This window comes from Mus musculus, chromosome 13 (genome assembly GCF_000001635.26).
Source record: "Mus musculus strain C57BL/6J chromosome 13, GRCm38.p6 C57BL/6J".
Lineage (NCBI taxonomy): Eukaryota > Metazoa > Chordata > Mammalia > Rodentia > Muridae > Mus > Mus musculus.
The window spans coordinates 96,727,547-96,972,659 of NC_000079.6; the positions used below are offsets into that span (position 1 = coordinate 96,727,547).

General features: G+C 40.7%; 2 protein-coding genes, 1 long non-coding RNA gene and 1 other non-coding gene across 11 annotated transcripts in view; 2 read left to right on the forward strand and 2 right to left on the reverse strand.

Annotated features, from left to right (window-relative positions):
- The first annotated feature begins 20,742 nt into the window (after positions 1-20,742).
- Ankrd31 (ankyrin repeat domain 31) lies at positions 20,743-182,248 on the forward strand. Of its 2 annotated transcripts, NM_001370928.1 has the most exons (26): positions 20,747-20,821; positions 20,919-21,089; positions 24,438-24,511; positions 25,425-25,534; positions 46,791-46,831; positions 52,763-52,839; positions 64,155-64,198; positions 68,193-68,753; positions 71,065-71,345; positions 71,842-71,918; positions 76,562-76,717; positions 93,768-93,910; positions 98,552-98,696; positions 103,009-103,061; positions 103,904-105,314; positions 106,050-106,220; positions 124,110-124,247; positions 125,055-125,197; positions 138,785-138,947; positions 141,826-141,941; positions 145,091-145,178; positions 146,393-146,489; positions 150,599-151,577; positions 165,413-165,553; positions 176,485-176,584; positions 181,935-182,248. In NM_001370928.1, exons 2-26 carry the CDS (start codon positions 20,986-20,988, stop codon positions 182,093-182,095), a joined length of 5,574 nt encoding a protein of 1,857 aa, NP_001357857.1. In that variant the 5' UTR covers positions 20,747-20,821; positions 20,919-20,985; the 3' UTR covers positions 182,096-182,248. The 2 variants fall into 2 exon arrangements, with proteins under 2 accessions (XP_030103201.1, NP_001357857.1); XM_030247341.1 differs by having other exon boundaries at positions 20,743-21,089.
- On the reverse strand, positions 42,728-42,867 carry LOC115488230. The gene has a single exon (XR_003950743.1). It is a non-coding gene; the product is annotated as a small nucleolar RNA SNORA48 (small nucleolar RNA).
- A 14,549-nt stretch (positions 182,249-196,797) lies between the features above and the next one.
- Gcnt4 (glucosaminyl (N-acetyl) transferase 4, core 2 (beta-1,6-N-acetylglucosaminyltransferase)) lies at positions 196,798-223,368 on the forward strand. 7 transcript variants are annotated; one of them, XM_006517596.4, is made up of 4 exons: positions 197,084-197,402; positions 207,991-208,094; positions 208,334-208,450; positions 218,651-223,368. In XM_006517596.4, the coding sequence occupies exon 4, from the start codon at positions 218,652-218,654 to the stop codon at positions 220,017-220,019; it is 1,368 nt and encodes a 455-aa protein (XP_006517659.1). In that variant the 5' UTR covers positions 197,084-197,402; positions 207,991-208,094; positions 208,334-208,450; position 218,651; the 3' UTR covers positions 220,020-223,368. The 7 variants fall into 7 exon arrangements, with proteins under 7 accessions (NP_001363928.1, XP_006517659.1, NP_001159537.1 ...); NM_001376999.1 differs by lacking the exons at positions 197,084-197,402; positions 207,991-208,094 and adding an exon at positions 196,798-197,067; NM_001166065.2 differs by lacking the exon at positions 207,991-208,094 and having other exon boundaries at positions 197,167-197,402.
- Positions 223,369-238,430: 15,062 nt separating this feature from the next.
- Positions 238,431-245,113, reverse strand: part of Gm41027 — a 17,830-nt gene continuing 11,147 nt past the window's right edge. Inside the window, exon 3 of the long non-coding RNA XR_873822.2 lies at positions 238,431-238,683. This is a non-coding gene — a long non-coding RNA (predicted gene, 41027). The remainder of the gene's footprint in view (positions 238,684-245,113) is intronic.

Consider the following 245,113-nt stretch of genomic DNA (forward strand, 5'->3'; position numbering starts at 1 on the left):
TAATAGATATGGCTTTTTTTTTTCCCCATAGAACCAGACAGGCAGTAACTAGTCAGAGAGAGACGTCCAAATGATCACTGGAGAGCCCAGCTGGGGAGAGCTCGGACTAGAATCACCCAGGTCAGAGCCCTGATACGATGTCTCATGGGTTGTGATCCATGTTACTGAAGAACAGATTTTAAATAAAACAATAGAAAAACCCTGGGACTGGATAGATGCCTGAATCAATTTCTTTCCACTCTGCAGGCTCTGACCGGACACATTCTGCCTCTCTCTCGTGAGTCACCAAAATCAGGGGATTTCTAGCGACAACGCGAAAGATGCTTGGGTAATATCAAAACTTTGTTTCTTTTGTCTTTACATATATGTGCATGAGTGTGTTCCCACACATATGTATGTGCACCACATGCAAGCTTGGTGCCTGAGGAGGTTAGAAGAGAGCATTGGTTTTCTTGAAACTGGACTTACAGAGGGTTTTGAGCTGCCTCGTGGTTATGGCAACTGAATGCTGCTGCTTACTCTACAAGAGTAACAGTGCTCTTAATCCTTGAGCCATCTCAACAGCCCGCGTACTCATTTCTAAAACAATATGTCAGTGACAGCTTTTAAAATAGTATGTAGTATTGGGGTTCAGAAAAGAATGCTTCATGTGACTCTGCTGCCTTTATATGTCCTCTAGTCTCTTCTCTCTTTCCTCTTCTAAAGGACAATAAAGTACACCCTTGATCTGCGGAGTTCTCACCTACTTTGGTCCGTCAGGGCCCTTTCACTTCAAAGGTCTTAATCTGGCAGTACTGAGCTTTTAAAGACAGGAGCTTCAAAGTGGGGTTTAGTCACCATTCCTACCCCTAGGGAAACCTAGTCCCCTCTCCCTTACTACCTCTGATTTGGAGCAAGTTGCTTAACTTGTCTTAGCCCCTTTCCTCATCTGCAAAGTCACGTGATGCGCTTTACAGGGCTCTTCACAATGGTGTCGTAAGATGCGCATAAAGTAACTGACAGTTGGTGCTCAATAAATCTGGAACTGTAGCCTAGAAGGTCTCTAATCTAGCCGTTCGACAACCTTTAAACAAGCAATGTTTGCACTCTTTGCCTCAGTTTCTTCAGAAACTGAGCCTATGTAGAGCCAGAGCCAGAGAGGGCTAAGCTGGGTTATTTGCCGATTTAAATGCAACCCTGTTGGGTGGGGCATAGAGTCTCGAGTGAACATGTTTCGACTTGAAAAACAAACAAACAAACAAACAAACCCTCAGCCTAAGGAATTGGGACTTTAGAACTTGGTCTGAAAGGATCTAGCTTCTTGGGAAGAGGACGTTTGAACGTCAGCAAATATTCTAACCTGAGGAATTTTGGGAGAAGGGTAGAGGAACAGAGGTCTGACTGATTTCATCTCCACTCCCTAATCTGTAAAACACAACTAAGGTGAAAGGATAGCTCCGAGTGGGTCAAAGACACGTCAGCTGTGGTTGGCACATCTGTACAGTTAGCAGCAAGAGGCTGAGAAGTCCTCAGAAATCTGGGTTGTAACCTTGTAGTGGTAGACAAAGTCGAGATTGTCCTGGGACCCTTCAGCCTACATCCAAGGCAGATAAAGGCACCCCTCCCCCCCCCATGACTTTCTGTATCATTTAAAAGGGATTCAAACAGACCAAGAATAACCTACAGAGTGTACCAGAGGGAGTTAAGTGAAGCGCTCCTAGCTAAAGCCGATCAGCCTTTCTCCTACCTGGCGTGACTTGGGGAAAGGTGGGTTTCACCACTAGCCAACGGCAGATGAAAACAAGTACAAACAGCCTCATCAGGCTACTTTCTTTATCTCACTGAAATCTTGACTCGCAGGCATCTCACAGATGTGCAAATCTATGTTGCAATGGAAACTTGGACACTTGCCTTCACTCTTACCTGAATAAATGTAGAAGTGAAATTAGTATTTAAATTGTTATCTTCTTCATCAGTTTCCCCCACATTTTCTTAAAGTGTTTGATGAAGTAAATACATACATACATAAAGACAGAATGGGATGCTTGTGAAAACCACAAAGGAATGCCTCTCCCCAAGGTGCTGAATTAGGGTTGACTGAGGGAGACGAGCTAATTCCATATTTTTAGATGCTTTCCTCAGATACAATCTTTGTAACATGACTGAGGGGGCTATTCAAACTACAGTGATGAAGATCCACCAGAAACCCAATGGAAACACTTTAGAAAAGTTCTGCTTCCTATACCTTCACCCTCTCTCAAAGACTCAAAACTACACAGACTCATATATCATGTCTTAATGTGGGAGGAGAGGGAGAGATTGCTTCCCTTCTACTTTGGTCTTGGGCTGCAATTGCCCTGTATTTCTTACATCTTTCCTTGAATAAAAGAATCTAGTTGATATTTCCAAACCTATCACTTGAACCACCATTGTTGTGATTGCCACAGGACCCTAGCCTTGAAAAGGTCAAATGCAGGGATATATATTAGGGTATCTTTAAGTACATTTATTCCAGAACAAATGGGGAAATGAGCCTTCATTATTTGGAGCTATTGCTTAAAACAAAACAAAACCTTCCCCAGTCTTTTTGGTCAGGCATGACCAGGATCCAGTGTCAAACTGTGATAGCCAAACCTTGAATTAGAAGAACATCATATAGACCCCCTATCAATTTTCTTATCTTCTTCTATCACTTGCAGATATATCGTAGTTTTGTATCTAATAGTACCTACACCCATGCTGAAGCTGAAATGGGTCATGCTGAAATTGGCTGGCCTTGGGTTGGGGATTTCTCAATAGCAGAGTAAGTGTGAGGTATTGGGTCTGATTCCTACAGCTAGAAGAGAATGACAAAAAGAGAGAGCAGGGCTTAGTGTAGCCAAAGACATGTCAGGGGAGCAATTGTTCAATGCATACAGTCCTCTGTCCTCTTCCCAGAGGCCACCTGAACAGATTTAAGAAGAGACTTGAGTCATTTTCATTTTTAAGAAAATACCCAGTGATTTGGACACACACGATCAGTGCATCAGAACTAGAAGAATAACGACCTGAATGTCCACAGGCAGACAAACAAGAAGACCAGGGGAACTCTCTAGGAACTTAATTCTTAATTTTCAACAAGTTCTTGTTGTAAAAAACCTTTTAATACTTTCTGTGGATTAATATAACTGCTAAGCGGGAGCCTTTTGACAGACCCCTCCACTGTGGAGAAACCCTATCATCCCAGGCATGGATGAAGACATGCTTCAGTTGTGACTACTATAAATAACCTGTGGCAGCCTTGGGGAGCAGCATGCTAAGCACAACGAGATATAGGGAACGCTAGATGAAGCTGATTAGCCATTGCTAGTCTCAGTCAGGTCAGAAGGGTAGCACTTCCAAAAGAATGTCTGTGATTAGTTCAAACACAGTCTTATTGGTACAAATGACTGTACCATAATTGCCACAGCCCCTCCTGGCTGTATAATTAGACCTTCTAGCTCACTTTTCCAGTTAGCTAGGAGATACTTCTCTCTGTCATTTCTGGTGTTGCAATACAAAGCCCATTATTATATTATTATGTGGTTGTAGGAAGGGATATGGTTGAGACAAGATGTTATTCAGTGCTAGTCTCTGACTCCATTATATATCCAAGAATGACTTTGAACTCTTGATCCTCTTGTCTCTACCTCCCCAGTGCTTGGATTAAAAGCATGCATCACCATGCCTGGCTCAACATTAGGCCCATTAAAAGGCTTCTCTTGCGTGATCTATTCATGCTGGCTTTTGATCTTTATCATTAGTAGATGTCACTAAATGGGGCTGACCTAGTCACACAAAGAGAAGATGGCAGACACAGCAATGAAGCGTTGGCAGCAGTGAAGGTGGTTGTCATAGCAAAAGAGCAGCTGAAGAGCTCCAGAGAGCCATGAAGACAGGAAGGACAGTTGGCAGAGACAAAGAAGGCTTCGAACAGCTGAAGATAAGACACTCTAGGCTTTGGTCACTAAAAGAGTTCCTGGAAACTTCAATGTCTTAAGGGTCAAGTGCCCTCTATCCTAACCCCCAGAAGACACAATGATAGTTTCTGTCAAAGGTAAAGGCCCTCAACACCATGTGGTCCTATAAGACTAGCATCTAAGCTCAGGGTCTAAACATTTGAGACCTATTCAGGAATTATAACTCCAGTAAACACTGCCTCATGTTATATGCTAGCTCCATTCACTACTGCTAGAAACCAGACATTAAAAGAGCCAGGTGCTTCTGCAACAACTGGTGGTTAAAGTCCAGCATTATTTGCCTTCCACTTGAGTGCCTGAAGCTATAACTCTGACTTTAAATGCTAGAGCAATGGGTCTCTAGCTCTCAGGACATAGTGCTTTAAACCTCTGGGTTTGCAAGTCCAGCCCTTATGCTTCAGGCACTAAAGGGCCCAGGACTGGCTACATAGAAAAGCTCCTTGTCAGCTTATGATTTCTATCTGAGTAGAGCAAAAAGATGCCACCCTATGGCTGGTAACAGTTTGTCCCTGCTATTGAGCATTTAAGCTTAATTTCTCTAAGTGGTAGGATTATCAGGTATCTAGACAGCAGTGACTATGTCACGGGGTTCCACTTTTGGTTGTAATTAGTATCCATCTCCCAGCAGAAGTTTAGTGTGTGTGAGGCTGGATTTATTACTTCCAGAGTGGATCATTAGTGATGTATCTTACCCTCCTTTTGCCTGGGTCTCTTCTGTATGCGCAAGCTTGTCAGTCCCACATATACAGTGTGTGATGATGAAAACCTTGACCACTATCCATGTTAGCACCATGGTATGATGCAGCCTGGCCTTGAACTTCACTACTTGCAGAGCTGTGAGCCTAAATGTATCTATCATGTAGGCTTTATTGATTTTTCTGCAAGTAAAAACATTTTTATAAATAACTGATTATAGAGAACAATCCATGGAGATCACAGGGACAGGATCATATCTAATTGCAGATTGAGAGGTTAAGGAACACAAGAGTTAGAGAAAGCTGCTAAGAAGGTCAAGAAGTAATGAGTTTGAACTGCCTGATTCTCAGGCTATCACCTCCTCATTCTGGAATAATAATGAGAGAACCTTCTCTTATACTTTACAGATCAGAACTCAAGTTCTCTTTAGAAACAGACTCTTGGCTTTTAAAAACAGCACTGCCATGATTATTTTGCTCCCCCTTCTAAGTGGGATTGAAGCATTCATATTTGGTTCTTTCTTTTTCTTTTTCTTTTTCTTTTTCTTTTTCTTTTTCTTTTTCTTTTTCTTTTTCTTTTTCTTTTTCTTTTCCTTGTTCTTTTTCTTTTTCTCTTTCTCTTTCTCTTTCTTTTTCTTTTCTTTCTTTTTTGTTGTTGTTTTTTTGGGTTTTTTTTGGGAGGGGTTGTTTTGTTTTGTTTTTTGAGACAGGGTTTCTCTGTGTAGCCCTGGCTGTCCTGGAACTCACTCTGTAGACCAGGCTGGCCTCAAACTCAGAAATATGCCTGCCTCTGCCTCCCGAGTGCTGGGATTGAAGGCGTGTGCCACCACTGCCCGGCTTGGCTCTTTCTTCTTGTTAAGCTTCATATGGTCTGTGAGTTGTACCGTAGGTATTCTGAAAATTTTGACTAATATCCACTTATCAGTGAATACATATCATGTGTGTCTTTTTGGGTCTGGGTTACTTCCCTCAGGATGATCTTTCCTTGTTCCATCCATTTGCCTGTAAAATTCATGGTGTCCTTGTTTTTAATAGCTGAGTAGTATTCCATTGTATAAATGAACCACATTTTCTGTATCTATCTTCGGTTGAGGAACATCTGGGCTGTTGCCAGCTTCTGGCTATCACAAATAAGGCTGTTTTGAACATAGGGGAGGACATGTCTTTGTGGTAATGTTGGAGCATCTTTTGGGTATATGCCCAGAAGTGATATAGCTGGGTCTTCAGGTAGATCTATTTCCAATTTTCTGAGGAACTGCCAGATTGATTTCCAGAGTGGGTGTACCAGTTTGCAATCCCACCAACAATGGAGGAGTGTTCCTCTTTCTCCACAGCCTCGCCAGCATCTGCTGTCAACTGAGTTTTTTATCTTAGCCATTCTGATTTGTGTAAGGTGGGATCTTAGGGTTGTTTTGATTTGCATTTTCCTGATGACTAAAGATGTTTACATTTCTTTAAATGCTTCTCAGCCTTTAGAGATTCCTCAGTTGAGAATTATCAGGCAGAGGAAGGTAGGGACCTGGGTGGGAGAGAAGAGGGGGAGGGGGAAAGGTGCAGAATCAGGTATGGGGGGAAACAGGAGAGAAGCCCAAAGGGCCCGGAGAATGCATAGAAATATGCAGCAGTGTGGGGTGGAGGATGAGGGTGGAACTTCTAGAAAATCACAAATATCAGGGGTGTGAGAGGCTCCCAGGACCCAAAATGCTTAACAGCCAATCCTTAGCCAAAATGTTCAACAGTGGGGAGATGGAACCTGAAGAGACTACCTCCAGTAGATAAGCATGGCCCTCAGTTGAGGGATGGGGCCACACACCCATCTCAAAATTTTTGACCTACAATTATTCCTAAGGGAAATGCAGGGACAAAAATGGAGCAGAGACTGAAGGAAAGGTCATCCAGAAATCACCCCAACTTGGAATCCATCTCATGCATGGGCATGAAACTTGAACTCTAATGCTGCTGCTATGTTGTGCTTGTAGACAGGAGTCTGGCATGGCTGTCATCTGAGAGGCTCTGCCAGCACTTGACTAATACAGATGCCGATATTCACAGCCAACTATTGGACTGAGCTCAGGGACCCCTATGGAAGAGTTAGGGAAAGGACTGATGGAGCTAACGAGGATTGCAACACCATAGGAAGAACAACAGTGTCAACTAACTGGACTCCTGGGAGCTCCTAGAGTCTAAGCCATCAACCAAAGTGTATACATGGGCAGATCCATGGCCCCCTGCCACATATGTAGCAAAGGACTGCCTTATATGGCCTCAAAGGGAGGGGATGCCCTCGGTTCTTTGGAGGCTTTATGTCCCGGAGAAGGGAGATGCGAGAGGGGTGAGGTGGGAGTGGGTGTGTGGGTGGGGGAGCACCCTCTTAGAGGTGAAGGGGAGGAGAGATGGGGTAAAGAACTCTGGGAAGGGGACCAGGAAGGGGGACAACATTTGAAATCTAAATAAATAAAATAATTAATTTTTTAAAAAGGAAAACAAAGAAGAGCACTGTCTTCTGTAGGGCTCAAACTCTGGAGGGGCAGAAGGAGTTTTAATCAGGGTCCTTCAACTATCTAAAGCAAAAACTGGGGTTGTCCTTTCTCTCCCTAATCAGGAACAACACACCTAAAGTAGAACTCAATGGTGCAGTAAAAATAATGGTGAGAGGGCAAATTTACTGCACTAAAGGGGACTGGGAAAGTCTTAGGAAGCAGGTACTGCAAGGCTTAAGGTGAAGGTTCTTTTGTTGTTGTCTTTGTTTTTTTTTTTTTTTGTGTGTGTTTTTTTTTTGTTGTTGTTGTTTTCTGAGACAGGGTTTCTCTGTGTAGCCCTGGCTGTCCTGGAACTCACTCTGTAGACCAGGCTGGCCTCGAACTCAGGAATCCTCCTGCCTCTGCCTCCCAAGTGCTGGGATTAAAGGTATGTGACATTACTGCCCCACAAGGTAAAGTTTCTTTGATGATGTAGTAACAGATACTGTGCACATTCATTACAACCTTTATGAGGAAATACTCAGCAATGTTTAGGTGCTGACACACACTCTTGTTGTGGGTGTAAAATTATTCACAGGAGGCCTTTGACTGAAGATTTAAGGAGACCTTTCTCCTGGTCATTCAGATTGGCCATTCAAGTATTGCTTTATGCAGAAAAATATCTTGTCTCCAAATAGCCACTAGATGCTGCTAATGAGCTGTAGAGATTTGTTTTGTTTTGTTTTATCTAAGACTGATGAGTTACTGGGTTAGAATTTAAGGGCACACCAGAGGAATTACAAATGTTAGAGTCTACATATATATGCAGGAAAAAAAATCCTACAAAATCGTCCAGGAAGTAGTACTGAAGATGACTGAATATCTAGAGTAGATGTTGGCATAGACGAAGGTCATATTAGGATTTTGGTTCCTATTTGTTAGATAAATAAGAAGGATAAATCTTTAGAGATGACCTCTTCCACATTGTCAGAAACTACAGTGGAAGTAAGCACTGTACTCAATGAATCATTCACAATAGCAAAGATTTGAAACCAGACTAGATCCCATTGACACATGACTGGACAGAGAGAACGCGGGATAAATATACAGTGGACTTTTATGCACCGTAAAGAGTAAGAATATGTCATTTGCAGGAAAATAGGTGAAGCCTATTATCATCATATTAAATGAAATGAGCCAGAGTAAAAAAAAAATTGCATGATTTCTCTTATATAGAGAATCTAGATCTGGATATAAGTATCTATGTACATATAACAAAAAAGTAGGGGGACTCTCAGGGGAGGGGAAGAGATCCAAGGATGGGGAGAAAGAGAACAAAGAGAAGGTAATGGGTGAAACAAGAAAGCCAGAACATCCATGTTTCTCTCATATGTAGAATCTAGATTTACTCTCTGACTGTCTCTGTCTCTGTCTCTCTGTCTCTGTCTCTCTCTCTCTCTCTGTGTCTCTGTCTCTCTGTCTCACACACACATACCATGAAATCAGAAGGTGCATTATTATTTGAGGGGAGGGGAGGGGCCAGGAGGAATGAGAATAGAGTTGCATATATATGTATATATACATGTATATGTATGTCATATGAGAAGTTAAAATATAAAGGAAGATGTATATAGTTATATGCAGACACTGAGTTAAACTATAGAGGAAGGTATGTGTACTCATATGCAATAAAGTGAATGGCATTTTATCTAGGAGACTTGATACCAAGAGTCAACTATTTTATACTTCTTTTAGGCAATTAGGAAAATGTAGAAAATCACAACAGAATGAAGTATCTATAACACTACCACTTAGGAGCTCTGAGCATAATATATTACATATATTATTATAAACTACATATTGTATAGAATATGATATAAAATACATCAGTATGTATAATACATACTATGTACAAATTAGAGATATGTAGTAGTAGTTAATATGTTCTGTACTGATACTGATTATAATTTTATGATACTTAAGTAACATGTGTAGCACAGGACAGTAATCATATATTATATCTATATAACTTCATTTTATGTAAGCTACAAAGATAGTATCACAACAAACACTTGTGATGTACTACACAGCTCAAGACATGGGCATCATCAATGCTTTTGAGTCCTTGAGAAGTCTTATCCATACTGCTTCTTCATCTCCTTCTCCCAGAGGGGTACTTGCCACCATGAAGTTTTTTTATTAACTTGTTTTATTTCAAGTTTTCTCATATACAAATGGCTTTTAAATAATACATTGTTTAGAGCCTTGCATTTTTTGTGATTTTTGTTAAGACACTTTCTAAAACTCATTGATGTTGTTATCTTCATTCATTCTCTTAGTTAACAAGAGAGAATACACATAAAATACTTCAATGGTATGAATTCTCTTGATGAACAGTTAGGTTTATTTCCTTCCAGCAAGATAATTGGACTCAATGTTATGTGTATATCCTGGTAATGATGTGTAGACAATTCTTTAGAAGTGGGATTATTGGAATATAGGATGTGTGTCTTATTTAGGAACCACTGCCAAACTTGTCTCACAATGTGTGTATCAGCATACATTCTTCCCAGTGAAGCACACCAGTTCCTCTTGCTCTCATCTTCATGAGAGCTTGTTGGTTCTTAAGTTTTACGTGTTTGCAAATCTGCTGAGTATGGGATTGCATCTTGTGATGGCTTTAAGTTACTCTACAGCCTTGGGCCTTTAAAATAATTAATTTTATGAATATGGATATTTTGCCTGTGTGTGTACCTGGGCACCACTTGCATGCCTGATCCTGGAAAAGACCAGAAGAAGGTGTCAGGTGCCCTGGAGTTGGAGTTATAGAAAGCTGTGTCACTCAAAGTACTGAAAATTCAACCTGACCTCAACCACTAAGCATCTCTCCAGCCCCATTCCCTTGCTATGATTCCAGTCTTATTTTCATCTTCAAATGTCTATGTGATCGCTTCTAAATTGGATCGCCAATCTATTTCTTATTGGCATTTAGGTATTTTTTTTATATTCTAGATTTTAATCTTTTCCTAATTGTACATGATTTAAGTATCTTGTAATTGGAATAGAAGATTGTGTCTTTGGATTAGCGTCAGTTCTTACTTGTGTTACTTTCCTTCCGTCTTTTCGGTACGGTCATTTGATGTCTCAAGAAATATTTCTTTCCTAAAGTTTAAATTTCTTTCTTTATTTACTTACTAGCAGATGGGGCTTGCACCTGCCAGTGCATGCCTGTGCAGATCAGAGGACACCCTGCTGCACTCGGTTCTCTCCTCCCACCAAGTGGGTGTTAGCAGCAAGCACCTTTACCAGCAGAGCTGTCTTGTTGGCCCCAAGGATACTTTGCTTAGCCTGAATTTATAAAAGTATCTCCTATGCCAAATTGAAAGTATTTAATAAGGTGAGAACAATAGCAAATGCAATCAACTATGCATCCACCATCTCATAGGCATTTAATACTGGATGGCCAGCAGTCACCATCCACACCCAGGATGTTAAATGTCAGAGAAAAAAGACACCATGCAGGCGACCCATCATTTGATGCCTTCTTTAGAGAGATCAGCTAGTGGGCTGTGACTCACTTCCTTCCTCTATAGAAATCTAGAAAGCACTTCAGAGGGATCCTTGAAGACTTGCCATGTGGTCTTTTCACTTAGGGTCAAGGAAGACTGACATCTGGTTCACAATTGGGAAAATGAGTGCAAAGTGATTGACTCTGATGAATGATCAGTGTGCCTTATGAGAATTTGTTCAGGCAAAAAGGGTTTCTCATGAACTAGGTACAGGCTATGTTCCAAAGGGAGCCAGCCTGGTAAAATCCAGACTAGAGGCTACAAAGGGTGAGTGGGCCTCAGGAAGAAGAAATACATAGACTTCCATAGTCTGTGCTCCAAAGATTAAGAAACCGATTGAATAGGATACATCCTCTCAGACGATGTGTACAGAAGTATATGTCAGATACCGGTGGTCAGCCAAGCCTCCAAAATTCTTACAAGACCACTTATGAGAGAGTCAACTTGAATATAATGACAGCTCCCAGGGGAACACAGATGCCAGTACTCAGAAATTCATTGGCAATGTTGGACTGCCAATTGTCTCCAGGTGGAGGTAGACTGTGTATAAAAAAAAATCATTAATCGCACTTGTTACACTATTGTGCAAGGAATATTTTTCCCCCCTGAGAAGCACCAGAGTCTTTGTACCAGGTTGTGATAGTGGAGAGCAGAAGTTGGGCTCAGATATGCATTTAGCACGGACAGTGGGAATTGATAGCCAGGTGTGGGGAGTCGGTGAACAGAACATTATTAAAATAGCAGAAGCAGCTGCATATGTAGCAGAGCACTGCCTCATCTGGCATCAATGGGAGGGGAGGCCCTTAGTGCTGTGGATGCTCTATGCCCCAACATAGGGGAATGCTAGGCCAGTGAGGCGGGAGTGGGTGAGTGGATGGGAGAGCCCCTTATAGAAGCAGGAGGCAGAGGGGATGGGATGGGGGATTTGCAGAGGGGAAACCCGGAAGGGGGATAACATTTGAAATGTAAATAAATAAAAATAAACAATTTAAAAAAATCTTTGTAAAATAAAATATAATAGCAGGAGGTATTTTGAATACTAGGACCTAAAAATGTGGTGATGGGGGCTGGAGAGATGGCTCAGCGGTTAAAAGCACCAACTGCTCTTCCAGAGGTCCTGAGTTCAATTCCCAGCAACCACATGGTGGCTCACAGTCATCTGTAATGAGATCTGACGCCCTCTTCTGGTGTGCATGAAGATAGAGACCGTGTACTCATATACATTAAATAAATTTTTAAAAAATGTGGTGATGGAATAGGCCCAATAGGATTCTTTCTGAATATATAGGTCAGTGTGGTGGGGCGTATCTGTGGGGAGACGGAGGAAGAGGAGCTAGATATTGTGGTGAGAGTGGTCATGGACCTAGGGTTGGAGAGGTTTTGTTAAGCTGATTTATCAGCCATCTTTGCAAAAGCCACAGGTTTGAAGAGAGTGTACTCTAGAGCCTAGGGTTGAGAAGCCTGACTGAAATTTGGCCAAGCACAGAGTCTTTGTGAGGGGGAAATCTAGGATTTGCAGCATTAGAAGAGTCTGTCATACATTATATATGATTTATATAGCAGACATATTCTATACATCATGACCCCTTATTTTTACTATAAAGTAAATAGTGTCAAAAGAACTAAAAATTAATGAGTTCATTGCAATTCTCTTTAATATGATTTACTTAATTATAAGCTTATATACTTTAAGGGATATATGTAGAACTGACTTTACGTTGTTACATTTATTGTTGAAACACCTTTCAAGTCTAACAGTTGCTCTCACAGACTGGCGCCTCAGTACGGCCTTTCCCGCCTTTCTTTCTCTGTCCTTCCCCCTTACCACGACTGATCAGAGTCTGTGTTTTGTTCTGAGAGTGAAGAGAATCTAAAAATAAGACATCTCAATTCTCTGAGAGGAAAATGAGGAATCCCACCATTTAAAAACACTGGCATCACTTTAGAGGGAATGCGCACAAGATGGAAGGCTGAAACAGTCCAGGCAAAAAGAAAAACCAACAGGTGAGTCTAATGTTAGAAGGAAGGATGACAAATCAGACCTTCATGCCCACGTTAGTTAGGTTTGTAGTCATCATAATTACATGTCTTGTGTTTTATCTGTCCTAGCCAAGGTCTGTCAACATTGATTGACTGTTTGATCTTAACTCATGTAACTAGCCTGTAGCTGATTAACTAAGTCTCAACTTTGACCTTCCATTAAAAAAAACAAAAACAAAACAAAACAAAAAAAAACCAAAAAAACCCCCTCTCATATTATATTGCTCTTTTCTAGAAGCACTGAGAACAGTTTTGGCCTTATGACTTTAGTGCCTGTACCTCAATGGCCTGTCTATCCATCACTTAAGGATGGAGATACAGTCTAAGAAAAGAACCTGCAGGTTATTTCATCCTTGTAAACATATCTCAGTGTCTCTACTAAAACCTAGATGTTTATGCCATAGTATATGTCAAGACCTCAAACCTGTATTGCATGTGAGCGTATTGACTACTTTAAGCAATATATTTGGGTTTCTAAACATAGAAAACTGCAGTAAAAATACAAAATATAAAGGCACAAAATGACATCTGTGTGGTGCTTTCACATAGAAGGGTTCTCCAGTTCTACACGCTGTCCTGCTTGAGTCAGCAGATGACAGGTGGGTGAACGTTCATGTCTAGGGTATTATATGATACAGTAAATTTTTATAAAAAAGATTTATTTATTTTATGTATGTGAGTACACTGTCACTATCTTCAGACACACCAAAAGAAGGCATCAAATCCCATTACAGATGGTTGTGAGCCACCATGTGGTTGCTGGGAATTGAACTCAGGACCTCTGGAAGAGCAGTTAGTGCTCTTAACTGCTGAGCCATCTTTCCAGTCCACTTTTTTTTCCCACTGTGTAGACCAGGCTATTTTCAGGCTCACAGAGATCTGCCAGCCTCTCCCTCCTGAGTGCTGGGATTGAGAAAATAACATCTTCATGATTTTGGTTTAAGTACCCCCATGTTAAAAACAAGGAGCAACCTGCTGGCTTGGCTAGTGTTTTTTTGTTGTTGTTGGGTTTTTTTTTTTTTTTTTTTCCGAGACAGGGTTTCTCTGTGTAGCCCTGGCTGTCCTGGAACTCACTCTGTAGACCAGGCTGGCCTCTAACTGAGAAATCTGCCTGCCTCTGCCTCCCGAGTGCTGGGATTAAAGGCGCCACCATGCCCAGCTTTGGCTCGTGTTCTTCCTGGCACTTCAGATGGAATCTTTTTGGGAAACAGAGTGTTGTGGTTATATGGAGGCCTAAAGGAGGTAGTGTGGGCTCTAATCCAATATATTTGGTTCCCTTAGAAAAGACAAAGAATTCTCACCTGAGGAATACCGAATGGCAGAGGAGTACCTGAAAAAATGTTCAACATCCTTAATCATCAGGGAAATGCAAATCAAAACAACCTGAGATTCCACCTCACACCAGTCAGAATGGCTAAGATCAAAAATTTAGGTGACAGCAGATGCTGGCGAGGATGTGGAGAAAGAGGAACACTCCTCCATTGTTGGTGGCATTGCAGGCTTGTGCAACCACTCTGGAAATCAGTCTGGTGGTTCCTCAGAAAATTGGACATAGTACTACCGGACGATCCCGCAATACCTCTCCTGGGCATATATCCAGAAGATGTTCCAACAGGCAAGAAGGACACATGCTCTACTATGTTCATAGCAGCCTTATTTATAATAGCCAGAAGCTGGAAAGAACCCAGATGCCCCTCAACAGAGGAATGGATACAGAAAATGTGGTACATTTACACAATGGAGTACTACTCAGCTATTAAAAAGAATGAATTTATGAAATTCCTAGGCAAATGGATGGACCTGGAGGGCATCATCCTAAGTGAGGTAACCCAATCACAAAAGAACTCACACAGTATGTACTCAGTGATAAGTGGATATTAGCCCAGAAACTTAGGATACCCAAGATATAAGATACAATTTGCTAAACACATGAAACTCAAGAACGAAGACCAAAGTGTGGACGCTTTGCCCCTTCTTAGAATTGGGAGCGAAACACCCATGGAAGGAGTTACAGAGACAAAGTTTGGAGCTGTGATGAAAGGATGGACCATCTAGAGACTGCCATATCCAGGGATCCATCCCATAATCAGCGTCCAAACGCTGACACCATTGCATACACTAGCAAGATTTTGCTGAAAGGACCCTGATATAGCTGTCTCTTGTGAGGCTATGCCATGCCTAGCAAACACAGAAGTGGATGCTCACAGTCATCTATTGGATGAAACACAGGGCCCCCAATGGAGGAGCTAGAGAAAGTACCCAAGGAGGTAAAGGGATCTGCAACCCTATAGGTGGAACAACAATATGAACTAACCAGTACCCCACTGGAGCTCGTGTCTCTAGCTGCATATGAAGCAGAAAATGGCCTAGTCGGCCATCAGTGGAAAGAGAGGCCCATTAGTCGTGCAAACTTTATATGCCTCAGTACAGGGGAACGACACGGCCAAGAAGTGTGAGTAGGTGGGTGGGGGAGAGGGTGGGGGAGCGTGTGGGGGACTTTTGGGATAGCATTGGAAATGTAAATGAGATAAATACCCAATTTTTAAAAAGACAAAAAAAATCACATGGGAATTTGCTTTATCAACTGTAAAATTCGGTGTCAGTGTGACATGGCTTAAAAAAAAAAAAAAAGAAAGAAAAGACACAGAGACAATGCCACTATCTGATGAAGACAGAACACCGTGCACCTTCATGCAAAGGAGAACCAAGAGCTGCAGGCAACCTCACATCACCTACAGCTGCTGATTGCTGAGTCTTCATTGCAGCAAGATCCAATGAGCAGGGCATGACCTGTGTCATTTCAGATTGTGCAAGGACACTCTATGATGTTTGCAAAGTGATGAAATAGTCTCCTAGCAGAACATTTCTCAGTACCATCTGTCCTTGGGTGACACATGGCTGTACTATTTAAAAAAAAAAAATCATTGCATTACATTGCCTGGCATCAAAACTATCAGTAAGCCCTTTTGTTTTTGTTTCTTTTCCTATATCAGTAGACACACGATTATATTAATTTAAATATATTTACACAGTTGTTTTAGTAAAACACAAAAAGGTTGCTCATTTGACAAGGTCATTGGTCCAGAAACCATTACAGTTGAGGGCTTTATTATATGTCATGTGTTTTTATTAGTTTCACTTTTCCTCTTCCTTCTCCTTTATTTAGACAGGGTCTCATGTGACCCAGGCTCTTTGAAAAATTTCTATGTGACTAGGGGTGGCCTTGCATTTCTTTCTTTTTCTTTTCTTCTTTTTTTTTTTTTCCAGAGCTGAGGACCGAACCCAGGGCCTTGAGCTTGCTAGGCAAGCGCTCTACCACTGAGCTAAATCCCCAACCCCTGGCCTTGCATTTCTAATCTACCTTTGTCCACCTTTAAAAAAAGAAATTATTATTATTATTATCATTATCATTATTTAACTTTGTGTGTATGTATGTATTGATGTGCTTGTGAGTGCAGGTGACCAAGGGCATCAGATACCCCTGGATGTAGAATTCCATATGTTGCCTGATGTGGATGCTGGGAACTGAACTTAAGTCCTCAGGAAGAGCTGTAAGTGCTTTTAACCAGTGAATCATCTCTCCAGTGCTACCACCCCCATCTTGCCTATACTTTTGAGTACTGGACTGCTAGGCGTGTTCCACCATGCTTGACCAAGTCTATTTTTACGGCTAAAAATAATGACTGTGTACTGCTTCTCTTCACCTAAAATTCCTGTAGCTTTATATGCATTATATTGAGAAGTGCATACAGAAATATATAATGACTTAAACACACATTGAGATGAGCACTAAAGGTTTGTGTATTAGTTTATACGTAAATCTATTCTAAAATGGAAAAGATTCTGCTTTTCTGCAACAGCAGGGTTGGATGTAGAATGTTATGTGTGGAGGGCCTTATTACACCCTATTCTTTGCTTAACCCCTCTAAAGAACACACAAATCGAGCTATGGATGTGTTCTGTAATCCGTAAGCCAAAACCTGTGTTTGTTAATCTAACATGGCCACCGTTCTCAGGAGAGTTCTCTTGAGCCTTTTTACATGAAGTCCTAGAGCTGTCACTGTTCTTCCCCTATAAACAAAGCAGCACAACTGTATGTTCACACAAGAGCTGTGGCTCGCCTGCTCCAATGCCAGCAGGATACTCTCCTGAGTAAACCGCCATTGATGGAGCTTAAGAATGTTTCTAGCTTTTTAAAATTAAAGTTAGTGATGCTGATGAAAGTATAGGAATGAATTTCTGAGAGCAGGATGTGAGCGCATGGAAGACTTTGGTAGACATTGCTGTTATTCACACCCACATACAAATGCATGCATGCACACACATACACACAAAAATCAAACAAATTTCTTCTCTTCTCAAGAGTATATGAAAACACTTATTTTAAATCCAATGTCATCATGTTATTATCTGTGCACAGTTGGTTGTTTTTTTTTCTTTCCACCCAAGCAGATAGATTAAATAAGTCAGTTGACAAATACCCTGTTAGCTATTTTAATAAATATTTCTTTCCTGAGTTACATCAGTGTCTTTAAAAAACAACACATGTGTTTTAATTAGTTCTTCCTATAAGTTGGGGAAAATTGCTGTGGAGAGAAAAGAGACAAGAAGAGTCAGAAATACAAAGTTCTCAGCTTCGAGCCGTCAATGAATGTTGCTTGCTTGGATAGATCAGCAAGGAGAATTTGTCAAATTTTTCAAATTAGTTGAGAGAAGTCTCTATTAGCTTCATCAGAATATGACATTTTATTCTTTAATTCTCTGACAGTCTGTCATGGCCTCTTCTAGTAATTTTTAAATTTCAGCATTTAAAAAAGCCATTCTAGAGATCCTTGGTCTTGCGAAGATCATATGCCCCAGTACAAGGGAATGCTAGGGCCAAGAAGCAGGAGTGGGTGAGTTGGGGAGCAGGGGGGGGGGGGCGGAGAGGGGTATAATGAGTTTGGGGATAGCATTTGAAATGTAAAATACCTAATTTAAAAAAAATGAAGAAAATACCTAATAAAAAAAAACATTCTATTTATTTTAGTGGGGGTATTCGGTTTTCTTTCTCTTTCTTTCTTTCTTCTTTTTATTTATTCTTCTCTCATATATTACATCCAGACTGCAGTTTCTGTTTCCTCTCCCTTCCCTCCTCGAGGTCTCAAGCCCCTCCCCAACTTCCCTAACGTCAGACCAACCCTCCAGTGCTTGTTTTGAGAAAAGATCTTTTGCTTGTTTTGTGGATGTATGTGTGTATATGTGATACTCATGCATATGTATGTACTTGCAAGTCCTCTCTCTCTCTTTCTCTCTCTCCCTCTCCCCCACCCCCCCCCTCTCTCTCTCTCTCTCTGTGTGTTTTCATGGTACCCTCCTCAATCTCACTCCACTTTATTTTCCGAGGCATGGTCTCTCCCTTAACCTGGAGCTCACTGATTCAGCTAGTTAGATGGAATTCTCTATCTGTGCCTCCTAAGCATTGGGGTCGCAGGCAAACTGCTGCCTACCATAGCTAGGCTAACAGCCATTTACAAGAACCTAGTGTTTTCTGTTTATTCATAGCTAGATATACAGTGGTTCAAGACACTTTTGAAAATGAACCATCAGATTTTATTTCTTTTTCATAACAAGACCTTTTCTCCAAAAAAGAAAATATATATTTCTATAAAAAAAAAACTTCCCCTTCATCAACTGTGGCCATCCTAAAATAGAAGACAGGAAAGGCAAAATAAATGCTTTATTCTCTCTTTATTAATTTTATAATAAACAGTACCCAGCAACTTCCAAGAGTGGTCAGTTATTGCGAATCCCAGATTTTTATGGGATGTATTTCAATAGAGTTGAAAAATTTTAATCTAAACTAATTTAAAAGGAAGCTGAGTTCCGTTTCTTCTCAGATACGGTTTGAGTATCTGACTCCCATCAATCTTCCCTGAAATGCTGGGGTTTCCCAGCAGGGTTCAGCTCTGAGCCAGCTCACTCTCCCTGAAGCAAGCGGTGTAAACGGCGAAGCTGCACAGGCTCTTGGACTGATGCCCAGTTCATTCTTTCTTGTCTTGCAACTGAAACTCTGAACTTTATTTTTAAAATTATTATTTTCTTTACAATATTACTGGCATTCTAGAGGTTTGTCTCTGCCACCTCTTCATTGTGTTTCAAATATTGCTAATTCTCATTGGAAAAACAAAAAGGACAAGGCCTAAACCTGTCACCTTTCTACCGCAGGAGAAAGCATTGAAACTGAACGCTAACTTGAGTTCAGACACCCATCTTTTCTCTACTTATTAAGTGCTTACCACAAAGGCTGCTGACAGTGGCAAGTCAACCTCAGCTTTAGGGCCCTAGAGTAACTGACCAGTCTGTGTGGGAATGCATATTCTCCTGCCCAGCTGGGAAAGTAGAGCTGAGTGAGTGGTCAAAGTGTGGATGAGCAGAAGAGAGAAGAATTTACATGTCGTTTTAAAATCGAGGATATTGGATTAAAAAGAGAATGGAGGTTCAGATCTTTGCATATTTATTATTCTGTTTGCTTTTAGTTCATATGAAGAAAGGTTCTGTAAACGTCGAAGAGAAACACCAACCTGGCGATTTCCATTAGCAATACTGAAACATGATCTAGTAGTAAAGACGAAAGGTGGGACTGACGAGCCACTGTAAGGTGTGAAAAGGGCATCAGAAAACCTTAGCTCCACCCACTCCCTTGACAAACCACTCACACACACACACACACACACACACACACACACACACACACACACACGTAAAAATTCCAGGAAAAGAAAGAAACCCAGTCTTGTCCCGAGTCTTTAAGCCCTCAGGTGGCACATGGACGCTCTCTGTGATGTGTGTCTTGAACACTTGTGAGGCTTTACGGACATCACTGATTGTGCTCACACAGACTAAGACTTCAGACATGACCAGGCAATCATAGTCATTATTGGCCGAATTGTCTTCATGGGTTGTACAACTATAGTTTGAATTAAAAACCTTCAAATAAAGCGTGGCCCTGGGAGTGCATGCAGGCTTTTAATCCCAACTACGCAGAAGACTGAGGCAGGGGCATGTCAAATTCGAAGCCAGCCTGGGCTACAACGTACATGGAGGCCAGCCTAGGGAACTCTGTGACACCTTGACTTAGAAAGTCAAAAGGATGCTGGAGACAGTGCTGAGTGGTAGACACTTGTCTAGTGGGCCCCAAGGTTCACTCTCCAGAACCACACAAAACGCTCAGGTAGGTTGCGAAAGACACTTCAGAGGGTGGCTGTGGTGGCAAAGCACTCACTAAGCCTGACAGCCCAAGTTTGATCCCTGTGAAGAGGGAGGGAGGGGGGAAGGGAGAGAGGGAGGGAAGAGAGTAGCAACATTTTTAAAAGCCATCAAATGAATTAAAAAACAAAAACAAAAACCTAGATCTTCACTGAGAAAATAATCATTTTTGAGTGTTGCTAGGCACCACTACTATTCTAACATTTGATAAAGGGGAAAAGCATCTCTACTTCTTTTCCTACGTAATCTGTGTTTCAGAGTAATTTATAGTTGTGAGAGAATTATACAAAATGTGTATCTACTGGATTAGGGAACCGGAAAACCTTTGATAAACATTTCTTTTAGGGGAACACTTAGAGAAGTATTATCTAAGGGATTAAAAAGTAAGAAGGCACTTGGTGGACTGTAAAACCCTGTGAGTCTAAGATTACATTCTGGCTTCAGAATCTTCTGAAGCTGCGGCCTCTGGGATGTGCAGGATGGTATAGATAATCCAATCAGAAGTTATTAGCAAACTGCTGCAAAGCAGCTTTGGAGGTCCGACCCCATTCTGGTAGATCAGAATCTCAGAGCAGACCAGATTCATAAGGCGGCCTTTCTGGCCTTTACACATCCTGGTCAGTAGTGCCGGTGGATGGGGCAGGGGGGGCCTCAGGAGCTGGGGGCGGGGCGTGGGGGACCAGGGGCGGGGTTTCCTCGTGTTAGGGGCGGGGCTCGGGCTCCTGGTCCTGGTGGGGCTCTGGGGTTGCGCGCGCAGCACTGTGGTGTGCGGCTGCGCTCTGGTGGGGCGCGAGAGCAGGCGTGACCAAGCTTCGACGACCATGCTGCCTATTGTGTGTGGATTTTGGCGTCTTCGGCGCCCAGAGACGCCTTCCCTTTGTTAGTTATTGTTGTTGTTGTTTAATTCTCATTTCCCTCCTTTCCACGTAGCGTCCTTTCACTTGCCGATAAGAGGGAAGTAGAGGAAGAGTAATAACCCTTGAGTGAGGGGCTGAAAATGGAGAACGGTGCCGAGGCCTCAGACTGTGACAGTGATGAAACGGTGATCGAAGGGTCGGTGACAGAGAACGAACCGGAAGACGAGGAGCTTCCCTGGAGAAGGTGACTGCCATTAGGGCTTGAGCACTGAACTCTAGCACCGCTGGCGGTCTAGGCTTCCTGTCTAGGTTTTTGAGTGGAAATGGCCGCCGCTGGCTGGACCGGGCTTGTGAGTGAGAGAGCGTTTGAGGACAGCTTTGCTGAGTATTTACATATAGCAATGGCTGTCAGGCCGAGCCCAGCTAGAGACCGTATGGTGATGGTGGTCGTTTTATGGCATTTAAAATCCCCGTACGTCTCAAAATGAGTCTAAGTACTTTGGCGATGGACAAGGACCGCTTTGCCCAAACTTAAGCTTTGACCTAGGAAGTGGTTCACAGGATTTCTTATAAGAACTATATTGGGGAAACAGGTTTGTATCAAACTGGAAAAGTGTTATAAGAAAGAATGGGGCTGGAGAGATAGCTCAGTGGGTAAGATCACTGGTCTTCCAGAGGACCGAGTTTAATTCCCAGCACCCACATGGCAGCTCACAGCTGTCTGTAACTCCAGTTCCAGGGGAACTGACACACACTATCACACAGACACACATTCAGGCAAAACACCAATGCACATTAAAAAATGATAAATGAAATATTTTTAAAGAGAAAAGGTATTTCAGCTTATCAGAGCTCTATTTGAATGTATTCAGTGTTAGACACAGGGATTTTTTTTTAAAAGGTTGAAATAGTGTACTTCAGTCTTCTATGTGGTATTCAGGGATGTGGGTTTGGGAACTCAGAGGGACCCTTACCTCACACAGTAATGGGTCCTTGTCAGAGTTTGCTTCTGAGTGGAAGCTTGAAGGTGATGTAGGAGTCAGCCATGTGAAGAAAGAGTGGTGTTCTTGGATAAGGAAGTGGAGGGGTATAGATGGAGAGGTGGAACCACATTGAGTTATGGATTTTGGGATGTATAAGCAGTTAAATCTTTCAGAATTGTGAAATAGACGTGGAGTGATGAAAGGGAACCGGGTTGCTTTCTTGTTTGGGTTTTTTGATTTAGGGTCTCTCTCTGTTGCCCTGGCTGTCATGGAACTCTGTTGACCAGGTTGGCCGCAAGGATTAAAGGCCTGAGGATTAAAAGCCTGCCTATGGCACAGCTGCCAGGTGCTTACGCTATTTTAAGTGGAGGAGTAGTCTGATCAGATTTCTGATTACTCTGCACATTTTAGACTAGGACTTTACATTTTGTATCTGCTTATGTGTCACCTGGATCCTGTTAAATTGTGGATTGTATGTAGTTCAGGAGTTGAGGTGGGAGGGGTTAAGATTCTACAGTTATAAGGTTCCACTTAAAACTGTTACTAATGAAGCACGGATTTCCATTTCTAAAGCAAGGTGGGAGGAGCTTAGGTTTAGCCTCACTTACAGACTGAGGTGATGAGGGAGAGACCAGGAGAGGGATGGAGGGGAGAGAGTTTGCGAAATCTCTGCAAAGTACACTTGGTAGCTAGTGCTTTTATTGATTGCTGAACCATCTTGCCAGCCCCAGTTTCTCCTCCTCCCCCTCCTCCTTTTTTTTTTTTTTTTTTTTTTTTTTTTTTTTTTTGGTTTTTCGAGGCAGGGTGTCTCTGTATAGCCCTGGCTGTCACTTTGTAGACCAGGCTGGCCTCGAACTCAGAAATCCGCCTGCCTCTGCCTCCCGAGTGCTGGGATTAAAGGCATGCACCACCGCAACCGGCTCCCCTCCTCCTTTTTTGATGAGTTTTTTGTTTTTTGTTTTTTTTTGTTTGTTTTTTTAAAGATTTATTTATTGTATAATGAGTACACTGTCTTCAGACACCAGAAGAGGGCATTGGATCCAATTACAGATGGTTATGAGCCACCATGTGGTTGCTGGAAATTGAACTCAGGACCTCTGGAAGAGCAGTCAGTGCTCTTAACCGCTGAGCTTTCTCTCCAGACCTTGATGAGCTTTTTAGATCTTGATCTATGGTCTTTCAAATCCCCGAAATATTTAGTTTAGTTTTTTTTTTTCTCTTGGGTAACCAGACTCTCTAATGTTTCATACAATATCTTGGTTCATTTACACTCACACACCCTTTTAAAAAACAAAGACTTTTAAAAAAACAAACAAAGACTTTGACAGAAGGTAGGAGCAAAAAAAGCAAAGCATAAGAGATAGAAACTTAAATAGTCACATTAAATTAATGCACAAAAGTAACAGTTTGGGTCAAATTTGTGCCACAGTACAGGTTCTACTACTGATGAAGGCAGAATGTTGTTAAATACTTTATTTTGACCATTATGTTGAAAGCATGTTTTAATTAGATTTTCTCAGCATGTTAGAACTTGTTTGCTAAAGTTTGATACAATTTTCCTCCCTTTTTAATGACTAGTGCTTTTCAGTGTTTCATCTTTTTAATATTTGAAATATAATAATATTCTAAATGTATTCTAAATATTTAATAACATTCTAATATAATAATAATCTATTTGATACTATTTCATCATTAAAATACTGCATTCATGGAATTTGCATGTGTGTGTGTGTGTGTGTGTGTGTGTGTGTGTGTGTGTGTGATTTTGGTGCTATAAGACTTTTATTCCAGGCTGTAACTCACTGGATAGCCCAGGGTGGCTTTGAATTCTCAGGATCCCTCCTGTGTAAGTGTCCCAAGTGTCGAGATTGTAGGCATGAGGCAAAGCAGACAGCTGTAATTTTGATAACTGGATTTTTGAAGTTTGTCTCATGATTTAGAAGGCTTTCTTTCAATCACAGAAACAAAAGAGTCCTTCATATTTCCCTCTTGACCCGAGATTTTGTGCTCACTGAAATGGCATCTCTTAAAGAAATGTTTGTCTATGTGCTGTGTGTATTAATGTGCATGCACTGGTAGAAGACTGTAGGAGGGTCCAACCACTGTGGGCAGCCCACCCTGGGCATGTAGTCCTGGACAGTACAAGGAAGCAGGCTGAGCCATGGACAGCAAGCCAGTAAGCGGCTCTCTGCCATGGCCTTTGCTTTGGTTCCTGCCTTGAGGTTCCTGCCCTATTCCTGCCCTGACTTTCTTTGGTGATGAATAAGCTGAAATAAATCTTTTCTTACAAAAGTTGCATTGGATTATGGTATTTTATCACAGCAATAGCTAAGACGATCCTAAGACAATTAAGTACTATTGCTATCTATCCCTTGTTCCCTAAATCAAACATAATGACAAAATATTTGAAAAAATGAATATGACTAGGTGGACATTTTTCTTCTTGGATAAACTATATTAAAGTGTATGCTTCTTAAATAGTATTTTGAAATATATACATATATTAATATAAGAATTTTTAGCAATCTAAATTATAAAAACAATAGTTAAAATGTTACTCTGTTTTAGAAATATTTAATTAATATGTTTTCTTTTTTTGCATTTAAAAGGTTGCTCTTGAATCAGGACACAACTTGTAGATCTGAGTTCTGTTTTCATTCTGGTGTAGATGGAATGCAGAAAGGTGAGCAAAACCTTTTACTAGATATTGTCAGTGTGTAATTTAATTTTCCAAGAGGTAAACTAATTGTCTGAATATAATTTATTGAGTATTCCATTGTATTTTGTTTAAAACAGTATGGTTTTATTTGTGTGTGTGTGTGTGTGTGTGTGTGTGTGTGTGTGTGTGTGAAAGGCACGTGCCACACAGTGGGTGTGTATTGGCCATAGGACAACTTGTAGGAGTTGGTTCGCTCCTTTGACCATGTGTGTCCTAGAGATTGGATTTAAGTGGTCAGGCCTGGCAGGATGCAGCTTGACCCACTGAGCTGTTTGGCTGGACCATGGCACATTAAGTTCTATGTGCATTTAAATGCGAATTTCTATGCAAATGCGTGTTTGTCACTGCTCTTCATCTGTGTGACTGTCTGTGTATTAGTCCACTAGTGTCCTGAGCTCTGAGTGTATTTGGAAGCCATCATGGAGTCAATTTCTGAGGCAGCTGACTTTGAATGGCACGGTGTGTTTTATCTCAGGCTGCTTTAACAGAATGACTTTACCCACCAAGTCATCTCCCCAGTACCAGTGAAATTTACAATTTTCTATACATACTCATTGTATTCCTTCATCCTGAGGCCAAGAAATATCAGCATTGTTTTGTCCAATGCAGCATTGCCCCCTGCTATGTAATAACTTAAAAATATTGACATATAAAAGTGTCAATTAAGGAAATATGTATAATTTTTTTCGACTGTCCTAGGATTTGAACCCAGGTTTCATATATGCTAATGGTACCCTACCATTTATTAATATATAACATTAGTCTCCTGTCAAATAATTTTAGTGATATTTTATAGTATTTATAAAATTGTTGAATTCTTCTGAATATAGAATTATAAAATTCTGAGAAGATACTGATTAATTATATTTCATTGCAGGCATACATTCTCCCGAGATTCAACTTGGACTCAAGCTCAGAAAGGACTCACAAGAGCAAAATAATAAAAATAAGTTGTTGCTGGCTCTTAGTGAGGACCTAGTGTTACAGGTATGCCAGAGTGGTTTAAATATATACCTATCAAAAGATGGAACTGCTATCTGTGGCAAATTACTAATTACAAGGTTTGTTTGTTTTTTTTTTTTTTTTTTTTGTCTACTCATATTTTGGTTTCCTTTCTTTGTTTGGTTTTTATATCTTTTTAAAACAATCATTTAATTTCGTTGTTGTAAATTTGATGAAGGTCATTTGTTTTAGGAGGGGAATTTAAAGTACTTTCTTTTTCTCTCTTCTTTCAGTTATATTTTTCAGTGGAGACAAGGAAGTAAAAACAGGAGTTAGAAATAGGATATCATAATTAGGATTTTCATTTCTATTTTGTGTCAGAGTTCATTTTAAAATTTGTGAAGAAATATTAGTCTTTGTAGTATAATTTGAGATACACAGCATTAAAGGCCTTTTGTGTGCATTAGTACATATTTGTGTATGAATAGTTTAAGAGTTATTTGTTTCTCCTTCGTGCAAAAACTATTGGGAGAAGTCAGGTACTAGTTAGCACTCAGGCTTAATTAAGCTAGCCAGCTAGGGATAGCTGCCTATAAAGTCTAAGGATGGAAGGGAAGATGTCTACATATTCCTGCTTGTTTTGTAAGACAGGATCTAACTTTATAATATAGGCTTCTCTGTGACTCACTACATAGCTCAGGCTGGCCTTGAATTTGGTGCAGGCTTCTGCCTACTTTTCTTTCTTTCTTTCTTTTTTCTTTTAAAGCAAAACCAGGTTTATTAGAGAAACTTTTTTTTTTTTTTTTGGTTTTTCGAGACAGGGTTTCTCTGTATAGCCCTGGCTGTTCTGGAACTCACATTGTAGACCAGGCTGGCCTCAAACTCAGAAATCTGCTTGCCTCTGCCTCCCAAGTGCTGGGATTAAAGGCGTGTGCCACCATGCCCAACAGAAAAACTTGAACAGAGCAAAAGCGTGTTGTCCAGGCTCAAATACCCAACAGACTAGAGGATGAGCACTGGATGGAGGTTTCTGCAGTCTCGGTTTTCATTAGCGTTTGTTTCCCCTGGGGATTGGAGGACTATCTCTAGACTCCTGAAAGACATCTCTTCCACTTGAAGAGGAGGGGTTTTGTTTGTTTCTCTTGTTTTTCCTAGATGGTTAACCTAGGACTGTTAGGGCACCAGTTTACCTAATGAGCTGTTAATGGAGTGTTAACAGATCCAGAGGTTGCTCACTGTAGGAAGAAACTGTTCTTTGCTGGGGCAAAATGCCTGGCATACACAAGTTAAGAAGGGAAGGATTTGTTCTGGCTTACAGTTAAAAAAATCCATCATAGTAGGAAAGCTGCCATTGTCTCTTAAGTGCTGGGACTGCAAACATGAGCCACCACACCTGACTAACCCCCCCCCCACCTGTGTATGTGTGTGTGTGTATGGTGTATCCATCTGTGTGTATACAGGGATGCACATGCATTTGTATGTGAGGGTTTACCCACACAAAGGTTGACATTGGGTATTTTTGTTAGTCCTTTGCCACCATAATTTTTGAGGTAAGATCTTTCTTGAATCTGGAGTTAACTGAGTCTGACAGGCTGACTGGCCAAAGCTCCTCAGGGATCTTCCTGTTTCTACCTCTGCAGCGCTGGTCTTACAGCACAGGCAGCTGCAGCCGGCTTTTGTGAGGATGCTGGGGATAGAACTCAGGCCCTCATGCTTGCAGGTCAAGCACTTAGTGACTGAGCCATCTCTTTAGTCTCTGTTTCAGTAGCAGAAATGGCAAGAGTTCCAATGGTGACTGAAGGTTTATTTAATACCACAGCTAGGAAGGTTCATTTTATGAATTATTTTTTATAAAAAGAGGAAATTCAGTGCCAGATATTCTTCCTTGAAACTGAAATAGCTATATTTGGCTTCTAATACTTTGTTTAAAAATCTCCTCTTGTGATTTCTGTGTTAAGAAAAAAATAACTTGCTCTTACCCCCTTACACTCTTGCCTCTCTCTTACCTCTTGACCCCTTATTCCCAACTCCCCCCACCCCAGGTGGCCATGGCCAGCCCCCATTTCTCTACTCTCTCCTTCTCTTTGCCTTTCTCTCCCTCTGCTACCCTCTTAACTCCCCTCCCCATGCCCTGAACAAACTCTATTCTATACTTAAAAAAAGAAAGAAAGAAAGAAAAAATAACTTTTTATCTAGCTCCTTTTATAACTGAAATAAGAAGTATGTATGTATGTAGTATATGTATGTATCTTTTCCCTTGTGGTTCTGGGAGTTTGAACCTCTTTGCAGTAAACTTTGTTCCTAGCCCTTAAGGAAAAAAAGATCCTATTTATTTTATAAGCATTTACTATGCAACTTTGTCCCAGGGCCCCACTTGTACCTTAAAAAGAGTATGGAATTGTACCATTTATTACCATAGTGCTTAGTGTAGATTTTTTAAAAAATAGGGATTATCAGACCTGTACTGGGTAGAACCCTAGACACATTCAATGTTGGAGTCTCTCAGGTAATTTCTGATGATAACAATTTGGGCACAATTGCCTTAGATACTTCTGAGTTAGTGGACATGCCTTCTAAAGATTGTCATAAGATCGTGAGTTAGCCATATGTTTGTTTTAAACTTATGATGGGAGAGATAAATGAGGCACTTGATATTTGTCCCTCTTTTTAAAATCTGCATTGGAAAATTAGAAACATCTTTTAACTTTTCTTTATACCCCATTTGTTTTGGGTTACAGTAAACAGTAGACAATGCAATGGAACCATTTAAATATCTGTAGCAAGTTTTATTAAATTATTTTCTAAATTGACATATGTTGCTACTTTTATCTAGCTTTTGTTTTTCTTCTATGAAAAGAAGCCTTTAAAAATTTAACTGTCTGAGGAGATTTAATATATCAGAAATAAAAATATGGAAAGACCTGAAAAGATGTTTCCCAGAGTTTTAAAAAAAATCATTTTTTTATCTTGAGTCAGACTTCTAAATAAATTCTACCTAAAAAGACAAACACCATGGCAGCAGCTGTACTTTCAAGAAGGCATGTTTTGGGTGTAACAAGTTGCTTTAGATGAGGACGAACTGGGAAGGAAGATCTGTGGGTTGATGTCTACATATCATGCTAATTTAAAAATACAGACAACAGGTTTTGCAGTAGTTCATTCTTACTAATATTGCTAAACATGTAATAACCTTTTTTGAGTTTAAAAGTGATTTTAACTATGGTAACAATACACTTAATTTTCCATAGTCGTTGAGAACTGTTCCATACTGAAGTCATAGTGGTTATAATCAATAAATAATAGTAATATACCATTCACCCCAAATTTGACCATTTCATCAAAAATTGTTGCTAGACCAGAACTCAGTTCAGTTGCCAATGTTTGTCCCTCAAGCTAGAGAGATGAAACTATAATTTGACTCCTTTTTTTCTTTTTTCATTGATTTTATTTTTATTTTTTTAAACATATATAAGAAATAAATGTAATAAGCCAAATACATGGACAAAAAATATAAGAATCATATGATCATCTCAATAGAAGCAGAAAAAGTCTTTGATAAAATTCAACATGCATTCTTTCATAAAAGCCCTAGAACAAGTAGGGCTGTAGGAAACATATTCCAACATGATAAAGGATATGTATGACAAACTCATGGCCAATATCATCCTAAATAAATAAAACCATTAATAAGCCCCATTAAAGTCAGGAATGGGAGAGGACTGCCCACTGTCCCTACTGCTCATCCATAATGTGATTGAAGCATTAGCTGGAGCGATAAGGCAAGAGAAGGGATACAATGGGAAAATATTAAGTCAAATTATTTTCAATTGAAGATTATATTATATACAATACTCCCAAAATTTGACTAGAAAATTTGTAGAAATTATCAATAATTTCAGCAAAGTGTTATGATACATAATTGACTTACAAAATTTACCAGTCTTAATACATATGGGTAACAAGCATGCTGAGAAAGAACACGCTCCTCTTCCCAGTTTCTCAAATAAAATAAAATATTTAGAATATACCTAACAAAAGAGGTAAAAAACCTCTACAATGAAAACTTTAAATGTGTGAAAAAAGAGATTAAGAAACATACTGGAATTTGAAGACCTCCCAAGCATATTGCTTGATAGAATTAACATTGTGAAGAAAGACCTTCCTACCAAAACAGTTTACTGATTCAATGAAGTCACAATCAACATCCTCATCTCATTCTTCACATAAATAGGAAGAAAATCCTCTATTTGATATGGAACAACAAAAGACCCAGAATAGCCAATTAGTCCTAGATAAGTGCTTGTTTCTAGGCATTCTGTTCATTTTAAGTGCTATGTGCATCTGTCTATGACCCCAACTTTTATACATCTGTTTCTATTGAGTCGATTTTGGTCAATATTAGAATGGCTACTCCAGCTTGTTTCTTGGGACCATTTGCTTGGAAATTTGTTTTCTAACCTTTTACCCTGAGGTAGTGTCTGTCTTTGTCACTGAGGTGCATTTCCTGTATACAGCAAAATGCTGGGTCCTAATTACGTATCCAGTCTGTTAGTCTATGTCTTTTTATTGGGGAGTTGAGTCCGTTGATGTTGAGATATTAAGGAAAAGTGATTGTTACTCCCTGTTATTTTTGTTGTTAGAGGTGGAATTATGTTTGTGTGGCTGTCTTCTTTTGGGTTTGTTGAAAGATTATTTTCTTGCTTTTTCTAGGGTGTAGTTTCCCTCCTTGTGTTGATGTTTTCCATCTACTATCCTTTGTAGGACTGGATTTGTGGAGAGATTTTCTGTAAATTTGGTTTTGCCACGGAGTATCTTATTTTATCTGTCTATGGTAATTGAGAGTTTTGCTGGGTACAGTAGCCTGGTGTAGCCGCCCGTGGCCACAGGAACTGGGTTCCTGAGAGGGAGGCCAGAGCTGTAAGGGAGGAAACGGCAAGAGAAGAAATGAGACCAAGACAGACTTCTGATCAAGTCCCCAGCGTTTACTAAGAGTCTGAGCTGATAAAGGGGGAAGGCCCATCTCCTGCCATACGAGGCTGCTTGATGCTGTGTTGCCAAATTGTTAGCACTGGGTCGCCAATGGACAGGTTGTCAGTCGCCAAGTTGTCAGATATCTCAGGAATATCTCAGGAAGGCAGGTTCAGCCTCTCAGCGGGTAGTGAGAGTAACAACGCAGGTGACAGAACAATAGACCTATCTAGGTCAGAAGACTCCACCCTAGGTGGTCTCATTTCACGTATCTCAGGATAGGTCTGAGTCAGCCTGCTCAAGGCTCGGGGAGGCTACAGCCTGGGCTGGCATTTGTGTTCTCTTAGGGTCTGTATGACATCTGCCCAGGATCTTCTAGCTTTCATAGTCTCTGTTGAGAAGTCTGGTGTAATTCTGATAGGTCTGCCTTTATATGTTACTTGACCTTTTCCCCTTACTGCTTTTAATATTCTATCTTTGTTTAGTGCATTTGGTGTTTTGATTGTTATATGATGGGAGGAATTTCTTTTGTGGTTCAATCTATTTGGTGTTCTATAGGCTTCTTGTATGTTCATGGGCATCTCTTTCTTTAGGTTGGGGAACTTTTTTTCTATAATTTTGTTGAAGATATTTACTAGTCCATTAAGTTGAAAATCTTCATTCTCATCTACTCCTATTATCCATAGGTTTGGTCTTCTCATTGTGTCCTGGATTTCCTGGGTGCTTTGGTTAGGGGCTTTTTGCAATTTGCATTTTCTTTGACTTTTGTGTCAATGTTTTCTATGGTATCTTCTGCCCCTGAGATTCTCACTTCTATCTCTTGTATTCTGTTGGTGATGCTTGCATCTATGACTCCTGATCTCTTTCCTAGGATTTCTAACTCCAGGGCTGTCTCCCTTTGTGATTTCTTTATTGTTTCTATTTCCATTTCTAGATCTTGGGTGGTTTTGTTCATTTCCTTTCCCTGTTTGATTGTATTTTCTTGTAATTCTTTAAGGAATTTTTGTTTTTCCTCTTTAAGGGTTTCTATCTGTTTACCTGTGTTATCCTGTATCTCTTTAAGGGAATTATTTATGTCCTTCTTAAAGTCTATCATCATCGTGAGAAGTGATTTTTAGATTCGAATCTTGCTTTTCTTGTGTGATGGTATATCCAGGACTTGCTATGGTGGGCGAATTGGGTTCTGATGATGCCAAGTAACCTTAGTTTCTGTTGCTTATGTTCTTATGCTTGCCTCCCACCATCTGGTTCTCGCTAGTGTTACCTGCCCTCGCTATATCTGACTGAAGCCTATCCTTTCTGAGATCCTGGTTGCATCAGAACTCTTCGGAGTGTAGCTGTCTCTGTGATTCTAGGATCCTGTGATCCTGACATCCTGGGTGTGTCAGAGCTCCTGGGAATAAAGCCGTGTCTTAGACCCTGAGATTTTGGTGTGACCAGGCCCCAGGGATCCTGGGATCCTGGGCGTGTTAGAGTGCCTGGGAGTAGAGCTTCCTCTGGGTGTTGTGGGACTGGCTGCAGAGTTTAGGCCCAAGGTCTGCTCAGGGCATCAACCCAGACCAGAAGTAACCCTATGCTACTGGTCTGGTGGAGTTCCTGCATCCCTCATAATAACCTTTTAAAATCTTTATTGTAGAAGTTAGGCCTGTTTCTTCCTCCCAGCCCGATGTTCCCAGAAATAAGACACAGACTCAAAATATATTTACAAACACCTTGACCATATAGCTATGCTCTTCTGACTAGAATCATAATTTAAGATAACCCATTTAACCTACATTCTGCATTGTGGCTGGTTACCTGTGCTCAGGTACCATGCATCCATCTTGTTACATCATCCAGGGTGAATCTGTATGTGCCTGGCTCTCTCCTAGAGTCCTTTTCTCTGCCAGATGTCCCACTTTTATTTCCTGCCTAAGCCATTGGCCATAGGCTTTTTAATTAACAGGTGATGCATCCATACAATACACAAGATATTGTTTCTACATATTATATTGCTGTATGACAAGCAGCTTGTTAATTTTTTGTCATTGTGCCAAAATGCCAAGAAAATCAAATTGAAGTATTTTTTTAGTTAACAGTATCAGAGAATTCTGTCTAGAAGTCTTATTCCTTCTCTGTAGAACTGTGTTGAGACAGGGAGGGTATCATGGCAGGGAACAAAGGCACAGTGGAGCTGCTCTTACTCATGGCATCTGAGAAAGAGAGAGAGTAGAAGGGGAGAGAGGACAGTCAGAAAAAAACACTAGGAAAGCCAAAAATACTCTTCAAAGGAATGGCCTGCTTCCTACAACAAGCCTGCCTCCTGAGTTTCCACTACTTCTCAACAGTGTTTCCAGATGGCACCAAGCTTTTAACCCATGAACCATGGAGGGACATGCCAGGTCTAAATCATAACACAGTTTTACACTTTCGCATGCCTAAATTTTTATTTTGTGTGAAGAATTTGTTGATATATGTAGAGAGAAAATGGGAAACACATCAGAATAGTTGGCACAGTAGTCAGTTTTGTGTTAAATTGATTAGGCCACTAGGTTTTTAAATAGATGTTTAAATGAGGGTGGTTTTGATGAGACCAGGATTTATTTATTTGTCTATTTATTTAGTGTTGTTAGGGATTTAATCTAGAGCCTTTTACATGCTGAGTAACACTGTCATTGGGCTGTATCCACATCTCAATATTTAAGTGAATGTTTTGAATAAAGCAGTTTGTGTCCTCCATATTTATGGGTTTTGTTGAATCAGTTGAAGCCAGTATAGAAGGAATTTATAATCCTAGCAAACCCATATAAAAGACACATGATCATTTCTATAATTATTAATCCCTCCAGGAAAGAATAAGATCATTACCAAAATTTTGAGTCAAATTTGAGGCAAGCTTAATACTGGCCAGGATGATGGCCTTTGGCCAAGAGCATTTCAGGAGTTCCCAGAAAATGGTTATGAGCTATGTTGACCAAGTGCTTATAAAGGCAAACCAACAAGGGTATCTGTTCATCTAATCAGGGGTAAGCATGCATCCAGATGTGCTTCCTGCCTATGTAACTCCCGACTACATGTGACCAAGCACATTTGGTGCAGTTGGGTCAACCAAACTTGTTCAGGGATGTGAAAACATTTGGCTTGTTATCTAATGTGGATGACAGCCTCTAGCATCTCAGGAGGTATCTGTCCTTGATAAGGAGCTTACTGGCTAGAGGCGTTTTTGTTTTATGGATCTGGTAAGCACAGTAATTAAAACTTAAAACATAACTTTGGCTCTCAATAATCTCATAATCCTTTTTGGGTCATTTGTAAAAGATGCTTGCTTGACAAAGAACAGTTATTCCTTCCTACAGTTCTTTCCAGCACGGCAGTTCTTCCACAACCTCCTCTCTGAAGTACAGTTAAGTATTGACTAGTGCGAATCCACATTGAAGCTTTCTATAGATTCCTTCTTTCACTTAAACTTTTTTTTATTGTATGTACATATGTATGTACTGAGGCCAGAACTGGAGTTATAGGCAGTCATGAGCTACCATGTGGGTGATGGAAATGGAATTGGTCCTCTGCAAGAGTAGCAGATACTCTTTGCTGCTGAGCCATCTCTCCAGTCTCATCCCCCTTCCACTTCTATGCACATATGGAGGTAGAATCAATTAACTTGAATGCCATAAGGAATGTAGAAGGGAACCCATGAATAAACCAAGGCTTGCTTGATAGACATTTATATTAGCAAGGCCAGAGATCAAGAGGAATTTTTCCCCTTTACTTCCCCCCCCTTTCCTTCCTCCCTCCCTCCCTCCCTCCCTCTTTCTTTCTCTCTCTCTCTCTCTCTCTCTCTCTCTCTCTCTCTCTCTCTTTCTTTCTTTCTTTCTTTCTTTCTTCCTTTCTTCTTCAGAAACAATGGTAACTCAATCTCTGGACGCAACAACTAAAATCCAATCTTGTAAGCTTTATTAAATCTGATTCCTCCGGTGGAAAATCCTGATGGATCCACCATGATATTGGGAAACTCTAGCAGCTACATCTTGTCCTTTCACTATCCCCATTTCAAAAAGACCCTCTCTCCCTCCTGCTTGCTCTCTTTCCCTATCCAACCCAGAAGTCTTGCTTACTCGCCCAGTGATTGGCTCCTATTATTCATTATGGGATTGGTTCACAAGGAGTCACCTGAGTACTTGACTCATTCCACATTCGAAGCCCTTCCCAGGACAACGGAATTAGCATAAAAATACAATCAACCCCAGGACTATCCACAACACCTCTCCCTTTCTGACCACTTAAAAGACTCTTTTATCTCAGATATTAATTGAGCACAACTATTACCATTTTGTAATTTATAAAGTACAAGAAAGACCTAACACCCAGTCCATCATTTTTGTCAATAAAATAGAACACTGTCATCTATCCTAAATTAAAAGGCTTATAATTCTACACCTGACTTATGTCCTGGCTTTAGATTGACTGCCATTTGAAAACTATTCTCTCAAATCTGTTCTCTGAATGCAAATAGCCTGGGTTGGCTCTGAGACCATGAGTAGACTTTCAACTCCATCAGAAATCTGAGAATGACCAACATTATTTGAAACTATAGAAAGCCTAATACAATTTCCAGAACTGAGACAAATTGTAGAGACAGCTGCCTACCTATACAGCCCTAGTAAGTCAGAAAGTTGGAGCATCTATCTTCAGCCTTCTGGCCCAGGATCATGTAACAGACTTTTGAAAAACATGAGTTACCAAGGACTAGCCTATTCTGTCTCAGCAGAACTAAGCTGTTCTAACCTGTAAATTGTGTCCTTTCAAGAACAGTACAGGTCTGCATGAGAGATTGGCAAAGTTTGCTCAGTGGCCACCTAGCCACAATGTACAGCCTCACCTGCAGGTATAGATGCTCAGCTGCTTCTTTGAATCCACAAATGGGAAACTGTTAGGAGCAGATTTGTCTCAACAACAAGTGAATAAATACCATTAAATGTCACATTCTGTGGTTTTCTGACGTTTTTGAAAACCAACTATCTATGTAAAGTAATCCGGACTGTTGTGCATAATTACCCTCAGCTATTTCTAATTAAAATATCTGAAAACATCCTAACAGTAAACGTAGAGCCATGAATTTGCTATTTGGCCCTTAACTCATAGGCTTAAACATCTCAGATCAGTTTATAAGAACAGTTATAGAAAGACTGGGTCTAAGCCCTGTACTTTAAAACTTTTCATATCAATAGAAGAAATTTATACTAATGAGAACCCTGATTTTGCATCAAAATAAATTCTGTACCAAAATAAGAAATTATGACTTCAGCTTAGTAACAATTAAAAAGATTTCTACCAAATGAGATGATAGCTATGCAATCAATTCTAGCTATTCTTCTCTGTTCCAGTTATGACCCTTTTCCTTTCTTTTTCTACCCGCTCTTCTTTCTTTTCTCTTTTTTCCTTCTTTTTATTTCTTTCTCTAGTCTTTTTAAGCTCCAGTAGACAGATAAGATTCCTTCCTAGTAGCTGTCACTTTGAGGTAAAAATGCTGGGATGCCAAATACAGGGTGAGTTTTCTTTTTTCCTTTTTCTTTTTTTTTTAATAAAAAGTTTTTTTTAATTAATTGGTTATTTTATTTATTTACCTTTCAAATGTTGTTCTCCTTCCCAGTCTTCCCTCCTCAACCACCCCAGCCTGTGCCCCCTCTCCTTTGCCTCTAAGAGGGTACTCCTTCACTACCACTTCACCCCTCTAGCATCTCCCTAAACTGGGGCAACAAGCCTCCACAGGACCAAGTGCCTCCCTTCCCATTGATGCCAGATAAAGCAATCCTCTGCTGCAATTTGTCTCCCTTTGATCTCCTTTTGTAGTCTAATAGCTTTGTCTAGAATTTTGAGTACTATATTGAATAGATGGGGAGAAAGTAGGCAGCCTTGTCTTCAAGTTTCTCTCCATTTAATTTGATGTTGGCTATTAGTTTGCTGTATATTGCTTTTATTATGTTTAGGTGTGTGCCTTGAATTCCTAATCTTTCCAAGACCTTTAATGTGAAGGGATGTTGTATTTTGTCAAAGGCATTTTTCAGCGGCTAATGAGATGATTGTGTGGGTTTTTTTTCTTTGAGTTTGTTTATATAGTGGATTATGTTGATAGATTTCTATATATTGAACTATCCCTGCATCCCTGGGATGACACCAACTTGATCATGGTGAATGATCATTTTGATGTGTTATTGAATTTGGTTTGTGAGAATTTTATTGAGTATTTTTGCATTGATATTCATAAGGGAAATTAGTCTGAAGTTCTCTTTCTTTGTTGGTCTTTGTGTGGTTTAGGTATCAGTGTAACTGATGCTTCATTGAATGAATTAGGTAGTGTTCTTTCTTTTTCTATTTTGTGGAATAGTTTGAGAAGTATTGGTCTTTGAAGGTCTGATAGAATTCTGTACTAAAACCATCTGGCCTTGGGCTTTTTTTTTTTTTTTTTTTTTTTTTTTTTTTTTTTTTTTTTTGGTTGGGAGACTTTTAATGGCTGCTTCTATTTCCCTAGGGGTTATGGGATTGTTTATATGATTCATCTGGTCCTGATTTAACTTTGGTACCTGGTATCTGATTAGAAAATCATCCATTTCATCTAAATTTTCTAGTTTTGTTGAGTATAGGCTTTTGTAGTAGGATCTGATGATTTTTTTTTTTTAATTTTCCTCAGTTTCTGTTGTTATGTCTCCCTTTTCATTTCTTTTTTTTTTTTTAAATTTTTTTTACTTCATCCAATTTTTTTTAAAGAGTTATTTATTTATTTATTATATATAAGTACACTGTAGCTGTCTTCAGACACTCCAGAAGAGGGAGTCAGATCTCGTGATCGGATGGTTGTGAGCCACCATGTGGTTGCTGGGATTTGAACTCCTGACCTTCGGAAGAGCAGTCGGGTGCTCTTACCCACTGAGCCATCTCACCAGCCCCCCTTTTCATTTCTTATTTTGTTAATTTGGATACTGTCTCTGTGCCCTTTAGTTAGTTTGACTAAGGGTTTATCTATCTTGTTGATTTTCTCAAAGAAGCTGCTCCCTGTTTTGTGATTCTTTGTATAGTTCTCTTTGTTTCTACTTGGTGGATTTCAGCTGAGTCTCTTTGTTTTATAGCTTTCAGATGTGCTGTTAAGTTGCTAGCATAGGATCTCTCCAATTTCTTTTTGAAGACACTCAGCTATGAGTTTTTCTCTTAGCACATCTTTCATTGTGTCCCATAAATTTAGGTATGCTGTGCCTTCATTTTTGTTAAATTCTAGAAAAATCTTTAATTCCTTCCTTCCTTCCTTCCTTCCTTCCTTCCTTCCTTCCTTCCTTCCTTCCTTTTTTCTTCCCTGACCAAGCTATCATTGAGTAGAGAGTTGTTCCGCTTCCATGAATATTTGGGCTTTCTGTTGATTTTATTTTTATTAAGGACAGCTTTAGTCCATGGCAATCTGATAGAATGCATGGGATTGATTCAATCTTCTATCTGTTGAGGCCTGTTTTGTGACCAGTTATATGGTCAGTTTTGGAGAAGGTACCATGACATTCTGAGAAGAATTCTTTTGTTTTAGGGTGAAATGTTCTGTAGGTATCTATTAAATCCATTTGGTTCATAACTTCTGTAAGTTTCACTGTGTCTCTGTGTAGTTTCTGTTTCCATGTTCTGTTCATTGGTGAGAGTGGGGTGTTGAAGTCTCCCACTATTACTGTGTGAGGTTCAATGTGTGCTTTAGTAACGTTTCTTTTACAAATGTGAGTGCCCTTACATTTGAAGCATAGGTGTTCAGAATTGTGAGTTCATCTTGCTAGGTTTTTCCTTTGATGAATATGAAGTGTCCTTCCCTGTCTTTTTTAATATCTTTTGTTTGAAGTCTATTTTATTGGATATTAGAACTGCTACTCCAACTTTTTTCTTAGGACTATTTACTTGGAAAAAATTTTTTTCTAGCCTTTTACTGTGAAGTAGTGTCTGTCTTTGTCACTGAGGTGTGTTTCCTGTATGCAGCAAAATGCTGGGTCCAGTTATATAGCCAGTTTTATTAGCCTATGACCTTTTTATTGGGGAATTGAATCCACTGATGTTGAGAGATATTAAAGACCAATGATTGTTGCTTCTTGTTATTTTTGTTGTTAGAGGTGGGATTATGTTTGTGTTGTTCTCTTCTTTTGGATTTGTGATGAGGAGATTAATTTCTTGTTTTTTCTTGGGTGTAGTTTTCCTCCTTGTGTTGGAGTTTTCTTTCTGTTATCCTCTGTAGGGCTGGTTTAGTGGAAAGTTATTGTTTAAATTTGGTTTTGTCATAGAATGTCTTTATGTCTCCATCTATGGTATTTGAGAGTTTTGTTGGATATAGTAGCCTGGGGTAGCATTTATGTCCTCCTAGGGACTATATGACATTTGCCCAACATCTTTTGGCTTTTAGAGTCTCTGTTGAGAAGTCTGGTGTAATTCTGATAGGTCTGCCTTTATATGTTACTTGACATTTTCACTTACTGCTTTTAATATTTTCTTTGTTCTGTGCATTTGGAATTTCTTTTGTGGTCCAATCTATTTGTCGTTCTGTAGGCTTCTTGCACGTTTACGGGCATCTCTTTTTTTAGGTTAGGGAAGTTTTCTTCTATGATTTTTGTTGACAATGTTTACTGACCCTTGAATTGGGAATCTTCATTCTCTTCTATATGTATTATTTTTAGGTTTGGTCTTTTCATTGTGTCCTGAATTTCCTGGATGTTTTGGGTTAGGAATTTTTTGTACTTTGTATTTTCTCTGACTGCAGTGTCAATGTTTTCTATGAGATCTTCTATGCCTGGACGGTTTTGTTCAATTCCTTCACTTGTTTGATTGTGTTTGTCTGTATTTCTTTAATTAATTGGTTTATGTGTTTTCTCTTTAAGAACTCCTACCTCTTTACCTGTGTTCTCTGATATTCTTTAAGGGAGTTATTTACTTCCTCCTTAAGGTCCTCTATCATCTTCATGAGATGGGATTTTAGGTGAGAATCTTGCTTTTTAGGTGTGTTAGGGTATTCAGGGTCTGCTGTAGTGAGAAAACTGTGTTCTGACATTGCCAAGTGTTATTGGTTTCTGTTCCTATGTTCTTAGGCTTGCATCTTACCATCTGGTTATCTCTGGTTAGCTGGCCTTGTTGTCTCTGACTGGGCCCTGTCCCTCCTATGAGCCTGGTCATGTTGGGCTTTCTTGGGTCAGGCTGTCTCTTGGTGTGGGAAGGCCTCTGGAGCACTTGATCTGTGAGCCTGGCTATGGCAGACCTCCTGGGAGTTAAGCTGACTGTAGGTGTGAAGCTGACTCTGAGTATGGGTGGATGGGTGCTGGAGCACATAATCTGCTCCCAGGCACAGTTGTGAGCTGGAAGGAATGTGTGTCTCAGGCAGGGCAGGAGATCCTGCATCCTCTGGGTCCCAGGGGATCCCAGTTAGGCCATGTATTGGGGTGGGAGGAAATTCACCTGTGAGCTTGGTGGTGTCAGAACTCCTGAGGGTAAAAATGTCTCTGGGGTAGAGGGGAGCTGGACACAAGGTGAGTTTTCAATGCTCAGGAGCTGGTTGAACTTAGACTCCACCAACAGGATCATTAATACTCTTGGTGTCCCTTTCCTGACTCAGGAGCTCATCCTAATTTAATTCTCACAGTCCTGGAATTGACCTTGCTGCTAAGAACTTGTGGTGGTATAGAAATATTTCTGAAGAGGAATGGGAGTTAAATAGGGTTTTGGGACCTGAAATAACTTGAGCCTAGACATTTCGAATTCAGTCACTTCATGTTGATGTTGGCTTTCAGTTTTTTGTTTTGTTTTTGTTTTTTAAACTTTTTATTGATTCTTTCTCAGTTCCACATCATTCACCCTAGTCCTACTCATCTTCTGTCCCCTCATATCCACCTGTCACCCTTGGATCCTCTCCCCAAATAGAACACGCACAAACTACACCAGCATCAGCCACCAAGCAAAGCTTACAAAACAGCCCTATGTGAAAGCTGTAGTGTGTCGCAGTCTGTCCCACAGTACATCCTCTGTCTGCACATCTTCATTTGCAAATGTTCATTTCAGCGAGTCATTGGTCTGGTTCAAAACCTCTGGCTTCTGTGACATCATCAGTACTGGATCCTATCCAGACTCCTTCCAGTTACTTGCTGTTGCCCAGTGTCATGGAGATCCTGCAGCTTTGGAACAGAAGGACTGGCCCTTTCATGTGTTCCAACCATTCACAGATGATGGAGATTTTGGGGTGGACCAATTGAGAGCTGTGGATCTGGGCCTGGTTGGCGACTGAGCTTGTCTGGCTCTCCCAAGATGAGCTCTCAAGCAGTGCTCTGGCTAGGCTGTCCAATGCCACCATCAGCAGGAGGCAGATTCAGCTCTTGCTCTCATGTCCTCAGGGCTGGCTCCCTGCACCCATGCCTCCTGAGCCAGCTCCACTGTGCTGTCCAGTTAAGGTGCAGGGTCCATTCTCCCAAGTGCTGCAGCCTGTGAGGGGCTGGGCCAGCTTTCCTGCTTTTTCAGGGCTGGCTCACAGAGGCCTTGCCATCAGGACCAGCCCCACTGTGTTCCCAGGCAAGGTGCAGGGCCTGCTGTCCCATGTGCTGTAGCTAGTGAGGGGACAGAGCTAGGTCTTCTTCTCTCGTGACCTAGAGCTAGCTCTCTTGGCTACTGAAAGTGGTGAGGGGGGAGGGGAAGTGCATCACTCCTGCATCAACTCACCACCTCATGCCAGATGAGCATCTTGGCCAGCTCCCTTGATGTCACCCTCAGGACCTGCTAGCCTGTGCCTACTCCACCAGGGCCAATTCTACTGTGCTACCCAGATGAGATGCAGGACCTGTTATCCTGAGTGCTATAGCCAGTGAAAAGGCAGGGTCAGCCCACCTGCTCTCACTACCTCAGGGCAGGGGGTAAGGAGCAAGGGGGTGAGGGTATTACTTATGCCACCTCAAGTCAGAGAAGTGATGGGGTCAGCTCTCCTGGACTCTCAACCAGTGTCAGCCCTACTGTGCTGCCCAAGCAAGGTGAGGGCACTCTCTCCTGAGTGCTGCAACTGGTGAGGGGCAGTCTAACTTGTCTACTCTCATGACTCTTGAGGCCAGTTCTTCTGACTGCCCCAGTGGTGAGGATTGCTGAGGGAGGCGTCATCCCAGCACCCACACCACTCACTGCAGAGGAATAGTGGGTTAGCTTTTCAGTGCCTTTGCCCTTAGGGTCTGTTTACCTGCACCCCCTCTACCAGGGCCAGCTCTACTGTGTTGCCCATTGGAGGTCCAGGGCCCAATATTGAGTGTTACAACGGTGAGGGTCAGGGCCAGGCCACCTACTCTCATGATCCCAGAGCCAGTTCACCAGACAGCTTGCTGCAGGTGGTGAGGATGACGGATCACCCTCACACCTGTGCCACCTTCCACCAGAGGAGTGGTGGGGCCAACTTTCCCACACTCTCGCCCCAGCTACTAGGATCAGTTCTGCTATTCTGTCTAGGTAAGGTGCAGGACCTGCTCTCCCAAGTGCTGTAGCTGGTGATGGATAGGAATAGCTTTTTTGTTCTCATGGCCCTGTGGGCAGCTTTCTTAATGACCTGCGGTATTGTAGGGGGCATCGCCTCTATGCCCATGCCATTCTACAGCAGAGGAATGGCTGGGTCAACTTTCACACTCACCACCTTCGGGCCAGTTTACCCATATTGCAGCCACTAGGGACAGCTTCACTGTGCTGCCTGGACAAGGTTCATGGCCCACTCTCCCTAGTCCTGCTGCTGGTAGAAATGGGGCCAGCTTTCCAGACTGCTGTATCCAGTGAGGGCAGGGCCAGTTATTCACAACCCCTAGACATATACCTGTTCCTCAGTGGCTACCCCATCAGGAACATTCCCATGTTCTATAGTGCCAATATGAGCTAAGGACTCAGACATGGCCCCTAGGGCAATTTGGGCTGGGACCTCACCATGGCCCCTGCTGGCACGGCTTGACACTCACTACAGGGTACTCTTCTCCACCTTCAACTCTCCAATTCCATCTCTCTTCATAATATTCTAACTGCTCCTCTTCTCTTCCATCTAACTGCCACATACTTGCACATTGTGATGCCTCCTGCTGCTGGCTAGCCACAAAGCTGGTGGGCCCTTGAATGATATCCTCTATCTATGCTGAGTGACATGGCAGCAACCAGGTATCTATGGCCCACCTGTGCTGTGCATTGTAGGGTAGGTCTGTGCGTGGGATGGTGATCCACAGGCTTCTATCTGTCTTCCTCATCCGTGTTGCCTGGATTTGATCAGATTTGATTTTATTTTTATGAGTCCTAGGCATAAGACAGCTTTGGCTACTAAGCCAGGCATCAAGCTAGGATGAACAAAGGACTGCCATCTGCTCTGCCCCTGACCTAAGAATAACACCACCACCAAGGGGTTTATTTGCCTATTGCCAAGGGTTGTATTTAAGCTATTTTTAAATAATAACAAATATATGTCATATAACCATTTCAGCATAGATATGTATAGATGGATGTGTGTGTGTGTGTGTGTGTGTGTGTGTGTGTGTGAGACAGCCTTTAATGGGCAGTCATATGCATATTTAGAAATGCTTTTTTTCATGAAACATGTCTGTGTTTGATATGACTCATATGTAGATAAACCAACCTTAGGTTCCTTGGTCTGAGAGAATTATATATTAAGGAAATATCAATAATTTATTAAGTAAAACACTGAATTTCTGTTGTAAGTAACCTACTCTAGTGCATGTGAAGGTATTTTGTGTGAGCTGTCTGATTTGTCATGGAGAACCAAGGTGTTTATTTGAATTTGTTTGTTTGTTTGTTTATCTTGGCTTCTTTGCAATTATCAGTAATACATCATGTACCTGAAAAGAGTGACTTATCATAGTAAAGGATAATTTCTTAAATACAAAAACAGATTTGGTTCTTTTTAGATCCTCCAAATTACTTCAATGAACTGAACTACTTACATTTTACTTTCAACAAATAAAACAAGACATCTCTATGCACGAGTGCGTGGTCAAAATATGAGGAGTGTAGTCATCTGTGTGAAAGAGACAGATAGCAGTTGAAGTATGTTGTGAAAAAACTGATAGAAATGTACTCTTCTAGCTTGTTAACTGACAAATGAATAATACCATCCACCATTGTATTTTGCAGATTTAACTCTTGATTGTAATTAATACTTGTGGAGGAAAAAAAAAAGGAAACAACTAGCTGTCTTTATATTTACTACATGTGGGAATGATCATGAATAGTTGCTGTCCATAGGAAAACTTACTGGCCTTTTATGAAGATAAGGGAACTGGGCAAGATAAGCATTTGAATGAATTGTTCTGTGGGGATGCAGAAATATTGTCACAGGAGCCTTGATCTAGGCTCTGTGGGGCCCATTAGGGAAACTCTTAGTCAAGATTGTGTGGAGGCCTAACATTCAAAACTACTCCTGTATATATATTGAACATTAATTGGAAAAGATAGAGAAGTTCTCATATACCATGATTTATGTGTGAGTATGTGTTTTTTGAAAAAATAAAATTGTATTAGTGTGATTGCTAAAGTGTTTGTACATTAAGGGTATTGGCTTTATTTTCAGAAAGCCATATCTGTAGATCATAGAAATAGGCAGGGGACCCCTGGAGAAGAATTTTTTCTAAATAACTTTTTTGATGTTGATATGTTTAAGGCAAGGTTCTTTTTAAGGCAGTCAAAGCAAATATACTGTGAAATCTTAAACTGAAAAATTAGATCAGTGAATTTTAACTTTTTTGACTAGGACACAGTAGCCTCAGTTTTTCTGGTATGGTATGAGAATTTGGCAAAATGAAACGATCATTTAATGTACAGAAAAACTCTAATTTTTTGTCTTAAGGAAGAATAATCAGGACTCAGAATCTGACAAGAATCACTCCCCAGACTCACCATGGATCAGTGAAGAGGGGGGACATATGAAGTAAAATGCATTTCCCTTTCTCTTTGCCTTATGTTGTCATTTGGATGTCTCTTACAGTCTCACTCATTTGAATATTTGGTCCCCAGCCGATGGCAGTATTTCAGGAAATTGTGGCCTCCTTTAGGAAGGGAAGATTAGACAGTGAGCCACTGAGGTGGAAGGCTCTTTCCAAGCACTCTTCTTCCGGTCTAAGTGTGAACAACCTGGGCCACAAGTTCCTGCCATCTCAGCCCCAGCCGCTCACTGTGACTCTTCTGCCATAGCTCACCACATCTTCTAAACTGTGAACCAAAGTAAATCTATCTTTCTTTACATTGCTTCTGTCAGGAATTTGATCTTAGCGGTGAGAAAAGTCGCACAGTTAACCACTTATTTTATAGAAGTAAGTTAAGGAAAATCTGTAAACTGAGTAACAATTGGAAGAAAAAAATAATGGAAGGAAGGTATCATGACGTTGGATTTAACAGTGATTTTCAGTAAAAAGACTAAGTTAGATGTAATGAAAATTAAAAACATTGAGCATGAAAGGATACTTTAACAGTAAGATGGTAGTCCATGAAATAGGAGAAAATATTTGCAAATCTTGTGGTATGAGGTCAGTATCCAGAACATAAATTCTTGCAATGCAACAAAACTAACTCATTAGAAAATGAGAAACTGCCCAGGCCTGGTGGCATAATCCTATAACCACTCATACCCAGGACGCTCAGACTAGAAGATTGCAAGTGCAAGGACTGCTAGGGCTATGGTGACTTCAGAGCCACATTGGGAAGCTGTCTTAAATTGAAAGAATGAAAATGAAGGCAGAGGCCACAGCTCAGTAATAGAATGATGCGTTGATAAGTAAAATGTATATGTAGTCAGTGGACTTAAGTAAGAAGAAAATTCTGATAGATACTACACATGAATCAACCTTTTTCTGTGTGAAAGAAGCTATTCACAAATAACAAACACTGTATGGTTCCTATTTCGTGATATTCCTAGAGAAGCCAAATTCATAGAGACAGAAAGTAGGCTGCCATGGGTGAGCATAAATGGAAATGAGGAATTTGTGTCTAAAGGGCGCAGAGTTTCAGTTAAAGAGTTTCAGAGGAGAAAGGTCTGGAAATTCCTGGTGATAACTATTGTACAAGATGTAAGTTACTCAGTGCCCTAGAACAATGCACTTTAAAAATGGTTAAGATGGCACATTTTATCTATATTTTACACTAAAAAAAAAAAAAAAAAAGCTTACAAGGCTCCAGCTCTATTCAAATAATGCCAGGCAAATGAGGAATGATGAGAGCGGGAGAGAGTCTTCCCTAGGAATGAGCATACTGGTTGGTTATTCAATACCAAATGGTGGCATTATACAGACTGAGCAGGCTATATTTATGTCTCTAGGAACCAACACACACACACATTCACACACAAACGCATATGCATTCACACACATGCATGCATGTTCACACTTGCATGTGCATAACAACAATTAATGAAAAAGAGAAGAGACGATAAATTTAAAAGAGCAAAGGGATGTTAAGTGAAGGTTTAAAGGGAGGAAAGGTCTCTGTGATGTAGATGAAACTCTGTTTAAAAGATGTCAGGATGTGTCCTAACTATGCATCAGAGATGTTTTATACCACTGTCACAACAGCAAATTATACCATATACACCTGAAGATTCAAGATCTCTGGATGGAATTATAATAGTGCTTACTGGATGAAGGCTCTGAACATGTGTTGATTGGAAATTCCTTTAGTGTCAAGTTTTGAAGCCAATGATGTTTGTCCCAGATATAATCACTTTCATTGAAATATTTTATATTTTCATAGAACTTTAGGTGACACTATGCACGCAGAGTTAATATCTAGTTCTTGATAGAACTACATTCAGTTTTAACTAGTCTTTGATTTTAAGGACTGTACTATAAATTTTAAGTTCTTATTGTTAAATTTTAATTACATGTGCTTTTTAATTGTCTAAGACAGTCCTTTGGACCCTATACATACAATTTTATGTAATAAACTACTAATGAAACTGTACTTTAAAAGGGGGGAGGAACCGGGCATGGTGGCGCACGCCTTTAATCCCAGCACTCGGGAGGCAGAGGCAGGCGGATTTCTGAGTTCGAGGCCAGCCTGGTCTACAGAGTGAGTTCCAGGACAGCCAGGGCTACACAGAGAAACCCTGTCTCGAAAAACCAAAAAAAAAAAAAAAAAAAAAAGGGGGGGGGTGGAGGGGAGGAAAGACAAGGGGGTATGATATAACTTTATAATCTTGAAAAATAAAAAATTAAAAAGCTAAGAAACACTACTGTAAGAAATTTCTGAAGTATTATGTTTTTGTTTTGTTTCTTTAGATGATCGCTTAGTTTGAAAACAACAAACAAACAAACAAGCGAAGTAACCCTACTCTTCTTCCCCTTAGGATCCTCAGGATAAAACAGCACAAAATCAAGTTCTGTTACAGTTGAGTATAATGACTTGTGGCTTTACTAATTTTAGGATGTCTATTTTGTGATTGTTTTCACAGCTGAATCTTTGTCTTTATGCGACTTTTAAAATTATATGTTCTGGAATGCTAGTGGGGTAAATAAGTATTATAAGTTTTATAAGTATTCAAGATAAATTTAATTTCATATGATAACTTGAATTATATTAAACTAAGTTGATTCTGTGTCTGCTAATGTTATTTTAAAAGTGAGTTTATAGCATAGCATAAAAGAAGAGTTTGTAAAGTTGTTGCAGTAATAAAACTTTATATTCTCTCAATTCTTTAAAACAAAACAAAACAAAACAAAACAGTGGTTCTCAAAATATGGCTTGTGGGCTCACTGGTAGTTCCTCAGGTTCTTTTAGGTGGCCTGAAAAAGCTATTTTCTTAATAATACTAGTATTATTTGCCCCTTTCTGTGGGGTTTACATTTGCACCAACAGTTCTAAGCAATGGTAAATAACATGTTGAAGAGTCTTAGCAGTAGCAGTGCCAAACAATACTGGTAGTCATCTTGGTGTTTTAGTGCTGTGTGCTAACTGTAAAAAAGACGTGATGCTAAATTTACTTAAGAATGTGTTTAATGAAATAGAAAAGTTGCTGGTTTTCATGAGATGTCTACTTTTAAGTGTATACCTTTTCAGTGTTCTGTGTGGTGAAACTTGCGGTATGCTTAAACACTTCTGTGTAATGTGAAGTACAAGTATAGTTGCTTTAGTCCTAAACATTATAAAACCCACTTTAAAAAATTGAAAAGAATAATTGACAAACTAGTTATTCACAGTTAGTTCTATGTCTCAGTGGTTAAGAGTACATGCTACTCTGGCAGAGAAGCCGCATTTAGTTCCTAGCACCTGTGTTGGGGTGTCCATGACTTCCCCTGAAGATGGGCCAAGGGATCTGATGTCTCTGGCCTTTGTATGATCAGCATTCATGTGTACATACTTGCACATGAATGCATACATATAATTAAAAGTAAGTATTTTTAAAATGAATAAAGTAAACTGGCCATTTTAAGAAAAACAACTAATAATTATTGTTGCCAATGAAACCACTCAAGGTTTTATATTTATTCCATGAAAAATGTATGTATGTATATAGTGTGTCTTGATCTCACCCACCCCTCAGTTCTACGTCTCCCTCCCAACTTCATGTCCTCTGTTTATAATGTAAAAACTTTTAATCCACCAAGTGCAATTAGTGCTTCCCCGGGTGCTCATGTGTTTCGGGTCACAACTGGGACATGGACAGCCTTCCAGTGGCCATACTCCTAAACAAAAGTGACTGTCTCCCAGCAGCCTTCAACTGCCTATAGCTCCCCAGATAGAGCTGAGACCTCAGCAGCCCCTCCTCCCTCCACGCTAGAGTTTTAAATTGTCTTCATCTTGTGCAAGTCTTATGAGGGTACCCAGCTATGCTGTGGGGTCACGTGGGCAACAGTCATTTCATATCCAGAGGACAGCATGTCAGTGTTTGATATCCCTGAGCCTTGGTTGGTGTTGAGAGAGATGTCCCATCTACGGCTAAGCTCTCGCAGTTGCTTATTGCCCGCACTTTGAACAATGAAGTGTCCCTGAATTAACCACTGCCCACCGCAGTCAGAAGGTTCAGAAAACTGTCCTCATTTCCCATGATCTTAACATTCAGAATGTCAACAAAACAGCTACAATTTTATAGTTATTTTTCAATTAAAGAGTGCTATTTGGTCAACAGAACAATTATCTTTGTATTAGCTGTATCAGAGACAACTGAAGATGAAAATCAACAGACAAAAAACAAACAACTACCATCTCCACATTTAATTAACTCATGCAATGCACAAAAATGAATTTTCATGCCAATTTATAACTCTCAGACTGTACCAGGCAAGGTTAGTAGCTATAGGAAATACCACCAGGACACATTCAATAGTATGTTAGCTATATAAAAAGTGACACTGTACTGTTTAAAAAGAAATCTCACATAGCTTTATATTTCATTTTTTTCTTTAAAAAGAGTGAGTTTTGTACAGGGGGATTAAATACTTTATGAACAAAACTGCTCTAGAACCAGCTTATTTATTATCATCATATTTATCTTCTTCTTACTCTTCCTCATCCTCTTTATCATCCTTCTCTTCCTTTTCCCTTTTTTTCTTGCTCTTTTCCACCTTGCGACCCCTTTTTCTCTGCATCAAGTTTTCCTTTAGCTCTATAAGCAGCAATATCCTTTTCATATTTTTTCTTCAGTTTGGTAGCCTTCTTTCCTTTTCTTCTTATTCCCTTTCACTGTGCAGTTTTACTTCGGTTGCCCCTTTGCATCTTCTATAAGCTTTCATTTTTTATTATTTATTTATCTATTTATTTATTTACACTCCAGATTTTATTCCCTCTGACTGTTCCACATCCCATACCTCCTCCCCACCTACCCCCCTATCTCCACAAGGATGTCTCCACTCCCTACCCCCAACCCCACCTGATCTCTAAACTCCCTGGAGCCTCCAGTCTCTTGAGGGTTAGGTGCATCGTCTCTGATTGAACACAGACCTGGCAGTCCTCTGCTATATGTGTGTTGGGGGCCTCATATCAGCTGGTGTATGCAGCTTGTTTGGTGGTCCAGTGCTTGAGAGACCTCAGGGGTCCAGGTTAATTGAGACTGCTGGTCCTCCTACAAGGTCGCCCTCCTCCTCAGCTTCTTCCAGCTTTTCCCTAATTCAGCCACAGGACTCAGCTGCTTCTGTCCATTGGTTTGGTGCAAATACCTGCATCTGACTCTTTCAGCTGCTTGTTGGGTCTTTCGGAGTGCAGTCATGCTAGGTCCCTTTCTGTGAGCACTCCATAACCTCAGGGATAGTGTCAGGCCTTGGGACCTCCCCTTGAGCTGGATCCCACTTTGGGCCTGTGGCTGGACCTTCTTTTTCCCAGGCTTCTCTCCATTTCCATCCCTGCAGTTCTTTCAGACAGGAACAAATATGGGTCAGAGTTTTGACTGGGATGGCGACCCCCTCCCTCACTTGATGCCCTGTCTTCCTGCTGGAGGTGGGCTCTTTAAGCTCCCTCTCCCTACTGTTGGACATTTCATCCAAGCCTTCTTTTCATAGGGCTGCTTTTCACCTGCAGCAGCACTGTTCCACTTCTCTTCTAGTTTTGTTTTGTGTTTTGTTTTTTGGTTTTTTTTTTTGGATGGTGGTGGTTGTTGCTGTTGTTGTTGTTGTTGTTTTGCAACATCACCAATGGACCAGTCAGGATGCTCGTCTTTGACTTTTGGGTGGCACTTAGAACAGAACAAGAACGCTGAAGGAGGCCGTTTAAGTGCATTGGGTTCTTGACCTTCTTTTTGGTCTCTTCTTTGGTGGAGATAAAGGCTTTCATTTCTCTTCATAACGAGCCTTGTTAGCCTTTGCCATGTTTTCAAATTTCCCCTTTTCTTTAGCAGACATGGTGTTCTGCCTCTCTGAGCACTTTGTACAGAACTTCAAGAAGTTGACAGAAACATCAGGGTACTTCTTCCTGTGCACCTCCTGGCAGGTTTGAACAAATGATGCATATGAGGGTGGTTTTTTCTGTTTTGGTGATTTTCCTCTGTGAGTCACACAGTTGCCCAGTGCCTCTCTAGCTCTCACTCGCCCAGCACTGTCTCTATGGAACTCAATGTATGCCTTTCCCTTGATCTTGATGGCTTTAGCTTTTTTGATGGAAGTACTGGTAAAGAAAAGTGTTTTATATTGTTCCCCTATCTTTTAAATTAGTTAATTAGTTAACTTTATATCCCGATTGCAGTTTCCCCTCCCTCTTTTCCTCCCAGTCCTCCTCTCCCTATTCCCACCCCCACATCCACTCCTTTTCCCTTTCTCTTCAGGAAAGGGGAGGCCTCCCATGGTTATCAACCAGTGTTGACATGTCAAACTACAGTAGGACTAGGCTCATCTTCTCCTGTTGAGGCTAGATGAAGTCCAGTATGGGGAAAGAGTTCCAAAGGCAAGAGTCAGTGACAGCCCTTGCTCCTGCTGTTAGGAGTCCCACATGAAGACCAAACTACGCAACTGTTACATATGTGCAGAGGGCCTAAGTCAGTCCCATGCATGCTTTCTGGTTGTCAGATCAGTCTCAGTGAGTCCCTGGGCCCAGGCTAGTTGATTCTGTAGGTTTTCTTCTGGTGTCCTTGACCCCTTTGGCTCCTATAATCTTTCTTCTCCCTCTTCTGCAGGATTTCCCAAGCTCTGCCTTATATTTGACTGTGGGGTCTTTGTATCTGTTCCCATCAATTGCTGGATGAAGCCTCCCTGATGACATTTGTGCTAGGCTCCTATCTGGAAATCTAGCAGAATCTCATTAACATGGGTGGGTTCCTTCTCATGGCATGGGTCTCAAGCTGGACCAGTCATTGGTTGGCCTTTCCTCAATTTCTGCTCCATCTTTACCCCTGTGCATCTTATAAGCAGCACATATTATAAGTGGAAGGTTTTACAGCTGGGTTGGTGTCTCAGTTCCTCTATTAGAAGACTTGCCTGTTTACAGGAGCTGGGCAGTTCAGGTTCAGTATTCCATATTGCTAGGAGTCTTAGCGAGGGTCATCCTCGTAGACTCCTGGGACTTACACTCTTAGGCTTTCCATTGCTGTGAAGAGACACCATGACCAAGGAAACTCATATAAAAGACAACATTTGATTGGGGCTGGCTTACAATTTCAGAAATTTAGTCTTATCATCATGGCAGGAAGCATGGCAGCATGCAGACAGACATAGTGCTGAAGGAGATTGAGTTCCTCATCTTGAACATAAGGCAACCAGGAGAAGACTGTCTTCCACAAGCAGTCAGGAGAAGGGTCTCTTCTGCATTGGTTGGAGCCTGAGCATCAGACATCAAAGCCTGCCTACCCAGGCATATATGTATATGTATATAAAACTGTATCCATATATATGCATATTTTAAATTTTTATAGATGTTTTGTGGGTATGTTTTTAAATTTTAAATAAACAATCTATCATAGTTACTTTCTTATATCATTGATTTTTTTTAGCATAACTTTTTTAAATTTTACAAATAAAATGGTATCTGTTTGGTTTTTTAAACAGTATACACAAAATTATTTACCATGTTATGCAATTAAAGTGCTTTGAAGGATATAATATTTTATTGTATAACTTATAATTTGTTGAATTACTCATCTAAATTAGATGTTTATCTTGTTTGTGATCTTGTTTATCTTAACTATTTTTAATATTATAAGAGACCTTTGTTTATTCAGACTGTGTCTTAATACTCTCAATACAGTTCAAAACCTGTGGGTTTATCTTGTTCACAGTTATTTTATTCTTCTCAAGTATGGCATTCTTTCCGGTTAGCTTTCCAGAAATTATCATTCTGTTTGAAGGGCTTAGTCAACATTTTCAACCTAACGTCTATTGACCACTTTGGACAGAAGGATATGCTCTATTTTTTATTCTTGCATAGGATTTAAATAACAATGCCTAGTACATTAAAAACTACTGTTAAAGCACCTGAAGCAAGTAGATCTTTTATTTTAAACAGGAAAAACACCCTTTGTAATTATGCAATAAGTTACTATGAAGAAATAAGATAGCTGGCTGATGTTTTTTTCATTCAGTTTTTAATTACCTCCAAGTAGAGGGTCAAAATTGCATATTAGACATAACCTTTATTTAGTTTTAATTCTCTTTCTTTCAATATTTTACCCCCCTTTATATTTGATATGAAATACAAAAGTAGGAAAAAATAGCTGAGAAATTCCTTGCATGGCATCCACTTATATCAAAACTCTAATGCCAAACCATCATTTGAAGATAGAGCCATTTTCTCTAAGCTTGCCACCCTTACTTGTTAGACAGTAATTAGAATGATGTAACCAAAATTGTTTTCTTTGCATTTAAAAGTCTGGTGTTATTAATTAGTTAATTTATTTTTTAGAACTACTAAAGAATTCCCAGTATTCACAGTGTCATTTCCTCACCCTGAAGTTTCATGGAGTCACCAAAACACTGGAGGTAAGCTTTCATGAACATCAGTACGTAAGAGAACCTGTAAGAGTAGATGTCTTTCATGTGGCTCCCCAAAGAACTGGAGCAGAAGGATGAGGGCTACCCCCAAAGTTATTGACTCTGTGTGCGATATGTGTGCCTAGCCTTGCAGAGACTTGATGGGCCAATTTGGGGGCAGATTACCCAGGCTGAGGCCCCTGCTTTCTGAGAAGGGGAGGGAGGGAAAGATTGTGAGAGGGAGTGACCAGGAGGGGGCAGTAAGCAGGATGTAAAGTGAATAAGTAAAAAAAATGAATGAATGAATGAATAAGTAAAAAATAAATGAATGAATGAATAAATAAATAAATAAATAAATAAGAAAGAAAAAAAGTAGAAGACCTCATTAAATATGGATTTATTTATAACTAGGCTTGTGTTGAAGTTTGAAAACAAGTTGTTGCTGACCCTTAATTATAGGTAGACTGCCCATTAGAGAAATAGAGCAGCTGCAGCCTGTATCTATTGTTATAAATGTGTACTCTTCATTTTTTATTTTGAGGAATTATATTTGAAAATAATAATTGCTTTGCCTCTTCATGACCTTATTAAAATTTTATCTCTGTTTCACATAGACCCATTTAGCCATTTTTCCCCTTTGATATTGAGGTATCTTGCTAGGGATATTTTGCCTACTGTTTCACAGTGGAGTAAATATGCATTGTGGTCAGTGATTGTAGTAGTGGATTGTTAAGCTCTCTGTGCTCCCAGCAGGTGTACTGCACCTGCCCAAGAGCTTTATATTTTAAAGATTTATTTATTTATTATATGTAAGTACACTGTAGCTGTCTTCAGACACCCCAGAAGAGGGCATCAGATGTCATTCTGGATGGTTGTGAGCCATCTTGTGGTTGCTGGGATTTGAACTCATGACCTTCAGAAGAGCAGTCAACGCTCTTAACCGCTGAGCCATCTCTCCAGCACCCAAGAGCTTTATATTTTAATAAGCCTAACTAGCTTAATGGTTGGGCACGTCCAATCCTCTCCTTGGCTATCACAAACTCCCTTCCAGTATTCCTGAGTTAACACTTTGTAAATCTCCATTTTCCCTTTGCTGCCCTGTTTCCTTCTGGACAGCCCTCCACCCCAGCATGGGGCCACTTTCCCTTTGCGCCTCTCTTTCTGCCTGCCGTCTCATCCTCCTGCTTCTCACAGCATAGTTGTCCTACTCTCCTCTCATGGTGGAATCCCTTCTTCTCCTCCCCTGCATGCCTTGCCCAGGAATCCTAAAAGTCCCACCTCTTTCACTCTGTGCAGCCATCAAGAAACCAACTTGTCAGGGACCTGCAGAAAACATGTGAATTCCCATGTAAGCACAAATCAAAGTCCCAATAAGTGATACCTTGTATTATTCTTATAATGGGTTCAAGGACATGATAAAAAAAACTTAACATTTATAAACTTCTACTTTATATTACTATATTACTATTTTTGCTATCACCTACCCAAACATGTACTTCTAGTACTCAGTTTTAAATCTATGTTATTTTTCATGTTTCTAATAAATATTTAAACATTTATTGAATGCTGTATGAATTCTAAATACACGATCACTTACCTGTCTTAAAGCATGAAGATAACAATTCGTATCTGAAGGACGTCATTGCTGAAAAGATGTCTGTGGACAGTACTGAAAAAATAAAAGCTTAATCTTTACTGCTTCTACTAGCTATGCTATGACAGCTTAAATACGGGGGGAAACAGTAAATTTTAGTGCATAGAAGTATATTTTCTAGAGCTCATAATAGTATTTAAAAACATTAAATATACAAATGGTTGTCTGAATACAAGAGTGTGATTATAATAAGACACTGTAAAGTTTCTGTGACTTGAAAGCAAGGACCTGTTAATGCAGGTGCTGTTTTCTTTTTCATCTTCTAATACGTAGGGGTTGATCCTCACATACGCTGACCAGGCAGTGCACTCCAACCCACTTTCCTTATCTAATAAGTATATTCATAGAGTGTAATATATTTTTGTCACTGTAAGTAGAAAAAGAAGAGAAATGAGTAAGTCAGGCACCCTTGGAGAAGGTAAGAATTATGCCAAGAAAGGGAAAGGCCACTTACATAGCACCAGTGGGACACATAAAATCATGTAAGAAATGGAACTTAGTGTCTCAAGGTAATAGATAACTGAAAGCCAATTAAGGAGACTTTGCCACAGTCTAGACTCTTCTATTATTAGAAGAAAAGTTTTAAACAACCCCGCTTTATCATTATCACATGCTATAGAAGGGGTGACTTTACACTAATATTCTTAAGTCAATACATAATAATGAGAACTTTTTCTAACGCTGACCAAGTGCAACTTAATAGATAATATTCTGGGACAAAATGTAAAGTTACAAAAAAATCCTCTTGAAGCTTAAAGTGTTGTAAGTAAAAACAGAAAATCACTCGCTGGCTGCAGATCAAAGTGGCGTCTTTCCAGCTATGCAGAGCAGAGCATCCTCTCGGTCTAGGGAGGATCACTGAGGCTCTAGCACTGTGCCTGGTTATTCTGAGTAAGTTATGTCACTGGGTTCTAATTGGGTACAGCCTTGGGTGTACAGCTGTTTTACATGCCTAAAAGGCATTTTTATTATGCTCATTTCATTCCATCCTCTGGTCCCAGAGGCATACATAGTACCAATGAGGACCACATATAAGAATTAGTTTGCAAATTTGGGTTATAATAGGTGCCTTAGTCAGGGTTTCTATTCCTGCACAAACATCATGACCAAGAAGCAAGTTGTGGAGGAAAGGGTTTATTTGGCTTACACTTCCATACTGCTGTTCATCACCAAAGGAAGTCAGGACTGGAACTCAAGCAGGTCAGAAAGCAGGAGCTGACGCAGAGGCCATGGAGGGATGTTCTTTACTGGCTTGCTTAGCCTGCTCTCTTATAGAACCCAAGACTACCAGCCCAGAGATGGTCCCACCCACAAGGGGCCTTTCCCCCTTGATCACTAATTGAGAAAATGCCTTACAGTTGGATCTCATGGAGGCATTTCCTCAACTGAAGCTCCTTTCTCTGTGATAACTCCAGCTTTGTCAAGTTGACACAAAACTAGCCAGTACAATAGGTAAAGGAGAAATCATACATTAAATATCCAAACATTGATAAACAAATGCAGGAAAATAAATCTCAGGTACTAAAACATGCAATTATTAAGCAAAAATGATCAAAGAAATATAGATCACAGGATATTCCTGTGATCCCGATGGTATATACATATTTTCCCAAATTCATATTTTCTTTATGTTTGGTATGCACCAAGTTGAAAAACACATTCAGAAATAAGAGGCAATGTAATTGCTTTCAAACAAAATGTTGCAGACTAAAAGGGGACATAGCTGGTTTGGAGCTGTAGAGCCCTGAGCTAAGCCAGTCATTCTGGAGCATCATCCTAACTTGATCAGTAGGAGCATGTGAGTCATGATTGGAGCCAGGTATTTCTTCTTTTACTAATGAAAAGAGCAACTAAGAGTCCAGTAAACTTCATAGTTAACTTCTTTCTTAGAGTTTTATTGCTGTGAAGAAACACCACGACGAAGGCAACCCTTATAAATGAAAACATTCAATTAGGTCTGACTTACAGTTTTAGAGGTTCAGTCCATTATCATCATGGCAGGAAGCATGGAAAGGGTGCAGGCACACTTGGTGATAGAAAAGCTGAGAGTTCTATATCTTTGAGCTGCAGGCAGCAAATAGAGACTGGATTCCACACTGGGCACAACCTGAGCTTAGAAGACCTCAAAGCCCTCCTACATAGTGACACACCTCCTCTAATAAGGCCACATCTCCTAATAGTGCCATTCCTTATGGCCAAACATTTAAACCCATGAATCTATGGAGGCAAAAACTATTCAAACCACCACAGTTTCTAATGTTGTTTCTCAGTTTTTTTTTTTATTTTACTATCACAAAAAAGCAAATGATTAATTTATAAAGCATCAGGAAGTCTGGTGAGTCTCTGGGGGTGCCTATCTTATGCTTCAGACCAATGTATAAAGACCCTCTCTTTTGGCAAAATTGGCAACTGCTTGGTGGAGTAGAACCAAGCATTTGGAATACAGTATTTCTGCCTTGAGGTGTCTGTTACTATGGAAATGAATCATGTGAAGTTTTTCCAGTCACAATTTGCATAGTTGCGTGCTGGAAACACATATAGGTTATCCTTCTGGTGCCATTAGTCGTTTCTGGAGCTCATTGTCAGTTTTTTCTAAAATAAAGTTTACTAGACAAGCCCAAAATAATCATTAGGAATTTACATGCCAAAAGAACCAGTTAATGTATACAAAAAGCCAGGTCTCGTTTATCCAGAGGAATAAGTTCCAAATGTGGAAGCAAGTATAATAAAATCTAAAATCCTACCAGTGACATCAAATAAAGAATATTTTTTAAGGTTGCTAACTTTATTGGTATAGGCAATGGTGTTTGCTTTGAGTACAGCTGATAAATGTTGGACTCTGTCTACCTGTCCATCAGGTCTTAATATCCCTAGTAATCTCATAACCCATTGACTGAAATCACAGCATGTTAAAGGAGAGGACAATGGAAATGTCCTTAATGGTTGTGCTAACGTTTTGTAGCAAGCCATATTCCTGTTCGTTGTTATATAATATATCTGGATCAAAAACTCTCTTCAAAGGTTAGGTCAGAGATCTTGGGCATGTTTACCTCTCCTGAGAAATGAGCTGTTTACACTAATAGCATTGTATATAGTCAAATAACTAGAATAAAAAGTGGAGTTCAAGGTGTCCATGGTGATGATATAGATGTCAACTGTGAGGTTGGAGCATACAACAAGGTCTGTGAGTTGGTTTGCAAAGACTGAAGGGAACACTGGACAAGAGGGTGGGTGTCCACAAAGGTGTTGGCCCCAAGTGAAGTGCTAGGTAGTGCTAATCCTCTGCATTAGTCCAGCTCGACCAGCAAGGAAAATGCAACCACTGGTTCTTCTTAAAACAGTTTACTCAGGCAGCTTCTCTCTTCAAATCCCCTGTGCCTTGGGGTCCACTCAAGCCACAACCACACCTCAACCAATCACCACAGGTCACATCACCTCACCAGGCAGGCTTGCTCAGCCAATCAGGGATTAAGGGCGAGCCATCCACCAAATATGGGCTTGTTTACTGCCTGGCACAGATTTCCATCCAGCTGGCCAGGAAGTCCGGAATGGCTTCCCACAATCCTCTGCATTAGCCCAACTAGTTCGTAGGAAAGAATCAGTAGGCATAGCAAATACATCCCCAAGTCTCCTAGGCAACACGTCTTTATGATAAGCTGGGACTGTATTGTCTATATAGGTTAACAGTAAATGTATTTTGCAAAATGCATACTTATACCAAGAGTTTTCCTTGGGTTCAGTAGAGTCTTACAGATCATTTTTTCTGTTCCAGGTCCTGTATGAAAGTGCTAAGACAGGTCTGTCTCTCCTTTTTGAATAGTGATTCTTAGTTGGATATATTTTTCTCTCTGTCTCTTCTTCTGAATAAGTTGTAGCAGATAATTTTGCAAGATTTAATTGGCTACACCTAGTCTCTTCAATTTTTTTCAGCTGTGTATTTGAAGGCCTATAATCAGTTTGTAAGTAGTATCTAGTCCATCAGACAAGTGTTGGGGCCGGCCTGCAGCTCTCATGTCTGGGTTTGAGCCTGGGAGGCAACCTGGAGCTGAAAGAGAAGAGGGAACCTAGGCGAGTCGAGAAATAATGGAACCAAGACATGCCAGTTTACCAAGGGAGTGTTCTTATAAGGGGGAAGGCCCATCCCCCGCCAGTCCATTCTTGGTGTCTGGAGCCAGCCTGTAGGTGATGTGCAGGATAGAATGTTCCTCTGGAATGTCTCAGGGGCTTCTCAGCAGGTAGCAGTCAGTGTCTTGGAGAGAGCAGTGGCAGGTGACAGAACAAAAGAGCCATCTAGGTCCGAAGGCTCCACACTAGGTAATCTCCTTCTTAGTGGCAGCAAGGTCAAAGTCTGGATCAGCCTGCTTCAGGGCTGAGGAAGGCTACAGACAAGGTGTTAATAGCCAGTGTTTGTTATTCGGTAATATTTCTGATGTCTGCTACTTCTGCCTTGATGCCCACGAGAACAGAAGATGCTATGCCAGCTCCAAGTAAGGAGCCATCCAACATTGCTCTAGCAGCCATCATTGTAAAAGTTTTCTTGCAGCAAACCTATTTCCTGAAGAGTAGGAGAATGCTGGTATTCACCTAAATTCAGACTCAGAGCAGAGTTCTTCAGGTGGGAGCCACGATTTGAGGTTGAAGGTAAGTGGGATTGTCCAGATCACAGGTGTAATTGTAAGACTTGCAGGTAGGATAAGGTCAGGCATCATTCATGGTTACACTTTGAACCACTGGTGGGGAAGTAAGAGGATTGACAAATGCTGCCTTGTAGGTCTATGAAGAATTTGTTGTTCCTGTCCCATCCTCTCTTAGTGATGCATGGTATCAGTCTGCCTTCTTGATTCCACAGGATTTCCATGTTATTGGGAAGATATATATCATATCAAATTGGGATCCTTTGTACAGAGTTACTGCATGTAACATACTGAGTATGGACTTATAAACCACAAAGTCTCCAATGCCTCATTCTTTGATAGTCCAAGAATTATGTAGAAATAACAGAATCATGTAGAAAAAAATAAATGTATATTTTCTGAGTTATAGTTTGGAAAGCTCTATACCTGCAGTTTTTCCACAGCGTGATCTGTCTGTAATATATGGTACCTTGGCACAAGGGAATCATAGGATCTAGGGTATCCTGTGGTTGCCAGTTGTATCATGTCTGCTCTTGGGTTGATATAATCAATTTGGTAGCTAGTATAAAACCAGGCCAGAATTTCAACAGACTGAGAACCAACATTCATATTCTGGGAGGAATTAAGTGTGTGATGTTCCTAGTGTGTGTATCCAGAGGACTTGGGGAGTCTATTGATTCATTCTCTTGGATTGTATGCATGGTGTCACAGCTCCACAATTGGTCTTCATTTGGCAAGCAGAATTTTTGGTTTTAAAAATGGGTTCCAGTGTATCGTTGATAATTACCAGATTCTTGTTTTTTGTTTTTTAGGATTTTTTTGTTTCATAATTCTTCTTTAAAATGTGTCAATAAATGTAGTTGTAAAGTTGTAAATAGTCTGAAGGTGGTGGATGAAAAAGACTGGTAGGTCAGTTGGGTTACTTCATTATCTCTTCCCTCATTTATACTTGTTGTTTCATTGGTGGTATATTAAACACTGTAAAGTGATTGAAGCTGATGATGGACTGTGTGGTGATAATAGACTTGTTCTCACAACTCCAGTGTGAGTTGGGTGATTGCATTGAGAAGTTGTACCATATGCAAGAGGTGACATTAGTCAGTATGTTAATCCACTTTGCATTGGTTAGTACCCATCTCAGAGATTCTGTTACGGGGGTTGAGCCCTTTTGCATCAAAAATTGTGTTGGTATATAGACTGTGTTTGTGTAAAATATGGCTGACTGCTCTGGTCTTCTGCTGGACCTTCTTCCCTGGCTCCAGCCGCCAGCTCTTATACAAAAAGCCTTGCTCATCCAGTCAGCATTAAGGACTTCGTAACCTTCCCCAGAGCAGCTTGCCTTTCTTCTTGGGCAGGTGAGGAAGCAGACCAATATTTACATGTCCTGCAAGCCCAGCAATTAACAATTGAGAATACAGGAACATACCTTACAATGAGTGGGGGTGGATTATCCCAACAATTTTCTGCCTTCCTAATCAGGTAGCTAGCTATTCCATATATCCATTCTACCATAGTAGGGTAGGTTGGGCGATTCAGCCGTACAATAATGCAGTCAAGTTTGGCCTATTCAGTTGTTGGTATAGTCCAAAAAGTGAATTTGGGTATTTGAATCCATATGGTGGTGGCATTGTATTCCAAGAGAGAAAATGCTTCCATGGTGTTGTCTTATCATTGTCTGGGTCAAAGGTATAGTTCTGCGAAATCGTGGGTTTACATGGTTTGTTGTGACTGGCGTTGACATCACCTCAGTCAAATAACCTGGCTCCTCCTCCTGATCCTAATCTGCATAATCATACACATTTTCATTTGTGTCCAAGTAGTTTTATTGTACTTATAGCCAAACACAGGGTTTATCTGCCATATGTATGGGGTGAAGAATGGTGAAAGGCATTTTTGTTTGCTGCTATTTCATAGTCAAACGTGGAGTCTTCTATGTCTATCATCTCAAATCTCATTCTCTCCTGTTGTGAGCCGGCCCGAGGCTCACATGGACAGGGTACACCTGAGTGGCAACCCAGGGCTGAAAGAGAGGGGAACTGGGCGGTCGAGAGAAAAATGGAGCTAAGTCAGAATTCCTGATCAAAGCTCAAATGTTTAATGGCAAATGTGCTTATAAACGCGGGGGGGGGGGGGGGACCCATTCCTGCCAATTCATTCTTGGAGCCCAGCTGCAGGTGATGATTTGCAGGATAGGGTGTAGTCTCCGGAATAGCTCAGCGGCCTCCCAGCAGGTAGCAGTATCTTGAAGGGGAACAGCAGCAGTGGCTGAACAATAGAGTGATCTAGAGAGGAAGGCTCCATCCTAGGTAATCTCCTTAGTGGCAGAAAAGTCAAGGTCTTCTGTGTGTGTGTGTGTGTGTGTATGATATATATATATATATATATATATATATATATATATATATATATATATATACATATGCAAGGTATGAGAGGTAGAGATCAGGTATCTTTCTCAGTAACTGTTCACCACGTTTTGAGACTGGATCATTCATTGCTTGTGAGTTTGTCTAGATTATCTTGCAAGCAGGTCCCAGTAATCCTCCTGTCTGTAGCCAGCTTTTATGTGGATGCTGGGGATTGAACTTGGGTCCTCATGTTTATGCAACAAGTATTTTACTGAAAGAACCTTCGTCCCAGCCTCTCTAACCATATTGTTTCTTTGAAATATTTATTTTTCAATGAGATGATAATATTACTATAAGATACTTTTATTAATTTATCAAGCCTTTTAAATGGCAACTGGTATTATAAAATGTCAATTTTTTATGATGAAATTGTTAAAGACAATATGGGGAAAGGCTTCCTTTTAATTTTCTATCTTTTATTCTTTATTACTTTTTACTTATAAAGTTTTCTTTATTATGCAAAGGAATTGTAAAGAATTTTTCATTTTTTAATTCTCTCAAGAATCTGACCATTTAATTAAGCAAAGAAAAATATACCCTCCCTTCATAAATAATTAAACATATGTTTCATTCATTAGTACTAACACTTTTATGTGTATGGGTTTTTGCTTTCCTGTTTGTCTGCATGTTCACCACATGCATGCAGTGTCCATGGAAGCCAGGAGATGGAATCAGATGCCCTAGGGCTGGAGTTAGAGATGGTTCTGAATCACCATGTAGGAGCAGAGACTTGGGCTCTCTTAAAGAGGAGCCAGTATTCTTAAACACCGAGCCATTTGTCCAGTCCTAGTATTAATATTTTTAGTGACTTAAGGTATGGGTTGTAGAACTTGTCATTGCTGCTTGATATGAAAGGTTCTAAAATAATAATAAAATTAAATATTGGTTCTAAATGGAAAAAAATAAAATATTGGCTGACTTCCACTGGTGTAGAATGCCATTTTAATCTTCTCTTAAAGTATTTATTTATTTATTTATTTATTTATTGTGTATGGGTGTTTTGCTTATATTTATGTCTGTACCACTTGTGTGCCTAGTGCCTGTCTGTGATGGCCAGAAGACAGTATTAGTACAGTAGGACTGGACTTATAGACACATGTAAATTCGGTATAGAAGTTCTTTTAGAATACCAGCCAGATTTAATCTTTTTTATTTTTGTACTTTCATTATCAAATGTCAATATGAAGCAAAACACTGAAGACCAAAACAAGTGAAGCAGCCACTTCCTACATTATCCCTCTCCCTGAGGGTGGGGGAGTGGGGCTGAGGTTCAGCCTCAAGATTTTTGGATAGTGTGAAGTTTAGCAGGTATATTTAGGCTTAGTTTCTTCCCTGTAAACCTGTGTCACCTGCAAAGCTGTATTCTGAGATTCAGCAGATAATTACTTCCTATTTTTTGTTGGCTATGTAGATTTTTCTCTATAATCAGAAGAAACCAAAAGAAAGAGACCAAATATTTGAAGTATCAATGAGATGTGAATTTTATCCACAGTAGAGCCTAGATGATCCCCTAATTCCTCTTGGCCTCACATGAGGTATTCATAGGAGAATACCTCATGTGGGTAGTCTTCATAGCTAGAATTCATTTAAGCTCTATTACCTATCACAGAGGAGATGATAAAGCTAAGAAACTAGTTATAAATCCTTCCTCTATAGTTACAAATACTTAGAATAATCCAACAGAAATAGAGAGGTTTGATTTTAGCTAAACTAATTTCAAATAGTTACAATTTTGGTTGGATTCACATTGTTTACTACTCTAATTGGCCATTCAACCTGGGAGAGTGGAGCCTGAAAATGAGGCAGACTAAAGTCTCATGTGATAGCCAGCTTTATTCAGAGCATCAGACAGTTTATACCCTGAGGATTAAGAAAAGTCACATGTGTAAATTTCTCATGAGTTCAAGCTATATATAATCACAAGAACAAATGTCATATGGCAAAAACATGTTTTTCCATAGAGGAATATAAGCAAATATCAGTATCAATTATAGTGAGTAATCTAAACTAAACTCACTCCCATCATCCACTACACCTGGGAGGAACAAGAAAGCAGGTTCCAAGAACAATTTCATGTTCATGTTTTTGAAGAAACATGACTTTTGAAGTTCACAAGACTTTTGTCTTGTCTTTTTGGAGTTTTCTCACAAGCACTCAGAATTTTCTTTGCACAATTCCAACTTCATTCATTTCTGGACCCTGTTTCAACACCACATATTTTTCCACCCGACCCTTTCTCTTTGAAATAAAGAGCCAAAGTGTATGATAGAACCCTGGTTAGTCTTGATCTCAATGTGTAGCCTAGGATAACTTTGAGCTTCTGACCCCTTTCCTCACTGCTGAGTTATAGACCTGGGCTGCACTACCACTCCAGGTTAAGGGTTCAAGGAGTATGAGGCATAGAGCCAGTCTACCAGTTTTGCTATATTCCCAGCCCAAAAAATGGAGAGGTCTATTATTTTCTAAGTAATAAGTTTATATCAACAAATTGATATATTTATAAGATGCTTGATACATCTTTTGAATTATTTAAGAAAGCTCAAGTTTTATTGCTAGAAAATGCTGATTGAAGAGAGTATACTCTGTGGTTTAATAAAGGTTGAATAAATACATATTGTTCTGTTCTAGGGCATGAAGCTGAAAATTGTGAAAATTTACCACACTCAAAAAAGGTTGGTTTATGTAATCAAGATTGGCTTTGTCGATTGTGAATTTAGATTTTTAAATCACGTTGCTTAAAGTTCTCTTCTAGGCAGTAATCTGACTAAATCACATCAATAGCTAGAAACCTATTCTTCTTTTGTAGGTTTGGCGGGGGACATGTTGATACAGGGTCTTTCTTTGTAGCCCTGACTGTCCTGGAACTCACTCTGTAGACCAGACTGGCTTTGAACTCAAAAAGATCCACTTGCCTTTGCCTCCAGAGTGCTGGAATTAAAGGGTATATACTACCACCACCCGGCTATAATATTTTTGAAACTATAATACAATTATATCATTTCTCCTACTCTTTCCTCCCTCCAACCTCTCCCATGCACTCTACTTGCTCTCTCTCAAATTCATGGCCTTTTTAAAAAAAATTGTTTTTACCTGCAAATATGCAGACCTATAACTCCCAACACTCAGAAAGGTCAGAAGTTCAAATTTGTATGTGTGTATGAGTTCCTGTGTATGTGATTGTACTGCTCAGTTTGTGTAATGTTACCAGTGTGTGTATGACCTCAGAGCTGACTCCCTGGGAAAGACCATTCCTTCCACTCTTGCATTTCCCAGTTGTCTGTAGTTCCTTGTTTAGGGTTGAGAACCCACAAACTGTCCCCTTCCATGTTAACATGCTCAGTGGTGTCATCATTGCTCAGATCTTCTTTGTGAAACTTTCTGGGTATAGCCTTTCTGACATTCCTAGGAGACACAATCTCACAAACTCCCTCCTCTTCTAGCTTTATAATCTCTTTCCTCTCTTCTGCAATGATCCCTGAGCCTTAAGTGCAGCTGTTGGCATGTAGATCTATTTGTTGGGACTGGGTTCACACAATCTCTTGTTCTCCACATTTTAATCAATTTTGTTTTTCTGTAATTTTTCTCCTTTTGTTGAAAAGAGAAATTTTTGATGAGGGGTGAGAACTACACTTATAAATATTTAAAATTTTAGGAATTATGCTGGTTTAGTAAAGTGCCAGGTGTACTTTGCTGTAAGACCCATGACTCATCGGCTCTGGATAGCTGTCTAAGTCTCTAGTACAGGGACCTCTTGTTGAACAGGTCTTATGTCCAACTAGAGAGCTATTGGTTGCCACCAATGTATGAGTGCAGATACTGCACCCCTAGGGCTATTGTGCCATGCTGGTCATTGCTGTGGACTGGCCTCAGTCAGGCCCTCGATCCGCAGGGGAAATCAGGGTCCCGGTACAGGTGGGCAAGAGTCGGTGAAAGGGTGACAAACAGACATAGACACAAGGAAGTGTTGTACCTGAATGTAATTTTGTCAAAGTTAGCATCAGATTTATATATTACAGAAGAAAACAAAGAAGTTAGGTGTCACAGCAGGCAAGGTACTTTGAAGTTATCTGACACAAAACAGAGAAATGCCTTCACAACACTGGCAAGAACCAGGCAATGTTTACAGTTAAGATAAAAACAGCCCTGCCTAGAGTCAGCTAATGACAGGGCCCAGGTGAGGATTTCACACTCTAGTCACAATTTATGCTATTCCTTTGAACCTTGTGAAAGCTTGCACCAGTGGGTTCTGCTCTAGCAGACCTTTCATGAATAATGCAATACTGTAGTTCTTCCTTAAACCACAACCCTCCTTTTTCCTAGGCCATGGTAAATTCTTGCATATATGAGTAACTTGGCTGCTCTTTTAAGTATCTGTAGGGAGTCTCCATTTGTCAGAACTCAACAACTTTCTTCTAATATGCAATGTAGTCTGCTATACCTGGCTGAAATGAAGATTCTAAGTATACATTGCTAAGCTTGCCCTGAGATTTCTAACTCCTGTCTGGCAATCTGAGATGCCTGATTACTAACTGTCAACACTGAGGCATTTCGTCTGCATGAATGACATTCTTATGAAATTCCAAGACCAGGGTCAGCTCAAGGACTGCCTAGGACATTGGTGAAAACCAGGGAGTAAAAAAGCCAGGGAGTAAAGTTCAACCTGATTTAGGTATTTGTAAAATCATTTCTTGGAGGCAATACTGAAATATAAAATATAAAATACTGAAAGAAAGCACACAGATCCATATACCCGAATAATGCAGGGACAGGCTAGGAGCATTCTTGCTATGGGAATGCCAAGGTTCCAGGAGGCTAAGTTTCTGTCAAACTCTTTGCCTCGAGATTGCATCCAAGCCTTTAGGCCTGTCACACAGACTTCACTGGAGTGGGTGTGGCAGGTCATTGTTGTGGTTCATCGGTGTCATAGCTGAGTAGGATTATTAGTTCCTTCCGTGCCTTGTGATCTTGTGTGGTGCCTTCTGGTGAAGGAGAATCTTTGTCTAAAAATCTGTTCATGTATATATTATTCTTCCTGACCTCTAATAATTTTGGTAATTCTGATCTGTGTTCCTTACCCACTATGACAAGTCCCTTATACTTCATATAGAGGAATGTAAAACTTGTTATTACATGTACCTAGATGATGGAGCATAACCTTTTTGTTTTTAAGGTTAATCTCATTTCTTTCCTATTTCAAGCTTGCATTCTCATTGTCTTGTTGCTAATGTTTTTCAAGGGCCTACTTTGTCTTTGTTTTCCACTTGGAGCTGTGAATTGGCTCTGCCCACAGTGAACTCAAATCCTTTTTCAAGATACCAAGTTGCTTCAGATCTCCTAGGCTCACCCTATCTTATCCAGCTACATCATTTCAGCTGTGCCTCTTATATATCCAGTTACCAAGCTTTTTTTTATAAACTTACAAGCCAAAGGGCAAGGAAATAGGAATAAAATTTTGAGTGGATGTGGCTTCAAAGGCAGCTCTTGTTAACATCTATAAAATACTGACAGGTGTTTCAAAGAATTATTGTGAGAACCATGAGCAGTGACTTCTGGCCTGGCACCTAGTTGTGTTTGAATAAATATATGTTGTTATTTCCCTTCTTTATCATTTATTCATGCCTCAAGTTCTTCCTTTCCTTTGGATCTGTGGCAAGTAACTGATAAAATTGATCAAAGTAATTGCTTATTCTCTGATATTTTTCACTGGTTAAATCAATATTTCCCAATAGATCATCTGAGAAAAACACTTTTAAAACCTTTGGACAGCATGTTTTGGAAAATACATATAGTTAGCATTACAATTATAAATTTATTTTATTAAGCTCTATATGCTAGATATTGGATAAAATGGTAGTACATAGAATATATTAATTTCTTACTTCTTTTGTTCAACTTAGAACAAATTATTAGCAGTCTTAGGAGATGATAATGCATCCTGCCAGAGAGGTAGGAGATATGTTGTGGGGGAACAACCAACATGATTGAAAACCATAACTTTCAATACCTATAAAGTACATTATTTTCCTGAGTAACATAGTAGCTAATTTGGATAGCAACTTTAAAAGTAATTCTGATATTGGACATTCAAAACTTTGTAAGAACAAATACAACCTGTTAGGGCATTGCTCTTGAAAATAACTCCCTGGGAAAGTTTTATGTTTAAACAACAAAAACCTTGGGTTATTAGTTTAGAGTCAGGATTCATAAGATTTCATACACTTGCATCCTCATCTCTTCGGTTTTCCTCTCTGGTTTCCTGTTCTTTTCTCATTTCACATTTGCATATACATTCAGAAGGTGAAGTGGTATCAATTTTATAATTTTATGACTGAGAGAAACATTTGGCAAGAATTTTCTCGCATTACTTAGGCTGTGACATATTGAGGTCATTTGTTAATTTAACTAACTAGAACATCTGTTTGTTGGAACAGATGGTTAAAGCGTAGTTGAAGATTAATTTGTGATCTGTGATCTAGCCAATGTTGCTCTTGGTCCATTTAACCACTCTTGGTTAAATATTTAACCATGTATTCAGGCATTATTGGTTTCATACAGGAAAGTAATATAGATGAAGTAGAAAGTTGGTAAAAAAATAAATTAATATAAAAATGAGTTCTAAACCTAACTTTTAATTTTAAATATTGCTTTGTTTTATGTAACACACAGGAACTAAGAGAAAACTCAGATTCCCCTGAAGTAAGTCTTCTCTCAGGGACTTCTCCTGTGGCACCTGATTTGGTTGCATTAAAGGAGAGATTAACAGAGCCAGTGAAGACCTTAGCAGTACCAAACACACTTTCTGAGCCTGGAGAGGAAGTAACACAGACTATGACATCTAAAGAAACCAAAGATGAAGAAAGCTCTCTTGAAACATTTGTGTCTACTTTAGAAAAGTTACTAGAATCATCAGAATGTACCCAAGAAGAAAGACTGCTTGAAGTAATGGATGACTTCAATCCTCAAGAGTTGTTCAGCACATTGAGCAACTCCTTGGGTTCTGTATCTGTCCCTTTGAATGCCTGGGCAGCACAGGGTAGAGATGAACTAGAAAACAAGGCTGATGCTGCATTGCCAGCTAAATTGCTGGCAGCTGTCAACACAGGTGCTGATGTGGGACCCAGCTGTCAAGGACAAGAGAAAAGCAGCAGTGTTAGTGGTGGAAATGGATGCTTAGCAGTGCAGCCCATCATGTCTCAGGTAGATGAAGATTGTACACAAATAGCACAGGTGAATTTATTACTCTACTATTTAAATAGTTCAGGTTATTCAGGTTGTGAAACCACCATCTGTCAGTAGGACAGGTGGTTATACAAGTACGAATATCTGAAGCTAATTTTTGTAGTGACCTGTAATAATCTTTAGTGTGTTAAATTCTAATCATCTCACCAGTTACCAACATCTAGAAGGTATTGGTGAAAGATAACCTTCATGCGTAGATTGCTCTTTTTAGAAGTACTGGGTAGAATTTACAAGGAATTAAGATAAAATTATTTTCTCCCCAACCTACATAAGAAGGCATATCAATAGTTTCTAGTGTAATAGGAAAGAATTTCTTACCAGAAATTTCTCTTTGTTTAGGATATTACTATATTTACCTGAGTATGGAGTAGATACGGAGCCCTGCAACTGGACATGGAGGAAGCTTTCCAGTTTCATGAGGTCCCATTTATCAATTCTTGATCTTAGAGCATGAGCCATTGGAGTTCTGTTTAGGAAATTTGCCCCCTGTAAGGCAAAGGACATAGTAAATAAGACAAATCACCAACCAACAGAGTGGGAAAGAATCCTCACTAACCCCACACAAGATAGAGGCTAACATCCAAAATATATAAAGAACTCGAGAAGTTAATCACCAAAAAACCAAACAACCCAATCAAACAATGGGGATTAAGCCTTCTTTGAGCCCTATTTGGAATAAGAGTAAAACGCCATAGATTGTGGTTTTAGGATTCCTACAGCATTATGCATTGAGGCCCTGTAGATGTATAACAAGTGCCAAGTTCCCTTTTCACGTTGACAGTTTGTATTCTCATTATTATAAAATTAAGTAAAGGCAAGTATGGTGTTACATACGTAATTAGAGAGGCTGAGGCAGCAGGGTCAACAGTTCAGGAGTTCAAGGCCAGCATGGGGCCTTAGTAAAACCCTGTCTCAGATCAGTCAAAACCAAAAAGAACATGTCATGCATTACAAGATTGTCTAACAGGATGGTAACAAAATCTCCTATAGATTCACTCTCTAAACGTTGTTAACAGTTTGGTGCAGCTTCAGTGACTTCTCCTTGTAAGTTTATTTTATTCAAATAAGACTGTATAATACAGGATACATTTCAACTTATTTTTTAAATATATGTTGCTTATATTTTTAGTGTGAAAAAATTTAGCACTTTGAAATCTTTTATGAAGTGCTATATAAATGTATTATAAATATAACTTAATCAATTAACAATAATAGAAACTTAGATTTCTTTTATTTCCTCTTAGCTATTAACAAAATATTCCATGTACATCCAGGAAGATTTGGAGAAAACAAGTTTTTCTTGCAGCATATAAGCCTGGAGTAATGCCAATGTAGCCTGGAGTAATGCCAATGTAGCCTGGAGTAATGCCAATGTAGTCTGCCTGTCGCCCACCAGATAGGCACTGCAGGATTAAGAAACGAAAACAAAACATTAATTAAGGAGATAAAGATGATTAAACATTTCACTGTTCTAGTATCAGAAAAAGGACTGTGACTAAAATGTAGAAAATATGATTATTGTTGGTAAAGTAAACACAGATTTTAGCAAGTCTTCAAGTTTAAAATGAGAAACCTTTTAAATAGAAAGAAAATTCATGTTGAATGACTCACATCAAATACTCTTAACTTAGCTGTGATTAAAATATTCAACACTTTCTTTGAGAAGCTTTACATCTGGATACATAAATGAGCTCAAGGTTTATGTGGTACATGTAAAATATAAATGTCTTCATAGAAGTTTGATCGATAGTTGGCTATCAAGGAGAAATGAGAAGAGTTCCTGATACACCTTTGGGCTTTGAAAATATGGGAGTTATATATCACCTTGCCCCTGTCAAGGAAGCACACACACCGTTAATCTGGTCTTCGTCATGTTCTTATATGAGTGTCATATTCTATATGACTTATTTCCTGCCAATTTAAGCACCGAAAGGACCTTATATTTTCCTTTGAAATTTGAAGTTGAATATTGATGAAAGTAATTTTAAAGTCTTTCCTTTTTTTTTTTTCTATCCTTCCACTGCCCCAGGTCTCCCTATGAAGCCCAAACTGCTCATAAACTCAAAATTCTCTTGCCTTAGTTTTCCAAGTGCTGGGATTGTAGACTTGTGTCACCAAGACTAGCTGCTTATGTTTTTTTTTTTTATAAGCTTACAATCTATGTTCTTTTTAAAATATGATTACAGATTTTTTTCATTGTCTTCATATATGCTTATAAATTGCTTTAGTTTTAATAGAGAAGATATATTTAACTTTTTCTTTTAATATTGTAACTATTTGTGGATATATATCTTTATAGAACATAGAAGACCCAAAACCATTTAGGTTACAAACATTGACTCATGAAAATGCCATCTCTTATGAGCAAATAAACAAAAAGAAAAATTCAGATCCCATAAAAAATACCTCTACCCAGGAAACTCCTCGTGTACTAAGAAGATCATCTAGACTGGAAAAACTGAAAGCAAGCAGAGATGTGGTGCATACAGAGGCTGTATTGAAGAAGCCAGAAAGGATTTTATCAAACACACTTAGCTTTAAGGATCAAATAAATAGCATATTTACAACTGATAGTTTCAGGTATGTTATTAAATTATATCTTTTTTACCAGGTATGCTACAAATTTCATGCTGGAGGATGTTAGAGGCAGTGTCAATTTACCCTTAATTAGAAAGCATTTTTATGTTTCTGTTTTTTATTTTGTAGTTTTTGATCAGTGCTCCATTATTCTGCAAGTCCCTTTACCCCTCATACCTCTGCAATAGGCCAGCCTCTTTTCCCTGCAAGGTGAATAGAGTGGATATTGACATGCCTTCTTGGAAAGTAAAGGGTAGAAGGCTCTGAGTCCTCGCATTTGTAGGTAGTTACTCCTATTGTAATGGAGATAAGAGCCTGGCATCCACATCCATGTGTAACCTGCTTTGTCAGTTGAGAATAACTCAATAACTATCTTTGGGGTTTCAGTTTTTTGTTAAAATTTCACATGATTCTCCATGAATGCTTATAGAAAACATTGCAGTTATTTAATAAGTCCATTTTTTAAAAGAATCAAGGATTCTGTTTTAATGATTGACAGTAAAAGGAAGAATATGCATTCATCCGGATTCAAGAATGAACAGATAAGGAAAAGTGAACAACTTAGAAAAAAGAATGGTGAGACATATTTTTTAATATTTCATTTCTCTAATACCTTATAGAAACAGAACTGAATAAGAGCATAATCTCAGCTTTACTGATGAGTTAACAGTTTCAGTGATGTTGTAGCATGTGTGGGGTTTGAGCTTAGTGGCTCCCAGGGTGGGAGTATTTTGCATACTTCGTACTATAGAGAGCAACTAGAGAATATGTTCACATTTGTGTGTATAGCTAACACAACAAAAGACTGACAGTGCATACCAAAAATACTAGCAGAGAAAAGAAGAAGGAAAATTATTAATTTACAAGTTCTGTTTCTATATAATGCATAAGATTGAACTAAAATTTGTTACAATAAAATAATAAAGAGAAATACTTGTTAAAATAGTAGACTTGACAAAATTGAAACATGGACTATATAGATTGCATCTGCTTTGAGTTTTTTGAATTTGAAAATAATACTCTTGATTGTATAAGAGAATGTTTATATTGTTAAAAAATACCTAAGTATTAGTGATAAAAGGTATATTATATAATAGTTACACACTACCATCCATCTATCTGTATGTGCATAGCAGATGATGGATGGATGGGTGGATGGATGGATGGATGGATACGTGGATGCATGGATGGGTAAGTGAATGAATGAGTTAGTGCATGGAAGGATGGGGGAATGGACAAAACAGGATAGATAAAAATGATTTAAAGTTGTGGCAAAATGTTAACATTGGATCCTTTGCTTATTTTTCTTTTCTACTCAGATCAAATTCAGGGCTTCATACATGCTAGGCAAACACTCTATCACTTGGCTATATTCTTAGAACATTAATCTCTTTACATATTTTTTTCTGATAATCTGAACTATTTCAAAAAAAAATATAGACAAATTGAATAAGCCAAAAAGCTCTCCAAGTAGTATATTTCATCTCATATATTAATAATGTAAGAGAAACTCATATATAATTATAATAATTATAGTGCTATAAAAAAGAAGATAAATACCACTTATTACAATAAACATGTGTCATACCTATAAGGAGGGTTTAAAATTCCTTCTGAGGGACTAAAAGTAGACTTGAACAAATGGAAACAAGGAACTGGTTCTCAGTTAGATTTAGACTTTCGGAAACTTTCTTCTCTCTCAGCTACTTCATAAGTGCATAGGATCTCTATTAAAAGTAGGTTGGGAGGGGGTGCTGAGGAGTTAGGTCAGTTACTAAAGTAATTGCCAAACAGATATCAGGACCTGAATTTAATTTCCAGCATTGCAGTGGTTTGAATAAGAATGGTCCTCATGGGCTCATATATTTGAATATTTAGTCACCAGAGAGCAGAACTGTTTGCAAAGATTAGAAGGATTAGGAAATGTGACCTTGTTGGAATAGTTGTGGCCTTGTTGGAGGAAGTGTGTCACTGCAAGTAGGTTTTGAGGTTTCAGATGCCTATGCCAGGTACAGCCCCCGCCCCCCCCCCCCCCACCAGACTGAGGATCAGGATATCTCTCTCAGCTTCTGCTCCAGTGCCCTGTATGCGCCTATGTTCCTGCCATGATGATACTGGACTAACTCTCTGAGATTGTAAGCCCACAATTAAGTACTTTGCTTTATAAGTGTTGCCTTGGTCATAGCTCCTCTTCACAGCAATAGAACAGTGACTAAAACACACACATTAAAAAAGGGAGAGACAACACCACATTCTTGTAATCCCAGCACTTGGAAAGGAAATGATGGGAAGATGTGTAGGAATTGATGGCCAGCTGTTTTGTCAAATTCGTTAGCTATAGGTTCAGTGAGAAACCTTGTCTCAAAAGCTGATTGAGCAAAGACCCTTGACATTGACCTCTGCTGACCTCCACACCTGCACGTATCTTCACATGTATCACATTTACACACACAAATATGCACACACAAAACCATACAGGTGTGCATGTGTGTGTGTATTGTGTATTGCATGCATATGAGTGTTGGTATGCATGTCTATGCAACAGTATATCAGGTGTCTAGCTTGCTCCACACTATTTCCTGGAGACAGACTCTCACTGGCCTGTAAGCTTGCTGTTTTATCTAGACAGGATGGCTAACAGATCCTAGCTGCTGGCAATTTTCTACTGACTCATTAATTTTTCTATTCCAACCTTATTGGGTAAGGTTTCTTTGTGTTTATATGGGCGTATGTGCATGTGTGCATGTGTCTATGCAGGTATGCATGTCTATGAGTATACACATGAAAACCAAAGGCTGACGTTACACATCTTTCTGTTGCTCCTTATATCATTTTTTACTGAACCTGGAGCTTTCTGTTTCTGCTAAGTCTACTGGCAGTCTCCACCTCCCCCACTCTGTGCCTGGCTTTACATGAGTGCTAGAGATTCAGACTCAGGCTCTCAGGCTTGTATAGCAAGTACTTTAGTCACTGAGCCATCTCCTAAGTCCAGGGTTCCTCTTCCATGGGAGCAATCTATTCAGATAATGACTCAAAGACCCCTTATTTAGATTTCTAGAACTGGTTCATTATTTTCTCATCTGTGACACCCCACTGGGCAAATTAAATTGTAGATACAACAGCCTCCCCAAACTCTGATTCTATTTTCTAAGATTAGTGGAGTCACCTTACTTTGTAACATCCTTCCCCTGACCACTATGCTCTGAAAATTCATCTGAACAAAAAGATATAGGAACCTTGAGGCTCACTGCATTCACTCAGGGTCATAGCTCTAAACTGTAAATTTTCTTATGTTCTCAAAGAGGTCCTACATGCATTCTATCTGTTTTTTTAGTTGTTTCCCTTAAGAGGACAAATCACTGGGCATAATTGTCTTCTACCACTTAGTGTTCACTGAAAATTTGTTTTTGCCTTGTGTCTTCATTTGCTTCTTTTGATAAATTACTTAAGTATTTAAGTACAAAGCACCAGTGTTGCTTTGTAGATATACATATTATATGTGGAAGATGTTTGTATTTCAACATAAGGACAGTAAGTAGTCTCTAATGTTAGCAATTAGGTTGGTGTTTTTATCTTTCTTTCCATATTTCCCCCTTTCTTATACTAAGACCTAATAGAGGCAGCAAAATAAAAGGCAAATAAATGAAATAGATTTTAGATTAATTTTAAATTAAGACAAAATTAAGACCAAAAGTTCTCTAGTACTTAGTTACCTTTATAAGGTTCTTATTGCTTGCTAGGTAGCCCAGGGTGGTCTGGAATGTGCTATAAATTTAAGCTAGCCTGGAGTTTGTGGTTCTTCTTTAGCTTTTCTTCCTGCTGGGTTACAAGACTATGACCATTTCTGCTTCTTCATTATCAAGTTCTTATATTGGGTGGAGGGAAGCAGTTAACTAGATCAAACTTAGAAAAGCTATCATTGAAACTATCTGGAAATTCAGAAAATCCACTGAGTATCATCCCCAAGAAATGACTGGGTTTGAAGAATACTCAAGAGGACTAAGTTTTAGTATTCTAAGAGGCACAGTTGAGCATTAGTAGTTGCTTTGTGTCATCTGGAAATTATTTTAAACATGTCTATCATGACTTAGCAAGTCAAAACTATTGCAAAAAAATGGAGATCATCATTCTCTCCTTAATCTGAGGCTAGTTGTTTTCATTTAAGAGAAAATTTAACACTATGGGAGAGATGGCTTAGTGGTTAAGAACACTGGCTGCTCTTCCAGAGGACCCAGGTTACATTCCTAGCACCCATAGGGCAGTTTACAGTTGTCTGTAACTCGAGATCCAGTTGCCTCTTCTAGCCTCTTTGGCACCAGGTACATAAGTGGTACACATGCATGCTGGCAAAACACCCATATAAGTAAAAATAAAAAATTAGATAATTTAATAATTATAAAATTTAGCTATTCTATTTCTGGGGTTAGATTTAATATCTCTCTCATGGCACAGAGATATTCTCATAGCTTTATAAGACATGTTGTATAGTAACATTAAGTGTAATAATATATCACTTAAGCAGACTTGTAAGATAATAGTCTATAGAGAAAAGGATTGTTTTGGCCCATAGATTTGGAGGGTCCAGTCCATGAATGATTAGACCCATGATGAGGCAGCACACCATAGCAAGAGCACTTGGTGGAATACATCTGTTTATATCATGGGCTCCACTGTGCCCTTTGCAGACATGAAGGCATGCCTCTGGTATCCTGACCACTTCTCAAGCACTCTACCATCATAGTAACTAAGGACCTTTGGGGATGTGCAGCTAGATAATAGAGAAGATATTAAATAATTCTAGATTTAAATAATTATTTTCCCAGAATTTTTACGAAAATCTGTCATCTTTTATGAGCACTTTCATAAGGTTTTAATTAATATATTACACATCAGGAGTTTTAGTTTACTTCAAATATTTAAAAACTAACATATCTTTATATTTTTTGTGTTTAGATAACATTACAATAAGACTAATGGATAAAGTATTCTTTAATAACATAATATACCCACTTCTAATATTGACTAGATTTATCGTATTCTGTTTCTCCCAAATTTGTTGTTGTTTTCTTTGTTTGTTTTCAAGACAGGATTTCTCTGTGTAGTCCTGGCTGAACTCGCTTTGTAGACCAAGCTGGCCTCAAACTCAGAAATTTTGCCTGCCTCTGTCTCCTGAGTGCTATGATTAAAGGTATGCATCTTTGTTCTTTCTCTCATTTTAGGAACAGGAGAGATGAAAAAAATGTGTCTTTGTACCATAAACCGGAGAAATGTTTTCGGAGAGAATTTACTGTATAAAGCTGCTCTCCACAATGATGTTGATCTAGTTCGCTGTTGCATAAAAAATGGTGAAAATGTCAATCAGCCAAGTTACGATGGTAAGTGAGGGTTCCCACCTGCAGTTGTCCAGAGTAGTCTTGGCTGAATTGTGACAAAGTGAGCCAAAGGCAGTATGCTCTCCAGTAATTGTGTAGCCTGCCATTATCTTCCAAGAAACAGAATGAGATGAGTGCTGGAAGAATACTATATTTCTCATTAATGATGTCAAGTTGGTTGTGAGCAGTGGCTTTCTACAGAAGGAAGGGTGGTTCCTGAGGGGTAGCATTGGAAGGCCAGGGCTGAGACCTAGCCATAAATGGAGGGAAGATGAGATCAAAACTTGGAGGGGCTGATGTTAACTAAATCTCAAGGGAAAAATCACCATAATGGCATGGATACAGAAGGACTAAAGGCTAGAGAAATAGAGAGAATAAAGTAGAGGGTAGATAGTTTGTGCAGAAGGAAAACAGTCCTTCCTTGTGGCTGACTATAGTGCAGCCTTCCTTCTGGGAAAAACCTTCCGTGCTATGTGTGTGGGTGCACTGAACAACACTGGGGCAACGATAAGAGTGATTATAAAGATACTTGTTTGTTAGTGCACTGAACATAATGGGCCAGCCTTGGAGTGTTTTGGATTATTTATACTGTTTCTTATTTTTTATGGATTTTTCTATTTATTAAACAGTGCAAACTCTGATCATAAACGATGGAATAGTACAGCCCATGTATGGGACGTGGGTGTAGGGGAAGAGGGGGACTGGGAGAGAGTGCCCACATACTGCCAGAGTTCCTGTGCTCTGGGCAGGTGGACACAGGAGGACTGCCGGACACTTTCCACTGGGTCCCCGGGGTGGGTATCTGGCTGTGTGAAGCCACTGACCCCACTCGGTGGGGGGTGGACAAGGGGCAGCCCCCGTACCAGGTTCTTAGTCTCCAGCATCCCACGCTGGATACAGCAGAGGAGATGAGAACAAAATAGGGGCCCCAGGGCGACACCAGGTCTCAGAGATACAGGAAGAATGCGGAGGGAAAGAGGTTCCCACGCAGGTGAGAGGCCTTAGTCCGGGCCTTGATGAACAGCGACGGTCTATGGTTTTGGAGCTTTATTGTAGAAAGGCAGGGGAAAGAAAGAAGGTAGAAAGAGAGAGACCAGCCATGGCCAAGAGGAGAGAAGGGGGAAAGGAGAGAGAGAAAGAAAAAGAAAGGTGAAAGCTTAGAGAGAGCTTAAGAGAGGATGAGGAGAGAGTAAGAGGGAGAGTAAGGAAAGTAAAAGCTTAAGAGAGGACAAGGAGAGAGAGTAAGAGGGAGACTAAGGCAGCCCCTCTTATAGTGGGCTTGTTATCTTGCTGTTGCTAGGTAACTGGAGAAGAGTCTAGCCTGAAGGTCAGAAGTTTGGGACTACTAGTCACATGCCTCTCTTGTTGGGGCTGTGGAGGCGATAACTTTGACAGCAGCCAGGGGTTCAGGACACATGAGGGACCGCCTACCGTCCCACCACCAGGTTTTACTGGGGTTCAAACTTCAACTTGACTGGAAACCAGCCTGTCTGTGCATAGCCCATTGTCCCACACCCATGGTCAAGAAGGTGCTCCTCCAGTACTCAAAATAATAAGGCCTGGGCTTCCAATGTAGTGATAGTTTAACGAGATTTTAAAATTTTTATTAGATTTATTTATTGATTCAGTGTATGTATGCATGAGTGTGGGTACATGTGCACATAAAATCACGCATGTGCACACTTGTAGCAGCAAAATATGTAGACATCATAGAAAAAATTGTGGATGTCGGTTTTTTCTGACTGTGTGAGAGCCCAGGATTGAACTTGGGTCAACAAGTTTAGCAGCAAGCAGCTTTACCTGCAGAACTCTCTCTCTAGTCCTTAAATCTTAAGATTAATAACCAGGATTCTGCAAACCTTACTCATCTGCTTGCAAGAGCATTTACTCTCTTGATTTTAAGAGATTTGTCGTTCTTTCTTCAGTACTTACTGTGTCTTGAATTCAGGCATAGCTCTTGATTGCAGTCAGGTTTGACTTTATGGATTTCCCCATTATGCCTTAATTTATTTTATTGTCTGTTTTCTTGTGCCAATGCCATCCTTGCTGGTTGTCCCTTCTGTGTCTTCAGCCAATTACCTCACTGCCCCAAGCACTTCTGTGACCTCATGAATTGCTCACCCTTATTTTATTTTCCAGGCTTTTTGAATTCTTACTAAGTTTTCCTTTCTACTTTGCATCCTACCTCAGTTTTTATTCCTTGCTATCATAATCTTCAGTCAGAGAGAGCAGTGTTTCCACAAGGGTAGTCAGCAAGTCATTTTATCAGAAATTACCTACAATACTTTTGTTTTAAAATGCAACCTGTCTCTGTCTGTCTGCCTGCCTGCCCCACCCCGTGTGTGTGTGTGTGTGTGTGTGTGTGTGTGTGTGTGTATTAGCATAGACAAATGTACTTAGCAAGTTGACCCAATTATTTTTATGCTTATGAAACAAGAACTATTAGCACAACACTATAGAAATCAGTTTAGGATACCTTACAGCTAAAAATGGGATTACCTACATTGTGTTTAAGAATGTAGATGCCATATGCAGTGTTTGTTTGTTGGTGCTTCTGGGTATGGCAGTTACAACAGCGTAGAAAAGGTGCATGTCACTAACTGTCAAGAGACTAGAGGCCCCAGGGAGTTTAGAGATCAGGTGGTGGGGGCGAGGGGGATGGGAACATCCTTGTGGAAATGAGGTATGGGATGTGGAACAGTTGGAGAGTGGAGGGGGTGATAAGATCTGGAGTGTATAATTAATTAATTAATTAAAAACAGTATAAAAGCAGATCTGTTCTGTTGGGTCATTATTTTGATCTGGGTGGATACACTATACCTGGCAACAAGGATGAAGGGTTTGTTGGTTATTAGTGTATTCCTTGAAACCTGAATTACGGTTTTATACCCAGGCAAGGTACCTCTTAAGGTTTGCTTTTTTAAATTAATTTAGTTTTTATTTCTTTTTTTATTAATCATTTTATTCATTTACATTTCAAATGATCATCTCCCTCCCATTTACCGCTCCACAAAGTCGCCCAAGCCATCCCCCTGCCCCCTCTATCCCATTTCCCCACCCCTCACTCTATGAGGGTGCTCCTTCACCCACTCCTGCCTCACCCCTCTAGCATCCCCCAATGCTGGGGCATCAAGCCTCCCTCCCTTCTGGCTGATGTCAGATAAGGCCATCCTCTGCTACATATTTAGCTGAAGTCCTGACTCCCTCCCTGTATACTCTCTAGTTGTTGGTTTAGTCCCTGGGAGCTGGGTGGTTCAGTTATTTGATATTGTTTTTCTTATGGGGTTGCAATCCCCTTCAGCTTCTTCAGTCCTTCCCCTAGCTCTTTCATTGGCATCCTGGGTTCAGTCTGATGGTTGGCTATGAGTATCTGCATCTCTTATTGATCAGGTGCTGGTAGAACCTCTCAGGGAACCACCTTATCAGGCTCCTGTCAGCAAGCGCCTCCTCTGCACACGCCCAAGAGCTCTGGATTTATGAATGAAAGAAACACATAACACACACACACACACACACACACACACACACCAGCTTATTTTTAATATGCCCCAAATTAGCTCAATGGCTGGGCCACTCCTGAGCCTCCACATGCCTAATGCACTCCCCTCTGATATTCCCAAGTTAATACTTACTAAATCTATATTTTATCTTTTTTGTCCATGGACCCTTCTTTGGGTTTCTTTTTTTCCTTGCACCTGCATTTCTGCTGTCTCACCTTCCTGCACCTTCCCAGTGTGGTCCATCTTATTCCTTTTCTTCTCTCTCCCTGCATTTCTTGTCCAGAGAATCCTAAAAGTCCCGCCTCTGTCTCTCTGCCCAGGCATTGGCTGCTGGCATCTTTATTTCCCAGTCAGAGCCAACTGAGGCTCCCTTTAGCCTATGTGCAGGACACTGCAAACAGGTTTTTGGGTAACATGATTAACTTGAGAACACAAGCTGTTACATTTGTCCCCACACTTTTTGTCCACTAAAAGGCCATTTTTTTTCTAAGCATAATTATGACAATCATCTAAACTATGAGGTATGATACACACTAAAGTGTATATCATAAGTTCCTTGTGAGTCACACACATGCACCCACTCAGATCCTCAGATAAAAGACACAGAACACACATTAGCTCATTTTTTTCTTTTCCAAATGTACATTTTTTATTACTATTCTTTAATCCTTTTTTACAGTCCAGTCCTTACCCGTTCCCAGACTGGCCTCCAACAGTTCCTCATCCTGTTATTCCCACCCTACCAGACCTCCCCATTCCCTGGGGCCTCAAGGATCTCAAGGGTTAGTTGCATCTTCTCTTACTGAGGCCAGACCAGGAAGTCCTCTGCTGCATATGTGTCAGGAACCACATATCAGTTAGTGTATGCTGCCTGGTTAGTGGCGGTGTCTGAGAAATCTTGGGGGTCCAAGTTAGTTGAAACTTCTGGCCTTCCTATGGGGTCTCCCTCCTCCTCAGCTTCTTCCAGCCTTTCCCTAATTCAACCACAGGGGTGCCCAGCTTCTTTCCTTTGGTTGGGTGTAAGTATCTGCATCTGACTCTTTCAGCTGCTTGTTGGACCTCTTGGAGGGCAGGCATGCTAGGCTCCTGTCTGTATGCACTCCATCCATAGCATCAGTAATAGTGCCAGGCCATGGAGCCTCCCCTTGAACTGGATCTCTATTTGGACCAGTCACTGGACCTCCTTTTCCTCAGTCTCCATTTTTGTCTCTGAAGTTCTTTTAGACAGGAACAATTCTGGGTCAGAGTTTTTGACTGGGATGACAAACCCCATCCATCCACTTGATGCCCTGACTTTCTGCTGGAGATGGACTCTACAAGTTCCCTCTCCCCACTGTTGGGCATTTCATCCAAGGTCCCTCCCTTTGAGTCCTGAGAGTCTCTCACCTCCCAGGTTATTGGTACATTCTAGAGGGTCCCCCCACCTCCTACCTTCCTAGGTTGCCTGTTTCCATTCTTTCTGCTGACCCTCAGGGCTTCACTCCTATTTCCCCCTGCCCCCAAATACCTGATCACATTCCCCTTTTCCTCTCCCTGTCTGTTCTCCCACCCAAGTCCCTCTCTCCCTCTGCCCCCCCATGATTGTTACTTCTCCCTCCCTGTGGAATTGAGGCATCCTCACTTGGACCATTCGGCTTGTTAACCTTCTTGAGTTCTGTGGTGTGTATTCTGGATATTCTGTACTTTTTTGGCTAACATCCACTTATTAGTGAATACATATCATGCATGTCCTTTTAGATCTGCATTACCTCACTCAGGATGATGTTTTCTAGTCCTATCCATTTTCCTGCAAAATTCATGATGTGCTCATTTTTAATAGCTGAATAGTATTTCATTTTATAAGTGAACCACATTTTCTGTATCCATTCTTCTGTTGTGGGACACCTGAGTTGTTTCCAGCTCCTGGCTATCACAAATAAGGCTGCTATGAACATAGTAGAACATGTGCCCCTGTGGCATGGTGGGTCATCTTTTGGGTATATGCCCAAGAGTGGTATAGCTGGGTCTTCAGGTAGATCTATTTCCAATTTCCTGAGGAACCTCCAGATTGATTTCTAGAGTGATTGTATCAACTTGCAATCCCAACAACAATGGAAGAGTGTTCTTCTTTCTCCACATCCTTGCCAACATCTGCTGTTACCTGAGTTTGGTGTAAGGTGGAATCTCAGGGTCATTTTGATTTACATTCCCCTAAGGACTAAGGACTTTGAACATTTCTTTAGTTCTTCTCAGCCATTCATGATTCCTCTGTTGTGAATTGTCTGCTTAGTTCTAAACCCCAGTTTTTGATTGGGTTGTTTGGTCCTTTGAAAGCTAACATTAGCTCATTTTTAAACTGGCTTATTGATTCTGTGGCTGATCTCTTCTAACGCTTCTGTGTCTACCATGCCCTTGCCTTCATTCCTAGCTCAACATCTCTAACTTTGCCCTCGGGTTAGTTGCTCAGTAACCTTTACTCCTAACTCAACATCTCTCAACCCAGTTCATCAATTTCATCAATTATTCTACCATCTATACTAACTGAAAGATTCTACAGTTCTGTACCTGAATTATGTTTTGATTTTAACTTTCATTACCATCTGAAAACCATCCTTTAAATTTGCATCATCTTTTTCAATGTTAAACAACTTGTTTGATTATGAGACTATAACTTGTCTTCAATCCCGTCAGAGATCAAAGAATAAATTAAATATTACCCGATTATGTAGGAAGCACAAAAACAAAGCTTCCAAAATTATACAATTTAGAGAGACAGCTGGCTGCCAGATAGTCCCTTAATTTCATATAATGTTGGAGCATCTGTCTTCAGCCTTCTGGCCTACAACCATCTGGCAGACCTTATGTGAAGCAGAAAATATGAAGGACTAGCTTACTCTGTCTTGGCAGAGCTAAGCTGTCGACTATCCTGCATGTGTGTCCTTTCCTGGACAATATTCTTTGTCTGCAGATGAATTAGGGCTATTTCTGCCCTGTGACTGTTGCCACAATAAGCACCTCCCCCTGGAGGTGATGATGCTCACTATCTCCTTTAAGCTATAAAGGGGTACTGTTGGGAGCAGAAATGTCTCGCAGTCAAGTGATCTTTAATAATAACATTAAATATCATATTCTCTGGATTTCTGATGTTTTTGAAGACGATGTAAGGTATATCTGAGCTGATAAACCTTAACTACTCTTAGCTATTTCTATTTAAATAATAAAAAGCACTTAATTATAATTAGATCAGAATCTAATATAATCATAAGTTTACTATCTGGCTCTTAACTTGTGTTACTTAATCATTCCAAACAGTTTGTAATAACAGCTATAGAAGGACTGGGTCAAAAAAAAAAAAAAAAAAAAGAAGAAGGAGGACTGGGTCAAAGCCTTGTATTTTTAAGTAAGTTGCATAGGTACAGTGCGTATTTAAGAGTAACAATTTTAATTTCAATTTTTGTATCAATATGCACAAAATTTATACCAATGAAAACCTTACATCTATTTTAATATATAAATTCTGTACCAATGTAAGAAATTATAACTTCAATTTTAATTTTTTTTTTTTTTTTTTTTTTTTGGTTTTTCGAGACAGGGTTTCTCTGTATAGCTGTGGCTGTCCTGGAACTCACTTTTGTAGACCAGGGTGGCCTCGAACTCAGAAATTTGCCTGCCTCTGCTTCCTGAGGGCTGGGATTAAAGGCGTGCACCACCACGCCCTGCCAAAGATTTTTATCAATGAAAAATTATGGTTATCCCATATATTTCTTCCCTGTTCAAAATTATGACCATTTCCAAGTTATCCCTTAAAATGACAACCTAGCTATTGCTTATAAAATAACTATAACCAGACACCCAAACCCAAGGGGTAGAGATGAAAACTCTTCACAACTTCTTTCTGCTGAATAGGAGCAACAAAAAAATTCTTTAAAGGGGTAGGGAGGGGCAAGAAAATTAGTCAAATTGGTTATCCTTAAGAAAGCTAGCTTTAGCATCTGTTATCCAGTCTCTGTAGTCTTAGAAGTCTCAGGGCTTGACTGGAGTTTTGACTGGATCTGTCTGAAAGGTTGGATGAACTGAGTCCATCAGGAATCAGCAGCTGTTCCTGAAGCTGCTCTGGAAGCAAGTCTCTGAACAGCATCAGGAAGCAGGGGGCTGGAATAGCAGGTCAGTTCAGCATCCCAGCAGATCAATCTTGTCAGAGCTGTACATTCTGCAATATATGAATCTCACAATCAAAATTTTAGTTGTCCAAGATGCATAGATCAGTTAAGGATGAATTTTTTTGCTTCTTGTTTGAGCAGGTGAAAGACAACTATCTTTTTTAATGACTTAATTTGATCAATAACCAATTGTTATGAATCTTCATGTGTGATTGGACAGCACGAAAAGTCTTAAGGATTCCATAACTAACAAGATGTATTGCCTAATTTTATGAAATTTTGGCTACGGACATTTTTATGTCTGAGCCAGTTACTAGGCTGTTTTCATGTCTAGGAATCAGCAGATCAAGTTACCTGTCATGTTTAATTTCTTGAATTTTTCTTTTCTGTAGTCAAGATCTTCAGGGGGAGGTCTTCCCCTGTCATATCTGATCCATATCACTCTGGAAGGGGTTCAAAGCCTTTTCATCTTTCCTATAAACACACAGATCCTCTTTCCCAAAATACTGTGTCCTTGGTCCAGCAATCCAAAATCATCAGAGGTACAGATTGATTCAATTTAGTAGCTTACCTCTCTACCAGATGATATTTAATATCATAGTCACAAAACATAAAACCACACACATAATTAAGACAATTCTAAGCAATTAAAGCAACCTAAACAAATATTATGATCTGTTGCAATAACTCACTATCTCTTGCCTCGACCTACATGAGATCAAGGCCTAAGTTATTTATTCATCTGTATACTTAAACTCTTTCTTCTATGGATTAATATATCTGTGGGCATATATGTCCCTTTTCTCTTTATACAAATGAGATTAATGTAAGTTTCTACTATCTGTCTAAGTTTTTGCTACGTATCCCCTGCTCTTGATCTACAATTTAAGATCAAAAGCCTCAATTTATTCAGCTATGTATACTTAAATTCTCTCTTCTGTGGAGATTACTATCTCTGTGGATATATATGTCCCCTTCCTCTTTATATAACTTGAGTTAGTATCCTTTCCTATGTATTTAACTTTAATTAAATTCCCTTCTATAGTTCTGTATGAGCCTATTTTAGGCTAGTAATTTGTCTTACTAGGCCAAGTAATCTCAAAATTCCCATGCAGACCATGTTCAAAGAATCCAGCTGCTTGCCCTGGCATAGACCTTTTCAAATTTTAAAGCATTTCTCTTATTTATTCTATTGAGATTAATAAATCTAGGGATATATCCCTTTTCTCTTTATATAACTTACATCACAGCACATGTTTTCCATCCAAGAATCTCTAATTAATTTTTAAAAGTGAGTTCTTACCTCAGGTTGAAACACCACCTGTAATAGTTGATATTTAAAACTGGTTCTGGGTGGGTGTGTGTGCCACCTCTGCACCCACCCAAGAGCTCTGGATTCATGAATTAAAGAAACACACTTGTCACACACATACACACCAGCTTATTTTTAATATGCCCTAAGCTAGCTCAGTGGCTGGGCCACTCCTGAATCTTCACGTGGCTAACACACTCTCCTCTGATATTCCTGAGTTAATACTTAGTAAATCTATATTTTACCTTTGTTGTCCATGGACCCTTCTTGGGGTCACTTTCTCCTTCTACCTACATTTTGGCTGTCTCACCCTCCTGCACATTCCCTGTGTGGTCTATCCTATGACCTTCTCTTTCCCTGCATTTCTTACCCAGGAATCCTAAAAGTCCCACTTCTGGGCATAGATACTCCATCATCCCACAAGGACAATTGCTCAACTATGTTCATTGCAAACATTAATGGTTATTACTAAAATAGGAGATATCTCTTCAGTCCAGGAGATTGAGGCCAGAAAATTCAACAAAAATCATATTTCCAGCCTAAAATGTCAGTGTTAGATTGAGACCTAAAGTGTAAGTTAAATATGATTTTAACATGAATTTTTGGATTTTGTTAAATCTATTAGATGACTTAGTAGAATTTGATAATTATCAACAGTATATTATTACCTTTGACTAACAAAGAAGACTATATTTATTTAAAGATATGGTATATGGTTTGTTAGTTGAATTATTATAAATATAGAAAGTTATTTTATAAATAAGAAGGAAAACACGTCTTTTAAATCACATGTATGTGGTCTGTTGGATGAGATACTTTAATGGTTATACTTTAGATTAGAAATAAAGCCTTTTCACTTTTCTCAGCAAAAAGTATCCTATAACCAATATTCTCTGTTAGTTGATAACTGACCTGTAAGGATTGATTTTTTTCTTCCTTTTTTTTTAATTAGGTATTTATTTAATTTAAATTTCCAATGCTATCCAAAAAGTCCCCCACACGCTCCCCAACCCACTCCTCCAACCACCCACGCCCACTTCTTGGCCCTGGCGTTCCCCTGTACTGAGGCAGATAAAATTTGCACGACCAATGGGCCTCTCTTTCCACTGATGGCCGACTAGGCCATCTTATGATACATATGCAGCTAGAGACAAGAGCTCCAGGGGGTACTGGTTAGTTCATAATGTTGTTCCACCTATTGGGTTACAGATCCCTTTAGCTCCTTGGTTACTTTCTCTAGCTCCTCCATTGGGGGCCCTGTGATCCATCCAATAGCTGACTGTGAGCATCCACTTCTGTGTTTGCTAGGCCCCGGCTTAGTCTCACAAGAGACAGCTACATCTGGGTCCTTTCAGCAAAATCTTGCTAGTGTATGCAATAGTGTCAGCGTTTGGAAGCTGATTATGGGATGGATCCCCAGATATGGAAGTCTCTAGATGGTTCATCCTTTTGTCTCAGCTCCAAACTGTGTCTCTGTAACGCCTTCCATGGGTGTTTTTTTCCCAATTCTAAGAAGGGGCAAATTGTCCACACTTTGGTCTTCATTCTTCTTGGGTTTCATGTGTTTAGCAAATTGTACCTTATATCTTGGGTATCCTAAGTTTTTGGACTAATATCCACTTATCAGTGAGTACATATTGTGTGAGTTCCTTTGTGATTGTGTTACCTCACTCAGGATGATGCCCTCCAGGTCCATCCATTTGCCTAGGAATTTCATAAATTCATTCCTTTTAATAGCTGAGTAGTACTCCATTGTGTAAATGTACCACATTTTCTGTATCCATTCCTCTGTTGAGGGGCATCTGGGTTCTTTCCAACTTCTGGCTATTATAAATAAGGCTTCTATGAACATAGTGGAGCATGTGTCCTTCTTACCAGTTGGAACATCTTCTGGATATATGCCCAGGAGAGGTATTGCTGGATCCTCTGGTAGTACTATGTCCAATTTTCTGAGGAACCACCAAACTGATTTCCAGAATGGTTGTACAAGCTTGCAATCCCACCAACAATGGAGGAGTGTTCCTCTTTCTCCACATCCTCGCCAGCATCTGCTCTCACCTGAATTTTTGATCTTAGCCATTCTGACTGGTGTGAGGTGGAATCTCAGGGTTGTTTTGATTTGCATTTCCCTGATGATTAAGGATGTTGAACATTTTCTTCAGGTGCTTCTCTGCCATTCGGTATTCCTCAGGTGAGAATTCTTTGTTCAGTTCTGAGCCCCATTTTTTAATGGGGTTATTTGATTTTCTGGAGTCCACCTTCTTGAGTTCTTTATATATATTGGATATTAGTCCCCTATCTGATTTAGGATAGGTAAAGATCCTTTCCCAATCTGTTGGTGGTCTTTTTGTCTTATTGACGGTGTCTTTTGCCTTGCAGAAGCTTTGCAACTTTATGAGGTCCCATTTGTCGATATTTGATCTTACAGCACAAGCCATTGCTGTTCTATTCAGGAATTTTTCCCCTGTACCCATATCTTCGAGGCTTTTCCCTACTTTCTCCTCTATAAGTTTTAGTGTCTCTGGTTTTATGTGGAGTTCCTTAATCCACTTAGATTTGACCTTAGTACAAGGAGATAGGAATGGATCAATTCAAATTCTTCTACATGATAACCGCCAGTTGTGCCAGCACCATTTGTTGAAAATGCTGTCTTTTTTCCACTGGATGTTTTTTGCTCCCTTGTCAAAGATCAAGTGACCATAGGTGTGTGGGTTCATCTCAGGGTCTTCAATCTTGTCTGTCGCTATACCAGTACCATGCAGTTTTTATCACAATTGCTCTGTAGTACAGCTTTAGGTCAGGCATGGTGATTCCACCAGAGGTTCTTTTATCCTTGAAAAGAGTTTTTGCTATCCTAGGTTTTTTGTTGTTCCAGATGAATTTGCAGATTGCCCTTTCTAATTCCTTGAAGAATTGAGTTGGAATTTTGATGGGAATTGCATTGAATCTGTAGATTGCTTTTGGCAAGATAGCCATTTTTACAATGTTGATCCTGCCAATCCATGAGCATGGGAGATCTTTCCATCTTCTGAGATCTTCTTTAATTTCTTTCTTCAGAGACTTGAAGTTCTTATCATACAGATCTTTCACTTCCTTAGTTAGAGTCACGCCAAGGTATTTTATATTATTTGTGACTATTGAGAAGGGTGTTGTTTCCCTAATTTCTTTCTCGGCCTGTTTATCCTTTGTGTACAAAAAGGCCATTGACTTTCTGGTGGACTTTTTAGGGTCACTTATATATACCATCATATCATCTGCAAAAAGTGATATTTTGACTTCTTCTTTTCCAATTTGTATCCCCTTGATCTCCTTTTGTTGTCGAATTGTTCTGGCTAGGACTTCAAGTACAATGTTCAATAGGTAGGGAGAAAGTGGGCAGCCTTGTCTAGTCCCTGATTTTAGAGGGATTACTTCCAGCCTCTCACCATTTACTTTGATGTTGGCTACTGGTTTGCTGTAGATTGCTTTTATCATGTTTAGGTATGGGCCTTGAGTTCCTGATCTTTCCAAGACATTTATCATGAATGGGTGTTGGATTTTGTCAAATGCTTTCTCCGAGTCTAAGGAGATGATCATGTGGTTTTTGTCTTTGAGTTTGTTTATATATGGATTACATTGATGGATTTCCGTATATTGAACCATCTCTGCATCCCTGGGATGAAACCTACTTGGTCAGGATAGATGATTGTTTTGATGTGTTCTGGATTCGGTTAGCGAGAACTTTATTGAGGATTTTTGCATCGATATTCATAAGGGAAGTTGGTCTGACGTTCTCTATCTTTTTTGGGTCTTTTTGTGGTTTAGGTATCAGAGTAATTGTGGCTTCATAGAATGAGTTGGGTAGAGTACCTTCTGTTTCTATTTTGTGGAATAGTTTGTGAAGAACTGGGATTAGATCTTCTTTGAAGGTCTGATAGTACTCTGCACTAAACCCATCTTGTCCTGGGCTTTTTTTGGTTGGGAGACTATTAATGACTGCTTCTATTTCTTTAGGGGATATAGCACTGTTTAGATCATTAACCTGATCTTGATTTAACTTTGGTACCTGGTATTTGTCCAGAAACTTGTCCATTTCATCCAGGTTCTCCAGTTTTGTTGAGTATAGCCTTTTGTAGAAGGATCTGATGGTGTTTTGGATTTCTTCAGGATCTGTTGTTATGTCTCCCTTTTCTTTTCTGATTTTGTTACTTAGGATGCTTTCCCTGTGCCCTCTAGTGAGTCTGGCTAAGGGTTTATCTATCTTGTTGATTTTCTCAAAGAACCAGCTCCTCTATTGGTTGATTCTTTGAATAGTTCTTCTTGTTACCACTTGGTTGATTTCGCCCCTGAGTTTGATTATTTCCTGCCGTCTACTCCTCTTGGGTGAATTTGCCTCCTTTTTTTCTAGTGCTTTTAGGTGTGTTGTCAAGCTGCTAATGTGTGCTCTTTCTAGTTTCTTTTTGGAGGCACTCAGAGGTATGAGTTTTCCTCTTAGAAATGCTTTCATTGTGTTTCATAAGTTTGTATATGTTGTGGCTTCATTTTCATTAAACTCCAAAAAGTCTTTAATTTCTTTCTTTATCCCTTCCTTGACCAAGGTATCATTGAGAAGAGTGTTGTTCAGTTTCCACGTGAATATTGGCTTTCTATTATTTTTTTTGTTATTGAAGATCAGCCTTAGTCCATGGTGATCTGATAGGATGCATGGGACAATATCAATATTTTTGTATTTGTTGAGGCTTGTTTTGTGCACAATTATGTGGTCAGTTTTGGAGAAGGTAACATGAGGTGCTGAGAAGAAGGTATATCCTTTTGTTTTAGGATAAAATGTTCTGTAGATACCTGTTAGATCCATTTGTTTCATAACTTCTTTTAGTTCCACTGTGTCCCTGTTTAGTTTCTGTTTCAATGATCTGTCCATTGGTGAAAGTGGTGTGTTAAAGTCTCCCACTATTATTGTGTGAGGTGCAATGTGTGCTATGAGATTTACTAAAGTTTCTTTAATGAATGTGGCTGCCCTTGTATTTGGAGCATAGATATTCAGAATTGAGAGTTCCTCTTGGAAGATTTTATCTTTGATGAGTTTGAAGTGCCCCTCCTCGTCTTTTTTGATGACTTTGGGTTGGAAGTCGATTTTATTTTATATTAGAATGGCTACTCCAGCTTGTTTCTTCAGACCATTTGCTTGGAAAATTGTTTTCCAGCCTTTCATTCTCAGGTAGTGTCTGTCTTTTTCCCTGAGATGTGTTTCCTGTAAGCAGCAAAATGTTGGGTCCTGTTTGTGTAACCAGTCTGTTATGTCTCTTTATTGGGGAGTTGAGTCCATTGATATTAACAGAAGATATTAAGGAAAAGTAATTGTTGCTTCCTATTATTTTTGTTGTTAAAGTTGGCATTCTATTTTTGTGGCTATCTTCTTTAAGTTTCTTGAGGGATTACCTTCTTGCTTTTTCTAGGACGTGGTTTCCGTCCTTGTATTGGTTTTTTTCTGTTATTATCCTTTGAAGGGCAGGATTCGTGGAAAGATTATGTGTGAATTTGGTTCTGTCGTGGAATACTTTTGTTTCTCCATCTAAGGTAATTGAAAGTTTGGCTGGGTATAGTAGCCTGGGCTGTCATTTGTGTTCTTTTAGTGTCTGTATAACATCTGTCCAGAATCTTCTGGCTTTCATAGTCTCTGGTGAAAAATCTGATGTAATTCTGATAGGCTTGCCTTTATATGTTACTTGACCTTTTTCCCTTACTGCTTTTAATAATCTATCTTTATTTAGTGCATTTGTTGTTCTGATTATTATGTGTCAGGAGGAATTTCTTTTCTGGTCCAGTCTATTTGGAGTTCTGTAGGCTTCTTATATGTTCATGGGCATCTCTTTCTTTAGGTTTGGGAAGTTTTCTTCTATAATTTTGTTGAAGATATTTGCTGGCTCTTTGAGTTGAAAAATCTTCATTCTCATCAACTCTATTATCAGTAGGTTTGGTCTTCTCATTGTGTCTTGGATTTTCTGGATGTTTTGAGTTAGGATCTTTTTGCATTTTGCCTTTTCTTTGATTGCTGCGCCGATGTTCTCTATGGAATCTTCTGCACCTGAGATTCTCTCTTCCATCTCTTGTATTCTGTTGATGCTCGCATCTTTGTTTCCAGATTTCTTTCCTAGGGTTTCTATCTCCAGCATTGCCTCACTTTGGGTTTTCTTTATTGTGTCTACTTCCCTTTTTAGGTCTTGGATGGTTTTATTCAATTCCATCACCTGTTTGTTTGTGTTTTCCTCCAATTCTCTAAGGGATTTTTGTGCTTCCTCTTTAAGGTCTTCTACCTATTTAGCAGTATTCTCCTGTATTTCTTTAAGTGAGTTATTAAAGTCCTTCTTGATGTCTTCTACCATTATCATGAGATATGCTTTTAAATCCGGGTCTAGCTTTTCAGGTGTGTTGGGGTGTCCTGGACTGGTCGAGGTGGGAGTGCTGGATTCTGATGATGGTGAGTGGTCTTGGATTCTGTTAGTAAGATTTTTATGTCCGCCTTTCGCCATCTGGTAATCTCTGGGGTTAGTTGTTATAGTTGTCTCTGGTTAGAGATTGTTCCTCTAGTGATTCTTTTAGCCTCTATCAGCAGACCTGGGAGACTAGATCTCTCCCCTGAGTTTCAGTGGTCAGAGCACTCTCTGCAGGCAAGCTCTCCTCTTACAGGGAAGGTGCACAGATATCTGGCGTTCGAACCTCCCTCCTGGCTGAAGATGAAGGTCCAAAACAGGACCTTTCCCAGAAGCTGTGTTGCTTCGGCCTGTCACAGAAGCTGTCAGCTTCTGTAGTCCACACTCTCACCTGCACAGATTAGTCTTGGAGGGATCCGGGAACCAAGATGGCTCCCCCAGGTGCTCCTGCAAAAGCCCTCCCGGGCAGGGCAGACACCTCTCCTCTGGCAGGGAAGGTGTCCGGATGTCTGGAGCCCAAAAGGGGGGCTGCCTCAGAAGCTCTGTGGCTTCCACCTGTCTCAGAAGCTGTTAGCTTCTGTAGTCCACACTCTCACCTGTGCAAACTAGTCTCGGTACAATCCCAGAACCAAGATGTCTCCCGCAGATGCTTAGGCAAAGCCCTAAGGATTGGTTTATTATTTTGTGAAATTAAAAATGCTTTAAAATATTTACCATCTTGGGAAATATTTGCTTTCTTGGGTTGGAAGGGTGACTTAATAGTTAGAGTACATAGTGCTCTTACAGAGGACCCAAGTTCAATTACAGGCACCCACGTCAGGTAGCTCATAACCACTTGTAACTTAAGGTCCAGGTATATTTAGTGCCTTTGATTTCCATGGGTACTGTATTCATGTGTACATACCCACATAGAGACATGTACACACACATGATTAAAAATAAAAGTAAATATTTTACAATAAAATATTTGTCTTCTTTTCATATTTTGCCATAGCAGGATTGAGGGTTAAGAATTTGATTTTATTCTTTCATTTTCTTTTCTTTTCTTCCCCTCCCTCTCTCTCTCAATTTCCCTCCCTCACCCCCCTCCCCAACCTTTCTCTCAAGACAAGGCTTCTTGTAGCTCAGTTTGGCCTCAAGATCATTATGTATCAGAAACTTTATATTCTTTTGTTCTTACCTCCCATATTCAGAGATTACAGGCATCTACAACCATGTCTGGCTTTATGTAGTGTCAGAGCTTGAATCCACGTCATTGTGTATGCCAGACACACAATATAAATTCAGCTACCTTCCCAACCATCCTTGAATCCACTAAATAATATAAAATTCTCGTATAGAGATGTTATATGACTTTATCTTAGAGTATTAAAAAAACTGTTTAAAATTAGAGTGTTTTAAAATACATATTAGTTTTAATTGCCTATGTGTATGTGTGTATATGTCTGTGCAAAGGTTATGTGCATGTAAGTGTTAAGTGCCCATAAAAACCAGATGAGGACATTGGACTCCTAAGAGCTAGAGTTATAGGTAGTCATGAGCTGCCCAGTGTCCAAGTCTTCTGCAAGAATAGTATGTGCTCTTGATCACTGAGTTAACTCTCTGGCTTCTAGAATTGTTTTGCTTTTTTAAAAGAGAAGGCTTGAAATATTATTAAGATATAAAATACAAAATGTCTTTCTTGTATAATAGGGTGGACAGCACTTCATGAAGCTAGTATAGGAGGATACTATCAAGCAGTAAGTGAACTATTAAAGGGTGGAGCAGATGTGAATGTCAAAGGAAAGTACCAGATTACTCCCCTGCATGATGCGGTGATGAACAGACATTACAAGGTACTACTGCTTTTGTTTATAGAGTGTACACAGTACTTGTAAATGGAGACAACCCCTGTTACCGCACAATAGGAAAGGAAGGTTCAGTTTCAGTTCCTTTACTAATGAACACTGTGAATTTTATTAAAATTTACCTTGTGATACTTATCATTATGACCAATATGGCGAAAGCCATTTTGTACTTTTTTTTGGTGTTATATTTTGCTTGTTGGTTTGAAATTCAGACTTGATATTATTGTTCAACTGGCCTTGCACTCAAGGGATCTTCCTACCTCAGCCTACTGAATGGCTTAGATTAGAGAAACACACCATTTTAGCATACTATTTATATATAACCATACAGAACATTTTTTGTTATGTAGTATGTTTTCACTGTGTATTCCTTTAAAACTCTTCTCAAGCAATGATTCAAAGGTTTTCAAAGAATTTTTTTTTTCTACAACGTGTCACACAATGAAGTTCAGTTTACTAGAAAGCTAATATAGCTTCGTGGACTCTAGTGGAACATTCAAAATCATCACAGGCCAGGAGAATCCTAGAGTTAATCATAGTCACCTGTGTGGTTATACCACTGTTTAAAGCCAAATACCAAAAATTTCATTCAAGTCAGTGAAAATATTAAGCAAGATAATGACTCCAGTATTCATGGTTTATCTCAGAAACTCTAGGCACTATATTAGAGGATTAAGATGTTGCTGAAGATGTCTGTTTCTCATCCTCCTGCTCCTTGTTTTTGCCTTTCTTGTCCTCCTCCTCCTCCACCTTCTTCTAGTGTTATACACCCCACTCTCTGAAGCTACCTGTTTACTTTAGGTATGAAAAATTATTTCACGGTTAAAAACTTGTAGGGTAAGAAAGGGGTTTAATCAGCTGACTGTGGCACAATCTTTTCTTTGTAATTTTTAGAACAAATACCAGAGAGAGGAGGAAGAGGCTTACAGGCCTCAGGCATATTTATTCATCGTACTTAAGGAAAATTTAGAGTTTTGCTTATTTTGATAATATATACCTTTTGTAGAAAACTGAGGAAAGAGAATTCCACATGGGATATAGTTTAATGGTGACACTATGACAGTCCCTGTCCTTCACCTTTTTTTCAAAGATGGCTGCTAATCTCCTTTCTCCCAACCAAGCCCTTCACAACTGTTTATCTGATTACTATTATTTAGTTCTAACTTTTTCCAGACACCAGACAGTATATTTTCTTTTATGTTCCCCTTTTAAAACATAACATAATGCTTTTTAACATTCATCCATGTTGCATTTTGTTAAGTAGTTGATAACTCTTTATTCCTGAGTAATATTCTGCTCCAAGGTCACCTGAATTATGGGCTTCGCTTTTATGAGTAAAACTGCCATCAGTGTTCCAAAGTAGAATGTCATATGGTGAAAATCCATAGGTCAGTTTTAAGATCAGTCCACAAATTCTTTTAATATTCCCTCAAAAGATTCCCAATTCCTATCCAAAGATTACCATTATTAGTTATTATTTTTGATGACTTGCTTCTAGCACACAAGACATGGCAGTAATAGCAGTGTGTAGTTTCTATGATTATGTTAAAAGATACTGGAGCTTCTTATGATTCTTTCTTGACTCACTGACTAGAGAAGGCTAACTCTTCTCTACTACAGACACTCGAGCAGCTGTCGGGAGCAGCCCATGTGGTTACCCACACAGTTTAGAAAAGTATCCCCCAGTCCCAGTCAAGGTTTCTATGACTATGCATTCAGCCAACCACCCTGCCTACCCAGGCCACTCTCAAATTCCTGGTTCAGAGACTCTGAGATTGTAAGTTTACATTGTTATCCTAAGCCTAATTTTGAGGTGATTTTTTTTTTTTTGGTAGCAGCAGTTATTGAACAGACAATCTAAATGTAGGTTTAAAATAGTAAGAACATTCAGGGAAAGTTTTCTTAATTTGCCACCATTTAAAGTTCCTATCTGGAGTTTTTAATCTGAATGTATGAAGAATCAGATATAAATTCTTTGGCTTCTTCCTGTGACTGGCTTATATGTAAACTTCAAACTACTGTTGCTTTGTCTTAGTTGCAATAATTAACTCCCCATTTGTGGTGGTTTGAATATGCTTGGCCCATGGGAAGTGGCACTATTAGGAGGTGTGGCCATATTGGAGAAGGAATAGTCTTGTTAGAGGAAGTGTGGTACTGTGGGAGTGGGTTTTGAGACCCTCTTCCTAGTTTCCTGGGAGACAGTCTTTTCCTGGCTGCAATTGGATCAATATGTAGAATTCTCAGTTCTTCCCACATCATGTCTGCCTGCATACTGGCTATGCTTCCTGCCATAATTATGAGACTGAACATCTGAAAGTGTAAGCCAGCTCCAATTAAATATCCTTTATAAAAGCTGCCTTGGTCATGGTGTCTCTTCACAGCAGTGGAAACCCTAAGATGCCATTGTAAAAGTAGTTTTAAGAAAGACTCGTCACATTGATGATTCTTAGTAATTTTTAAAGGATTTGTTTTTCTCCTACATGTTACCTCTTTTTTTTTTTTTACTGTAATGACCCACAAGAGATATTTGTTGACACCCATGCTGATTAAGCTAATTAAAAGGTTTAAGTTCTATTTATTTATGGCCAGCTTGTGTCTCTGAAGAGTTTCTTGGTGTCCGTGCTCAGGGGCATGCAGAGTTTTTAAAGAAGAACCCACAAAGACCATCATTTGCATCAAACTTAGATGAGGGTCAGAGTAACCTTGAAACATTCATTCCTGGCAGAGCATTGCAGTATTTTAGACATAACGTGCCTATTATTTTTGGTGAATACATCTGGACTATGGTCAAGACCATGAAAAGCTCAGATGTGTTGCCAAGGCAAATGGGTCTGTTGAGGGTAGTGGACTGAGAACTGTCTAAGAGCAAAATGAAGTCAGAACAGCCCACTTGAAATAAAGTCTTCAGATGATTACAGTAGTAGTAATGAGTAAATATTAGCAGAAGCTTGGGGTTAGTGAAAGTGTCTAGTGCCGGGAACATTACTGGACTGTGGTAGTCTCTGTCTCCAGGGACTGTCAGCAGTGCTGTTGCTGCCATCATCTTTGCCTCTTAGAACATTGATGTGCGTCTCAGGGCACCATTATTTCAGATAGACTGAAACCATGCCTTTGTGTAGGCTGAGCAGACTGTTACTGTTGGTCTTTATTTCTTTGTAAGTTAACTTCCAGGACTTAGATTTTTCTTTTATTTTAATTTAATTCGTTTTTTAATAACTACATGTACCATGCACCCTTCTCCCTCACAGCTAAAGATAAAAATATGAATCATAAAATATTAGCTATAGATCACATACCTCAAATCACCATCTAAGCTAACTTCTAGTTTTAGGAATCATAGAAAAATAGTTGTTTTCACAAACATTAAAATGTTAAGTGCATCACTTTAAGATGGATTTATCAGGACATCTGTAAAAAAAAAATCATGTAATCATTACAAAAAGTGAGTACTTAAAAAGAGGTATGTGAGCCACTATTGGAACATGTGTTTTGGGACAGTTTGGAACACATGAATATGCACTAGATACTAGATGAATGATACTAGTTATATATGGTTGGTTACTGTCTAAGCTATAGTGTAACACTATAATCATGGCCGTGTGAGAGTTCTTAGAAGAGCACCCTTAAATACTTATAGGTGAAATGTCACTGTGTTTACAACCACTTATTTTAAAAGCTACTCATTTCTGATTGTACTTATACTTACATACATACCTATATTTATACAGACACCTGTGGAGTGTGTGTGTGTGTGTGTGTGTGTGTGTGTGTGTGTGTGTGAGTGTGTGAATAAAGTGGGAGAAATGTCCATTTTTTATCAAAAAAAGGATATAAGTGTTTGTTGTATTCTTGTATGTTTTTGACACAGTGTGTCTTTTTACATAGCCCTGATTGTCCTGGAACTCATTATGTAGACCAGGTTAGCCTCAAACTCATAGATCCACCTGCCTCTACCTCCTGAATGCTGGGATTAAAGGTGTGTGCCAACATGCCAGGCTTTCAATGCATTCTTGTTTCAGTATTTTGCAAGGTTGAAAGTTTTTGAAGTAAAATATCAGGGAAAATTATCTGTGAAGAAAGGACTAATTTTAAAAGGATTCATTTTAAAAATCTATTCATTGACATATAATTGATATGCGCTAAAATTGAATCATAAGAAGTGTACAATTAATTGGATTTGGTCTAGTCAAAAATTTGGTAATTATCACTGTGTTATCTTTTTCAATATGTTTTTTAATACAAAAGAAAAACCTTTATTCATTAGCTGGCATTCCTTCTTGACCCCCAATTCTGGGGAATCATTATTGCTGTTTGTCTCAAGATGAGACCAAAGTTGTAGGCTTTGGGGAAGGAGACAAAGGAAAAGCAGCATTCCCACACAGTGTGTCAGTGTTTTGCCCATCTTCTTTTTTTTTCTTCTCTTTTCTCCCCTTTTCCTGTTTTCTTTTTAGTTCTTTAAACAAATTATGACTCAGTGCCAGTTACTAATGATACTTATTGGGCAGAGAGTCTATAGATAACCCAGTATTGTTGAACTGAATGCTTGGTGGTGTTTAAAGTTATGTGCTAGCCCACATTTATAATAATACACCTTTGTCTGGATTCTTTATATTAACAATATTTTGCTAGGTGGCAGAACTACTTCTTATGAGTGGAGCTGATCCATTATTTAGAAGTGACCATGGGACCTGTGCTTTGGATGAGGCCAAAGATTCATCTATGGAGACTCTTCTTATGAAATATATTCCTCAACAAAAAAAATGTCACCTATCAGGTAAGAGTGAAGTCTGTGTTATAGTTGGTCATGTTGATAGAATTGTAGAACTTGAACTTAGAATTGTGGAAACTGAATTCATTTCTCCTACAACTTTTGAAAAAGTACATTCAATGATGTCTTTGTTCTACTCTTTTATTAAAACTCACTGCTTGTTCGCAATTGTACATAAGAAAAGGACCATAAAATAAATAAAATCCTGCTTTTCCTCCAGCATTATAAATAGTTAAGAATCCTTCTGTAGGCCAGGTGTAGTGGTGCACACCTTTAGTCCCAACACTTAGGAGGCAGAGACAAGATCTGCTTAGATCTCTGAGTTTGAGACCTGTGTGTAGTCTATGTAGTGAGTTCCAGGACAGCCAGGGTTGGAGAGAGACCCTGCCTCAAAAAAAAAAAAAAAATAAATAAATAAATATTTAAATAAATAAATAAAATAGAAAAATGTGAAACCTTTTACAAATTGCTGCTTTCTTCCCAATAGATTTTTGGTTCAAAAAATCTATTAGCCACTTTTAGTGAATGTGGATGGTAATACACACACACACACACACACACACACACACACACACACACACATATATTCATTCCATTATCTATTCCCTAGGATGCTTTTCTTATGGACATAGTTTGATTTTCTATCTATTATATTATCAAGTTGGATTACAAGATAATTTGATCTGTGATTATCAATAAATTATTATTTTAAAATACTTTAACTACATGGCATTTTTGTTGTTTCTGTTTCTCTCTGTGTGTCTCTGTCTTCAAGACAGGGCTCCTCTGTGTGGTTCCAGCTGTCCTAGAACTTGCTCTATAGATCAGGCTTGGCTTGAACTCAGATTGGCCTGCCTCTGCCTCCTGAGTTCTGGGATTAAACCTTGTACCACCACCTCCTGGCTCATGACATAGTTTTATACTCTCCTTAATGTATCCATTAGATTTTTTTTTTGGTAATATTATAACATTCCTTGAGTTTCTATTTTCATAATCTTATGTAATAACTTTTACTATGTTTTCTTTGTGTATAATACATAAATGAAATGAATCACTAGGTTCACCCACACTCAAGGAGAGAAGATTTTGTTTCTGTATTTACTTTGGAATATTTGCATTCATTCTAGTACTGCTTACATTTTCTACTAAGCCTTTCTCCGTAGCACACAATGTGCTGGCAGAGGAAGTTCTTTATGTATTGTTTTATTTATGTCATCCTTATATAGAATCTAAACTCCATGAAGGAGAGAATCTTTATCTCCTCATGAATATAGAATTGGTTTTGTACATAGAGTCCATTCGGCAAATACTTTTTGAATAGTGTGCCTGAAACAAAAACTATGTTTCCACTTAAGAGATGTATGTGAGCACCTGGTTTTCTCAGCCAGCACCCCCATTTCTATATGTTTTATTACATTTATTTATTTGTTTGTTTATTGTATGTGTTCATGGACACATGTACCATAGCATGTGTGTGTGGAGGTCAGACAACCTATGGGGATTGACTCTCTCCATTTATTATACGTGTCCTAGGCACTGAACTTAACTTCTTGCTTCGTAGCAAGTACATTTACCCAGAGTTCCCTCTGTGGTTCTTAACCTAATATTTTAATTTAAAATTTTTCCAAGAGATAATTCTTTTAGAGGCCTTGAGTATTATTACCTTTAATAACTAAAGCTTATCTTTTCATAATTTCTCTTTGTACACAGGAAAATTAATCTGAGAATCCTTCTAGTACAGTTCTTTTCCCTCTAATCCAAAGGAAGCTTAAACTGGCAGTGAAAATCTAATCTCTGCTAAAGCTCTGCCTCTCCCTGGAGAAAAGAAAGGCAACTATTCCTGTTAGATCAGTTCTATGATAGAATAAGAATTCTTCTGTAAGAATCCTTTTGTGGTCGACAATTATTTTAAAGCTAAAAATGGAAGGATTTTTGCCAGAATAGCACAATAATAAAAAGAAACGCTGAGAATCCAGGCTTTGGAGATTAGCCGTAAAAGCAGTTTCAGTGATCCAGGCATCAGGGATCTATAGCCTCACTTTAGAATGCTGCCCATCAGACACGTGTTAGAGCGCTAAACACTGCCTGCCACCATCACTCCTTGAAAGAGTCTGCTTTCTGCAGAAACTCACTCCCTTCATTCCTGTCTTCCTCCTTCTCTCCCTTTTTTTCTTTTTTCCCTCCCTCTTTTTCATTTATTCTTTCACTCATGGTTTACTATATTTTATGTACTAGTTGCATGCCTAACACCTAATAATAAAAATGAATTTAAAATAAATGAGTAGCAAACAGTTATAGTGAAGATTGTAATAAGGAAATGATTAGATCCCATGAGACTAAGTATAAAAGGGAGTACCCAGGCTTCTTCAGAACACGATGTACAAACACCGTGGCTGGTGATCGACATCAGAAGCCTTCTGATAACTGTGCTAGGGAAGCTCTACTCTTGACGTAAGTCGTTTCCCGTAATAATGAAAGTATACTTCCTTCCCACCTGGATCATATTTAATATAAGGCAGTTTTTGTGATTAATGTTGAGTGTATATAAGGGGCTAAATATAGCATTCTGATTCTTGGTCATGAGACTGATTCTTCTTTATAGATATATTTTATTATATTGTATGTAACCTTTTATGAGTTTTTCTTTTTTAAATTATTATTATCATTCTTTAATATTTTTCTACAGTCCAGTCATTGTTCCCCTCCTAGTCCATGCTCCAAGAGTTCCTTATCCCATTCCTTCTTCCCCATCTCCAAGAAGATGTCCCCACCAGAATTTTATGTATACAATTTTAATTAAAATTTTTTTTCCATTTTAAAAAATGGATCAAAGGGCTGGGCGGTGGTGGTGCACACCTTTAATCCCAGCACTTGGGAGGCAGAGGCAGTCAGATTTCTGAGTTCAAGGCCAGCCTTGTCTACAGAGTGAGTTCCAGGATAGCCAGGACTTCACAGAGAAACCCTGTCTTGAAAAAACAAAAAAGAAAAAAAAAAAGGATCAAAAATGGATTACATTTAGGACATGTAACTAAGTGCTATTGACTGTGTACTGAGACCTAGACCAAAATGTCTCATTTTTATAATAATAAAAAAAAAACATCACTGAATTTCTAAAGTGTGAGTTATATTGCTTAGGTTTATCTTGAGCCCTTGAGCTCAAGCCATCGTCTTGGCCCAGGCTCCTCAGTAGCTGGGACTGTAGACATATGACCTGGTGCTGCTTTCACTCAGTCCCAACGGCCACAGAGCAGCAAGTCAAGTTCTTTAGAGCAGAGCTCACTCTCAGAAACCTAATCACATTAGAAGAGACAAACAATAACTTGTTGATAAAAACATATTGAAGTAGATGATTAAATCAGTCATATTTCAAGGCATATAAAAATTGCAAATAAAATATTCAGCTAGAAACAAAAGTGTGTAAACTCTAACATTTGCTTTGATGGTGTGCGTAATTGCTTGACTACTAATTTTGTAATGAGACATTTTTTCCTGGAGTGTTTTCTCCAGAATTCTTTCCCCAAATCATGAAGCATTGGTCACTAATGCCCCTCTTCTAATCTAATTCCTGGTTCTCTAGCAAAATGACATAAGAATTTTGCCTATGCCTGAAGAAATTTCCTTCATGCAAAGGAATTCTTAATCTTTCTCCTTAGTACTTGGACTTTGTTCTTTCTTTTTGAGAGAATTTATCGATTTATTATGCTTTAGCAGGTGATTTGACTATTTCTGAAGCCTGAACATTTGAATTTTGTCATTCATTAGCGTCCTATTTCCCAATATAATGTGAAATTTGTCTTAAGAAATATGTATACTTCTAGAAGACATTTATTTTTAAATTTCAGTTGAAGGGGGCTTTATTTTAATTTTTGTTTTGAAATGCTAGGGATCAAATGAAAGCCCGTTTATATGCTAGGTCAACACTCCTCCCCGAAGCTTATAATGAATATTGGAAACTATATAGTCATGTTGTAATTTAAAACATTTTCATGATTTCACATATTCCCTCTATTTTTAAAATTCCTATATATTTTTAGCGTGTGTGTGTGTGTGTGTGTGTGTGTTCGTGTGTGTGAGCCCAGGTGTGGGCTAGGTGGATATGTGGAAGGCAGAGGACAGCTCTGGCTCTGGGGAGTTAGTCCTGCCCACTGTGGGATCCAGGGCTTGAATTCAAGTCATCAAGCCTGAGTACAAACCTGCTGGCCACACCCTCCAGGTTCTTTGTGCTTTTCTTTTTTCATGCCAAAAAACTTTCAGGTTTAGAAATCTAGAGTATATTTACTGGAAACTGTTTCTCTTATTTTTCTCCTTTTGTTTGCAGCTCAAAGGAACAGTACTGACCCAGCACATGTAGAAGATATGTTTCAGAACAAGGTATAACTGTATTTAGTCATGAATGCTTTTGTAGGTCTGTACCTGCTGGTTTTATAGGTTACCAGAGGGAAAGAAAGACTGTGAAACCTAGTCAGGTAAGTGTCTTTACCTTTGGTTTAAGGCACTTTGAATAATTGCATGAGATAGCAGAAGGTTCCAGCCTCTTAGTGTGAGAAGTACTTAAGTAAGTGAATATTCTAGCGGGGTGTACTATAAGCCATTTCCTTTCTGTCGCTCTTTCTAGGGGCTGGTATATATTTGATGGTGTGGGTGGTCACTCTTCACCTGGTGTTAAGATTCATGGCCAGTCAGAAGCAATGTTCTTGTTTACTCTTAGCATCTCACAGTCAGGTTTCCAGAGATTCCATTGTAGAAGTCATCTTCTTGGATTTTTAAATCCTACCCTCCACTGTCCTATTTACATTTCTTTCTTTTTTTCCTTTCACTCAATGATATTTTTATCCTGCAATAGATATAATTTAACCCTTTTTCCTTTTTTTTTTTTACAATTTTTATTAGATATTTTCTTCTTTTACATTTCAAATGCTATCCCAAAAGTCCCCTATACCCTCCCCCCACCTGCTCCCCAACCCACCCATTCCTGCTTCCTGGCCCTGGCATTCCCCTGTACTAGGGAATATAATCTTTATTCTAGATGGCAAGGGAAAAGACTTCCTTAATTCTAGTCCTTGCTATGTGATAGTTGGAAGAGGATAATTTTTTGAAAATGCTTTGGCAATGATCTCTTTACAGTGTCTTATGTAGATCTCATGTAGATCCATAGATCTGCAGCTGGAATTAAAGCTAACCATGGTTTTTGTTTGTTGTGCTTTCTTTTATAGAAACCAAAATTAAGTTCTAATAATTATACTGAGTTTATTTGTGATGAAAATTTTGATAGACAAGAACCAGGACATTTAGAAATCAATAAAGGAAGCAACAATTTACTTATGAGTAAAGAGTATGTATGTGAACATTGCCAGAAAGATTCCAATACCACAAAATTTGGCAAGTCCAATCTAAACAGTGTGAAAAATAGCCGAACTAATGTGTCTAAAAGAAAAGGACAAAAAAATAGACAACAAAAAAAGACTCAAGTAGATGATAGAGACTGCAATTTAAGTCAGAAAATAGGTACTTCTTCTTTCAGGAGAACGAATAAATTACTCACTCAGCAACAGCATGCTGTCCAGACTCTCAGTGACCTTCCAGAAGAGTCATTTGAACTTTCTACCACAACTCTGTCAAGCTTGGAAAATGGTATAGGTTATAATGAGGCTTGTTTAGTTTCCAAAAAGTCAGATACCCATGTCCTGGATTCATCAGATGGTCAGGAATTAGAGTCCGTTGATCAAACTGAAGCTGCTTCTGTCTCTGAACTTTCATCATATAAAGAAATAAAATTATTACCTGTAACTACACATCAACAACCTCACACTAACCAAGAGCAATATAGTAGCCCATATAAGTCCCTTGGAAACAATAGCTCAAATGAAAAAGGTAAAGCCACTAATAAATGGGAAGATTCTTTCTTCTCCTTCATAAAGGGACGCTCTGCTGACAGTGATAGTGATTGCCACACCTTGGACAAGTCCATAGCATCTCCAAAAGAAGGCATGAGCCATGATCATCACGAAGAGATAATGACAGGTCAAGAAGTAGATTCTCAACAGCGTCTATCTTCTGAAAACTATTTTTCACAAGAAAATGACCTAAAAGTTCATCCCCTAACTACACACCCACAAGAGGAAGCTGTTAATTTTTGTGATTCAAATTTAATTTCTGTACAACATACTCCAGATTATAAAAACTGTTTACATGAAATTTCTTTTGGTAACTCATATGCCAAAACTGAGCAAAGTTCTACATCTTGTACAAGACCACCTTCAACACAGAAAGTTTCACCATTGACTGTTGAAGTGGAGCTATTAAAAGGATTGCAGGATTCCCTAGCCCACAGAGACTCAAGTCCTTTAGTAAATCAGGCTGGTATACATAGTTTGGAAAGGAAGCAAGACACTGACAAGAATTATACCAAGAAAGGCCCAAACACAAGTTCTTCAAGTCGCCCTTTACCAACAGTTGTTCATTCTCAAGTAATAGAAATAACTAAAGCTGAAAAGAGGAGAGAAGACCTTCCAGGAAATGAGCCCATAAATAATACAGATTTTTATTCCACTGACATAAATAAAGAATTGGCCAATTCCTCACAACTTAACCAAAGAAAGGAGAAGGAAAATGTTCGTAAATCAGGTATCAATATTTCTTAATACGTACATTTCTTATAGATCTCCCTCTGTTTAAATTTACAGCTGAGTTCTATTTACCCTTTAGCCCAGCTGAAAAGCATGAGGGCATCACCTGAGCCATGATTTGGGAAGCTGATAAGCTCAGAAGGTATTTGTGCTTGATTTGCAGTTAAGAGGCCTAGGCCCTACCAACTGGCCTAGCCAGACATCTCTATTATTTGCTTTGAAAGTCAAACTGTTATTATCAAAGAGGGTTGCTAAACTGATACCAGTAAAATCTAATGAACAATCTGCCCACCAGTTTTTATATCTGTCTTGTATTTTTTGTTTGTTTGTTTTCATTTTTTTCAAGACAGGGTTTCTCTGTGTAGCCCTGACTGTCCCTAGAACTCACTCTGTAGACTAGGAAACTCAGAAATCTACCTGCCTCTGCCTCCCAAGTGCTGGGATTAGAGTGCGCCACCACTGCCCAGCTTATATCTCTTTAACAAGCCACTAATTTAGTATAAAAACCCTAATGGCATTTTCATAACAGAAAATTAGGAGCTCCATGGATTTCAGCTAGTGTATCTCCATTGGCACTGCAACCAGCACACTCAGTTTGCTCTGTAGAAACGTTTGAAGGGCTCCTCATAAGCAGTTCTTCTTGAAACTGAAACTCTGGAAGAACAGGAATTTTATTTTCTTGTCGTATAACCAGTAAAAGGAACTAAAAGTCTATACTCTGCTTGTGTTTCAGATGCGGAATTAACTCATAATGACAGTGAAGCAGAAAGAACTTTAAAAAGTTGTGAGGAGAAAAAGAAAAACATGGACTCTGAAACTCACAGTCCTTGTGATATCCAAGAACACAGAAAAGACCAGAATTTCAGAAAAAGAAAATGTTCTTTGAAAGCTCCCTGCAGCCAAGGTTTGAATAAATCTTTATGTCAAAATTTTGGAATTAAGCCTTGTTATCAACTGTACTTCAAATAATTCCTAAATGTTTAGTTAGACTAGTGGAGAGTTTTGTTTGTTTGTTTTCTGCTAGAGAACATTCATTTAGCTATGAGATTATCTCAGTTATATTTGTTGTCAAAGCTCCAATTGAGAATATCCAGTAGACTCCAGACATGGTATTGTCATATTGCTGTCTGTGGCCTTCAGTGTCTTACATTAGAGTAGATTAAACAACACAATCATCAAGATTGTTTGCTGGGAGGATTAGGACTGTGTAATGTCTTTTATTCTTAAGACACACCGATTTAGCCCTTTTAACTTAAGGAATATTAAAGAAACATGGGCCTACTTTTTGTCATTAATCAGTTATCTATATTTGTCTAATGAACTAATTCTCCTTTGGGGGTTCCTAGAGCTAATCCTGTGATGAACAACAACCTGGATCACCTCAGGTTAAATAATAAGCACTAAAAAAGTCAATTCATGTGTAGTTATGAGGGATATTGGAAAAGGCATTTTTCTGTGAGCCCTATTTTGTATTTATGTAAATTGAGACCTTTATAATCATACTTCCTACAGTGGATTGTATGATAGTCCTTTCATAAGGAGTCTACTTCCCAGTCTCTGGAAACAGTGAGTAACAATTGAATATTACCCTCTTTCAAAAGGAATATTTACATAATAATCAAGTTATGGTCATTGAGACAGAACCATTCTCAGTTATCTAGAAGAATCCTAAATCTAATGAAAAGCTTCTTTATAAGAGAAAGATAGAGGGGAATTTGAGATACATAGAAGATAGAATAGGGCTGGAAAGATGGCTCAGCAGTTAAGAGCACTAACTGCTCTTCCAAAGGTCCTGAGTTCAATTCCCAGCAACCACATGGTGGCTCACAACCACCTGTAATGAGATCTGATGACCTCTTCTGGTGTATCTGAAGGCAGTGACAGTGTACTCCTGTAAATAAAATAAACAAATCTTAAAAAAAAAAAATAGCTGGAGAGGTAGCTCAATGCAAGAACATACAGCTCTTGTAGAAGACCTAAGTTCTTAAGAGGAGGAGGAGGAGGAGGAGGAGGAGGAAAGAAGGAAGAAGGAAGAAGGAAGAAGGAAGAAGGAAGGAGAAGGAGAAGGAAGAAGGAAGAAGGAAGAAGGAAGAAGAAGAAGAAGAAGAAGAAGCAGCAGCAGAAGCAGAAGCAGAAGCAGTGAAGAAGAAAGGAGTTCAAGTAGCCTCAAGCTGGTGAAACCAAAGAATGTGAACAGCCATCAGAACCTGGAAGAGACAAGGAAGATTTGTACCCTACAACTTCTAGTAGACATCCCTACTGGTGGTGTCTTGATTTGAGATTTCAGGTAGCAAAGTAAATTTCCATTGTTTGAACCCAACTAGCTTATCATTTTTTAGAGCTGACTCAAGAAACCACCATATATCCCTAGTAGCACTTAATTATATTTAAATGTGACTTTGTGTATGCATGCCATTCAACCAAACTCTAAGCAACTCGAGCTGTAAGAATTACAGTTATTGATTTTCTATCCGGGATCTCTCAGAGACCAGCCCGCAGGAGAGTTTGTAGGCTGCAGAAGCAACAGAGGCTCTTGGACAGGGTTCCTTTTGGTCCTCATCCTCAGCCAGGAGGCAGAGCTGATTCTTAGACCTCAGTGCACCTAACCTGCCAGAGGATAGCTTGCCTGTAGAGACTGCTCTGACTCCTGGGACTCAGGAGAGAGCTGGTCTCCCAGGAGTGCAGACGGAGGCTAACAGAATCACAGGAGGAACAAGCTCCAGCCAGAGACAGCTAGAACATCTAACACCAGAGATTATCATATGGCAGAAGGCAAAGGTAAGAATCTTACTAACAGAAACTAAGACCACTCGGCATCATCAGAACCCAGTATTCCCACTACTGCGAGTCCTGGATACCCCAACACACCAGAAAAGCAAAATTCAGATTAAAAATCATATCTCATGATGCTGATAGAGGATTTTTTGGGGGGGGAGGTTCAAGGCAGTGTTTCTCTGTGTAGCTCTGGCTGTCCTGGAACTCACTTTGTAGACCAGGCTGGCCTCAAACTCAGAAATCTGCCTGCCTCCCAAGTGCTGGGATTCAAGGCATGCTCCACCACATCTAGCTCTGATAGAGGATTTTAAGAAAGGCATTAATAACTCAAAGAAATACAGTAAAATACATCTAAACAGGTAGAAGTCCTTAAAGAGGAAACACAAAAATCCCTTAAAGAGTTACAGGAAAACACAACCAAACAGGTGAAGGAATTGAACAAAACCACCCAAGATCTAAAATTGGAAATAGAAACAATAAAGAAAACCCAAAGGGAGACAACTCTGGAGATAGAAATCTTAGCAAAGAAACCTGGAGCCATACATGCAAGCATCAGCAACAGAATACAAGAGATGGAAGAGAGAATCTCAGGTCCAGAAGATTCCATAGAAAACATGGACTCAACAATCAGAGAAAAGGCAAAAGGCAAAAAGATCCTAACTTAAAACATCCAGGAAATCCAGGACACGATGAGAAGACCAAACCTAAGGAAAGTAGGTATAGAAGAGAGTGAAGATTCCCAACTTAAAGGGGCAGTAAATATCTTCAACAAAATTATACAAGAAAACTTCCCTAACCTAAAGAAAGAGATGCCCACGAACATACAAGAAGCCTACAGAATTCCAAATAGACTGGACCAGAAAAAAAAATTACTCCTGACACATAATAATCAGAACAACAAATGCATTAAATAAAGATAGAATATTAAAAGCAGGAAGGGAAAAAGGTCAAGTAACATATAAAGGCAGACCTATTAGAATTACACCAGACTTCTCACCAGAGACTATGAAGGCCAGAGATCCTGGACAGATGTTATACAGACCCTAGGAGAACACAAATGCCATCCCAGGCTAATATACCCAGAAAAACTCTCAATTACCATAGATGAAGAAACCAAAGTATTCCATGACAAAACCAAATTCAAACAATATCTTTCCATGAATCCAGCCCTTTAAAGGATAGTAAAGGGAAAACTCCAACACAAGGAGGGAAATGACACCCTAGAAAAAAGCAAGAAAGTAATCTTTCAACAAACCTAAAAGAAGATAGCCGCAAGAACAGAATCCCAACTCTAACATCAAAAATAACAAGAAGCAACAATTACTTTTCCTTAATATCTTTTACTATCAATGGACTCAATTCCCCAATACAAAGACATAGACTAAAAGACTGGTTATGTAAACAGGACCCAACATTTTGCTACATACAAGAAACCCACCTCAGGGACAAAGACAGACACTACCTCACAGTAAAAGGCTGGAAAACAATTTTCCAAGCAAATGGTCTGAAGAAACAAGCTGGAATAGCCATTCTAATACTGAATAAAATTGACTTCCAACCCAAAGTTATCAAAAAAGACAAGGAGGGGCACTTCATACTCATCAAAGATAAAATTTACCAAGAAGAACTCTCAATTCTGAACATCTATGCTCCAAATCTAGGCATCTACATTCATTAAAGAAACTTTAGTAAAGTTCAAAGCACACATTGCACAATACACAAAAATAGTGGGAGACTTCAACACCCCACTCTCATCAATGGACAGATCCTGGAAACAGAAACTAAACAGAGACACAGTGAAACTAACAGAAGGTATAAACCAAATGTATTTAACAGATATCTATAGAACATTTTATTCTAAAACAAAAGGAAATACCTTCTTCTCGGCACCTCATGGTACCTTCTCTAAAATTGACCATATAATTGGTCACAAAACAGGCCTCAACAGATACAAAAATATTGAAATTTTCTCATGCATCGTATCAGATCACCACAGACTAAAGCTGATCTTCAATAACAACATAAACAATAGAAAGCTCACATACACGTGGAAGCCCAACAACACTCTACTCAATGATACCTTGGTCAAGGAATAAATAAAGAAATTAAAGACTTTTTAGAGTTTAATGAAAATGAAGACACAACATAACCAAAGTTATAGGACACAATGAAAGCAGTCCTAAGAGGAAAACTCATAGCTCTGAGTGCTGCCAAAAAAAGAAACTAGAGAGAGCATATACTAGCAGCTTGACAGCACACCTGGAAGCTCTAGAACAAGGGGAAGCAAATTCACCGAAGAGGAGTGGATGACAGGAAATAATCAAACTCAGGGCTGAAATCAACCAAGTGGAAACAAAAGGAACTATACAGGTAATCAAACCAGGAGCTGGTTTTTTGAGAAAATCAACAAGATAGATAAACCCTTATCCAGACTAAGTAGAGGGCACAGGGACAGTATCCTAATTAACAAAATCAAAAATGAAAAGGGAGACATAACAACAGAACCTGAGGATATCCAAAACATCATGCGATCCTACTACAAAAGGCTATACTGGAAAACCTGGATGAAATCGACAATTTCCTAGACTTCCATTTCATCATCATACCAGGTACCAAAGTTAAATCAGAATCAGATTAACGAACTAAATAGTCCCATATCCCCTAAAGAAATAGAAGCAGTCATTAATAGTCTCCCAACCAGAAAAAAAGAAAAAAGCCCAGGACCAGATGGGTTTAGCGCAGAGTTCTATAAGACCTTCAAGGAAGACCTAATTCCAATTCTCCTCAAACTATTTCACAAAATAGAAACAGAACGTACTCTACCCAATTCATTTTATGAAGCCACAATTACTCTAATACCTAAACCACACAAAGACCCAACAAAGAAAAAGAAAACTTCAGACCAATTTCCTTTATGAATATTTATGTAAAAATACTCAATAAAATTCTAGCAAACCAAATCCAAGATCACATCAAAATGATCATCAAGATCAAGTAGGCTTCATCCCCAGGATTCAGGGATGATTTAATATACAGAAATCCATCAATATAATCCACTATGTAAACAAACTTAAAGACAAAAACCACATGATCATCTCTTCAGATGCTGAGAAAGCATTTAACAAAATCCAACACCCATTCATGATAAATGTCTTGGAAAGATCAGGAATTCAAGACCTATACTTAAACATGATAAAAACAATATACAGCAAACCAGTAGCCAACATCAAAGTAAATGGTGAGAAACTTGAAGCAATTCCACCAAAATCAGGGACTAGACAAGGCTGCCCACTTTCTCCCTACCTGTTCAATATAATACTTGAAGTCCTAGCCAGAGCAATTAGACAACAAAAGGAGATCAAAGGGATATAAATTGGAAAGGAAGAAGTTAAAATAACACTATTTGTACATGATATAATAGTATATATAAGTGACCCCAAAAATTCCACCAGAGAACTCCTAAACCTGATAAACAGCTTCAGTGCAGTAGCTGAATATAAAATTAACTCAAACAAATCAGTGGCCTTTCTCTACACAGAGGATAAAAAGGCTGAAAAAGAAATTAGGGAAACAACACTCTTTACAATAGTCACAAATAATATAAAATACCTTGCTGTTACTCTAACTAAGGAAGTGAAAGATCTCTATGATAACAACTTCAAGTCTCTGAAGAAAGAAATCGAAGAAGTTCTCAGAAGATGGAAAGATCTCCTGTGTTCATGGATTGGCAGGATCAATATAGTAAAAATGGCTATCTTGCTCAAAGCAATCTACAGATTCAATGAAATCCCCATCAAAATCCCAACTCAATTCTTTACAGAGTTAGAAAGGGCAATTTGCAAAATCAGCTGGAATAACAAAAAACATAGGATAGCAAAAACTATTTTCAACAATAAAAGAACCTCTGGTAGAATCAATATGACTGACCTCAAGCTGTACTACAGAGCAATTGTGATTTTAAAAAATGCATGGTACTGATACAGCAACAGCCAGGTAGATCAATGGAATAGAGTTGAAGACCCAGAAATGAACCCACACACCTATGGTCACTTGTTCTTTGACAAGGGAGCTAAAACCATCCAGTGGAAAAAAGACAGCATTTTCAACAAATGGTGCTGGCACAACTGGCAGTTATCATGTAGAAGAATGGGAATTGATCCATTCTTATCTCCTTGTATAAAGCTCAAGTCTAAGTGTATCAAGGAACTCCATATAAAACCAGAGACACTGAAACTTATAGAGGAGAAAGTGGGGAAAAGCCTAGGGCATTGGGGGAAATTCCTGAATAGAACAACAATGGCTTGTGCTGTAAGATCGAAAATCAACAAATGGGACCTTATAAAATTGCAAAGCTTCAGTAAGGCAAAGGACACCGTCAATAGGACAGAAAGGCCACCAACAGATTGGGAAAGGATCTTTACCTATCCTAAATCAGATAGGGGACTAATATCCAATATATATAAAGAACTCAAGGAGATGGACTCCAGAAAATTAGGTAACCCTATTTAAAAATGGGGTACAGTGCTAAACAAAAAATTCTCAATTGAAGAATACTGAATGGCTGAGAAGCACCTGAAAAAAATGTTCAACATCCTTAATCATCAGGGAAATGCAAATCAAAAAAATCCTGAGATTCCGCCTCACACCAGTCAGAATGGCTAAAATAAAAAATTCAGGTGACAGCAAATGCTGGCAAGGATGTGGAGAAAGAGATCATTCCTCGATTGCTGGTGGGATTGCAAGCTTGTTCAACCATTCTGGAAATCAGTTTCGTGGTTCCTCAGAAAATTGGACATACTACTACAGAAAGATCTAGAAATACATCACCTGGGCATATACCCAGAAGATGTTCCAACTTGTAATAAGGACACATGCTCCACTATGTTTATAGCAGCCTTACTTATAAAATCCGGGAGCTGGAAAGAACCCAAATGTCCCTCAACATAGGAATGGATACAGAAAATGCGGTACATTTATACAATGGAGTACTACTCAGCTATTAAAGACAATTTATGAAATTCTTAAGCAAACAGATGGAACTAGAAAATATGATCCTGAGTGAGGTAACCCAATCACAAAAGAACATAATATGTGCTCAGTGACAATCTGTTGGTGGTCTTTTTGTCTTATTGAAGGTGTCTTTTGCCTTGCAGAAGCTTTGCAACTTTATGAGGTCCCATTTATCAATTCTCGATCTTACAGCACAAGCCATTACTGTTCTATTCAGGAATTTTTCCCCTGTACCCATATCTTCGAGGGTTTTCCCTACTTTCTCCTCTATAAGTTTCAGTGTCCTTAGTTTTATGTGGAGTTCCTTAATCCACTTAGATTTGACCTTAGTACTAGGAGATAGGAATGGATCAATTCGAAATCTTCTACATGATAACTACCAGTTGTGCCAGCACCATTTGTTGAAAATGATATTTTTTTTCCCACTGGATGGGTTTTGCTCCCTTGTCAAAGATCAAGTGATCATAGGTGTGTGGGTTCATCTCTGGGTCTTCAATTCTGTTCCATTGGTCTACTTGTCTGTCACTATACCAGTACCATGCAGTTTTTATCACAATTGCTCTGTAGTACAGCTTTAGGTCAGGCATGGTGATTCCACCAGAGGTTCTTTTATCCTTGAGAAGAGTTTTTGCTATCCTAGGTTTTTTGTTATTCCAGATGAATCTGCAGATTGCCCTTTCTAATTCGTTGAAGAATTGAGTTGGAATTTTGATGGGAATTGCATTGAATCTGTAGATTGCTTTTGGCAAGATAGCCATTTTTACTATATTGATCCTGCCAATCCATGAGCATAGGAGATCTTTCCATCTTCTGAGATCTTCTTTAATTTCTTTCTTCAGAGACTTGAAGTTCTTATCATTCGGATCTTTCACTTCCTTAGTTAGAGTCATGCCAAGGTATTTTATATTATTTGTGACTATTGAGACGGGTGTTGTTTCCCTAATTTTTTTCTCGGCCTGTTTATCCTTTGTGTACAGAAAGGCCATTGACTTGTTTGAGTTAATTTTATATCCAGCTACTTCATTGAAGCTGTTTATCAGGTTTAGGAGTTCTCTGGTGGACTTTTTAGGGTCACTTATATATACTATCATATCATCTGCAAAAGGTGATATTTTGACTTCTTCCTTTCCAATTTGTATCCCCTTGATCTCCTTTTGTTGTTGAATTGCTCTGGCTAGGACTTCAAGTACTATGTTGAATAGGTAGGGAGAAAGTGGGTAGCCTTGTCTAGTCCCTGATTTTAGTGGGATTGCATCCAGCTTCTCACCATTTACTTTGATATTGGCTACTGGTTTGCTGTAGATTGTTTTTTATCATGTTTAGGTATGGGCCTTGAATTCCTGATCTTTCCAAGACATTTATCATGAATGGGTGTTGGATTTTGTCAAATGCTTTCTCCAAGTCTAAGGAGATGATCATGTGGTTTTTGTCTTTGAGTTTGTTTATATACTGGATTACGTTGATGGATTTCCGTATATTGAACCATCCCTGCATCGCTGGGATGAAACCTACTTAGTCAGGATGGGTGATTATTTTGATGTGTTCTTGGATTCGGTTAGTGAGAACTTTATTGAGGATTTTTGCATCGATATTCATAAGGGAAATTGGTCTGAAGTTCTCTATCTTTGTTGGATCTTTCTGTGGTTTAGATATCAGAGTAATTGTGGCTTCATAGAATGAGTTGGGTAGAGTACCTTCTGTTTCTATTTTGTGGAATAGTTTGTGAAGAACTGGGATTAGATCTTCTTTGAAGGTCTGATAGAACTCTGCACTAAACCCATCTATATGGTCCAGGGCTTTTTTTTGGTTGGGAGACTATTAATGACTGCTTCTATTTCTTTAGGGGATATAGGACTGTTTAGATCATTAACCTGATCTTGATTTAACTTTGGTACCTGGTAACTGTCCAGAAACTTGTCCATTTCATCCAGGTTCTCCAGTTTTGTTGAGTATAGCCTTTTGTAGAAAGATCTGATGGTGTTTTGGATTTCTTCAGGATCTGTTGTTATGTCTCCATTTTCATTTCTGATTTTGTTACTTAGGATGCTTTCCCTGTTCCCTCTAGTGAGTCTGGCTAAGGGTTTATCTATCTTGTTGATTTTCTCAAAGAACCAGCTCCTCTATTGGTTGATTCTTTGAATAGTCCTTCTTGTTTTCACTTGGTTGATTTCGCCCCCGAGTTTGATTATTTTCTGCCGTCTACTCCTCTTGGGTGAATTTGCTTCCTTTTGTTCTAGAGCTTTTAGGTGTGTTGTCAAGCTGCGAATGTGTGCTCTCTCTAGTTTCTTTTTGGAGGCACTCAGAGGTATGAGTTTTCCTCTTAGAAATGCTTTCATTGTGTTTCATAAGTTTGTATATGTTGTGGCTTCATTTTCATTAAACTCCAAAAAGTCTTTAATTTCTTTCTTTATTCCTTCCTTGACCAAGGTATCATTGAGAAGAGTGTTGTTCAGTTTCCACGTGAATATTGGCTTTTTATTATTTATTGTGTTATTGAAGATCAGCCTTAGTCCATGGTGATCCGATAGGATGCATGAGAAAATTTCAATATTTTTGCATATGTTGAGGCTTGTTTTGTGACCAATTATGTGGTCAATTTTGGAGAAGGTACCATGAAGTGCTGAGAAGAAGGTATATCCTTTTGTTTTAGGATAAAATGTTCTGTAGATACCTGTTAGATCCATTTGTTTCATAACTTCTTTTAGTTCTGTTTAGTTTCTGTTTCAATGATCTGTCCATTGGTGAAAGTGGTGTGTTGAAGTCTCTCACTATTACTGTGTAAGGTGCAATGTGTGCTATGACCTTTACTAAAGTTTCTTTAATTAATGTGGCTGCCCTTGCATTTGGAGCATAGATATTCAGAATTGAGAGTTCCTCTTGGAGGATTTTACCTTTGATGAGTATGAAGTCCCTCCTTGTCTTTTTTGATAACTTTGGATTGGAAGTCGATTTTATCAGATATTAGAATGGCTACTCCAGCTTGTTTCTTCAGACCATTTGCTTGGAAAATTGTTTTCCAGCCTTTCCTTCTGAGGTAGTGTCTATCTTTTTCTCTGCGATGAGTTTCCTGTAAGCAGCAAAATGTTGGGTCCTGTTTGTGTAGCCAGTCTGTTAGTCTATGTCTTTTTATTGGGGAGTTGAGTCCATTGATATTAAGAGATATTAAGGAAAAGTAATTGTTGCTTCCTATTATTTTTGTTGTTAAAGTTGGCATTCTGTTCTTGTGGCTGTCTTCTTTTAGGTTTGTTGAGGGATTACCTTTTTGCTTTTTCTAGGACGTGGTTTCCGTCCTTGTATTGTTTTTTTTCTGTTATCCTTTGAAGGGCTGGGTTCGTGGAAAGATAATGTGTGAATTTGGTTTTGTAATGGAATACTTTGGTTTCTCCATCAATGGTAATTGAGAGTTTGGCTGGGTATAGTACCCTGGGCTGGAATTTGTGTTCTGTTAGTGTCTGTATAACATCTGTCCAGGCTCTTCTAGCTTTCATAATCTCTGGTGAAAAATCTGGTGTATTTCTGATAGGCTTGCCTTGTTATATGTTACTTGACCTTTTTCCCTTACTGCTTTTAGTATTCTCTCTTCATGTAGTGCATCTGTTGTTCTGATTATTATGTATCAGGAGGAATTTCTTTTCTGGTCCAGTCTATTTGGAGTTCTGTAGGCTTCTTGTATGTTCATGGGCATCTCTTTCTTTAGGTTTGGGAAGTTTTCTTCAATAATTTTGTTGAAGATATTTGCTGGCCCTTTGAGTTGAAAATCTTCATTCTCATCTACTCCTATTATCCGTAGGTTTGCTCTTCTCATTGTGTCCTGGATTTCCTGGATGTTTTGAGTTAGATCTTTTTTGCATTTTCCATTTTCTTTGATTGTTGTGCCGATGTTCTCTATGGAATCTTCTGCACCTGAGATTCTCTCTTCCATCTCTTGTATTCTGTTGCTGATGCTCGCATCTATGGTTCCAGATTTCTTTTCTAGGGTTTCTATCTCCAGCGTTGCCTCACTTTGGGTTTTCTTTATTGTGTCTACTTCCCTTTTTAGGTCTTGGATGATTTTATTCAATTCCATCACCTGTTTGGTTGTGTTTTCCTCCAATTCTTTAAGGGATTTTTGTGCTTCCTCTTTAATGTCTTCTACCTGTTTAGCAGTGTTCTCCGGTATTTCTTTAAGTGAGTTATTAAAGTCCTTCTTGATGTCCTCTACCATCATCATGAGATATGCTTTTAAATCTGGGTCTAGCTTTTTGGGTGTGTTGAGGTGCCCTGGACTGGGCGAAGTGGGAGTGCTGGGTTCTGATGATGGTGAGTGGTCTTGGTTTCTGTTAGTAAGATTCTTAAGTTTACCTTTCACCATCTGGTAATCTCTGGGGTTAGTTGTTATAGTTGTCTCTGTTTAGAGATTGTTCCTCTGGTGATTCTGTTAGCCTCTATCAGCAGACCTGGGAGACTAGCTCTGAGTTTCAGTGGTCAGAGCACTCTCTGCAGACAAGCTCTCCTCTTCCATGAAAGGTGCACAGATATCTGGCATTCGGACCTCCCTCTTGGCCGAAGATGAAGGCCTAAAACAGGACCTTTCCCAGAAGCTGTGTTGCTTTGGCCTGTCACAGAAGCTGTTAGCTTCTGTAGTCCACACTCTCACCTGTGCAGAGTACTTTCGGCATAGTCCCGAAACCAAGATGGCTCCCGCCGTTATCCTGAGGCAAAAGCCTCCTGGGCCCGGTGGACACCTGTCCTCTGGCCAGGAAGGTGGCCGGATGTCTGGAGCCCCAAAAGGGCGCTGCCTCAGAAGCTCTGTGGCTCCCGCTTGTCCCAGAAGCTGTTAGCTTCTGTAGTGCACACTCTCACCTGTGCAGACTACTTTCGGCGGAGTCCTGGAACCAAGATGGCTTCCGCCGATCCTGAGACAAAAGCCTCCCTGATACTAATTTATCTCCCACCAATGGCAGCAGTGAATTTAACAATGCCCTCAGTTCTACTGAACTCCTCCTACCAGCCACAGATTTTCAATGTTCATTTTACTTTTCCTCATTTAAATAGAAAGCTCAACTGCTATTTATGAAATGCTCCAGGGTGAAAGATATCCAAGTCAACTGCTCAGAACAAAGACATCCAGAAGAAACAGAATTGAAGACTTTTTTTTTTAAGTTAATATAAGAAGGAACTCTCAAAGAATACTACAGAGTTTTCCAAGGGAGCCAGTTTTATATAGTGAGTTACAGGCTAGTCAGGCCACATAGTGACAAATCTATGAAGCACACTTTTTAACACTGGACTGGTATCTCAAAAGAGTCACATGAAGGTAGATCTTGTGAAAGTGTTGTCAGTTTTAAAAGGTTTAACCTGAAATTAAACCTGTAATAAATTGAAGGTGTTTATGGCGGCACTTACTTGTGTTAGGCTGTGTAAGTTCACTGCATCCTTATTTCTGAGAGCAAAACGTGCCTTTGCCCTTTGCCCCTTGCCCTTTGCCCTGTACATGATATCCATACCTTCATGCCACAGAGAGGCATTGAGCAGTGCCTGATAGATTTGAGGCTACTATATAGTACGGATTCCAGTGGGTTGTTTTTTTTAACTACATATACAGAGTTCATTACTCTTATAGAAACATAATGGTTTAATTATGATAAATGAAAATAATAATTTCCTAACATAAGTACTCAACATGTACTAAGTATTAATTTTAGTGTATCTTTAAATTGCATTGTATTAGACTGATCTGAAAAATTGCTGTTTGAATTGCAGACTTGACTTGCATAAAAGAAACAACTGAATGAATTTTGACTTGAGATTAGGACAGAACTTCCAACAATTTCTAAATGGCCATTTGTACTATTTACTTATGTGAAGTAGCATTCTTTGTATTGATGAATATAACATTGAAGTATCTATCAATTTTGAAAATTTGTTACACTAGTTAATCTAATTGCTGAACTAATACCTATAAAAAGCAACTTAAAGATGAAAGAATTTCTGGGCTTATAGTAAGATCTATCTTGTCTGTCTGTCCATCTCCATCCATCCATCTATCTATGTTCTATCATAGTGGAGGAAGGCATAGCATAACAAGCATGAGGCAACTGGCTACAGTGTATCCACAGTAAGGAAGCAGAGCGCTATGCATGCTGATACTCTGTTTGCTTTCTTTTATCCCACCCAGATTCCAGCCCATGAAATAATATGGGCATATTTAAGATAGCTCTCCTTACCTTAATAACTCAGTTTTCTTGTACACATACCTAGAAGCTTGTCTCCTGTGCAATTCTAGATCCTGTCAAGTTGACAGTCACTATTAACTATCACAAATGTTAAAGATGCTGTATATCCTAAAGTGTAAAGTACTCAGCCGAAATATAATTTGTTATATAAAAATATCTGTCTCCTTAATATACAAATTTGATTTCTTCTTTAGTCCATGCAGATTTATATGTATACCAAAATATTATTTGAAAATAATCTCTATGAGTTATTATCTGTAATTGATTGGTTCACCTGTTTTATATACCTATATGCCAGATCATCCAAACATTTCTTTGACAGAAATGGGTCGTTAAGTAAAAATGTTTAAGGAGCACTGCTACAAAGGACAAGAAAGGAAAACAGAGGACTTACTAATAGTAGCACCCCTACCCGACTGTGAGTCTTGAGATGTTTAGTATGAGTAGTACCATTTGTGTCCTTCAGAATTTGTGCCATATTGTCTTAAATTTTCAGTTAAATATTGTAGAAATATAAAGTGATAGTAAACTGAATAATTTTTGCTTCAATATTTTTACATTTTAAGATTCATGTTTATCGTATTATATCATTCTCCCTCCAGTTCTTTCCATATACCTTCATCTCAAATTCATGATTTCTTTTTACTAATTATTGTTACTTCATATATGATAAATAAATATATAAACACAACCTGTAAGGACACCTACTATTGCTCATATGAATATGTTTGTAGGGACGACCACTCGATACTGGATAATCAATATCCAATATTAGCAGGCTTATCCATGGGGAGGACTGATTGTCAGTCTCTTAGGAGTCATTAACTACCAGTAGCTCTTCATCTAGGGAGCCGGGCCTTGTGAGCGTTCCCTTATCCATGTTGGCATGTGTCTTCATCAGGGTTTGTATTCCTGCAGAAAACATCATGACTAAGAAACAAGTTGGGGAAGAAAGGGTTTATTCAGCTTACACTTCTTCTGCATTGCTGTTCATCATCAAAGGAAGTCAGGACAGGAACTCACACAGGGCAGGAACTTGGAGGTAGGAGCTGATGCAGAGGTCATGGAGGGGTGCTGCTTACTGGCTTGCTCAGCTTGCTTTCTTACAGAACCCAGGACTTCCGGTCCAAGGATGGCACCACCCACAATGGGCCCTCCTCCTTGATCACTAATTGAGAAAATGCCTTACAGCTGGACCTCATGGAGGCGTTTCCTTAAGAGAGTCTCCTTTGTCTGTGATAACTCCAACTTGTGTCAAGTTGGCACACAAAGCCAGCCAGTACAGCATGTAAGCTGGTGTTCTCATTTTTGTCTTGTTTAGGTAACCGTATTATGGAGATTTCTTGGGTTCAGCTTCTATGTCAATACATAGGAAGGTCCTAGTCCTCTGGCTTTTACAGTCTTTTATCTCCCTGTTCTGTGGTGTTCCATTGACCTTAGATGTAGGAATTGTATTGTAGATATGTCATTTGCTCTCTGTATTTTGACCAGCTATGGTTTCTGTCTGCTGCAAAAACAAGCTTCTTTGATGAGTGGTGAGAGGTACACTAACCTATAAGGATAAGGATAAGTTAAAGAAGACAGGTAGAGAGTATAATAGTTTGAGAAGGTAGCCATAGTAGGTTAACCTCTAGGTCCATGGCCTCACCAATCGTGGTTAGTTGTCTAGGTTTACAGTACTAGATATGAACCTCTCCTATTGAGTGGCCTTAAGTCCAATAAGACAGCTCTTGGTTACCACCAGGGTATAAGTACCAGTATTGTACCTTCACGGATATTTTACCTTTCTGGTTAGTGTTGTAGTCCATGCTGGTTGATAACTTCTTTTCTGTGTTTGTATACACCGTGAACAAGGTAATAGAACTTGTACCATTTACAGAAAGAACTATTGGGAGAAAGTTTTTGCTTTGGACTTTTAGTTTTGCATGCCCTTGAGTGCTTTATACTTAAAAATTTAGTCTCTCTCTCTCTGTATCTCTCTGCCTTTCTCTTTGTATTTTTCCAGCAAAGAATGGTGAGTGCACAAAAAGGACAATGTTTTATTTTTGTCCAAATGTCATTAGGAAATATCTGTGTACAGATGGGGATGTGCACGTATGCCTCAGTGGGTAAGAGCACATGCTTTGCAAACATTAATACATGATTTGAAGCACCAGCTTTGACAAATGTCAAAGGCTGAGCATGACCACGCTTGTCTGTAATCCTACCATTAAGCATAGAGATGCAGATCCCAAGAGCTTATTGGTCAGCCAGTCCAGCCAGTGGTGAACTTCTTGTTTGATGAGAAACCCTGTAAAGGCAAGAAGGCAAAAACTGCTAGAGGCAAACACCCAGTGTCCTGCTCTGCACCCGTAGGCATGTGTACATTTGTGCACATGTGCACATGAGCATGCATGCAAAATAACACACACACACACACACACACACACACACAAGAAAATAGCTTTGACAGTATTGTAATTCGTTTAACTCAAGAATCCATTTTATAAAGAATAGTCTTTTATCTTGTACCTTAAGTTAACATGTTAGGTTGCTGGTATTTAATAAATAGGGCAGGAAGGGTTTCATGCTTAATCCAGTGGTTCTCTAATCTTAGCTTGTGTCAGCATCACCTGGTCAGCTTGTTAAAATAAAATACGGATTGCCTAGTCCTACCCTCAGAGTCTGCTTCAATTAAGTGTACTAGTTGTCTATGTTGCTAATGACAAATTATCACAAACTTAATAGTTCTTAAAAGCAACATGCACATTTGTCCTCTATAGATCAGGAGTTTTAACACTAATTCACCAGGCCCTTTGGCAGTAATTTTAATAGGTTTCAATATAGGTGCTATTTGGGACTGGCTCTCACCTAAAGGCTGGACTAGGAAAGGACTTTAAGATCATGTGATTGCAGAATTTATTTCTTCAATGTGATTGTACTAAAGGCCTCAGTTCCTCTGGACTGATGGCCACCTTCAATTTGTTGCTTAATGGACTTCTCCAATATAGCTATTTTGCCTTCAGGAAATACAAGCTGAAGTCAACAGGATGAGTCTGTGGGTAGTTATCAAGTATTGTAATCTTCAGTGACGTAATCAAAGATGTTAAATACTCTCAGTGTTGAAGTATTCTTTTTGGTTAGGAGGAGATTATTCAAGGGGGGAAGAGTACATAAAACAACAAGCATCAGTTCTGAAGAGGGTGTCTTAGGATTTGCTCTCTACAGTAGATTTGAGCTGGGGAATCTGTGTTTGTAGAAGACTCACTAGGTACAGTGCACTTGCTGTTGGTGTGGTGGATATTCTTCTGTTTCTTACCCTAACCCTCTGTTTGGCCTTTTTATCAATCTCCATCTTCTCTAATATGGTTCATGCAGAAAACAAACCTTTTGGTTCCTGGGTTTCAGGAAGGGCTTTACTGTAAGATGAAGTGAATGGTTGCCATTCATTTCAGAGTTGGAAAAGGGAGCTCAGAGTCCCAACTTTACTCTGTATCAGTCAGTTTTCCTGTGCCCACACATAACTGATGAGCCGAAGTGCTGACTGCCTGGGATCAGAGAGGCTTTTTCCCATGATTCTCCTTGCAGGGACTTGAACTGGAGCATCCCACATTCTGCTAAGGCATTTCACCCTTTAGCAGAGACATTCCAATTTCCCTTCCCCAAATTTGTTCAAGTCTACCCTCTGTTCTGTATTTTCTTTGATAGTTAAAAAAAAATTTTTTAAAGGCACTGTAATATAGCAGAGTATAGGGAGGAAATACATGATCTGTTCATTGTTTTTACTTCCAACTTCATCTCTCTTAACTTACACTGCAAAGAAAAGACTTTAAAAGAGGCTCCTTGGTCTTTTGGTATAGCATTGGAAATGTAAATGAGTTAAATACCTAATAAAAAATGGAAAAAAAAAAAGAGGCTCCTTGGAAGGTGATTTTATACTGAATTTTCTATGGAAGAAAATCAGAATCCAAGGCCAGTTTGTTACTTGGCATCATATGGGCTAGGAACATGCACACTGAGCAACAGCTGTAAGAAAGGATAGAGTTTCATGATCTATCCCAGGTGAACTCAAGGTTCTTTTGCCTCAGCCTCCCAACTGAGTGTTGGGATTGCAGGCATGCGCTAAAAAAGACAGCCTGAAAGTTTCTGTAATGCCAGAATTTGGTTATTTTAAGAAAAAGAATGTACTCCATTGTCACAGGACTACTGATCGAGATGAGTGTGGAACTGAAACAAGTTTGTTTTAACCAAGTGTTTGAATATTTGCTTGAATCAATGCAAACCACTGTTATTTCTTCTCAATCTAAGATTTGAACCAAAAGCAGCAATTTTTTCAGTCCAAGAAATCATAATACAGTTTTTTTAAAATTATTTTATAGCTCACTTAGCATGAATTAATTCTGAAAATTAACTGATATGTTCCCAGTTTAGAAACACCTTGAAGGAGACATCTAGTAAAAGCAAATATGATATCCAGTAGGTAGTATCAATTTTATCATTAAAACTTCCCAGTGTTTCCAGGAGTTTTATCTATTATATACCTTCTATATACTTAAATATAATCAGTTTGCAAGATTCTTAGCCAGTTATCTCAAACTCCTGTTCCTGTGACTCCCTACATAGTGATGGTCTCTTACCTGGAACTGTGACAAAAAATAAACACTCCATCTTTATTTTAAAAGAAAATAGTTACATGTTTAGTGTAGTACATCCTGTTTATAGTATTATCAGGAAATAAATCTATATTTTCTAAGGTCCTTTATAAACAATGAGCATTTTGCAGAAAATAAGGCTCAGATTTGCTATAATTACAGGCGTGAACACAACTGGAATCGGTAAGAGGAACAAGAAAGGAGAAAGTCAGCTCCATGTGGCTGCCAGAGGAGGAAATCTTTCCCGAGTGAAAGTGCTAATAGAAGCTAGAGCAGATGTGAATCTCAGAGATAATGCAGGTTTGAGGCCTTTTGACTGTTTGTCTTTTCATTTGAACTCACTGAAATACTGTTTTGTTTTGTTTTTTCCTTTGCCCCTAATTTTGATACTGGGTGATACTTAGCTAAGTTTGAACTGTATTTTTATACTACATTTTAGTTTGGTAAATTAGTGACTAATAAGATTTATCATCATTTCAATGACTGTCTCCTTTGAAACAGTTTTTATAATTAGGACATTCGGAAGGATGCACAGAGTGAGAAGGGCAGGGAGTTAGGTTTCTCCTGGGAAGCTCTAATCCCATTCCCTGATTCAGGAGGAAATGCAAAATGTCCCAACTCCTGTCTACTCTCTGCTCCCTTTATTTGACTCCCTCTTTTCCTCTTTTGTTCTTTCTTGTTCAAAACCTGTTCTAAAAATCATGTTTGTGACATTATGCTTATACAGAAAACAGTCTTGTGTAAATTAAAGAGGGAAATGCAAAGATTTAACTGAGTCGGGTGCCACTTTAAATAGAAACGTAGTAGCACTGCAAATCTGAGATAAGAAAGCTGGGTATTATCAAAACTAAGCTGAAATGATTAGCAGTTTTCCTGTTCCTGTTTTGCCACTTTTATCACCCTATTTAGGAAGAGATTACCCTTTTTCCAAAAATGAGGCTTTTATGTTTTAAAACAATACTTCTAAAATTATTTCCTATTCAATACTTAGTACATTTTCATGTATTTTAATAGTTATTGAGTTCACTAGCACAAGACCCCTCAAAACACAGATCCTGCATGCGTCTTAATGGTTATGGAGCAGCTTTGTTACTTTTTCTTTTCCAGGTTGGACTCCCCTTCACAAGGCAGCTAGTGGGGGATTTGATGATGTAATTATAGAGTTATTACAAGCCGGTGCAAATGTAAACTGTGAGAATATAGATGGGATTGTGCCTTTACATGGTGCTTCTGCGGGGAATCATTTAAAGGTAATGGTGCTTGTCTGTTTTCTTAGGAAAATGAGTGGAAATGAAAATATTTCAAGTGAGAGCTAACGTGATTGCTTATACTAACTAGTACATGTTTTTAAAGCCTGCTAAAATTATGAATGAAGATACAATGTTGTGTGGGCATTCAGTACACATATTAATGACTTATCTTTCCATTGTCTGTCACATGTCATGTAAGTCAGAAGAAAACAGTCTAGGAATCTAATTTTAATTTTAATTGTCTAAGATGATTCCACAAAGGGTCTGATATTAGTGATGACACATGTGACAGATATTTTGGTTCTTAAGACAGGATCTTAATGTGCAGCCAGTGCTGGCCTCAAATTTAGCTTCTGCTTCAACCGCCTGTGTTCCGGAAGACAGCATGATTCCGACACCCGTCTGAGGCATTCTTTTCTAACCTACAACTTCTCAGTAGTCCTGAGGGGAGGCTCGAAGTGATTGCTGCTTGATGTGTGCGGTGTTGTTTACTTTACTTTTTTCTACCAAGCAATTCAGTAAACATGCACAGGAAACTAAAAGGCCATTGTTTCAATGACACACTATTTCAAATATTGACCTTAAAACTCAAGAGTTTTGTTTCTAGGTTTTAAAAAGAGAATTGTTGTTGTTGTTGTTGTTTGTGTATGAGTGTTTTACCTGCATTTAATGTGTGTGTACCACATCCATGCAGTACCCTCAGAGACCAGAAGAGGACATCAGATTCCCTGGAACAGAAGTAACAGGGTTGTTACTTGCTGTGGTTGTTTGGAATCCTCCCTGGATCTTAACCACTGAGCCATCTCTCCTGCCCCAGAACTCACTGGTTTTAAACTCATCATCAGTACCCTTCGTCCTTCTTTTTCTTCTCCTCTTATCTTTTTGACAGATCTAGGGAGGAGAAGTCTTACTATTACCAAAAATAACACAGGGCTGAGGACACAACTCAGTCAGAAGACAAACTTGAGGACCTGAGTTCCATCCCTAGAACCCACATGAGGAAAACCCAATGTTGAGGGAATGGAAGTAGGCAGTTCTCTGGGGTCCACTGACCAGACTCCCTTGCCTAACCAGGATGCACCAGACTCCAGTGTCCCTGTCTCAGAGACCAGAGACCCTGTCTCACAAAACAAGGTTCAAGACTTATAATGAATGACTTTGGAGGGTGACCTCTGGCCTTCAACCATGTGTACATGTGCACACACACACACATGGACATGAACACGAAATGTTTTGAAACTCTCTTGAGTAGTTATTTATATGTATATAGCCTTAAGAACACAGTAATAATAACTTTGTAAATTTTCCCATGCTATTTCAGCCTAAAAATAGTCATATGTTACTGAATTTTATATTTACAGAGATAGGAGATATGAGCTAATATTAAGACCAAGATAGGTAGGCTTCTTTTGAGGAACTCTTTGGACTTTCATGTATTTAAAATAATAATGAATGAACAAATTCTTAAGAATCTGTTGTTTTTACAAGATCTGGCTAGTAAGCCAAATTGGTGAGTTATAATTAAGTGAGAAAAACTTTTTATTATCTGATTGATTAACTGAATGGGGGGTTATTGTTATAAGTATAAATACTACATGATGACATTCTCTGCCACATAAATAAATTTTAATAGTGGAGAAATCAATTTTAGACTATTATCCTAAAAATAAAAAGAGTACATTTTAACAATTCTATCATTGGTATTTGTATTGGACAGCTGGAGATGTTTTTGTTTTGGGGTTTTTTTTTTTGTTTTTTTTTCTTAATTTATTACATGTAAGTACACTGTAGCTGTCTTCAGACACTTCAGAAGAGGGAGTCAGATCTCATTACAGGTGGTTGTGAGCCACCATGTGACTTCTGGGATTTGAACTTCGAACCTCTGGAAGAGCAGTCGGGTGCTCTTACCCACTGAGCCATCTCACCAGCCTTGTTTTTTGGGTTTTTTTTTTTTTTTTGAGACATGGTTTCTCTGTATAGCCCTGGCTTTCCTGGAACTCACTTTGTAGACCAGGCTGTCCTGGAACTCAGAAATCTGCCTGCCTCTGCCTCTGCCTCCCAAGTGCTGGGATTAAAGACGTGTGCCACCACTGCCTGGCTTGGAGATGTTATTTTTTAAAAAACGTATAGAACTTAGTATATAGTGATAATCTTGTCTAAAATTGATCTCATCACTGCATTAATGTTACAGCTATGAACTATAAAGAAAAAAGACAGGTGGAATATGGAGGTATCTATGTAAGTGTTGTCTTGTGTTCTATTCTTCACAAAACATTATTCTCTTCCTAAACAAAACTACGAATATGCATCCCGTGTTTCTGCTTAGTGAAGCTATTTAGAGTGACTCAGTGCCCACTATTTTTATTATTGTTGTGTGTAGGTCTGTGTGTAAGTGAATTTTCATACCTGTGGAACCCAGAGGTCAATAGCAAGTTTCCTGCTTAATCATTATCCGTTTTAGTTTTGAGACTGGCTCTCTCAGTGGATATATAGTTTACTTACTGAGCTAAAGCGGCTGGTGAGAATACCACAGGCATCCTTATTACCCCCTCCGTCTTTGAGATTTTATTTATTTTATGTGTATTAGTGTTTTGCCTGCATTTGTGTCTATGCATCCTATACATGCAGTGCCCAAGAAGGCCAGAAGAGGGCATCAAATCCTTTAGAACTGGAGTTACAGATGGTAGTATGTTTTACTTTAATCTTTTTGGATGTGGATCTTTTAATGGCTGAGCCATTTCTGCACCCTATCCTAATTTTTAAATTAGTAAATATGGAGCACAGACATTTTGAATAAATAAGGGTTAAGAGAATTTGTTTCCTAATTTGTTGCATTCAAAATATTAACGTATAAAGCCGAATACTGGCTCAGTGTTTAAGAGCACAGACTATACCTTCCAGACTATACCCACATGGCAGCTCACAACCATCTGTAATTCCGGATTCAGATGATCAGATGCTCTGAGGGCACTGCATGCTCATGGTGCATAGAAAGCAAAATGCGAATACACATAAAAAATAATATGCAGCAAAATACCCATATACGTACAATAAAATAATAATTTCCTGATGTCTTTGCAAAACACATGAAACTCAAGAAGGAGGAAGACCAAAGTGTGGATACTCTGTTCCTTCTTAGAATGGGGAACAAAATACCCATGGAAGGAGTTACAGAGACAAAATTCGGCGCTAAGACGGTAGGAAGAACCATCCAGAGACTGCCCTACCCGGGGATCCATCCCATAAACAACCACCAAACCCAGATACCATTGCATATGCCAGAAAGATTTTGCTGACAGGACCCTGATATAGCTGTCTCTTGCGAGGCTATGCGAGTGCCTGGCAAATACAGAAGTGGATGCTCACAGTCATCTATTGGATGGAACACAGGGCCCCCAATGGAGAAGCTAGAGAAAGCACCCAAGGACCTGAAGGGGTCTGCAACCCTATAGGAGGAATAACAATATGAACTTACCAGTACCCCACCCCCTACCCCCCCAGAACTGTAACTCTAGTTGCATATGTAGCAGAAGATGGCCTAGTCAGCCATCAATGGAAGGAGAGGCCCTTGGTCTTGAGAAGATCATATGCCCCAGTACAGGGGAATGCCAGAGCCAGGAAGCAGGAGTGGGTGGGTTGGGGAGCAGAGCAGTGGGAGGGTATAGGAAACTTTCAGGATAGCATTTGAGATATAATGAAGAAAAGGTCTAAAAAAAATAATAATTTCCTAATGTCAAAGTTCTTTAGTAAGAAGAAAGACTGTGCTACAAGGAAGAGTAGATTATAAAAGATGAGATTCTATATGTGATAATTAGGTAAACTTAAAGAATTTCACTTTGTACATATCTTCAAAAGAAAAGGTTAAATGCTTGGAAGAAAATAATATTGTACTGTGGCACTCATGTATTTGAGTAAAGTAAAAGATAAGAGTGGCCAAAAGAAATGGGTTGTGAGAAATTGAAATAATCAATTGTAAATTTCATACAATAAAGTTATTTACTATTAGAAGAGTATGTGACAAATTAAAAATGTCTCATTGACTAAGTACCAAGGCATGGTGACTTCTGATCCCTACATCCACCTGTTATGAAAGAAGCGAAAAGGGGGCAAGAGAATGTGTACAGAGGCAGAGGAGAGTAGACTGTGCTGCCCCAGAGTGCTCTGGTGTTTAGTTATGTGCGGGTTTGTTTCCCTTCAGCTAAGAGGGAACACGGGAAGCTAATGGGAAAGAAATAAAAATAATTATATTTTCTCTTATACCGATTCTAGATTTAATTATATATACGTGGGACCATTAGGACAAGAAGGAAACCAGCCAGAGGGAGGAGGAGGAATGAGCAAGGGAAGTGGTGTGTGTGTGTGTGTGTGTGTGTGTGTGTGTGTGTGTGTGTGTTTGTGTGTGTGTGTGTATAAGAGCAAGGCTCAATAATATACATGCATGAAAATTTCATAATAAAACCTATTATTTTGTATTCTGAGAAATTTATTTAAAATTTGTAAAGCAATAAAATTCTAAGCCCAATGAACAATAATTTGTCTGAAACTATAATAGATAATACCTAAAAATGATTTTAATAGAGAAATATGTCTTATAAAAAGTAATGCTGTGATTTAAATACAATTAAGTTACAATTAAACTTAAGCTAATAAAAATATATTTGGAAAAATTATTAAAATATAATGTTGACTCTAGAAATGTATACAACTATAACATGACCAAACAGAATTTATATCAGGAATCTGAGATTAGTCTTTTGAAAGTCAGTATAATCTATCAAATTAACAGACTGAAAACAGAAAATGCCTGGTTATTTGGAAAAATGAACTGTGTCCATGGATTAAATACTTACTGTTGCTTATGTGTTTGTTCTTAACTAAGTTAGCAAATGGATTCAGTGAGATGCAGAATCTCAAGAGATTTTCATAAAACTAATAGGCTTGTTTTGACATTTATACGGAACTGAGAAGAATGTGAAATAGCTGAGACAGGTTGAAAGTGCAGTCTTAGTTCATGCCGTCTATAGAGTTGTGGATCCTTACTCTGTACCTGTAATAGTAAAGACAAGCACATCAGGCCAGAGTATCTCAGCAATAGCACCACTGACATTTGGAGATGACTCCACAGCCTCTGCTTGTGAGAACCAGACTGTCTCCAGACATTGATGAATATGTCGTGCTGCATACATACTGTGGGGCACAAAAAAAAACCCACCCCAATTAAGGACCACTGAGTTCTATACACAAATCAATTGGACAGAAAGCAGCATGTAGAAATAGACCCACAAATGTGATCAGCTGATTTCCGACATGATACAGAGATGATTTGGATAGAATGGAAATTTTTAGATTTTTATTTGCAAATTTTATAATCCCTTATCTTTTACTATATATAAAAAAATAACTTAAAATGGGTCATGGACCTGAAAGAGTTAATTAAGGCAACTTCCTTAAGAAAACAGAAGAAAATTTCATGATTTTTCAGATAGGCAAATACTTCTTAAATAGAGTCTAATAGGCATCATTTACCAACTCTGGTAAGTTAAACTATGAAAATAGAAAAAATAAAAAACCCTTCAAAGCCGTGAGTAAAGTCAAAGAGGATGACTAAGGCTATGGGCAGCTCTATTTCCTACGTCATGTTTGTGATAAATAGTCCTGTCTGTTGGCTCAGTGACTTTTAAATGTCTCCTTTGTCTCTTTATATAAGCAGAAAGATAAAATCTATTGTCACATAGTGTGCATCCATTTTACTCAAATACTGACCATAGTTTTGCTATCAGATGTTTCCATAGTTTTGGATCTCTGGCTCTTGGCCTGATTCACTCATAATGTATTCTAATGGTTAGCTCTTCTTAATTTTGTTAAATTACAAACTTTTAATGTGCAACTTCTTTTAAACTTACTTTATTTTTTTTTATTTTATCTATGTGTGTGTGCCTGAGTGTATTTGTGTACCACATGTGTGCAGGAACCTGTTGAGATCAGAAGACATGTTGGATCTCTTAGAACTAGAGCTACAACCAGTTGTGATTAACCACCGTGTTAACATACAACTTTTTGTTTTAGTTTAGTTTAATTTTTATTACATCCATTTGTGTTGGGGGGGCTATATGTATGGGCACTTGTAGGGTAATCATGGCATGCACAGAAGTTCAAGGGTAACCTGTAGTAGTAGATTTTCTTCTATTATGTGGATCCCAGGTATCAAACTCAGGTTATCAGGCTTGGCAGCAAGCACCTTTATCCACTGAGCCAATTCTCTAGCCCTCCTAACACTCAATGTTGAGTAGCTGAGGGTAATCTTATTTATGTTAGAAATGCTTGGTCATTTGTTTTCCTTCTGTAAAATGCCAGAGTTAGAATAGATCATTTGTAAGTGCTACCTCCATCTTTGATATCTTATGATCATAACTACTAGAATATGTATTTCTATAGAGAAAATTTTAGGTTGGCTATTAGGTTGGTAGGTTAATTTCCCTGAGATGCTCATGCAAATAGAGCTTCATTAACTACAGTGGATTGGTAACTTGCAGTATAAATGTACTAAAATGTAGTCCAGAGGCAAGGCTTACCATCTTCTTTACTCTGTCCCCCTGCTGGTTGGGCTGTACAGTAGGGCTGTATCAGTGATTCCACATTTTCATACAAATGACTCAATCTGCACTGTGTACACCTGTGCTGTCCAGTACAAAAGCTAGGAACCACATTTTGCTATTTGAATTTGAATTAATTTAATAAAGAATTATGTTGGTCTTGCCCAACACCCGCAAGGGCCCACACGGGACTCCCCACGGGACCCTAAGACCTCTGGTGAGTGGACCACAGTGCCTGCCCCAATCCAATCGCGCGGAACTTGAGACTGCGGTACATAGGGAAGCAGGCTACCCGGGCCTGATCTGGGGCACAAGTCCCTTCCGCTCGACTCGAGACTCGAGCCCCGGGCTACCTTGCCAGCAGAGTCTTGCCCAACACCCGCAAGGGTCCACACGGGACTCCCCACGGGACCCTAAGACCTCTGGTGAGTGGATCACAGTGCCTGCCCCAATCCAATCGCGCGGAACTTGAGACTGCGGTACATAGGGAAGCAGGCTACCCGGGCCTGATCTGGGGCACAAGTCCCTTCCGCTCGACTCGAGACTCGAGCCCCGGGCTACCTTGACAGCAGAGTCTTGCCCAACACCCGCAAGGGCCCACACGGGACTCCCCACGGGACCCTAAGACCTCTGGTGAGTGGAACACAGCGCCTACCCCAATCCAATCGCGTGGAACTTGAGACTGCGGTACATAGGGAAGCAGGCTACCCGGGCTTGATCTGGGGCACAAACCCCTTCCACTCCACTCGAGCCCCGGCTACCTTGCCAGCTGAGTCGCCTGACACCCGCAAGGGCCCACACAGGATTCCACACGTGATCCTAAGACCTCTAGTGAGTGGAACACAACTTCTGCCAGGAGTCTGGTTCGAACACCAGATATCTGGGTACCTGCCTTGCAAGAAGAGAGCTTGCCTGCAGAGAATACTCTGCCCACTGAAACTAAGGAGAGTGCTACCCTCCAGGTCTGCTCATAGAGGCTAACAGAGTCACCTGAAGAACAAGCTCTTAACAGTGACAACTAAAACAGCTAGCTTCAGAGATTACCAGATGGCGAAAGGCAAACGTAAGAATCCTACTAACAGAAATCAAGACCACTCACCATCATCAGAACGCAGCACTCCCACCCCACCTAGTCCTGGGCACCCCAACACAACCGAAAATCTAGACCCAGATTTAAAAACATTTCTCATGATGATGATAGAGGACATCAAGAAGGACTTTCATAAGTCACTTAAAGATTTACAGGAGAGCACTGCTAAAGAGTTACAGGCTCTTAAAGAAAAGCAGGAAAACACAGCCAAACAGGTGATGGAAATGAACAAAACCATACTAGAACTAAAAGGGGAAGTAGACACAATAAAGAAAACCCAAAGCGAGGCAACGCTGGAGATAGAAACCCTAGGAAAGAGATCTGGAACCATAGATGCGAGCATCAGCAACAGAATACAAGAAATGGAAGAGAGAATCTCAGGTGCAGAAGGTTCCATAGAGAACATCGACACAACAGTCAAAGAAAATACAAAATGCAAAAGGATCCTAACTCAAAACATCCAGGTAATCCAGGACACAATGAGAAGACCAAACCTACGGATAATAGGAATTGATGAGAATGAAGATTTTCAACTTAAAGGGCCAGCTAATATCTTCAACAAAATAATAGAAGAAAACTTCCCAAACATAAAAAAAGAGATGCCCATGATCATACAAGAAGCATACAGAACTCCAAATAGACTGGACCAGAAAAGAAATTCCTCCCGACACATAATAATCAGAACAACAAATGCACTAAATAAAGATAGAATATTAAAAGCAGTAAGGGAGAAAGGTCAAGTAACATATAAAGGAAGGCCTATCAGAATTACACCAGACTTTTCACCAGAGACTATGAAAGCCAGAAGAGCCTGGACAGATGTTATACAGACACTAAGAGAACACAAATGCCAGCCCAGGCTACTATACCCGGCCAAACTCTCAATTACCATAGATGGAGAAACCAAAGTATTCCACGACAAAACCAAGTTCACACAATATCTTTCCACGAATCCAGCCCTTCAAAGGATAATAACAGAAAAGAAGCAATACAAGGACGGAAATCACGCCCTAGAACAACCAAGAAAGTAATCATTCAACAAACCAAAAAGAAGACAGCCACAAGAACAGAATGCCAACTCTAACAACAAAAATAAAAGGGAGCAACAATTACTTTTCCTTAATATCTCTTAATATCAATGGACTCAATTCCCCAATAAAAAGACATAGACTAACAGACTGGCTACACAAACAGGACCCAACATTCTGCTGCTTACAGGAAACCCATCTCAGGGAAAAAGACAGACACTACCTCAGAGTGAAAGGCTGGAAAACAATTTTCCAAGCAAATGGACTGAGGAAACAAGCTGGAGTAGCCATTTTAATATCGGATAAAATCGACTTCCAACCCAAAGTTATCAAAAAAGACAAGGAGGGACACTTCATACTCATCAAAGGTAAAATCCTCCAAGAGGAACTCTCAATTCTGAATATCTACGCACCAAATGCCAGGGCAGCCACATTCATTAGAGACACTTTAGTAAAGCTCAAAGCATACATTGCACCTTACACAATAATAGTGGGAGACTTCAACACACCACTTTCTTCAAAGGACAGATCGTGGAAACAGAAACTAAACAGGGACACAGTGAAACTAACAGAAGTTATGAAACAAATGGACCTGACAGATATCTACAGAACATTTTATCCTAAAACAAAAGGATATACCTTCTTCTCAGCACCTCACGGGACCTTCTCCAAAATTGACCATATAATTGGTCACAAAACAGGCCTCAATAGATACAAAAATATTGAAATTGTCCCATGTATCCTATCAGACCACCATGGCCTAAGACTGATCTTCAATAACAACATAAATAATGGAAAGCCAACATTCACGTGGAAACTGAATAACACTCTTCTCAATGATACCTTGGTCAAGGAAGGAATAAAGAAAGAAATTAAAGACTTTTTAGAGTTTAATGAAAATGAAGCCACAACGTACCCAAACCTATGGGACACAATGAAAGCATTTCTAAGAGGGAAACTCATAGCGCTGAGTGCCTCCAAGAAGAAACGGGAGACAGCACATACTAGCAGCTTGACAACACATCTAAAAGCCCTAGAAAAAAAGGAAGCAAATTCACCCAAGAGGAGTAGACGGCAGGAAATAATCAAACTCAGGGGTGAAATCAACCAAGTGGAAACAAGAAGAACTATTCAAAGAATTAACCAAACGAGGAGTTGGTTCTTTGAGAAAATCAACAAGATAGATAAACCCTTAGCTAGACTCACTAAAGGGCACAGGGACAAAATCCTAATTAACAAAATCAGAAATGAAAAGGGAGACATAACAACAGATCCTGAAGAAATCCAAAACACCATCAGATCCTTCTACAAAAGGCTATACTCAACAAAACTGGAAAACCTGGACGAAATGGACAAATTTCTGGACAGATACCAGGTACCAAAGTTGAATCAGGATCAAGTTGACCATCTAAACAGTCCCATATCACCTAAAGAAATAGAAGCAGTTATTAATAGTCTCCCAACCAAAAAAAGCCCAGGACCAGATGGGTTTAGTGCAGAGTTCTATCAGACCTTCAAAGAAGATCTAATTCCAATTCTGCACAAACTATTTCACAAAATAGAAGTAAAAGGTACTCTACCCAACTCATTTTATGAAGCCACTATTACTCTGATACCTAAACCACAGAAAGATCCAACAAAGATAGAGAACTTCAGACCAATTTCTCTTATGAATATCGATGCAAAAATCCTCAATAAAATTCTCGCTAACCGAATCCAAGAACACATTAAAGCAATCATCCATCCTGACCAAGTAGGTTTTATTCCAGGGATGCAGGGATGGTTTAATATACGAAAATCCATCAATGTAATCCATTATATAAACAAACTCAAAGACAAAAACCACATGATCATCTCGTTAGATGCAGAAAAAGCATTTGACAAGATCCAACACCCATTCATGATAAAAGTTTTGGAAAGATCAGGAATTCAAGGCCCATACCTAAACATGATAAAAGCAATCTACAGCAAACCAGTAGCCAACATCAAAGTAAATGGAGAGAAGCTGGAAGCAATCCCACTAAAATCAGGGACTAGACAAGGCTGCCCACTTTCTCCCTACCTTTTCAACATAGTACTTGAAGTATTAGCCAGAGCAATTCGACAACAAAAGGAGATCAAGGGGATACAAATTGGAAAAGAGGAAGTCAAAATATCACTTTTTGCAGATGATATGATAGTATATATAAGTGACCCTAAAAATTCTACCAGAGAACTCCTAAACCTGATAAACAGCTTCGGTGAAGTAGCTGGATATAAAATAAACTCAAACAAGTCAATGGCCTTTCTCTATACAAAGAATAAACAGGCTGAGAAAGAAATTAGGGAAACAACACCCTTCTCAATAGTCACAAATAATATAAAATATCTTGGCGTGACTCTAACTAAGGAGGTGAAAGATCTGTATGATAAAAACTTCAAATCTCTGAAGAAAGAAATTAAAGAAGATCTCAGAAGATGGAAAGATCTCCCATGCTCATGGATTGGCAGGATCAACATTGTAAAAATGGCTATCTTGCCAAAAGCAATCTACAGATTCAATGCAATCCCCATCAAAATTCCAACTCAATTCTTCAACGAATTGGAAGGAGCAATTTGCAAATTTGTCTGGAATAACAAAAAACCTAGGATAGCAAAAAGTCTTCTCAAGGATAAAAGAACTTCTGGCGGAATCACCATGCCAGACCTAAAGCTTTACTACAGAGCAATTGTGATAAAAACTGCATGGTACTGGTATAGAGACAGACAAGTAGACCAATGGAATAGAATTGAAGATCCAGAAATGAACCCACACACCTATGGTCACTTGATCTTCGACAAGGGAGCTAAAACCATCCAGTGGAAGAAAGACAGCATTTTCAACAATTGGTGCTGGCACAACTGGTTGTTATCGTGTAGAAGAATGCGAATCGATCCATACTTATCTCCTTGTACTAAGGTCAAATCTAAGTGGATCAAGGAACTTCACATAAAACCAGAGACACTGAAACTTATAGAGGAGAAAGTGGGGAAAAGCCTTGAAGATATGGGCACAGGGGAAAAATTCCTGAACAGAACAGCAATGGCTTGTGCTGTAAGATCGAGAATTGACAAATGGGACCTAATGAAACTCCAAAGTTTCTGCAAGGCAAAAGACACCGTCAATAAGACAAAAAGACCACCAACAGATTGGGAAAGGATCTTTACCTATCCTAAATCAGATAGGGGACTAATATCCAACATATATAAAGAACTCAAGAAGGTGGACTTCAGAAAATCAAATAACCCCATTAAAAAATGGGGCTCAGAACTGAACAAAGAATTCTCACCTGAGGAATACCGAATGGCAGAGAAGCACTTGAAAAAATGTTCAACATCCTTAATCATCAGGGAAATGCAAATCAAAACAACCCTGAGATTCCACCTCACACCAGTCAGAATGGCTAAGATCAAAAATTCAGGTGACAGCAGATGCTGGCGAGGATGTGGAGAAAGAGGAACACTCCTCCATTGTTGGTGGGAGTGCAGGCTTGTACAACCACTCTGGAAATCAGTCTGGCGGTTCCTCAGAAAACTGGACATAGTACTACCGGAGGATCCAGCAATACCTCTCCTGGGCATATATCCAGAAGATGCCCCAACAGGTAAGAAGGACACATGCTCCACTATGTTCATAGCAGCCTTATTTATAATAGCCAGAAGCTGGAAAGAACCTAGATGCCCCTCAACAGAGGAATGGATACAGAAAATGTGGTACATCTACACAATGGAGTACTACTCAGCTATTTAAAAGAATGAATTTATGAAATTCCTAGCCAAATGGATGGACCTGGAGGGCATCATCCTGAGTGAGGTAACACATTCACAAAGAAACTCACACAATATGTATTCACTGATAAGTGGATATTAGCCCCAAACCTAGGATACCCAAGATATAAGATATAATTTGCTAAACACATGAAACTCAAGGAGAATGAAGACTGAAGTGTGGACACTATGCCCCTCCTTAGATTTGGGAACAAAACACCCATGGAAGGAGTTACAGAGACGGAGTTTGGAGCTGAGATGAAAGGATGGACCATGTAGAGACTGCCATAGCCAGGGATCCACCCCATAATCAGCATCCAAACGCTGACACCATGGCATACACTAGCAAGATTTTATTGAAAGGACGCAGATGTAGCTGTCTCTTGTGAGACTATGCCGGGGCCCACCAAACACAGAAGTGGATGCTCACAGTCAGCTAATGGATGGATCATAGGGCTCCCAATGGAGGAGCTAGAGAAAGTAGCCAAGGAGCTAAAGGGATCTGCAACCCTATAGGTGGAACAACATTATGAGCTAACCAGTACCCCGGAGCTCTTGACTCTAGCTGCATATATATCAAAAGATGGCCTAGTCGGCCATCACTGGAAAGAGAGGCCCATTGGACTTGCAAACTTTATATGCCCCAGTACAGGGGAATACCAGGGCCAAAAAGGGGGAGTGGGTGGGCAGGGGAGTGGGGGTGGGTGGATATGGGGGACTTTTGGTATAGCATTGGAAATGTAAATGAGTTAAATACCTAATAAAAAATGGAAAAAAAAAAAGAATTATGTTACTCATTTTCACTGTGTTTTAGATACTCAGCAAGGGCACATGGTTTGCAGCTACTTTTTGGGAACAACTGGTACAGAAATAATTCTGGGTAGAAGTGACTAGAAGTGGTATTACCTGTGCCACTCTTTACCAGGGAAGCAGTGTACTAAGGGCCAGCCAAGCTCAATCAAAGTTACTGCTACCATATCAAATTTACCCAAAATGTTTCTTGTCCATACTTGAAGATATGTGCTTAGTGGTGATATCTTAAGATGAAAGCAGATATATGTAAATATAACTTTTAAAAATTACCTTTCAGGCAGCTGAGATACTCTTAGAACATGGAGCAAACCCTAATCAAAAAGATCAGAAACAGAGGACTGCTTTAGATGAAGCAGATGATGAAAAAATGAAAGAACTACTAAAATCCTATGGTGCTATTGAGTCGACAAATGGAGAGAAGAGGAACTCCACAGATCTAGGTATGCATGTCAATATTGCTTTCTTTTTTATACAGGTATATGTCTCTGCTTAGCAAAGTAAAATCTTTGCGTATATAATATAGTGTTATTTCCTAACTGGGGTGGAGGGTTCCCTCTGTTCCTTAAACTCTCAAAAATGCATTATTTTTAGAAATTAGTATTCTACAATTTGATTTAGAGGCTAAAGCAATGGCTCAGCAGTTAGACGTACAAGCTGTTGTTCCAGAGGACCCACGTTTCGTCCCAGCACTCACACAGTGGCTCATGGTGATCTGTAACTCCAGCTCCAGGGTCCCTGCTGCTCTGCTGGCCTCTGCAGGCACTGCAAGTACTGCACAGTGACAGATATGGAGGCAAAACACCTATATGCTTAAAATAAAAATAAATCTCTAAATATAATAAAATGTATAGATCATGTATTAATATTAGTTTTTCCTTTACCACCTTCCTTTTTAACTTTTTAGTACAAAGGATGCTATTTTGATAAAATTGTCATATATTTTATCTAGCATTTTTAAGAATCTTATTTTATATAGATAGAAATTTCCTGGACTGGTGAGATGGCTCAGTGGTTAAGAACACTGATTGCTCTTCCAAAGGTCCTGAGTTCAAAACCCAGCAACCACATGGTGGCTCAAAACCACCCATAATGAGATCTGATGCTTTCTTCTGGCGTGTCTGAAGACAGCTTTAGTGTACTTACATATAATAATAAATCTTTAAAAAAAAAAGAAAGAAAAAAATTTCCCTGAGGGGCAATGCAGTCAGGCACTTACCTAATGCCTGAATGTTTTAGTGCTTTTGAAAGTCTAGTCTCTGGGTCCATGAACTCTGCTGTGGCCTGCTGAATGTTCCATCTATTGTTACTGGTCTTATAGAACCCACCTGTTTGGATGGTTATGGGACCTTCTGAAGTTATGTACTTCTGTATTCTTACATTTTGTTATTCGGGAAGACACCAACTGGCCATTGGACACAGCCTAAGAACACAGAACCCTGAAGAGCACCAGTTGTTCATTTTAGGGTTGCTTGGCTGACCAGAAGCTGCAGTGTATAGCTTGTACACCAAGGGAGGGGGTTGGCACATACTGATTGCTAGGGGAGGCTCCCAAATCTACATAGGTTTCTATAAAATGTTTAGCACTCTTGAATCATCTTAAAGCTAAAAAATGCAAACCAAAAGGAGTACCTGTCTGTGTGGATATAAGTGATACCCTAACTATACTATATTGTCTAACAAAGGACAATGAGCAGCTGTTAACATCGTTATTGCCCAGAGGGTATAAAGTAGTGGTATTCAATTCTGGGAAAAATTGGAGATGGAGAAGCTGTATATGGATGTTGAGGATTGAAAGGTATATAGGACCTGTGTCGGGGGAAGAGGAAGTCAGTGAGGAACTCTGTGGATACAAGGAAAGTTTGAGCAAGTTGTGAGCGCTAGTGACACAGGAAGGGTGAGCTTGATGTGTGCTATGTGAGCAACAAAGAGAACGGGGCAGCAGAGTATTTCAATGAAAGGCAGATTTATCTTTTGTCAAATCTTACACATTTGAAATTATTCCTTCCATAGATATGTTTTTCTCTTCCACAATTACCATGAACCTAGAGTTCATAAGTGTAGTGTTAGGGATCGAGCCCAGGGATTGTGCATGTGTGTGTTAGGAAAACCTCTGTTGCTAAGCTATGATACCAAGCCTGGATGGTACTACTGGATTGGAGTTACTGAGGTGAAAATACACCATCTGCTAATCAAACAGTAATCGCTCTACCTTGGTTTTGAGATAGAGACATAATTGAAACCAAGCTGCTGATTTATTTCTGGGCAGGAAAAGGGTGACATTATATTGAAGTCCTTGCAGCTAAGAGTTCATTCTCTTAAAATGTATAATGAATGAGCCTGAAGTTATTAATTAGATTCATAGTAAGAAGAATATTTCAAGAAAATGTATAGCTAGGCAAAAACTTATCAAATAATTTTGAAATAGTTTCCACTTTATAAAGTGTTAAAAGAGAGTTGTTCTTTTCCTTGGCCTCATGAGTGAACCTTGACTCAGAAGACCCTCAGGAACGCTTCTGCTCTTGCTGTGGAGAACAGAGGAATGCGAGCAGATATGTTCTAGCTTACCGTGCTTATCACCAGCTGTTGATTTTCAAGGGTAGATGAATTTCACTGTGACTGATTAAAACCAAAATTACTCATTGTGTAACTATTAGTGATCTAGGTCACATGCAGATCAAGGTCAGGACTGCTAAAACTCTTTTTTTTCTTGGAGCCCCATTGAGCATTTTCTCCCTTTCTGCAGCCATACCTGAAGACTCAGCTCACATGATTTAACTGAGCTTAGCACACTAGGGAATCTTAGCATTTGGACATATTGGGACTACTATGTCTACTGATTCTTGAATGTATATTTAGTTGGGTGCCCAGAGGGATGAGGAACATAGAACAAATGATAATATGGGCAAAAGGAACTCATAATAGGAAGAAAAAAAAACAAGACTATTACAGAGTAGTGAATCATAGTTGTTATGAGCAAGCATGCTCTTGGATTTAGATAACATCTAGTTTCAGAATTAACTGTGTGCCACATTTCCTGAATCCTGACATTTCAGTTCTTCTAATAAAATTTGTAGTAAACTACCTATTTCAAGGGGTTCTTATGATTATTTTAATAATAAATAAGATGATACACCAGCAAATAATCTAGTATGTGATAAGTGCTCATAAAATGTTGTCATAGTTAATAAAAATGAGAAGCTACCTAGAAAAAACAGTAACTGTAATCTTGTTCTTTTCATCCTTTTCAGTTCAGACTGATAAAAGATTATTTTGAACATTCTTATTTTCTAACTTTAGTTTTCTAACTTATTTTTTAAGTAAAAATTCCTACTGTTCAGCCAAAAAGATATAAGCAGTTTATCTGTGACAATGACAAAGCAATTGGTTCTCCTGTCCCTTCACATAAAGCGAAGAAGAGTGAGAGCCTTCCTGTGGTAAGTGACATGGAAGTCCATTCATGCTTCAGCCTGGAGAATGCCATCCCTTTAAATCGCCAGCCATTGGATATGGACATGGATTGAACATGCGTTTTCGTAACAGTGTCAGTTGAACAGAATGAGTCAAGAGATACGCTGTGTGATTGACTCTCAGTTGTTCTCACTGACCAAAGAAGGACACACTAGCCTCTGTCCTTTCTCCCTGCTTGAGCCTTTGAACACTTTTCCCAAAGTCTCTGTTGTGTCTTCATTCACATTTGAGGATATGTAGTTCATAGAAGACTCTAGAGCCCACACAGAGAACAGCAATGTTACAGGCTTAACTGCCTTGAGTCTCACATATGATGTTAGAATTTGTGGTGAACCTTGTTGTGGGAACTATTAAAAATGAAACAGCAACTTCCTACACTATATCCTACTACTCTCTGCCCTGGTGGGCTGGCTGGATATGTACTGGCAGCAATGGCCGGCTTGTTCTTATCTCATCGAGACTCTCTGACTCAGAGCTCCAAAATCTCTCCACCACAGAGATTCCACTAAGTTTCCACTGGCCGGTTGTTACTACGCCAGCCCCACACTTCAAAACCCCCAGGACCTTTGTAGTACACATCAGGCAAACCCAAGCTTTGCCACCGTACCTTTCTCTCTTGAACCCAGATGAGCCACTATGTGAAGGAAAACACAACACAAACTTAGTTCAGGAACAATGGGTAACTCAATCACTAGGCGAAACAACTAAAATCCTAATCCTTTTTTTCTTTTAACAAGAATGTTGTTCCACTTTTATTTGTTTGTTTGTCGTTAGTGTAAATCCAGGAGGGGTATAGCATCACATAGCCTGTGTCTGATGGCTTTCTGCACAATTTGGAATTTGGCATGAATCGTGCTGCTGTCTCCATGGCCAAGGTTGCTTTTCTCCAGACTGCTCTTTGTTCAGTTGGCCTCCAGGCACAAGTGTTGTGTTTTGCTTTATACACATAAGCACATCTTTTGCCTGTTAAGAATTCAGTTTCATCTCAGGCATAAACACCTTTAGTTAAGAAGAACCAAGTGCTCTGTTTCTGGAGACCATTTACAGCCAACAAAAATGGCCTTGCATTATAACCTTCCAGACATATTTGCTGTTTAGAAGCCCTGGTCCAAGGAAACCGCAGTAATCTGTCCCCATAGTTTAAATGCAGGAGCTTGCCTGACCTTCAAAGATGCCAGGATGGCAGAAGGAGACATACAGTATATTTATAAAATGGTCATTACAGTATGGTCATTTAAAAGATAAATTCCAAAGTCTTATTAAATCTAAATCCTCTGGTGGTGAATCCTGGCGGGTCCACCATTGAAACCGGGAGACTCTAGTAGCTAGATCTTGTCCTCACACTATCCCCATCCAAAGGACCCTCTCTCTCTCTCCTGCTTCCTCTCTTCCCCCATCCAACCCGGAAGTCCCGCCTACTCACCCACTGATTGGCTCCTTTATTCATTAGGGGATGAAATCACCTGAGTATGTGACTCATTCCTAGTTCACAACCCCTCCCAGGAGAGAGGAATTAGCATCAAAATGCAAGCAAACTCACAGCTACCCACAACAGAACCTTACTATTGCTCAATAAATACCATTTATATAGATAGGTTGATATGATAGATATTTTCAGTTAAAAACTACTAAGTTTATTAGACACAAACTTAAGTAATGCACCATCTTCAATGTTATCTTGAATATGTCATAGTCCATTGTTGGAAGATCTACATATGAGCTAGATAGGAAAGTTGGCACAAAGTTTCACCTTTAATGAAACCTAAAGGTAGAGGTTTAGCCTGAGCACAAATTTAGACCTTCTTTTTGTTTTTGTAATCATAAGTGATTTACTATGTGAGGAGATAGGCCTTGGGGTTTTTTTTATTTGTTTTGCAGTTTCATACTTTGTAAGTTTACTATGATGCATTTAATAAATGGCAATGCAAAGATTGCTTTACTATCTCTAATTTAAAGACAGTTCTCCAAGTAAAGGCACTTGCCACCAAGCATGACACCCTGAGTTCCAGCCCTAGAATCCAGATGTAGGAGAGAACCAACTTCCAAAAATTGTCTTCTTTCTTCCAGTGTGCACACACACACCAAATGTTCCAGTGTGCACACACACCAAATGTTCCAGTGTGCACACACACCAAATGTTCCAGTGTGCACACACACACACCAAATAAATGTAAAAATGCTTCTAGGCTTTGACATATAATTAAAATGATAAATATATATTGAGAATTTATGAAAAGATAGGTAACATTAGTCTCTTCATTATCATTTATTGCATGAGAGTTACGCTCACAAGATTTTGGAAAGCATACACAAAAATAAACACAAATTCCTGCTTATAAGAATTACAGAGGTATTTTATAAAAATCATATCATTCTAAAATTACTAATTTACTGAAAGATAAGTCAGGAGGGATTATGTGTGGCAGAGGTTTATGTTTGAGATGGACATAACTCATATTATAGAACAACACTTTATACTGGTGTTGTTCTTAACACTTTACATGAATATTTCCTTTTGGCTCAGGCATAAGAGAGAAACAGCAGTCAGTAACCTGGGAAGAAGTGGAGCCAGGAGCTCCCACAGGCAGTCGGCCTCTGGAGCCCACTCCATACTTCTTAAAAGAAGGGACAGGAACTGGGAGTGCATTTCAGGCAGGAAACTTAGTAGGGGCAAGGGCACAGGAAGGTCCAATTAAACCCCTTCTTTTGCTTTTTGGGGGTGGTGTTTCATATCTCTAGAGTTGTGTGTAGGATTTTAATAATGTGCAATGATAATCATGCACTCTTAAACTGGACTTGTTGCATATGCGATCATGAAATAGTATATATTAGTTTTTTTCTCCCATCTTACAGTTTCAAATGAAGTCAGAAGTTTAAAATGTATGGTTACTCCTTCTCTTTTGTTTTTCAATAGATCCACTACATAAGGCAAGGTACATTTAAGTCTATCTTTATATATCTTCAGCATTCATTCAGTTAAAGTCACATAAGACATGAGTGCATTTTGAGAACAGGAGAGATAAGATTTTAAGCTACATATTCTTTGTATTTGTCAGACTATCAATGTGCACATCTTCTTTCTTATAATGGGATCCTTAACATTTCTATCTGGCAGCATCAGACCATCAGCGCCATTCTACAAGATATAGAAGAGAAACAAGAAAATTTATTAAAGCTTGAAATAAGAAACTCTGAAGATGAAGGTAAATATGTACTTGTTATTTCAACATTCAGAATAGCTAAAAGTGGGGAGTCTGTGTGTGCACATGCACGTGCGTGGTGTGGTGTGTGTGTGCTCAGGCAGGCATAGACCATGAAGCATGCATGGAAATAAGACATAGATCCAGGATGCTTTTATCCTCTTTCATGGTAAGCACACTATGATATAGAAGCTAATTTTCAAAATTAAAGAGGAGTTAGTTATCTTTGAAACTTTGAAGAAAAATTAAATACATGAAGGATTTAAAAAGGAGAATGATGGAACTCTTCAGTTAATCAGTGTTTTGAGGCTGATGGATAAACTCAGTCTTTTTGTAAAGACCGGAAATAAAGTTGCTTCACATCTTAATCTGAAAGATGTAAGTGTTTATTATTTTCTTTTTAGAGATCACGTTCTTTGTTCTGGAGATAATAAAACTGATATATTGATGTCATGCACCACTTACATCTGTAAATTCTGAATATCTTGTCCTGGGTTTTCATATATGGTTTCATATATGTAAATTCTGAATATCTTGTCCTGGGTTTTCACCATATATGGTTTGCTCTAGCACCATTAAAGAACACCTTGTTTTGTGAAGTTGATACACTTTTGAAAAGTAGTGTCAAAAAGTTTAACTTACAGTGGGTAACATTTTTCTCTAAGGAAAATAACTATTCAGTCATTTTAGTCAAAATAATAAGCCTTAGTTTCAGTGAGGAGCTGTGTCTCAGAAAATAAGGTGGGGAGCCTGTGAGACACCTCAGTGCTTGCTACAGGCCTGGCTGCCACATGCCTGTGTGTGTGCGCATGCATTTGTCTGCACATAGATAGACATTTGCAAACATTACACACACTCCACCACCACATACATGACAGACAGGAAGAGGAAGCTGATCATACAGATAGATGAGATGAATGAATCCCAGCTCCTAGAACTTAAATCAGTGGGATTAGCAGAATTAGAACTTAAGATGGACTGTTCTTTCTTGGTACAGTGTTCTTATCTGAGTACCTCAGGCATTTCATTAGGATGATATAATTAAATAAGCTTTGATTTAAGTATCTGGGACACATAAATTAGAAAGTGGGCAGGAATAATGAAGATTTAAGCCCCATCTCAAAAAAAAAGGACAGTAAGTCTAGCTTTACGTGAATAGATTCAGCGTTTGCCAATCTTCAATTAGCTGACCTTTTATTTTATTACTGTGTTTCTAGAACAATACATTGGAAAGATGTTAGAGATAAAAGAAGTTATGGATAATATACTTGCTCAACAGAAAACAGAAAGGGATGATCTAGCTAAAAAATACAGGTGAGTGGGGAGAGGACTTAAGTAAATTCTTATAGTGTCAGAGTTTAGATTTGGAATGTTTCCCAAAGGCCCATGTGTTAAAAGCTTGGTTTCTAGCTTTTGGCACTGTTGGAGATGCTATAAATTTTAAACTGAGGCCCAGTAGAAGTTTTCCAGTTGTTGAGAGACAAACACCACAAGAGTACAATGAAACCCCAGCCCCTCCTTCCTGTTTTTGCATCTTGACCATGAAGTAAACAGCTGTGTTTTGTCAAACACTCTTACCATGATATGTATCTCACAACATGAGTACAGAGCAGTCAGCTAGCAATGACTGAAACCTCCAAAAGCATGATCCCCAAATAACATTCAGGGATTTTTTACAGTCACTGAAAGCTGTGTGGTATTTGTAGTTTTCCAAGAATTTATTTTTTAGAATCTCTTACTAAATGTATTCTCTGGGCCCTGGATAAGAATGACAGTATGGCTTCTATGTCTGGTTCTAGCTCTGAGGGACTTCCTTACTGATTCCATAACTTGTACCAGTTTCACTCCCTACTATAGTACATATGGGTCCTCCTTTCCTGTTTTTGTTGTCATTTTTGAAGATAGTTATCCTGATAGGGTGATAGCAGATGATGTTGAACATTTTTAAAAATGTTTATTAGTCATTTCATTCCTTCTGTTGAGTATTTTCTGTTCTAACACATGGTACATCTTTTTAAACTAAGTTTTCTTCCCCTCCCCCAACCCCCATGGTTTCTCTGTGTGACCCTGACCATCCTGGAACTCACTCTGTAGACCAGACCTGCTTCTGCCTCCTGGGTGCTGGGATTAGAGGCGTGGGCCACTGTGTCCAGCTCTGGGCTGTTGCCTTGACGCTTAGTTTATTTACTTCCTTGTATATTGTAGACTGTATCCTCTGATGGATGTGTAGATGGCAAATATTCCTCTTACTCTCTGGGCTGCCTCTTTACTTCGTTTCCTTTGCTGGACAGAAGGTTTGGAATTTTATGAGCTTTCATTTGTCATTTTCTTTTTCTCTGCACTTCTGTTGAATGCTCTTCTTCCTTTGTCTTCCCGCCCCTTTGAGCTTTCATCTAACAGTCAGCTCCTGTCTTTTCTCACCACAGCAGTGTTTGTATCAGATTCACACCTAACCTCTGTAGTTATTTGGATTTTAGAACACATATTATCAAAGGCCTGGAAGATAATATCCACATGTAAGAGAAAATATACAATATTTATTTATCCTTTGGGGTCTGGGCTACTTCACTCACAATGATTTTTTTTCCTAATTCAACCCATTTACCTGCAAATTTGATTTTTGTTAACAGTTGAGTAATATTCAATTTGTAATGTACAGTACAACGTTTTCATTTTTCAGTTGATGGACATCTAGGCTCTTTCTAGTTTCTGGCTGTTATAAATAGAACAGAATTGAACATGGATAAGCAAGTGACTCTGGATGTAGACTCTTGGGGTATATGCACAAGAGTAATATAGCTGGAACATGAGGCAGATCTTGAGGTGGATCAACTTCCCACTTCTGAAAAACCACCACACTAGCTTCCATAGTGGCTGTACGAGTTTGCGCTCCCACCAGCAATGGATAAATATTCCCCTTTCTCTGTATCTTCACTAGCACATTTTATTGATCTTAGCTGTTCTAATCTGGTATAAGATGAAATCTCAAAGTAGTTTTAATTTACATTTCCCTGATGCTAAGAATGTTGGGTATTTCTTTAAGTGTTTCTCAACCATTAATGCTTCATCTTTTGAGAACTATTTATTTTCATGCCCCGTTCTAAATAATTTATTTTCATGATGTTTAGGGTTTTTTTATTTTAATGCTAACCCTTATGGGATGTATAGTTGTTTAAGATATTTTCCCATCCTATAGGCTGCTGCTTTGCCTGAATGATGGTGTCTTTTGCCTTACAGAAGATTTTCAGCTTCATGAATTATTGATCGTTGATCTCAATGCCTGTGCAAACTTATGTCCTATTCAGGAAGTTCTTTTCCTATAGCAATGAGTTCAAGTCTATTCTCCACATTCTTCTATATCAGATTTAGGGTACCTGGTTTTATGCTGAGGTCCTTGAGGTATCTGGATTTGAGTTTCAGGCCACTGGATAGATAATGGATCTATTTTTTTCTCTCTCTCTTCTACATGCAGCCATCCAGTTTGACAGTACCATTTGCTGAAAATGATTCTTTTTTTCAGCATTTTTGTCTTCTTGGTTAAAATCAGGTGTCCATGAGTGTGTAGACTTACATCTGAATCTTTAGTTCAAATCTGTTGACAAAGTATCTGATTTTGTGCAAAGGTCATGTTCTTTTGTCATTATAGCTTTGTAGTATAACTTGAAATTTGGGATGGTGATAATACTAGCACTTCTTTTATTATTCAGGACTATTTCAGTTATCCTAGGTTTTCTATGTTTCCATATGGAGTTGATTTTTTTTAAATTTCTGTGAAGAATTATATTGAAATTTTGATGGGGATCTCACTGAACCTGTAAAATATGGTAGGATAGCCATTTTTACAATATAAATCATACCAATCTATGAGCATGGGAAATCTTTGAATCTTTTAGTGTCTTATTCAGTGTCTTAAAGTTTTTGTCATACAAGTCTTTCACTTGCTGGTTAGAGATTCCCTAAGACTTTTTTTCTGTAGGCTAATGTGCAAAGTGCTGTTTCTCTGATTTCTTTCTGAGACTGTTTGTCATTTGTATATAGGAAGGCTAGTGATTTGTGTGTTAACATTGTATCCTGCTACTTAACTAAAATTATTAGCTGTAGAAGTTTTCTGGTGGAGTTTTTAGGGTCTTTTAGTGACATTTGCAAATAAAGATACTTGGACTTCTTCCTTGCCTACACCTAATCCTCTTGATCTCCTTTAGTTGTCTTACTACTCTAGTTAAAACTTCAAGAACTATATTACCTAGGTATGGAGAGAGTGGACATCCTTGTCTTGTCCCTGATTTTAGTGGAAATGCTTTGACCACTGGTATGTCCTTGAGACCATTTTATGTAAAGTTGAAGCTGCGTTCTCTAATACTAAGATGCTATTTGTTCTCATTCACTTCTGAGTAGTCAATAGAATTTTCCCAAAGGTCTATCCTTCTTTAGAATTTTTCTGTTTTAAATCTAAAATAATAAATAGTGGTAGATACAGCCTGTACAAACAAAAACTGTTTGGGTTACTCATATATATATGTATAGGTCCTAAGGTCAAAAAGTTTCAGAGCCATTGAAGCCATGGTCAGTGTGAGACTTGTATATAACCAAAAGACAAATGTGGTGGTGGGATGAGTCCCTTCTCCTAGCTTAGTCTTTAAGATTCTGAGTTCTTGTATTTGAAGATTCTTGGGCTAATATTTTCTCTAGGGGATCCTTCTCAGCTTGAAAATCCTGAGGATAGATTTAGAATACAAATGAACTAACTACATTCTCAGGTCTCATTGAGAAGTATTATTATTCAAAAAAGAATCTTGTACTCTGTAGCTATGGAACCCTAGTAGAGTTTACTCCCATTTATAATTTATAATGAACCATTTCCTCTTTAAACCAGATAAACAAAGTGAAAATTTAGTAACAGTAGTACTATTCAGCTGCCAATGACTACCTGCCACACAATATACTATCAATAGCCCAAGTTCTGTTTTCATTATAGGCTCACTCAAATAATGTAATATTCTGTTTTTAACAAAGGCAACCTGGAACTGTAGAGTTGTCTCAGAGGCTAGGAGCACTTGTTGCCCTTTCAGAGGATTGGGGTTCAATTCCCAGTTCCTACATGCTGACTCACAAGCATCTATAACTCCAGTCTTGGACATCCAAAGCCTTCCTATGATCTCTGGCACCAGGCGTGAAAGTGGTGCATATAAATTATTCAGCAAAAACACTCATCTACATAAAATAGTAAAAGTGGTAAATTTAAAACTATCTTAAAATCAAACTCATCTGAAATAAATGTCAGTTTCCTTATAAAGGAAACTATATCTCAAATACAGATTTTATTATACTTAAAGCTGATGCGCATTAAGAGAGGGAGTATCTTTTATATCCCATAGTCTATGATGAAAATCTTCTGTGTTAATATTTTTTTCTTTTTCTTATAGGGTGTCCATGGAGTCATTTAAGCATGGGGCCTTGAGAGAACAACTGGCTAACCTGGCCACGAGACAAAAGAGTCTTTTAGTTGTAGCAAAGAAACAGAAAAAGATAAGACTGAAAATTCAAAACTATAAGAATGCTACAGCAGTATCTGGTGTTGGTTTAAGAAAGCTGCCATGTAACTCAGACATCAGTAGTGACAAGAAGAGCCAGGAGCCTCCTACTATGGGAGACTCAGCACATGCCCAGCCAGGCTTACTCGCTCCTGTCAGTCTGGCTTACGGAAGCATGCAAGAAATACCATTGTCTCCTGAAATAGAGAGTGAGAGCCAGAAGATTAACATTTGTTTAAATGCAGAGGCAATAAGAAGAGAAGAATTCTCTGGAAATGACATAAATTCCAAACAAAATGTCCAGGATTGTACCTTGGGTGGGTTATTAAGATCTAAACCCACAGATGACGCTGAGAAAATTGCATCATCATCCCAACCTGCTGCTCTTACTCCTCACGCAGAAAACTCACAAGCAGAAGCTACAGTCAAAGGCTGTGGATTTGATAGTTCTGCACTAACTGGCACTATAAATATTTCAGAAGATAAAAGCATATTTTCCCCAAATGGTGCCTGTCTAGCAGCTGATCCTCACAGTCAGAAGCTTTCCCGCTGTAATCCGAAAAGAAGAAACAAGAAGACAGCTTCCCAGCAACCATCTGCGGGAGCTGCAGAGCCTCTGCCGCAGGCCCCTGCTGTCTTAGACACCTACACTGTGCATCAGACACTGCCATGTCTTAGAGACTCCGCTGCTGCTGCTTCACACACAGATAGCACTCAGAGCTCTCTTTCCTCTGCGTCTGCCCATCAACATCCTACTAAAACCGTTCCACACCGCAACACAACTCCCAGAAAGAAAGCTGTGCAGCTGAAAGACTTGATATTACGTGGAAGAATTAACCCAGGAAATAACATTCTCGAATTTAAAACACAGGTATTTTTTTTTCTCTAAAGTCTTTCAGATTTTATAAGTAGTGTTGGATAGCATAGTAGAGGCATAAAGGAAATAAGATTTGGCTGTGCTTTCTGAATGGAGGGACATACCCATTAAGAAGAAAATCCACAGTCATACCCTATTCTGAATTTGCCCTGATAGAATTTACTCATAAGCACCTTTGGTTCTCAACTACAGTCAGTCAATAATATTGTAGCAGGAAGAATTTAATAGCAAAGATAGGAAATTGTTGTTATTAGTTCCAAACTAGGTTCAAGAGCTACCAGTACAGTGCTAAGACATTCCCAGGTACATGTTAATTTTTCTTCCATAGAGGCTCAGTTTAGGACCACACTTCAGTAAGAAAGTTAGGACCACACTTTCAGTAAGAAACTTAACTAAAATATAATATATGCATAAAAGTGGGTGGTAAGAAAAGATTCTAATAGATGAACATATTTAAAAGCATTTAGTTTCTTCTTACTTTTTGAAAGAGGAATTTAGCGTGAAAAAGATTACCAAGTCTTTGAATATGCTTCTTAGCTTGTAGCCTGCTCTTTGAGAATCACCCCTGCCTAACCAGAATTTCACCTAAGTGACTGTGTTTCCTGCTCTTCTCATCCCTGGACAAAGGCTTTTCCTGCTCCCGAGGCTTTCCTTACACACTAAGAACAAGTTTACTATTACGGTTCTGAGCTCATTTCTTTCAATGTTCTAGTTTGCCTGACAACCACTTTGATAAGTAAAAACTACATTATCCAGAGCACATCAATTTTTAGCAGGTTAGTTATAGTTACCCAGATTTTGACAGTTGTAGCTACTTCTCCGGATCAGCTTAATGAATCTTCAGTAGTGTTTAGTGGGGTATAATTTGTGTACAACACACTATGCATATTCAAAGCATACTATCTGACAAGCATGACATATGTACTTACCTGTGAAATTCTGTCCACAAACAATAAACTATCCATCTGCTCCTGATGCTTCTTAGAGCCTGCTTTATCTCTCTTCCTGCCTCGGACAGCTGATGCTGTGCTTTGTGCTTCTCTTTTGCATCTCTAAGAATTTGAATTGTCTCTTTAAGCCCCCACTCTTACTCTCTAGCCTCCTTCTCTCTCTCCCTTCCCCTTCTCTCTTTCTACCTTCTCTCCTTTCTCCCTGCCTTTCTACAATAAAGCTCTAAAACCATTAAAAGAAGAAAAAGAAAAAGAAATTGAATTGTGAGAATTATACTTTACATATTAATTTTTGTAAACTCTTTTCTTGTAGTCTTAATTATTTAAGATTCGCCTTTTTCATTCCCTTTTCATTTCTAGGTAGTGGTTTGTTTTACCTGATACGATAGTGTCTTAGTCAGGGTTTCTCCTGCTGTGGACAAAACACCTTGACCAAAAAGCAAGTTAGGGAGAAAAAGGTTTATTTGGCTTATACTTCCAGATCAGAGTCTGTCATTGGAAGAAGTCAAAACAAGAACTCATAGATATTTATGTTGTTTCCAGCTGTTAGCTTTTATATATAAAGCTAGTATGAATTTTCTTATGCAGGTTTTGTATGAAATAGACTTTCATTTTTCTTGGGTAAGTATCTATAAATGGAGTTACTGAATCCTAAGTTAGGTATACATTTACCCTTTAAGGAAATTGCCAAAGTTATTTATAAAATCTGATGCATGCACCAACCTTTTGTGCATGTGCGTGAGAGCTCTAGTGGCTGCACATCACCAGTGCTTAGTATGGTCAGCCCTCTAATTCTATCCTTGCTAACATATAGTGTGGCTATATTGTGTGTGCGATAGCGTGTGTGTGTGTGTGTGTGTGTGTGTGTGTGTGTGTGTGTGTGTGTGTGTACTGCTTCATCATTATGTCATTATGGTTTTAATTTGCATGTCCACAATTAACGGTGTTGAACATATTTTCTTGTGCTATTGACCATGCTTTTTTTTTTTTTTCTTGGTTTTTCCAGACAGGGTTTCTCTGTGTAGCCCTGGCTGTCCTAGAACTCACTCTGTAGACCAGGCTGGCCTCGAACTCAGAAATCTACCTGCCTCTGCCTCCCGAGTCCTGAGATTAAAGGCATGCACCACCACTGCCGGGTGGGTGACCATGCATATTTACTTTTTGGTTCAGGTATTGGTTGGTTCAGATCCGTTGCTCATTTTTCTTTTTTCCTTTTCTTTTAAATTTTATTTAATCTTTTTTTACAGTCCAGATTTTATTCCCCTCCCTCCCAGTCTACCCTCTTGACTGTTCCTCATTCAGTACCTCCCCATCCCATCCCTCATCTCCATGAGGATGGCCCCACCCCCACCCCACCCACCAGAGTTCCTCCCACTCCCTGTGGCCTCCAGTCTCTTGAGGGTTAGGTGCATCTTCTCTGACTAAGTTCAAACCCAGCAGCCCTCTGCCATATATGTGTTGGGGTCCTCATACCACCTGGTGTATGCTGCCTGGTTGGTGGTCCAGTGTTTGAGAGACCTCAGGGGTCCAGGTTAATTGAGACTGCTGGTCCTCCTACAGGGTCGCCCTACTCCTCAGATTCTTCCAGCGTTTCCCTAATTGAACCACAGAGATCAGCAGCTTCTGTCCATTGGTTAGATGTAGATATCTGCACCTGACTCTTTCAACTGCTCTGTTGGGTCTTTTGGAGGGCAGTCATGATAAGCCCCTTTTTGTGAGCACTCCATAGCCTCAGTAATAGTGTCAGGCCTTGGGGCCTCCCCTTGCACTGGATCCCAATCTGGGTCTGTCGCTGGACCTCCTTTTCCTCAGCTGCTTCTCCATCTTTGTCCCTGCAGCTCTTTCAAACAGGAACACTTCTGGGTCAGAGTTTTTGACTGTGGGATGGCAACCCCATTCCTCACTTGATGTCCTGTCTTTCTGCTGGAGGTGGGCTCTACAGGTTCCCTCTCCCCACTATAGGACATTTCATCTAAGGTCCCTCCCTTTGAGTTCTGAGAATCTTTCACCTCCCAGGTCTCTGGTACATTCTGGAGTTTCCGCCCCACCTCCTACCTCACAAGGTTGCCTGTTTCTATTCTTTCTGCTGGTCTCAGGCTTCAGTCCTGTCCGCCCCCCCCTCCCCCATCACCCTCCAGAATACTTGATCATGCTCCCCTCTTCCCCTCTCTGTCCCCTTTCACACCCAGCCCCTCCCCCACCCCACGCCTCGTGGTTGGTTGCTTTCTTTTCCCTCCCAAGTGGAGTTGAGGCATCCTCACTTGGACTCTTCGGTTTGTTAACCTTCTTGAGTTCTGTTGATTGTATCCTGGGTATTCTGTAGGGTTTTTGTTTTTGTTTTGTTTTGTTTTTTGGCTAATATCCACTTATTAGTGAGTATATACCATGCATGTCCTTTTGGGTCTGAGTTACCTCACTCAAGATGATATTTTCTAGTGCCATCCATTTGCCTGCAAAACTCAAGATATCCTTGTTCTCAATAGCTGTGTAGTATTCCATTGTGTAAATGAACCACATTCTTCTGTTGTGGAACATCTGGATTGTTTCCAGCTTCTGGCTATCACAAACAAGGCTGCTTTGAACATAGTGGAACATGTGCCCGTGTGGCAGGGTGGGGCATCTTTTGGGTATGTGCCCAAGAGTGGTATAGCTAGGTCTTCAGGTAGATCTGTTTCCAATTTTCTGAGGAATCTCCAGATTGATTTCCAGAATGGTTGTACCAGGCTGCAATTCCACCAGCAATGGAGGGGTGTTTCTCTTTCTTCACATCCTTGCCAACATGTGCTGTCACCTAAGGTTTTGATCTTAGTCATTCTGATTGGTGTAATATAGAATCGTTTCTTTAGGTGCTTCTCAGCCATTTGAGATTCCTATGTTGTAAATTCTGTTCAGTTATATGCCCCATTTTTTTTGATTGGGTTGTTTGGTTTCTTGGTGGTTAGCTTCTTGAGTTCTTTATATATTTTGGATATTGGCCCTCTTGTCTGCTGTGGGGTTATTCATGAAGATATTTTTCCCAATCTGTAGGTTGCAATTTGCCTTACAGAAGCTTTCCAGTTTCATGAAGAAATTCATTTATCAATTCTTGATCATAGAGCATGAGCCATTGGAGTTTTGCTTAGGAAATTTCCCCCTGTGTCAATGAAGTCAAGGATCTTTCCCACTTTCTCTTCTATTAGATTCAGTGCATCTGGTTTTATATGGAGGTCCTTGATCCACTTGGACTTGAACTTTGTGCAAGGTGACAAATATGAATCTATATTCATTTTTCTACATACAGACTGCCAGTTAGACCAGCACCACTTATTGACTATGCTTTCTTTTTTCCATTGTATATTTTTGTCTTCTTTGTCAAAGATCGAGTGACCGTAAGTCTGTTGTTTTATTTCTGGGTCTTCAGTTCTATTCCATTGATCAGTGTGTCTGTCTCTGTACCAATACCATGCAGTTTTTATCAGTATTGTTCTGTAGTACAGCTTGTGGTAAGGAATGGTAATTCCCCCAGCCATTCTTTTATTGTTAAGTATTGTTTTCGCTATTCTGGGTTTTTTGCTTTTCCAGATGAATTTGAGAATTGCTCTTTCCATGTTTTTGAAGAATTGAGTTGGAATTTTGATGGGGATTGTGTTGAATCTGTAGATTGCCTTTGGTAGGATGGCCATTTTTACTATGTTAATTCTGCCAATCCATGAACATGGGAGATCTCTTCATTTTCTGAGATCTTCAATTTCTTCGTTGAGATCTTTCACTTGTTTGGTTAGAGTTTACACCAAGATATTTTACATTATTTGTGGCTATTGTGAAGGGTGTTGTTTCCCTAATTTCTTTCTCAGCCTGTTTATCATTTATATAAAGGAGGGCTAATGATTTATGTGAATTAATTTTATATCCAGCCATTTTGCTGAAGTTGTTTATCAGCTGTAGAAGTTCTCTGGTAGAATTTTTGGAATCACTTATGTATATTATCCTATCATCTACAAATAGTAATACCTTTATTTCTTCTTTGCTAATTTGTTTTCCCTTGACCTCTTTTTGTTTATTTATTGCTCTGGCTAGAACTTCGAGTACTATATTGAATAGACATGGGGAGAGTGGGCATTCTTGTCTTGTCCCTGATTTTCGTGGGATTGCTTCAAGTATGATATTTAAAAATTGTTTGTATTAGTAGGTTCTCCTCTAAGATCCATAGACTCAGTAACCACAATGGTTAGGTAAGTTTCCAGTACCGGGCATGATTTCCCTCCTGTTGAACAGACTTTAGTTCCAGTTAGACAGCTCTTGATTAGTGCCCTTTTGCACCTTTGGGAGTATCTTTCAGGATTGGTCATTTTTTTGATTCATAGATATCAACAGCTAGGTAGGACTGTTGGTTGTTTCCCTGCCTTGTCCGCTTGCATAGCACCTTCTGATACTATGAAAGCTAGCCTCAGCAAGGAGGCTTTCAAGTCAGATCCCTGTCAAATCTTGCAAGTCCTGTGTCCAAAGTTGTAGCTGTCCAGCAACCATCTATGAACTGGGTAAATTTTCAGCTCTGCGTTTATATAGGGAAAACCCAAAGACCCATCCTTTGTTTCAGCTGGATTGAGTTGCAAAGCAAGCTCAGCAGGTAGTCAACTCCTCAAAGCTCTGTTAGGAAATTGCAAATGTGAGGCCAGGGGACTCCAGCTAGGTTGTAAAACCATTTGTGTTTGTTTAGCCTACTCAAGGCTAGGGGAAGGCACACAACAAACATGGTATCTTAGGGACATAACCTTCAACCTCTGGGAGACAACTAAGGGCAACAGCAATAGTCTGTGTTGTCTGAAGTGTCTCTTGGACTACCCTGACTAACAACTCAAAAAGAGGTTTCATTCAAGGTGTGTGTGTGTGTGTGTGTGTGTGTGTGTGTGTGTGTGTGTGTGTGTTACTCATTCCCACTCCTTTTCTTTCTGTATTGACCTCCCTCCTTGCTAAGCTGTCTTAGTTAGGGTTTTACTGCTGTGAACAGACACCATGACCAAGGCAAGTCTTATAAAAACAACATTTAATTGGGGCTGGCTTACAGGTTCAGAGGTTAAGTCCATTATCATCAAGGTGGGAGCATGGCAGTATCTATTCAGGCATGGCGCAGGCAGAGCTGAGAGTTCTACATCTTCATCCAAAGGCTGCTAGTGGAAGACTGACTTCCAGGCAACTGGGGTGAGAGTCTTAAGCCCACACCCACAGTGACATACCTTCTCCAACCAGGTCACACCTATTCCAACAAGGCCACACCTCCAAATGGTGCCACTCCCTGGTCCAAGAATATACAAACCATCACATAAGGCCACCTCCCAATTTTCTATATTTCTCTTTCATATAACTTATATCCCTCTCTATCAAGACTGCCCCATGGTCCTTTTTCACTTTCTGGTTTCTGCAGTTACTCTGGTTATATATTCACTTGTGAAGATTTAAAGCTAGGAACTACTGATGAGAAAGAACATGTAATGTTTGTCTGTCTTTCTGGGTCTGAGTTATTACCTCACTCAGTATTTTTCTAGTTGCATCTATTTATCTGCAGGTTTCATGATTTAATTTTTTCTATAGCCAAGTAGTATTCCTCAGTATTTGTACCACATTTTCATGTGCATTAACAGATGAAACACGTGTCTGCTGTTCCATTACCTAGCTATTGTGAGTAGAGCAGTAATGAACATGGTGAGCAAGTATCCATGGGATGGGACACAGAGTCCTTTGAGTATATGCCAAGAAGTAGTATAACTGGGTCATATGGTAGGTTTATTTTTAGCTTTTTTAAAATACTCTGATTTCCAGAGTGACTTACCAATTTGCAAACAAGGAGACTTAGTCTTCCCAAGAATGAGTGCCCCAATTGGTACCAAATAGTCAGCACTAAACAGACTCAGTGGGTTGTATTTATATATTTACACATTTGTAGTACTTGGGGTTCTCGAGAGGTGCAGAACTGGTGGAGTTACACTAAAGGGATTTATTAGACTGATCTACAGGATGCAGTCCAAACAGTCCAACAAAGGCTGCCTCTTAGTGAAAAGGCCAGATATTCAGTAGTTGTCAGTCCACTAAACTTGATGTCTCTGCAGTCCCAACCTTGTGCTTGAGTTCCAGAGGACTTCTGGAGAACTTCTGGTTTTCAGTCTACTTTGGAGTTCTAAAGAAGTTGGATTTAATACTTTCCACAGCAATAGAGGAGAGACAAACTTGCCAGTTACAGTGAAGGCAAGCAGGCAAAATGAAAGCTCTCTTCTTCCTGTTCTTTTATGTGGGCTGCCACTAGGAGTTGTGATCCAGATTTAGAGTGGGTCTTCCTACCTCAAATTATTTTTAATTAAATAATAATTTGATTAGGATGAGTTGGTAAGATTTTTTTTAATCTTAATCAAATTAAGCAAAGCCCTCACAGGCACATCCAGCATCTTGGGTTTTAGTTAATTCCAGATCTCATCAGGCTGACAATGAAGATTAACCATCATTCACAATGCATATAAGAAAAAGAAGCCTTGAATTTGAATGGAAATGAGGGGAGGAGACATGGAAGAGGATGGAGGGAGAGGAGAGGGAGGGGGTTGGAGGGAGGAAATGATGTAATTATATTTTAGTTTAAAATAAAACAAAACCCTATATTTTGATTGAAAGTGAAAAAATATTTGCCTGACTCAAAATGACAACTATTTTTCTCATAGAATTCTGACAGGTTTTTCTGTAAAGCAAAGTTAGTGAGTTTGTTAAGTAGTTGCAGTTGAGGGATTGAGCTGGTGGGACTTAGATATCTTTACTGTGACTGCGCATGATCTTGTGGCTTCATAGATTATATTTTTCAAAGGATGTAATTCATGAGGGCTAAAGAGTGAGCATAATTTTTATAGTTTTAGAGCTAGGGTTTATCCTAAATTAATTTTCATACTTAAATTAGTTGAAATTTAATTTTAATTAAATTTCATACCAATTTATTATTTTTCATATTAATTAAAAATTATACTTAATATGTAATATGATATAAATGTATTTAATATAAATTTAAAATTTTGTATTAATTAAAAATTAATTTAAATTCAAGTTATTTACGGGGTAGAATATCTGTTTATATATGAGAATATCTATATGGGAATATAATTATTTTATATATGGATATGTGTATTTTTATCTATTTTTGAGACAGTATCTTTCTCTGAATTCCAGGATGGCCTGGAACTCTTTATGTAGTCAACGCTAACTTGTAGTGATCCTCCTGCCTCAGCCCTCCAAGTTCTGGGATTACATATGTAAGCCAGTCACAGGACCATTCACATGTCCGTTTTTTGGGTGGGGGTTGGGGTTTTTTTGTTTGTTTGTTTGTTTTGAGACAGGGTTTCTCTGTATAGCTCTGGCTGTCCTAGAACTCACTCTGTAGACCAGGCTGGCCTCAAACTCAGAAATCCACCTGCCTCTGCCTCCCGAGTGCTGGGATTAAAGGTGTTTGCCACCACCGCCCGGCCCATTCACATTTTCTAATTTGAATAACCAGATGGTCTGACTGCATATGTTGAAAGAGGCATCCTCTCCAAAAAATTGCCTATGTGCCTCTGTTTAAAACAACAAAACCAAAACAGCTATTCATATTATGTCTATTTCTGGATTCCCTATTGCTTCATGATTTATTTGTTTACCTTTCTGTTAGTATTAAACTACCTTGATTGTTGTTGCTATAGAATACATCTTGAAATTTAGTTAATGCTAATCTTCTTATTCTTCTTTTATACTTTCTGTTCAGTAATTTGACTATTGTAGGTCCCATATGAAGTTTAAGATGAGCTTGTCAGTTTCTGTGACAAAAAAAACCAAACCAAACCCCCCCCCCAAAAAAAAAAACACCTGTTGATTTCATTAACTATGTGAATTAGCTGGGAAGGAAATGACATGTGGGCAGCGGGCTTGTTGAGCCCATACATGAAGTCTGTTCTCCCATGGATTGTCGGGCCCATGAGTGGAGCATGGTCTTCCATTTGTTTTGGTCGTTGTTGCTCAGCAGTACAGGACAACTCACTTTTCGTGTCTTTCTTATCTTTTATTAGATTTATTGGTAAATATTTTATATCTTGGTAATGTCAGTTATCCAGTTTTTAAAATTTCAATTTCTAGTTGCTTATTACTAGTTTCAAAAAATTGACATTTGGATATTGAAATAGTTTGCTACAACTTTGCTACGCTTACTACTTATGGAATTTTTTGGAAATTTTATTGAATTTGCTTTGTAAATGATCATATGATTTAGTAATAAGAGATAGGTGTTTTGTTGTTGTTCCCCTTTGTTTTCAATTTGTTACCTGACTGCATGGACCTAATCAGGTGGAAATAAAAGAATAGAGGCTGACGTCTGTTTCCTAAGACAGTTGCGCTATTCAGTATGATGTTAGCTCTAGATTTTTCAAAGATGTTTTTTATCAGACTGAAGCCGTTCTCTTTTACTCATAGTTCATTGGGTGGTTTTATCAGGAAAGGGTGTTGGATTTTGTTTAATGCTCTATGCATCTATTGGGAGGGATCCTATGAATTATTTTTGTTCTATTGATATTGCTGATGCAAGAAAATAAACCAGACCTACTGCTCTCATCTTAAAGGGGATAAGAGTTTATCCCCTTTATTATTTTGAGCCATTTTGAGTGACAATAACTCAAGAACACAGATTTAGGTTACCCCAAAATCCATGTACCAACATGGAAGCAGTTTTATGAAGTTTGATAGTTTTATAAAACAAGAAAACCACAAATCAAGACAAGTTTAAAATACATTGGTGATTACATCAGACAGACAGGCACAGCAAGATAGAGGAAGCTTTTCTAAATGCCCACAATGCCATCTGAGTTTTGTTTTGTTTTGTTTTTTCGAGTCAGGGTTTCTCTGTATAGCCCTGGCTGTCTTGGAACTCACTTTGTAGACCAGGCTGGCCTCGAACTCAGAAATCCACCTGCCTCTGCCTCCCGAGTGCTGGGATTAAAGGCGTACACCACCACGCCTGGCGCCATCTGAGTTTTTTGGTTAGTGGAAGCTAATCTGCCAAATTCATAGATTTTTAAAAGGTTTTTATCTGTTTCTCACAGGATCTTGGTTCTGACATAGGGGTAGACGAGTGGCTACTCAGGGGCTGACAATAGCCCAGGTAGGGTAATTAGCCCTTTGGTCCTGCAGCATCCCAACTTCTCCACACTAGTCAGTTGGTCCCTGAAAACACAGCTTCCTTCCAGGAATTCTCATTCCCAATATGGTATATAGCATTAGTTGACCCTTGAATGTTAACCCTGTGTTTCACTTGGTCATGGTCTAGGATTCTTTTATGTGTTGTTGAATTTGAGTTGCCAGCATTTTGGTAAATATTTGCTCTGTCCACATGCATTAGAGATGCTGAACTGTCACGGGTTTGGTATCAGAGTATACTAACCTCAGAATGAGTTCACAAGTGTTCCTTTCTCCTGACTTTTGGAAAAGTTTGTGAAGAACTGATGTTAAATCTTTAACGTTTTCACAGTATTAAGAAGTAAAGCCATTTGTATCTGGGCTTTTCTTTGTGAGTAATGTTTTGTTACTAATTTGTTTGTTACACAGATTTTTAGATTGTTCTTTCTTGAGGCAGTTTTGGCAGTTCATTTATTTCAGGGAATTTCCTAATCTAATCTATTAGTATATAATTAGTCATAGTATCTCTTACGACTTTTTGTTTCTGTAATATCAGTATTAGTATTTCCTCTTTCAACCTTTAATCATTTGAGTTGTCTCACTTGATTTTCTTAGTCATCTAGCTTAGGTTTGTAAATTTTGTCCATCTTCTTATTACAACTTTTCTCCTTTTTCTTTCTTTCTCTCTCTCTCTCTCTCTCTCTCTCTCTCTCTTTCTTTCTTTCCCCTTTCCTTCTCCCTCTTGCTCTGCCCCTGATTTTTTTCTTTTATTAGATATTTTCTTTATTTACATTTCAAATGTTACCCCCTTTCCAGGTCTCCCCTCCAGAAGCCCTTATTCCATCCCCACTCCTCCTGCCTCTATGAGGGTGTTACCCAACCCACCCACTCCCACCTTCCTGCTCTGGCATTCCCCTACAATGGGACATTCCCCTCAGGCTCAAAGGTCACTGATATCCAACAAGGCTATCCTCTGCCACGTATGTGGCCAGAGCCATGGGTCCCTCCATGTTTACTCTTTGGTTGATGGTTTAGTCCCTGGGAGCTCTAGGGAGTTTGGCCTGTTGACATTGCTGCTCCCTGCCGTGGGGCTGCAAACCCTCTCAGATCCTTCAGTTCCTTCTCCAGCTCCTCCTTCAGGGACCCCATGCTCAGTCTAATGGTTGGCTTCAAGGCTCTAGCAGAGCCTCTCAGGAGACAGCCATATCAGGCGTTTGTTTTGTTTTTAATTCCAATATTTGTTACTTTTTAAATTGCTTGTTTTCTTCTGCATTGTTTCTTTTTCAAGTATCTTAAAAGTTAAGCCATCAAATAGAGAGTTTCTTTATAGTATTTTTATTGTATTTATAGATGCAAATATTATTCTAAAGCTTGATGTGGTAGTACTTGGTAGACTGAAACAGGAGGATTGTATGTTCAAAACTAACCTGAAGTACGTACTGAAACCCCGTCTCCAGCCCCGCCTTACCCTAAAAAGGAATATCCTGTTGCCCATTGCTTTTGCTACATTCATATAGTTCAATGTTATAGTTTTCATCCATTTTAGATTATTCTCTCTCTTACTCTGTGTATGTGTGTGTGTGTGTGTGTGTGTGTGTGTGTGTGTGATATACACATATGTATGTGCACTTATGTGTATGCAACTATAGATACCAGAAGTCAGTGTTGGGTGTCTTCCTCTATTGCTGTCAGTCTTTTTTATTGACAAGGTCTCTCACTGAACCTGGAGCTCACTGTTTCTCCAAGGCTGGCTAGCCAGACAACGGCTAGGATCCATCTGTCCCCACCCCATTGCTGCGTTTCAGATAAAACTGGCTTTTATGTGGATAGTGGGAACTTTATGTATCCATTGAGCCACATCCCAAAATATTTTCTAATTTGCATTTTGACTGCTTCTTTGATTCACTGGTTCCTGAGGATTGTGTTGTATAATTTTTATTTAATGGTGAGCTTTCTAATTTTTTTTCTGTTAATGATTTCTACTTTTATTCCATTATGGTTAGAGAGCATACTTTATATTATTTCATTCCTTTTTAAATTTTGTGAGGCTGAGTTTTTGTCCTCTCCTAAATGATTTTCCACTAGCAGTATAGTGAGTAAATATTACGTTAAATGATTTTCTTTTCTTTTTTCCTTTTTTCCTACTTTTCTTTCTTTCTTTCTTCCTTTCTTTCTCTCTTTCTCTCTTTCTTTTTTCTTTTTTGTGCTAAGGACTAAATCCAGAGCATTGTATAGGCTAGGCAAATATTATACCACTGAGCTACATCACCAGCCTTTTGTGTTTTTAATTCACAATCTTGATATTTTTATCTTACCTGAGACTGGCCTTAAACTCACAATCCTCGTTCCTCAGCCTCTCAGTACTGAGATTATAGGTTTGTACCTATAACCCGCTTGAGTAGAGATTTCTGTACATTCTTAAGTCTAGTGTTCAGCTTTATAATAGTTGAGTATTGTCTTTGGACTTGGTATTCTGCCTATATGATCTTTATACCTCCTTGTTAAAACCAAGACATTGAAATCTCCAGCATCCACTTTTATTGATCTGTCTGTTTTTCCCTTATGTTTTGCTTCCTATGTTTTGAAGCTCTTTTGAATTTAAGCACATGTGTGCCTATAGTTGTTATATCTGCCTGATATAGTAACCCTCTTAGCATTATTTAATGTCTATTTCTAGTTATTTTGGGCTTAAAGTATTCTGATGTTAATATAGCCATTCCGATATTTTATTGGTATGAGACACTGATCCATCTTTTATTTTTCAATTTATTCATTTCTTTTAATATGAAGTCTATCTTTTTTATACATTATATAGTTGTGTCTTGAACCCAGACTGACAGTACCTGCCTTTTGATGAGTCATTTAAACAAGTTAATGTTGTTATTAATATTGTTGAATTTGTACCTGTTTATTTTTATTGGATCCCATATTGAAACTTGTTTTGTGAATGCTGGATATTTTCACATTCTTAAAATTATTTGGAGAATTTATTGTATAATATAGTTAGGTTGCTTAGAAACCCTTTGGCCCTTTCAGTATTTTTAAAGTTTTGGTGGAGCAGTGTCAAATTTAGGACCAATTACTTTTTTCTAGTGAAAGTTTTTATCAAAACTCTTTGATAAAATTTTCTGATGATACCTTTAATATTGAGGTTTTTTTAGTTTTATGGTGAAGAAAAAGCATTAGTTTCTGTCCCATGAAAATGCTAGGTATCATTACCTCTAGTCCTTTCATGTGGATTTTTTCCCTGTTCTAAGCCAGTTTGATACTCTCATCTTATATAAACATCAGTCACTACTTAGCGGAGTCCTTCAAGAAGACCCTGTGAAGAGCTGAAAATTTCTCTTAATTTCACTCTGCTGCAGTGTCATTCTGCCCTGGCCCCTTTAACTCCATGTTGTTCTCTGGATTCCCTTTCCTGCTGTGGTCTGGATATGGAGGTGGTGGGCTGAGGCAGAGGAAGCCTCCCCACGTTACGTTCTTACTCAGTGTTCAGTGTAGTTGTCTTGCCTGATACTCAGCATCTTACAAAACACTTGATAATTTTAGGGTTTGTTTGTTTATTTGTTGTTGTTGCTGCTGTTTTGTCTGTCTGTCTGTCTGTTTGTTTGCATGGTGTTGGGTGGGAAGCATCAGGTATTAGACTAAATCTGACTCTTATTTTATCATGGCCAGAAGCAAAAGTTCATACACCAACAGTTGTTGACCTCACACTGTTTTTCACGTCAGGAGACGACCCACAGAGCCAGTGTTTTACCGAGTGGTAAACTTAAGGGAGAAAATGGTCAGATTTACCAGAACCCAGTCACCTGGCTCAAGGAGCTCCTGGGAGGTGGCAGTTATGTGACCTGGAATTATGCTTGGAATACGGTGAGTTCTTTTCAAACTTAACTTTTTTTTTGTTTCAAACATTTCTAAAAGAAATTTGAAATATTGCCGGTTTGGTTTGTTTCCCTGAATGTGTCTCCTATGATAAGCTACATCTCCTTTTCTACAGATCTATTTCCCAGAATTCCTGAGGGCATGTAATAACAGTTGACTACACCTGTTCTTGCTTTTCATCTGCTTTCAGAAACTTCAGTGACCTTCTATACCTCTTTTTTTTTCTTTTAAGCAATTTCAGGTTTATGAATCCATATAGAAATTTCTGGATCATTGAAGTAGCTATGTTGTTATTATTCTAATGAAATAAAGCCCAAATATTCCCCCTAAGTACAAAAGGAGTGGGCAAGAATCCTAAGGCTTATAGCATTATATTACTCTCTGATTTTTTGAGCATGGCGCCCTCCTCAAATCACTCAAAGAATTATTTTTCTCCTTTTCATTTAGACCTCTTTGAGTAACTTTCTGCTCAGTCCTGGCTTCTGAATTACAAGCCCATTTAGGGACCATCTTACCATAGTTGACTCAAAAAAGAAGCCATGAATCATCAGATCCACCTAGGTAGTTTTATGTCAGCAGGACACAAGTTAGTCATCTGAGAAGAGGGTTCCTCAGTTAAGACAATGTCTCCATAAGATAGGGCTGTACATAGCTTGGAAAGCATTTCCTAATACATGATACGTGGGGGAGGGCCCAACTCATATGGGTGCTGCCACCCCTGGTGATCCTGGCTTCCATAGGAAAGCAGGAGGAATAAGCCATTAAGCAGCACACTTTCATGACCTCTGCATCAGCTCCTGCCTCCAGCTTCCTGCCCTACTTGATTTTCTGTCCTGACGTCCTGCAATGATGAACAATGATATGGAAGTATAACCCAAATAAACCCTTTCTCCCTAATCTGCTTTCTGCTTTTTGGTCATGTTTCATTACAGCAACAGAAACTGTAAGACACCACCATTATCATTTCAAAGAACAGCTAGCAGATACGCCTAAACTCCACTGGCCACTTGAGTAAGCCTCAGAGCACACATTAACAAGAGACAGTGTCATTTTTGTCCAGCCTAGCTCCCTCCTAGTCTCTGCTATGCCCCTCACTCTGCATTCCTCCCAGTGACTCTCAACCTGTGGGTCTCCACCCCTTTAGTGGATGCCATATCAGATATCCTGCATGTCAGATATTTACATTATGAGACATGACAGCAAAATTCCAGTTATAAAGGAGCAACAAAATAATTTTATGATTAGGGATCAGCACAATGTAAGAAAGTGTATTAAAGGGTTACAGCATTAGCAAGGTTGGGAACCACTGTTCTAGATCTTTATGGGAGTAGTTCTAATATTGTGTCCTCCTTGCATCAACATAGTTTGGATTTTGTATATTAAATAGTCTGCTGTGCCTTCCCCACTCTTCTCTACCCAAAAATTAATTCCCCCCCCCACCCCCGGAATCATTATGGTATCTACTTTCAGTTCATCCTTAGTCGTTTTTCCAAGTCCTTTTTGTGGATGTGTAATTTGTTTTAAATGTTAGCATCTTAATAATCCCTTTCATTGCAGCATTTTAAAATTACGATAAATTATACTGTTTGCGGACACAGATTTTTTTCCTCGTATCATGAGTCTGGCAGATTGTTCCTTTGGGCTTTTGACTTGAGGATGCTTTGCTATGCAGGAGGACTCACTTTGCCCACCCTTTTCCTTTATTGGACTACTGCCTTTCCTGCCTTTGTATATGGCTACCCATATGTTTCTTCTGCTATACAAGTGCCTCACGTATATATCATCTTGTTTCTAATAGTCCCTTAACAGCTGAATCAGATCCTATGTGTTAGTGAAGCAAATGCAAATGTGGACACTAAAAATAAGACAATCCAGATTAGGAACAGCCTTAGATTACTTTGTAAAGGCTGTGGGAAGAGCAAAGGCAGAACTTTAACCCTTCCTTCGGGGCATTCATGCACTTTTAGTAAACACTCAAGGTTACGAAACATGACTTCTTTATAACAGTTTACCATAAAAACCTGCTTCTTTAGGTTTAGAGGATCTCCTACAGTCAAAGTCATTTCTAGATGCAAAGACATTTTTCACTATGTTAATAATTGTGACTATTTCAGCTGACTGTTTTAAGAATGGCAATGGTATGCAGCCAGGAATGGTTAGTTGGCCACTACAAATACCAGAAAACTAGGACATGCTCTGTATCCAACAGTGTGACAGAGCCACTAGACAGAGTTGATCCATCCCTCCCCCCAAGAGGGTAGGTAGGCTGCAGCACAGCTTTGCCGAGGGAGTCCTGATGCTTACTCCCATTTTATATCACTGAGGTTTCTTGCTGCCTCTGCTGCCTCTTAACTGCTAGTACTCATTCCAGTGGTCAGAGTCATCTTTACGTGAGACAAAATCAACCTAGTCCCTGTCTCATTCATTCTTTATACATTATGACCAAACAACAGTTTTTAACAACAGCTATACATAAAGTAACTTTAAAACTACCATGACCAGGTGTGGTGGCTCAAACCTTTAATTTTAGCACTAGGGAGGCAGAGGCAAATAAATCTGTACTATTCCAGCCAGCCTACTCTATCCAAAAAGTCCCATGACAACTAGGGCTATATAGGCTAGACCTTGTCTCACTAAATAAATAAATAAATAAATATTTAGTTATTTTAATTTTAAAATAATAAAAATTGCCAGTGCCTTCTAGACTCCAGCTTCATCTGATAGTTTTGCCAGGGATCAGGAAGCAGTATTTGAATTTAAAAAAAAATTAGTATATATAGAGGAAAGACACTTGCCAAAGGACTGAAAGTCAGTGACAGCTTTTTGGACTTGGTTCTCCCCCTCCAGCGTTATATAGGCTCTGGTGTTCATATTCAGGCTGCCAGGCTTACATAGCAAGGCCTTTGCCACTGAGCCATCACACTAGCTCCAGGTAGCAATATTTTTCTAAAAGTTGTCCGTGTGATTTTAGTATACTAATTAGATTAAGAATCTTTGATCTAGGTCAAGTTGTTCATACTTTTTCAATTTCATTTTTTTTAATTTTTAATATTTTTTATTACATATTTTCCTCAATTACATTTCCAATGCTATCCCAAAAGTCCCCCATACCCTCTCCCTCCACTTCCCTACCCACCCTACCCACCCATTCCCATTTTTTTTTTGGCCTTGGCGTTCCCCTGTACTGGGGCATATAAAGTTTGTGTGTCCAATGGGCCTCTCTTTCCAGTGATGGCCGACTAGGCCATCTTTTGATACATAGAGTCAAGAGCTCCTGGGTACTGGTTAGTTCATAATGTTGTTCCACCTATAGGGTTGCAGATCCTTTTAGCTCCTTGGGTACTTTCTCTAGCTCCTCCATTGGGAGCCCTGTGATCCATCCAATAGCTGACTGTGAGCATCCACTTCTGTGTTTGCTAGGCCCCGGCATAGTCTCAAAAGAGACAGCTATATCTGGATCCTTTCAGCAAAATCTTGCTAGTGTATGCAATGGTGTCTAGAGTCAGTCTTCTAAGAGGAAGAAATTTCCATTGAGAAAAAGCCTTCATAAGATTTGGCTGTAGGGCATTTTCTTTTCTTTCTTTCTTTTTTTTTTAATTAGGTACTTTCTTCATTTACATTTCCAATGCTATCCCTAAAGCTCCCCATGCCATCCCCCACAACTCTCCCCCCCCCACTCCCACTTCTTGGCCCTGTCGTTCTGTAGGGCATTTTCTTAATTAGTGATTAAAGGGGGCTGGGGAGGACCCAGCCCATTGTGAGTAGTGCCATTCCTGGTTCAATTTCATTTTTATGTCTAAGTTATGGAGTGCTAGACAGCTAACCTTCAGACATAGAGATTCTAAGACTTGCATAGTAGCATGTACTTTTGCACAAAAAAAATTTATGAGGCAGGTAAATCAACTATAATGCCTGGTTATGGATGTAAAAATAGAGTTTTAGGATATTAAGTGGCCCAAATTGCATCATGGCTAGTAAATACCAGAGTCATATCTAGAACTTAGTCTCCTGACGCTCTGTACATCATTTTTTTTTACTTATAACAATGACGTAAGAGAGACCTACATTTCTTTCATGAAAACAGATTGCTCTGTGCTTAAAAGATCCTGTATCTATCATGTGCAGCAAAAATTGCTGACTTTCATAGGAAAAAATGTCTTTCTAATTTATGGTAATACCACCTTGGACATGCCTGGTCTCATCCAGCCTCAGAAAAAAAATCAGGATTTGCTATGGTTAGTACTTGGTGGGAAGGAAAAATATCTTTTTGTCATATAGTTGTGATATGAAAATCATAAGAATTTTAAGAATGGTAATCTGGGGGGGGGTGCCCAAGAGAGAACAGATGCAAATGAAGAGTAGGCTGCCATTTTTACATATTTACTGAAAGAGCACTAGACAGATTTCTCCTGAGCAAATCCATATGCCTCACTGTATTTCCATCCATACAAGTTCACTCTTTTGGATTTATCTTTGAGTTTTCTCTATGCTCTCCATGGCCAACATACATATGTATACATGCGTGTGCTTGCACGTACACATAAATATGTACATACACAGAGGGGGAGGGAGGGAAGGATGAGAGAAATGGATTCATTTTATAAACACATTCCTCCATCCACCATGATTAGGAATATCAAAGCTTGGTCAAGATTACAGAAAGAGATACAAAATTGTCTGGATGGATTCCCTCAGTTTATCTCACAGTGTCTTCATGGAAATCTGTAGTGAACCCAGCTTCTATTGGAGAACATTACGCAAGAAAGAACTATGAGGGCTTTCTCCTGCCTCTTGCTAAAGTGTTGGGAGCATGAGCACCAGGATGGTTTGGTTTTAGAAGTGGACCTCACCTACATTGTCATTTCCCTAGAGAACCATTATTATACTTAGATTTTTACCCTGTATTTTGAACCTCCTAAAATATTTTATCTAAGAAATATTTTCTTGGAAAGTCTTTTGTACTACAGCGATCCTAAAAAGAAACCTTGATGTGTCTTGTTCATTGGTTGGTTGGTTGGTTGGTTGGTTTAGGTTTTTGGTTGGTTGGTTGGTTGGTTGATTGGTTGATTTGGGTCTTTGGTTGGTTGGTTGGTTGGTTGGTTGGTTGGTTTTTTACCTTTTCCCCACCCTTAGATAAAAAAAGCAGTTATCCTCTTTTCTCTCTTGGGATACTGAAAATTTGCAAGACTTGCTTTTTAAAGCCAGTAATTTGATCATCCATGAGCAGATTGTTATTAGTCAGCACTAATAATGACTTTGACCTTTTTACTTGTTTGTTAAGTCATGATACAATGGTATGAGTTTCACAATGACAGTTTTCACTACAAGTGGCTTTTCTGAAGACAGCAAAAATCGAGCGAATCCAAACATGGTGACATACGGCTGAAACCTCAGCATTCAGAAGACTCAGTCAGGAGGATTTAAAGTTTAAAGCCAGCCTGGATGAGAGCCTGTTAGAAGGAAGAAAGGAAAAGAAGAAAGGGGAAGGAAATGAATGGATAGTTTCAAATAAAGTAGACTCTTAGCAAGGAAATAAATTCTTGGACATCTCTTTTCTGTTCAGTAGTAGATTATGTTAATTAATATACTCACTTGTTTTAGTAATTACACTTACAGTAGGTTGGCTAGATGTACCCACATCCTGTGTGTGTGTGTGCACTGTACACAGCCTTGTTCTCACCTAAGCATGCTATTACAGAATCAGCACATATTAATTCATGAAGAATAATGTGCCTTCTGTTCTAAGAGTCTCAGGGAGAGCATCAGAACAAAGCACCTCTGCAGCTCTGCCTTAGAAACACAAGAGCACAACAATCTATAGCTATCCTCACAGAACACCTTTCTTAAACCATCTCTCCAGCAATATAGAGAAAGATGGCATCCCAACAGCTTCACATAGCTGCCTTAATATGTTCTTCATACCACACCTCTGTGGGAACAGGCATATAAGCAAGACTTGGGTCCAGTGAGAGTGTCAGGATTCAGTTCTAAGTGTAAATACATTGTGATGACTGTTTGTTCTGTGCTTTAGCCAGGAGGAGCAAAGGCTCAAGGGTGAAGTGCACTTTTTATATGCCTTGCTTGTTTTTTGACCCAGAAATGATCTTATCATTTTATATGTAGTTAAAGTAGTATAAAAACAGACTAACACCACCACCCCATCCACACTCGCCTCACCCCCTGCTTCAGCTGGGCTCATGCTACAATGTTGTCTAATTGTCCTTTTTTTTTAAATCCTCACTCCTGTCCTGGAGAACCTTTTGACTTACTGAGCTGGCTTTTTCATTCAAAGAAAACCTAATATACCAATACTCTTCAAACTATTCCACAAAATAGAAACAGAAGAAACACTACCCATTCATTCTATGAAGCCACAGTTACACCGATACCAAAATCACACAAAGATCTGACAAAGGGCTGAGAAAGCATTTGACATAATTCAACACTCCTGCATGGTAAAAATCAGAAATTCAAGGCCCATATCTATAATATATATATATATATATATATATATATATATATAAAAGCAATATACAGCAAACCAGTAGGCAACATCAAGCTAAATGAAGAGAAACTTGAAGCAATGCCACTAAAATCAGGGACTAGATAAGGCTGCCTGCCCACTCTCTCCCTGTCTATTCAATATAGTACTTGAAGTTCTAGCTAGAGCAATTAGACAACAAAAGGAGGTCAAAGGGATACAGATTGGAAAGGAAGAAGTAAAATATCACTATTTGCAGATGATATGATAGTATACTTAAGTGGCCCCAAAAAAATCCACCAGAGAACTCCTACAGCTGATAAACAACTTCAACCAAGTGGCTGTATCTAAAATTAACTAAAAAAATCAGTAGCCTTCCTCTACTCAAAGGATAAACAGGCTGAGAAAGAAAATAGGGAAATGATACCATTCACAATAGTCACAAATAATTTAAAATATCTTGGTGTGACTCTAACCAAACAAGTTAAAAATCTGTACGACAAGAATTTCAAATCTCTGAAGAAAGAAATTGAAGAAGACCTTAGAAGATGGAAAGATCTCCCATAGTCATGGATTGGCAGGATTAATATAGTAAAAATGGCCATCTTGCAGAAAGCAATCTACAGATTCAATGCAATCCCCATCAAAATTCCAACATAATTCTTCATACAGTTAGAGCAATTCTCAAATTCATTTGGAATAACAAAAACCCAGGATAGCAAAAACTATTCTTAACAGTAAGAGAACTTCTGGGGGAATCACTGTCCCTAACCTCAAGCTCTACTACAGAGCAATAGTGATAAAAACTTCATGGTATTGGTACAGGGACGGACAGGGGGCTCAATGGAATAGAATTGAAGACCCAGAAATGAAACCACACACCTATGATCACTTGATCTTTGACAAAGAAGCTAAAACCATCCAGTGGAAAAAAAAGACAGCATTTTCAACAAATTGTGCTGGTTCAGCTGGCAATCAGCATGTGGAAGAATGCAAATTGATCCATTCTTATCTCCCTGTATAAAGCTCAAGTCCAAGTGGATCAAGGATCTCCACATAAAACCAGATACACTGAATCTAATAGAAGAGAAAGTGGGAAAAGTCTCGAACACATGGGCACAGGGGGAATATTCCTGAACAGAACATCAATGGCTTATGCTCTAAGATTAAGAATTGACAAATGGGACCTCATAAAATTACAAAGCTTCTGTAAGGCAACGGACATTGTCAGTAGGACTAAATGACAACCAACAGATTGGGAAAGGATCTTTATCAATCCTACATCTGATAAAGAAAGGGCTAATAGTTAATGTATACAAAGAACTCAAGAAGTTAGACTCCAGAGAACCAAATAACCCTATTAAAAATGAAGAAAACTATTGCTCTGTAGTAAAGCTTGAGGTCAGGGATGGTGATTCCCCCAGCCATTGTTTTATTGTTAAGTATTGTTTTTGCTATTCAGGGTTGTTTGCTTTTCCAGATGAATTTGAGAATTGCTCTTTCCATGTCTTTGAAGAATTGGGGTTTTGATGGGGATTGTGTTGAATCTGTAATTTTCCTTTGGTAGGACGGGTGTTTTTACTATGTTAATTCTGCCAATCCATGAGCATGGGAGATCTCTCCATTTTCTGAGATCTTCAATTTCTTTCTTGAAAGACTTGAAGTTGTTGTCTTCATAGATCTTTCGGAGGTTCCTCAAAAAATTAGAAGGACTATCATATATCCCAGATATCTTCTGAGCATATACTCTGAGCATTCTCCACCAGTAGAGACACTTGTATATTCATGTTTACTGCTGCACTACTAATGATAGCAAGGAAATGGCCCAATAATGGAAATGTGGTACATATACAAAAGGGAGTTCTTTTAGCTGGAAAGAAAAATGATTTAGGAAATTGGCAGCAAAGTGGATAGACTTGGAACATACATATTATTTGAGCTCACCTGGACTCAAAAAAGGAAAAACAATGCATATCCCAAGAGACTAAAAGGTGTAATCTTCAGTGATGCTGTGGGATGCAAGCAAAAGGATACATGAGTTGTAAAAGATGTTCTAAAGCAGATTACTTCTCTAGCTTCAACTCTGTCATAGGGTTTTTTTTTTCCTTTCGTTGGAAATAAGCCCATAGAAATCTAATTGGTAAGGGAAGCTTAAAACCCTGAGGAAAGTTCCTTTGCTTTAGAATGGCCATCTGAATATACACAAGTGTACTGAGATGCATAGAGTTTAGAACTAGACAGATGTTTGTTTGAGTGGTTACCATAACCAAGCTATGTGATGTTTTTATTTGTAAGTTCATTGCAGTAAAATGATTGTTAAAATTCAGGGCTTTAAAAAGAAAAGATTTACAGCTTTTAAAAAAAAAATCTTTGAAGACTGAAGAGATGGGTCAGCAGTTAAGAGCACACTGTCTCTTCTTAGCACTTACAGGCCAGCTCACAACAGTCTGTGATTACAGGACTAGGAGATCTAATGCCCTCCCACCTCTGACCTCTGAGGGCATGAGCTGAAAAGTGGTGCCATACATACGTACACACACATAAGCACACACTCACACACACACATACACACACAGGCAAAAGACACACATGAAATAAATTTATAAAAGTCTGTTTTGTGGCACTCATGTTGTAGTGAAGCATACTTTGTCTTACAAGGATCTGATGGGCTTAGGTGGACAAGGCTTTTATTAATAGAGTTTACAGACTTTATTAAAGATAAATCAACCATTGAGTCTCAGACCACATGTGCCAGTGCTCATTATGTTCTGTCTTTATTAACTCCTCTATCCTGTCAGAAATTTTTGAAGAACTACAAGATCTAGTTTATCTAACGTCTATAAAATATATGACATAATTTTTTAAAAATAAATTTTTAATTCAGTGTATTTTCTGATTGTTTATCGTTTGGTGGGGATGTTTGTTTAGACAGGCTCTCACTCTAACCTAGGCTGGACGGAATGGTTTATTCTGTAGGCCAGGCTTTGCTTGGACCTGATGATGATCCTCCTCTGAAGTCTATGAAGCCTATGAAGTCCTGGGATAATCAGTTTCATAGTCATGCACTGCTACATCCCGTCCAGTATGTTAAAGCTATCAGTGTGAATCCCTTCCAGTCATTTGTGTACACCACTTTTCAGTAGTTACCACCTTAGAATTACCCAGCACTTCCTGGTAGAAGCATGGTGTTAGATCTGAAGTACATCTGCAACCATGCTTAGCCTGCACTCTTTAAGACAACACATACAAACTCATCATTTCTAATGTTGGTTCTTTGAAAACTGACAGATAATTCTTAGGGACCTTTCCAATCTGTGACAAGAAAGAAGGGATTGGCACACTGGAGAAGCCTTGGTTATACCCCATTTTTTTCCTTTAGACTTTGATCTATGATTTGAGCCCAAAGGTTCCCTTCATCTTATAGATCTCCTATTACTTGGTCACTCTTTTCAGTTTAGCAAGAATTTATTAAATACTCAGAATATACTAGACAACCATGTCAACAATCCTACCTTAGGAAGCTGCAGGTAGTTCTTTAAAATACAAACACACAAACTGCAACATGGAATATAAGAGCCTTGCTTAAAAGCTGGAACTGCCAATTCTTTCGTTCTATAATAGCAGGTACTAGGTGACATCCACAGGTATAAAAATGTATATGACACAGATCATGTTCTCAGAAAGCTCATGATTTATTAAAAGCAAGACACACTAAATCATTTTAGTGAGATAAATACTGTGAGAGAAACAGAAGCATAGATGTTATACGAGCTGATTGTGAATATCATCCTTATGTTTAGAGGTTACAAAAATATGCTCTAAAGAGAATAATGTTCAAATTGAAACTTGACACATTGTCCACATGAACTTATCCCCTGTGAGTGTTTTATTAGAATGTCTGTAGCTAAGAGTAGATAGCCTTTTGAAAGTCTGCCTCCACCCCTCCCATTTACATACAGATATTTTTAAGCTGTTAGCTTTTGAGCCAATAATAGTATCTAAATTCATAAGCACATTTTTAAGTTTTTGTATCCAGGCCTGACTGTTAGGTCCCTTTGATTAGTTATGTATCTCATTTTCTTGAAACGTGCTCTGACTTTTATGGTTTAGTTTTGTTGTGATGTTCATTTTAAGTTACAAGGATGTGTGGTATTAATGGTAAATAAAGGCTGGCAGATTTTTTCCATACAGGCACAGATAGAAAACTACAGTTTGGACATCACTGGTAAATAATTTCTGTCACAAGAACGTAATTCTCCTCTAGCCCCAAAGCAGTCAGATATGTTAACTAGGTGAATGTAACTATATTCCAACACAATATTTTTATAAAAATAAAAGTGGCAGGTTAGACATGGCTGTGGTCTATAGTTTTATTAAGCAAATTGTTTACAAAAATCGGTTTTTTAGGAAATAAGTATATTTGCCTCTTACATGACAGGTAACATACCTTGGAAGGGAACTTGTGAAGTGTGTTTCTGAAGAGGCGCCCATGTCTGCAGAACTGAACCCACCTCAGCTCCACCAGCCTCACCTCTCAGGTAAGTGTGGCCCAAAAGCTCCTGTTAGCTGTGGGTGGGCATGCCAGGAATAGTGAGCGCGTACTAACCTCTTCCTCGACAGTTAGGTAAAATTCATAACTGCTCATTATCACTAACCATTTTAACACAGAAAACTCAGTGGCATTTGGTATATTCACAGTGTTGTGCAACACTACCTCTGTGGAGCTTCAGAATGCTGTCTTGACTTCCTGTACTCATGGCACCCAGAGTCCCTAGGAGTTGCTTTCTCTCTGGATGGATGTGTTCTTCTACGTATGTTACAGAAGTGGGATAATGCACTGCGGCCTCTGGGGCCTCCTTTTATCCAGCACAGTGGTTTTGAGGATTATCCATATTGTAGCATGCGCTTGTGCTGTTCCTTTTCATGGCTGATAACACTGCTCTATAAGAATGTCACAGCTTATTCATTCATCGCTTGAGCATATGAGCAGTTTCGACTTCACGGATATTGTGAACAGTGCTATTGATGGGTGTGCATACACATTTAGTTGTGTGAGTACCTGCCTTAGGTTCTTGTGACTGTAAAGCTAGGAATGTAGTTGGTTTGTTGCAATGTAACTCTAGGTTTTATTCTTGTGAAGAATAGCAGGACTGTCCCATAGCATCAGGACCATTTTACATTCCTACAGTGGTGATCAAAGATTCCAAGTTCTCCATGTCTCCAGTAATAGTTGTATTTGTTTATTGTACTAAACACAGTTGCTTCTCGGAAAATTTTAGATGATACCATCTTTTATCGTTATTCCTTTATCTGAATCTATTCTAAAATCACTGAGTGGGTTTTAAGTTCACACAAAGACTTGCTATGTTCATATATTTTCTGAAAACTTGCACTAAAATAATCTTTGCTTATTAAGCTAATATTCTGTATGAAATAGAAATAATATTATCCTGGAAAACCTGAAGATTCAGTCTCACAAATGAGTGCCACACCTTGACTTGATTGTGAAAGAGCAAAACAGAATCCTGAAAATCAGATATAAACGAATATTATATTCTCTCCTCTGCTACAGCAACCCTCCCAGTGTCTCTACCATAGCAGTTAGTGACGATCTATGCACAGAAAATGATGATACTTTGATGAGTAAGGTCAGGAGCCAGACAGGATTCCTATTGTCCTTCTGGGTCTCCCTGGGATTATTGCTTTCCTTATAACAGGGCTCCATAATTCAAACTACTTCTCTTTCCTAACTTATTCTTTCTTTCTTTCTTTTTTTCTTTTTTCTTTTTTTTTTTTTTTTTTTGGTTTTTCGAGACAGGGTTTCTCTGTGTAGCCCTAGCTATCCTGGAACTCTGTAGACCAGGCTGGCCTCGAACTCAGAAATTCACCTGCCTCTGCCTCCCAAGTGCTAGGATTAAAGGTGTGCACCACCACGCCCGGCTTCCTAATTTATTCTTAATCCACCAATCCACTTTAACTTCTTAGAATCCTGTCTCCAAAAAAAATACTGGGCTGACCAGTTTTATGCAAACTTGGCACAAGCTAAAGTCATCCAAGAAGAAAGAGCCTCAATTGAGGAAAAAAAAAAAAAAAAACCCACCTCCATAAAACTGTGCTGCTATCAAGCCTGTAGGGCATATTCTTAATTAGCGATTGATGGGGAAGGGCCCAGCCCATTGTAATGTGGTGTTATCCTTGGGCTGGTGGTCCTGGGTTCTATAAGAAAGCAGCCTGAACAAGCCATGAGAAGCAAGCCAGTAAGCAGCACCTCTCCATGGCCTCTGCATCAACTCCTGCCATGTTTGAGTTCCTGTCCTGACTTCCTTCAATAATGGACAGTGTTATGGAAGTGTAAGCCAAACAAACCCTTCCCTCCCACCATACCCCCCAACTTGCATTTTGGTCATGGTGTTTTATCACAGCAATAGAAACCCAACTAAGACAAGTACCTTTATCATAGTAAATACCACCTTTCAGTTTTGTGGGGCTTTTTTCATATTTTTATTGGTTATTTTATTTATTTACATTTCAAATGTTACCCCTCTTCCCACTTTCCCCTCCACAAGCCTACCATCTCCTACCCCTACCCGCTGCCTCTATGAGGGTGCTCACCCATCCACCCCCCACTCCCACCTCTGCACCCTAGCATTCCCCTATGCTGGGTCATTGAGCCTCCACAGGACCGAGGGGCTCCCCTCCCATTGATGCCAGATGAGGGCATCCTCTGCTGCATTTCCAGTTAGAGCCATGGGTCTCCCTAGCCCCCATGTATACTCTAGACAGCTTTTATCATTTGGGAGAATCTTGGTCTGGGAGATCAGATCAGTGAACATGGTGAAGTTAAAGGTTTAAAAACTAGGAGTTCTTACAGTAATTCATGGTGTTTGGTGCTAAACTGTCCTCATTTGCTTCTCTGTTGCTGTCATAAAACAATGAGCAAAAGCAGTACAGGCGAGGAAAGGGTTTTATTTTGTTTTGGTGGCTTACAGTTATAGTCCTCTACCAGGCAACCCAAGGAAAACAACCAGAGGCAAGAACTGAAGGAGAGAGAGCAAAGAGGACAGTTGTTTACTAGCTTGCTTCCCATGCCTGGCTCAGCCTGCTTCCTTACCCAGTCTCAAACCACTGTGACCCACAAAGGCGCAGTCCACAGTGGGCAAGGCCCTCCCACATCAGTGAATGGTGAAGAAGTGCCCCACAGACATGCCTCTAGGCCAGTGTAACGGAAGTAATTCCTCAGCTGAGCTTCTTTCTTCTGAGGGGACTCTAGTTTTTGTCAAGTAGACAGAAAATAGCCAGCACACTCACCCTGATGATAGGATCTGTTTAATCAAACCGTGGAGTCCAGTAACCTTGTTATTTTTAATGACTCATATTACAGCTGACTGTAGCTCTTGGATGAGTTGTAGTATTTCATTTCTTGTGCAAAAGATAATGTCATAACTCCCTAAGGGTGAGATTGCTCTGTGTCTCTCATGTGTTTGTGCTTGCTCATCTCCCCTCCCCTCTCTCTACCTTTCTACTCCACCCACATTTGCACATGAATTCATGCCCTTTACCATTTATGAGAAAGTCTAGCAATCCATTCTCTTCCTAGTTTCTAACTGGAAGTCAAAGAAAAGCTGTATATTCTTCCTTGTGTCTTGAAAGCCACCTGCCTCCCAGATTTCGCCCCTGTTGCCTCCACTATAAACACATTCGTACTATTAATTTCTCCCCCCCACAAAAAAAATCCTGATTTTTCTTTCCTTCAGATACTTTCAGTGATTGTATGCTGATTAGAAAACTATAGAGGTACCAGGTGCCATCCAACCTTCTGCTACCTGGTCTAAGCCTATAAATCCACAGGGAGGCCCTGGCTGGCTGCTGTGGGAGTTTCTTTTGAACTTTCGTGATTAGGATTCTTGTGTTCCTGTTTCATGGTAGCTAACAGTATAAATTAGGAAAATATGAAACACTTTAACCCAACTAACCCAGAAAAGCATTCATGAGAGAGTCTTTCTCCTTCCTTTCATATCACAATAAGTTAGAAAATAAAGACAGAACTCTGACACTGTGGAGAAGACCAGACCAACCCTGTGGGGATTTCATGAGCCCACCCCAGATCAGAAACAAAATCTGTTCTCCTGTGTCTCCAGTGACAAGTCTTTGAAGAGTGTTTTTTGGAGAGAGGCAGAAAGGGGGAATTTGGAAAGAGCAATTTATACTGGTTACTAATAGGAAGGCCATGTATTTAGGTATGAGCACAGCAATATCTAATCTAGGAAAAGTTAGTAATGTTCCTTCCCTTCAAGTTTAAAAGTCTGTTTCTTCCATGACTCAGTATAAAAAGCCAGGTAAATTGGTGTTTAAGAAAATAAAATCTGGGGGCTGGTGAGATGGCTCAGCAGGTAAGAGCACTGATTGCTCTTCTAAAAGTCCTGAGTTCAAATCCCAGCAACCACATGGTGGCTCATAACCACCTGTTATGAGATCTGATGCCCTCTTCTGGTGCATCTGAAGACAACTACAGTGTACTTATTTATAATAATAAATAAATCTTTTTAAAAGAAAAGAAAATCTGGGCTGGAGAGATAATAACTCCGAGGTTAAGAGCACTGACTGCTCTCCAGAGGTCCTAAGTTCAATTTCCAGCAACCACATGGTGGCTCACAACCACCTGTAATGGGGTCTGATGCCCTTTTCTGTTGTGTCTGAAGAAGTATATTCATACACATAAAATAAATAAAAATTTTTTTAAAAAGAAAGAAAGTAAAATCTGGAAGAGGGAAAGCTGAGACTGTTTTGTGCCTTTTAGAAGTGTACATAGATCTTAACACTGCAAATAGAATGTTAGACCTTCAAACATTCATGTATCATTCCCTACAAATAATTGCTTTTATACTTCTAAGAGATTGAAGAGATCTTTGAATTCAGATGTTTATAGGTCTTATTTCTTGCAGTCTCCAATGTCCACCATACCAAAGCTTCCAATAAATATTCACTGAATAATATCCACTGAATATATGAATAAATTAACGTAAGCATGAATATGATCCCAAGGACTCTATTTTAAAACTGTACTTAGTTCGATGACCTTAATAAATAGGTATGTCAGGGGGAAGGAAATACCCATGGAAGGAGTTACAGAGACAAAGTGTGGAGCAGAGACTGAAGGAATTACCATCCTGAGACTGCCCCATCTGGGGATCCATCCCATAAACAACCACCAAACCCAGGCACTATGGCAGATGCCAACAAGTGCTTGCTGACAGGAGCCTGATAGAGCTCTCTCCAGAGAGGCTCCACCAGTGCCTGACAAATACAGAGGTGGATCCTCATAGCCTACCATTGGACGGAGCACAGGGTCTCCAATGAAGGAGCTAGAGAAAAAGGACCCAAGGAGCTGAAGGGGTTTGCAGCCCCATAGAAGGAACAACAATATGAACTAACCAGTACCCCCAGAGCTCTCAGGGACTAAACCACCAACCAAAGAGTACACATGGTAGGACTCATGGCTCCAGCTGCATATGTAGCAGAGGATGGCCTAGTCAGTCATCAATGGGAGGAGAGGCCCTTGGTCCTGTAAAGGCTCTAAGTGGAATTTCCCAGTATAGGGAAATTCCAGGACCAGGAAGCAGGTGTGGGTGGGTTGGGGAGCATGGGGAGAGGGGAGAGGGGGTTTTCTACCCCTGTCCCACCAGCTCTGTGTGTGTCTCTCTCTCAAAAGTCAGCCAGTTCTTGGTCTATAGGTTTGTCTCAGGCACAGAAAGTGGAGTGATGAATGTCCTGGTCAGAAAACCGATCACGTATGCTCTGATACGGACTGACTGGATCCTAGGATATGAAATGACTCTGTTTAAATCTTGCATTATAAAAGGCTTGTTTTAATTTTGATTCATGTTTTAGCAGGTACTTCCAGAGAGTCGATGCAAACCATCCCTCATTATCTACAGATAAAAGAGATACTTCAAATCAGCAAGCAGGAGCTTCTGCCATGCCATGTAATGGAGCAGCATTGGAAGTTCTATGTGGGACGCTCACATTCTGAAGCTCTGCTTTCTTGGTAGCTTAGTTAGCATTTGTTCTTATGATCTCCAGCTCTAAATCTCCAGCTCGCGTGGTGGGCATACCTTAACCTGCACTATAACTGCTATGGTCAGTTTAGTGCTTTTTCGCCTCTGAAATCAAGGCATTTCTGAATAAAACCATGTTGAGTCTCCTGCTTTTGCTTTTATTGTCATAAATGTAAAACTAATCTTGCATTCAGCATTTCTACCTGTGTATGAGTGACAGTTCCTGTTAGGGAGGTGAAGACGCACATAAACAATTAGCAGGTAAGATCCCGGAGAGTCCCTGGAATGTGTTCCCCCATTTACCCTGGCATGTAGCTTAAAAGCAAAATGTAAATTACAACGGAAATTTAAAGTTTTATATAAGATTAGTATAGGTAGTGTTAAATCTTAGAACAAACCGCTAACCAAGTGTTGACTGGGGATGACTGCTTTCGAAAGTTGAAGTTTTACTAATACACTGTCACGAGCATTCATAAGAGCTTCACTGGTTTTCTCAAACTCCTTAATGTTTTGGTAACCGAATTCTTCTTATCCTTCATTATCTCTGAGTCCCAAGTAAGCTTTGGCCTCACATTCTTCTTCTATCACTTGTCTGTCCTTGTGTAGAAAGTGAAATGTCAATAAAAATCACTAGGAGGCGGGAGACATGGTTCAGCAGTCCTAGTGTCCATGTGCAGCTCACAGCCCTCTATAGAACTCCAGTTCCAGGAAGCCCAGTGCCCTCTTCTGGCCTCTGTAGGCACTGGGCATGTATACGCACAGGCATGCATGTAGACAAATCACCAATACACATAAAGTAATAATTTAGCATTTTTAATCAGTAGAACATTTTCTGTGGAGGGAATGTGGTATTGGCTTTGAGTATGTGGATGTCTTCAAATGTATAAAATACTTAGAAAATATCTCTAGAATATACAGTTGAAAGTTGACTCTGGGGCGTCGGGGTTACAGATCTGGGCAGTTGAGAAGAAAAGAAAGGCTGTTCTGACCAGAGCTGGAGAGAGCTGCTCTGCCATGGCTCTTCTCGAAGATCTCTGGGCAGTGTGGGTATTTATAAGATTCTTGTCTATTCTGGGTTCTCATTGGACCTTTTAAGCTTCTGACCCTCAGCCACACACAGGACCTTGAAGAATGTCCATTGATCCAATCTACTTGACCTTTGTGTCCTTTCCGTGAAACTGGTTTTCAAAGATTCACTGCATGTATTCACAGTAATATGCGGTGTTGTATTACATGAGGATATTTTCGTACAAGTATATATTGCACATTGAGTATATTCCCTCTTATGCACCTCTTTTCCCATTCTTCCATTTCCCCTCTCCCATTAGTCCCCTTTTTCCTAGACAGCCTTGCCTCTAGTTTCATATATACATACATGATTTTACCTATTTAAAATATAGGAACTATTCATAAGAGAAAACATGGTATTTGTCTTCCTGAGACTGACATAATTTCCTTAGCATTACTATTTTTACTTAAACCCATTTACCAGCAAGTAGCATAACTTGGCTCTTACATCTGAGAACTATTTCATTGTGTCTGTAAGCCACATTTCTTTACCCAGTCCTCTGTTTTTGGGCACCTGCCTTTGTGAACAGTGCTGTACAACAAGCATTAATGTGCAAGTATTTTTATGATCCATTGGCCTGAGTCCTTCATTCTCTTCAGTTCAGCCCTCATTAGGACCAGTGTAGACTGATGATACAACAGCAGTTCTAGCCAGTTCCTCTTTCTGTAGCTTATTTGTTGATTGAGCACTGTGGAATACTACTGCCTAATCATTCTTAAATATCTACACCGTCCCCTTTGCTACTTACAGAAGTGAAACTGCAACAGGTTCCCAGACCTTAGCAGGACCAACAGGGTGATAGACGTCCCATCAGGCCTTGGAACCCAGTGCATAGGTAGCAGCATCTGCCAAAACTAAAACAAAGACGGAATCCATTCAAAGTCCATACTCTCAGAAAGCCCCGGCATGTACTAACCTTGCTTTATGGCTTCTGAACTTTTACTTCTGACTGTTCCTGCTAACTGAGATATGTCAAGGCAGGATGTGGATTTGTGCTTAAAAGCCCACCCTGAGAAAGGCTTGGGACTGCACTCTGGTCCCAAGCACCCAGCGTAGTCACAGGCTGGCTAATAAAGGCTTTTTGTTGGCTTGAGCCCATGTCCAATTGGTCTGCTCTGGTAGATTCCTCACAAGAAAATCTAGGCCAAAATTTTTAATTATCTGTCTAGTCCTAATCTTCCAGTTTCATCTGCCAATAATCTCGTATAACTCTTAAACATATTTTTGGTCCGTTATGAACTAAATCATGTCCCTTAAAAATTCATGTGTTAAATCCCTAATCTCTAATTCCTCAATTGTGAGTGTATTTGGAAGATAGGGCCTTTAAAGGAAGATAAAGGCCTTGGTTAAGTCAAGATAAAGTCATTAAAGCAGCAGGCTCTATATGATTCAGTTTTCCTGAATCAAAAGAAGAGGAGGCCTGGACACATAGGGACAAGAGATGTAAGAGTACAGTAATAGGCAGTCATCTACAAACAAGTAGCCGCATCTGGGAGTAAGCCACAGTGACACCGAGTATATGCCAGGATCTTAGGAAATGGATGTCTCTTGTTTAAAGCCACCTGGTATGTGGGGTTTTCAGTATGGTGACCCTAGCAAATGAATACAACCAGTCACCCCCTCCCGTCTTTACACTTACTTCTCTACCTATAACATTCCCTCTCTACTTCATCCATCATGGCTCCTGGGACTTGGATCTAACTGAGGGTGATGAGTGAATAAAGAAATACAGAAAAGCTGGGATCGGGTGATCTGGGCTCTCAGCTGGAAAAGTTTCAGCACCCAAGAAACTCCGCATGTTTATTGTATAGAGTTGAACAGAGAGGCAGGGTTATTGCAGAGCCGGACAAGGAGGTGGGGTTTCTTGGTATGGTGGTGGTTTGGATAAGTATGGCTCCCATAGACTCTTGTATTTGAATGCCTGGCCCATAAGGAGTGGCACTATTAGGAGATAGGACCTTGTTGGAGAAACATGTCACTGTGGGGGAGGGACTTTGAGGTGAGATATGTTCAAGCTATGCCCAATGTGGTACACAGTCTCTGCCATTTCCTTCTGACCTCACCCCCAGGTGGCAGGGAGGCTTTGTCATTTTTCCATGGTTGGTGGGCTCTGGAGTCCTCGACACGGCCACGCCCATGTCAGCAGCACACATTCGCTTAAAGCTTCACTCAGGACTTCCTTCCCTCCCACACCTCTCTGCTGCCCATCTGTAGTTCTCATACAGTTTAACATAGTTCTATATGAGGCCACCCTCATATATGACCTCCTATGTTGCCTAATTTTAGTTGTCATAGTTTGTCTTCCTGAAGTGTTTTAAAAACCTTAAGAGTCCAGTTCATGACTGTATAGTACTAAAATCCTATAAAGTATCTCAAGTACAGTAGGTGCTTAATAATTTCCTGTCAGTTACATACTGTGCTTTGAGGCCAGTAACAGAAAATATTACTAAAATTTTACTAGAATGGCTTAAGTATGGCTTTGATAAGCCAAGACATAGGAACTTAGGAATGGTTATACATCAACTGAGCAATGCTCCCATTGTTTCTTCCATGTTCCACAAGGATTTTGCTGTTACTGAAGAACATCATTAGAAATGAGAGGATTTCCTTCCAATCCACGCCTTCGCTTTGGGGAAGTGGCTTTCCTGAACACCTCCATTCACAAGAAAGTCATGTTACAGTCTGGCAAGATGGCTCAGGAGGGAAATGTGCTTGTCCATAAGCCTGGCAACCTGAGTTAGAGACTTAGGGTGAGAGAACAGGGTACCACAAGGCATCCTCTCATGACATGTGTGCACACACACAAGGCATCCTCTCATGACATGTGCACACACTCAAACACATACACACAAGTTACCCTCTCATAACATGTGCACACAAACACACACAAGGCATCCTCTCATGACATGTGCACACACTCAAACACATACACACAAGTTATCCTCTCATAACATGTGCACACAAACACACACAAGTCATCCTCTCATGACATGTGTGCACACATTAAAACACATATACACACAAGTCATCCTCTCATGACATGTGTGCACACACACTCAAACACATACACACAAGTTATCCTCTCATGGCATGCACACACTCAAACACATACACAGAAGGCATCCTCTCATGACATGTGTGCATACACACTCAAACACATACACACAAGTCATCCTCTCATGACATGTGTGCACATACACTCAAACACAAGTCATCCTCTAATGGCATGTGTGCACACACACTCAAACACACACAAGGCATCCTCTCATGACATGTGCACACACTAAAACACATATACACACAAGTCATCCTCTCATGACATGTGTGCACACACACTAAAACACATACACACGAGGCATCCTCTCATGACATGTGCACACACTAAAACACATACACACAAGTCATCCTCTCATGACATGTGCACACACACTCAAACACATACACACAAGTCATCCTCTCATGACATGTGTGCACACACACTCAAACACGTACACACAAGGCATCCTCTCATGACGTGTGCACACACACTCAAACACACACAAGGCATCCTCTCATGACGTGTGCACACACACTCAAACACATACACACAAGGCATCCTCTCATGACATGTGTGCACACACACTCAAACACATACACACGAGGCATCCTCTCATGACATGTGCACACACTCAAACACACACAAGTCATCCTCTCATGACATGTGTGCACACACACTCAAACACATACACACGAGGCATCCTCTCATGCACACACACTGAAACACATATAAACACATTTTTTAAAATGTTTTGATTCTTTGTGGATTTTGTATCATGTACTCCACTCCCACTCATCTTCAACCCTCTCAATATCCACTCTGCCATTGCAACCTTGCCCCTAAAAGAAAACAAAAATTAAAAACAAAAAAGAAAAAAAAACATTAAAAATCTCTCACTGTGGAAGCTGTGGTATCTCAGTATGTGTCACACAGTACATACACCCTTTTGTCCAAACAGTTTTACTTGCAAATGTTGATTGCAGTGGTCTGGTTGAACTCTGGCTTCTGCTACACTATCAATACTGGATCCTCGCTGGGCCTCTTCTGAGATATCCTGTTGCTCAGTGTCCTGGAGATCCTGCAGCCTTGGCTCTGCAGGACCGGCCCCTTCATGTGCTCCAGCAGTTCACAGATGGCATAGATGTTGGAGTGGGCCAACTTAAGGCCCTGGATCTGAGCCTGGGTGATGGCTGTGGTTTTCAGCCCACCAGCTCTCCTCTGCCCGAACCACCAGAGCCTGCTTTGTCCAGGTAAAGGCTGAGGACAGCTCCTGTTTGTGGCGGCAGGCAAGCACCCATGCCACCAGTGCCAGCTCTCCAGCACTGATCCAGAATAAGGCTTCGGACAGCTTTCCCATCCTCACACCCTCTGGGCCAGCTCTCTCACGCCCACACCTCCAGGGTCAGTTCTACTATGCTGCCCAGGTGAGGTGTGCGGCTCATTCCCCGAAGTGCTGGAGCCAGTGAGGAGTGGGGCAAGCCCTTCTGCTCGCACAACGTTGGGGCCAGCTCTCCCATGCTTCTCGGGCAAGGGAAGGGGTCAGCTCTCCATAGCCCTCAGACATCAACATGACCCAGACTGGGGATATCTGCATGGCCTTTGGTGGTAACATGGGCCATGGAAATCAACACAAACCCCTCCAGCTGCAGGGATATGTACCCAGTCGTGGCCCTCTGTGGCAGGACAGGCGGCCCAGACTACTAGCATCAGGCTATTCCTGTCCACCTTCGTGTCTCCCTTCATAGTGCTCAAACCATTCCACTTCTCTCACAGCTCTCCAACACATACATGTCCATGGGAGTGGCTCTCCTGGCGGGTGGGCCTCTCTCAGAGGCAACACATGGTACCTCTGGGTGTCTTCTGCCCACCCTGGAGTGTCTCTGGGTTTCTTCAACAGGTGCCCACCACTGCATGGGGGTGGGCATTCCTCTTACACTTAATAATTTTATTTAATTGCTTAAAGAAAGTTTTTTTTTTTTTGTCCTTGGCCACGGTGAATCACCTGCCATTCCTCAGTAGGTCACTCTGGAGAAGTGGCATTATTTGATTTGCTGAAAGAAACACATGCCCATGCGTAGGAGAGCAGTCAGTTGCACAAATTACCCACAGGGCCAGTCAGGAGACAGGCAAGGAAAAGGAAGGGGAGGGAAGAACGAAAGGAAGGGAGGTGCGGTAGGTGGTATGTGTAAGGGGCTAGAATAAGAACTAATATCCTTAATACTGCATTCCAGTTGTTATCACAGGCACTTCTGAGGTATTAACACATGTAATCCTCACCACACCGGATGTACTAGGAAAAGCTATCATTCATTTTAAGATGGCTGATCTGAGGAAAGGATGAGGTAACTTGGTCCAGAGTTACAGAGCAGCTACCAAGTGGTAGATAGAGAAATCAAAACTGGGAGTCTGGCTTTGGAGCTCACATTTTTTTTTCTCTCTTAGCTGCTTAACTACTTCAAAATGTATATTAAGATATTGGAACGATGTCAGCCTCATGATGGTGCCTCAGGCTCCTACTACCTACACATTTTAAAGAAGTCGGTTTGCTCACTATGGTCGGGCAGACGGAATCTCCCTGGAAGCCAATGGAATGCAGCAGTCCAGCTGACCAGTTCTAGTACAAACACGTTGGTATCTACTATTGAGGCTCGTTATTTTTCTGTCTTAGAAGGCTCTAGATATGAACTATCTTGCTCCTTTGAATGATTACATGAGCCCATAGGCCCTGGCTTGAAAGAGACTTGGGTTGTTTTTATCTCTTGCGAGCTAACAGCACTTAGCTAACAGCTATGTATTTTTGGATTCTGGTCCTGTTTTCTGTTGTTGTTGCTTTGTTTGTTCCTGTTTACATAGTGCTTGTTAAAGCCTATTTTACAGGAGGAACCTTACTCTTAAGCATATAAAAAAGCCAAGAACTGTGATTTCACCCAGCTGAAACCATGGCTTAATTAATTCCTTTACCACTAAATAGGAGGATCAGAATTGGAGGCCATGCCAAGTCAACTTGCCTAACTTCATTTAATATGCTGGTGATAAAATAGTTGTAGAAAATATTGGCCAGATTTGCAAGATGCTTAACAGTGCAAATCCAAGGAACCTCTAACCAAATAGAGTTCTTGTCCTTTAGAAGCCAAGTAGAATGGTTTGACCGAAGCCCCTCCATCCAAAAAAGGGTAAGGCCTACCAGCCCCACTGGAGTCGCCCCTACACCTCCCCAGAAGGGACTTAGAGTTCCCGGCTGTGTCGGTTTCTTTGATAAAATGTTCCATCAGCTTGTTGCTGAGCTCACTAAATAAAGGAAAATCCAGGAAAACATAAAAACATATATGAGACTCTCAGCCTAAGGCTAGACTTTCTGCTTATCTACAGCTGCTTGTCATAGTTGCAGATTCTCACCCCACAAAATCTTCAAGATTTGCCAAGATCTGGCTGTATAAGTGCTACTTCACCTTGGTTAGGTTAGACACTGAAGTCTGGGGACTTAACCATCCTGACAGGTCCTGAACAAGGATTGTCCAGACCAGTGTGTTTCATACCAGCTCTGAGCTGACTGACCTGATTATCCAAGCGGGGATAGTCAGCTAACAACTCCTTTGAGCCTTGGAACCCTTGATTACAAGACATGGAGAATCCTCTCGCTGACGGTTCTGGAGATTCGGAAAGATCACGTGGGACTGCTGAAAGGTACTTACTGTCTTATCCTTCACGCTCCTGTTCTAACCCATGTCTCTGGGTGCCTTCAGCCCCTTAAGGTAACTCACTAAATTCTGCGAAAGGATCCTATTAAGGCCTGGAAGGCCAATGGAGATTCTCTGGTACACTCAGGTGAAGCCTATTCAGGTAAAGGCCCATTCATTTCTCAGCTGGAACTAGTATCACTTTAAGGAGGCTGTGTTTTCCTCAGGTGCTTTCCTCAGAGGGAGAGCAGAGCAGTGGCGGAAAAGCAACATCATTCTGTGTGGGCAGGGAGGCATGGCAGGGTTCCTGAACAAGCAGTCTCCAGAATGGTGTCACATACTAACTCTATGACCAATCAGCGATTCAACCAAGTATGAAACTCCTTTAAGCTTCAGGGTACTCCATCATAAGGCATGGTATTCTCTCAGGACATTCTGAAAGATCAAAGTATTGAGGGTACTTTTACCCCCATCCTAGGGATTGAACCCACAGCCTTGTGAGTCTAAGCAAGCACTTTACCACTGAGCTGCACTCTCAGCCCAAAGGGTAAAGTGTGCACTTAATGTATACAAGGGGATGCACAAAAAACAAACAAACAAAAAAACTGCTGACATCCCACTCCTTGATAAGCTTAGGGGTTTTATTATAAATAAGAGAGAACATCTGGAGACATCTGGAAGAGTCCCAAGCAGAGAAGGTAGATTGGGCAGGGCCAGGGCTAAGTGTATGAGAAAGAAGAAAGAATTGCCAGAGATCAAGAATAGAGAGCAGAGTGAGAATATCAGAAGCTGAGGACAGCATACTGGAGAGAGCAAGGATTATGGTGTGGGATGGGTAGCTGGTGGGAGAGAAACCCCTGAGCTGGAAGGGCACTTTCAAATGCATAACAACAATGCCAGTTCAGTTACCATCCCTGTGAAGCCTGCTTTTTTCTGAAGGGAATTGGAGGAGTAGTGGATCTGAGGGAGAGAAGAGGTTGGGGTGGGGTTGGAGGATGGGGAAACTGTGGTCTGGATGTATTGTTTGAGAGAGGCATAAATTAAAACAAGAAGAAAGAAAAGTAGAACAAGTCCTTGTGCATAAAGACTCGGAAGCCTGGAGCCTGGCATGGGCCTTGATTTGCTGGTAGGCACCTCAGCTGTATGCTAACTGGAGAGCCACATTCCCTTTTGCTAGAGGTAAAGGGAATGACTCCCTTTGGTAGACAGAAACTGGCTTCACAACCACCAGAAATCCTATAGTCCAGGCTGAGCTCATTTCTGGATATTTCAACTGCCTTTTGGAGTATGTGGAATTGGAAGTTCCTTTGGACCTGACACTAAATGCTTTGTATGATGTGCTGTTGTGGCACGGTAAATACTTGCATTCCATCAGCCTCTGCCTTCTGGGGACACTTCAGGTGTGGGATGCTGACAGGCATGTGTGTTATAGCATGTTAAGGGTTCTTCTAGGCTCTGCCCAACAGTTACCTAGCAACAGCCAAGTAAGAGAGCCTGGTTTGCTATAAAAAAAAAAAAAAGACTGGCCTCTCTCTTTCTCTGTTCTTCTCTGTCCCCTCTCTTTCTCTGCCTCTACTCTCTTCTCAATCCCCTTCTCATGCCCCAAATAAACTTCATCTTATACTAGGCCCATCATATGGCTGGTACCTGGGGATGGGGCCGGGGAGGGGGAATACCTCATCATGAGGCCGCTAAGGCCTCCTGCTGCTACAGCATACCAAGTTTTACAAAACATCAGTATCCTTGCCTCCATTGACTGTTTTGCTTCTTTCCTTCAGGGATATGCTTGGACCACTACTGCTTTAGAATAAGAGTCCCTAGTGGGATCCTAGCCACTGTCCCACAGCTGTTATTTGGCCCATGGATGGTCATTTGGCCCCAGTTCCTTGGCTATTAATATTCCTTTCTTGGTTATTTATGTTTAGCATAAGGCCTAAATTTTAGTCAGAGTTTCTTTGAAGGCAGCAGGCACCTCAATTTATAACTGTTTGCAGCCTCAGCTCATGCAGTATATTCTGAGCTGACTCTTGGGAACTGTACCAGGTTATTATTTTCCCCAACTTCAAGGCCACTTGAACCCTGTCAGTGGACCATCACTTGGAAAGAGAACCTGCACAGATACAATCCAGTTAACATGGGCTCATATTGGATTAGAGTGGGCTCTAAATCCAATGTCTGCTACCCATAAAACAAAGAGGAATTTGGAAACAGAAGAAACAGGAAAGAAGAGCCAGGCGTGGTGGAGCACATCTTTAATCCCAGCACTCGGGAGGCAGAGGCAGGTGGATTTCTGAGTTCGAGGCCAGCCTGGTCTACAAAGTGAGTTCCAGGACAGCCAGGGCTATATAGAAAAACCCTGTCTCAAAAAACCAAAAAAAAAAAAAAAAAAAAAAAAACAAAAGAAGGAAAAAAGAAAGAAAGAAAGAAAAGAAACAGGAAAGAAGTCCAGCGTACAGTGGAGGAACTGTAGAAGTGATGCACCGGGAAGGATTGCTGGCCACCGGGAGGAGGTAGAGGATTCTCCACCAAGAACCTTCAGAGGAGTCACACCCCTGCCTATAAAACACTTGTGGATTGTTAAGGCACCTCATTTGTAGGGATGCTGCATATGAAAACCATACTGAAGGGATGTTCCTTGGAGGGTCACAGTCTAGTCTTGAGCAACTCACTTTAAGAAGATCTACTTTAAGGAGAAACTGCATGGCTTTAAGAAAACAAGGAAAGTCACTAACAGCCATTGATGGATAACATTGGGAAGGCATAATAAGAGTAGAGATAATAATGATCCAAGAACATGAGGTTGAAGATGTTTTCTAAAGGTTTGATGGCTAGTTTTGATTGTCAAGTTGACATTCCTACAGAGGAGGAGCCTCAACTGAGGAAATGGAGTAAGTGGATATCCATTTTGATATGTTCAAAATAATAATGCAGACATGTGTAGGAGAGAAAGTGTGGGTGTTTCCTCGTCTGCCTTGCTGCGATAGCTGGGGGCTCCCTTGGCTTGAGCTGGGGCTCATGATGGCTGCCAGTTCCTGTGAATTCCAGACCTGTTGGGCTAGGTTCTTCTGTGGTGAAGGGCACACGCACAACAGACCACAAAGTCTACATTCTGGCCCTCCTCTTCCTGACACCTGCCCCCACCCCACCCCATCCCACTTCTCATTCGAAAAATCAAAATAAAGCTAGTCCTTCCCCTTCATAAGTCTGTGGGGATCTATTTAAACTGCATTAATCCTAGAACAGTGCACAGCATGGAGGATGATTCCAAGAATTGGTTTTCTTCTCCAATTCATGCATAGATGATGCCAATTTGGAAAGGTGAATTATGGAGCTAATTTAATGACACCTTCCCACTGGGAAGCAGATGTGGGCAAAGCCATCCCCTACTTGCCTCTCAATAAGTTTGTAAAATGGGCATGAAGACACTTGCACACTTTTTTTTTTAAAATAAAAGTCTCATGTTTATAAGTTTATGCTAATAAAAGTACAAAAAAGGGCATGTAAGAGATATATAATAGGCTAGAGAGATGGGTCAGTGGTTAAAAGCACTGACTAGTCTTCGAGAGGGCCTGAGTTCAATTCCCAGCTACCATATGGTAGCTCACAACTATCTCTAACAGGATCCAATGTCCTGTTCTGGTGTGTCTAAAAAGAACTACAGTGTACTCATAAATAAATAAATCTGAAAAAGAAAAGATATTTACCGCCAAAAATGTAGGGGAAAATCTCTATGTTCCCTTCCAAGAAATATTTTTGTTTGTTTTGTTTTGTTTTTAGTAGAGCTTAAAAAATCTTGGCTTTTACTTTGGTACAAACACAAAATAAGAACAGTTTTTGGACATTGGAGTTCACTCTAATAAGGCTGTACTTGAATGTCCCTCACATCACCAAAGGATTTTACCTCCATAGTAGATGAACTAAGAGTTGACAGTTCTGTTGCACTAAGGAATGAATTGTAGGCACGATTTTTAGAAACACATTTCCTGCTATGGTCAAAGCTATTTGACTTGAGTGATTGTCGTCATTCTCAGCCCGCAGGGAACAAGTTACATTCATTTAAGAAATGGTGTGTGTATTAAGATGCTCTATCCATGAAGTCATTCATCAACTGTTTTAATGAACAATGGTTCTGCTTGGAGGGTGGCACAGACATTAGGTGAGGGTAAGATTCTGGTTCATTGGTTGATGATTTTGAAAAGCATTCATCTCAGAATAAGAGTAACTTATAAAGTCCTCTTCTTCAAAATTGATACAGTAATTATAAATATGAAGCAAAGCCTTCAATCTCATTCTTTGTTGTTCTCTTACAAGCCACCTCCCAAATTAATTGTCTATGCTTCTTTTGACTGTATAAATAATTTTGAAATATGTAAGCTGTTCTAAAAACTATACTATAGTGTAAAAACATCAAATAAACAATCCTACTAATAAAGAGGCTGAGATAGGAGAAGCATGATTTCAAGACCATTATGTGGCACACAGCAAGACCCTGTCACGTACAAACAAGCAGAAAGTATATATGGATTGTACAATATTGGACCTATCTCTCCCATTACCAAATTAGAGAGATCACGGGATGACAGCCAACAAATTTCTAATTCCTCATATTTTTGAATTTCAATTAGGTAATAATAATTTTCATATTAAGAGATATTAAGGAAAAGTGATTGTTACTTCCTGTTAATTTTCTTGTTAAAGGTGGAATTATGTTTGTGTGGGTTTGTTGAAAGATTACTTTCTTGCTTCTCCTAGGGTGTAGTTTCACTCCAAGTATTGGTGTTTTCCATCTATTATCCTTTGTAGGGCTGGATTTGTGGGAAGAGATTGTGTAGATTTGGTTTTGTCATGGACTATCTTGTTTTCTCCATCTATGGTGAATGAGAGTTTTGCTGGGTATAATAGCCTGGGCTGGCATTTATTTTCTCTTAGGGTCTGTATGACATCTGCCCAGGATCTTCTAGCTTTCACAGTCTCTGGTGAGAAGTCTGGTATATTTCTGATAGGTCTGCCTTTATATGTTACTTGACCTTTTTCCCTTACTGCTTTTAAAATTCTTTGTTTAGTACATTTGGTGTTTTGATTATTATGTGACAGGAGGAATTTCTTTTCTGGTCAAGTCTATTTGGAGTTCTGTAGGCTTCTTGTATGTTCGTGGGCACCTCTTTCTTTAGGTTAGGGAAGTTTTCTTCTATAATTTTGTTGAAGATATTTACTGGCCCTTTAAGTTGGGAATCTTCACTCTCTTCTACATCTATTATCCTTAGGTTTGCTCTTCTCATTGTGTCCTGGATTTCCTGGATGTTTTGGGTTAGGAGCCTTTTGCTTTTTGCATTTTCTTTGATGTGTCAATGTTTTCTATGGTATCTTCTGCCCCTGAGATTCTCACTTCTATCTCTTGTATTCTGTTGGTGATGCTTGCATCTATGACTCCTGATGTCTTTCCTAGGTTTTTTAACTCCAAGGTTGTCTCCCTTTGTGATTTCTTTATTGTTTCTATTTCCATTTTTAGATTCCGGATGGTTTTGTTCCTTTCCTTCACCTGTTTGATTGTGTTTTCCTGTAACTCTTTAAGGGATTTTTGTGTTTCCTCTTTAGGGGCTCTAGCTGTTTACCTGTGTTCTCCTGTATTTCTTTAAGGGAGTTATTTATGTCCTTCTTAATGTCCTCTATCATCATGAGAAGTGATTTTAGATCTGAATCTTGCTTTCCCGATGTGTTGGGGTATCCAGGACTTGCTATGGTGGGAGAATTGGGTTCTGATGATGTCAAGTAACCTTGGTTTCTGTTGCTGTTCTTACACTTGCCTCCCACTATCTGGTTATTTCTAGTGCTACCTGCCCTGACTGACTGGAGCCTGTCCTTCCTGTGATCCTGGTTGTGTCAGAATTCCTCCAAGTCAAGCTGTCTCTGGGATCTTGTGATTCTGGGATCTTGCGATCCTGAGATCCTGGGTGTGTCCGAGATCCTGGGTGTGTCCGAGCTCTGGTAGTCAAGCTGCCTTTGGGACCTTGAGATCCTAGTGTGACCAAACTCCTGGGATCCTGGGATCCTCTGATCCTGGGTGAGTTAGAGTGCCTAAGAGTGGAGCTGCCACTGGCTGCTGTGGGGCTGGCTGCAGAGTTTGAGCCCAAGGACGCCAACCCAGACAGACCAGAAGGAACCCATGCCACTGGTCTGGCGGAGTTCCTGGGTGTGTCCGAGATCCTGGGTGTGTCCGAGCTCTGGTAGTCAAGCTGCCTTTGGGACCTTGAGATCCTAGTGTGACCAAACTCCTGGGATCCTGGGATCCTCTGATCCTGGGTGAGTTAGAGTGCCTAAGAGTGGAGCTGCCACTGGCTGCTGTGGGGCTGGCTGCAGAGTTTGAGCCCAAGGACGCCAACCCAGACAGACCAGAAGGAACCCATGCCACTGGTCTGGCGGAGTTCCTGGGTGCCTGGGTCCCGCTGGTCTCAGTTACTCCGGGTGTTGGGGACAGATGTTGTGTCCTCACCTCTGATCCGCCTACCTCTGATCCTCTGATCCTGGGACTTGCACACTTTTTAAAGCCAATGTAGGGAAACTGGAGCTCTCGGCTGAGATAGTCCGACACTTCGGAATTGACTGAATCTGGATTCTGAGTCCTACCCAGCTTCTCACCAGCCCGCCAAGCATGCCGCAGCCTCAGTCCATTTTAAAGATGGAACAGTAAAGAACAAGCCAATTGCGACTGTCTTGCTTAGTGCTACTCTTGTTCTGCGGGCAGATTCCAGGAAGTCTCCCTCTGACACCCCACTAGGAAGGCCCTTTGGGGTGAATCACTTACACACCTACAGTGCCTGCTTTACAATGTAAGCAAACACACAAGGCCCCTTAACAAGGACCCTGGGAGTCATGCTGCCCAGTTGGTTTAATGGGCGTGTACCTTTTTTCCAGCAGTCTTTCTGAGAACTCCAACCCGGCCGGATGCAGCATCACCCTCTTTCTCACCCCCCGCCGGAGGGGAAAGAGGAAGCGTATTCCGCATGTAGGCACTGATTAAAACACAACTTTGTACCCTAATTAGTCTGCAACACTCCACCTTCCCACTCCGCTGATAACGCCTGGCTAGGCAGCGCTGGCCGATGCTGGCCTCGCCCTGGAGAGCCCGCTGCATCCGACCAAGGGCGAGTCCTGCCGCCCCGGAGCCCAGAGTGGAATAGCAGACGTGAGTTGCTTTGTCACCGCCCTCTCCGGGACTTTGGACAAATCACTTAGCAATCCTTTCTGCCCACGCCTAGTTGTGTCTTGCGGGAGGGACAGCTGCAGAGAAGCGGGTAGCCCGGCCGGAGAGCCGCGCCAGGAAACTTCGGTCCCCAGTGCGGTGCGGGGACCCCCTGCGGGAGCACGGTGGCGAGCCCCTCTCTTCTCCCGCGTCACCTGGGGCCTCGGCGTTACCCCACTCCCTGCCGAGGGAGAGCGACTTCGGGGCAGTGCGTGTGGCCCGGAGCACCGGGGTGGCGCAGCAGCGGGGACCTTGCGCCCGGGGGTCTCAGCTCCCCGGTAGGTCGGCTTGGCCACGTAGGCAAGCGAGGGGCTTTGGGTGGCCGCGTGCGACCCCTCTCCCGCCCGCTACTTTCGCTTTCCTTCGGGGGAAACTTGCACGCCGCGGCGGGGGCGGCACGACCCGGGACTAACTGGATCTAGGCTTCTTGGCGGCGGAGCTCACGGGTCCCCCGGAGGTGGAGAGGACGGCGGGGCGACCGCAGTGAGCGTCCAGCAGATGCCGCAGCTTCGCAACCGTGAGTGGTACCCCGCGAAGTTCCCGGGGCCCGCGTGGGAGCCCTCCCGGGCTTCGGCTCCACGCGGGATTTCTCCAGAGAGTGGCGGGGACAGAGGTCCTGGGAGAATCAAGCTTCAGGTTGAGTGTGTCCCAGCCCGTGGCCTCTGCAGGGACGAGCTTCCTGCGTTTTAAGGTCAAGTTTTCCTGCCGCAGAGCCCGCCAGAAACTGTCCCCCGCTGTGAAGCGGCGGCGTCTCCCCTGAAGGCTGGGAACCGCCGGGGAATCCCAGCCCAAGGGAAGAGACTTAAGAAACCCCTTGTACGTGGGTGTGCCTCCAAGGTGAGCGCAGTGTGAGAATGAAAGCGTCGAGGTCCAGGTAGGGCTTGGAAATCCCGAGGGTTGTTCCTGTGCTGGGCAAGTGGAGGGGATGATACCAGTGTGGGGGCACATACCCCACAGCTTTTTTTTAACCTTTAAAACTTAAGAGCAATAAACAAGAAGAGTAAATGAGCTGGAATAATATTGAGTCTCTTGTATGACTGAGAGTCAGTGAAATCGCCTTTTAAAAATCTTGTACCCATAAAACATGCCCTTGTTATTTATTAAGCCTAAATCTAGCAACTAATAGTCTGTCTTGGCAGCTTTCGTTACTAGTGCCTGGAATAAGCAAGGTCTTTAAGTGAGCTACTGAGGCAAACTGTCTGTATTGCACTTTATAAGTATCCAGATCTCTGAGAAATGCTGAGCTTGAGTGTTACTGTATTAGAGAGATGGACAGAGGTGTGTGGCACAGGGAAGACCGGATAGAGAGCTAGCTCTCTTGGGAAGGTGTGCATACTCTTGCCTTTGAGAGGCCAGGTTTAGAGTCATTTGGTAAACCCTGCATATGCATATGCAATAAGGCCAGATGAAAACAGTTCCGGAATAAACTCCTCTCGCAGAAGGGGCTGGGGAGGCTGTATGTGACACTGCCTTTTCTACCCTGACCGAGGAGACACAGGTGATGTGAATGACCTGGTTCCCTGGGGCTTATCATTAGCACTACACAGTGTGAGTTCCGCTGAGTAAGCTGCAGAGATTTTCCTTAGATTTGTGCAGCAGGAACAACACCTGGAGACAATAAAATTGAGCAACCCGGAGTCCAAAAGTCAGCTGGCCAAACCAAGGTGTTGTGTGATCACAGTGAGCTGGGCCCTTGCTGAAGCTCACCTTTTATTGGGGTGCAAGTCCCTTACTAGAAAATGGAAAGTGGACTAAGGCTTAGTAGGGATGGTTTAAACTGAGGGATTTGGGGAGTAAAGAGTGTGGTAAGAGCAGAGGAGAGCAGGAGCAGTCGGGCCAGGTCCCGCCCACTGAGCCTGACAGGACAATGGAGATGGTGTTACTGAGGAATGGTGGGAAGTGGGCCAGTGACGTGGCGTGGGTGGGTCTTTGAAACATCTTCACACCTGTGAGTATCCTCTCACATGGTTGTGTTTAAAAACAAAAGTAGCCAGGTGCAGGTGCAGGTACCGGAGGCTCCCAGGCCTAGCTACTTGAGAGGCTGATGTAGGACAATCTCTTGAGCCCAGACACTAAGCACTCACCCTGGCTGCTGCCTGGAGAACTGCAAAGGCCATAGAGCCAACAAGAAGTAAGTTAAAGCCGCTGTCCCTTTGGATAACTTCTGAGTAAGGGCTGCGCTCTCCCTAGCCTATCAGTGTCAGGTGCTGAATGTGACTGGAGACCAACTAAAATAAGAGAATCTAAGCCATGCATGGTACACTCATCTGGAATTCCAAGACTCAGGAGGCTGAGGCAGGAGGATGCATAATGTGCTTGGGCTACATAGATTCAGAATTGTCTAGAATAATTAAAAGGAGGAGGAGGAGGGAAGAAGGAGGAAGGAATGAAGGCGATACAGGATCCACTGCTTGCGAGCGTATTGGGGAGGCACAGAACAGGTAGCATCAGTTTTAGTGGGGCGGACAAACTTGGCCCAAGCCCTTTAAAGACACTTGTCTGGTGTTAATTTGCATTGCTTTGCATGCATTTGATATGCATTGCCATATGCTGGTAATTTTCCTACCAGGGTCTAAAGTCTGAAACTTCAAGAATAAGGGGGGGGGGGGACCAAGATTAATCAGGAATTAAATGCAGCTGTCCTGTCCTAATAGACAGGAATTGTGGGTTCCATGTGGATTTCGGGGTGGGGGTAGAGGGGATAGGGTTAGGTCTGTATTTACTCTTTCAGAAGGTAGGGAAGCCGGATATCATCCCACTCCTTATTATGTTGAGACTTTGTTCTGCTGAACTCGTAGTGAGAAAATATAGGAAAACGGAGAAGCGCAGAAGGAGGCTGGGTTATATAAAATGCCAGAAAGCGGCATTGAGAGGTTGAGCAGACAGAGCCTGAGGTGGACAGAAGGGAAGGCTGGATCTCTACTGAGCAGTCTGAATTTTTAGAAAATGTATAATCTTAGAGGATCTAACTAGATCTGGTGGTGCACGCCTTTAATCCTAGCACATGGGAAGCAGAGACAGGTGAATCTCTGCGTTCGAGGCCAGCCTGGTCTACAAAGTGAGTTCCAGGACAGCCAGGGCTAGACAGTTGAAAAACTGTCTCAAAAACAAAAACACGTATAAGGTTTTAAAACTAGTAAATTCCCCCAAATTTGGATTTACTGGGAAACAGGCCATTATGCCTTAGGAAAATATTAGGGACACAGGGTATCAAAAACCAGGCAGCCTACATGGTACACACATGCAATCCTAGCATATCAAAGTTGGAACATGGGCTGGAGAGATGACTCAACCACTAAAGGCTGGGCTCACAACCAAAAGTTGGAACATGGCCAGTTCAAGGTAACCTGTAGCCATGTAGTCAGTTCAAGGCTAGCCTAGAATATATGAAACTGTATAAATAAGTTAATTCATTAACTAGATAATTAGCTAGAATGATAAAGCAGATAAGCAGCCCAAGAAACAAATGATAGTTTTGTTGGTTGGAGCAGTGTTCCTGTGTGTCCATAGGCCAGCTGCTTCAGTGTTACCTGGGAACTTAGAAGCACTACTTCTGAGACTGCCCGCCCAGGGGGCTGTGTGGGAACCTCTGGAGATGTTGGGCCCAGCTTTCGTACGTTCTCTAGATCCTCAGAGCAGCTTTTGTTCCTCTTGAATTTTTTGTTCGTTGGCCCCTCACTTTGCAGTTTTCCTCATGAGGGACATCATATTCAGGGCAGGCTGCTTCAGATCCCTCCCTAAAAATCCTTGGGGAGAAGTGTACTGAGCAAGACACAGAGCCACTCCACAGGTTGTCAGCTGTCCCTTCCTGGTGGCTGGGTCTAACCTCAGATCCCTCAGGGCTTCAGCCTTCTGCAGTCTTGTGGTTGTCAGCCATCCAGGTCAGTGGTGGCTTTGTACCGCTGCCTTTTTCTTTTTCTCCTTTGGCGACCTCCTTCTGAACAGTGACTCATGCCAAGTGCAGTCAGCCATTCTCCACGGATGCTCCTGCAGTGAGCATTGGTCAGTGGTGGGCGTGCAGTTGATGTTTGGGGCCAATGCATTCACTCTGCATCTAGATGTCATCATTCAGGATCCAAGCGTGACAAAACTATCTGGCCAGTTGGGTCATTAAGGTCCAGGCCAATGAATTAATGACATGTGGGTTTCTTTGTTAGTGGCCCTTCTCGAAGCTAATGAGGCACAAAACTGGGGCCTCTTTTGTAGTCCTGTGGAGCCAGCATGAGAAGAATGACCCTGGCCGGTGGTTCCTGGCAGTGGTCGCCTTTGAGTCTCTGCTATTCTGAAAGTACTCTTTTAGTGTCAGCCCTGCTTATGTAACCCTATCCCAGCACACAGCCCCTGGACAGAGTGGTCAGCAATAGTGACAGGGGCTGTGGGGGAGGGGCAGCATAGATGACATAAAAGTGAATTCAGGAAGTAAAATTCGCACATTAGAATTCCTCTTTGCTTCATTTCAGTTTCCTGCTGGAGTCCCCTGTGTGTGGGGCCGGGGATGAGGGGGATGCAGGGGTGGTCACCTTTATTCTCTTAGGGTTAATTGCAGGACCTAAACCCTGGCGCCATCTACCTAAGAATGATCAGAAGCCTATGGGCAGATGCAGTGAGTCTTACGGGACAGGGGAGCTCTCATAAGAAAATGAAGACTAGCGATGCATTTGATGGAAACCTGACAAACTGTTACCAGCTATGAAAGTGGGACAAAGGCAAGAGGCCTCCCGTGGTGGGTGGAGAGGAGAAAGGACCAGGAAGAAAGGCAAGCACCGCAAGCTTCGTGCAGGTTCCGTGACAAGCAGGGCACTTGCTCGTTTTCTGTGAGAACTCTCTCAATTTTTATTTTGTGTTATGGTTGCCTACATGCACATATATGTACCACTCGCATACCTGATACACACAGAGGCCAGAAGAGGGGTTTAGATCCTGCCACTGTAGTTACGGGTGCTTTTAGACCACCATGTAGGTGCCAGGAACTGAACCCAGATCCTCAGCATGAGTAGCCAGTGCTCTGAACCCCTGAGCTGTCTCTTCAGCCCCCTGTCTCCTGCTTTCAAGGGTGTGAGCTTGCTCCTCTGATGGCCAAGTGTATGAGGTGAGAAAGAGGGTGACATATTTGATGGCAGCATACTGTGTCCTGAACATGAGCACACTCCAGTCAGATTTCTTTGGCTGGTCACATCCTCTGCTGTCCAGCCTGTTTTTCTCCTTCTAATCCAGTTAAAGGGAAACTCAATGTGATTGTCCTTTTGACCAAGATCTAATTGTGCTTAGGCATGACCCATCAGCCTATCTCATCTTGGATGGGTTATGCTGCGTGGGAACTGTGACGACAGGCCAGTGACTGTAGGTGGTAAAAGAATTCAAGACAAGACAACACAAAAAGACGGGACTAGAGTTTATTAGATACTCTAGTATAGATAGCTACAACCAGCTAAACCACCTGCCCGAAGGCATTGTATGTGTGTGTGTGGGGGGGGGGGGGGCTGCAGTTGTAGAGGGTTCTACTCAGACATCATGTCAGTGTTATTGTGCCCTAGTTATTTAGGGCTTATCAGATAGATATCTGTGTGGGGCTCTTATCTGGTTAGGCAGAGGTGTTATTATTTTGCTGAGGAATACGTTTTCTAGGGTGAATTAAGTCTCCGTGGGGTTGGCTCTCTGTGCAATGCAGCATGAGCCGCTAAGGGTCAGACTCCTGATGGGCTGAACTGCTCATTAAAGCCAGGAAGTCTTTGCCTTGCCTTGCCTTGCCTTGCTGTTGTGACTGCTCTAAAATGGATTGCAGCTAATGCAGAAAGTTAACTCTTTCTGGCCCTGTCCAGAGGCAGCAGGGTTGTCACTTGCTCTGAGCCCCAGCCTGTATTGAGAGAGCAGCCTTGTTCAGCGGTTAGAAGAGTTTGGTATAGCTGTCCGTCCCAGTAATATATATACAGCTTAGGTCCAAGGATCAGTAAAGCTTCTCTACTTCTCCTGGTGGTCTACAAGATGGAGAGGACCAGGGCTGCGCAACACGTGGCAGTGGCAGCGGAGAAGCACTCTGGCAGGCCCGGAACAATGGCACAAAATGAACACCGGGCTCTTCTCCCAGCCTGCCACTCGCCTGTGTAAATATCTGAAAGACCAGGGTGGGTGCATCCACCCCCACATTCCACCTAGGCAGAGTAGGGACCTGGCTCTGCTTAGCCATCATGGTCCACCAGGTTCCTTCTGTGGTAGCCTGCCCAGCTGTCATCCTGCCTTCCCTCAGCTGCCAGATCCAGAGACTTGCAGCAGACAGATCAGGAGAAAGATGTGGAATGATACACAGAGCAGCCGTGAGTTAGGCTGCACAGGAACACGGCTAGAATGGTAAGGAGTTTGCACAGCTGAAGGAAGGAATGTGGGAGGGGATAAGAGAGCCTAAGAAAGGATCATGAGAAAGCCATCACCATAGCAAAAAAAAAAAAAAAAAAAAAAAGAAACCCATGTGTCTTAGTTAGGGTTTCCATTGCTGTGAAGAGACACCATGACCAAAGCAACTCTTGTACAGGCCAACATTTAACTGGGGCTGGCTTACAGGTTCAGAGCTTCAGTCCATTATCACCATGGTGGGGAAGCATGGCATTGTCCAGGCAGGCATAGCACTGGAGAAGGAACTGAGAGTTCTGCATCTTGATCCAACTGCAGCCAGGAAAGGACTGTCCCCCAGGCAGCTAAGAGGAAGGTCTCAAAGCCCACCACCACGGTGACACACTTCTTCCACATCTACTCCAACAAGGCCACACCTCCTAATAGTGCTCCTCCCTGGGACAAGCAGATTCAAACCACCAAACCATGAAAGAGACATTTCCAAATGCTAGCTAAGACATTGTCTAAGACATTGTCTCTGCACACTGTGACAATTGGCCCTTGTCAGCCACTCAACCGAATTAAGGAGGAATTCTGAACTGGTGAGGTGAGGGTGTCTCCCGAGAGGACTGACCTGTGGGGCAATGACATATTCTCAGGATGGGCAGCACCTTTCCATCAAACCTGCAGAGAAAGGGTCCCTCTGTCTTCCTCTTCTTTCCAGACAAGTACAGCTTTTGTGCTGCATGTTACCAGACTCCAGCTTCTTGGGCTTTCTAATGTGCCTGCAATACCAGCGACTCTCCAGGGAGCACGCAGCTTCAGTGCCAGACCTGGACTGAGCGCCCAGCTTCCAGGACTGGGATGCTCCCAGGCTGTCACCTCTCCAACGTGCACATGGCCATCACTAACTCCACCCCTGCTGTGTATGCCAATTTTATGCACTTTATATATATAGTGTGTGTGTGTGTGAGAGAGAGAGAGAGAGAGACTCAGAAAATGTATCTTTATGATCCTCATTAGTGTATAAATATAGGATAATAGACATTTTAGGGTTTAAGAAGGAAATTGACATAGGAGTTATAACCAAGACACCAAAATCACCATAGCACGGGGTGGGGACTCTCACTGGCTTTAACCCTTTCACTTGCCTGTCTTGTGATCCCATGAGTCAAGTCCCTCTTTTTTAAAATGTATTTTCAGAATTTCAGACTTGGAGATAGTTGTATGTACAGCTGTGGGTCCCTGCCTGACAGCCTTGAACTGTAAGTAGAGGAAAAACAAACCAAAAAGCCTTTGCCTATGGAACCTGTAACGGCTACCCCTCAATGACAGTTCCTGGGTGTGGAGTGGACAAGGTGCTTTAAGCAGGACTCCGTGTCCTGGATTGTAGGGCAGCGGTTGGTACTAGGCCAGCTGTTTTAAATGCCTCTAGGCTGACAACCAGCTATCCAATTGTCCTGCCACACAGCATGCTCAGAGCATTAATTCAACTACTGTCTCACCATGGTGGGAGTCAGAGCTTGCCTTGCTCTTCCTAGACTAGGAGGTAGGTAGAGGCCAGCTTTCAGGACATCTCATTGGTGACAGACTTGGGACTCAAAACCACTGGTTCCCAATTCTAAACTTGTAGGATGTACCCAGAGGTCAGCTGGAGGGGGCAAATGTGTGTCAAGTTGGGAGATGGGGCCAGAAGGAAGGGGTGAGGGATGCACTCCTGGCTTTGAGCTGTTCAAAATATTCTTGAGCCACCTGGTACCATATCTTTTTATTGAAAACCTGCCTCAAAAGTCCCTGTGTGATAAGAACATCTCAAGAAGGGAGCCCACATACAGAATGATGCTAGACACTGGGTGGACTATTGCCTGTGACTAACAGCCATGCAGAGCTGGCTCGCCATGTGCTGGAGGGTGTTTAAGGGAAGCCTCGTCAGCCAACTGCAGTTCTCGCCAGCACTTGGAGTTAATTTGGTAAATCTTGCAGGCTGTCTTCCTTCAGATGTTTACCTAAAGCCTCCATCTACCTCCAAATTTAGACGGATGAGAAGTTCAGCATATTCGAGACATATTTTTGCACTTGACTATATACAGGATTGTGCTGTTGAACAAGTTCTCACTTTGACCTGATTTGAAGTTCATTTAGAGAGAGAAGCAGCATGTCACCCTTTTCCTTGTTCCTCTTTCAAAGTGCAGGTTTCCTAAATGTGTGAGGGTTTGTTTTTCTCATCTAGCCAAAGCTCAGGGATGCATCTGCTACGCTAGCTCAGAGGCTTAAGCTGGAGGCTGAGAGACCAGCAGTCTCTTGGTCTATACTGTCTCCTTCAGAGAGGCTCTAGCCATCTTGCTAGAGTTCCGAGCAGAAAAGTAGAAGAGAGACAAGGAGAGAGGCAAGGTGGTTTTTTTCCTGCTGAGAGCCATGTTCCCCACAACCTCGGATTCTTCCCAACACTGCCTCTTCTATATGGGAGACAGGAAGAAAGTTTTCAGAGTTGCCCATTTCTGTCACCGGCAGTTAGAGGGACTCTCTGAGAGAAGACCAGAGAACGACTGTTCTGGGCAGCTGGCAGCCTGCCAGAGTCTTCCCTATGGCGCTGTTTCTGAGTTTTATCGCATCTCTGTTCTGGCACTGACCACATCACTGTCCGTCAGAAAATCTGCTCGAGGTGTTGATTTCTGCTTTGTGTACAACTACATGCTTAAACATTTAGTAAGCTGGGCAAGCCTTGTGTTTATCTGTCATGTCTCCCGGGTGGTACAGCCCACTGTAACCTGCGGAAACTACTGTTCAAATGCAGCCTTGCCAGGGATGCCTGCTGCACAGCTGTCAGGGGATTTTCTGGATTGGGCTTCTGCAAAGGTTAAAAATCTCTGCTTTGGAACGTCCTGTCTTGGCCATATTGAGCCATGCACCATGGATTTTCTTCTATCCCTCTCCACTTAGTTTTTGAGTTTCTGGATTTGAACTTAGTATTTATGTAACTTATGTACAAGATTTCAGGGCAGTTTGCATATTTTAAGCCCACAGATCTTTGACTGAACCATGCAATCATGACAGAGGTGCCCACCTTAGCACACACATGTGTGTGGGAGGTATATGTGTGTACACACATGTGACTGTCTCTGTCTGTGCATGTGTAAATGTGTAAATGCCTGGGAATATGTGTGTTTGTGTGGATGTCTGTGTACATGTGTGCATGCCTGTGTGCATGGCACACATACACATTTCCACATGTGCATTTATGCCCTTAAGTAACTGCATTGTGAAGACGCCTGGAGACAAAAAGATGTGAATCTAGGCTCAACCAACACGGTGGAAACTCAACAGATATCAACTGTGGCTTCTGTACTAATCAAGTCAGGATCATCTAGGCATGGTGACCCACATCTGTAATCCTAGCACTCAAAAGTCTGAGGCAGGAGGATCATGAGTGAGAGGCCAGCCTGGGCTATACCATAAGATTCGCAACACATGCACAAGCACCCACAAACACATATACACACATGCATACTCATATCTGCACATAGGCATATACACATGCAACATGCACAGACACCCCGTGCACATTTACAATGCTTATTTTCACATGTGCAGGAGCACATGTGCATACAAATACACATATTCCCTGACTTATGCACACACAGATGCACATCCAGAGCTTCCTCACCATGCTGTTATTTAAGGGCATAAATGCCCATGAGGAAATGAGTTAACACATCTTCAGCTAGCTACAGATCTTTTCAATAGTTAATTTGGGGGGAATAAGATATGGAGGTGACTCTATGATACCAAAATAAAGGTTTCCAGAGATGCAGGGTTTTGGGGGGAGAGGTTTACATCTGCACACCTTGGATGAGGCAACGTCTTTTCTTTCTAACAGAAAAGTTCACTTTTTAAAAAATAGACAAAAGACTTGAGGTGGGTGGCTCAGTGAATAAAAGCGGGTATGGTGTAAGCAGGCAGACCTGAGGACCTGAGTTCAAATCTCCACTACTCGAATGAAAACCAAGTAAGCCAGGCCTGACCGTGTGTACCTGTGACCAGCACTGGGAGGCAGAGAGCTGGACCCCAGTGCTTAGTGGCCAGTCATTGAGTTGAAACAGCAGGCTTCAATTTCAGTAAGAGATCCTGTATCCAGTCAGTTAAAAGCAGAGCTGTGGAGAACACCGCATACCCTGCTCTGGCCTTTGCATGCGTACACAAGAATGCACACAACAATAACAACATTTTTTAATTCAGGTTTTCTACTTTATAGAAAAAAGAATAAAATATTTATGACCCACATTTTAAGGTTAGAACATGGAACTTGAAGGCAGTTTGGTTTCGCTGTACCTAAGCTCAGTGAAATGGACAGAAGACGAGCAAAGAAAGAAACTTGGGACCAAGGTCTAGGTGTTGGTCAGCCCCTCTTCTGCAGTCTTTTGTGCCCAGGCAGGCATGGCTTGGCATGCAGGTTGCCCTCCAACTAACATTTGAGGGCAGAGATATTTGGGGAATCCTTTTTTTAAAGTGTTTGAAGACAAACTCAGCATTTTACTTCCTAAGGGTCTCGAGTGTTAAGAACTGGACATTTCATTGGCCTTGCGGTCTCTGGCACTTTAGATCCTGCTAGAACTTCTTGGCATCGAGGTGACCGTGCCGGCTGGATGGTGAGCCACTTCTGCTCTTTACCTTGAGACATAAGAGGAAACCAAGAAGTCAGGCTGACCTCCCAGTTGCTGTAACTGCAGAGTAGTATCTGATTTCTGTGCTTTTTTTTTTTTGGTTACGCTGCTATGACCCAGATTTCCCGTGACCTTGAGGGACCACTCTCAGTCTGACCAAAGCATCTTGATAGGAGTTCTTCGTTTCCCATGTAACCTTACACAACCTTGTGATTTTTCCCTAGACCCGAACGACTCTGGAACAGGCACTGCAGGCGGAATAGAGATCTAAGGAAGCAGTATGGAGAATGACTTTCATGTCCTGCAGTTCCATTGAGGCCGCTGTTCTTGCTGTTTTGCAGGTAAAGTAACTATTTTTAAAAGATAACAGTCAGACCAAAGCAAACTACTGAGCAAGAAACCTATCAGTAGTAACACACCCTTGCCTCAAACAGAGCCTAGTTAACCATGCTGAGACAGTGTCCTTGGACATAGGATCGTTGTGACAGGGTCCTGCAAAGGCCCTGTCTGAGGATGTTCTGTGTGTTCACATTGCTGTAAAAAGCTCAGGATGGCTTTGCTGGTCCTTTGGAGTGACATTTCCAAACTGAGGTTCAATACAGAGCCACCACACAGAGTCACCCCTAAAAGAGTGGGGTCTGAGAGGAGAGATCCACAGAACATTACTGGCACTGCCACATGGGGCACTGGTGCTGCTGGGCCTCTGCTGGTGAGTGCCCGCCTAGGTGCCTTGGAAGAAATTCTTTGGCAAGCAGTCTTTCAAAAAAAACGAGGAACCACCTCTAAACATTAACTACAGCAACAACCTTCCTGTCCCTCACAGTCAGGGAAGATCTGGTTCTACATAACTCTGAAACCCCCAGGGAGAATTTCAAAACTTCAGTTGAAAATTACTGTCAACAAAAACAATGTTGCTAAAGAGTAAAGAATGAATAATGATTTAGAATGTCAGGTACAGAGGATAATGGCTGCACTGCTTCGGGGAAAATAAAACAAAAAGTTGACTCTAGGTTTCCCCCCAGGAAACCATTCTTCTTATGGAGGTCGTAAAACCTGACGTTTGCAGACCAACATCTTTCTCCTACCGCTCTTTCATAGGCATTGTGTCATAGGGCCTACACAATAGCATTGTAGGATAGAAAGCCTATTATCCTGCTTAATACTTGGGGCATAAAGACTTGCCCATGGTTAATATGGTGCTAGGTCACTTGGGGAAGCTTTAGATAGCAGAGCCCAGACTAGAATGTGGGGCGTTTGGCTTTGTACTGCCAAACAGCTGCAGTGTACCAGGGGTGAATGTGCTTGGCGCTGGCGATGGAGGGGTAACCCTTCGAGGACCTCATGTTCCTATCTAAAGACAGATAATAATGCAGCACAAATGAGCTGTGGCAATGGCAGGAGGAGGAGGGAGCGTGGGGGACAGGAGTATGGGTAGGCTGGAGAGATCTGAAAAAGGTAGTCAGAGCGAACCCAAGGGAAGGTTATGGTTGTTTTTCTACAACTTGAGAGCCTTAGCTGGCCAGGGCCTAGGGAAAAGTAGTTTTAGATTAAGGAACAACAAGAACACAGGTCCTGAGGCCAAGAAGAGACTGGAGCTTTCTTCAGAAGACTGGAGTCACCCAGAGCTCACGAGAGAGTGGAAGAACAAGCCAGGCTTGTGTAGGAAAGGCTGCTGATTTGTTCTCAGGGAAGGGTTTGGCCAATAGGGGGCAGGTGTGGAGGCGTGGCTTAATTACTCCTGAAGCGTGGACCGGAAGAAACCAGGGAGCTGAGTGGGAAGCGGTTTCTCATGCAGCCGAGGTTGAAGCGGCTTGGATTAGAGTGACCCTGACAGAGTGGGAGATGGGAGATGGCTTAAAAATACGTTTGGAGTGTAGAACCATATTCCTACAGTATAGGGCTAATATGCCTTCCCAGTATGAAATCTCTTCACCACCTAGAGATTAATAAAGACTCTTTAATAATAAGTAGCACACATCTGGCTCTGGCTAATGCACAGAAGGGAGCTGGCCCTGAACAGAGACCCCATCACCTTATACAATTGCACGGCCCAAGTTATTCTTGGAGCAATTAAATATGTTTCACAAGGACAGGAATCCGAAAGTTTGGTTTTTTGGATGAATGGGGAGGTTTAAAATGTAAAATATTGTTATAGTTATCCTGACACAGACCAGGGATGCTTTTCCCACACAGCTGTTAGCCAAGGCGCAATTAGCTTTTCCTGATAAGACAATCCAGGGTGTTCCATTAGCTAAATTCTACTTTGGTAACTTAGTATTTCCTAAGCAGGCTCAGTAGATCCTTATAACACCATTGGTGACTCCAGGTTCCTTTAGACCACTGAGAGACTGGAAGGGCAGGGCTGAGCTGTGCCTAGTGATAAATAGGCCATAGTTGAAATTCCTGGCTCTTCTATATATTACGAGCTAAAGTAAATTTTATATTTCCTATGACTCATTTTCTCATCTTGAAAAGCAGGAATAATGATTTGCTGAACAGTATAAGTAAGAAAAGACAAATAATACTGACATTCTTCATGGGTCACTAAGAAGGGACAGGGATGTGTCCATGGACTCCCGACATGTTGTTTTAATAAACGAAATCCCAGTCATGCCATTTTACCCATGAAGACTCAGGAGCCAGATACTGGGGTGAAAGCCTGCTAGTCAGAGAGGCAGAGAAAGCAGCCAGCTGCCCTTCCTCCTCCTCTGACATCCCAGAAGGAAAAGCCCCTCCTCCTTCGCCACACTGTCTTAAAAGCCCTTCAACTCAAAGACCTGCCTTCTCTTTCCTGGGTTTTCTTCCATTGTTCACTGCTTGTCAAATGGTTAAGCAACTATGCCTCTTGCTTGACCTATCTTTGACTTTATTTAGCTCTTGCTTACAGAAAGCTCTTGAGACAACAAGGATTTTCCAGGTCACAGATTTGGGGTTCACAATGTGACCAGATAGCCTGCAACACTGACAACATGGGGAATATTGTTGACTTTGGGCAAAACTATCTTAGTAGTGAGGAAAAGGGACCCAGGTTATGTTGGATGCCACCATGAGGAACCCTTATAAGGAACAGGAGATCCTACCCTCTGTGGAGTCCCTTAATGGACACCAATTGGCTGGATGCATGTCACTACAATCTGAATGTGTCCTTCCTAAAGTCATGATGAAACTTAACTGTCAATGTGTTAGAATTAAGGGTTATAGCAGGTTAGTAATGCCTTGAGGGCAGTGTCACAAATGGAATTAGTGACCTTGTAAGAGGTCCCACACGTGTGCCATTCTGACTTCTGCCATGGAAGAGCACAACCGTAAAGTGCCATCTTGGAAGCTGGGCTGTGCCATCACTAGATGTGAATCTGAACTTTGATCGTGGCCTCCCAACTTCCAGGACCATGATAAATACAATTCGTTATTGATAAACTCCCCATTTTATGGTATTTTGTCATAGCAACAGGGGCAGACTAAGACACACATGCAATGGAGAAATTATGTTCCCAGCATCCCAAGACTGATAATGAGGCTCTATGACAGGCGGGTTTCTTTCAGGGAGGGCTGCGGACCTAGTCACCTTTAAAGCCCTTTCACTTTTAAGACTGTACATTTAGTTTCTTTGGGAATTATAGATTTAACTAAGTCTTGGTGAAAAGGACCTAGAAGGAGAAACTCCGTTTTGTTGTTGTTGTTCTGGTGTAAAGCTTGTTGGCTGCCGTTAGAAAGCCCTTAACATTTTACAGACTCGGGTGAGAAGAGGACTGGTCACATAGGTGTTGTGAGTGACAGAAATGAGTAGGACAGCCTGCACAGTGAGGCCACTGTTAGGGGTGAGGGCAGGGCATGAAGGACATGGTGTCCATGGAGTATCTTGCCAACGTATGGACCACTGCAATGTAAGCTCTGTTTTTCATTTCCGGCTTCTCTGACGTCCTGAGTTTGGTTGTTTTGTTGTTTGTTTTATGAAATAAGAATGAAAACCCCTTGTCTCTGCCTTGTAAAGACTGTAGTTACTTGTCTTTCCAGGGCCATCTGTCTTCACGTACATTGCATTATTGGCCTAGCCATGAGGCTCTTGTATTTTACATAGGTACTGTGTTTGCCTACTTCACGCTGTGACAGCTATTTTCCTTGGCAGTGTTCCTTCGAGGCTAGAACAACGAGAGTGTGAGCTTATGGAGAACCTGGCCTTCTGACTCTTTAGCACAGCTCTTGAGGTACTGTGGAGGCGGTACGGAAATATACCAGAGCTGAGTCACCCTCCCACCTAATGGTCCCAGTCCAGAATTTTCTGTGGTCGGAAATGAGCACGCCATCATGTAGACTCGATGGCCTCACTGTGATCAGGCTCTGTGGTCATGCATACAGCTGTTGGCCATCAGGGTCCCTCTGTCTAGGAGGACATTCGTTTTTTATTTATTTTTGTTTCTTTTTTTTTTTTTTTTTAGTGTATTCATCTTTATACTTCTTTCCTTATGTGGTAAATAATGTCTCTCCTTTGTAAGGCTTTAGAAAAATATTCTGACATTCCCAAGTTAATAAGCTTTTCATATCCTATTTTTCAAGTTGACATATAATAAAACAAGGGGGGGGGGATGCATTGAGGGAATGTTCTCTGCCTCAAGGGAACGTCCAGAAAGTTTTCTAAAATATTTAGGTATTCTCAGACGGCCCCAACTGCATAGCAACAAGATGTGAGCCAGGCATCACCGGTGACTGGATCCCTAAAATTAGCTTGTTCCTCCTCCTCTGAAGGAGCCTACTGACTGAAAACGGATTAATCTCCCGATCAGCCCATCGATTGCCCTGGGCCTAGCGTTTCAGTCGGAGATGTGACTTATCGCCTATGTCCCCATCGGTTAATTCTCCATGCAGATTCTTGCTCAGACGGGCATAGTTTATCATGAGTGGAATTCATCTGTCTCTGTTTCAATACAGTTATGTAAGGCTTCCAATGGGAGCATCAGTGAAGAGCTAAACCATTATGGAGAATATGGAGAATTTGTCTTTGTGTATGCAAGCGATGGAGTTACACAGAAGGCTGAGTAGGTCTGAAAGCAAGGCTTCCTGCGCCAAGCTCCAGCGCCTTCCGCATCAGGACCTTGAATGGTTTGAGGATTTTACAGACTTTCTTTTTAATTTGAGGCACTGGTAAAAATGGATTTAAAGTTGGGAAGACTTGGAGTAAGAAGGAAGCCCATTACTCATAAGGAATGGCCATCTCTGCTCACCTGCCTTGACCTGAATGTACTAAAGGAAAAACATCTGGGAAGGCGCTGAGAGGGTCCCATGAAGCTTGGGGCTCACCATCATGGAGAAGTCTCCCTAAGGAGAGATTTCTGCCCTTGCTCTTGGGTAGGCATTTATCTGTCTCATGTGCCACAGTCTCTCTTCTCATAAGAGACGCTGGCAGTTACCAACTCATTAGTCTATTGAAGGGGCCGAGATAGAACAGCATTCTGAGTAAGTTCGTGTCCACAACAGTGCTATTAAGTTAACACAGAGTCTGGGGTGGAGGCTGTCAGACACTGATTTTAAATTGATCCTGTGCCGGGCATGGTGGCGCACGCCTTTAATCCCAGCACTCGGGAGGCAGAGGCAGGTGGATTTCTGAGTTCGAGGCCAGCCTGGTCGACAGAGTGAGTTCCAGGACAGCCAAGGCTATACAGAGAAACCCTGTCTCAAGAAGAAAAAAAATTAATCCTGGATTTGTGTTGTGTCTGGCCAGTAGATCACAACATGGGTTCTAGCCTGGAAAGGCATTTTGGAAACCTGGAAGCGAAGAGGGGCTGGGCTGCGCGAGATAAGGAAGGAACCAAGACAAAGCTCTCTGCTCAAGGTTCAATTTTTACTATTACACAGCACTCTGTTATAAAGGAAGGGGGAGGGGCCCAATTCCCGCCAAATAATCTTGGAGTCCAGTAGCAGGGTGATCACGTGATGGCTTCGGAACACCAAAGCGGCAGGTTCCAGCAGTGGGCGTGGCAGAAAGATTGAGCGGGAAGCTCCACCCCTGAGCAAGCAGGTTTCAGGCTGGGGGAGGGGAGACTACAGATTTGTACTGAGGCTTTCGGGGTAGACTGGAAAGACAGGCGGTGGAGCTGGATGTGGTAGGGCTGGCCTAGCTTACCTGAGGTCCTGGGTTCCGTCTTCATGCTGGAAAACAATGGCAATGAACCTAAGTCTGGGCTTAAAGAAGTGCTTGCCATCCGTCCTTAGAACACGGCCACCTCCCACCTTGATCAGAAGAGGGCTAGGGCAGCCATGTTCTTAACATTGTCTATATAAAACGACCTTACAGATTCTCGATTTAAAAGCTAGTTTGGAGTAAGATGGCTCCATGGTTGAGAGTGTAGACTGGCCTTGCAGAGAACCTGAGTTCAAGTCCCAGATACCCATGTCAGGCAGCTCACAGGTTCTTGTAAGTCCAGCTCCAGGAGATCTAAGGCTCTCTTCTGGCCTCTGTGGGCACTTGGCATTCCTGTGTACATGTTCCCGTACGGATACACATGTGTACATACAGAACTACAAAATGGAAGTCAGTCTTCTCAGATAGATAAACTCAGTGAGTCCTGTATAATTAGTGCACTGAAAAAGTTCCACGATGAATTAAGCAAGCTGGCCATGAGTAAGAAAGGGAAGGTTTCATAAACCTCTTATTGTAACTCAATTTTTCATGAACTCCATAATCAACTATGTGACTTCATATGCAGCATACAGTTTACGATACTGGCTTTCTAAATCCCATACCGAACAAAAAAGCCCTGACCTTCAGAGAGGTTAACTAGACATAGCTACAGAGTGTTCTTCGAGTCCTCAAGCCCAGCTCTGTGACATGCTAAAGCCACCACTTCCATCTCTTCTTCTCTGTGTCTGGCAAGTTCTGTAAGTTCCCAGAGTGCACTATAAGCATAAAATTATTATTATTTTTTTAGATTTTATTTTATGTGCTTGGGTGTTTTCCTTATATGTATGTCTGTGCACCACATGTGTGACATGCCCTCTGAGGCCCAAAGAGGACGTTGGATCCTCTGAACATGGAGTTACAAAGAGTTGTGAGCCTCCAACTGGGTGGTAGAGTTCTACCCTGGTGCTCTTAGCCACTAAGCCACCCCTTCAACCTTCAGTTTGTGGTTGGTAAAAGCTGAAACTCAGTCATTTTCTCCCCAGCCTTCCCACTTTTGTTCCTGATTTGCTCATTCCCCTCCCTTCTCTGGAAAAAGGGGAGACCCTCTTGCTCTGATGGCCCTGGGATCCAAGACTGCTTACTTAAAAGATGGCTGTACCGCTACTAGTGACTGCTACCCTTGGCCCTGTGTGCGGGTGTCAGCACCGACTGTTGCTACCTCTGAGCTCTGGAATGCCTGGGAGACCTGGGGAGGGCGTGGACGGGGGAAATGCTTTATGTCTTCCCTGTTGGAGCTTTAGTGAGGATGGTCTTCCCTTCAATAGTTATAGACCTTGTTCATGTGAGCTATAGCTGTCAAACCTTGCTGTTATTATCTTCTTCTGGTTAGGTTGTCATGGCTAGGAACCTGTGTCTATATGTGGTCTAGGAACCTGTGTCTATATGTGGTCTAGGAACCTGTATCTATATGTGATCTAGGAACCTGTATCTATATGTGGTCTAGGAACTTGTGTCTATATGTGGTCTAGACTCACAAGGCAACTTCCTTGTCTACCCAGGTGAGAGGAGGGAGTCCCCTTCTTCTATTGCAAGTCATTGGTAAGGTACCTGTTATCTACTCCCAGCTAGCAAACTGCTTGCCTGCCCGTAAGCCTAGAGAGCAGAGTAGCCACTGGAGTGTTTACAGAAGGAGCTAATGTAGACTGGCCTCCTAGGAACAGTGTGGCCAGCTTAGCCCAGCCCATCCTCAGGGCTCCTTTGTATCCTCTGTGTCTGACATGCTATGGGTTTCCTCAAGTCTAGGGTGCAGGTGGCAGGAAGACAGAAGAGGCTATCGTCTGTAAATGTGGGCCTGGCCACCTTCACTCCTGAGGCTTGTCCTCCTTGGGGCCCTGCTGGTCTCTGCAGACCCCAGTGGATAGGCACAAGGGCACCATGTTAAGCCAATGAGGCTGGAGGTTTTAGTCTGGGACCTCCTGGGGGAGCTTTCCCTCCATGGTACCCAGGACACAGAACTGATTTTTCAGCACGGCCAGCAGCTTGGAAGGAGGCCAGCATCCCTGTTTAGGAATTGGCAGGAACTCATTAAAATCAGAGGGCATGCCACCCCACTTCCTTTCCTCCCTCTCTCTCTTTCTAATTCTAATTCTACTTTCGCAAACTCCTTCCTTGTTCTTTGTGAATTTTATACAGCATGCTTTGATTATAGTCACCTTCTGTCCCTCTTCCCGACATTGGGACGCTTTTAGCTAAAGGACTGTGCTTGGGATTGCGGTGTTTTTATTTTGACTTGGGACAGGGTACGAATACTAGAAGGTACTTCTTTCAAATCAAACGCTGCCCCCAGCCAGATAAGCTTTCCTCCTAAAGGATCCTTGGGAAGCAGGACAGACATTCAGAGAGCCAGGACAGGCCTGGGCTGTCCCAGCATCTCCCCTTTGTCTTTTGAAACTCCCTCCCCAGAATAAGCCACAGCAAGGAGTCCCAGAGAGCTTCTCCCAGCCTCTCCTCTGGGACAGGCCTGTGTGGGGCAGCTATCCCTGGCTTCCTAACAGCTCAGACTCTCCAAGCCCAGGGATGAACCCACGAAGGGAAGAAGCAGGATGCTGAGACCCTGGCAAGGGGCAGAGATGGCCCTTATCTCTCAATGTGAATGTGATGATGGTAGTTAGGTTAGCCTTTGTTGGTCTCCTTAAGCATTTTCCCACTACAACAGGGACAGATAACTGAAGTCAGTTAAGATCCCTGCCCTATAACGTGTGCTTGAAGTGGACTGCTCTCTTCCCTTGTTTTATCACAGTGCTGTACCTGTGTGCTCAGGCGTCTGAGCCTGCAGCATGGCGCCCTTGGCCTGTGCTTCTAAATCCCATTCCCTGAGAGCACATCTCAGCCTTCTGTCTGTGGTTGCCTGAGGTCCTTTTCTCAGCTCACTGCCATCTCCGTGCTCACCCAGGCCATCAGGATCTGCAGTTCCACATTTATGTTGCTGACCTGTTTCTCTGCAGCCATCACCTTTCACCTAAGCTGGAGTGGTGGCCTTTCCAGTTCCCTGGCGGACACTTCCACATGGAAATCCTAAAGGCATGCAAGCTCAGTGCGGTCAGGACTGGGCCACTCATCTTCTCTCCTATCCTCTGCTTTCAGTCTCCACAGGTGGTGAGACCACCAGCTAATAAAGCAGTGAGAGTTCTTTAAAAGTTCTTTCATCTCACAGAGGAGTTAACAGGTCAGATCATATGGAAATAAGCCACCCCTCTGTCCCGCCTTCCCACTCCACTGCCGGGTGCAAACCCCACCTTTGTTGAGTGGCAGCCCCAGCTCAGGGGTCTTAGTACAGTCTCAGCTCTTAGCTTGTGCTCTTCCAAACCCAGAGTGAGCCTTGGTCACTGAGGCTCAAGGCCAAGGTTTCTTCTTCCTCTTGTTTCAAAGCTGTGGACTCTTCCACAGGCAAGGCCACACACTGTACTGAGGACATTTTTATAACTCTACTCGGAATGAGTGCTGGACTTTTCCCATTCAGAAGGCCCCTTTGCTAGTCCCCGTGAGAACATGGTGACTAACAAAGAAAGAAAGAAAAGCTTTTGCAATTTTTACAATCTATGCATCTTACTGTCTGTGTGCTACTGTTTCCAAAATGGAGTTCTCTGGACTGTTCCTAACAGACTTCAGGCCTCCAGCTCATAAGCATCTGAAGCTAAATAAAATTAGATAACTTGGGGGGGGGGGCTGTGCTCAAGTGAGTCGGTGCATTTCTGAGGACCTCTTGATCAACTTAAGTTCTCTTAACTTCTGCCCAAAGCACAGCAATTGCCCCTCACATACACTAAGTCTGATGCAGACTGCAAGTGACCTGTTGTGTAGCTCACCTTCTGCGTCCACGGCTTACTTGTCTGAAATTCAGCAAGACTCTCATTTGAAAAACCTGAAGAAGAAACTTCCAGAAAGTTTCTAGAAATTTGAATTTTCCCTGACTCAGGCGCTATAATAAATCCATGTGACAAGGTGTTGTATGAGTATTACAGTAGTATTACGCAGAAACAGAAGGGGTAGGTAGGACATGACATATAGGTTATCTCAGATATTAAGCCATTTTATAGCAGGACGTTGGGCATCTGTGTATCTTCATCATCCCCTGGAGGTCCTGGGACCAGCCCTCAGCCATACTAGGGAACAGCTGTGCTTGATCACCAACATCTCTCAAAATGAGCTAATGTTAGTTAACGCTGACTGTCACAAGGTTCCATGGCTTACTGTCTTTTTATTTCACCATTTCTGGATTTGCTCAAGGGCTTTGCTTCCTTTATCTTTGCACTCAGCACTCTGTGGGATGTGCAGTAGGTGGTACCCAGTAAACTTGGGATAAACTGAATTGATTTTTCTCCTCGTATCAGATAATTAACAATTACTGTCCCCTTCACTCCTGCAGAATGAAGATATTCAGATGTTGCTTTAAATACACTCTCCAGCAGAAACTCTTCATCCTCCTCTTAACCCTGTGGCTGTTCTCCTTGTTGAAGCTCCTAAATGTGGGCAGGCTCCTCTTCCCTCAAAGAGACATTTACTTAGTTGAATACTCCCTAAGTACATCACCATTTGTGAGGAACAGGTTCCCCGAGTCTGGGGATGCAGCCAGGGACAACGTTAACTGCTCGGGGGTCTACGAGCACGAGCCTTTGGAAATCGGCAAGAGTCTAGAAATCAGAAGACGGAGCATCATCGACTTGGAGGACGGTGATGTCGTGGCGATGACAAGTGACTGTGACGTTTATCAGACCCTAAGGCAGTACCATGAAAAGCTGGTTTCAAGGGAGGAAGAGGACTTCCCCATAGCCTATTCGCTGGTCGTCCACAAAGATGCCATTATGGTTGAGCGGTTGATCCGAGCTATTTACAACCAGCACAACCTTTACTGCATCCATTATGACCTGAAGTCACCGGACACGTTCAAAGCTGCCATGAACAACCTAGCTAAGTGCTTCCCCAATATCTTCATCGCTTCCAAATTAGAGACTGTGGAGTATGCTCACATATCCAGGCTCCAGGCCGATTGGAACTGCTTATCAGACCTCCTCAAGTCTTCCGTTCAGTGGAAGTACGTCATCAACCTCTGTGGGCAAGACTTTCCCCTAAAGTCAAATTTTGAATTAGTGACAGAGCTGAAAAGTCTCCAAGGAAGGAATATGTTAGAGACGGTGAGACCCCCCAGTGCTAAGACGGAGAGGTTCACCTACCATCATGAGCTCAGACAGGTGCCTTATGATTATATGAAGCTACCAGTAAAGACGAACGTCTCCAAGGGGGCACCCCCTCATAACATTCAGGTATTTGTGGGCAGTGCCTATTTTGTTTTAAGTCGAGCATTTGTTAAATATATTTTCAACAGCTCCCTCGTTGAAGACTTTTTTGCCTGGTCTAAAGATACATATTCTCCTGACGAGCACTTTTGGGCCACCTTAATCCGGATACCAGGAATACCCGGGGGAATTTCCAGTTCATCTCAGGACGTGTCTGACCTGCAGAGTAAGACCCGCCTGGTCAAATGGTTTTACTACGAAGGCTTTCTCTACCCCAATTGCACTGGCTCTCACCTTCGAAGTGTGTGTATTTACGGAGCTGCAGAACTACGGTGGCTCTTAAACGAAGGGCATTGGTTTGCTAATAAGTTTGATTCTAAAGTTGACCCCATCTTGATGAAATGTCTGGCAGAAAAACTTGAAGAGCAACAGAGAAAGTTGATTGCTTTGTCTTCAGAGAAGTTCATGACAGAGGGAACCCGCCAAAGCCACACATTATAAGCTGACTAAGGGCCTGAGGGTGTCTGTTACAAACAGTTAAGTGAGATGGAATTACACACCCATGTCCTGCCCAACAGCATCTGAACTTAATAGTTTTTCCAAGGATGAAACTTCTACGGATTTCCATGCCTGGACTTCGAGCCCACAGTTGGCTGGTGTTTAAGTGCTGAAATTGCTTGTCGTCTTGCTAAGTCAGATATGTTAAATGTTCAGTGATATCACATTTATTGAACACCTAACAGCGCACCAGGCACTTTATAGAAAGACACCCAGGAGTTAAGTCTAAGTTGCAATGACTTGTGCCCTCAGGAAGCAGCCTTTACCCTCCTAGTGTGGCAACTGTTGTGTTTCTTATTTCTGTGTAACGAGGGTGCTACTGAAGCCAACTTTGGGGTGTGTGCTAATCGTACAAGCCATTCCCTCTGAAAAGTGTGGGAGTGTGAAGCCAGCCCTCCCCTTCTCTCACTTTAGCAACTGAGACCTTTTTAAATCGTTAGAATATTAGGAGGAGGGATTCCACTACCTCAGAGAAGCTCAAAGAATGGTCCGATCGCCTGCTTGCCAAAGTATAATTTACCTTTTGGTGCCTCACTTTTCTGATTCAGGGTAGAGGGAGTGCTGTGGTGTGATGCTTGTAGGGTATGGTTCTCTGAGAAGGCAGAGGGGCGGGCGTGGGTGGATGGGGACAGCCAGTGCTGGAGAGGAACACAGGCTCCATTCAGCTTTGCATTTGTTATACAATGGTGTCACAATTGGCTTTCTTTTTAATTCACTTGTTTCTTTAAAACACAGGTACTGATAAAGATAAAACTGAGAACTAGTTCAAAATGTCACAGGCCAGAACTCCAGGCCTACACCTGTCATTTCATCAGGTAACATTAGAGCTACAATTGTATCCTTGCCGCAGTCCAACACTTCTGACAGGGTTCATAGTTCTATGTAACCGCCAAGTCAGTAAGCTTTCTTAGAAGGACTTTGTGAAATATGACAGCTTTCTCGGTTGGTTATTGTGGTCACTTACTCATTTTCCTTTTTTAAACGAAAATGGAGTCAAAATTCAAAATTATTAACACTTCCTGTTAGTGCAGCATTTTTCTCAACTGAGCACCAAAGAGAATATTATTACCCTTATTTTACAAACACCCACACTTAGAATCATTTTACATGCACACACATACACATGCACACACATACACATGCACACATGCACACATACACACACATGCACACGGATGGGGGAGGGGCAGAGGCACCTTGAGACTGAACGTATTGTGTATTGTGCTGCTGAGCCACAACCCTGAGAACAGGCTGCAACATCACACCAGTCTCTGTGGAGGGTAGGACACATGTAAAAATTCCTTGTGTTTTGATATCAGCCCCAATAACTAATTATGTGGTGATCAATGCCAAAATCAGATTATTTGAAAGACTGGAGTACGTAAATATCATTTTACACTTCTGTGCTCTGCACGTGCCATGCTCTTGGTGTATATAATGGTTCGTAGCACTAGCTGCCCTGTGGCCCCATTTTGCTCCATTTCTTTATCTTTAAGTCACCTTGCACCTCTTTCAATACCCTTTGGATGCTTTTGTTCCCAGGGAAACGTCTGTCACCAACTTTCTATCCTTAGATGATGAAGTATAGAGGGTGGCTCGGCAGTTAAGAAAATGTGCTGCTCCTGCAGAAGACCCAAGTTCTGGTCCCAGCACTCACACCAGGTGGCTCCCAGCTGCCTGTAACTCCAGTTGTAGGGAAACCAGTGCCACCTTCTGGCCTCCAGTGGCACCTACACCCATCAGTGTGTACACACACACACACACACAAATGTACTCACACATACAGGCTTGCACACGCACACCTGCACACAGATGTATTACAGGTTTTTAGGAGCCTCACAGAGAATCTGCCCAGGTCTGTGGGTGGGTGAGACCTAAGAAAACCATCCTATCGGCCTCCATGGGCTCTGCTCTCTGTGCACTGAGCACAGGCACTGAACATGCTGTCGTTTCCTCGGAGGCTCTCATGAGCTTCAAGGGAAATGTCACATGAAGGGGAGACAAAATTTGAACTATCAGTTTGGTGACAGTGTCAAGATAACCAGGTCCATTGTGAGAATTGAAAATGAGCCTTTAAACCACAAGAGGCCAGAGTTGCAGGGGAAGCTCTGCCACCAGATTCAGGGCTGAGAAAAAAAAAACCCTGTCATGGCATTTGGAGTTTCTTGTACAGCCAACAGCATAGTAGCATGCAGATTAGAGAAACGTTGATAACCATGCATGATCAAACTCAAGGACTTCGGTCATCAAGGAGAATGTAAGGGCAACATGCAGCAAGCATCTACCTTGTCCCCTGTCTTTCTGCAGAGAAAGGCCCCTGTTCTCTGGTATTAGGAATTGTCTCAAATTGCTGCATGCTGCCCTGCTATTTTCAAGTGGATGATGGGCAGACCAAGTGGCATGCCTTCCTTCCCCCATGGACACATTTCTCTGGACTCAGAAACGTCAACCGCTTGTATTTCAGAGAGCTCGCCAAAGCACTGGCTCTTGCCTTGGGAATCCTGCAGGGTCTTCAGAATTGATTCTGGCAAAAACCGTTTGCTATGAGCCCTCCCCAAATCTCAGAATGTACAACACTGTTTGATAATTGTTCTCTGTATAGTATTTATTGAATTAGACTCTAATTTACTTAAAGGTGAGAGTTTACGAATTGTATGTGAATACTAGAAGAAAAATGAAGGCTGTCAAAATATGTGAGCAATCGTATACTGTACCATAGACACTGTATATCGAAAAGCCAGTACTGCTATTTTTTTCTTTTGCCTACTTTAAATAATAAAACACATTGAAAGATTAAAGACTTTAGGGCTAGAAAGATGCCTTAGCAGTTAAGAGTACTGGTCACTTGTCCAGAGGATCCAAATTCAATTCCCAGAATCCTCATGGCAGCTTACAACCATCTGTAACTCCAGTTTGAGGAGACCTGGTGTCCCTCCTCTTCTGGCCTCAGAAAGCACAAACACACACATGGTAGACTGACATACTTGCAGGCAAAACATGCACATAAAATAAGTTGAAAATTAAAGCTGTCTCTTGGCTTCCAGAATGTGAATATATACAGGCTTAAGTATTTCATGTGAAACGAATGTATTAAGTATATTCAAATTGTTTCTGTGAATGGTACAATGTTTTCCTTGTCACTCTCTATGGCTCCTTTACCGTGTTGTCCTTGTCCCTTACCATTTTAGTAACAAATCTCCCATGTATGGGTTTTGAATAGTGATTTTTTTTGTTTATTTAAATTATGTTAGTTTTCTGGCATTGCAAAATAAAATGTGCTCCTCAAATCCAACTCCTCGGACTTGTGAGCTTTCCTGCCGCTGGGTGTGCTGGTCCCCAAAGTTCATTTTGTCTGTAGCAGTGGCCTAGCAAACAGAGTCCATTTCACAGGAGTGTGAAGGAATCACAGTACCTCGCTCTCAGAGTATAGACACGGGAATGGAACAAAACACACAGGAATGGAACTCGACTCCTTATTTGGCGACATCTCGGGATCCTCTGGGGCTGGCCTGTTGCCCGTCTTTACCTTAATCTCTCATCCAAGATTATTTATTATATATCTGGGTCTCTAAGATTATTTTGATGGCCTGATAACTTTCTGGAAGTTCCCAAGAGAGGTCTCTACATTTTATCCCTTTAACCCTTGGAAAATGTTTTTATCTTCTCTCTTGGAAGAGCTCTTTGTTGAAAGTCATGCAGAAGTAGGGCTGGGCACCTACTGGTAACCCCCAGGCTTTGGTGATAGGAAAATGCCTGTCTAATGCTACCTTATCTGCAGATATATAAGTATATCCTGTGCATTGATCAGGAACCTCTTCAACAAGTAAGGCCATTTTAGGACTCATCAATAGAAATTAGCATTTTGCTGCCCCTCAGGGTATCTTTAACTCTTGCCAAATTGAACCATGGTAGCCATTCAGGAAACCTTGGGTGTGTTTGGTCGTGGTTGGGGACAGGGTCTTATGACAGCTCTAAACTAGGAGTAGGGATGCACATGTGTATTCTCAACACTCAGAAGGTAGAGGCAGGAGGATTGCAAGTTTCTGTGGCCATCTTGGCCACTGTATGGGTGAGAACTTACCTCAAATATACAAAGAAAAAGCACTGTAGATTGGACTCCTATGGGAAGCTCCATGCATTTTTGTTCTCTTTGCTGCCCATAAATCCACATCCATTTAGAAAATTACAGTTTCTATGAGGAAACCCTGACACAAAAGAATAAAAATAATTGTAACTTTTCCCACATGGTTAGAAGATATTCTTATGCTCTACATAATACCTTGATCTTTTCTTCACAGATGTGACCAAAGTGGTGGCCTGGGTTAACACTTGGGAACTTCAAAAGGCCACTCTGCCAACCTTAGCCCTACAGCATTCCCGCACCAGCAAAGATGCCTTTCTGAGGGAGCCTCAGAATGAACGGTGCAGAGAAGCAGCTGGGAAGTAGACCTGAGTAAATGTGTGCTGTTGCCATAGCAACTGTGTGTGTGTGTGTGTGTGTGTGTGTGTGTGTGTGTGTGTGTGTGTGTAACTTAAACATGAACAGCTTATGACCATAATTCCAACATGCTGGTAAAATCACTAGTTCTCTGAAAGCTCTTCTAATCTGACACTTGCACATAAGCACTTTTGATATCTCTTCCCACTGCCTATGTATTGACAGCACTTTGCCACGAGGCTTCATGGTCTTTATGGCTCCATAATGGCTATAACATAATTCATTGAGGCACTCTGTTATCATGGCTTATTTAGGCTGTAAACCACCCTCCTTTTTTGTTGTCATAGATAGCAGTAATGTAAACAGCTTTGCAAATATAGCTTCCCCTTTTTAATTATTACTTCCTGATTATTAATTTCCAAGAGTCAAAGTACAATCCTGGAAAGAATGGATTTTTTTAATTGGTTGCTTTTCATGTATTGCAAATCACCATGTCTGGAAGCTACATAGTACGCTTGATCGATGTATGTGAACTATAGTCTCTGACCTGTGAAATAGAGTGTCAATTTGCTTAGTCTGATAAATAGCTATTTTGTTTCTCAAAATAATCAAAGACATTTGTCTAAAGTAGGGATGTAGATTTCATCTGAAAACCCAAAGACAGTATTTTAATGCATAGCTAATAAAGAGCTGTTTTAGAATACTGCTCTCAAAGGTTTAACATTGACAGTTGACTCCTTTCTAAACAGGACCTAGCAATGTATCCAACCTGTGACCTCACATGTTCATAAATGACAATATATCAATGGTAAAAGACATCATTCTTGCGGCCACTAATTCCATTCTCCCTGACTTTCTAGTCTTAGTCTAAATAACAATATCCCCAACATGTAAGTCCTGGCCTCTCTTCTCCCTTAGGGTGGTAAATGTGACTAAGCTGTGGTTCTTAACCTTCCTAATGCTGAGACCCTTGCGAACAGTTCCTCATGTTGTGGTAACCCCCAACCATAAAGTTATTTTAGGTGCTAACTGTAATTTTGCTACTGTTATGAATTGTAATGTGTTTTCTGATAGTCTTAGGTAACCCCTGAGAAAGGTCATTTGACGGTCACGTGGGTGGTAACCCACAGGTTGAGAACCACTGGGTTAAGCAGAAGTCACTGGGCATCTGAGAGTGTTTAGAAGGTAGTGCCCACAGTTCTCCTCCGCCTCCCTCCCTGAATTTCTCTCAGTGTCTGCAGTGTTGGCATTAGCTGGGATCTCGTTAGTTATTCAAAACCATGAACATGGATACTCACTGGAGAGTCTGCCTGTAATGCCAGGATTAGTGAGATGGAAGCAGACAGATCAGGAGACCAGGGCAAGTTCAAGGCCAACCCAGGCTACGTGAGACCCTGTCTCAACAACAACAACACAAGGTAAAAAAAATAAAAACTCTGTACATGGACGTTTTATGGCAGGACAGAGTAGAAAGATGACACTGGAATTATTCAAGTCTTCAACCTCTTTAAACTCCACAATTTTAATTAAAGTCAAGTGGTCCTTTTACCTGATGGAAATGTACACACCCTGAACTTTTAATCAGGCATTGCTGGTAAAGTGTGTCACATTTAGGTTCTGGCTATCTTGTCACTATTTTGTTCCTCAAACCCACAGTGAATTTCCGTGTGTGTGTGTGTGTGTGTGTGTGTGTGTGTGTGTGTGTGCGCGCGCGCGCGCGCGCGCGCACGTGCACACTCAATCTGAAGTGCATACTTACGTTCTAAGCACTCACTCCCCAGTCTTCAGAAGAGGAGGAGGATGGTCCCAGGGAATGAACCTAGGCCTTGTACATGTTTCACAAGCTCTATGGCTAAGCTGTATCTCCAGCCCCAGTTCTGAGATTTTTTTTCCAAAGCTAAGCCATATCATACACTGGCATACTTAGCACAACAATAATCATATTTTTAAATCCTCTATTATTTTCACTGAGAACTTCTGCTGCCGGCTCTCATCAGGGTGCAATAAAAGCGTTTGAGAGTTACGTCACCACTTGCCTTTAATGAGCTGACCTTCATCATGGTCTAAATGAGGGAAGTAGACCACGAGCAGGGAAAGGATTGGTATGAAAAGCCACATCTCTGCAAACCTGTAGACCACCATACAGGACTTGGGGGCGGGGGCTCAGGAGTAAAGGCTTGTTGGAGTGACTTGATTTTGAGTCACAGTTTGCAGCTTAGCCAGCCTGGACGGACAAAAGACAATGCAAATAGCTACGATGAGCGAGTGTCTTAAGAGTTGGCTGCAGGCTGTCCTTTGACATTCTTGCTGTGAGGGTGGTGAAAAACAAAAGCCAAACCGAGCATCTTCCAGATGTCTTATGAAGAATGTCTTAACCCAGGAAGCTGCCTCTCCTGTGAAGCAAACATTCACAGCCAGTGTAATTGGAACCTTTTATTGAAAAATGTAGTGAAGTGCCGATCATCTAGCAGAAACCAAGAAGGTTTTTGAAACAGAGTCCCACGGCCATTGGGGTCGGTAGCAAGAGCCACCTTGAACAAGGGTGTCCTGGGATAAGGCACCAAACTCTCTGTCTGAATTCCAGACAGAGAATCTTCTCTGGGTCAAGATAAAAACTCAGAACATGATCTGATTTCCACATCCACACGTGCCACGTGACATTTACGTAAATGAGAACGGTAGCAGCGGTCCTGGTGGCCGATGCGGATGCTACACACTGCCCTTCTGCTGGTTACTGTAGCTTCCTTCATCTTAGATTCCATTGGATTGACCTCTTCAAAGGAAGGTTTTATTTTTGAATGAACAGTAGCCAACTGCTCCTGTCCATACTAGCCAGCCCTTAGCCCTGAGCTCACGTGAGTATGTGATATCATCTTGCCATAGAAACAGTGAAAAAGAAAGCAATGTAATGTATAGAACCCTAAATTCAAAATAGGGGAAGAAATGTCAAGAGAACCAAGCAAGAGGTGTCACCTCCTAGGGAACAGAGGGCAGTAAAGGCCAGTTTATGTTTAGACAATATGGTGCTGAGATGGGTATCAGCATGGACCAACATGACTAACTCTGAACATCCAGGAGACTATGTGTCAGTACCAAATGGCTGACAGTGGATGTCATACATATATTCATGTACACTGTACCTAAGTAATGAATAATTTTCTGAGACCTAGGGCCCTTGGCCTTCAGCTTTTCCAGCCTGTCTGTGTATGTACTTCTTTCTGTAGGCCTGTGTGTGTCTGGATCCATGCAGCTCAAGTCTTCTTTCTGGCTTGTGTTTGGGTACTTTCCTGCATCTGCCTGCCTCTCACTCTGTGTGATGGCTTCGACGCAGCATGGATAACATCTCATCTGCCTGGGCTCCTTGAATTCTCTCCAGCTTCCCAGGCTCCCACGACCCTCCTCCTCTCCTGGAGTTGGCACTTGGACCTTGGACCATTTCACATGACCCATGCCCACTTGCTGTGATATTTGGGTCCTTTCCTGGTTTCACCCAATGACTCCCTACACAAGTACAAACTTTTACATCAAAACACTAATACACAGACATTTTTGGTAACAAGCCGGCCCATGTACGTAACTCCTGTGTGCTAGGTAGTATAACTCTCTGAAGTACAGTAATGGGTTTTTATGAATGTTACAAATAAAAACATTTACATTTTATTTTTATGCATAGTAATGAAAACTGTTCTATAAATCCAGATATGTCTTTATGGTCTAGGTTGTGGCATTGCCTCACAAAACATTGTCATGACACCATGACACTGTCTTTTATAAGTTGCCTTGGTCATGGTGTTTCATCAGAGCAATAGAAAAGTAGATGGGACATTTGGTCTGATCATCCTTGCTATGCCCTAATTATTCTGTTGCTGAATAGGAATGATTATTCTGTGCCATTGTGTGCATGCGACTTGTTTTTTACTTTACAGGAGCTTACAGTTAAGAGATTGCCTTGACCTAAGATGAGGCATAGATTTTGGTCTTTTAAACTGTGAAGTTGTAAAACACTATGGACACCTTTAAGGTTTAATTATGTCTTACATTATAAGACAAATGTAAGGCTGGGGTCAGGAGGAAGGCAATGATTTAAAGTGATGTGCCAGGAGCCAGCTGTCTCATGGATAAAAGCAACTGCTGATGGGTCTGATGCCTAGAAATGGATCCCCAGTGCCCACGTGTTGGGAAGATAGAACCAACTCCTGAAAGCTGTGCTCTGACCCTACACACACATACATACATGTGCACACAAAATAAATACGAATTGTAAAAGCATTTGTAGAGTCACAGAATAACCCTTAACTTGCTCGTCTGCGTGACTCATGGGTCTCGTGAGACCTCTTTCTAGTAAATTAAAGTTTAGTAACAAAGGGAAATGAATAGGCTCTCTTTGACATTTTGGCCAACAAGGGTCTTTTTCCAGAATGCCTTTTCTTAGAACTTATGTTACGTCTTTTGGAACAGTAACAAAACCCAGTAGAAAGTATAACATGTTGAGCAACAGATTCAATTGAGAAAACATAGTAAGGTGTATAATTTGTCATGAGCAGAAGGCAGAAAGCAGGTGGGAACCTTGACTAAAACCACATCAAGGGTGTAGCCGCCCGCAGCCACACAAACTGGTTTCCTGCGTAGGAGCCCGGAGCTGTATGGGAGGAAATGGCAAGAGAAAAAAATGAGACCAAGACAGATTCTGATCAAGGCCCAATGTTTACTAAGAGTCTGAGCTTATAAAGGGGGAAAGCCCATCCCCGCCATGCCAGGCTTCTTGATGCTTTGTTGCCAAGTTGTTAGCACTGGGTCACCAATGGACATGTTGCCAGCTATCTCAGGAATATCTCAGGAAGACAGGTTCAGCCTCTCAGAGGTAGCAGCGTCTTGGAGAAGAGCACAGGTGGCAGAACATTAGACCTCACTAGGTCAGAAGACTCCACCCTAGGTGGTCTCATTCACAGTGGCAAAACAGGTCTGAGCCAGCCTGCTCAAGGCTGGGGGAGGCTACACAAGAGATGGGGGTCACAATGTGAGCACCAAGCTAGTCCTTGAACCCGTGACTTGGTCAGCAGTGACCAGACAAGCCTACCTCTCCCTCGTATATCCAGTCTTACTCAGTGGGAATTGTAATATAATCTGCACTACTCTAGATGTTCTGCATACCCATAGAGTCTATATTTGTCCATTAGCCATCTACCATCACAGGGCCAACATAATGGCCAAAACAGTTTCCAATTTCCCTAGAAACCAGATTCCCTAGTGCTATGTAGCACGCTTAGTATGCCCTGTGTTCAGTCCCCTATACAAAAGAAAACAGAAGAAAAAAGCAGTCTCCAGACGTAGTGGGGAATCAATGTCCTTGCTCATTGGAAACCTGCTCTCCTAGGGGGCACTGGGATGCTAATCCCTCCCTGGTCTCTCTGTGCTCACTCTCTGTCCACTAGATGAGCAGCTTTGACCTAACACAAGCTCCCCACCGTGATTTCTCGCCTCACCACAGGCCCAGAAACAGCAAGTCTATTGGATAATGGATTGGGAACCTCTTAAACGGAAGCCCTCCTCTCTTTATGAGTTGGTTATTTTATTTTATTTTATTTTATGTTATAGTAATTATATAACACATACTATAGGCTATATTAATATATATGTATCATGACATTTTATTATAGTAATGAAAAGCTAGCTAGCACACATATCATAAACCATCCTGTCTAACCTAATATTCTCCCTACACTAAGCTACCTACGGCCAGGCACTAGGCAACCAACCCCAAGGTCATTTCCCAAGGTCATTTCCCCTGTCGGCCTTAACAGTTTTTCTGTGGGGGTTGGGGGAGAGACAGAATTTTGCTAAGTAGTCCAGTGACCTTGAACTCACTATATAGTCCAGCAATTGTAAAACTCAGAGTCTTGTGCCTCCATCTCCTGAGGGTTAGGATGATAAGTGTGTGGTGCCACACTGGGATCTTGCCTTGCCTTTCTTACAAAGAAAAAAAAAATCCCAATATAAATCTCTGGACTGGTGTTTCTGCTCCTCCTGTGTGGCCCAGAGTGACACAGTATCCCTCTACTCTCAGGATCTTACATAATATGTATTCTTCAGTGGAGTGGCACTAGTTTCTCCACATCTCTTTCAGTGACCTTCATGTGTTAGCTCCTGAGGGTACAATTGAGAGAAACTTGTGCTTGGGGGCATTTGTGGTCACTGTTCCATCTGCCAGAAATGCAATCCACCCCCACATGTTTCTGTACACACACACACACACACACATGCTGCATTTAAATCTCAGCTCCAATGGCATCCACCCCTGGAGCCTTCGCTGACCATGCTAACCCGGCAGCTGCTCAGCTTCCAACAGCCTCAGCCTCTGCCCCCTTTGTTTCTCTCCATAGTGCTTATTACAGCTTAACTCTATTTGTCTGTTGTGTGTGATCCTGCATTCCTTATTATATAACCTAAATGTCATTAAAATAAGGTATATGTTCACAGTTGTTGTTCTGCTAATTGCAAGATTCCAACCACTGAGAACGATGCCTGACAGATAGGGGGCTTTAAAGATCTAGCCTTTCAATGCACAAACTTCACTTGTTCAGAGTACCTGACTCATTAATAAGCTCTCGGACTATCTGCTTCTCCCTCAGATTTATGCCTCTTATTGGAACCGGACATATATGCAAGAGGCCAGTTCTCTGGATCAATATGATGAGAGTTTCTAAAAGGGAGTAAGTGCTTCCGAAACATACATATCCTGGGTGATCCGGGATAAAATCCCAGGCAAGGAGGCTCATGGAATCAATACTGAGACTCCCAAGAATTAAGGAAAAGCAAGCAATTACCATCCGTGTGTTATCCAGCCATAAGCCCTGGCTCTGAACGCTTGCCTGCTTTGAACATGGACTCCTCTGATGCTTTGGGGATGAGGGAAGCACTTCAGTTCATCACCTAGAAGTAGCATGGATCCTCTTGTGAGGGGAAAGTTCAGCCTGGGAGTGTCTGGCAAGCGTTGGCACAGACACTCTGAGATGGACAGACAGACAGACAGTACCTTATCCGTTGCTGCTCCACCCGACAGCCCAGCTCCACACGGCAATGCTCCTCCAGGGGGCCCTTTTCCTCCTACAGGCAGCAAAGGTTTTGCAAAGGAATGCTGGGTACCACCACGTGCTTATCTGCGTCTTCCTAAAGAGCTGGGTACCACCTTATATAATAACATCTACAGCAGTGGTTCTCAACCTTCCTAACGTGGTGACCCTTTAATATGGTTCCTCCTGCTGTGGTGACTCCCAACCATAAAGTTATCTCATTGCTACTTCATAAGTGTGATTTGCTATTGTTATAAACCTTAATGTAAATATCTGATTTGCAGGATCTCTGCTATGTGACCACTGTGAGAGTGTTGGTCATTTGATCCCCAAAAGGGTCGTGACCCACAGGTTGGGAACCACTGATCGATAGTAAACACAAAGAAGATATGGTAATGATGACTGGGAATTCAGAAGCTTATGACCGAAGGGAGAGAGGGAGAGAGGAATTCATACTTTCTGAAAAGGCACAAGAACTTAAGTTCATCACTAGTATGAGACATCCCTGCATATATTTCCGCACAGGGTGATTCCAGAGGCTCACCCACGATATGGGCTGTAAGATAATTTTCTTTCTCTAACCCAAGTGTTGCCATTTAGAACTAAGATCAGATGGACTATTGTCTCTGAGTCTGAAAGTATACTATGTGTGTGTATTTTTATATATTATAAATTGTTATACATATATAGTAGATGGTTGATTGATGGCTCAGGAGTTAAGAATACTTTCTTCTCTACCAGAAAATCAGGTTCAGCTCTCAGCACCCGTATGGTGGCTTCTAACAGCCTGTAACTCTAGTTCTGGGGATTTGACACCTTCTTCTAGCCTCTGTGGCCACGCGCGCACACACACACACACACACACACACACACACACACAGTGCACATGCAGATACTCAGGCGCACATAAAAGTCTCAAAATAAATATTTCTAAAAATATTGTAAAATGAAGAAAGCTGGAGAAAGGGGGTTAAAAGAGGACTTGGGCTCCAGACTGTGCAGGGTATAGAGCTCTGACAGCCAACACTTAGCCCTGGGTACACAGTACCCAGAAAGGCTTCTGTGGAAACCATATTTGTTCAGGACATACTGTCTGTGCCCAGTCTGTGATAGATAACAGGGTTCATAGTCAATAGTTGCCAGAGACAGCCTGCAAAGCTGGAAATATTGAATATCTTTATAGGAAATATTTGCTGATCTTTGGGAACTATTAAAGGAGCCATTTACTCCCCAGACTATTGTGGGCTGGTTGAAATATTTCTGAGGACTCTACAAGGCTCTTATTTGTCTTGATTCCCTCTGTATGAAGCAAGCCTCTAACTGCAATTGTATTTCTGAAGTGTGTTTTCTTAAGAGAAATCTTCAGACTGGTTACTAAGAATTTCCCAGCATCCTGGACAAGTGGTGTTTTCCCCTGTAAATGACTAATTGGCCTTCTGGTACAATTCCACAAGCTCACACGCAGTTCTAGACTTCAGTGAGTCCAGCATCCCTTGTCACTCATCCAGATCTACAGGGTGGAAAGACAATACTGTGGACCTGGATGACCCTGTAATGTCTGAGCCCTTTGGGGTCAGAGCACATGGATGGTTACATTGCATCCCGTGGGAGATAGGGAGGGTGTTTGGTGTCTGTGACCTTAAATTTCTAGGCCTTTTTACCTTTTTAATGCATGAATAAAAACAAATAGGTACAAGACTAAAAAATGCTATTGCCCAAAGACCTTCTACAACCCACTTTAAATCCTCTTCACTGTGTTTTGGATCTGTTAGTTTTTAAAGGGTTGTTCTGGGTAATGGTGGGGACTGAACCATCATCCATTTGTGGCATCTGCACCCTTCATGTTTAATTTACTACTTCTAAATAACATGTTAAACAAAACTCTTTACACTATAGTACTATCAATGAGACAATTCTCCTTCCGCATGTCTGTGAAGGATTGACTCCAGCCACCCCCAGAAACACCAAATTCTGCACATAGTAAGTCCCTTCCATAAAATGGTGAAATATATGGATTGAAATGACAGTTATCTTCTTAGATGTGTTAAGTATTCTATGGATGGCACATATAAGATACAATGGAGGTGCTATTTAAATAGTTGCTACATTGTATTAGGATATAATTTTAAGAAAAACATGTCTATAGCATATATATATATATATATATATATATACCATTTTAGAACATATTTTTAAACTGTGGCTGGCTGAATCCTGAAAGGAAGAAACCACAGATACAACAGGCCAGTGTAGTTCCTTTGATCCTCTCTGGAAGCCATGCTTGGAGTCTGATTGTTCTGTGCTTGCTGCATCGCTATAACTGTACAGGCTCCCTATAGCATGGATGAGTCTTCCTACAGCCTCTTGTTTGAGATTTCTCACGTTCCTCCAGGCTCTGTGGTTTCCACGGGAGTTGCCTCTGATTTGTTGAACGTGTTCTCTTTCGTGAGGAAGAGCAGATGGAAGGGAGAGCTGCTGCTACTTTGAGCATCTCACGCTGATTCCACTGTGCCCTCCCATTTGGTTGACAGCTTTTCTGGGTTTGCAGTTCTTGCATAGTGAAAACTATGTTCCCCTGGGAGTTGTAGGCATTCAGCATTGTCCTGTGACTTCCTATGTTGTGATGACAATTCCTGGCTTTTATTTTGTTTTATAAATGCTTTGCCTGCATGCATGTCTGTATACCATTTGTGTGCCTGGGGCTTGTGGAGGCCAGAAGAGGGTATTGGATCCCCAAGAACTGGACCTGGAACAGTTGTGAGAAATCACATGAGTTCTGGAAATGGAATCCTAGTCCTCTACAAGAGCAGCCAGTGCTCTGAACAGCTGAGTCATCAATTTTAGCCCCTTCCTGATTTTTTTTTTTATCATTTTGAGGTCTTATCCTTAATCCAGCCATTCTAAAATGCTGTCATGATGCATCTTGCGTGGATCTTTTTCTTTCGATTTCTAGAGCTTAACAGTCAGTGATTCTTTCAATTATATAGGTTCATCTGAGCCTCCGTTTGGTAAATTTTATTTTCTTTTACATGGTATCTTTTTAAATAGATACTTTAAATAGAGCATATATATATATATATATATATATATATATATATATATATATACTCTATTTGCATGTGTGCTTACATGACAGAAGAAAGCATCAGATCTCAGTGTAGATGCTTTTGAGTCACAAAAACCACACATCTTAATAACTTAATGACATCAAAGAATAATGATCTAATGATCCAAAGAAATTTTTAAATATTTTGAGCTAAATGAAGACACAATTTGCTAAAATTTGTGGCAGAAGAAGTGGTTAAAGACTGGTGCGAAATGCACGTGTTAGAACAGATCAGGCATCTTGGGGAACTAGAAGCTGAAGAGCAAATTAGATCCAAAGCAAGGAGACAAGGAATAAGAATTAAAGCAAAAAACGGGTGAAATTAAAGACAATCCAAAAGAAATGGACCAGTTTTTTTGAAAGAAAAATCTGCCCAAACTCATCAATACTCAGTATATTTTGTTCTCCTATAAGACTACAAAGATAGCTAACATACTATGTTGTTTTAACCAGAAAGAAATATTCAATGCATTATCTTCTTGTTAGAAATATGTTATAGGCGTCTGAATATCTGAGAGAATGCCCACCCTGGGCTACTCTCCATGGTCCTACCTTTGGGTTTTTTTTTTACTCATAAGTCTGAACAAAAGGCAAGGTTGCTGATCATTGTAGCCATGAACATCACACTAAAGAGCCCCTGGCAGAGAGTTAGAGTGAGACCTACCCGGAAGAGAGAGCACCTGCTTCTACCAGCCTGTGTCCTACCAGTCTGTATCCTGGTAACTCAGGGTGTACAGTCACCACTCTGGACTGCTCCCCACCCCACCCCCCAAACAAACAAGTAGTTCAAATAACTAGCTCCCAAACTATGACATCTACACCAATGTTGACTAAGAGCAAATAGACCCTGCTGTGAAAAATACCCAAGAGAAAGTTCAGTTTTAGCCCGTGTTTGTAGACGTTTCATTCCATGGCCAATCGGCTCCGTGATGTCTAGGGCTGTGGTGAGACAGAGAACCACAGCATAAACGGATGGTAGAAGAGAGTCATTTGCTCTATGGAGGCCAAGGGGCTGGCATGGGATATAGTCTTTGAAGACAACACCCCACACATCCTTAGTGACCTACTTCCTCCCCTATCTTCCAGTTTCTATGACCTACCAATAGACAACTTCATGTTTTAATCCATTTCTCCAATGGTGAGGCCATAGCCCTCACAATCCAAATCACTTCTCAACAACCGACCAGGTAGGAGCTAAGCCTTTAATACATGAGCCTTTTGGAGAACACATCACATCAAAAGCATAGCATCCCACAAAAGGAAGTAAAAATTTAATACACCGCTATGCCAGAATTGGAAGGAGGACTCAGCCTGGTTCTATGACAGCTACCTCCTTCACTGTAGGGTCTAGGAGGCGGTGACAATTGCTGACATGTTAGTACTTATATAGGGTTGGATAAATACTGCCATCCTCTTCTTGGGTACGACATCATCCTAGGACTAGAAAATAATGACATGCATCTTATGGCAGTTTCTAACCTCTGACATCTGTAGCTTGTTTTACTTAAATCCTCAGCCGAAACAAGAGATAATTATGTTTGATCTTAAGCCGTTTTGGAGTCCTGGGCTCTTCTTCCTTACCTGGCTAAAGTGAGTTCTAGATCCAGAAAAAAGTTCCGAGTCATGCAGATCGGATGCATATAGCCATGTATGTGAGCTTGGGTCTGCAGGTTCTAGTAGGTTGCAATGCACTGTTCATGAAGCAGGCTGCTTGCTGTTATGAGGGGGTGAATTATGTTCCCAGAAATAAAAGACCAAAATTGTATTCCTTAGAAACTCAAACTATGAACTCAATTGGAAATATGGTCCTTGTAAGTACAATTAGTTAAAACTCATTGCATTTGCATCTTTTCGGAGTCAAGAGACAAAGGGTACCACCCAGACTCAGGGGAGCCTGGCTCTCCTGGTGCTTTGTGATGGCAGTCTTCCAGGCTTCAAGACCATGGAAGAATATATTTCTTTTGTCTTGAGCTACCCAATAGCTCATGTTCTATTGGTAGCCCTAGGAATTTTGTATATATACCTGTAAAGAAAGTCAAATAAATCTGCCACCAGCTACCATATAATTAGACATCAGCACAGAGTTGGAGCCTGAGAGATGGTGAATCTAATTAAATCAGTGTTTAAATCTTCAAAGCTAGCCAATGAATTAAGAGGAAATATTTTATCTTCATATTATACTCCTGATGAATCCCTGTCATCAACCCAGCTGTATTTAAAACATAGAATTTTATTTCTTGGTGCTGCCTGATATTCTGACCAGCATGTATGTCAATACCTACTCTCAAAAATAAAATAAATAAATAAATAAATAAATAAATAAACACCAGAAACATAAAACCATACTACCCTCATATGGGACCTCTGCTCAGTGCTCCCACCAGGACTAACTTCAAGCCATTCCCGAGGACGCAAGTAGGACAAGGGCACAGTGACAGACTGTTAGAGTCAGTTTCTACCATATGGGTGGCCTTGGGGGCACTGATGTTAACATAATGCAGTAATTAAAGTATAGGTAGGGGTCTACCAAGAGAGACAACAATAGGAAGATTAAGGAGAGAAAAGCATAGCCGTGCATTAATGTCCACACGTCCATAGAAACCACACAACGTTGGAAATTCAAAGAGAGGGTAGGTGATTGACACAAACACTGTGCTTATAGAGTGCCGAAGCTGAGGACTGCAGGACGTTCTTGGTGGTGGTAATTAAGACAGAGAGGAGGACAAACGGTGAGTGGGACAAAATTCCTCTGGACTCCAGTGTGGACAGAAGGAAAAGACTTTGGAATGTAAGCTTGATGAACTCTCAGGAAGAAAAGACAAACAAAAACCATGAAGACATCTGGCAGCTAAAAAGCTCTCATTTGTATGTCGGGCTCCCCACCGGATGGAGGTTCACTGTCTGATGTGGTAAATTTGAGGATATCACTTACAGAGCCCTGCTACTCGATAAGTTCTGTCAGAATCTTTGTCGAATTATCATCAAGCTTATGAAACTCTTGACCAATCTGAGCACATCTTGGAAAAATTCAAGGTTTGCAAAGAGCCGAGTAGGTGAGTAACAAAATCCCTCCCACTTGCTCTGCGCATGCTCTGTAGTGGATCAGCGGCCTCCTCTTCCATCTCCCCCAGGAAATGTCTGTCATCACCAAGAATTGGTCAGGTCAGTTTCGTTGGAGTCCCTCCACCTATCCCTCACATTTCTTCCTCCATTGGCCGACACCCATCATGCTCCTTGGTCACAACCGCTATTGGTTCACGTTGAACTAAACCTCCCTCTTGCAAGATGCAAGACGCATTGTGACTGCACCTGTTGTGATGATCCCAGATCACATCTTCCTGCCCATGCTATGGCAGCATCAGTAACGTTTTTCCTTTAAGAATCTTTCACCTTTGTTTAATACACAGCATATTAATAGAATGTGGCACTGGGAAGGTTTCCATTACCTTGACTCAGTGATATTAACTTTCATTCTGTGCCTCGGCTAGAATTGTCATTGCTTGGCTGTTGCTCAAAGATGGGAAAATTACAGAAATAAAAAGAACCTTTCAGTCCCTCATGAGTAAGCCTAACCTAAAACAAATTCAATTTTCAGTTATATATATATATATATATATATATATATGCCATGTCATTTTAAAAAATGACAGTTAATACAAAATGACTGAAATTTTGCACTTTATTTTTAATAGGCTCTAGGAAAACAGTAAGATTGATCTTCCAGGCATGCACACATGTGGAGGGGGAATTAACTTTAAAGGACAGATAATTAAATAACTCGTATATCTGAGAATTATTTACAGCAGATAGGGACATTTTTCTTTGTTCCAAGAGATCAATGTTTGCCGTTGGCTTCGTGACTCTGAGAGAAAATACCCCTTCTTCTATCTTCCCTCTGGCTCTGCTACCTCATTTATAAAACATAGAAGAGTCCCTTTAGGTAATTCCACTCGTAAGCATTAAATTCCACTCTGCACGTGTTCTCTCTTCTATCTGAAAGAAATAAAAGTTAGAAATTAAAAAACTGATAAAGCATGCCTCTGGGAGACACACTGGAACCTGTGCACCTCTGGGAGTCAGGACACATATACGGCTTTGGGGTGATGCACACCGCACACCAGCAAGTCACCCCACTTCTCTGGGTTTCTGTTTCTTTATCTGTGAAACACAGACGTTTGGAAATGGAGTTTTCTTTCAAAGAGAGCTGGTGAGATGGCTCAGCAGCTTTAGAAAGGCTCGAAAGAAAGCACTGGCAAGGAAGAGGAAATAACTGAAACTCTAAAGGAACTGCTTGCCGGTGGTAAATGGCAGAAACAGTTCAGGGGAGCTATGCAGTCCAGTCAGCCTACTCCTAAATACCAAAAGGGAGAAAAGCTCTATGTCTGTGCGCCGACTTCTACCGTATCTGTAACAGTGAAGTTAGGACACTCTAAACACTCTCCTGTAAGGATATCAGTTACCTCTCTCTTGCTGTGATAAAACACCATGGCCAAAGGCAACTTATGGAAGAGTTTATTTGGATAATGGTTCCAGAAGGGAGTCCACGGAGACAAGGATGTCATGGTAGTTACCAGCCCCACAGAGCAGGAAGCTGAGCGATTACATCCTCATCTGGCAATCCAGAAACAGAGCGAGAGAGGTGGGAGTGAAGGAAGATTATAACCCTCAAAGTCCACCCCAGCTGATATACTTCCTGCAGCACGCTCCCCAGCCTGACTGTAGCATCGGCTCCCCAAACATCACCAGCAGCCACAGACCACATGATCAAAAGCATGAGCCAATGGAGGGGACATCGCTTCTCAGAGACACTGGTTGCTTCAGTTTCTCAAAACAATCTTCTCACAATATATAAACATATATAAATTCTTTTATTATGAGTATTCAGTCCCCATATATTTGAGGGGACTTTCCAGAACTTTCTGTTATTAGTTTCTATTTTAATTCTGCCGTAATCAAACAGCACACTGCGTTCCATCTGGAAGACTCTCTTCCTAGCCTCTGGTGCTTTGCAAACATGCCTTGCTGGTTGGCTGGAACCCAAGGAGAGCCGCCATCCACAGCATTCTGCAGTTCTGTCTATGTAGCAGCCCCTTTGCTGGGCCTTATTCTGTCCTGGAAACTCTCCTTGCTTCTGTCTCTTTAAACTCTTGCTCTCTGATGCAGAACTGCAGGAAGCCTTGGGGCTCTGCGAGGATTCCCTTTTCCTCATAGCTTGGGATCTATCCGCTATCACACAGGGGAACATGGGACTCACTCTTCCCCTCACAGCTCCTTTGGTTTCACTGTTGTTCACTATCTTATGTCTTGGTGTCATTTTTTAAACTATCATTTCCTGTATTTTGTCATCTTATGTTTATTTTAAAAAAAAAACTATCTCTTATCTCATTTTGATGAAAAACAGAACTCAGTGAAGAGACTGGAATATCAACCTTCCTCTTGAAAATTCTCTACGATGATTTGAATATGAAATATTCATGAGAGATGGAGAGATGGCTTATGACTGACTGCTCTTCTGAAGGTCCTGAGTTCAAATCCCAGCAACCACATGATGGCTCACAACCATCTGTAATGAGATCTGATGCCCTCTTCTGGTGTATCTGAAGACAGCTACAGTGTACTTACATATAATAATAAATTAAAAAAAAAAAAAAAGAACTATCCACGAGCCTTGTATGCACAAGCACTCTTTTTCCCTGTCTGCCTGTGGTGTTTGAGGAAGTTGTAGAACCTTTAAAGGAAGGACCTAGCTGGAGAGAATGAGTTGCTAGATGGGACTTGAGTCATATAGCTTGTCCTTGCTTCCTGTCCTCTCTTCTGCTTTCTGATTTGCCTAGATAGGAATAGATTTCTGCTGCACCAACCATGAGCTTCAGCTGCTGCCATGTCTTTCCCACGAAGATGACTGTATCCCCTGAAACCATGAGCCCAAACAAGTATTTCCTCCATAAGGCTGCTTCTTGTCATGTATTTGGTCACAGCAATGAAAACAGTAGCTAATATAAAAAGTTGGATGGGTCATACGGCCCCTAATGGAGGAGCTAGAGAAATTACCCAAGGAGCTATAGGGAACTGCAACCCTATAGGTGGAACAACAATATGAACTAACCAGTACCCGGGAGCTCTTGTCTTTAGCTGCATATGTATCAAAAGATGGCCTAGTCGGCCATCACTGCAAAGAGAGGCCCATTGGACTTGCAAACTTTATATGCCCCAGTACAGGGGAACGCCAGGGCCAAAAAGGGGGAGTGGGTGGGTAGGGGGTTGGGGGGGGTGGGTATGGGGGACCTTTGGGATAGCATTGAAAATGTAAATGAGGAAAATACCTAATTAAGAAAAAAAAAAGTTGGTACCAAGAAACAGGACCACTGCTTTGGTAAACTTGACCATGCGGGTCATGGACTTTGAGGACTGGTTGGCGGGAATTCCATAGAGAAGACTTGGGGTGCTGTAAGCAAAGCTAACCATGCCATTCTGACAGGCATATGGAAGACAGACAATGTGCACAGTGAACACGGTGTTCATGATGTTTCAGAGTCTGACTTCATCCACTCTTCGTGGAAATCTGAGCAAGACTAAATTAGAAAACAATGAACTGACTCATTTGGTAGAAGAAATCTCATGACAGCATGGCTTTCAGTTGTGATGTGACTGCTGCTCAGGCATCTGTGAGGTTCATGAAAACGCAAAGCAGAGAGAAGAGCAGAAAGATGAAAACTGTGCAGTGTGTTGACAAAAAGAGAATCGCTGAAGTTAGATCTGATGGACTTCAAACCAACAAGGCCTCTATGTGGAGTGCATGGCTTCTAAGTAAGGCTAAACTGCTCAGTGGACACCAGCCGGGTGATATCTACTTCTTTAACTAAATTTGCCTCGGTAGATTTCTCTCTTTTTTATTAAAAATTGTTTCATACAATCTATTTTGGTCATATTTCCTCTCTCCCAACTTCTCCCAGATCCTCCCCATCTCCCTACCCACCTGACTTGTCTCTCTCTCTCTCCATAAAAATAAATAAAATTTTAAAATAAAAAGCATAGCAGAGAAACCATCATTGTGTTTATTCTGATCAGTTCACTCAGAGGTGATGGGTAACTTGAAGACCCTGTTTGTGCTAAGGTAACCTGAAGACCCTGTTTGTTGCTAAAGTAACCTGTAGATCCTATTTGTTGCTAAGTTCTCCCATTAAGAGGTTTCAGGAAGGTGGTTGAGACTTTCCAAGGTTGCTATCATGACTTCTAAACAAAGCAAACGCTTTCTGTGTCTGGGGAGGAGCATCTTTTTAGAAAGTGCTTGTATTTTATGTTTGTGCCTCTGGCAGAACCTTCAAACACTTGGGTATTTAGTGTTAAGTTTCTAGAAGAGAAAAAAGCAACTGCTTTTACACTAGCCTTTAGAGGTGTCAGAGAAAGGAATGCTCTTTTTATCACCTAAAAAAGACAAACTTGGACTGGTGAGATGACTTAATGGGTAAAGATGTATGGTAGTCAGAAATGAAACTGGCTCCTGTAGGCTTATGGGGAGTGATAGTATTTGAAAGGATTAGGTGTGGCCTTGTTGGAGTGGGTGTGGCCTTATTGAAGGAAGTGTGTCACTGGGGGAGGGCCTTAAGGTTTCAGAACCTCAAGCCAGGCCCAGTGGTTGTATCTCTTCCTGCTACCAATCCAGATGTGGAACTCTGGGCTCCTGATCCAGTACCATATCTCCCTGAATTCTGCCATGCTTCCCACATGATGATAATGGACTAAATCTCTGAACTGGTAAGCCAGCCTCAATTAAATGTTGTCCTTTATAAGAGTTGCTGAGATCATGGTGTCTGTTCACAGCAATTGAAACCCTAAGGCAAAGCACTTGCTGCCAAGCCTGAGTTTGATCTCCACAGCCCACATGATGGAGGAGACAACCAACAAGTTGTCCTCTGACCTATGCACACATATTCTCCTCTGTTTATTTGTTTTTATTTGTATGTATGTGTGAGTGTTAAAAAGTACATAAAAGTTAATAGCTAAAGACAAACGTGGCCTGCCTCTCAAAGATGCATTAAGTGAGGAGAGTCAGATGCTGCCTAGATATTAAGCCACTTCTCAATGGGACTGTGACACTTCTGTCCCACTGCTACTGTTTGATCGGGTTCATTTTCTCTGCCAGTTAGACAGTTAAAAGGCAGGTAAATCCCAAGCATGGCATGTAGCAGTGGAGAAATCTCGTACAGTATAGACAGGAGCTGAAAGGAGCAGCCTCAGAAGAAAGGTGTTTATTGGTGGTGAGGAAATGTCCACACATGCAACAGACACAGAAAAAGACCAGACTATCCACAGAGCAGGGAGCAGAGTCTGGAATCATAAAATCCAGTTTCTTCTTAAGGGATAGGGGGTTCTTAAAGTCTATGACGAGTGTTAGGTTGATGAGTTTGAAGGAAGACGGGATGTCTGATTGGCCCATAACTGTTGTGGAACATGTCCTGGCTCAGCCTTGAACTGGGTGCGCTGGTTCATCAGACCACAGGGCTTTTGTTTTAAGCTGCCAGGCTTCTGTCCCAGATCAGGAAGAGAGGAAGAAGCCATCTTGAAGGTTTGCCACCTTAAATACCTAGCCATGACCCCTCTCCATATCTGTTCGCCTACCATGGACTCTAACACCTAATCTCTCATCATGACAAAACGTAGGAGATCCATTCTCAGAAAAAACTTCCTGCTTAAGCAAAGGTCATTTAACAAAGATTCTTGAGGTCTGGAAGATAGCCTGGTGGTTAAGAACACTGACTACTCTTCCTGAGAACTCAAGTTTAACGTGTAGCCCCCACAGGATGAGTCCGAAGGGAAACAGGCAAGCTGTTCCACTGAGTGTTTCTTCTTGTCTGAGCAAGGACTGGCTGAGTGCTGCCCACTCAACACAACCTCCGAATCTCAGGTGCTAACACAGTGGAGTGAGTGTATCTGTGGGAAAGGTAGAGCTCCAAGGCAGTTGCCCTGGGGTAGCTAAGCTGTCCAGAATGCCTCAGCCTTGGGAGACGTATGACTCAGCATGAGGCCTCCTCTGTGATTCCTGAGGTTAGGGGAAGAGACTCAGGACAGTCACACTGTCTTTCACTGAAAGTGTCATTATATCAGCCACCAGAACGAAGCCACCTGGCTCTCTCTGTCTTACCAATGACCGCTGACCTAGTTAGGTTTAATTATCTACTTGACACAAGTCTAGTGTCATTGGATAAGAGGGTCTCCATTGAAGGATTTCCCAGATCAGATTGGCATGTGGAAATGTCAAGGGGAATGCTTTGATTGTTCACTGATATAGGAGGATCCAGCCCACTGTGGGTGGCACCATTCCATGGCCAGGTGTCCCTACAAGGTATAAAAAAACACCTAACTAAGCATGAGTCTGAACAAGCCAGCCAGCAGTATTCCTCATGACTCCTGCCTGAGTTCCTGCCCTGGCTTCCCTCAGTGATGGACTGTAACCTGTAGAAAAGGGGCTAAGGGACCTGAATCTGCATTTGCATAGCAGGGAATAATATTTATATATGGGCCAAATGCTTTTCAGACAACTGTGGGAGATGCTAAAGAAGGCTATGTATGAGCGAGGAAAATCCTCCAATTTCACCCACTCCTCACCATAGCCCTTCCAGAGTCAGCTTCTTCACCACTACTCTCACTGTGACCATCAGTTACCACAGGCATATGTAGCAGCAGCTGAAGTCCCACCAATGCGATCAGGCCAGGGAGGCCCCATCACGTGGTACCTCAGCCTGGCCTGGAATCTTAAGTTCCCTTATCAGCAGTTTCCACTCTGCCTCCCTGTGATGGATCTTCTCAGAAAGGCAACCGGAAAAGCAAAAGCAATAAATGAGATTATCACCGTGTCTCCTGGAGCTCATTTCCAATTAGGAGTGAGATGGTGCACCGTGTCTGACAGAGCAGGAGAGCGTACAAGTAAGCACAATTAACCTTTCCCTCGGTACGGATACGGCACTAAGCACTCAGGCCAATCAATGAGATGGGAGGTCAGACAGGAAGGCTGGCTGGCAGACCATTCCTTCACTTCCCCTCCACACTGAGAGCCTCTTAGCACTCAGAGAACCAGACATCAAATCTCACAAGGACTCGCAACTGGGAGACTCTTCTCATTTGAAACAGTCACACTGGCCCTTCGGGTGGTAACCATTTTCCAATCTGCCATATGTGATCCCCAGCTACTGGTGCTGAGTTCTGTGTCCTTGCGAGACTCCATTTGCCTTACGTCAACCAATGATGTTTTACAGGTCTGATTGGTGGGAACCGGCAACAAATGACTTTGTCCTTAGTGCTCTCTGTGCTTGTCCCTGATAGGCAGATCTCCCCTCTCCTATCTGCTAAGACTCCCAAGTGTGCCTTCTGTAGTAAGACCGCCAATTCCCCTCAAGTGACCTTGCCTTGCTTTCTCCAGGAAGGC

What these genes read in the sequence shown, in the direction of transcription:
- Gcnt4 (NM_001376999.1), top strand. Translation starts at nt 218,652, where the DNA reads ATGAAGATATTCAGATGTTGCTTTAAATACACTCTCCAGCAGAAACTC.
- Ankrd31 (XM_030247341.1), top strand. Translation starts at nt 20,986, where the DNA reads ATGGAGAACGGTGCCGAGGCCTCAGACTGTGACAGTGATGAAACGGTG. An exon ending in TTCTCGAATTTAAAACACAG is followed by an intron (nt 151,578 to 165,412) that starts GTATTTTTTTTT and finishes TTTTCACGTCAG; the next exon opens with GAGACGACCCACAGAGCCAG. An exon ending in GGAATTATGCTTGGAATACG is followed by an intron (nt 165,554 to 176,484) that starts GTGAGTTCTTTT and finishes CTTACATGACAG; the next exon opens with GTAACATACCTTGGAAGGGA.